The sequence below is a fragment of the Telopea speciosissima genome, chromosome 5, assembly GCF_018873765.1.
Source record: "Telopea speciosissima isolate NSW1024214 ecotype Mountain lineage chromosome 5, Tspe_v1, whole genome shotgun sequence".
In the NCBI taxonomy this organism is placed as follows: Eukaryota; Viridiplantae; Streptophyta; class Magnoliopsida; order Proteales; family Proteaceae; genus Telopea; species Telopea speciosissima.
In genome coordinates, this window is record NC_057920.1 from 15,450,832 (window position 1) to 15,656,499 (window position 205,668).

The 205,668-nt window shown below is 39.1% G+C and overlaps 10 protein-coding genes and 7 non-coding genes across 24 annotated transcripts; 5 read left to right on the forward strand and 12 right to left on the reverse strand.

Annotated features, from left to right (window-relative positions):
• Window positions 1-2,826: 2,826 nt before the first annotated feature.
• On the forward strand, window positions 2,827-4,904 carry LOC122661705 (protein disulfide-isomerase LQY1, chloroplastic). The gene is made up of 5 exons (XM_043857202.1): window positions 2,827-3,021; window positions 3,115-3,198; window positions 3,303-3,354; window positions 4,376-4,532; window positions 4,733-4,904. The coding sequence occupies exons 1-5, from the start codon at window positions 2,869-2,871 to the stop codon at window positions 4,752-4,754; spliced, it is 468 nt and encodes a 155-aa protein (XP_043713137.1). The 5' UTR covers window positions 2,827-2,868; the 3' UTR covers window positions 4,755-4,904.
• Window positions 4,905-9,257: 4,353 nt separating this feature from the next.
• On the reverse strand, window positions 9,258-14,993 carry LOC122661827 (probable diphthine methyl ester synthase). The gene is made up of 6 exons (XM_043857338.1): window positions 14,766-14,993; window positions 14,519-14,643; window positions 13,598-13,827; window positions 11,676-11,715; window positions 11,456-11,547; window positions 9,258-9,477 (listed from the first exon to the last, which is right to left on the reverse strand). Exons 1-6 carry the CDS (start codon window positions 14,913-14,915, stop codon window positions 9,260-9,262), a joined length of 855 nt encoding a protein of 284 aa, XP_043713273.1. The 5' UTR covers window positions 14,916-14,993; the 3' UTR covers window positions 9,258-9,259.
• A 3,191-nt stretch (window positions 14,994-18,184) lies between these two features.
• On the reverse strand, window positions 18,185-48,299 carry LOC122661826 (uncharacterized RNA-binding protein C17H9.04c-like). Its single transcript, XM_043857337.1, has 7 exons — window positions 48,042-48,299; window positions 45,557-45,957; window positions 45,362-45,443; window positions 44,081-44,172; window positions 43,807-43,985; window positions 30,385-30,465; window positions 18,185-18,285 (listed from the first exon to the last, which is right to left on the reverse strand). Exons 1-7 carry the CDS (start codon window positions 48,205-48,207, stop codon window positions 18,237-18,239), a joined length of 1,050 nt encoding a protein of 349 aa, XP_043713272.1. The 5' UTR covers window positions 48,208-48,299; the 3' UTR covers window positions 18,185-18,236.
• A 17,931-nt stretch (window positions 48,300-66,230) lies between these two features.
• On the reverse strand, window positions 66,231-87,206 carry LOC122662000. 3 transcript variants are annotated; one of them, XM_043857538.1, is made up of 3 exons: window positions 87,081-87,206; window positions 84,080-84,974; window positions 66,231-66,648 (listed from the first exon to the last, which is right to left on the reverse strand). In XM_043857538.1, the coding sequence occupies exons 2-3, from the start codon at window positions 84,940-84,942 to the stop codon at window positions 66,468-66,470; spliced, it is 1,044 nt and encodes a 347-aa protein (XP_043713473.1). In that variant the 5' UTR covers window positions 84,943-84,974; window positions 87,081-87,206; the 3' UTR covers window positions 66,231-66,467. The 3 variants fall into 3 exon arrangements, with proteins under 3 accessions (XP_043713473.1, XP_043713471.1, XP_043713472.1); XM_043857536.1 differs by lacking the exon at window positions 66,231-66,648 and adding an exon at window positions 67,932-68,313; XM_043857537.1 differs by lacking the exon at window positions 66,231-66,648 and adding an exon at window positions 67,932-68,313 and having other exon boundaries at window positions 87,100-87,169.
• A 14,804-nt stretch (window positions 87,207-102,010) lies between these two features.
• LOC122661753 (endoglucanase 24) lies at window positions 102,011-116,506 on the reverse strand. 3 transcript variants are annotated; one of them, XM_043857258.1, is made up of 6 exons: window positions 116,099-116,506; window positions 115,465-115,748; window positions 114,739-115,176; window positions 111,255-111,402; window positions 110,218-110,384; window positions 102,011-102,400 (listed from the first exon to the last, which is right to left on the reverse strand). In XM_043857258.1, exons 1-6 carry the CDS (start codon window positions 116,316-116,318, stop codon window positions 102,068-102,070), a joined length of 1,590 nt encoding a protein of 529 aa, XP_043713193.1. In that variant the 5' UTR covers window positions 116,319-116,506; the 3' UTR covers window positions 102,011-102,067. The 3 variants fall into 3 exon arrangements, with proteins under 3 accessions (XP_043713193.1, XP_043713191.1, XP_043713192.1); XM_043857256.1 differs by lacking the exons at window positions 110,218-110,384; window positions 111,255-111,402; window positions 114,739-115,176; window positions 115,465-115,748; window positions 116,099-116,506 and adding exons at window positions 102,969-103,135; window positions 104,078-104,225; window positions 105,012-105,449; window positions 105,880-106,163; window positions 106,494-106,793; XM_043857257.1 differs by lacking the exon at window positions 102,011-102,400 and adding an exon at window positions 109,364-109,852.
• Window positions 116,507-123,155: 6,649 nt separating this feature from the next.
• Window positions 123,156-133,752, forward strand: LOC122662625 (L10-interacting MYB domain-containing protein-like). Of its 3 annotated transcripts, none has more exons than XM_043858312.1 (4): window positions 123,156-123,410; window positions 123,811-123,873; window positions 132,637-132,978; window positions 133,048-133,752. In XM_043858312.1, the coding sequence occupies exons 3-4, from the start codon at window positions 132,637-132,639 to the stop codon at window positions 133,660-133,662; spliced, it is 957 nt and encodes a 318-aa protein (XP_043714247.1). In that variant the 5' UTR covers window positions 123,156-123,410; window positions 123,811-123,873; the 3' UTR covers window positions 133,663-133,752. The 3 variants fall into 3 exon arrangements, with proteins under 3 accessions (XP_043714247.1, XP_043714246.1, XP_043714248.1); XM_043858311.1 differs by lacking the exon at window positions 123,811-123,873 and adding an exon at window positions 132,008-132,117 and having other exon boundaries at window positions 123,157-123,410; XM_043858313.1 differs by lacking the exon at window positions 123,811-123,873 and having other exon boundaries at window positions 123,157-123,410.
• Window positions 133,753-142,092: 8,340 nt separating this feature from the next.
• On the reverse strand, window positions 142,093-142,241 carry LOC122663463. Its single transcript, XR_006333135.1, has one exon. It is a non-coding gene; the product is annotated as a small nucleolar RNA F1/F2/snoR5a (small nucleolar RNA).
• A 42-nt stretch (window positions 142,242-142,283) lies between these two features.
• Window positions 142,284-142,369, reverse strand: LOC122663451. Its single transcript, XR_006333123.1, has one exon. It is a non-coding gene; the product is annotated as a small nucleolar RNA Z196/R39/R59 family (small nucleolar RNA).
• A 97-nt stretch (window positions 142,370-142,466) lies between these two features.
• Window positions 142,467-142,544, reverse strand: LOC122663450. Its single transcript, XR_006333122.1, has one exon. It is a non-coding gene; the product is annotated as a small nucleolar RNA Z195/SNORD33/SNORD32 family (small nucleolar RNA).
• A 129-nt stretch (window positions 142,545-142,673) lies between these two features.
• On the reverse strand, window positions 142,674-142,759 carry LOC122663476. Its single transcript, XR_006333146.1, has one exon. It is a non-coding gene; the product is annotated as a small nucleolar RNA U31b (small nucleolar RNA).
• Window positions 142,760-142,949: 190 nt separating this feature from the next.
• LOC122663489 lies at window positions 142,950-143,072 on the reverse strand. Its single transcript, XR_006333156.1, has one exon. It is a non-coding gene; the product is annotated as a small nucleolar RNA SNORD14 (small nucleolar RNA).
• Window positions 143,073-143,328: 256 nt separating this feature from the next.
• Window positions 143,329-143,451, reverse strand: LOC122663487. The gene has a single exon (XR_006333154.1). It is a non-coding gene; the product is annotated as a small nucleolar RNA SNORD14 (small nucleolar RNA).
• A 167-nt stretch (window positions 143,452-143,618) lies between these two features.
• On the reverse strand, window positions 143,619-143,741 carry LOC122663488. The gene has a single exon (XR_006333155.1). It is a non-coding gene; the product is annotated as a small nucleolar RNA SNORD14 (small nucleolar RNA).
• A 4,172-nt stretch (window positions 143,742-147,913) lies between these two features.
• On the forward strand, window positions 147,914-149,684 carry LOC122662816 (acetylajmalan esterase-like). The gene is made up of 5 exons (XM_043858529.1): window positions 147,914-148,181; window positions 148,292-148,504; window positions 148,630-148,778; window positions 149,097-149,373; window positions 149,467-149,684. Exons 1-5 carry the CDS (start codon window positions 147,914-147,916, stop codon window positions 149,682-149,684), a joined length of 1,125 nt encoding a protein of 374 aa, XP_043714464.1.
• Window positions 149,685-161,232: 11,548 nt separating this feature from the next.
• On the reverse strand, window positions 161,233-164,126 carry LOC122662254 (cytokinin riboside 5'-monophosphate phosphoribohydrolase LOG1-like). Its single transcript, XM_043857837.1, has 7 exons — window positions 163,956-164,126; window positions 163,639-163,736; window positions 163,508-163,538; window positions 162,490-162,589; window positions 161,977-162,047; window positions 161,708-161,851; window positions 161,233-161,384 (listed from the first exon to the last, which is right to left on the reverse strand). The coding sequence occupies exons 1-7, from the start codon at window positions 164,097-164,099 to the stop codon at window positions 161,289-161,291; spliced, it is 684 nt and encodes a 227-aa protein (XP_043713772.1). The 5' UTR covers window positions 164,100-164,126; the 3' UTR covers window positions 161,233-161,288.
• A 5,067-nt stretch (window positions 164,127-169,193) lies between these two features.
• Window positions 169,194-189,125, forward strand: LOC122662818. Its single transcript, XM_043858530.1, has 5 exons — window positions 169,194-169,432; window positions 186,611-186,775; window positions 187,107-187,172; window positions 187,273-187,503; window positions 188,927-189,125. The coding sequence occupies exons 1-5, from the start codon at window positions 169,299-169,301 to the stop codon at window positions 189,123-189,125; spliced, it is 795 nt and encodes a 264-aa protein (XP_043714465.1). The 5' UTR covers window positions 169,194-169,298.
• A 3,231-nt stretch (window positions 189,126-192,356) lies between these two features.
• Window positions 192,357-204,558, forward strand: LOC122661648 (SAC3 family protein B-like). 2 transcript variants are annotated; one of them, XM_043857116.1, is made up of 12 exons: window positions 192,357-192,604; window positions 193,392-193,611; window positions 193,960-194,216; window positions 194,337-194,437; window positions 194,554-194,769; window positions 195,513-195,740; window positions 195,810-195,901; window positions 196,007-196,100; window positions 197,706-197,798; window positions 197,897-198,741; window positions 198,828-198,942; window positions 202,657-204,558. In XM_043857116.1, the coding sequence occupies exons 1-12, from the start codon at window positions 192,547-192,549 to the stop codon at window positions 204,490-204,492; spliced, it is 4,155 nt and encodes a 1,384-aa protein (XP_043713051.1). In that variant the 5' UTR covers window positions 192,357-192,546; the 3' UTR covers window positions 204,493-204,558. The 2 variants fall into 2 exon arrangements, with proteins under 2 accessions (XP_043713051.1, XP_043713052.1); XM_043857117.1 differs by having other exon boundaries at window positions 193,405-193,611.
• Window positions 204,559-205,668: the final 1,110 nt, after the last annotated feature.

Sequence of the window (205,668 nt, forward strand, 5' to 3'; positions counted from 1 at the left end):
GCCCATAACTTCTATTGCTTGTCACTTTACGAGTGGGGTCCATGGGTTCAGATATACTAAAAAAGACCTGCATTGAGTAAAGAATCTCCATTAAGGGTGAGGTGTCTTAAGACATACAGCACCTTACGGTTTGGGAAAACAAACTGGGCCTCAGATTCTTTGGGCCAAGTAGTTGTCGGGTTCTAATGATCCCATGGCATAAACAAGAGGCAAGGCCCATTGTTCATTGGACTTTTCTGTTAGAGGCCCGAGATCCAAATTTTATACTCCGATCGGTCCAATGGTTCTTTCTTACATAAAAGTACTGATATCGATCAAATCGTTGTCCCCTCCAATTCGCTGCCCCCTCCAATTCCTCCAATTCCTCACATGGAGGCAGAAATGACCACCCTACCCCTGCCCAAAAACATTGTCCAAGGTGGGGTCCACTCCCCGGACCTTTATCCCCTGAGGTTCGCTAACCGGTACGGTTGTGCGGTTCCTCTCATAGGGGGTCTGAAATGACCATTACACCCCCTGACCGAACACACTGCCTGGCTGGGGTCCACCCCCCTTTTATTAGAGGCACTAGGGAACCGTACTGGGCAGGGGAACCGTAGGTGATAAAAATTCCCACTCCCCCCTATTAGAGGAATGGATCTTTATCACCTCCAGTTTGCTGACCGGCCCAGTTCCCCAGTTCCTCTAACAAAGGGGGGGCTAAAATGACCTGTCTACCCATGCCTAAACACCCTGCCCGGGTGGGGTCCACCATCCCCCTATTAGAGGAACTAGGGAACTGGGCCGGTCAGCAAACTGGAGGTGATAATTTTCCTAGAGGAATTGGAGGTGATAATTATTTGATATCGACCTTGTGAGCTATCTCCGTGTAGTAAAAACTAAAAAACTAGAGATGTCAGTTTTCCTTCAACCATGGTCAAGGAGAATCCCTTGATTGAGGGATTGATGGTGTATAATAATAGGTATTGGAGAACAATGCAAGGGTATTTTTGACTTTGCTCTACAGGAGGCAGAACATTAATGACCATTGATAGATGTACTTTTTCTTCACCAAAGGTGTAGGAAACTTTCTACAAAACTAAAAACTGTAATGGCATTGCATGGAACCCTCTAGAATCCCATCCCATCTCATTGTTCTTATACCATGGATTTAGATATGGAAAATTTTCTATCACTTTCCCTGTATTTACTCAAACTTTCCTACTAGAAACTTTCTGTTTGATTCCCTCAAAAAATAAACTTCTACCTCTCCTTCTTCTCTTGTACTTTAAAATACACAAATTACCCCTCCTTTTCCATGTTTACTGGTTGGTCTCATTTTTTAATTTTTCTTTCAACTCCTAAACTGCCAATATTATTTATTTCCGTTTTATTAGTAGAAGTAGGACCCACATTTTATTTATTTTTGAAACTGGAGGTGTCCGGCCTTTGGCCAACTAATTTTCCAGGGTTTGTGCACGACCCCGCAACACACATGAACCGGGAGATACTGGGAGCCCCATGTTCACCATTAGCTTCCTTAGGCTTCGTCCCTTGCCAACTGTGCTGTCCCTTGGGGCTGACCCACATTCTTCTTACTTCTTTTTCCGCAGAATGCTTTCTCCGCAGAACGCAGCAAACCATCCCCCACTACTACACCCCCATCACCTTGCCCTGAACCTACAACCCCCTCACCTCTCCCCTCTATCCTAGTCCCTACCGCCCCCATGCCACCCCCTGCTTCCCTCCTTCCCTCCTTCCCTGTCACTCCCCTATTCAATCCCTCCTCCTACCGCCCTCCGCAATGAAATTTTTTGGAAGCTTACAAAGTTAATGTAATCAGTGAGGAAAAAAATTTACTTGTTTTAAGAAGAAACACAAGTTCTCAAATGCAATATATGAGTACGTTGAAATACACCAGGTGGGTACAAGGGGAGAAGGAGAGAAGAGAATTTTTATCCGCTGTTGAACGCATCGTGTGGCGCAACAGAGACCATGTGTGCACAGCGGGCCCCATTGTGCAGACATGGCCGCTGTTGCACCGCACAATGTGTACAACAGCGGCTGCTATACTAGAGCAGATAAAGGTTCGGAGAGAATAGGTTTGGGGAAGATGAGGGTATAAGATTCATTTCAAGTCCAAGTAATATATCTCATGTCATCACTTAGCAGCCAGTTCCTAACGGACTATTAGTTTTGCATGTTTTGAAAAGTTTAGAAGGTTTTATAAAAAAAAATAATTTAGGGGGGTGTACACGATTTTTGAAACTTCGAATCGATTTACACTTAAGGCAAAGTACAAAGGGTGTAAGCTTAATTTTTCCTAAAATATATTAATAACATTAGTAATTAGTATTAGATTTTATAATACTACTTATAGTATAATATTAGAACATTATACTATATACATAGTATAAATCGAATACCGGAACTGGAGTCGAACCAAATAGGAACTAGAACTGAACAAGTATGGGACAAGTACTGCTTTTAAGAACCGGACTCGGTCCAGTTCCAGATCACACCAATTCTCCTTAGAACCGAACCAGAACCGAGTACCCGTTCCAGACCGGTTTACATCTTTACTTGCCCCACTTTAGCTTGGACCTTCTTCCTGATCGTTTAGCCGGACCATGTTGGGAATTGGGACCCCACCATATCCAGAAATATGTGGCTTTATTCATCCCTACCAAATTGGTTGTCTATCTTCTTCAACAAAACACTCCAAAGTACTCCAACACTCTCTCTCTCTCCTCCCCCCGTCCCCTCCTCTCCAACTGTATGTTTCAATATCGACCTCAGCAGTCAGGAAGGACATAATCATAATACAAAACTCAAAAAATAAGGGAGGGTAGAAGAAGAAAGGGAAGCCTGGGAATTGAAGGGGAAAAAATGTCTTTAGCACCTTCGGTTCCACGCCTTCACTCTCTATTTATCTCTTGCCCCCACAAGTTCTTTGCTTCTCCCTGCAACAAATCCAACTTACATCAACGGTCACCCACTTCGTATCCATGTATAAGAGCTGTGGATCTCGATCAGAACACGGTATTCTCCATTCTCTCTCTCTAATCTCTTTTTCTGCTTCTTTAACTAAAAAGGGTTTTTAAGTTCAGAAACTAATTCTGTGAATATCATCAGATTGTGGCGATCTCAGTTGGGGTTGCAAGCGTAGCGATTGGGATAGGGATACCTGTCTTTTACGAAACTCAAATCGATAACGCTGTAAGTCTCTTTGAAATGTAGCTTTGATTTTGAATCTTACAGGAACAAAACGACTACCTGTGTCTCTTCCTCTTTTCCTTCATTCTTGTATATTTTGGTTGCAGGCAAAGCGAGAGAACACGCAGGCTTGTTTCCCCTGTAATGGAACCGGTGCCCGTAAGTTCTGTTAAGGCTTAAAACTGATAATTTCAAAATTTCAAATTCTTTAGGAAGACAATGTTCTTGTGCTTCTTCTCCTTTTTCTTCGAAGGGAAAAATGGTGATTGCAGAAAATGTCTCCTGCCGATCACGGAATGGCCCACCTAACCATTACTTATCGGTAAGGGAGTGAGAAGCTGGACCATTCAATTAATAAAACAAAGTAATCGGGTCAGGTTGGGCCAATTTTGAACCTTCTGGGGCAGTGGCATGAAGGAACTGCCAATCCTAACCCATAAAAGATTTAAGCTTCTTTGAAGATACTCTGCTTACCACTTATAATACAACTCCACTCACTCCTCACCACTTCTTCTAATGTCATTTTAAAATTTGTTTGGCCCCTTACCCCAGCAGGCCTACTGGTGGTTCTTTTCTCCTCTACTTTAAATAATATTGTTGCTCCTCATTGGAGCATTAAAAGGCCTTTGTTGTTGTATATTACGTGCCTAATGGGGCTCAATCTAGTGTATGGGCACTAGATTGGATCAGCCTAATATAGGATAGGTTAAAGAGCTTGATTTAACACGTTCCATCAGCTCTAAAGCTTTTAGCTTATTGGTCAAGTATCTAGCATTATACTTGTCTAGCTTTTATTAGAGTTAATTATAAATTTGCCTAATTTGTTTAATCCTTATTTGTCTTTTAGGAAAAAGATTGCTATACTATCCTTGTACAGACTCCTTCATACCTTCCTCATATAAAAAACTACTAAAACCCACAACGACATTTCTCTGTCTTGTTCTGACCATGTGGTTTCTATATGATGATACCATTTTCCAACCCCTCATTGATTGTAGCGTTCAAATTCCTTCTTACGCTGCCCTTGTAGGAAACTCTCTTATCATTTTAGTTTTTCACTCATCCACCTCAACATGGGTATTATATGATGCCAAGTAAAAGCTTGTGTAATATCACACCACTATATGTGTAATTTTGAGGAGGAAGAAGGAAAATTAACCATTGGAATGGTTGACATCAGAGAGATGCAGATTTTGTATGGGGGCAGGTGCTGTGAGTGTACAGCTCGGAGGAGATGAGAAGGAAGTCTCACGCTGCATCAACTGTGATGGTGTGGGCTCCTTGACTTGCACTACCTGTCAAGGCTCAGGAATTCAACCTCGCTACCTTGATCGCAGGTATGTTTCAGTTTGAAGAACTACTGAACAACTACTAATGAACCATACCTTCCCATATATATTGGAGAATATAGACTTGCTCCTGAACCTCAAGAAAGGAGCAGAATACCTACCTACTTAAGTTGTCTTTCAGTAAATTTACACACAAAAACACATTCATAGAGAGGACCTAACAGGTATGTGACTTTTGTATTGAACAGAGAGTTCAAAGACGATGACTAAGAGAATTTGTAGCACTAGATAGTAGTTACTGGATTCAAGTCACAATTAACAGGAGAGATCCAAGGACGAGCACAACACATTTTGTAGTAACTATTCATATCATATAAATTAGTTCACTCTATTGTATTAATGCAAATCTTCTTCCATTACTATATTTATGTGTACAAGTCCTCACCATCTTACAAAATTTTCAATTGACATGAACAAATCGTACTCCTAAAACAAAATCTGATCCAAAAGAATAGAATCTTGTAGTTGGGTCTCTCGCAATTCTATTTCAGAAAAAGTTTTCATTTTTTCTTTTTCACAGCTCATTTTGATAAGCTTATCAGGAAAGTCCATGATTATTTAGTCATATGAACAATTGGTTTTAGATAACTGAATGTCGAAGTAATTGTAAATCATATGGATGAACCATATATCAAATTCTAGACTCAAATTCAATCAAATACCTTTCCATGTATGTTCATATATCCTTGTATTTTTCAATCATCGGTTTATATCTCCCATAATCTCTAGAATTTCAAAGCTTCATTTTGCTACTTAGTGAACTCTATCAAGGCTAAAACTTAATATATCAACAGTAACCTTGAGGTCTACTCATCAACAAAATTTGGAACCCATCTAATCCACCATGTAAGATATATTTGGGCAGTTTTGTCAAGCTTATAAGGATTGGACATCCTAGACTTTTTAAGACTTAAATATGACAGTCATTAAATTTAATATTTTCTTGGGAAATGGTTTGCAGCCAGGCTGCGTGGCCCAGCACCAGCACAGGGCCAATGAGAGTGTGACACAAACATCCAAGGGAAGGGTCAGGGTGGTCATTTCTCTAGGGCATAGGGGGCCCACTGCCGGACAATGAGGATGAGCTTATGCATCAGGTGGTTCTATTTGAGCCACTTGGATGGCTAGCTTTGGCCAAACTAATTACTGGGTAGAAGCAACATGGATGGCCTGCTCTGGCCACCAAAATTCAGACCCCACTTCTTGTATGACACTCATTTAATTAAGTCTCAGTCAATCTAATATTTTCTTGCAAAATGGCTAAGTTATTCAAGATGGCCCAAGTTTCCGCCAAGTGGTAGATCGGATGAGGAACAGATTTTGTGGATAGGTAGACCCCAAGGTCCTTGTCTTGTATACCAGGAAAAACAGAGCTCTAAAAATCCAAGGATTACGAGATAATGCAGAGACATCCTTGGACAGCAGAAAAATATGATGCATACTAATACAAGATGAGGTATTTGATTGAATTGGGTACTAAAATTTGATGTGTGTCTAATTCAACCCTAGACCTATCTATCCAACTATCCAAATTACCATATCATCCTACCACGTGATTAAAATTGCTGAGCCACTCTGGTTCGATTTGAGCCTCTTGATGGCTAGCTTTGGCAAACCAACCACTAGGTAAAAGCCACATGGATGGCCTGCTCTGGGTACCAAAGTTCAGGCTTCGTTTCTTGTATGATCCTCATACACTCCCTCGTGTTCAAGTTCAACGCACCCTACAGTCCTCATATTCAAATTTATAACCATCACCACATTCATGTCAAAATTGCTGAAAAATGGCTTTGAAGCCAAAGTTGTCACATAATGAAGCCCTTTAAAATAATAAAAAGAATTGATCATCTGCTCAATAACCTGTGAAAATTCTGATTTCGGTTTGCTGATTTCAGGTGGGTATTTTGTACTGAAATTGAACACATGTACGAATCCATGGTTTTCTACAAGAGGATGCATGGGACTACTGGGATGTAGTCCACACACACACACACACAAAAAAGGGTATAGCATAAAATTAAAAATATGATTGAATTTGAGGCTGAAATTGGACACAAGGCCAAGCTAGGCAATTCACATTGGATCACTCCGGCTACCAAAACCTTCTTTTAGGCCCTCAGTTTTCTGGCAGCGAATCGAGCATCAATTATGTCTAGTAGGAGGTAGGGAGGGTTCGGGTGCAGATGAGCGGGAAGAGGTGGGGATTGAATCATCAGGTTAACAGGTAGTTGAAAGAAACCTAACAATCAAATTTGCCACATCATTCTTCCATGTGAGAGATTCAGGCTGTGTTTAGAAATCTAATTGTAACCATCTCTCCCCCACCCCCCCCCCCCCCAAAAAAAAAAAAAAAACGAATATCATACGTATATCATACTTTAATACGTATGAGGTGGTTCTATTCTCAGGGAGAGGAGAGAATGAGAGATGCTCTTCTGAAATGCTCAGTTAGACAGTGATGGAACCATCAACGTATATCATACTTTAATACTTTGTTTGCTCAGTTATGGGCTTATCAATGTGGGCCAAGATGGGTCCTATTTTCCGGTGGAACATGGATTTGAAGTAGATGGGCTACCTAGAAACTATGTGGGTTTTCACACATGTACGAATCCATGGTTTTCTACAAGAGGATAAAACTATGTGCTTTATCCTATCGTATATCTAAGGTATATTTCTTAATTCAATGCCATATAGAAAGGGTGTCAATCGTGCTGTTCCGTTTTTTTGGTTTCAGTTTGGGTTGGACTCAGGTTCGGTTTGAAAACCGGGTATAGTTTGCTTTTGGGTAGGGATTAGGTAGAGTTTTTAAGGTTTGGGGGTTGTTTGTGTTCGGGTTTGGTCCTATCGGGCGGGCCAATTGGTGGCCTGTGTACGTGCTATAACCCGTAAACCGAAGCCAAACCGATAAGGCCTTGGTTCGGTTTGGATTGGGTTCGGTCGGGCCGGTTTTACCGGTTCGTTTAGGTTTTTGACACCTTACCACATATAGTGCAGTCAATTACTTGACTCTGTTCACATTATGATAATTCCTTCTCTCCTAATTCTCAACTTAGCAACAGCTTCAGTGGATAAAGCTCTCTTAATACCACATTAGAAAGAAGAGGTGGGAGGGTTAGCTGTTGAAAGATGTGGTGAATTAGGTGTTGCACACACCCTCTAATCTTAGCTTTTAAACAATTAGTACTCTAATTAATAAAAAAATCTAATCCCATTCCATGAAAAGCATTTCACAACTAAAATTTGATCGATCTTCTAGAATGGCCAACCAGTCTATCTATAAAGCTTCAGCCAAAATATATCCCATCATGATGATGATGGTGAAAGCAAGAGCTAAGGGTTATTCCTTGGAGAGAATTGCATTGATAGAGAGTCGACGACCTAGATGCTGAATCCAATACTGATGAGAATCTGACCATGGAAAGAATGGAAAATCCTTGCAAGCTTGGATTACACACAGTGAAAGAGACCTAAGTTCCATGTCTCTTAGAAACACCCCTAAGACATTAAGAAAGTGGAACCTCACATTTGTATTTGGTTGAGGTAAATACGAATAGTTATGTAAATAACCACATAATGAAATGCTGAAGACAAACCTTAATACTAATGCATACCTTTAGGTAACACGAAATAATGCTACAAATGGCTAAATGTAACAAATCTGAGGGAAGAAGAGGCAGCAAAACCCAAAACCTAAACAGGCATTGCACAAATCTGAGAGAAATGATAGTAAGAAATGAGAAGCAGGAGAAGTACCTAGCACAGGAATGAAGATGTCCTAGTGACCATGAAAAAAAATTGATAGAACTCCAAACTGTCTCCCTGCAAAATGCTGAAATAATTTGAATTTCTATTCATCCAGTTGTCCTTGGTCTGTCTTCCCATGCAGGCTCGTTTATATCCATTTGCTTTTAATCTTCAGTTTTGAGTTACTGCCTTCTGAAAGGGCATTTAGGTAAAGAGATGCAATTAGTAGTTGCATATAAATGTTCATGTGGCTGAAAGAGGTTCGTATGCTATTAGTCTGTTGATGTATCTGACAAGGCTAATACGTTTAGGCAGCATCTTTTGAACAAAAACATTCTTTCAACCCTCGTCCAACCCCAACCCACCACGGTTTTAAATATTGACATCGGTACTGGTATTGGTCGATACTGATACCGAATACAATACCGATACCAATACGGATCGGCCTGCCTGGGATGGTTTTGCCCCCATTTTTCTTTAAAACATTATTTTTTAGACGATTTTGCCATTACCACAGCCCGTTAGGCCAAAACGGTATCATCCAAGTATTGGTATCAGCCTCAGCCAATACTGAGATTTGAAACCATACCACCCAACCCAACCCAATCCAAAAAATTGTTTCAAAAACATGTTAAAATAAAAAAGAATAAAAGTAGGGATGTACTCTTTACCTTAATACAATCACAAACTTCATATCTAGTTGGGTCCATAAACATGCATCCTGACAATATCAAAAAACCAGCCTTCTCAGTCCTTGAAATCTATTATTCAACTGATACCTTTTCGAGACTAACCTCACAAACCATCCGAAAGTTCAAGATATGCATCCAAACATTCTCTCCAAAGGAGTAGAATTAAAAAAAAAAAAAAAAAAAAAAAAAAAAATTAGAAGAGAGAGAGAGTCAGTGCCAAGGAGTAACCTGTCACTGGAGGGATATTTTTTTGACTAGCCCCATTTAAGCTAAAGATCAAGCAGTGCCTTTGTCTTTTAGTTGGTCTTCCCTTTTGAGAGTGTAAAATTCCAGCATTTCCTCCTCCACGGGATGGGTTTTGCCTACTATGACAAGGCAATGCAAAGGTGCTCCAAAATCAACCATAAGTATTTCTCTCATCGGACCTGCAACTACCATCTGATCTTCACTGCCAAGGCGAGCAAAACCAACACAAGTTGTGTCTTCATTGTATGCTGAAGATCATGCAATGACACAGAAGAAAGACGCATAACCGTTAAAGCCATTGGTCTCCTTTCCTGGTCTCATACAATAGATATACGCTACAAGAAAGAACGGAATAATTGAAGATGCTATCTTCGTGAAGTGCATTGAAGCAGAAAATAGTAAGTACTGGAATAATTCCATTCGACTCCATCCACCCTATTGCTGTAGTCATGAGACACATCCAAGGCAGTTGGGGCATAAAGAAAATATCCCTTAGAAAATGGGAAGAGCATAAACAAAAAACCTAAGCTCGAATGGTGAAATCAATGGCTAATTATGAAGCTTCAAATGAACTTGAGGCCTAAAACTAAGCAAATCAGGCAACTACACAGTATCAGCACAGTCAACTGTTAAATTTGGGATTGTTGGATATACTTGCTTCAGCTCGATTTACATATATATTTGCAAAGAAGCCACTTCGAACAGATAGTTATAGCCATTTGTCAGCGCTGAGCTCCAAGGAAGCCGTCCTCATTCCAACAATGTGTGCACAACCATCTATCCTAATATCCTAGACCAGGTCAAGACAGATGGTTTTGCGGGTGGAGTGGAATTTAGAACCTAAACTCCAGTGTCATTGTGGCAGTTGTTGATATAAGGGTCCAATGCAACCTAATTTTCCAACTCTCTAATTAGGTCATATGGGCGCAAACAGTGCAGTGGCAATTTTGTAACTTTCAGAAACAGTTTACGACCCCTTTTGGAAAGAAAACAGAATCAGTTACTAAATAGGAAATAAAATTTGAAAGAACTTTTCTAGAATTTCAGAATGGTATGAGGATAAAACAGAAACAATTTATAAATAGGGGGACCGTTGGGTAATAACAAGAATCTACCATTATTTATAAATAAGGAAACAGATCTCCTTCAATCTCACGACTGAACAATAAGGGTGGTAAACCAGTTCCATAAGGTAAGCTATAACTTGCTGAAATTCAAACAGATCAGAATATGGCTTCACCAATAGGATTGCCCAAGCCCAGCAAGTTATTCCCAAACTAGAAAATAGAATTCCAAAGCAACTATGGATGGATTGATGGGTGAGTTGCAGAAATTTCAGAAACAGAGCATGTCTTTTTGTTTTTTCCCAGGAAAGAAACAGCTGAATAAACACAGACTAAAGCCAGGATATAAAAGAGAATGTCAACAGAAACCTATATACCAAAACATGGAAGCAAACTGACCACAAATCTATTATAAATGACAAGATTAAGGAAACAGAGGGGGGGGTGAATCAGTGATTCAATTTTCTTCCCTTTTCTGTTTCACACACACTGACACAAGCAACATCTGTTGGCACTTAACACAAACCACCACACATTCGTGTACACACCCCAGCCTGACTGTTAAACGCTCTACCAAGTGTGTACACCCATCCTGCACACAATCACTTCTAGCTCCACAAATGCAACTAGAAGGCACACACCCACAACACAGAAATTTTATGAGGTTCGGCAAGATGCCTACGTCTCCGGAGTAGTGCCTGTAAGGGCTTCATATCTACCCAATACACTACTTTGGCTGCACCTACATCTGGGAGCTACTACACCCATTTTTCCCAACAAAGAACTGAGAGGGAATTATAATGCCAGTACAAAAGATAGCACCCACTATCATAGGTTTATCCAATGGATTACAAGTATATTCAAAGTTATATTGGACAGCGTTATAGGTTTACTTGAGAATGGAAGGAAAAATAACAAGTATATATAAGGGTAAAAAAGCAAATACAAAAAAAAAAAGAGATTAACTTGATTTATGTTATCCTGGTTTAGGTATCCCAAACACAATATGTGAAACATTGGGTATCTTAGCTGCAATTTCTTGAAACGTTAGGTACCCTAGATGTCATTTACCCAACAAAACTCAAAACAAAAATAATGTGCCAGTTATAGTTTATGAGTGGGAATGGGATGCTAAACCCAATGAACAAGGCAATTGTCATACCAGATTCTCCACGCATTTTTTCAACCTCCAACAGTTGTTCAATGGCAATGTTAATTGTCATGTATCTTGGCTGTTCATATTGCTTTTTTCCTCTGGAAATAATCAATGGGCACAGACAAAGGAATAACTAACTTGACAGCAGTTGGGAAATAACAGAAGCAAGAACTAACCAAACTTTTACCAGGCAAAACAAAGGCATCAATTTATTTTGAGTTCTCACCTGCACAAAGATTCCAGCGATGGTTCTTTCACACGGATATCTGCAGTTCTAATATATATCAGCATACTTTTAGACATAAGGAACACATAGAAAAAAAATATTTACAGGGTTTCTCACAAAGAAAGGGCAAGCAATTTCAAAGGGGAAATGTTTGCTTTCCATGAAGAACCAAAAAGAGATAAGTTATCTTTCTTAATGATAAAGCATCTGACGTGAACCACTTATGAGAATTGTGGGTTGTCTAATCAGTATTCTAGTTAATAAACATAGCCCAATAGCAAACCAGATATTCCAAGGATTCTAGTTGAGAAATTGTATGGGTCTTTCATCTGGTGTTCTACCAAGTGTCCTTTTGATGCAGATAAAGCACAGCAGTGGGCGTATTTTAGTAGAAATAAGCCTTGGCTTGGGTTATATGCGTGTTGGGTATTTGGTCCAATGGATTTTCACTGTAATAGGTCACTTTAATGGGCCTAAAATATGGGTAGGAGTAAGAATATGGGATTTATAAGTGAGTGAAAATGTGGAGTTTGTTGTTTGTTTAGAGTTCTATTTTCATTATTATATTATAATAGTGGGGCTGGAATTGGTTACTAAAATCCAGTATAATTTCAGTCTCTTTTCTTTATTAAATCCAGTCTAGTTTCGGTCTCTTTCTTTATTATATTTAAGAATTCTAGGCAACTAAGCCCACCTCCAAAGCAAGCTATTGGTTGGAGCAGTTTTAGGCTTAGTTTGAGTCCTTTTTAGAGTTTTTTTATTTAAACATATGTAAGGGCTATACAATTAATTTTGGCCTGTGGATCAGTGTTGCATCAGTAGGATTCAGGTGTTTTGACTCTTGAGGCCATGGGTTCAAGAGGGTTTAACTACTGTGAATTCAGTAGTGAACTTTCTGAACATCTTTTCTAGCTTGCGCGTACCATGCTCTGCCATTCATTTAACTCAGTTTGCTTGCATAAATATTGTACTGTTGGTTAGGTTTCAGTCTTGTTCTTATTCAGTTTTCTGTTTCTGAATTCTAGTCCCAAGTTCGGTTTTCAAATCTTCTTCTAATCGAATTTCAGCTTTTCTACTTGAATTAAAATTTTTCAAAAACTCTGTTACCTGATCTGAATACTTAAATCTGAGTTCAGAATATTGTTCTACTTATTAGTTACTGTTATTTATACTCTACATCATTATGTTTCTGCCATAGATTTCAGCAATCCTACTTCAAGTCTGATTCCCAAAAATCTCAGTTTTATGAATCTGGTTTACTATTCTGTTTCCTGTTCTATGTTACTAGTTTATTCAATTTTCTAGCTCTTAACTGAAAATTTGATAAGAACTCTAATCTTTTTTTTTTTTTTTTAATGAGAATAAGAATTCTAATCTGTCCTGCCATTCTGCAGAACTTGAACTATCCTACTCCTCGTAGGATTACCCAACATCTGTGGTTCTGTCCATCAGATTCAGACAAAACTTGACAGAATAACCTACCCAATTAAGAACAGCCTTCGACCAGAATTTGAACATAACCAGACAAGCCCTTTTTGAGCTATTTAAATTTCTTCTAATCTGTTTTGTCTTTTTTGCTGGGATCCTGTTGCAAATTGATCTCCCACTGGATCTCACCGGTAACCTTTTAGGCAAATAAATTTTTTTCTCTTGGCACTAGCATGAATGGTTATAACACCCAACTAATATTGTTACAGACAATAAGAGCTTAGAATAGATGTACAGGCCGAAGACAAGTACAATTACAAACTTTACAAACAGAAACCTTCTACAAAATTGCAGTGGGTGATAATGCCTGGGAGCAATAGTCTTTTGCTTTCTTATACCCTCAAGAAACAAGAGCCCTACAGAGCCAGCACCTCAAATGAGCAAAACCCTAAGACAGTAATAAATAGAGGCTGAAAATTAATATAAGAATGTACCTAATAAGCAAAGTGTATGTAATCCAAGTACACGGTTTCTCTGAATCTTCTCATAGAAACTGTCAGGCCTCCATGTCTCAGTGAAAAATGGTATGGAGACAGTTTCTCCATATCGGTAGAGTTGCAAACCACAGACTCCAACAGCATTCATTACTGATGCATTGTGTATGACCTTGACTTCCACACCCAAGCTCTTGGCTCGGACAACCAGATCGGAATGTGTTGTAGCTCTGTTTTCCGCATGAAAAGTCAACAGCTATATGAGGATGGTAATTACATTAGAAAACATAGAATCGTCTTAACATAAGAGAAACAGTATACCATGATTCGGGGAAAAAAAAAAAAAAAACACGAAAAAACAAACAAAAAACAAAAAACAAAAAGTAAAAACTTCACTATGTTTTGCCTATACTATTGATGTGCGAAGGATAAACATACAACTGTTCCTGGAAGCTTCAAGTGCAGATGGAAACTGAGGGATTGATGGACCCTCTAGTAAGAAGTTAAGATATCACTACTAATCCAATTATGAGGAAGCAGCAACAAATGTTGACCACATTGGGCAACAGGAATTTACTAACGCATATTAACCACATTGGGCAATAGGAATTTACAAACACAAACTAATCCTCCCATTCATCTATCAAAATACCCTCGAGATAAGGCAAGCAGAATACTTCTGCGAGTCCATAATCTCTACTAATATTAACTTAGAAAAAGATCAAAATTTTGTGACAGTTAAGATGGTAATGATTGGATCAAAGCCATGAACAGTATCAACCAATGCACAGAATTCTGAAAGCCTAATCATCATAACTACGACAAGCAAACATAAATGCAAAATGATTTTCTGAGAGCGTAATCATAATAATTAAGACAAGCAAACATAAATGCAAAATCATAGAAAATAATGTAAGTTACCCAAAAGGATCCCCAACAACCAGGAAGGCCACATTAGAGCCCCCAGCCTCCGCCAATATATCATGAGCCTGTTCTTCAACCATTTCTCTATCTGCAAGTATGACGGGCTTCCCATATAACTCTTCCTGCCAAACCGAAATCTCACATTAACAAGGAAGAGGTAGAGAAAAAGAAAATGATAAACTCGTCAACTGATACAAGTAATAAGCATCTGACCAGAACAATATGGAAAAGAGAAGCAAGTTACCAAAGTCGAAAAGCCATCAGAAGAGAGACCGAAAGAGAGGAGAGAAGTGTAAGCTTCCACGTACACTTTATCGCATTTCCTCACAGCCTCCAGGCCTCTAAGGGTGATATCCCTCTCATCACCCAGACCCAAACCTATTATATACAACATCTCTCTTGCTTTCTTGATTCTGAAATGATTCTGGTTTCTCCGAGCTTCAAGCAGTGAAATAGATACTAAATGAGTCTAAGTTCAGTTACAGCAAAAGAAAGGATACTGATACATACAGGTATTAAACGAATCTAGGCGTCAATATTACTTTTAAAAATATGAAACTAAAAAACATGTACGGCAATAATGTGGTTCGAATTTAATAAGGTTCATCTGAGCAGTGTACAGTGTCGCAGAAGGCTTGGATTCAGCTTGTTTGCTTCTTTGCGCGCGAGAGAGAGACTTACAGAGAATCCCTCCGCTGCAATCAAAGGTACTGTCGGAGAACGAAATCTGCAATTACCGGACACTCGCCGCTGCAACTATAGGCGGCAGCAAGGAAGAACCAAACCTGAAAGATTTCGAAACTTGCCTCCAGAGAAGTAAGAAGGGGAAATCGAGATTTTGGGGTTTTGATACCTCTCTCTCTGTTTTTTGGTAATATATATGGGAGGGTAAGGAGGTTAATTTATGTTTTAGAGGGGAGAGATAGGTACATAAATATCAATACACATCTTCTGCGGGGTCTTGTCCGTAGCGACTGTGCGGCCCATACAGAATGCCGCGCGTAATGTTCGTCTTACCCCTATTCGGGCAAGGCGCTTGGGCAGGGGTAAGGCGGACATTACACCCGACATTCTGTCTGGGCCGCATAGGCCGCTACGGGCAGGGTACCGTAGAGGATCACAATCCCACATAAATATTAATAATGTATCCTACTCTAGTGGTGAGCGGTGGCAGTGCCTGAACTCTGCCAAGCAGCATCTCTTTCAATCTCGATCGTTGGTTTAAGGATCTTAAATCTCAACCGTAGAATATAAAGCCAGTCAACTCAACGTGACAGCAGGTTTCATTATTGTCTCCAGTTCCTTGCCCGGTACAGTGGTCCAGCTCCACTCATAGGGAGCCGTGATCTAACCCCCTGCCCGAGGGAGGTTAAAACGTCATTTCCACCTCCTGAATTGGAACACTGTACCGGGCAAGGTATAGCACAGGAAAAAAATTCGGTTTCATCATCCCCTTCTTCTTAGATCCTTCACAGCCCCACCCCTGGCCACCGTTACAAACACCGCCCCTGCTATTCGCGCTCTGTCACCACCTCCATCCCTGCCCTCTCCTCTCCACCGCTCCTTCGTCTTCCTCCTCCATAATTTCCTCCCTGTTTTTTTTTTTTTCATCTTTTCGTTCTTTTACAGAATGAGTGGGTGATTTTTAGGCTATTTCCGAAGAGTTTCGATGGGAAGAAAACACTTGTTTCAGGAAGATTTGAGCTCCTTTGGAGATGAACTGGTTACCTTCATTTTGCCTCCACTAATGGATTCTTCTAAGACAACTCACGTGACCTGCTTCTCCAACCCAATGGAAGGCCAGAAAAACCAAGAAGAGAGAGGGATGATTTCTTCAATTCTCCTCTTTTTACTGCTTATGCTAACCCTCTGATGTGTCCCCTACTTCGTTGATTTCTTCAATTCTCTTCTTTTAATTCACTACTTCAGACCATGCCTTCTTGAGAGCTTTGTTTAGGAACCATGAAGCAAGCATGAGACAGAGTAGCAAAGTTGAAAGGGAAATGGTTAGCATCTTGCAAGAAACAGTTCTGATCACTAAGATCAATACTGAAAGCTCTTCAGTTGTCTCGAGGATCCATCAACTTCAGGTGGCCCAGTAGACGTTAATCGTCTTTGGAATTATTGAAATGATAGAAGAAGAGGTAAGAGGAAGAAGCTAAATAGATGAAAGAAGAAGAAGAATTCAAGTATTATTTTTCTTGTCTAAAATTGATAGTGTGTGTGTGTTTATAAATTTCTGAATCTAAATAACATGAGGAAGGAAAATGAAGGTCATAGAAATGTTATATGAAATCAAACTCAATTTTCCCCTTTGTCAATATTTTCTTTCCGCCCTGATTTATCTACCATTTTTTTCATGATTTTTAAGCATCAATTACTTGAGAGTCATGGATCATGACATCAGCGATCTAGATTTGATTCAATCACACCCGTTGGTATATGGATTCTCACCTTTTATCCCCTTTTTATATCTAAAGTTTTAAACTAGAAAACTTAAGACGTACGACAATGTATTAAACTCCAAACCAAGCTCTATTGTAAATACTCTTCGTTTTTAATTAATTTATTATATTTTTTCCTTAAAATATGAATGCAAATCGAAATAGGGTTTGAAAAGATTCAATAGGTTATAAAGACTGAGGAAATGAAAATTATGAGACTAAAACACGGATTGAAAGTGAATTGCATCCGTTGTGGGAAGGAAAATTTGGATTACAAACTGAGAGATGTAAACAGATAGTCGAAAATCTAAATTCAATTTTCGCATTCGTATCCGGACAAAAGATATTCGGATTCGATCACATCCAATCCATTTACATCCCTACTTTACACCTATCCTTTTTGCTTCCAGAAATGTCATTTTAAGCAACTATAAATGGCAGTGGGGGTGGGACAAATGCCAAGCATTGCCTGCAGCGTAACCAGGCTCACACAATCACTGATAATAGGACAAGATGAACTTAACCCATAAAATTTTTTTTAAATTGAATCTTACGGTTTATATAGAAACAGGGAATGGGAATACCTGAACATAGGCAGATCTCACCCAAGATTAGGGAACGGGTCACCTCTACTGAATCGTTGTCCCCTCTAATTCGCAAGGGGGGTGACCGGGTGAATGTTCACGTACATTCACGCACGTGAACAACTCACAGCTGTTCAGATAGAACGTTCGCACAGAATAGATTCCATCTGCACGGCCGTGAATCATTCATGTGCGTGAACATTCCCTGCACTCCCAATTCGCTGCCCCCTCCAATTCCTCCAATTTCTCACATGGGGGCAGAAATGACCACCCTACCCCCTGCCCGAAAACACTGCCCAAGGTGAGGTCCACTCCCCCCTATTAGAGGAATTGAAGGTGATAATTATTCTCTTCTTCCTCATTCATAACTATGGGAAAGATAAGATCTTAAGTCAATCTCTCACCAAAGGGAGAGTATGTGTGCCACACAAGGGGCAAACCTCGAATCTGTTTGATGCATCAAACACCCAGGAACATAATTTCGAACCAAAGCAATTATCATGTAATCACGCCAATCTTAAATCAACAAATTAGAACTATGTTAAACCCTTCAAATTAAAACTATGGTAAGCCAAAATCAGCCCTCCAGCAAAAGCAGTGAATGCTAAAAGCCCACAACCATTCAACCCTTTAATAAAAAGCCAAGAGCAGAGGTAGACCAACTCAACCTCTCTAGGGAAGTAGAAACTACGCAACACTAACAGGCTGGCTGAGTGTGTATCTTTGAGTCTTACATCTGAAAGAAAAGTTTCGAACTATTAGAGCACAAGAATTTATAAAAAGCCAAACAAAGAGCCCAAAAATATAATTTTATAACAATAAAAAAAAAATAGCCATGGGCACAAAATACATGCAAGCAATGAATAATTCATCCTGAACAGGCTTGACTACCACATTCTTCAAATTATAAGACTCCCATTCCTACTTCGGTACAAGTCCTCAAAACTTTAGTGAAACAAAAACTCGTCTAGGAAGTCATTCTTTTAACATGCCCGCACATATACCTCCCAATAAGTCTTCAATAAATTAATATTGGAACAAAATCTCAACAACCAAAATCTATGAAGAAGAAGAAAGAACAAGAGAACCAAGAGAGAAGATGGGAGAAAAGGAAAACAATGGACCACGATAGGATTCCGTAGCCCCTATCATGGTCAATCTTCAATGTATATAACAAAAGGTAATTGACTCTTAGTAGGAAACCTACTAGGAGAATATGTCTAATAACAAGAGGAACGTAAATAAAGTAAATAGGTAGACTAAGGAAATAACTAACATAACTTTAAAACTACAGATAAAACAAGATAGGGACACTCCCCCTATCGCGAGTTGACTTTAACACATATCATAACACTCCCCCCTCCCCCAAAAAAAAAAAAAAAAAGAAGCTAGAGGATATAGGCTCCATCTTGGAGCAACAAAGATGGATATAACCAGAAGAACCCAACTTGAACATATAACAATATGTAAAAGCCATTTCTCAGCAACACCACCTACTAGTCGCAACACAATCATAAGCACATCAAACATCAGCACGGAAATTGAGAAAAAAAATCTTCATGTTGAAAATCTAAAACAACAAACAAAATAAGCGGCAAAGAATACCAACCACAATCCAAAATGTCATGGCAACAACAACAACATCATAAGCCCTTCTCAAGAAAGGCAACCAATAATTTTCACAAGGAAGACAAATAAAAGTGCAGCATAGGTCCTTGTGAACCGATGGATGAGTGGCAAAACTAGGAAGGATAAAGTAAGGAATGATCCTATTAGAGCTGGTTTGGGAGTAGCTACGAGAAAGTCGTTTGAGGTGGCATGGCCATGTTCAACGGAGGCCTTTGGATGCTCCAGTACGGAGGAGTGATTTGATTCAAATTGAAGGAACTAAAAGAGCCAGGGCAAGACTTAAAATGACCTTAGGAGAAGTGGTGAGGAAAGACATGCCTAGCTTAGGCCTTGCATCAAGTATGGCCTCGAACAGAGTTGATTGGAAGGCAAGGATCCATGTAGCCGACCCCATTTAGTTGGGATAAGGCTGAGTTGTTGTTCTTGTTGTTGAATAGGCCATTGCGAACCACTGGTAAAAGTGCACTATAGGTTACCGCGGACCACAGATAAAAGTGCTATATAGGTTATTGTGAACCACATAACATAGTATAAGGTTTCTGGAAACCACTGATAACAATATAAGGTTGCTGGGAACCACATAACACAGCATAAGGTTGTTGGGAACCACATAACAGTATAAGGTTGCTGCAAACAGGTAACCCATCTTTATAAGATAAAATTGTAGTTGAGGTCACGAGTAGGGACACGAACAGATAATAATAATCTTTAAATAAATAGACGACACTATGCTGATGGCAGAAGTAGATAATAGTAATAATTTTCAAATAGCTCAGATAAGAATCTCCAATCTCCTCCTTACGTGTGACCCACGTGGACAAATAATGCAGAAGATGCAATAAAGGATAACCCATCATCATATGGCAGCAGTAACCAGCATCACGAAGGATGAGCAAAACATAAATTTCATAATCAAGAGCAACTGCAATAGCATCAATAGAAGCAACGGATCAGATCAAAGTAGATAAAGAACTCCAACACAGGACACAAACAGGGCAGAATAATTTTAAATTAATAACCCAAAACCAGAGAATTTGATGTCTCCCAAATTCTGGTTAAATGCTCCTTGCAGACGATAATAATAGTCCCCAGAATATTAATTTGATCAAATGGATGGTTTGCACTACATATAGCATGCCCACCAAATTAGCAGGTTACCAAGAAACCCAAGAAAATTAATCCAATCGGGCAGATCTGTTGACCAAGTGTAATGATCAGTCAAAAAAAGATGACAAAAAAATTGATGGTAATCCGATGGCTAAATCTTACTATAAAAGCACATGCACATAATAGTTGGCAGCCAAGAGAACAAATGTAATGGCAGAATTGTAAATAAATCGAATATCCAAGGGGGGTGGTAGGGACATAATTAACCAAATAGGGAAGGGTCACTTAATAGACTAAAACAAGGACACAAGTATTTATTATGTGGGGGTATACTTGGGAAGGAGAAACAAAATAAGGGTAAAGGGTAATAGTTCTAAGAAGGAAGGGTATTTTATGAAGTTTAGACAAGAAATAAGATTCTAAAGCAAAGAAGAACAATGTCGTCTTCCTCATATGACCAAACAATCCAACTGCAGGAGGAAATCGATTCAAGAAATAGATCTCACCTATTTGGGCTCCAATCAAAGTGAGATTTCAGGAGGGAGTTCTCAACTCTTAGATCTCTCACAAATGAACAACAGAGGGTCAAATCATCAAACAACAGTTGAGTATTGAACCTCTGAAATAAGATCAGGCAGACTTCACTGTTGCAGGTTCCTTCAACAAGTCAGATCTCACTACCTGCATGGGATGATGGTCCCAAATCGAACAGGTTGGATTGCCCTTCGGTAAGGAACGTATTCACTCAATTTAAGAACGAAAGAAAGGGTTTGGTACGGATCGAGCAAAACTATGTGAACTGGTGATACCGCCAGAAACAGAACACAATAAGCAATTTCTGAATACAGAGATTAAGAGAAGAAACAATATCTGGTTTTTTCTTCTTCATCACTCTGATACCATGGAACAAAATCTCAACAACCAGAACTTGTGAAGAAGAAGAGAAGAGAAGCGAAGAAGAAAGAACAAGAAAACCGAGAGAGAGAGAGAGAGAGAGAGAGAGAGAGAGAAGAGACGATGGGAGAAAAGGAAAACAATGGGCCATGATTGGATTCCATATCTCCTATCGTGTTCAAGCTTCAATATATATAACAAAAGGTAATAAACTCTTAGTCAAAAACCTATTAAAAGTATATGTCTGATTACAAGAGGAAATTAAATAACTAGACTAAGGAAATAACTAACACTATCTACCACTAAACATAAAACACCATACGAACACTCTCCATATCATGAGTAAGCTTTAACACAGATCTTAACAAATATAAACTCTTGGATTTACAGTTCAAGATATTTGTCAAATTGAAAGTGAAGTCTGACTAGTTTCCTTCTTCCTAGGAATCTTTACTTTTTATCTGTACTTTTACTATGTACTTAAGCACCTAAGAAATATAACATCTTATTTCCAGTCATTCCCAATGAGGACAGTGTAACACAAAATCAAGAAGTCTGTTCCAATTAAAAATGGTCTCACATTCGGGATCTTAAGAGTGATATGACATAGCTGAAAATCTACACTCCAAATAATGTAAGAAACAAATGTAAGAAAAAATGCCACTAAAATATGCTTATAATTCAAAAATGTTACGGAATGTAGATCATTAGGCCAGGTTTGGCTGAAATATCAGCATCAGCATGGGTCAGAACCATTAGCTCTAGAAGCTCCATGGTCAAGCAGTTCCATGTGATGATAACCCAGGGACTGGAAACAAGATTAAATTTTCCACTTGCCATTTGTTTGGATGCAAGGGATGCAATACTCATTGCCACAAGAAATTTCTTAAACAAAACTGTAATCCAATTTGAAGACACCCAAACTCTTGAACTACACAAAATATGAGGTTCACTATGTAACGTAAAGTACATTACAACTGTGACAAATCAAACAGGAATAACGAGGATCAGATGAGAAGAAGAAGAGAAGACAAGGAGAGAAAACGAAAGAGAAGAAAAGAACTAACGTAGGAAGAAAACAAGCTCATGGTTGGACTTAATCCTCCAACCATGCGCAATAAGGTATATATATATATATTTAATGAATAAAAGAAACAATTACAATTTATAAGCATACCCCTGGTGTATAAGCCAATACATATAATTGTCTATAAACTAATACAAATAAGTCCATATACCCAAACTACCCCTCTACAATAGTAGTAAACACATGAATCTCAACACTCCCTCAAGCTGGAGTATATATATCCTAGGCTCCAGCTTGAGACAACAAGAACAGACATAACCAGCAGAAGCAGACTTGAACAGATAAATTAGTCGTAGAAGCTAGTAGCCAGCAACCATATGTAAACTCACACCAAATAATAGAATCACAGAAAAAACTGACTTCTAATCACAGTACCAACAAAAACATTTCAGCCACAAGCAGCAGCAATAAAGAAAATTCTTCGTGAAGAAAAAACCCATATAATAACGAACAATATAGGCAGCAGATAACATCAACTGCAGACCAGAAAAGAGCAGCAGTAGCAAATGAAGAAATCATCGTTGCAGGCCAGAAGTCTTCAACAACAACAGCAATAGCAAATGCCCAGAGAAAAGAAGCAGAAGGAGATGAATAAATCATCGAACGGGCAAATAACCTCCAACACGGCGACAGCCAAGAATCTTCACGAAGAAAACACAAATAATATTCATAAGAAGACAAGCAAAAAATCTCCAACAAGGAGACACAATCTTCATAATAGAAAATATTCAATAAAAAGAAATAATCCTAACCACCTCCAATCTCTCCCCTCACGTGTACTTGCTACACGTGGAGAGGTAATGAATGCAGGGGAGACAACAAAAAACATCCCTCATATTGCAGTATCAACAAGTATTGGCAGCACACAAACCACATAACCAAGAGCAGCTGTAGCAAATAAGATCCCAAATTAATAAGATTTAAAATAAATCTGAGAATTTTTAAAAAAAAAAATACCAATAATGCCAACAGCACAACACTTGCAGAACGTAGATGGCATCAGCCATAGCAACGACTTCAATAGCATCAATCGGCAGCAACAGATCAGAACAAAGTAAATATTAATGAACCATCCCGCAACCTTATAGATCACCATTATAGATATAGAAATCTCAGATTTGACCACAAACATCAATCTCTCTAACACTATGGCAAACAGTAAAGCTCTCTTTGGCATAGTTTATATTTATATTTATGACCTATTTATGAATAATCAATTATGATAATAAGTAATGGGCTATAAACAATAATCGTTTGGTTACTACAAGACATAATAGATTATATAATGAAATATAGATTTGGTCTGTTTAAGTGAAGAATATATTATGTATTAAGTTATTATAATATATATATATATATATCAAAAGGCTTATTTTATATTATATTATATATTATTATAATATGTATAGTAGTATATATAAATATATATTAGGGGTGTCAATTGGTCAGTTTGGACCGGTTCTGGTTCAATTTCACCGGTTTCAATAACATGATCCAATAAGGATGCACCGGTTTCGGTTCGGTTCGGTTTCTCTCATAGTTGTCACGGCAGCATGGCAGTCCAAGGCGGTGCAGGCATGTCTAAGCGCTTAGGCGGTAAAGCGGCCGCCTAAGCGGTAAAGGCGGTCTAGTGTTAGTTTTTCCCCTCCCCCCCCCCCCGAAACACTCAATACATGATGGCATGATGCACCTTATATCATTAAAAATTAAATTTAAGCCACCTCAAGTCATCAAAATGAAAAATAATACATGATACATTAAAATTCAGAATAATCAAACATCATAAATTAATTAAAAATCTAAAAGAAATAACACAAAGTCAAAAATGAATAATCAGCATTCTCTTATTTATTAATCAGTTAATCACTCATCAATAATCACTAAGTCCTAGATAAAAAACTAACTATTATCATCATTTCATAAAAGACATAGTTGCAGCAGGTGTTAGTACTACAGAGAAGAAGAAGCAGCAGTTCAACAAAGCAAAAAGAAAAAAACAGAGAAGCAGCTGCAGCAGGAGGCGTTATAGACTACAGAGAAGAAGAAGCTGCAGTTAAACAAAGAAAAAAAATAAAACAAAACAGAGAAGAAGAAGCAGCAGTTATGCAAAGGAAAAAAAACAGAGAAGCTGCAGCAGCATCAGCATGCGTTACAAACTACAGAGAAGAACAAGAGCAGTTAACCAAGCATTCAAGCAAAAAAAAAAAAACAGAGAAGCAGCAGCAGGTTAGTGCGTTAAAGTGAAGAAGAAGCAGAGCAGCTATCCAAGCAAAAAAGAAAAAGAGAAGCAGCAGCATGCGTTACAAACTACAGAGAAGAAGAAGAGAAGTTAACCAAGCATTCAAGCAAAAAAAAACCAAGAAGAAGAAACAGAAGAAGCAAAGCAGCTATCCAAGCATTCCAAGCCAAAAAAGAAAAAGAGAAGCAGCAGCAGACGATAAAAAAAAAAAAAAAAAAGAGTTGAAGAAGAAGAAGACGACTATGGAGTTGGAAGAAGCTTACCTTGCCGCAGATGGAAGAAGCTTTGCCGCCTTCGTCTAAGTCTAGTTGCCGGAATAGTGCCGGAATAGAGGAACTAGGAAGAAGCTTTGCCGCCTTCGTTTGCGCAGATTTCGCAGAGAGAAAAAACTGGTCGAGGACTTTCACTTTTTTTTAACTTTTTGAGAAGTTTTAGGTTTTTAACTTTTAGCTTTTTAGGGATTTCAGTTTTGTATGATCCCATGTAGCAGCATTACACGAAATACTTTTACATCAACAAATAAAAAGCAAAGAAACAGAATAAAGGACTAATGCATGAAAAAAAAAACCACTCTCAAGAGAGGCGGCCGACTTGACCACATGGCGCACCAAGGCGTCGCTTCAACCGCCTTGGCGACGCCTAGTTGGTCAAGGCGGACGCCTTTCGTGACTCTAATTAAGCGTACCATAGCTTAGCCCTTGGATTCCCGCTTGGACGCCAAGGCGGCGCCTAGGCGACGCCTTGACAACTATGGTTTCTCTTATTGGTTTACTATCGGTTTGGTTTCAGGTTGCATTATAAATATATTTAAAACCGATAAATTTCGGGATGGTATTGGCTTCTTACTGGGTTATATTGGTTTCAGTCCGGTTTTTTAAGTTTGGTTCGGTGTCTTATTGACTTTGGTGCAGTCCATTTTGATTAAAGTGTCAAAAAACCCCAATTCGAAACATGATCCAATAAGCTCATATCGGTTTCAGTCGGTTCAGGCTAGGTTTTGACACCCCTAATATATGTTAAGAGAGAGAGTGGGGGCACAGTGAGGGTTGGAGAGAGAGAGAAAGGTTTTGTTCTAATTTTTGTTAATTTTACAATTTAACCCCCACTTAAGTAGCAATTATGCACATGTTCATTAATGGTACCAGCATAAACACACAATAACAGTTTATGGTGATAAATCATAAACAACTCTCGAGCTGTTTATGAATCTATGCTCATATTGATTTATTTTAAAGAGAAATAGGGGTCATAAATCATACCAAACACATCTATTTATGTTTATGTGTTCCATAAACATAAATTTAAACTATACCAAAGAGAGCCTAAGCCAAAGGTTCCATCAAAGCTAAGCAAGCTAACAACGTAGCAGCAGTTTAGAAACAATATCATAGCAGCAGGGCATAATTGAATGATAATAACTCACAGACAGAGAGTCTGATCCCACTACAACTCTGGTCAAACATTCCTTGCACACAACAGCTGTAATCCCCATTCCCCAATATATGGAATAGATCCAATATAAGGCACAGAGGTCAATATATCAGAAATAGAAACTAGAAGTCCTAGAAAAACAGGAACTTCTAGAACCCATAACTTGGAGATCAGAACCAGATCAAGTTCTGGTCGATTAATGTGACAGATGCATAGAGTGAAACTCCATAAAATCAAGTACATCCGAAGGTTAGATTCAGAGATCCATGGATTCTTGATTGCAGCAGAAAATATCAAAAACAAAAAAAGGAGTGCCGCAGGTTCTTCATAGTCAGAAAACAGTCCAGACTGTACCCCAGTTGATTCTTTGATGTTGCAGACAGAAAAAGAGGTCTGATCAGCAAGGCAAATAGGAGTGCCACAGGGTTTTTAATAAGATATACTTATCAGGAATCACTTAATAGAGTTACAGAAGGCAGTAAATAAGACCACAGGGAAATGCAGTCACAAGATCACCAATAACAAGGTGCAACAATCAGCAGCAGCCAGACTAGATGTCAGCAACCAGCAATCGCAGGGATCTTCAAACACATGAAATTCATCTTCAACCACAGCAAGAAGTCTGATTTCAGCAGGCCAAGCAACGGATAGGAAAAACCCTATCGCAGATCATATTTACGAAGAGAACAATCAAGACAGTAACATAGCCACAGGTAAGTATGGGATCCAAAATAAAGCAGCAAGAGAAAAACACCACCGTGGGACATATGATCATCACAACTGTGACAAAATCAAACTGGAACAACGAGGATCAGATGAGAAGAAAAGAAGATAAGGAGAGAAAACGAAAGAGAAGAAAGAACTAACGTAGGAAGAAAACAAGCTCACTGTTGGACAGAATCCCCTAGTGATGAGGAATAAGATATATTTATAATGAATAAAGAGTCAATTACAAGTATACCCTTGGTCTATAACCCGATACATATAATGGTCTATAAACCAATACAAATAAGCCCATATACCCAAGCTACCCTCTAAGGTAGTAGTAAACACAAGAATCTCAACAACAACCATATATTACACAAGGCCGTTTAGTAGGCAGCTTAAAGTCTATCTTGTTAGCATTATTATGGAGTTTTTTTCTTATTAGTTCAAGCTGGATCCTCCTTCTTTACTTATATGTATAATCCAGCTTGAGGGGGAATATTGGAATATGTAATCCAGAATACCGTGGGGGTATTCTGGTCCTTTTGGGGTAGATTTATTCTTATGATATTAGGATTAAGTTGCTGCTCTTATAGAGTCAGCTAGTTAGGGGTAATTATGTCTATTTCAGTCCCTTTGTAACTTTCCCCTATATTATAAATAGAGGGGCTTACTGATGCAGATCCTAGCCTCCTCGAATTGAAGAAGCCACCCTAAACCTAGGGTTTTAGTAGGAGCCTTAGTTTAGTTTATTTCCATACTCAGTTTTTATTTTGTGTTTTTAATTGAACCGGTTTAAATTGGTTGCATCCAATTAGTTCAATTGGTCTAATTTAAGTGAAGTGATCCTATTGGCTAAGAGGTTCTTATATCCTATTGGCTAGTAGGAAATCTTCTTTATTTTAAGTAGTTTAAGTTGTTTTTAAGTCATTAGGGGTAGATGAGTCTTTTCTTTTAAGTTTTTAAGTTGTTTTTAAATTGGTCCACCTCTCCACGATTTAAGTGGGAGATTTGAATTGTAATAGATGTAGGAATAAGGCCTTCGGCCTCATATTTAATAAGAATCATGGGAAGAGGCTCCCCCACCTATTATGTTTAAAAAAATCGATCTCCTGCTGTTGGCCTTTGCTGCTGCTGCTTCTCTCTTCAGAGACATGTCTTGTGAGTCATATCAAGGGTTAGGGCTGGTGGACTCCGGCGACTCCTTGCATCTTGTGGATCGGGAGGTCCTTCTTCTTCTTCAATCAAGTTTCTCCAAGCTGCCATTGAAGAACCTGCAATTCAATAAGTTATTTTATTGTTTTAGTATTTCCCCTCCTCCTTCTATCCTTCCACCTAACCCTAATCGATTCCCCCTTAAACCTTAATTATCTTAAACCCTAGTTAACCTGTCCAGCCCCTTCCCTCCATCAGATCTGTCCCAATTTTACACCACAGTTCCTGCAGGCCATCTCCTTCATTCGATCCCCCATTCTGCCCCCATTCCTACAGCTAAACCCTAATCTCCTTCTTCCACATTAAAACCTAAAGCCTCTAAAACCTGCCCAGACCTAACCTACCATCCAAACCACACCAAACTTCAACCGAACCACTCTCTCCATACCAGTGACACTTGGCCAGAATCCCTTGACCTAATTCCCCCTAAAAACCCTAAATCCCATCATCCCATCATTCCCAAAACCCAAAACCCTAAACCTAAATTTCTGAAATTTTAAAAACTTATTCAAACCTAACCTAACCCAGTGCATTAAGACCCTTAAAACCTGCATATTAAAACCCTATAAACCCCATTACCATTAGTTAACCCTAACCCTAATTTCTGCCCTATTTAGCCTAAGCTGTCTCAATCGGCCAGCCTTGTTAGGTGAACCCATTACCCTGGCTCCTAGTGGGATTACTCCTACCTAGGACTACATCACTTACCTATCAATGAATCTAACACATTCTATTATCTAATTCTCTCCTTCTAACCCACGGTTCTACTAACATGGTATCAGAGCCAAGTCTGATCTAGGCTAGAAAGAAAGAAAAAACCCTCATTTTCTTCTTCAATCGACTTCTCCCTCCTTTCTCTCTTTCTCGGTTTCACCTTCTTCTGGTTTTCTTCTTCTCATCCTTGTAAGGGTGCAGCACTAATGAGGAACTAAACCAATGATTTAGTTGCTTCCCTCCTCCATCCTATCTACCTTTTCCATTGAAATTCTGCTGGAACCATACTTGCAACTTGAAGGTTTCCAGAATTTTCTTGAAGATCAGATTCCTCTCACTTAAGAAGGCTGATCCTCCATTGTTGGAGCCTCCTATGCAACCTTTTCCAATACCATTCTACCGTCTTCCATCTACTCCCCTTTCTTTTCTTCTCCAGCCTTGATTTACCCCAATCGATCTGGCCAAACCCTTAACCTTCTAATTTTGGATCAACCCTTGGTTCTCACAATCCAACCATCAGATCAGGCTAAGATTTCTTGCACAAGTTACTCCCTATACAAGCCCTACTCGACCTGAGTTTGGACCCTTTCTGATGGCTGGATTAGTTTCTACAACAAAGCTTCCTTAACCTTCTAATTTGGTTACCTACTAAAAATCCTGACAAAACCCTGAATCCAATCGAATTTAGGGTTACAGGTTTTAGCTCTTGCTGATTTTTGGAGGGCTGATTACTTCCACTTCAAAGAGCACTCGACCTCAATAATTGCTCCATTCCAAGTTTTTTAAGACCCCTACCCCAATCGATCTACTTTTCAAGGTTTTCCAAAACCCTGACACATCGATTTTTGGGTTAAGGATTTTTGCTGCTGCTGTAATCTTATGGAGGTGTTTCTACCATCAAGAGAGATACTCTACCTCATAAATTAATGGCTTGAAGAAGTTACTTTTTTCTGTGATAGCTGCTGCCTTATTTTTCTGCAATTTTTTGGTGTTTCTCCCTCTTGAAGATCAAGTCCCCTTATTACTGGAGATTGGAATGTAGAAGCCTCAATTCACTAGCCCATGCCATTTTTTTCCTTTACATATATTCTTCTTTTTCATTCTAAGTCCAAATTCAATGGCTACAGTTAACAACAGCCAACTTGTTGCAAATCCGGAGTCAACTACCTGATGGACAGGTCGGATTAAACATCATCACATCTCTTTGAGGGCATTAAGAGGGGTCACTCAGAGGAGATGAGGGCTATCACTCTAGAGAACCATTCTCTGATGACCTACCCTTGTCTTGCGCCACATCAAGGGGTGACTATTCATCTATTCAAATCACTGGATAGATAAGGATTCTCTAGACTGCTTACACGTCAAGTCCAGGATAGACCGTGTATTTGACTCCTCCCTTGATAATTTGTTGTTGGGGGGCCGGGGGTTTACAACTCCCCGCTTTTAATCCCTTTAATTTTTTTCGTTTGAACTCCCTTGGTTTTGGGTTTTTTTTTAATATTATTATTTATAGGTGAACTCCCTTGGCAGTTCAACCATTTGACTACTTAGGCCAAACAAGCCAGAAAAGAATGCTTCATTTCTCCATGTGAAGTGCTTTTTTAGTGACTACATGAGTTGGTGGAATTGGAAATGTCTAATGTGAAACCTATACCAGCTTGCCTATCAGGCATATACAGAACAGAAATAGAAGCTCGCTAGGCAGCCCATGTGGTACTTACCACCATTAACTGAATTAGATTTCATCATATGTAAAAACAAAGCACTAGTAAAATAATAATTACTTAAATAAGCAACGGATGCTGAGAGAAAACCTATTGCAATGCGATCGAGATGCATAATTATGATTATTGCAGTTTGTGCACATCCAATCTCCATCACGCCATTGTTTTGCACTGTTAAGCACATAAAAATAATATAAGTGTAAGTTCATTTCTAAGTTTCTCAGACCATAATTTGGGATTAAAATTCACATCTAAGTCTCCTACAAGAAAAAACCTTAAACACGTAAAACTGGACCAAATTAATGCAGAATGGTTAATATTCACATTCAGTCTCACAATACTAACCAGACTTTCAAGTCAAGTTCTAGCACAAAGCATGAGAAATTTCAACCAACTTTAGATTACTCAGGGTATCCAACACATGGAAACCATCTCAAAGTGTAATTATCCTGATAAGAACTCATTGTTTGTAAAAAAAAGGGGAAATCTAAATAAGATGACATTTGATTTTGTCAGGTGCGGGTGGATCCATGTAATGGATGACCTTACACCTGTCCCACTGGTCAAATTTCAGCCTGAAAGAAACACAGTCAGAGTAGCAGAAAATAGAACAACGCCATTAGAAAATAATTATCATACGAATATAATAATGCCATTACATAGTAATGGAATATAATGGCATTGTAATAATTTTGAGCTACTTTGTACTCATATTGGAGTTACTTCCCACACTTTGGATTGATATTTGAACCATGAGATGGATGAGGTGTCTTCAATCACATAAACCCACTAATGTTTTGCTGAAATTCTATCCAAAGGTCCCGAACTCTCATAACACTTATTTATTTCATCAACCTTTTCAAAAGTAGAACTTTTCACAGCAGTTTTCCTCTCTCTCCTTTTTTTTTGCAGTGTTCCTAAAAAGTAGGTTAGGAGAAATCCTAAGAGTCACCAAAAACTTAAATGTAGACATAAGTGAGTTGGCATTCTTAGTAGTTCTCCAGTCAAAGATAACTGAATTAGTTATCAACAACTTATGTGGAGGTAGAGATAAATGGGTTCAGATTATTTGGAGTTATTGAATAATGTACACCAGAATACTATGGGGTATTCTGGTCTTTTTGGGCCTTACTTTTATGTACTGCTGACTCTCTTAGTAGAGTCAACTAGAGTAGGAATAATTCTATCCTATATTTTGTAATCTATTTTCTTATAAATAAAAAAACTTGCTTGATCGAATTGATCATTCAAGCATTCCATTCATTGTGTTCTATTTACATGGTATCAAAGCCAATTCTCTGATCTCGTTTTTCAGAACTCTCCCCCCCCCCCCCCTATCGTCTCTTCTTTTTTTCTCCCTCCCTCATCTTCTCGATCTCCTCTTTCTCTCCTTTTTTCCCTCTAGTTGCTGCCCTTTATTCCACCTCTTCAGCTAATGTTCTAAACAAGGTTTGCAATCGATAGCTGCTGCCTCTCTTCTTTGTGATTTTTTTTGATTTCTCCTGTTCTTGAAGAGTGAGCCTCTTCCTGTGTTGAAGGTTGATCTTTCCTTGTTGGAGATCATTCTAGCAGTCTTGGACAGCACCTATCACAGGTTTACACCACCTATTGAAGACATCTACCCTCTATCGATCTCAATTTCAGGGTTTTTCAAAACCCTGACTCTCATCGATTTTGGGGTTTCAGGTTTCTGCCCTTGCTGATTTTTTGAGGGCAGTTTTACTCAACTTCAAGGAGTGCTCGACCCTGCTGGTGACTCATCCTATTGAAGAATTTTCAAGTTTTTTCAGAATTCTCCTTCAAGGATCGATTTCTGTCCCAATCAAATTTTTTTCTGGTTTTGGTTCTTGGCTGGCTGCAACAATTCATTGCTGATTTGCTTGTGTCAGTATGTCTGGTTCTGATATTACTACTGCTACCTCCGGCATTGAAGGACAGCCAAGGAATGAATATCTCCCTTTCTCTGCTGCTATTAAATTCGATGGGACAAATTATTTGATGTGGTCCAGATCTACCTATCTGACTGTTGCTAGTTGCGGCCTTACAGGACACCTCATTGGCACTGCTACAAAACCATCTGACCCTGGTCCTCTTCAAGACAGATGGATTTCGAATGATGCTATGGTGATGTCTTTCTTGCTGCATTCCATGCAATCAGACCTCTCCAGTGGTTATTTATTATTAGACACTGCACATCAGATTTGGGCTGCTGCAAAGGAGACTTATGGACAGGTTGGGAATGATGTTTAGGTGTATGAAATCAGGAAGAAGGTTCATGGCAACAGTTGGATCACTATTCTGATTTTCAGCTTACGAATTGATGCAGCTCCAAGTAGGAAGAAGAAGAAGAAGAAGAAGTTCTAAACTTAGGGCTTGATTAGGGAGCCATAGATTAGGATTATTATTTTTCATACTTAGTTTATTTTCCTGTTTTTAGATTGAACCGGTTTAGAATTGGTTGCTCCCAATTGGTTCAATTGGTCTAATTTAAGTGAAGTGTTCCTATTGGTTAATAGGTCCTTAAATCCTATTGGCTAGTATGGAATCTTCTTTTAAATTAGTTGTTTTAAGTTAGATGTCTTTTAACTTAAGTTAGTAGGGTCAAATAGGTCTTTTTACTGTTTTAAGTTATTAGTTTAGTTTTAATTCCTTCCCTTCCACGATTTTGTGAAGGAGAAGTCATTAACTTGTATTAGGAGTTGGCATAAAGCCATATTATAAATAAAGAAATCGTGGAGGCTCCCCCACATTGAATTTTGAATAAAAAAAGACTGTTTTGCTGCGGCCTGCTGCTGCTGCTGCTGCTCCTTTGTGAGTGTATATCCTTGTGGATTTCAAGGTGGATAGGGTGGGTGGACTCCTGCGACTCCTTGCATCGAGAAGATCGGGAGGTTCCTTCAATTTTCAAGCTGCTGCCGGTGGATTCCTGCTGTAAGTTTGAAGCTTAATTTTCCGTTCCATCCATTCTTCTTCCCCCCATTCGATCCCTCTTATTTTCTGTTTGAATTTTTAAAACCCTAATTCATCTAGAGCCTGTCCAGCTTCAGTCCTCCATTAGAATTCCTTCAAAATTGCACCTTAGCCTCTCCTTAATACTCCCTACATTCGATCCAGACTGCTGCCCCCATCCTTAGTTCAAAACCCTAAAATCCCCTCATCCCCCATAAACCCAAAAACCCTAAATTCCTGTTTAGGCATAACCAGCCATCAGAAACCCCCCTGCTGCAACCAAACCTTCCCCCTAGCTCCTCTAATACTCGAGCAAAAGCCCTACTCCAATCTCCAATTACAAACCCTAAATTCAACCTATTTTCTAAAACCTAAAACCCGAAACCCTAACCCCAAGATTTCAGAATTTTAATTTTTTTGTTTGAACCTATTCAAAACCTATCCCATTAGCTTCCTTTTGACCTGCACACCATTACTAAATAGAACCCTAGCTCAAATCCCTAACCCTAACCCTAATTCTGCCCTAGTTTACCTATTCTGCTCATTCGAATCAGCAGCCCCCATTGAGATCCTGTTGCTTGGCCTCTAATAGGATCCTTCTCCTATTTAGAGCTACATTACGAATCCCACTGACATTTTTGCCTATAGAAATCATGTTGACAAAATTCGGGTATATAATGTTTTGGCAGGTCTGAATATTGAGTATGATCCTATCTCCGTGCAAGTTTTTAGTCGATCTCCTTTCCTTTCACTGGAGCAGTCCTATGCTTTGGTACATACTGAGGAGACTCGTCGGGTTGCTATGCTACATACTTCCACTGTAGATCGGTCTTCTCTTCAAGCTGGTTCTAGCACTACTCCCAAAAATGATGGCTCTCTTAAGACTAATACTTCCTCTAAGGAACCTGTTAAGTGTGAACACTGCAACAACCCTATCACACTAAGGCTACTTGCTGGAAACTACATGGGAAGCCTGCTGATTTTGAGGCCAAACATGGTCGTGGTAAAACTAAAAACAAGGCTAATCACACTGAAAGTGTAACTACAACCCCCACTACTGAAAATGGTCTCTCCCAGGAAGAATTACAAGCTTTTAGGCGTATGTTACAGGCTTTTGTTGCATCTACTACATCTCTTTTTGCCACTTCTTCCACTCCATGAGGTTCCCACTTTGCCCGTTCTGGTATTTCATTAGCTGGTCATAATGCATCGGTTGCCTCCACTCCATGAATTATAGACTCTGGTGCCACTTATCACATGACAGGTTCCTCCAACCTCTTTCACAAGAAATCTCCCACTTCTGGCAAGGATAAAGTCAAGGTGGCTGATGGCTCTCACACCTCTGTTTTTAGAAAGGGATCCATTAGTTGCTCACCTTCCATTACATTGTCTTCCGTTTTACCTATTCCCAATTTTACTACTAATCTTCTTTCCATTAGTAGTCTTACTAAAGATCTGAATTGCAAAGTAACTTTTTTTTCCCACTCATTGTGTTTTTCAGGAACTGGAAACAGGGAAAACGATTGGATATGATAAAGTACATGGTGGATTGTACCTGCTTAATGATGGTCGTCTTCCTCCAACAGCATTACCTTTTCAATTGTGTGTCAGACTTCCTCATTCTCCTCTGAACTGCACCAATGGCATTTTAGATTAGGACACCCCCCCCTTAGGAACTTTATCCCATTTATTTTCAGCATTAGTTAAAGTAATAATGAAGAATTTTTTTGTGAGGCTTGTGTCTTGGCCAAACAAACACATTCAACTTATCCTATTTCTAATAAAAGATGTTCGTCCTCTTTTTATTTGGTTCATACTGATGTGTGGGGTCCTAGTTGAAAAGATTCTCTTTCCGGTCATTGTTGGTTTGTCTCCTTTATAGACTGTTACTTTAGAACCACTTGGGTCTACCTGATGCACATAAAAAATGAGGTTTTTCATGTTTTCAGCACTTTCATAAGATGGTTCAGAGTTCAGACCTAGTTTAATGCCACTCTCAAAATTTTGAGTGACAATGGGACAGAATATATGAAAGGTTAGCTTCAAAAAATTGTTGGTCGCAAAGATGTTAGGGCTTGTACTCAACACCCTATATCCCATGTTGTTTCCTATGACTCCCTTTCTCCATCTTTTCGTGCATTTGTTTCTTCTCTTTCCTCTATATGTATTCCTCAGAACTGGCAGGAAGCTCTATCAGATGGAAAGTGGAAGGTAGCAATGATGGAAGAAATGAAAGCCTTAACGAAAAATGACACATGGGAGCTTGTGGTTCTTCCACCAGGGAAAAGACCAGTTGGATGTAAATGAGGGTTTGTGGTTAAACAGAAGGTGGATGGCACTGTGGATAGATATAAGGCACGACTCGTGGTAAAAGGGTTCACTCAGACATATGGGATTGGTTATTAGGAGACCTTTGCACCTGTTGCAAAGCTGAACACTGTCCGAGTTTTGTTATATTGTGCAGTCAATCTTAGATGGGATTTACAACAGTTGGATGTGAAGAATGCTTTTCTCAATGGAGAACTTGATGAGGAGGTATATATGGATATTCCAACGTTCTCTTGTGACAAAACCCAAGGCAAAGTGTGTAGATTGAAGCGTGCACTTTATGGGCTGAAGCAGTCACCTCGAGCATGGTTTGGCAGGTTTCATAAGGCTATAATTTTTGTAGGCTATAAACAGAGTAATGCTGATCACACTCTTTTTATAAAAAGAGTTGGTGAAAAAATCATTGTTCTTATAGCCTACGTTGATGATATTGTGGTAATCGAAAATGATGGTAATGAGATCAGTTGTCTGAAGAATTTTCTTGGACAGGAGTTTGAGATTAAGGATCTGGGATAATTAAGGTACTTCCTTGGACTTGAAGTTGCTAGGTCTTCTAAGTCTTCCTTGGACTTGAAGTTGCTAGGTCTTCTAAGGGCATCTTTCTCTCCCAAAGGAAGTATATCCTAGATTTGTTGACAGAAACTCGTTTGTTAGGATGTCACCCTTCAGATACTCATATGGATGCTAATATCCATCTTAATGAAAAGGAGGGTGAACCTATTGATAAAGGTCAATACCAAAGGTTGGTAGGGAAGTTGATTTATCTCTCACACACACGTCTAGACATTGCTATAGCAGTGAGCACTGTGAGTCAGTTCATGCATGATCCCTACTCTTCCCATATGGAGGTTATTCTTCGTATTCTTCACTACTTGAATTCAGCTCCAAGGAACGGCATTCTCATGTCTCCTTATGATCATCTACGGATAGAGGCCTATACTGATGCTGATTGGGTTGGTTCTCCTGACCGCAAGTCTATCTCTAGGTATTGTACTTTTGTAGGTGGCAATCTTGTCACTTGGTGTAGCAAGAAGCAGAATGTGGTAGCTCGTTCTAGTGTTGAAGCAGAGTTTCGTGCTATGGCACAACGTATTTGTAAGTTACTATGGCTAAAGGGTTTATTACAAGATCTTGGTCTTCCTGTTCGTCTCCCTATGATGTTGTATTGACAACAAGGCTGCAATCAGCATTGCACATAATCCAATACAGCATGATCGTACCAAGCATGTTGAGGTGGATATGCATTTTATCAAGGAAAAGTTAGAAGAAGAACTGATTTGTATTCCCTTAGTGAAGTCTGCTGATCAGCTAGCTGATATTTTCACCAAGGGATTGGCTGGAAAGTTGTTTCATCCTGCTTTAGTCAAGTTAGGCATGTTTGACATTTATGCTCCAACTTGAGGGGGAGTGTGGAATAATGTACACCAGAATACCGTGGCGGTATCCTGGTCTTCTTGGGCCTTATTTTTATGTACCGTCGACTCTCTTGGTAGAGTCGGCTAGAGTAGGGACAATTTTGTCCTATATTTGTAATCTATTTTCTTAGAAATAAAAGGGCTTGCTTAATCGAATTGATCATTCAAGCATTCCATTCATTGCGTTCTGTTTACAGGAGTTCTTAGGTCAATGAACAAGGCACAACATGGAACAATCCACGGTACAAGATCTCGGCGAGATCTCACTATTATCTCGGTTTCGGTGGACCTCAAGACGAGATCACAGGCGATACCTAAATACTACAATATCTCGGTCGAGATCTCCGTATCTCGTCGATATCTCGCCACATATCTCGGTCTCGACCAACTTAAGTCTTATAAAATCCCCCCTCTCGACGAGATTTTGACCCCAAAGTCGAAATCTCGCCTCTGTCTCGCCTGTCTGGCCTCTATTGGCTTGCTGTGAAGGAAAAACTCATACAAAGTGGAAATTTTGTGATTGTTTTGAGCAAATCTCACCTCCAACTGAAGATTGAAGCTTCAACAACAACGTGGTCATTATGATGATCCAGCCCGACACTCGTTTCAGTACTAGCTTGTATTTGTTTAATCTATGTTTCTTTCCAAGATCCAAAACAATTAGTCAATTGTTAGTAAACCGTCGATTGGAGCACCATGTATGATTATGAAACATGAATATGATGACTAATGCTTAAATGGTTTATGGTTTGATGTTTTTTAATTCCTCATGTTAAATTAAGCTGTTTTACACCTCTACTTTAATTATATGAGTTCTAAATATTGTGTGGCTTAGCCTAGGGTAGACCTCACATACGCCGTAGACTATCAACATAGGGTCCGAAGTCAAAGTACCATTTTGGGTTTGAATTTGTAAAAAACTAATGATTCCACTGTGTTTAGAAGGCCTAAAATAGGGTGAATGTCAAGTTTCAAGACCTCCGAAACCAACCATCAAGTTGAGCCCAAAAAAAATGCAAGATCTCGCCGAGATCTCGGTATATCTCGGTTTCGTGGCCTGGCGAAACCAAGACCTAAAACCTTGGAACATTCCAGGTACGAGCTTTGTTCTGATCTGTGAGCACATTTACACTGGTTTGGATCCTCATATCAGATCTAATAAAGTACTTTGAATTTATTTTGGGTTAGACATGTTGGATTTAGAAGGGTTTGGATCTGTAATGGATACTGGAATAACAGAATAAATCTCTTATGGGAGAGGGTTCCCTACACTGCCCGAGTGCAGTTTCAGGCAAATGAGAGAACACCCTTTGGAATCTAACAATAGGAGAGGGGCATTTATGACATATCACCCCCTCATATGAACAGTGATATGTGAAGGGGTGTGCAATTTCATTTTGAGCTGGCGTTGTGCACAACTTTTACCCATCTCGTATATAGAAGTAAACAAAGGTTGAGGCTATTATCTGCTTACCCAAATCTGATCAGTAAACAGACCTAGGATCTTTTAGGGTTTTTTGATGAGAGATAGGTCTAGCATCTTGGAACATGGATATGGTTCATATCCAGACCCTCCAGCAATGAACCAGATTGATGCACTACAAAAGATAAATGGAAGTGGGTCGATCTTATCTCCCTCCCATCTGCCCCCCTTCACTCTCGGCATCCAACCCCAATGAATTGATGCAATCTAGGGTTCCAAAACCCTGATTTAGGTTGCTTTGGGCCCACCAAAGTGATAAAATTTCAAATATAAAAGATCAGTGGCAATTCTGTAATATTTGAAGTCCATGCCCCTTGAAATAAAGGTACATAGAATCCAGGACAGAATGGTAAATAAACTTAAGGAGACGGGACCAATCTGATATTTCAAAAATGGTATGGGATAAAGTAGACACCACTTAAAGAAATAAGGGCCCTTTAATAATTATGATAAAAGTCTGGCATTAGTTGCAATTTAAAGAAAGCAGTTTGTCTTCAAACTCCCGACTACAGTAACCCAACAGTGAGGATGCCTGGTTACAGGCAAGAGAACTCACCAACAAAAGATCCAAACAACCTGAAACTACAGAGTATGAATGACAACTTAGTACCCTCTAGAACCCAACCACTAAATTCAAGATTCAACAAGACAAAACTTAATAAAATTTTCCTAAAATCTGGTAAAGGCGGAACTGTACAACACTATGCAGACCTGGTTGCAGAGTAACAGATCAGAACAGCAGATGAATTAGAAAGCGAGACAATATGATTCGAGTCACCTATGAAAGGACAATCTGTAAATAGCTGGGCAAACCGGTCACTCACAAAGGAGATCGATTGACTCCACTGCAGTTTGGTAGAAAGACAGCAGCAGTAAAAAAGGAATAAACCAGATAATAATAGGCAAGAAAGAAAATGAAGATGAAAGAATAACAGGGTGTTTAATGAAAAGAAATAGAGCTGGAAAGTAGATGAATCAGAAGAAAAAATCCAAACCAGGAACGGAGGAGAGAAACACCATTTGAAGTTTTGAACTAGCTTCAAGCTTTTGCTTTAATTCATTTGAATCTCTAAATATTTTGATGAGCTCAATTACATATATAACAGAAAAAGAGAATTTCCTAACCAAATTCTAAAAGGACGGTAGAGGTTGAAACAAACTCCAATTTATACCTATCTACTAAGAGGAATAAAATAATAACTGCCAATTGACAAAAATAACGCTTAATTAATCCTAGTGGATCAAGCAACTGTGATGCAGATTCAAGGTCCAAACAACAGTATGTATGCAGGGGAAAACTCAGTCCAAGAACCAGATCTGAAGTCCTATGAGTTCAGCACCCTTTGGACCAGTTTTGATCTTAAACTGAACCAATGGTTCAGTCTTCAGTCCAGGTTTATTAGTCTATGTGTGGGAGCTTATTTCCAGAATTCCAGTTGTATCCCTTTTAGTTTTTAGTATTTCTAGAAGGCTGAACAGGTGTCATTAATCCCAGCCTCTATTAGTTACTATTCTCATTAGTTGTTTCTTCTTGTTAAGTTCTAGAACATTAAGTTTCCAATTTGGAGAGGTTTCTATATTTTAAGAATCTTAGGTTGTAAGGATTCCTCTTTTCAACACATGGGAGGTTTCCATTTTGGTTGTATTCTATTATGATAAATAAAGCGAAGGGCATAGCCCCAGCCACGATTTTGAAGATGATTAAAATTCTGATTTTGTGCCAACTGCCAACTATTCTGTGAGAAGCAGAGCTGCAGTCAGATGCTGTGATCTTCCTGGTGGAGTGGTAGGAGGCTAGTGAGATGCTAACCTAGGTTTGGGTGAGAGGCTTCAAATCATATATATTCTTCTACTTTCTTTTGTTATTTAATTATCTGCAATATTTCTTCTATTTTAATCCTTTGACTATTAAATTATCCATATAACTGTGCTCTTCTCAGTCCAGTTTCAGATCCTACTGAAGTACAGAATAATTCTCTGCTTCACCCCATCGCACCTCCTTTCCTGTGAAAGATATTTGCCTTCTTGTGAGCTTGCAGATGGAGTCCTGTACCTAATCTTATTTCTTGATTAGTCTCCTTTGTTGTACAGGTCAAGGTCCATCTCTAGGCAGCATATACCCAGCAACGGTTGCTTGTTCTTGTTGAGTCATGGATTATATCAATAATGTTTTTGGTGAAAACTAACAGTGTTCCTTGAAGGGAAAAAGCCTAATTGGACTTGTATATCTCTAATCACTCTTGTAAGTGGGCAGGTTGTTTGAGGCAATGGTCTCTGGGTTGGTCAAGTCTCTATGAGAGCTTGACCTTCCTATGTGTGGCAGCAAGTGGCAATAAATTTGAGTACTATAAGCCATTGTGTAAGCCCACCCTTATGGCTTGAAGTGTTTATACACTTCCCAATCTGTGACTTGTCAGTGTCATTATAATAGGGCTGCATCAAGAACACCTCTTTCAAGTCATTGTAGATTTCAATACCAAATTGGATCAAGTCCAATCATAACATTGGGTCAAGAGAGAGTCAAGTGCAATCAATGGAATCAATCTTCCAAGGACTTCATCAAGTATAGATGATTTCTCTAGAAATTTGTATTGTCAATTGTGTATTTGCAATTCCTTGCACACATGTAAGGTGATTCTCAACTCAGGACATTTTTAAACACCTTCGACCAAAAAGTCCAAAATATAATCAATTGGCAAACCAACACTTAAGACTTTTTGGTAGACTGGCCTTGGGAAGCCATATGACCAAATGGGGGTAATTTTTTACTTAGAACATATTTGAAATGTATTTGAAAAAATGTTGTCAAAAACCAAGTCTTAAAAAATGGCCTTATCAGCTTGCTGGTTGGCAACTGGATGATCTCTTCTCGAGAGCTCTGAGGTCCATCCGGCTGATGGAATCGGCTCAACAGTACCAACCAGCCGATGGGACCCAAGAGGTCATTTGACCAACCAGCCAATGCAACCGGCTGTTCTCCAGCCGATGTACTGGCTTGCCAGTGAGCAGCCCAGTTATTGTTCAATGACTATAAAATGGCTAGAATAGTAAATGGTCACTGACAACCGGTTTGCTGGCTGGTAAAAAATATGGCCGTTGGAGCTTGCCTTAAACCTGGTTATTGGGCCATAATTGAGCATTATAAATAGACCAAGTTAATGCTACTTCAACAACAACTGTGCCTACAATTGAATACCATTTATTGTGTCTAAGTGACCCCTTAGTTGGGAATCATCAAGTGCTTTCATCTTTCATATTTCCTTCTTGGAGGTATTTTCATTTGTGCTTCATTTTGTATAGTTTGGCTATTTAAGCCTTATTCTTTTTCTCAACTCATTGAGAAGTTGTAATGGGTTGTTAGTGGTGAGCCTAAGGAAACCACTAGGTTTGAGTGTGAACCTAAACACTTGGGTTATTGTTGAACCCATAAAAGCAATTGTGGTAATTGATCTTTGTTTGTCACAACCAGTGGAAAGTCCATAAGAGTGCCTCTTGGTAGTGGATGTAGGCAGTTGCAAACAACTCTAAATTGCTTGTGTCATTCATTGTCTCTTCCCCCTTCCCAATTCTGTTTGATCACTCTCTTTTGGGTAATCAAGTTTTTGGGTAGAGTGAATTTTTTTTAATTGTCCATATTTAGTCCAATACCCAATTCCCCCCCCCTCTCTTAGGTTTCCTTGATCCAACAGTTATGTGGTTTGGAAATTGCTGCAATCGACCTGTCAATTAATTATATTTTGGGGTTTCTATATAGTTATTTGCTGTTTGTGGTGGAGGGCTGGTTAGGGAAGAGGGGGAAACTCTGAGGAAAAAGTCAGAGTTGCAGAGGAGAAGAGGAAACACACACTGACACCTCACTCATGTTGAGCAAACCTAATCAACTTTCTATTCAATTATGTCTTACCAATGTTGGGTACATACAATTACATAAAGTAAGACAAACGAGACTTCTAACTAAACTCTAAGACTCAAACTAACATGCAATCCAACTCTATCTCCTATTCCTATGTATCCAAGTCAAAACATGAATAACAGACATAAAGACTAACTAAAATACTTCCAACCCTTATAGGACCAAAAACTCAGATTTGGCCGGTTCTGTCTGGGTTTGGGTTTCTAAACCCAGTCATGGTGGTCCACCAGTCAAGTGCTACTGCATCAGTTTGTCTTTTTCTTCTTTTTTTTTGGATGGATAACATCAGTTTGTCTTTAATAACTACTATATGCTTAGTTTCTAAAACCAAACAGTGGCAACAGTATGTGACTTTCTAAATCTGGGTTTAGTGGCTACATAGGAGTTTCTAATCTTTTCCTTCTTTCTATTTCCGAACTGGCTTTGTTTTCTGCTAGATAATAGTCGCCTTGTGAATCCCTACCATCTAAGTGTCCTTCAACCAGGAGTATATACACCCATCAGAATTTTAGTTTGTGAGCTATTTCAGATCTTTAATTCTGGTACAGTTATGCCATGCGATTCTGGTTTAGCTGGAATTCCTATTTCACCCTTGTGTGACCAAGGATTCAACATTACACTGCATCATGAATCCTCTATTAGGAGAAGGGGTTAACAATTTAATACTGACTGTAATATGCGCTCAATATGGAGGGTCTGGGGTGCAAGAGTTCCCCCTCCCTTTTTTACCTACTCTGGCATTGACTCCATTAGGATAAGGGTAGTGATTAAGTAATGATGCTAGGATGCAGTACCACCTATAGATATATAGGGGTCCGGGTGTGTGAGAGAAAGGTAGTAGTGCTACCCTTCTGAAAGATGTTTCAAGGAGGAATCATATGAGATTTCACCATCTCAGGCATAGTTGTAAAGGTGTCGCCTAGGCGTCCAAGCGCTTCAGTCGACTTGGGCACCTAGGCAGGCACCTTGTTGTGGTCGCCTTGATTTTGGACCCTCTCCAATGCCTCGGGTCACCTAGACGCCGTGACAACTATGACCTCAGGTGGCCATGACATGTCCCTTAATGCACCGAGTCCTAGAGGCAGTTATGTAAACAGAAACGGATCTAATTGTTAGGGTTGATAGAACTATAGTCATTTCCAGGAATCATTTGCCTCTGAAAGAATTCCAAGCATCTATTAAACAGACTTCTCATGATTTACCATTTTTCACAGAGCTCAAACATGATGCAATCATAAATCAAAACAATGACACAAATAAGAAACAAAGTCTCTTCCTGCATACATATTAATAGATGGTAAAAAGATATTCTTACACCACTACTACATGGATGATAGAACATTTGGAGCATTCATCAGAAAAACTTTGGACAGATAATCTAAAATTAGAAAAAATATTTAAGAAAGCTGGGCACAATTCATTACCCTTTCCCTAGAAGGGTAGGAATTGTTGACAACTGTGGTAGCTGCATTTGAACTTGTACAGTTGTGGCAGTTGATGAACTTCCAGTAGGGTAAGGGGCATACGTTCCAGGTGCTTGGTCATTACTGGATCCTGGCATCTGCAAAAATCCCTGATATGACTGCTGCTGCTGTCCATTTGTCTTGTATTTTCCACCCCATAAAAAAATGTACGAAGGAAAAATGTCAAACTCCAGAGAGTTAGAATGGCACTAATGGATTTCTTAAACAGTTATACCAGAAAGTTATTGTTTATAGCTCCAGCATTTAGCCTCTTGTTATCCCATTCATTAACAAATTCCTCTGACGCCAACCGTTTTGTCCCATGAGCTTCATCCAAAGAAAAAGAAAACCATTAATTTCATGACAAATTTCTAGACATAACAACATTAACAAGGAAAACACTGCCCATGTACACACCAGTTTATTTTACATCAATAGCACTAAAATACAAAGTTCCATTATCATCATAAGTTATCCTAGGGCCATACATAATGGCAATGAAACCAAAATAATGTTACACCAAGTACAGTATGTAAATGGCTTTGCCAACCTTGATGACATAATGAAACTAGACAATTCTTGCTAACGTACCTGTATTGGCCCAGCTGCTGTATTAGAAACCCAAGAAAAAAAATTGAAAAATTAAAACCACAGAATGGCAAAGTACATCCATGGTGAGACTAATTCAACACCACAAGGATTCATAGTAAACTGGCTATCGTACATCCAAAATGAATTTCACTCATTACATTGAGTTGGAAGAATTAATGCAAGCTCTAAACATCGGAAACATCACAAAGGCAGAAGAAACAAATGCAACAGACATCACCACTGGACCCACTTGACCAAGTAAAGAAGGGTTTTTTTTTCTTTTTTACAACAACTAGAAGAAAAAAATTCATTTTTTTTTTCTTTTTTAGTAAAGGAAAATGGATTCTGGATGAAACTTTATCTGCTTCATTTCCTGGGCAGGTCCATTTCCCCAAGTTCCTCTAATAGAGGGGGCGGAAATGACCACCCTATCCCTGCCTGAACACACTGCCCAGGTGGGGTCCACCCCCCTCTATTAGAGGAACTTAGGGAAATGGAGCAGATGGAGCAGATAAAAATACGATTCTGGATACAATAGAAAATGATGTAAAGAATATCCCCAAGAAAAAAAGACAGCAAAAAATGGAATTACAGCAAGAATATCCACGAATACCCAGCAACCACTGATTAAAACTCACCTAAAGGCACCAAACAGAAGATGTACACAATTTTGAATTTTAAAAAAGAAGGCATTTCTACCTCAAACTAGAGTTTTTTTTTTAGGCGAAGGGAATGGGTAACACAATACAGCGACAAAACTTGACACAGGAGAACTATTCATGTCCATAGAGAAGGATCTGGAATACAAACAAAATCCCCAATGAGAATATTTCTTATCTCATGACAACATCCTTCGACCCTTCCCCACTTTTACCCCCCCCCCCACCCTGCTAGAAAAGAAAATGTAGCCACAAGGTCTACTTACTTGGGAACAAATCGGTAACTTCTGTTTTCACCACAGAAGAGGGTGCGCTAGATAGTGTAGTAGGAGCATTGCATTTTTTACACTGCACCACAGGAAACTTGGGTCAAATATATACAGTCCAGAAAGAAAAATCTTTGAGAAATTCACAAAATACGGAGCTATAAGCTGCATATAGAATATCTAATTCAAGATTACCTGTGCACGAGAAGAATAGTTGTGAAAGCCACAGTTGCATATCCAATCACCAATGCGCCATCCTTTGGGAACCACAAATAGCGGATTTGTATTGTTCGTATATAGAAATCCAGCACCACTGTTTCCACCTAAAGGCCAACCAGAAGCTGACTGAGCATTATACTTGTCAGCCACTCCAAGTGACCAATTAGGGTTCAATGGAAGAGATTGTTGGAGAGCAGAATTGCCTGTTATCCCCACATTCAGATTCAGTCCCAGTCCTCCTTGTGCCCTGGCAAAATAATTTGCATAAGTTGGGAGAGAAGCTCCAGGCATTGCAATTGCTGGCATTGCTGCTACCTCCTTTGGTTGCCCGCACTTTTTGCACTTTTCTCTTGACGCATAATTGTTGTTACTGCAACCTAGAGATCCATTGCCACACAAACCCAACCAACGGTGCATCCAGCGAGAGGACAAGGAAGCCAAGTATACGCACACCAACCAGGCCACATACCAAACCAAAAGCCACAGACACAAAAAAACACACACACCACTCAACCCAATTGATTGCAAGTTCCTAATCTCAGAAAAATTATAAGACTAGATATTGCCATGCTTGTTTCAGTAACAAACCAAAGATATAAAAAAAAATTAGCCATTCTTAAAATGAAGTAGGTAAATAGCCTCTAGTTTTCCACTTAATTCTCATGTTTGTCATATATAGTAAATCCAATTCATGAGTTTTATACAAAAGCAATTACCTTCAACTACTTAGTGTTAAGTGGCAAACCACCAAGCATGCTGAGACATCTCCATAACTGGTTTTAATTGGTGACAGATGTTAGGTACAACATTGATGCATACCTAAGTTTTTACTAAGCAGTCTTCAGTAAATCAGATGTTAAATCTAGATAAAACCCAAGTACTATCACATAGTTATAAAAAATAAAAAATAAAAAATTCTTTTGTAAATAAAAGAGGAAGAACAATAAGAACATTTCTGGAGTTGATAATGACATGTCTATCATTTACAACAATAGACAGTAAAGTTCCACGAATTTTAAGACACAAGGGGAATAAAAGAGGAATATCCACAATTATTAGAAATACTCTAGATAAATAAAAATTATTTAAATCAGTAATGATCCATCAATATATAATTACATTATGCAGGACTTTGGGTTTTGCAGAAGGCAATGGTTTTTCCATGTCTAACATAAACTGAACAAGATGATCAGTGAAACCGGACTCAAATTAAATGCAGTGTTTTGTAATACATCCATAACTAAAAAAGTGTTCGTCTACTTCCTTGATGTGCGAAGCGTTTCCCCTGTACTCATTTCTAGAGATCTTTATGAGACATCAAACATTGCTCCATAATTCAATCATGCTGTTAGGGGGTGGAATATCATTTTTTTCATATCATCGATGATAGATAAAACAGTGTCATTGGTAAGGATCAGTCTTGCCATAATCATGAATTAAATATTAAAGAAGCATGAGTTGCATCGTGAAAAACAATGAGTTGGGTTGTGAAAAACAATCTAGATGATCTCTCCTAAATATCCGATTTTTTTATACATACTAAGAATTTATATCCTCAGCATGTAGATAAACTCATAACATTTTCAGAGTTCCCAATATTTTTCAGTATGTCCCTTCTACCAAGTAACAAGTACAAACAAAGACTGCTACCAGCCACTCTATAAGTCTCCACCATTTCATCATGACGAACCCCAACAATCCATCTCACATTCATTGAATCTCCCTCTATGTCTCTTTAAAAGGAAACATAGAATGCACTACACGACTTTTAGCAGCACTAGAGATCAATTTTCCACATACTTCCCTGATACTTTCTCTCTAATGCAAGCTAATGAATGAACAAATCAAAAACAGACCTCTTGTGTACGTAGCCTAGCATGAACCTGCACATTCTTCAAGTGCTTCTTCTTCTTCTTGTGAAAAACAGAGAAACAATAGGCAGGGACCCTTATTTGATGCAAGACTGTTAAATCTCCATATGTAGCACCAAAAACAGGCATTCAAAGCTTGATGCCCTCAATTTCAGAATCCATCCCCAGAGGTGACAGAGCTCCACGATTTCTGGTGTCTGCTAAAATCTGGTGAAGCTCTCGTATTAGAGATTTTAATATTTGAAGAACTAAAAAACCCTACGGGTAAAAACACAACCCATATCAACAATGTTACAGCCCGCAATTGCAAAGAGACTAGTCTAACAACCTTTCGACAGCTCTAGAGCTAGGTAAATTGATAACCCAAAAAAAAAATTCCTTAGTTGGAAGTTGGAACACCTCCAAGATATCTTCCAAGAACTGGAAACAAATATTAGGAAAAACGAAGTTCTAAATTTTTGTTCCATTCGCAGTGTGAAGATTAATACTAACACAATCAAAAACTTTATAGATCCCTCATTTAAAAACAACAATCATGTTAAAGAAAAAAAAAATTACGAAAAAAAGGAGGAAGGGGAGGAAGATCTCACCAGTGCAGATCCAATCTCCGATACGAGGGAGCCATTTGGAATCGGCGGGGGTTTGAGTGTCCACTAGAAGCCGAGGTTGCTTACATCTATTGCAGAACGATCTGAATGCGTAGTTTCTATTCCGGCAGCCGTTGCACTCCCAGTCACCTTCTCTCCCTTCCTCCATACTTTTTAATCCTTTTGCTCTTCTCTTTCAACCTCTACCGAACCCGATTGATTTACGAGAAGAACTAAAATAGTAGCAACAGAGAAACTGAGTTGCTGCTGTTGATGGTCTAGCCGAGAGCTTCTCAGCCCATTGATTGGCCAGGAGGTGGTATGCACTCCTCCGAGAATTGGCCCTTCTTCGATCCTCCCCAAACCAGTGTATCTTCAGTTGGGAAAAGGCTTAAGACAATGTTGAGGATTGCCTGCCTGTCAGAAGGGTGAAAGAAACTGTCAAGAGCGGATTTTTTTCCTCTAAGGTTCCCTCACCCATACGGTTGTGAGGTTCTTGTTAGGGATTCTCAACACGTGTGAGAGAAATCCAACGGTTGTGAGATAAAATACTCATGGTGGTTCCCAAACAACGAGTGAATCTCTCTCTCTTCTCTCCACTCTTTCCTCAAATCCACTCTCTTCTCTCCCCTCTCTCCTCTCTCCACTCTCTATCCTCTCACGTCTCTCTCCTCTCTCACGTCTTCTCTCTCTCGTCTCTCTCCTCTATCACGTCTTCTCTCTCTCGTCTCTCTCCTGTCACTATTTGGTAAAACCAATTCAAGATCCATTTTGAAGATGTCTACTACATCATTCAATGGTTTTGTATTGCACGAGGACAAAGATTACATAATCAGATGGATCAAGATGTACATTCTCAATACGTGTCGGAGAGAAATCCAACGGTTGTGAGGTAAAATACTCATGGTGGTTCCCAAACAACGAGTGACTCTCTCTCTCTCTTCTCTCCACTCTTTCCTCAAAGCCACTCTCTCCTCTCTCCTCTCTCCACTCTATCCTCTCACGTCTCACGTCTCTCTCCTCTCTCACGTCTTCTCTCTCTCGTCTCTCTCCTCTATCACGTCTTCTCTCTCTCGTCTCTCTCCTGTCACTATTTGGTAAAACCAATTCAAGATCCATTTTGAAGATTTCTACTACATCATTCAATGGTTTTGTATTGCACGAGGACAAAGATTACATAATCAGATGGATCAAGATGTACAAGGGCTTATACAATCCTTTGCTTTCCAATATCACATTATACAGCTCTGACCAGTCTGATGATAATGATTTAGAACAAATTAATTCCCCTACTACCCAAACAACTACATTCATAATGTTATCGCACAAATCGCAGACCTACACTACAAAAGCCTCCTCAATGGGTAACTATCATGGCGAAGCCGGAATTGGGTCAGTGCCTGAAACATGTGAAGCAGCATCCTCCTTCGATATCGCAACATAGTTTACAGGATCCACCTGCCGGTGAGTTTCTCTCTTCCCATCTTTGGTAGTAAACTTGACACCATTTTGATGCGCATTCAAAGATAATCTTCTGCTGGTAGTGGGAGTACCATTTGCACCTCCATTGGCTCGTGGAGAGAGGAGAGAGGAGAGAGGAGAGAGTGGTTTTGAGGAAAGAGTGGAGAGAGGAGAGAGAGAGAGTCCCTCGTTGTTTGGGAACCACCATTAGTATTTTACCTCACAACTGTTGGATTTCTCTTTGACACTTGTCGAGAATCCCTAACAAGAACCTCACAACCGTATGGATGAGGGAACCTTAGAGGAAAAAAATCCCCAACATTGAGTGTGATCATCAATGAGTTCAAAGGCCCATTGTGGAGGGCAATCCTCTAATGGAGGATGTTGTAACTGAAAGTTGGCTAAAGAGATAATCCAGTTTCTATTCTAGATATGAATCTTCTCCTCAATTCCAATATGCCATATAAGATCGGACCCGGCTCCTGTCCAGCCATGGCGGGAGCTGGACGGTCCAGTGCTCGAAAACCACCCCAAAAGAGGTGGTCATTTCACATGTGGGGCCCAGGTGGAACCCACTCGTGAAATGACCAATCCACCCCTATTTTTGTTGTCGTTTAGTGGGGCTGGACGCTCCACCTCCCGCCACGTCTGACAACAAAACCTTCCTTCCATGATGTTGAATCATGCCCACTATGGGTTGGAACCCATTCATAAACTATAATCACATAGAATTCGGTTCACTCCACAAACGCCAGGCAACCTTAGATAATAGGGCCTTATTATGCAAGCAAGATCACAAAACCCAACTCTCCCTTTTCCTTGGATTGGCAAAGTCGTTGACATGAAATCCAATGAATTTTTTGCTTGTTCAAAGCATCACCCCCAGAGAAACTAGTTGCTACCTTTTGTAGGTGATTGTGGTGTGAAATAGGGAGCTTGAAACATAAACAAGTACAATTAGTATGAGAGAATGCAACTGACTTCAACATGGTTTCATTATCTGTGTGAGATAGTAAGCAATGCTCCCAGTTGGTGAAATGTTGACCAGCTTTATCCGTAATCTCATAAAACAAATATGCTTTACACACGCCAAACTCCGTTGGAATTTCAAGTACCTTGTTGTGTCCCTTATCATAGGATACTTTGAGGATACATGAGAACCAACACCGGAACTAGGTCATAGTGTTTGGACTAAAGGAAATAGATGATTTCTTCAAGTTGATAGATTGCCCACTTGCCTTGCAGTAGAGATCAAGACAATCCTTCAAATGGTATACTTCTTCAAATTTCACCTCAGAGAATAAGCAGTCATGTGCAAATAAGAGATGAGTGATTGGAGTAGTGCGGTTGCAAATAAGATTCCCTTTAATCAAGCCAATTGATTGGGCTTGTAATATGACACTAGTGAGAGTCGTTAGTGAACAGAGAATGAAGAGAGTTGGTGATAGTGGATCACCATATCGTATGCCTCTAGTGAGAGTTACATTTCCACGAATAGCTCCATTATTCATAAGTTGATAATTGATTGTGTTGAGACCGGGCATCACCATTTTCACCCAATGTTAACAAAAGCCGAACTGTGTAGGGGAGACCAAGATGTTCATCACATCCTTTAGCCTATTAGCCATTATCTCAGTGGCCACCGTCACTGCAACTGCACAGCAAGTAATTGGCCTGTAATGGTCTACACTTTTAGAGTTAGAATTCTTGGGAAATAAGACATAGAATTGTCTCATTACAATTAGGTGGTATGTTCCTGTAGCAAAGAAATTTGAGACAAATTTGAATAGATCTACATTAGTAAATTCCAATAATTTTTAAAAGAAAACAGGTGGAGAGCCCATCAATGCCCGATGCCTTTAATGGTTCCGTTGCAAACAAAGTTGTCCTCTTCTCGTCCAATGTTGGAGGTGCACATATAAATTGATTCATAGACGCCTTGAGGATCTTTTTGCCCAAGAAGAAAAAATTTGGGCACAAAGATCGTGCATCAAGTGGCTTCAAGCAGGCGATCGTAACACATCATTCTTTCACACTGCTACAACTAAAAGGCGTCATTATAATCACATTCATAAACTCTGTATGCATGATGGCTCCTGGATTTTGGATGGACCAAGTTTTGTTCCTCACAAAATGGGAATAACACTTAACATTCTAAGAAATGACCAGAAAACATCATATTCGTGAAGCAAAAACATAGAAGCACTCCAAAGAACGTGGAAAATATACCGGATTAGTCAAATATATAGCGGATTTGGGCACTCTGGTCAAAACAAATCTTATTTCAGCTATTACCATCTCCATTGAGTTTCATTTTGGTCAACTTTTCTCCACAACCCACCCTCATGGTATAACTGACTTTCTCGATTGTATTGACCCTAGAGTATCACCTGAAAGTAATATGACCCTTTGGCTCCCTTTCACTACGGATGAGATCCGCATGGCTAATTTCCAAATTGAAGCATACAAAGCTACCGATTTAGATGGTATACTAGGAAAGTTCTACCAATCAAATTGGCATATTGTTGGTGCAAACATAGTTAGAGTTGTCCAATAGTTAATCCGGGCCATATGCTTAAAAAAATAAATATGACGTTCATTGTGTTAATTCCCAAGGTCAAACACCTTGAACTTAGCCAATGTAGACCCGTAATGACACAGCTTTATGGGTTCAAGTCCTTAAAGGGAAGTACTTCCCACGAACCTCATTCTTAGAGGCTCCGTGTAGATCTAATTGATCTTAGGCTTGGAGAAGCCTCACTAAGGGTAGAGATTTGCTCTCCCTCGGCCTTCAGCGAATGATTGGCAATGGTCTTTCAACTAATTTCTCACAAGATGCTTGGGTTCATTCACTTCTTGGGGATGTATCTGTTGGGAGTGACTCAAAATGCCCTGCCCAGATCCCGGCTCGGACGAGGGAGCGATGCGCGCTGGCTGATGTGCAATAAGGAATTAAAGTTGCACCTTCCCTCACAAGGCGTCTTTTGGGGGATTGGCAAGCGCTTAACTACAATTGGTATCAAAGCAGGTGGTCGCGAGTTTGAGTCTCCCCGGTGCCATGGGTGCTCTGTTATTGGGTGTGCATTTGGGGGGAGATTATTGGGAGTAACCCAAAATACCCTGCCCAGATCCCGGCTCGGGCGAAGGGAGCGATGCACGCTGGCTGGTGTACAATAAAGAATTAAAGTTGCACCTTCCCTCACAAGGCGTCTTTTGGGGGATTGGCAAGCGCTTAATCCTACACAAGCAAACGTTGAGTTTTCATCATTATTTATTGTGATCATCCTCTAGAACACTTTTCATATTTATATTTATATATTAAAAACTCTTTTTGGTTATTTAAAAGTTTTTTCTTATTCATGTTTTTAAAACATGAATTAAAAAGAAAAATTTTAGAACATCAAAAGAGAGTTTTTGTAATGAATATACAAATATGAATTGTGTAATTTCACTCACCTTTTGTTTGAAAAATTAGATTTCTTAATGAAACTTTGAAGGTCTTCTAGTTGATGATGATAGTAAAATGCAATTATAGGTCCAACAATGAAGGTAAAAATTCTAATCTATTTTTTTTTGTTTCTTCCTTTTTTTTGTTTTCTTGTTCTTCCTCATTTTCCCGATTTCACTCTCCCTCTCACGTTTTGTGCCAAGTTGTGGAGTTGTTGCTCCTCCTTTTTCTCATAGTTAAAATCCTTGGAAGAGTTGTCTAATCTCCTTTGACTTCCTTTCTAAAATTCTATTTTTAATTTTGATATGTTTTTCTCCAATAAAATTATTTGAAAAAGATTCTTTGACTTGAGGTTTTTAAATTAAAAATCAAATTTGGTAGTTCAATGTTACTTAATTTCCTTCTTTTGTTAGTATTTTTTTCCATTAGAATTTTATCTCATTAGCCAATAATAATAATATTTTAAGCGAAAGTACTTTCTCCTGATTGGCTCTCTCAGGTCCAAAATTGCTCTTCAGGGATTTCCAAGAATTAGATCATTCTTTCGTCACTTCTACAATCTACTTAACTAGTCAAACTTTAAATTAAATCCCTCATTATTTCATGATATTACAATCCACCCCCTTAAAGAAATTTTGTACTTGAATTTTAAAAAAAAAAAAATTCTTGGATTGTTCAATAAATTCGGGACTTGGTTCGCATATCGTTCTCTTTCTCCCATAAAGCCTCTTGAGTATCGTGGTTTTTTTAGAGAACCTTCACGAATAGCATAGTTCGATTCCGTAAGACCTATTTCTTACAATCCAGAATTTGTATCGGTGATTCTTCATAAGATAAGTTTGCATTCAACTGCAATGGTTCTTAACTCAATACATGTGAATGATCTGTAATGTATCGTCTGAGCAAAGAGATGTGAAATATGTCATGAACTTCAACCAATGTTGGTGGTAGTGCAAGTTAGTACGCTACTAGTCTAATCGTTTGTCAAGACTCATGTGGGTTGTTAATTGCTATCACTTATGGTGAAGATCAATGAAGTGGAATTTCTATCCCAACTATCACAAGGGTTAGACGGGATGGTTAAAAATTCCTTTTCATTGGTCCACCTCTGGACCTTTATCTGCTCCATTTCTTGGACAGGTCCATTTCCCCACGTTCCTCTAATAGAGCGAGGTGGAAATGACCACCCTACCTCTGCCCAAACACACTTGCCCAGGTGGGGAGAGAGAGAGAGAGAGACTCATGAGCATTGATGATTTTGATGACATTTGCTCATGATGTGTTGACAACAATTCCAAAGGGGGAGATTGTTGAATACACGGTACAGATGACAATGGGTGTGTTGATTGTCATTGTTGTCAACACAATGTATCTTGGTGCAGTACAGTGATAGAGGCAGTGTGTGCACAGTGGTGCAGTACAGTGATAGAAGCAGTGTGTGCACAGTGGCAGATTAGGACAATACAAATAGCATTTTGGATGAGTTGACAGTTCAGGCAATGACAGGATAATGTCCCAGCATCCCCACTAGTTATTACAATGTTCACAGTGGCAGTGACATCATTACAGGGGTGAGGCAATGTACGAAGAGGTCCCACAATGTTTGGGAATCATCCAGGGGCATTTCTGTCATTTTTTGGCATGGATAGAATTACAAGGTATTTCTATATTTTTACAGAGTATTGATGGCCTAGATAGGTGAATATGAGCATCTAGTAGTATGTTGATGATTATGTCAGTCACAGAGGTCAGTGGAGTGGTGATACAACTCATAGGGGTATTTTGGTCATTTGATAGTACTGTGACATGTGGCAGTGATGCTGGAGCATCCGGGCTTATGTGGCAGCATGAGATTGTTAACCTCAGGTTTATATAGTGCATGGCAGCCTTGGGTGAATGTTGTATGCCTTGGAAATTGTGATTTGATAGGATCATGCTCTAGTAGCGTGTTCGTTGGCATTTTTGGAAGGTGTAATGGCGAAACTGGGTGGAGTAATCTACATGAGTATTTTAGTTCGTCGATTCCTCTTCGAAATGCAACTGGAATCGCATAATTCCGAGTTCGGATGGCAAAGTTAGAGCGATTCCCGTTTGGTCACCTAAAATGATGGGCATTTTAAGCAATCCGATTTGTTTTTGGGTTCCTTGAGAAAATCAGTAAGGATTTTGCTAATGTAGCCAATTTGGATTGGTAGTGCTCATCGTCACGAACACATGGCCGTAGACGGCGCTCAAATCGGAGGTAGAACAAAGAAGTTATGGCCTAGATTCCATTTCAGGCTCTCTGGTAGGCTAGGAGTGCAGAAGATTCCAATCGATAAGACAAGGTTCAATTGAAATTTTGAAATTTGAATAAATGGTTTGATTGATATAGCTCCCGTACACACTGTGGTCCCTGACTGGGTGTAGCGCCCGCGTATGAAGCACCTCACCGAGATTCTTTTGGAGGTATTTATCGAGCCACATTTCATCCTGACAATGATGATGAGATCGACGGCCAAGACGATTTCCCACCTTCACCGATAACATTGACGGCCTAGATGAGACCGTACGAATCAAGCCAATGGGCGTGCGAAATGTCGCCTGCCAATATCAGCTGTTGACGATTAACCAGCTGACATGTCTGACGCTGATCTGACGGACTCAAATAAAGGTTCAGATCTACGATTCTGATCCAGCAGCCCCTGCTTTGCGCGATACTGCATGTGCGCTACACAGAATCAAACGACACTAAAGTGTTGCGCGTGCACAATGAATCTCCCTCGAGATTCCATTTCAAGCCCTGTGAATGGCCAAAACTGTTTTGGCCATAACTCCCTCATCCGGTGGCTAAATGAGGTGAACCAAATTGGGTTTTTCTCTTCTTGAAGAGATCTATCTCCATGTAACAGAAAAACAGAAGGGTTATTCACTGAAACATTCGGATATATGGTTGAAGCCATTCCCCCTCTTATGTGAATGCATTGAAGACCTCCATCTACACATTCTTAGGCTTGCTTGAAGGCACCCTACTGCTCCATTGTTGGTGGATGAGCTGCATTGAAGAACTTATGAGGCATTAAGTGAGGTTTTGTGAAGAATTAGAAAAGGAAGGAGAAAAGAAAAAGCCCTTTTCCCCTTTGTTGTATGCACTTGAACCCACCCCTATTTGCTTTCTTGCACATGTATAGCTTCATTGAAGCTGTTGTAATGGAGGGGAAACATTGATGCCCGAATTTGCTTAGTGTAATTTACAAAAATGGAGTGAAAGAAAGGGGAAGAAAGACAAAAAGGAAGAGAAAGAAGAAGAAGAAGGAAGAAATTAAGAGAAAATAACAAGAGAAGAAGAAGAAAAATATTTGTGTGTGTGCATTTAAGGTGTTTGTAAAAACACCAAAGAAGAAGAAAAGAGAGAAGGGAAGAAGAGGGATTGTCTATTGCCAGGACATCTCTGTGAAGGTCCACCATTGCCAGAGAATCTTCTCCGAAGCCGAATTACCACCACCGAGCTTCTTAGGATACCAGACATTTTTTACTCAACATATTGTGAGCTTTTTTCTTTACCATTGGCTTTGTCATTATTTCTGTGTATTCACTCTGTATGCTAGATAGGTTTAATTACTATCATAGACCTAAGCGAGATGTGCTTTCGTTGTAGGGCATTGTTATAAGCCCAATTTTATATTTGGGTTACTAGTGGGTGCTGGGAAGCCATTGGGGGTAACACCCTTGGCTCTACACATTAGGGGCTGAAGCAGGCCCATCCTGAGTCACAACTGTGACTGAAACACCATTTGGGTAGCTTGCCCTTGCCTTTAATTATCAAGGTTGAAGCAGGTGTAGGACATGAATTGTTGATTGCAGTTGAATACCAGTAGTGAGTAAATGTTGAGCCCAAGTTTAGGCATTACTCCGTGCACGTAGGAAACTTGCCGAAGTATGTACATCTTTGTGTGGTAGATGCGTATTATTTGTGTATGCATGTTGGATATTGGAGTGCTTTGCTGCAGGATGAGTGTACACACTTGGTAGAGCCTTTGACAGTCAGACTGAGGTGTGTACACGACTGTGTATGATTTTATGTGCTATCAGTGAGGACCTTTAGCAGTGATTGAGATTGTATCATAGTGAGGGACTTTCAAAAGTTGACATAGTAGCTCTTGGCAACATTGTGATCATCAGCTCTTGGCAGCATGGGTTATAACTATGGCTTTGTGCCTGTGCATTTGAGGGGACAGTTTAGTGGTTGTGTTGAGTATTGGGGGCATCGACATGTGAACTGGGAGGTGAACCTGTTGAGGGAAAAAGTTTTTGAGTACACTGATTCACCCCACTCTCAGTGTCCACCTGGGAATAACAATATTTGTCTTTTTTTAGTTGAAAAGAACGCCACCTGGTCGCATGGTAGGCTTGGCTCCTGTGCCAGGACACAGAAGCGCGTGAAAGTACTGCACTGCCCTTAATACAAAGGCGGAAATCCAACCTAAAATGATGATTGTGTGTGCGTTCCCATTGGCCAAAGTGTGCATGTAGCCTCTAGAGGCCTAGGCAGTGATTACTTTCCCTTTTATCGAAAAAAAATTCTAAAACGTCTATTCCGATTCAAAGTTGGGAGAGTGCACACTAATGTCTAGAGTATTAGTACTCATGTATGGACAAATGTGGGATGTGTGCCATTACAAAAAAGGGTTATTTGATAAATTGAAATTTTACACATTGCAAATCTAGAACTGTTTACCATAATAAATGCTAATCCAGAACTAGTCCTTTTTATCCAATGGACATACGTCCCCGTGATAGAATAAATAGTTTTTTGACATTTGGAAAAGGTTGGAACTCAAGTGAGCGGTGCAATCTATGAGCAGGTGTAAGATGAGATCAAAAATCTCTTCTTCGAAACTCAATTCGCTCTCTAAATTGCACCACTCACTAAGTCTCATCTTAAACTTGTTCAGAGACCAGACAGAACTGTTCTCAAGGCTCTTTTTGTAGCTAATCGAATGGATTCTTAATTAGCACTTCTCGAACACTAATGCTACCTCCCCTAAGGGTTGGTTATAAGGCATAACAGAAAGAATTAGGCCACCTTGAACTATTAGGTTTTTTCTCCCAAACTCAAGTCGTCCATGTAGGGCCCAGAACAGCTCCATGGTCAAACTAAAATGTTGTAGTATTGATTGAGCGAAGCTACTCTGCAATAGTAAAGGAGCGGCTTGTCTGTCTCATAGCAGGCAATTTCCTTTTTCCTTTCTACTTAATAAGCTTCTTTTTTGCATACGTTCTATTATATCTGTCGCAGGTCTTATCAGCTTATGTACTAAGCAAAGCCACCTTCGGCCTTGAGCTCACGTCAAAGCCGCCTTCATTTTGGGGGCCTTGAATAACACTTACTGGAGCAACAACTTCACTTCGATAACTCGTTGATCCATGCCAAGCAACAACTACTGTTACTTTCACTATGTTAGCCTTCACTTGAAACAACTACTGGAGCGAATGAAACAAGTGAGCTACAGTTCCCTAACCTAGCTCTATGCGAAAACCTGAGTCATCATTGCCCCTTACTCGAGTATGGGTCGCCAAAATCTGTCAAAATAAGAGCAATAGTCAAAAAGGCTTTCTTTTCAAGAAGGGCTACACTTGTGTCAAGTATAAGAAGTCTTTGAATCATTCAAAAGGTCTTAGTGACCCATGCCCTTCAACACCTATTGGGGATCCTATTTTTCTTTGCCCGTGCAGCAGAGTAATTGCTTAACTGTTTCTTTTGTAACGGGGGTCATCAAAATATGCAAGAAAACTACTTCTACGAAAAATACCATTTATGAGTATTTCATCGATATATCCGAATTAGACATTAGTTCGTTCTCCCATTCTTGATTAGATTTGAATGGAATGATGAGTCATGGTCTAATTCCCCTCCCTTTGCTCCACAACATGAAGGAGAGATGAATACTATCTGGTAGCGGCAGGTAAGGGCTTACGCCTTGACATAGGAGTGCGCAAAATTATCGTTGTGCCCGGTTGAAATCAAAACTCCATACATGTTATTTTTTTGGTGTGAAAACCCCATATATGTTAATGCCTCTGTGCAGGTCCTAATTGGCCCCCACTTTGGTTCAAGCTCTACACGACGACGACATTTTCTTTTAATGATTATATTTGTAATTTCATGGATATTCAAAAATGTGCAAGGAAAATGCTATTTTTTTATGATGACATAAATAGATAATAATGTCATTTTTTTTAATAAAATATGTTATTCATAATTTACACAACTTTTGAGTATAAGAAGACAATGGACAATAAAGAGTCACAAGTTTTAAAGATGTGATCATTTAGACAATTCCTATTAAAAAAAGGGCAAGGGTTGGGCATACCACCCTCTCCTGGTAAACTAACAGTCGGTAGACACATGGGAGGGGGTAGAATCATGGGCAAGGGGTCATTTCACTTGTAGGGGGGAGAGAGGTAGACACATGGTTGGGAAGCCTGGCAGAGTGGGCAGTCTTTTCTCTAGGGAAAAAAAATACTATTGGAGGTAGTTAAAACAGAATGGGTTGTTTGGCCTGTGGGGTGTACCCAATGGGCAAATATGTTACAAAGTCAAAAAATCAAATAAAGTTGAATGGGGTGAGTCCTTATCTTGGCAATATTGTGACTGAATTGCGATGCGAATACGCCTATGAAGAGGATCCGGAAGGTAACTATTTCCCCAAGTCTAGGAAGTCTATGCAGGGCATCGGATTGGAGAAATTTTGTGTCTACGTAGGAGGCAGAATAAAGCCTGAGCCACCATCAGGTCTGGTGGAAGTCTTAGCAAAATATCTTGGCTTTTTGATGCTGTGTGAGTAATGCTAAAGTTCACAGAAGTTACAGGCAGCTTAGCAGGGACAGAGAGTACAAGCTTCTCTTTCTACTTCAGCAATACCTTATAGGATAATTAGGAGGTTTAACAATATACCAAGGAGTGGCATTTTCTATAGATTTCAACCATAATATCCTCCAATGTAATGGCTTATCCTTTATGTATGTTCATGCATCCTCTTGAACCCTATTAATATTGCTGAATTTTCAATCTTTTGTTTTTCCAATTCGTAATAATGCAATCAGATCCAAGTAACCCCTTTCAAACGTCAAAGCTTAAACTGATCCCCAGATGTCAGCTTGCCCTGTGGAGATGGACTACTTAGGTAATGTAGTCAATAGAGTTAAAGCCAAATTAAGCCTTTGGAAAGCTAGCCACTTGTCTTTTGTAGGCAGAAAGATTTAATTCAATCGATCCTGGTTGTTGTACCATCATACCTCATGTCATGTTTCCTTTTCCCCATTAAAACCTGTAGATCCTTGGACTCAATTTCCTTGAACTTCTGGTCTAATTCCACCCAGAACAAAAAGGCTTGTCATCTGATAATTTTGTTGGTTGGTGGAACTTTTTTTGGAAGCTTCCTATTCATCCTAAGTTTAAAGTTTTCTTTTGGCGTGTGTTCAATGCAGGACTTCCTACCAAGGATATATTATCGAAATGGAGCCAGATTGACTCGACCTGTGTTCTCTGTGAAACTGGTGTTGAATTTCTATGGCACCTTTTCCTTTCTTGTGATTGGGTCAAACGCATCTGGGCGGCAGGACCATTGGGGCTAAGGCCTGACCTTCTGGGTTTTGATACTATTCCTCTTTTCTGTCGGCTTTTCTATCTCCATTTTCGGTCCAACAAACTTGTGTTAGTCTGGTTTTTTAGCATCTTTATTATATCTTGTTATTTTATTTGGACATGTAGAAACAAATTATTGGTTGCTTCCTCACTTCCCAATCCTTCATGGATTATTTAAGTTGTTTCTAAATGGATTGCTGATCTCAAACTCTATGACTTTGCCTGCTATTCTCAGAGTGATTTGGTGCCTAACATTGCTTTCCCTTTAACGTCTTCTTTCTTTACATTACCAAGTTATGACTTTCCTGTCTTAATCTGTGCAGGATTCAGTTCACCTGGATTGACTGAAGCCGGATGGGCCTATCTCTTTTTGGTTGATGGCAAGTTTAAGTTTTTTGATGCAGGGAAGACAGTTTGTAGGGATGACTTGGTCACCTATATTTTTGCGATCCGCAAGGGTCTCGACCATGTTGCCGGTATTGGGTTGCAGATTAAGGAAATTTGGTGTGATAGTCGATGGATCACTGAATATCTTCCATCTCCAACCAAATGCCAATGGTCATGGCACTTGTTTCCTAATCTATTGTATATTTCGGATCTAACTCAAAATGTAAATTTTAGGTTTAGTAGTGATACTTTTAGTGTGGTCATTGCCAAGAACTTGGCAAGGAATGCGTGTATTGACAACTGTGTTCGTTCTTAACTGTATTATATATTTGCTTTTCATAAAAAAAAAAGGCTTATCATCTTATCAGTTGGGATAGAATCTGTCGCCCCACTACTGAAGGGGGTCTTGGGCTATGCAAAGCTGAACATCATAATCAGGCCCTCATCATCAAGTTGGGATGGAGACTCATCAACGAGACATCATCTCCATGGTCTAGGATCCTCCGAGCCAAGTACTTTCCAAAATTATCTATTTTTCATCCAAATACTTTGGCTCGAAGGGGATCCTGGACCTGGAATAGCAATGCAAACACACTTCCAATTCTCAAAAGGATGGTGTCTAGACAGATCAGAAATGGGAAGACCACTTCCTATAGGTATGATTCGTGGATCCCCTCCACGAATGGTAAGTTCATACCCCACAATGTTATGTTCTCTAATGAGTTCCAATTGGTTCATGATATGCATAATAATGGTATTTGGGATAGAAGTAAGCTAATTTCTTGCTTTGATATTGACTCTATCTCACTCATTGAACAGATTCCTATTTCTCACCATGAGGATGTGTGGAGGTGTACCTTCAACGAAAAAGGGACTTTCTCCACACAGCTAGTGGCCAAGCATCTTCTAGATCAACTAACCCATCTAGGCCTTTGCAAATTCGGTGGTGGACATTCTTTTGGAAGCTTACTATTCATCCTAGATTTAAAATCTTTTTTTGGCGAGTTTTACATGCAGGTATTCCTACACCGGCCTTTCTCTCGAAATGGATTTCAATCGACCCTACATGTGTATTCTGTGGTTCATACGATGAATTGATCTGGCACCTCTTCCTTTCATGTGATTTGGTTAAGTATATTTCAGCTGTTGGCCCTTTTGGATTAAGGACTGAGCACCTCTCTGCACCCTCTTTATTGGACCTTTGTGTCTCTCTCCGTGGCACTTTTGCCTCAGATAAACAATCTGGCATTTGATTTTTTTTAGTAGTTATAATTACTATTTATTTTATCTGGGATGTAAGAAACAAGATTCTGTTCTGTGCTGCCAAGGGCGATCCCATATCGGTCATCAACAATGTTAATACATGGCTAAATGACTTAAGCATTCATCCCCCTAGTTGCCACCCAACTCCTGCCCATACCACTGAGAGCACACACATTTCCATCTACAATTTGTCATCTACTAACTGTAACTCCCACTTACTTGGTTTAATGATCGCAGGATTTTTTGAACCCACACTTAAACTACTCAATGGGCTTTTTACCTTTTGATAGATGGACATCATATGCTAACAGATGCAGGTTGCTTACGAACTTCTGATAGTATGGAAGTGGATCTCCTTGGACTCTTTTATGGGTGGCAGACGGCAAGGAAAGAATCAATCGAGTTGAGAAGCATATGGACTACCAACAAGCGACTATATGATCTACTTACTTTTCCTTTTTCTCTCCCCATCCCGTGGACTTCGATAAGTGCTTATTGTGACTTAATAGACCAATTCCTGAACTCTTCTAAGGTAGGTGTATATAATTTAACTCTAACACCCCACAAACAATGCTCGGGTAGGATCACTTAGGTTTGTACTTTGTCTTGCTTTTTAATATATTTTTCTTTTTATCGAAAAAAAACAACTCAACCTGATCAGTAAAGATGGGGGATTGCGCATATCACACATCATGTGTTTAGGAAATTCTACAACTGTATCACAAAATGCAAATGGGCTTCTCAATTGATGAATCCGTGCTCCAATGCATGGAGAAAAGACTGTAAAATTATACCACAAGGGATGTTCCAAATATATATTTTGACAAGGAGCCTGCATAAGCATGGAATCCAGGGTGGTAGACTTGGGAGACTGGGTGGGGTGAGAACCATCACAAGCCATCCAGATCACAAGCATCACTCTACGAACGGGATGCTGACGCATTCAGAGCCATTACCTTGCATTGCTCATTCATGGCCAGCAGCTGAGCCTCTTTCTTGTCAAGTAGTGCACTCAGCCTGACATTTTCCTCCATAAGTTTCTGCACCTCAGCCTCTTTCCGCATCTTCTCACTCTCCAAGTGAGTGGTCTTAGCAACTAGCCTGTATGCAGACAAACATCTCTCAAAAGGGAAAATGGGACGCAAAGCTCAATATAGAATAAGTATCTGCCAATGTTACTTTTGGACATCATCAACTACTACTTTTTTTCATTTGAACAGTAGCATGCTTCATAGTGTGCCAAAACTAAACATGAACCAACCATTAGCCACAACACAATCTAATCAAACTTCACATCAAAATCTTGGGTTGGCATGAGATGGAATGGGACAAAGTTGGATCCCAATTAATAATTTCTATCAATGTAATTTAGGAGCTCGATCATCTACTCAAACATTCCAATTAATAATCCATACAGAGGTCCGCTAAACTAAATCCTGCATGGAACCAACATTTAACGAGTCTGAGAGAAAGATTAATGGAATATGTCCCCTATATTCTGACTTTTTGTCCAGATAGGACTGTTGGCCCCAAATCATAGTTGTCAAGGCGTCGCCGCCTAGGCGTCCAGGCGCCTTTCTCTCGCCTTGATTTCTGGTGTTGGCTTGGTCTAGGCGATGCCTTGTCACCTTGTTGGTGTCGCCTTGGTTTTTAGCCCCCTCGCTTGGTTCGCCTAGACGCCTTAACACCTATGACCCAAAATAATTTTTCCCTCCCCCCCCCTCTTCAATAAAAGCAGTTCTATTGTTTAAAATAGCTAGAATAGAAAGACTAGTATAGCATCGACAGGCCAAAGCCAGAGGGCCCTGAAGCTGAAGGACACAAACTTAGGACATTTCCATCTACAATTTGTCATCTACTAACTGTAACTCCCACTTACTTGGTTTAATGATCGCAGGAATTTTTGAACCCACACTAAAACTACTCAATGGGCTTTTTACCTTTTGATAGATGGACATCATATGCTAACAGATGCAGGTTGCTTACGAACTTCTGATAGTATGGAAGTGGATCTCCTTGGACTCTTTTATGGGTGGCAGACGGCAAGGAAAGAATCAATCGAGTTGAGAAGCATATGGACTACCAACAAGCGACTATATGATCTACTTACTTTTCCTTTTTCTCTCCCCATCCCGTGGACTTCGATAAGTGCTTATTGTGACTTAATAGACCAATTCCTGAACTCTTCTAAGGTAGGTGTATATAATTTAACTCTAACACCCCACAAACAATGCTCGGGTAGGATCACTTAGGTTTGTACTTTGTCTTGCTTTTTAATATATTTTTCTTTTTATCGAAAAAAAACAACTCAACCTGATCAGTAAAGATGGGGGATTGCGCATATCACACATCATGTGTTTAGGAAATTCTACAACTGTATCACAAAATGCAAATGGGCTTCTCAATTGATGAATCCGTGCTCCAATGCATGGAGAAAAGACTGTAAAATTATACCACAAGGGATGTTCCAAACATATATTTTGACAAGGAGCCTGCATAAGCATGGAATCCAGGGTGGTAGACTTGGGAGACTAGGTGGGGTGAGAACCATCACAAGCCATCCAGATCACAAGCATCACTCTACGAACGGGATGTTGACGCATTCAGAGCCATTACCTTGCATTGCTCATTCATGGCCAGCAGCTGAGCCTCTTTCTTGTCAAGTAGTGGACTCAGCCTGACATTTTCCTCCATAAGTTTCTGCACCTCAGCCTCTTTCCGCATCTTCTCACTCTCCAAGTGAGTGGTCTTAGCAACTAGCCTGTATGCAGACAAACATCTCTCAAAAGGGAAAATGGGACGCAAAGCTCAATATAGAATAAGTATCTGCCAATGTTACTTTTGGACATCATCAACTACTACTTTTTTTCATTTGAACAGTAGCATGCTTCATAGTGTGCCAAAACTAAACATGAACCAACCATTAGCCACAACACAATCTAATCAAACTTTACATCAAAATCTTGGGTTGGCATTAGATGGAATGGGACAAAGTTGGATCCCAATTAATAATTTCTATCAATGTAATTTAGGAGCTCGATCATCTACTCAAACATTCCAATTAATAATCCATACAGAGGTCCGCTAAACTAAATCCTGCATGGAACCAACATTTAACGAGTCTGAGAGAAAGATTAATGGAATATGTCCCCTATATTCTGACTTTTTGTCAAGATAGGACTGTTGGCCCCAAATCATAGTTGTCAAGGCGTCGCCGCCTAGGCATCGAGGCGCCTTTCTCTCGCCTTGATTTCTGGTGTTGGCTTGGTCTAGGCGATGCCTTGTCACCTTGTTGGTGTCGCCTTGGTTTTTAGCCCCCTCGCTTGGTTCGCCCAGACGCCTTAACACCTATGACCCAAAATAATTTTTCCCTCCCCCCCCCCCCTCTTCAATAAAAGTAGTTCTATTGTTTAAAATAGCTAGAATAGAAAGACTAGTATAGCATCGACAGGCCAAAGCCAGAGGGCCCTGAAGCTGAAGGACACAAACTTAGGACATTTCCATCTACAATTTGTCATCTACTAACTGTAACTCCCACTTACTTGGTTTAATGATCGCAGGAATTTTTGAACCCACACTTAAACTACTCAATGGGCTTTTTACCTTTTGATAGATGGACATCATAAGCTAACAGATGCAAGTTGCTTACGAACTTCTGATAGTATGGAAGTGGATCTCCTTGGACTCTTTTATGGGTGGCAGACGGCAAGGAAAGAATCAATCGAGTTGAGAAGCATATGGACTACCAACAAGCGACTATATGATCTACTTACTTTTCCTTTTTCTCTCCCCATCCCGTGGACTTCGATAAGTGCTTATTGTGACTTAATAGACCAATTCCTGAACTCTTCTAAGGTAGGTGCATATAATTTAACTCTAACACCCCACAAACAATGCTCGGGTAGGATCACTTAGGTTTGTACTTTGTCTTGCTTTTTAATATAATTTTCTTTTTATCGAAAAAAAACAACTCAACCTGATCAGTAAAGATGGGGGATTGCGCATATCACACATCATGTGTTTAGGAAATTCTACAACTGTATCACAAAATGCAAATGGGCTTCTCAATTGATGAATCCGTGCTCCAATGCATGGAGAAAAGACGGTAAAATTATACCACAAGGGATGTTCCAAATATATATTTTGACAAGGAGCCTGCATAAGCATGGAATCCAGGGTGGTAGACTTGGGAGACTGGGTGGGGTGAGAACCATCACAAGCCATCCAGATCACAAGCATCACTCTAGGAACGGGATGCTGACGCATTCAGAGCCATTACCTTGCATTGCTCATTCATGGCCAGCAGCTGAGCCTCTTTCTTGTCAAGTAGTGCACTCAGCCTGACATTTTCCTCCATAAGTTTCTGCACCTCAGCCTCTTTCCGCATCTTCTCACTCTCCAAGTGAGTGGTCTTAGCAACTAGCCTGTATGCAGACAAACATCTCTCAAAAGGGAAAATGGGACGCAAAGCTCAATATAGAATAAGTATCTGCCAATGTTACTTTTGGACATCATCAACTACTACTTTTTTTCATTTGAACAGTAGCATGCTTCATAGTGTGCCAAAACTAAACATGAACCAACCATTAGCCACAACACAATCTAATCAAACTTCACATCAAAATCTTGGGTTGGCATGAGATGGAATGGGACAAAGTTGGATCGCAATTAATAATTTCTATCAATGTAATTTAGGAGCTCGATCATCTACTCAAACATTCCAATTAATAATCCATACAGAGGCCCGCTAAACTAAATCCCGCATGGAACCAACATTTAACGAGTCTGAGAGAAAGATTAATGGAATATGTCCCCTATATTCTGACTTTTTGTCAAGATAGGACTGTTGGCCCCAAATCATAGTTGTCAAGGCGTCGCCGCCTAGGCGTCCAGGCGCCTTTCTCTCGCCTTGATTTCTGGTGTTGGCTTGGTCTAGGCGATGCCTTGTCACCTTGTTGGTGTCGCCTTGGTTTTTAGCCCCCTCGCTTGGTTCGCCTAGACGCCTTAACACCTATGACCCAAAATAACTTTTCCCTCCCCCCCCCCCCCTCTTCAATAAAAGCAGTTCTATTGTTTAAAATAGCTAGAATAGAAAGACTAGTATAGCATCGACAGGCCAAAGCCAGAGGGCCCTGAAGCTGAAGGACACAAACTTAGGACATTTCCATCTACAATTTGTCATCTACTAACTGTAACTCCCACTTACTTGGTTTAATGATCGCAGGAATTTTTGAACCCACACTTAAACTACTCAATGGGCTTTTTACCTTTTGATAGATGGACATCATATGCTAACAGATGCAGGTTTCTTACGAACTTCTGATAGTATGGAAGTGGATCTCCTTGGACTCTTTCATGGGTGACAGACGGCAAGGAAAGAATCAATCGAGTTGAGAAGCATATGGACTACCAACAAGTGACTATATGATCTACTTACTTTTCCTTTTTCTCTCCCCATCCCGTGGACTTCGATAAGTGCTTATTGTGACTTAATAGACCAATTCCTGAACTCTTCTAAGGTAGGTGTATATAATTTAACTCTAACACCCCACAAACAATGCTCGGGTAGGATCACTTAGGTTTGTACTTTGTCTTGCTTTTTAATATATTTTTCTTTTTATCGAAAAAAAAACAACTCAACCTGATCAGTAAAGATGGGGGATTGCGCATATCACACATCATGTGTTTAGGAAATTCTACAACTGTATCACAAAATGCAAATGGGCTTCTCAATTGATGAATCCGTGCTCCAATGCATGGAGAAAAGACTGTAAAATTATACCACAAGGGATGTTCCAAATATATATTTTGACAAGGAGCCTGCATAGGCATGGAATCCAGGGTGGTAGACTTGGGAGACTGGGTGGGGTGAGAACCATCACAAGCCATCCAGATCACAAGCATCACTCTACGAACGGGATGCCGACGCATTCAGAGCTATTACCTTGCATTGCTCATTCATGACCAGCAACTGAGCCTCTTTCTTGTCAAGTAGTGCACTCAGCCTGACATTTTCCTCCATAAGTTTCTGCACCTCAGCCTCTTTCCGCATCTTCTCACTCTCCAAGTGAGTGGTCTTAGCAACTAGCCTGTATGCAGACAAACATCTCTCAAAAGGGAAAATGGGACGCAAAGCTCAATATAGAATAAGTATCTGCCAATGTTACTTTTGGACATCATCAACTACTACTTTTTTTCATTTGAACAGTAGCATGCTTCATAGTGTGCCAAAACTAAACATGAACCAACCATTAGCCACAACACAATCTAATCAAACTTCACATCAAAATCTTGGGTTGGCATGAGATGGAATGGGACAAAGTTGGATCCCAATTAATAATTTCTATCAATGTAATTTAGGAGCTCGATCATCTACTCAAACATTCCAATTAATAATCCATACAGAGGTCCGCTAAACTAAATCCTGCATGGAACCAACATTTAACGAGTTTGAGAGAAAGATTAATGGAATATGTCCCCTATATTCTGACTTTTTGTCAAGATAGGACTGTTGGCCCCAAATCATAGTTGTCAAGGCATCGCCGCCTAGGCGTCCAGGCGCCTTTCTCTCGCCTTGATTTCTGGTGTTGGCTTGGTCGCCTAGGCGATGCCTTGTCACCTTGTTGGTGTCGCTTTGGTTTTTAGCCCCCTCGCTTGGTTCGCCTAGACGCCTTAACACCTATAACCCAAAATAATTTTTCCCTCCCCCCTCTCTTCAATAAAAGCAGTTTTATTGTTTAAAATAGCTAGAATAGAAAGACTAGTATAGCAACGACAGGCCAAAGCCAGAGGGCCCTGAAGCTGAAGGACACAAAGTTAGAACATAGAGACATAGTCACACAACACACAACAGGTTGTAGACTTTACTAAGGTCATGCACCTGTACCCCTATTTATACCCCAAGTAGATCGGGTAAAGGCTTAGAGAGTTGAGTTTGGGTGTATATCATAAAACCATATTTAATCCAGATATTGGCAGACCAGTGCAGAATCCATACATCAAAGGAACGACCTGAGCTCCTGGTTGGGTGAGCCTCTAGAGATGATTTACTTGCTGGAAAATTTTGATAATAATCAGAGAACAAAACAGGGTTTGACAGAGAAGTCCTAGTACCACTGAGATTCTTAACCAGCAAGCTGGAAGTTAAGGTTTCTGAATAGAACTCAGAGAATGCTATCAGATTACTACAGAGCAATAATAATAATGATCAGATATGTAGTTTCAGATTAAACAGAGCAGTAAGCTATGAGATATGTCAACTAGAGGTTGGCTGAGGACAGTAGAGAGTGGAGCCAAGGTACTAAAACTCGGGTCTCGGTACCAACTCGGCCCTTGGAAAAACTGAGTTGAGTCTGGCGAGATCTCGCCGAGTTGGTGTATTTTTTTTATCAACTCAAAGCCTCAACTTGGTGGGTTTTAAACCTAGTTTGGGTCTGAAACTTGGTATTCAGTCTATTTTAGGCCATTTAAACACAATGACACTATCAGATTTTGCAAAAACAAAGTCCAAATATGAGTTTCAATTCGGACTATAGGTTGGCAGGCGATGACGTACTAAAATACCATACTCTACACATAATTTAGTAATAGAAAGCAAGCAAAACATTCAATTAATAGCTAAACAACTCAAATAAGAACTAGAAATGTTAAAGTGATACATCAAACTGTTTAACACTGTTACAACTATCATCACATAAAATGACTTTGAATCAAGTATTCAGTCCCCGCTAGTGTCACATAATCTTCCCATGACATAGTGTTGCTGTAATGTTGCATATAGTGCTCCACAACAAGCATATAAGAGTTCTATCAAGTTAGGTAAGTAAATACATAGTAGATGGGTCATTTCCATGGGTGACCAGAGATCTCGACCCGAGACCCGAGATCTCGCCGAGATATGTCGAGTTCTGTTGAGTTAGGTAAGTAAATACATAGTAGATGGGTCATTTCCATGGGTCAACCTGAGATCTTGACCCAAGATCCGAGATCTTGTATTATTTTGTATCGTATCCCATCTCGCCCCGATTTCTCAAAAAATCGAAAAACTCGTCGAGATCTCGCGAGTTCTCGAACTATGAGTGCAGCGGTAAAAAATAGCGGTTGGCTGGAAGATTGGTACAAAATAGGGGATCACAGAAAAAAGGGCATTGCAGTGCATAAGGCTCCTGCCACTGCTGCGTCTGGGGAGGACATAATGTACGCAGCCTTACCCCTGCTTTCACAGAGATGTTGTTGCAGACTCGAACCCATGACCACTTCGTCACAATAAAGCAACCTTACCGTTGCACCAAGGCCTGCCCTCTAAAAGAGGGATTGATCTGTTGAATTTGGTAGAATAAAGTAGAAGAAATAATGAAAGAAAGTGGAAAAGAATCCCGGAGTCCCTTGGAATCCACCTGAGCTGGGCTCCTGGTCGCGTGAACCTCTGGAGATGATTTACTTGCTGGAAACTTTTGATAAATAATCAGAGAACAGAACAGGATTTGACAGAGAAGTCCTAGTACCGCTGGGATTCTTAACCTGCCAGCTGGAAGTTCAGGTTTCTGAATATAACTCCGAGTATCAGATTACTGAGAGCAACTAAAATAATGATCAGGTATGTAGTTTCAGATTAAACTGAGTAGTAACCTATAAGATATATCAACTAGAGGTTGGTTGGAAGGTTCGTAGAAAATAGGGGATCACAAGCTAGGAATAAAAGATGACTGAACTGTTGAATCTGGTAGAATAAAGACAATAATTAAAGTTAAGTGCACAGGAATCATCCAAGCAACCCACTCCATCCAGCAACACTATGAATCTCTCATGACAATACTGTTTAAAAAACCTATAACGATTATTTGTAAAATTCGTGGGTTAGGCTACAGGCCACTACATCTATAAATAGATTCGTCAAACTAACCGTCTAATAATCCTATAATGACTTGGAAAAGCCAAAACAGACTAGTGTTTGCAATCTTACTCCAAATAGGACTCTAAAAGCATAGCATAAACTGAAAGATAACCACAGACTTCCTAATAACTCTCGGACTTGACTGCAAACTTCTAAGTTCTAACAAAGAAAAGAATAAGGTGAGCGTGTGAGACTTGGTAGTAAGCAAAGGAATGTATTTAGTAGTTACTTTATTGTACTGTGTACTAATTACTAAATAGTAAATACAAATTCAAGACATGTTTGAACTTTGAAATGAAAACAGATTCAATACTTCAGAGATGCTGCCTTGAGTTTCAGTAGAAAAGTTGCAGTGGAAGGTAGACAAAAGTCAGACCCTGGTAGGTCCACTACTGCCTACTAGCATTACATTTATAAATTATAACTTTCTTCATATACCTATAAATATTCCTAATATTCTATATTTGTATTGCAGCCAACTGGTGGGTGCTATATGGCTCAAGTGCACCTAACCTGGGAAGGATAACAATCAGGGTGCTCTCACAAACTTGTTCATCGTGCGATCACAACTAGAGTACATTTTCATTGATACACACTAAGAGGCGGAACCGATTGGGTCACAAACGACTGGAGCAACCAGTGTATGTGCACTTACAATATGAGACTAAGGATGAAGCACATACATGAAGAAATGGAAGAGAATTCTAAAGAACCAATTGAGCTTGCAGACATTTTCCAAGAGGACTCAGATGATGAAGAGGTCCCCTATACCAGTGGGTGAGGGATCGAGTTGAACCAATATTGGATCAAGCTGGGGGTAGGCCCGACCCCACCATAGCAAGTTCGAAGGGTACCGATGTGGATGACTATATGTCGGAAGAGGGGCATGTGCATGCAGAGTCGCCTCAACCTTTTCAGAATTTGGCTGGCCAGGTTGATGAGGAGGAACACAAGTCAGATGGGTCGCCATCTAATGATGGTGGTGGTGGAGGTGGTAATGCAAATTAATCATCAAATAGGGCTTGTTTGCTTAGGAATAAGTCTAGGGTTGGGTTACATACATGTTGAGCCTTTGATCCCATGGGTATTCTATGTAATAAGCCACTTTTATGGGCCTAAAACATGGGTAACTAGGTTGCATACGGGATTCCTTAGTTTTATTTTTATTTAATTAGTGGTCATGTGATCACTTAAATGATCATGTGTCTTAGTTAAGTGGTCATGTAACTATTTAAGTTGGGTTGGATTAGGACTCTATAAGTCCAGCCATGTTTTGAGTATATTTCCCTTGTTATTTCACTTTCTTAGTCAGTTTAGGTTACCTAATAGGTTGAGGATTGGGTTAGGCCTTTCCTTTTTAGTGCATGAGTCTATTTTTTAGTGTTTTATATAAAGTTGTTAGGGGGAAAGTATTTTACACGAATTTTGATATTATTGAAAAGCTTTTGCTGCTCTTCTTCTCCACTGAAGTTTTTTGTCTTGTGTTTGATAAAGGCTGGTGGGATCGGTGTTTGATCCGATTGACACCTGGCGGTGGGAAATCCAGGAGGTTCCTTGGTGAGATTGATGTTTGATCCAATCGACACCTTGCGGTTTGAAATCCGGGTGGTCCTTTTGAAGCTCTCCTTCAAGTTCTAAAAGATTCGATTTTTATTCAAGTTTCTCAATCAAACAAACTGCTGCCAAGGGAATTCTAAAACAACAGTGACTTTGATTCATCCCAACGCTAACCTTCCTTCTTCTAATCCTCTAAACCACCAAACCCTAGCATCCCTTCCATTTCTGAACATCATCCCCATAACCCAAATTCTAGACCAAACCAGCCATTAAAATACCGCCATTTGGATCGAATTTCCCTCTCACCCTAAAGAGAACTTGATCCAAACCCCTGCCCCAATTTCTGATCCTAAACCCTAGATTCCATCATTATTCTCTTTTTAAAAACCCCAAACCCTAACCCTAAATTGCTGCAATTCCATTCCAGCTCACTTCCAACCATTAAAACCATAGTTATCAAGCATAGTTGTCAAGGCGGTGGAGAGGTGCCTAAGCACTTAGGCAACAAGGCGCCCACCTTGACGCCCTCAAGTGTTATTTTTTATTTCCCCCCTTTTCTAACATTAGCTAGTGTGCTACAATATATACCTTATATCATAAAAAATCAACATTAAGCCTCCTCAAGTCATCAAAAATCAACATTAAGTCACCTCAAGTCATCAAATATCAACATTAAGTCACATCAAGTCATCAAAAATAACATTAAGTCACATCAAGTCATCAAAAATTAATATTAAGCCACTTCAAATCATCAAAAATCAGCATAAAACTAGAAGATAGCAGAACTAAAGAAGCAAGCTATTGGAAGTTTGAAACAATCAAAACATACATTTGGTTTATACTAGTCTCACATTTGGTTTATAGTGTTCTTAGAAAGTATAATCTTATCTATAAGTAATTAAATTGCTCTTGATTTAGAGAGATGTTTTTGTTCTCCAGGAAGTTTGACTAGTCAAATGAATTTATTTTTACATGAAACTTTTTGTATTAATTAGAGCACAAAACCAGCTTTCCAACAAATCCAAAATTGCTTATATATCTGAGTTATATTGAAGAAAGTTATGTTCTGGTCAAACCTTATTTGGTCTGTGCGAAAACTGTCAAAATCGCTCTAAATGAAAATATTTTTTTATATGTCAAAACAAATGAATATTTTACCGCACTTTTGGTTTTTAGCAATGTTTTACCATATTAAGATTTATAGATTTTTTAAATTTGAGAAAAACCCCAGCATTTGAAAGTTGAAAATTTCACCTACTGTCAAAAACCAGTCTTTATCCTTTTGGAATTTGATTTTTAACAATTTTTTATTAGATTCAAATAGGGGTGTATTTGCTTTTTTATGAATAATATCTTAAGTAAATGTTTTTGGGATAAATAAGGACCAATACTGGGTTCGATACCAATAAAAACCAATGCACGACGCCTTGCAATAAGGCGACGCCTTGACAACTATGGTTATCAAGGTGGCAAGGCGACCATGGCATTGGAGAGGGTCTAAAATCAAGGCGGCAAGGTGCCCGCCTAGGCGCCCAAGGCAACTAAGGAGCTTGGACGCCTAGGCAACGCCTTGATAACTATGATTAAAACTTAACAAGACCTTCACTAATAGACTCTCCTACATCAACTTGACATAACCCTAATTTCAACAAAACACCTATTTTAGCCTACCCGAATTACCCTGTTCATAGAAGATCCTGGTTGATTGGCTCCTAGTTGGTCCTCCACCAATCTAGGACTACATTAGGTGGTAATGATGATGGTGCAGAAGTGGTGTCAAGCCGAGTCAACCAGTGATGAAGATGCTGGTTAAATTCCTCCTAGGAAAGAGGTTGATTAGAAGTGTTGTCATCAGATGAAGTCTGATTAGCCCGTGATGTGGTAGAGCGTCCTTAGCCACGTCCTCGGGTATCATTGGGACGCCTATGAAGCTTCCAACATTTTTCTCGAGTATGTCGTTCCTTGCCACAATAATCACACTTTATTGGTAGGCGACCTACAGTAGACCGATCACCTGTAGGGCGAGAAGGAACCCCACAAGATGGTTGTTGATTGTGCCATAGCATAGGCCCATTCAAGAGTATGGACGGGATCACGATTCAAGACAGTAGCGCGAATTTGATCGTACTCCATATTGAGGCCAACAAGAAAATCAAATACTCGGAGACCTTCTTCCCACTTCTTGAAGGCAGTAGCATCACCATCACAAACAGCAATAAAAGGCCCATAAAAACCATAAAAATTGAGTTGTTGCCACATGCCTCGCAGTTTAGAATAATATTGAGAGAGGGATAATTCTTGCTGTTTTGTGGCATGTATCTGCTGACGGAGCTCATAACACTGGGTCATAATACCAACCTGAGAATAAGTGTCCTTGGCTGTCTTCCAAATCTTGGCAGTAGTGTCGAGAAGGAGATAGCCACTAGCAATATCAGGATCCGTAGAGTTGATGAGATAGGACATCACAAGAAAGTTTGATGTCATCCATTTATCTTGGGCAAGACCAACAGCAGCAGGCATAGTAGCGGTTCCGGTGATGTAACCAGAAAGACCATGGGAACCAATAACCAAAAAACAGGATCTCGACCACATAAAATAATTGCTCCCATTTAATTTGATGGTGTTAGCAGGAAATGGAAGGAAGTCATGCTGAGTTGCTCCTTCAGGTCCAGTACTAGAGGCGGTGGAGATATCTAAATCTGCCATAACTGCTGGTGAAGGAAGACCAACTCACAAGATCAACCATCAAAAAAGGGATCCCAAAAAGATCATCAAAAAATCCAAAGGAATTAGGGTTTTAAAACATGTCACACAAGATGGAGGCCCTTGGTGGGAGTCAACTCACCACCAATGGGAAAAGAAAGGAGCTGGCAGCAGCTGGAGGCGATAACGGCAAGAGGCAAAGGAGGCAGGAGGTGTTGGCAGAAAAAAAATGAGAGGGGCAGGAGGCACTGGCTAGCGGCACTAAGAGAGAAGTTGTGTGTGTGTGTGTGTGTGTGTGTGAGAGAGAGAGAGAGAGAGGGTGAGAGAGGGCTGTGCTAGGGCTTCGAGAAGGGCATTAGGGTTGGAATCCCGAAGTGGATCCCAACTCTGATACCATGTAGAGAATGTGAATAATGACTTGTGTGTAATTGATCACAGCCCCTCTTTATTTATAATAGATGGAAGAACATTCTAGAATAGGTACAAGGACAATAATACCCCTAGGAAAGAAATACCCTTGAACCCATATTACAAGAGTCATGTTCCATACCAATGCTAAAGGAGATTGGGAAGACTTAAAGGAAAGCTTTTCTCAAGAAAATAATATGACTCACATCTGTGACCTGTATAAGAAAATTTTCAACCTCAAGCAGGGTGAAAAATCTGTTAACGAGTATAACAGTGCGTTTAAAAGAATGTGGGAGGAACCCAATGTATATCAACCTCTCACCACTGATCTGGAATTGTTGAAGATACACTGAGCTGAGTTTCAGGTTGCAAAGTTCTTGGCTGGTTTGAATCCTGATTACAATTTGTTAAGAGCCAGTAGAAAAGATGAGTTCCTTCAATGAGACCTTTTCTCGTATTCAGCGTATTGTCTCCCTCTCTCACAGTCTCACACCAGAGCCAATTCACACCTCCTCTTCTAAGGAAGAGTTCTGTTTTTGTTGCACACCAGAGTTGTTGTGGTTGTAATGGTGGACATGGTTGAGGCTTTCCAGAGAGAGGCCATGGTTCAAAGGAGGATGTGGACGTGGACCTGGTATAGATGGACATAGTGGACAACAGATAACTAAACATTTTAAGGTTGACTGTCACTTTGTGAGCGATGCAGTGATGAGGAAACTTACTTCTACTCCATTTGTCACTTCTGGGAATCAGCTAGGTTGATGCAGATCCGGGGTTTGAAAACCCGGCTCGGATCGCTTGTGGACCCACCCAATTATTACACGGCTTAAAAATTGAAAAGAATGGCAGTTCTATAAATTTCTTACAATACCAAGAAGAATGGCAATGCTGTAATTTAATTAAATAGAAGCGAATCACTGGGAGAACAAAGACCAAAGGACATAAAGGGGTTTATAATTATTACCTAGGGACAAACTAGGAATGAACTCAAATAAAGGGATAAAACATACTAAAGGAAAAAGGATGGGGGGCATAAATGGAAACCCAAGTCAAAATAAATAAAGGGGGAGAGGAATCGTGGGAAGAAGTCTACCATCTTCAACCTTGCTACTACTTCTCCAGCAATAAACCAGGTCCATAGTAGTAACAAGATCTTCCTCTATAGAACTGGGATTGCCTTCGGGTTTCAAATCAAATATCGCAACACAAGGTTCTTTCGATTCCCACAAACAACGACTCGAAACAGCAACTCAAAGACTCACAGTATTGAACTGAAACAGTAACCGGTGGAAAGATGAGAACCAGACTCAAGTTATGGTTATATACCATGAGAGGGTTCAGATTCCAGCACTTTGGTCGCCTAGGGAAAGGGATTTCTCACTCCAGGTTTCAGAAGAGAAAGAGTACGAGAGAGATAGAGCTCTTATCACTGGTTTCACAAATCGCTGAACAGGGGCTCACACGAGCAGTCAAACCACAAGGGATTTCAATCAAATGAATTAATTCATTCTTCAAAATCTGAAATTAAATGACGATTACAAGAGTATTTAAAGATAACAATTAAAGATTCCTAATTAAACTCTAAAACTGAAATTAACCTTAACTGTAATAGGATACATAACTGAAATAAAATCCCGAATAAACTCTACCACTAACAAGCCTATTAAAACTAAAACAGAAAATTACATAATAAACTCAACTAATAAAACCCTAATAAATAAATAATTTAAATATCCTACTGAACCCAAAGACCCAATTGAACCCGGTTCGTCTTCATATGGGTCCCCAACGGGTTTAGCCCAGTCCAAGGAATTGCTCCTGCATCATGGTGATATGCCACTAAGGTCTAGTTTCATCCAACTTTTCTCGAGGGTTGTTCCAAGCTCGGCATGGGGTCATGTATATGCTCCAGCTTGAGGGGGAGTGTAAAATGGTTTGGTACTATATTAGTTCTACCGCAAGGGTGTTTTGGCCTTTTGGGTATATCGTTATTGTTTAAATGGTTCTTTATGTAACATCTAGTCACTAGGCACACTCATTCTCTTTCTCTAGGGGTATTATGTTATATACTATCTAGTCACTACATTATTGTAAATCTTTAGAGATTATGTTATATTATTGTAATATGGTATATGGTATGGTAATATGGGTGTAATATGGGTACAGAGGCAGTTCAGTCTTTTTAGTCATTCTATTTGTGACCCTACTTCATATAATTATAAATCAAGGGGGCTAGTGTCATTAAAGACCATAATTTCCCAAATCCCAACATGGTATCAGAGCTGAGATCCACCTTGGGATTACCAAAGACTCTCTCTCTAAGTTTTGGAGTTTCTGGAAGAACGTCTGGGTGGTTCCACGTAATTTGGACTTCATTTGCTCCCATGTTCCAATAGGTTCCTTACCTTTCAACCACCTATCTGCTTGAATCTTGTCCCACCAGATTGCGGCATGTCCCTTTAGACGAGTAGCAGCAAACTTTACCCTTTTCTGATCTGCTCTCTCTCTCTCTCTCTCCCGCCATACCCTAACACCACCGCCACTTCCTCTCTCCTCTCTTCTCTTTCCGCCTCCACACAACACCGCCACCTCTCACTGCCTCTCCTATCACCGCCGGAAACACCGCCACCACCACCGCCTCTCGCCTTCTCCTAGCGCCGCCGCCTCTGTCTCTCTCTCTCTCTCTCACGGTTCCTCTCTTGCAACCGTGAGTCTTTTCTCACCCTTGGTGGTGATTTTTTCTATCCCACCAATAGCCTTTTCTTGATCCCTATGGTTTGAACTTGATCTGCTAGTTTATTCTCAGATCTTTTTTTTGGTTGTTCATGCCACCTTTTTCCCTTTCTTGTGGCATGCTTCGGTGATTTCTTTCAACTTCTTTGTTTGAGCAGTTGTTTTTTGCCATTATTTGTCTCCGATGGAGGGACTTGATACATCAACAACTTCAACCATATCTCCTATTTTGGATGAAGGAAACAATCGCCATGACTTTCCTACCATTCCTGTGTGCTCTGTCTGACTTGATGAGAGCAATTATTTGACATGGTCAGACTCTTGATTCCTTTCTATCAGCTCGCGTGTTTTTCTAAGTATCTCACAGGCGATTTGGAGAAGCCTACAACTGTCGATGCTACTCAAGATAGGTGGTGCTCTGAAAACTCTCTTGTTATGCCTTCCTGCTGAATTCGATGCAACCCCATATTGCTCGGGGGTATCTTTTACTTGATACTGCTACTCAGATCTGGCAAGCTGCAAAAGAAACCTATTCTCAGGTTGGAAATGCTGCCCTGGTATGAGTTGAAACAGAAAATCAGTGGCACCAAGCAGAGGGAGTTGACCCTCTCTCAGTACTATTCAGAGTTACGAGGTATGTGGCAAGAACTTGATTTTTATGAGGATTATCATCCCATTTGCCCTGGTGATGCTTCTGCTTTTAAGAAATGGGAAGACAAGTTTCGTGTCTATGAGTTCTTGCTGGCCTGAACATCGAATTTGATCTGATTAGGTCTCATGTCCTGAATTGTGAACCTTTTCCCACTTTTGCCCAGGCCTATTCTTTGATTCAGTCTGAGGATAGTCAGCGTGTTGCCATGTTGCAGCCAAATTTCCAAGAAAGGTCTACCCTATTTTCTGGTTCTCCATCTCGTGGGGGAGGTTCTTCCAATCGATCTGGTGATCGCAGCCAACCTATGAAGGAGGTTCTGAAGTGTAACTATTGTGGGAAGGAATGCCATACCAAAGGTCATTGTTGGAAGCTTCATGGACATCCCGAGTTTGGTACCGGCCATGGGCATGGTGGTTTTACTGGAGACCGTGGTTGTGGTACTCCATCTCTTGCCCATCAGACCGAGGCTAATACTGAGGGTTCTACAGGTCCTACCAACTCACCTTTTTCTCAGGAACAACTCTCTATGTTGCGCCATATGATGACCCAGCTTTCCACTCCGTCTGCTGCACCGGCTGCCTCTTTGCCAACCCACTGCCCATTCAGGTATTTATTATGATAATCCTAGTGCCTCGATGGTATCCATTCCTTGGATAATCGATTCATGTGCCACGGACCCTATGACTCGTTCTCCCAGTCACTTTTCCCAACATTCTCCTTTGTTAGGTAAGGACAAAGTTCGCATTGCCGATGGTTCTCTCTCTTCTCTTTCTGGGAAGGGATTTGTTCAAGTTTCTAATTTCTCCTTATCTTCTATTTTACATGTTCCATTTTTTCCTACTAATCTCCTTTCCATTAGTAGTATTACTCAAGCTTTGAACTATAAAGTAACTTTTTTTCCCTCTTTCTGTGTTTTTCAGGACATGGTGACGGGGGCAATGATTGGCAGTGGTAAGATGCGTGGTGGTCTCTACATTCTGGACAGTGGTTCTTCTCCTCAGGCTCATCACATGGACTCCTTTGCTTTGACCGAGTTACACTTATGGCACCTACGGTTGGGACATCCTCCGTTGGGCACTTTATCTACTGTTTTTTTCCTATTTTATTTTCTAAATGTAACCCAAACCAGTTTTTTTGTCATGCTTGCACTTTTGCAAAGCAAACTAGAACTAGTTATCCTAGTTTGGGAAATAAAAGTTTAGTTCCTTTCTCTTTGATTCACTCTGATGGGGCCTTGCCCGTTGTGTCTCTGTTTCTGGTTACCGTTGGTTTGTCTCTTTTATTGACTGTCATTCTCGCCTTACCATTGCATATTTGATGCGTCAGAAGAGTGAGGTCTTTGATTGTTTTAAGCGGTTCCATGCATTAGTAAAAACCCAGTATGATGCTCGGATTCAGATTCAACGCTCTGATAATGGGAAGGAAAACATGGAAGGTTCATTTCAAACCTACCTTGTGGACTTGGGCATTATCCATCATACTAGCTGTGTTGATACACGAGCCTAGAATGGGGTCGTTGAGCACAAGAATTGTCATCTCCTGGAGGTGGCCCATTCTATTATGTTCGAGATGCATTTGTCGGCCCAATACTGGAGTGAGGCCGTTCTTTCTGTTGCTTATTTGATCAATCGGATGCCGTCTCCCATTTTGGCTTCCCACTACCCTCTTAAGGCTCTTACTGGATCCTCTTCCTTTATTGTGCCTCCGAAGACCTTTGGTTGTGTTTGCTTTGCTCGGAACCATCACATGCATGGGAAACCTGATCCTCAAGGTCTTCAGTGCATCTTTCTTGATTATTCAGCTACCCAGAAGGGGTACAAGTGTTACCACCCTCTTTCTTGTCGAATGTTGGTGAATGGATGTTGTGTTTCATAAGACAGAAGCTTATTATCCTGTGATGGCACCTATTTAGGGGGAGTCTGCTGCTTTACGTGAAGATGTGCCACTGGTTGCTCCTCTTGACGCAAGACGGCCGTTGGTTGAGATGGGGATGACAAATAGTGTACCTAAGCCTCCCATTCAAGGGGAGCCAAGATTGATCAGAATTTTCTCACGGAAGAACTTAAAAAAAAACACTCCACCTCAAATCGATACCACCACCACTGCACCACTCCAATTAGTGCCCTCTGATCCAAAGTCCACATCTTTACTTGGTAATATCTCTCCTCCTAGTAATCCTGCTGAACCTATTTCTTCTCCAACTTATGATGCTTTTCTTGATCTACCTATTGTTGTTCGCAAAGGAACTAGGACTTGCACGCAACATCCCATTTCTTATGTGGTGTCATATGAATCCCTGTCTCCTTCATATCAGACTTTTATCTCTTCTTTGTCTTCTGTGTCTATTCCTTCGAATTGGTAAAAGGCTATTGCAGACTCTAGATGGAAGGAGGCTATGCTTGAAGAAATGCGAGCACTTGGGAAAAATGACACATGGGATCTGGTTTCTCTTCCTCCCACTAAAAGACTTGTAGGCTGCAAGTGGGTATTTATCGTTAAACAACATGTTGATGAGACTGTAGATCGGTACAAGGCTAGATTGGTTGCCAGAGGTTTTACTCAGATGTATGGCATAGACTACTAGGAGACCTTTGCTCCTATTGCCAAAAAGAACACCATCCGTGTTATCATGTCATGTGCAGTGAATTTTGGATGGGAGATGTAGCAACTTGATGTCAAGAATGCCTTCCTCCACGGGGAGCTTCAAGAAGAGGTATATACGGATGTTCGTCCTAGGTTCTCTTCTCCACAGACTACTGAGAAGGTGTGTAAGTTAAAGAAGGCACTATATGGGTTAAAGCAATCACCACGGGCTTTGTATGGTCGATTTTATAGAGCTATGGTGTCAGTGGGATACAAGCAGAGCAATGCTGATCACACCCTATTTGATAAACGGGTTGGTGATCACCTTACCATTCTAATTGTATATGTTGATGACATAGTTGTTACTGGGAATGATCCTACTGAGATAGCTACTTTGAAGACCTTCCTAGGCAAGGAACTTGAGATCAAAGACCTAGGGAGATTAAAATATTTTCTTGGCATTGAGGTGGCTCAATCTACTAAAGGTATTTCTTTCTCAACGAAAATACACTCTAGATCTACTCTCGAAGACTGGTATGCTAGGCTACAAACCTACAGATACTCCTCTTGAGGCTAATTCTCATTTGAAAGCCAAGGATGGTGAACTGGTTGATAAAGGGAGATACAAACGTTTGGTCGGACGTCTCAATTATTTGTCCCATACTAGGCCGGACATAGCCTTTGTTGTGAGCTTGGTGAGCCAGTACAAGCACGACCCTTATGTTTCTCATATGGAGGTTGTCTTTCGGATTCTTAGGTACCTGAAGTCGGCCCCAAGGAAGGGCATTCTTTTTTCACCTCATGATCACATGCGTGTAGAGGCCTTTACTGATGCAGACTGGGCCGGTTCACCAGATGACAGGAGATTAATATCTGGATATTGCACTCTTGTTGGCGGCAACCTTGTTACCTGGCGGAGTAAAAACGCAAACTATAGGGGCTCGATCTAGTACAGAAGTAGAACTTCGTGCTATAGCACATGGTGTTTGTGAGTTGCTATGGCTTCAAGGTCTCCATAGCGACTTGAGTCTCCCTGTTCGTGTTCCTATGATGTTATACTGTGAGAACAAGTCTGCGATCAGCATAGCTCATAATCCAGTTCAGCATGATCACACCAAACATGTTGAGATTGATCGTCACTTCATTAAGGAAAAGCTGGAGATGTGTCTTATCTGTACTCCTTTTGTGAAGTCTAGTGAGCAGTTAACAGATTTTCTCACAAAGGGGCTTAGCAATAAAATGTTTCATCCTATTTTGTGCAAGTTGGGCATGTGTGATATCTATGCTCCAACTTGAGGGGGAGTAATGTAATATGGTATATGGTATGGTAATATGGGTGTTATAAGGTACAAGGACAGTTCAGTCTTTTTAGTCATTCTATTTGTAACCCTACTTCAAATCATTATAAATAAAGGGGGCTAGTGTCATTAAAGACACAAGTCATAATTTCCCAAATCCCAACATATATAATCTACCCTAGTGCTCACGGTTCTCGAGTCTTTTTCTTTTCTAAGACTTGCGGCACACTATTCTCCTTTTTCACTTCTTCTTCTCTTCTCCCTCTCTTTCGTAGGACTGGTTACCTGCTATGGTGTTGTCACAGTCTATGATTTGCATCAGAATCCCCAAAATCTCAACCAAAGAAGCTCAACAAAGCATGCACTTTACAACTTATTTGAATAATTCACGTGTCAGTATTCCACAAGAACATGACAGTGTGTCATGTGGACATTTAAATCTATAGATTAAATGTTAAAATGTGTCATCTTATTGGCTCCCAAGTTTTTTCCATTTTTGGATTATTTTTCACATTGTAAACAACCTCTTCTGCGAAGCAGGGGGTAAGACTGCATACATTTGCCCCTCCCAGACTCTGGAGTAGCGGGAGCCTTGTGCACAGGGATGCTTTTATTATTCACATTGTTTTCAGTGTTTCCCTAGCGCTTCTAAATTTCATCGCATGAAGAAGTCATATTGCTAATACTTAACAAAATAGTTCAAAAAAGAAAAGAAAAAAATGTCATCTTGCCAACAAACATCAGTATCACAGAAAGATAATACTGCCAGTAAACAGAGAGCTTCACCCATGCAAGTCACTTCCAGAATCAAATGAGTGTGAGTGTGCCACATGCATGCATAAGAGCAGACAAAAAACCAAGTACATATATAAGAAAAGACAAGCAAGCAATCACAAATTTAGCCCAAATAGACAACAAGGGGAGGGGGGGGGGAGAGGAACAAAAAGCCTCCTGTTCATTTTCTGCAGCTCGAAATGAAGTGAGGTGACATATAAAACAGGCATTAACAGGAAATGAAAGTGACACACCTCTCAAAAAGCCTCTCAATTGTTTGAAATTGCTTCTCTGATGAAAGAAGTGTCTCCCGCACGCTGATAAGACTACTGACATAGGATTTCAGTGACTCAAAATCCTGCTTCACACGAAAAAGCTCCTGCTCATTTTCTGCAGCTCGTTGCCTTTGTCTAGATGTTTCTTGAACCATATCTTCCACCTTTTGCCGCATATCATTTAAAATACAATTTGTACCTAGCGCAAACCTTTCCATCTCCTCTACCTTCACTGACATGCTTTCAATTTGAAGAGCCTTCTTTTTAATCTCTTCCTGACCTAAAGTAACCTTTTCTTTCTGAATTGCTGTTTCAGTTTCAGCCATGATAACCCGCTTCACAAGAGCTTCCATTATGTCTGTAACCATTCTTACAGACTTAAGCATTTCACCAATATAAGCTCCATCATGTTCATCAACCGATCCATGCCTGCTACTGATTACCGTCCAAGTTTCCTCATCTGCGCAATCAAAGGAAGAAAGATCCACATCCTTCGACCAGTCAGACAATGGTGTACCATTTTTGTCAACAAGACCTACCCCTTCTTGATGTCTGATCCCACATGAAGTATGAGCTAAACGTGGAACAGACATGATTCTTGCTTTTGATTTCAAGTACGTAAGCAGCGTCGATGTAGTTTTAACCCTTCGCCAAAGAACTTCTAGTTCCTTTTTTGCATCTTCCTCAGAGTCCACAAAAGCTTTTACCTCTGTAAGCTTTGCCTGTAAGGCATCCACCTGAGACTGTCTTTGCTCCATCTCCTCCTTCCACATGATGTTTTTTTTATTTAGCTGAGACTTCAGTGACTGAAGGTCTAAGTCTTCCTCCATTTTCGCTGCCATCACCTACTCTCGGTTATGAGGAGGAATTGTACCTGAGATGAAACTCTGAACCTTTGAACAAATTATACTGGATGATGTTATACACTTATACACACTTATAGACAGAAAAAAATGAAGAAGAAACATTCTAATTGAAAAATAAAATGAAAAAGGAAACATGTTTGAGCAGTCATCTATACTAATGCTAGCTGAGAAGAATCCGTGGGAAAGAAAAGTCCACTAAACAGGCTAAACCATTGAACAATTTGATTGAGTTGGGCTTAGCAAAAGTTTCAAGCTTAATTTAGATCATGAGTCTAGAGAGATCCAGTGAGGGCCTTCATCAGTTATGCTTGGGTGATGCCTTGCTAACAATATTTAATGTTGCTTATATTTTCCCCAAATAATAAAGGGATCTCAAACTATAGCATTAGCTTCAAAGAGTATACCGTAAATGACCTGGTATCAAGTTCTTTGCTGAGAAATACAGAAGGGAGACTCCAGTTTGCTTTAGCCTCCAAAAACAGGGAAAGGAGTGAAGAAGCCGTTCTATCGACTCTTTTCAAAGTAGACCTTAGATATATACTATAGAGCTCAAAACAAAGTAGGCTCACAGACAGGAAATTTTCATGGTATAGTCCTCAACTATACCAAATATAGTAGGAAGTGCAATGCTCGAGTGAGAAAGCAGTTCAACGTGCAGCTCAGTTGATTGCTCTCACTTCAGACATGAAGTAAATGATCAGTCAAACTCGCTCACCAAAGGGAGAGGGTTTATTCCAGCATGTAAGAAGCAGCTCTTCATAAATAAAACACCAAATGAATTTAGTGCTTTGCGTAGTTTACAGATCTCAGGAAACACACTCAAGTATTTAGAGAAGGGATTCAAAGCCCACAGAACTATTATAAATCTGAAACTTTATATAACAGGGAACTAATTTGGTGTCATGACACCAAGATGTGATATTTAACATGGCAACTTTAGAGAAGATGAAATTGATGCCAGACTATTGTCAGCATATGTCCTCACACGAAAGCACCTGTCTCTGACATGGAAATCTTTCTAGAAATGAAATACACTTCCAAGTTATTTCCAATACAGAACAAAATAATCAGTATTTAGGAGCCTTAGCACAAATTAGTACAAATGATGGTGTAGGATTTTCTTTGGTCACAAGATTCTTAATAACCCTCATGACAGAGGAAAGATCTTCAGATACACTTCAGAGCTTGGACAGATAAGATTTTCAGGACTTGAACAAGTGAATAACCTCCTTATGTGTGCAATCAGCAGACCGTGGCAACAAGCAAAATAACTACTCCGTTTTAATAATAAAGATGACTTCAGATTGCTCAAAGACAACGCTAGAATCTGGTTTAGATTTTTTTTCATGGGGATGGAGTACAGAGGCTCTTTAAAAAAAATGATAAGGGTAGATAAAAAGAAATACATTATCATAATCTAGTGTGTAGGAGGAAAATGAGCCCTCCTATCTCAGATATTCCATCTTCTGAAGTCCCTAAGCCCTCTCTATTAAACCCACTTCCACGCTTATTAACATCCTAACAGAATTTTTCCCTTGATTGATATTCTCAAGTTACCCTTATAAACCCAGTTATGAAAACCGCAATTATGCGCCAACCAATAAAACAACTAACTCCAATTTAAAAGAGTTCCCGCAATCTGGAGAATTTAGCAACAATTACAGAACCATGAACAGACCGTAACTGATCAGTTCAACTACGAGAAGTAAAACGCAATAAATGGGATAAGGAAACCTAATTCCATCTAATTAAGTACAAACGGGATGTATAGCGTTTGGTATTAGTAAGTTAAGCATTTAAAAATCCTAGTAACCTAAACTCCAAGTCTCTACCCAACCTGATACGCTAAAACAAACAACAGATAAACCCTAAACTGATTTATTAAAAAAAAAACGACGAAATACAGATAATAGATAACCAAGATGCGAAAAATCGTTCTTCTCTCAATCAAAACCTACCAAACAAGCAGCCCAGGTACACAAAATTATCTAGAAACACACGTTATAAAGTAAAACCAAAGACGAACATTGGCAAAATAAGATTAAATCGGAAAAGGAAAAAAATTTTGCTTCATTAAGAAGATTAAAAAGGTTGGATTTTGATCGCGGGATTACAGCTTTGAATCGAAGAAACCTTTGAAGGGTTTTGACTGCAGAGGCTATGATATTCATCCAACACGCGTTCTGATTCAGGAGGAACAAGCGAAACGAAAAACAATAGGTTGGTTCCTCGCCTTTTGTCGTATTATGTCATTGGCTTTTTTTTTTTTTTTTTTAAATTATGTCATTGGCGTTGTTAAAAAAAGTTTCTCAGTGACTCAGTGTTGTATTTCCACTGCACAAGGTGTTCTGACGTTTACGTACTAAATCTGAATAACGTTTTTTTTTTTTTTTTTTGATTAATGAATAATGGGATTTTAACCATCAGATCTAATTGGGCATCGTATATAATACCAGTATTTACCGTGTATCCAATTGGTTGGGTCGGATCCAGGGTCCAGGCCAATGTGGATTGGCCCAAGAGGCTCACTTTTTTTTTTTTGTTGTCAAATGCGAAAATTTTATTAAAAGAAATCGGCAACAGAGAAACTCTGACCGATAGGAAGATTTACAAGGACAGGAGGTGGGTTAGACCACCAAAAGCGAGACAAACCAAACCTAGAAGCCCCCATAGCAAGGTAATGAGCTCCTTTAACACAGTCTCGGGAAACATGCAAAAAAGACACAAAAGAAAAGGTAGTACAAAGAGCTAAAATATCATCAACTACTAACTGTGATGCCCAATCCAAAGTGGCTGGCGATCTCTGAAGCGCAAGGACAACTGGGAGGCAATCAGAACAAATCTGCAACTGAGGTAGCTGAAGGCTGCTGGCCAGAAACAGCACCACGGATGGCTAAAGCCTCTACCATAGAAGCAGAACATCCAAAAGATGGGCAACAGCAAGCTACCATAAAGCCTCCTAAAGAATCAACCAGATTAACTGCACGTCTGCCTTTAGAAGAGCTGGCAGACCACGCACCGTCAGTAATAGCACAAGGACAATGCAAAGGCATGCTCAGAGGAGGGCAAGGATCAACCAAAGGTACATTTGGCGGTAAGTGAGGAGACTGCAATCCAACCAAGCTTTCCTCCAAGAACAGATAAAAAGCATATATTAGAGTGAGAGGATTAGATTGAATAAAAGAAAAAATAAATCTATTTCTGTCTTTCCAAATTTCCCAACAAAGGGATGTTCAATGTAAAGCAAAGTCATTCGGGTTTGGATAATGCTGCCCTATTGTGTTTAAAAATGCAATCCAGTCTTTGAATGTTGAACCATTAAACAAATTAGTATCAATTCGAAGAGGAGAGAGCCGCCAACAAGTGGAAGCAAATGGGCAAAGAACTAAGGCGTGGACTATAGACTCCTCAACATCTTTACAAAAAGGGCACAAAACGTTTTGAGCCAGAGATCTCCTAAAGAGGAGCTCATTAACAACCAAAGCATTAGAACAAGGTCGCCAAAGAAAAAGCTTTATCTTGGGTAAAAGCTTCAGGCCCAATAACCAATTCCAAAAAAGGTCAGAGGACAGGGAGGGGGTACTAACGCGATTGCGGAATATCACATGATAAGCAGATTTGACAGAAAAGAACTCATTCTTAGAACAGGCCCAAATCCAACTATCTTCTATATCCGAGATAGGCAAAGGGATACACCTAATAGCCCTTCCTTCATCAACCGAGAAGAGATTAGAAAGAATAGAGCAATTCCATTCCTTAAGGGGCTGATGAAGAAGGCTAAAAACCAAATTATATCTAGGATTCGGAAGACAGCTAGTAATACACCCTCCAGGGAGAGAAGGGATCCATGAGTCCTCAAAAGTTCTAGTTGTACACCCATTACCAATACGCCTTCTTAAACCAGGAAGTAAAGATTCCCTTCCTTTAAGAATGCTACGCCAACCCCAAGAGCAATTTTGTCGACCCTTTGCTTCAAGAAAAGAAGAAGAAGGAAAATACTTTCCTTTTAGAACTCGGACCCAAAGCGCATCACTATGAGGCAAGATACGCCACCCTTGGCGAGCTAGCAAGGCTAGGTTAAACGACCCCAAATCTCTAAAGCCCAAACCACCCACCGACTTATGGGAACAAAAGACATCCCATTTTTTCCAAAAGACCCCCTTCCCATTCCTATCCTTCCACCACAACCGTCTGATAAGGCTATTAATATTATCATGGATAGAGGTAGGAAGAGAAAACATGGACATAGCATAAGTTGGCATACTAGTGGCAACAGATTTAATAAGAACCTCTTTACCATAGGAGGGATTCCTTGGCAGGTAAAGAGGCTCACTTTAATCAATAGGTGAGCTGCCCTATGATTCTTGTGTCCAAGGATTTAGGGATTGACCACTATAGATCCCCAAATTCCGAATATGATCTGAAGCATGGTTTGAGGAATCAGAATCGGATCCACTGGATTGGTCGATTCTTGATTGATCCGTACTGGACAGATTTACCCCCGTTTCCTTTGAAATTTTGAATTTTTTTTTTTTTTTTTTTTACATTTTTACTCTCCTTACATAGTAGGAGAAATACTCACCAAAGTTCAGGGCCTCAATACCATTCACCACACAATCACTAAAAACCGAAACACAAGTTACCTATTTTACAAGCAGGTATGCAAGTTTTAGCACATATGTTGATCCCCTTTGCTTAATGATTGATTTGATTTTCAAGTTTTAGCTCTTTTCTTTTCAACCTCTTTGCTCAATAGTTCATCAGAGTTGCAAATTGAAGCACATAGGCGATGGAATTTTTCACATTGTTAGCTTGATAGAGTTTTCACGTATTTGCCTAAAAGTCTCTTGGTGAAACCTAGACTATTCTCAACCCAAAAAAAAAGAAACTTAGACTATTCCACTATTTATAGACCATATTCCAACAATCAAAGAATTATTCATTATGATTTCAAACGGATTTATTTTTTGAACTATGATCGATGGTTACCACTGCCATGTAAACTGCGAATAACACATTTTGGACATCCTCCGACCGATTTGTCGGTCAACCGTCCTAATGTCCATTTGCATAAGGGTGCTCATGATTAGCAGCAGATCATGTACCGGTCATTCACTCTAAAGCATATCGGCCTCCAATACAATAAACAATCTTTTTCACATTTTAAATCATGTCACGTGGATATATTTTTCAATAAATTCTCATACCTTGCCAAGTAAACCAAAATAAGGTCTATTCATTTTATCAGAAGATATTGTGAAGAGATGTAATGAGTATATTTGTGACCTACTAAATACAGATAGGTTGTAGAAGTGACCCGGATGATTACAGTACTCAACAAGAGACCACATGTCATAGATATGTACGAAAGGTTAGTGTGGTGGAAGTTAAAGAAGCCTTAAGAAAAATGAAAGTAGACAAGATACCATGCCCAGATGAGATTCTAATATAAGTGTGGAAAACCCTAGGAAGTTGTGAAGTTTTTTGGCTAACCAATCTATTCAACAGGATTATGAACACAAAGAAGATGCCAGATGAATGGAGGATAAGCATTGTAGTCTTGATCTACAAAAATAAAGGTGATATCCAAAACTGCAATAACTATACAAGCATAAAGCAAATGAGCCACACTATGAAACTTTGGGAGAAGGTATGAAGCCCGTTTGAGAAGAGAGACTCATATATCGGTGAACCAATTTGGCTTTATGCTAGGTAGATCCATGATAGAAGTTATCTATCTATTGAGGAGGCTCTTGGAAAGACATAGAGATAGCAAGAATGATTTTCATATATATAGGCTTTATTGACCTGGAAAAAACCTATAACCAAGTCCCTAGAGATTTAATCTAGCATGTTCTAGGGAAAAGAGGGGTGTCGAGTAAATATGTGGATGTAATTAAAGATATGTATGGGGACATGGTGACTAGTGTGAGATATGTGGGAGGTCAGGGCAAGGAATTCTCAATTACGATTGGATTACATCAAGGATCAACCTTAAGCCCTTATATTTTTGTACTCATCATGGATGACCTAACCAAGAGCATCCAAGACGAGACCTAGTGGTGTATGCTCTTCACCGATGAAATCATTTTGATGGATGAGATAAAAGCAGGAATAATGCCAAGCTAGAGCTATGGAGATCAACCTTGGAAACTAGAGGCTTTAAGATTAGTAGAACGAAAACAGAGTATATAATGTGTAATTTTAGTCACACTATGATGGGTACTGACTTGGTGCAAATTAAAGAAAGAGAGTTACCGCAAAGTAACTATTTTAAATACCTAGGGTCAATCATAAATAAAGGTGACATAGAGGATGATGTTTCACATAAAATTAACGTAGGATGGATGAAGTGGAGAGGTGCGTTCGGAGTGCTTGTGTGACCGACGTATTCTTTTGAAGCTTAAAGGAAAGTTCTATAAGACTGTTCTATGACCAGTTGAGAAGATAAGTACTGTCCAAGGCCTTCCAGGGCCAGTCACATGGAATCAACTCCTCCTATGGGTCTCACAGTGGATTCCATGTGACTGGCCCTAGAGGGCCTAGGATGGTACTTGTACAAGAACATGATCCACGTTCGTTCTTGTAAGGGAGTTGGCCCACTAATAATAAACTAATGATTCACTAATAGTATGTTGGTTGATGTGATGGTAACAAGAGTCTTAATAATAAAAGGGGGAGGGGCGGGGGGGATCTAGTTGTATAGCACCTGCACCATTGTGGGGCTAAGGAGACTAGGAGAGTGTACGCACATAGGGCATCAACATCGATGCGGTTTTTGACTTTATGAGGGGTAAGGCAATAATTTTGCGCTCCTATGTTTGCATTTGTTTGGATACAAGAGCCATGCGACCAAGTAGTTTTTTTTTTTTTTTTACCGAAAAAAAGTCTTAGTTTATCTTTTGGGAGATCAAGGTTCCCCAAGACACAAGTGTGGGAGGACTCTTCTACACTACACCAATAATGGCACACGAAGAACTGTTATATTTACATGGAACCCACGTGGTCAAAGTAAGAGAGAGAATAAAAGACAAACCCATAGGTCAACAGTGGTGCGCCTGTGGTGGATCAGTTTGACCATTGGTAGAGAGTGGTTGTAAATCAGTAATAAGAAAAGGTTGGTCGTAGATCATGTTGACCTTGTAGCTGTAGTTAAACTCCCATTAGAAGACAACCTAACCCTCCCCCCCCCCCCAAAAAAAAAAAAAACAAAAAACTGAAGTTGATCCACTAATGAATAAACTATTCAAGAATAATATTTTTATTTGCATGACAAGTACTTGGTCATATGTAGTTTCTCTTTACATATCTATTCCTATGATAGGCACCTATTCTTACATAGTTTCTCTTACATCTGAATGTCTGAGGATAGGGTCGCAGAGAGGTCATTTTATGTGATGAGGAGAGAGATAGAGATGTAAGATTGTTTATTTGGTAACTGGAGAAAGAGGAAAGAAGTTTGGTTTGTTGCCTCTTATTTCACACAAAGTGGAAAAATAAGAATCAGAAGTGTGGGTTGTGTTGGGTCTAAGGCCTATTATGGAAACTCAGACCCAGTTTCGCTCCAAGTCTAAGAGTATTGCCTGTTTGGACAACATCTCCACCTTGGCTTGGGATAAGGTTGAGTTGAGTTAAGTTGTATATAATGTTATCTATGGTTATCATCTATCATAGGTGAACCCCAAACGACCATGGATGTAGCGGTCACTGTACACTTTGGAAGACATCCATGGACAAACCATAGAATATGAGTTCCTCAAAATCTTGCATTATTATATTTTTAGAAGAATAGACAGGCTTATTGTACAACATTCCTCGGAAGAGCTACGATAGGGAGAGGGTTCTTCATTTCATTGGCCAACTTCAACCCCTCACTCAAGTCAATCGGCTTCATCTAGATAGGGTGATGATATTGAAGAAAGAAGGTGAACCTATAGCGATGCAGAAAATAATGGAAATTGTGAACAAACAATCACACAATACAGACAAAGATTTACGTGATTCAACAAGATTGCCTACATCCACGGTGAGATGAGTGCTTTACTATCAATGGAGAATGAGGTTTACAACCACTTGTCCTCACACCTCTAAGATTGATTACAAAGAAAAGACCCTTGTTAAAAATATATAATGAAACCTACAGCCTCTTAACGACCCTTTTAGAACCAGCCCACTTATGTAAGCGAGGGGATACAAGACATTGTACCCCGAACATGATATATCCATAAATAAGATACAAATTAATAATAATTTTTTTGTAAAACAAAGACTTTGTTGGATTTCAGAGCATAGATTCGGTGGGATCAGTTGTTGGATATAACGAAGCTCCAAACTGCAATAGCACCGATAGTAACTATGTTGGAAACTTCCCCATATTGGAATGCAGTTTGGATCGAATCAAATGACCATCAGCAATCTGGGAGCATCAAATGATACATATTTAGTATTGCCACCACTACAACAAGAACAAAATGGCTTTGGAGTTGGGAGGAGATGAAGTCTACCTCCAAGTTGATATGTTTAGAGATGTCTCTTCTCTTGCAAGTCCGGGTTCAGCACCAACTCAAGCCATAACGTACCCACTCGGTTAGTGGTGTCCTCGTGTCTGTATCATGCAAATTCATTTCCTGTAATTAATTGAACAATAGTAAAACATCAACAAAGAGAAAAAGAAATGGGCATGGGCTTAATTGCTTCCTACCCATTATTTAAAAGGAGTGGGGGGAAGGGAGAGAGACAATGGGTGCTAGTTTGCGATATATCGGCTATATGCCCAACTTTTTCCCTTAAGTTAGTACTATAAAACCAGTAAATTTTTTTTTTGGGACCCTCCATTGTGCATACCCTCAGGAGGTCAAGGGATCGACTCTCTTGAATAGCATATTGTGCCAAAAAGGTACCCCTCTCTACCTTCCCCTACCCCCTGGGAGGCTAAGGGAGAGAAGACTTAATGGGATAAGGAAATCAGCCTACGATGCTGACCCCATGACCAGCCCGACAGTGGTTCCTCTGCAGCACAATGGAGAGTGCCACAAAGGATGCGCTCCCGCTGCCATGCCATCCAGGGTGGGTTGTACTAATGTTCGCTAGGGTGATCCATGGAGGGAACAAAGCACATTAGAATCTCTCACTGGAATTGTACTAACATACACATCCAATAACTTTCTTTGTAAACTACGCATCTAGTAAATAATAGCTAAAATAAAAGGGGACCAACCTGATAAGTAAAGTTGAGAAACGTCAGATCGGAACCAACCCGACCGACCTTAGTCCATTCAGCGACGTCAGAATCGTCTCAGCGTTCTCCGCAGAGATGGGCATCGACGGGATGCTCAAAATTCTTCTTCGCCATGTCTTTCTCCTCCAGATGTCTGAGCATCCCTAATCCATCCATCACAGTCCCTCTTTCCATCCAATGATGCGGACTGAGTTTGGATGAGCTGCCAATGTAGAAAAATTTTGTGAAAAGTGAAAAAGTATGTACAAGTACTATTATTTATAAGAATCATAAGAAGGGATAAATTTAGTTTTCATAACCACCAGGATTGAAGTTGAAAACAGTAGTTTAAGATCCAACTATTCAAAATGGAAGTCGATTGGATGGAATAAATATTACATGCTCCTTATCAGCAGAAGAAATGCTACCATATTACTTTTTTCTCTCAAAATCCATAATTTATACATATATGCATAAATAAAATAAAAGAAAAAATTATTATCCGAAGGTAAGTCTAATGATATACTCACTCTGGAAATTGGTAAATCGTTGATCCAATGTAACTTGACTCTATCACCTTTACATGCTTTTGAAACTCTATCTGTTGATGCGGTAGCATTGGTTATCTCAACGTCAATTTTCACTTCTCTAACTGAACCAGGAAAAAAAAGGGAAAAGCAACCCAACAAATTCAATAATATTCTTAAAACTCATAGTTTAAAAGGAATATACTTTCTTAAACAAGTATATCCACATGTAAACGTAAACACATAAAAGGGGAGAGAGAGAGAGAGAGAGAGGTTCCAATATCCTGCATACGTTGCTTTTACTAGCTACCTAAACATTTCAAACTTAGATTCCACAAAGTATATGAGTGAATTTGAGTAGAAAAACTATCAGTTTGTTGATGGTGGCAATAGCTCTTTAAGGAGGCATAGGGACTGAAAATGGTTTAGGCTACTGAATCTGATAAGTAAACTAGCATGAACACCTTTATATAGAAGCAGTAGAAAGTGATAACCAGCTAAACAATATGCAGGTTTCTTCAGCCCATACCATGTAAGAATCTTTTGAAATCTTAACTGACCGTTTTTTTGGGAAAATAGGATTTATTTATGTCAATATTTAAGATCTGAGGAAAGATTTTATTTTTTAATCATATCTGACGAATTTTGGAAAGATACCATTAATATTCATTGACTTCAAAATCTGAGGAGCATTATAATTCAACGCCCATGGTATTTCATAAAACAACCAAGCTCCCCCCCCTATCTTACCTTTTTGGAAAAAGTTATTTATATTCGTTGATGTTAAATCCGAGGAAAGTGGTAAATAGCTAACCAATGTGCTAGCTTCTTCAATACATATGCTCTCAAAATCTTTTGAAATCTCACTTAGCTATTTTTGGCAAAATATGATTAATTTTGTTGTTATGATCTGAGGGGAACAATCTTTTGGAATCTTACCAAGCAGTTTTTGGAAAAATATAATTATAATTCATTCAATTTAAATCTAAGGAGAGAGCCCACAATATTTCATAAAGCAACCGAACCCACCTAACCTTTTTGGAAAAATTATTAATATCATATATTAGATCTGTAGACACAACATTTTTGACACCTTGGGAGAACATCTCGACGATGTTGATCAAAGCCTAACTGGCTTGCACATCAGCGAAATGGCAAACATTATCGTGTTACCCTGACTTGACTTATTTCTACCCCCAAACTTTCTTAGGTAGAACAAAGAGTCATAGGATAGCCTTATTAACCATTTTACCTGTGTGTGAAGTTTCATCCAAATCCAACATCATTTATGAAAATGATTGTTTTGCCCCTAGTACTTTTCTCGACATCTGAATCCCAGATTAGGGCCAAAACTCTTCGGATGGTCTTATTTGGTTATTTTAAGTTCACACATAAATTTTCATGAAAATCTGATACTATTTGGATCTTGATCAGTACGAAATGCCATTTCTACGTATTCTTGGGTTTTTTTATGGAAAGTGCTCAATAAGAGTTTCACGACGATATGTAGCACGTCAAAATCGATCACACAGATTGAAAGTTATTAACACTTTAATTTAGGGCCTTAAAATGGAATTTTATATGAAATAATAAAATTATATATATAGGCATGGCATACTATGCCTGCTGATATGCACACGCTGCGCGCGCAACCACCACCTACTCCCATCCATCACTGTACAGCCCCGAACCACCTGCTCCCATCCCATCACGCATGATTGCATGTGTTGTCCTATCATTACGCGTCGTCGATTGTGCTGGCTGCAACCCTAGGGGATTTTGAGGCATTTTTTCAAACATATATTGGGATATAAATAGACCTCTAGTTGGAGGCCTTAGGGGGTTAAAAAATATCTGGGAAAAATCTCCTAAGAAGAAGCCCTTTGTACCCTCTTTCAAACCCTACCTGTGAAATTCTCATACAATGCTCCCGTAACTTTTAAAAATTCCCCAAATACAACTTGATCTGTAAGTTTGGCCATTTGGAGTGCATTCTTTGAGTTTCAATTCGGTAGGCCCTGACCATGGAATCAAAACTCGATGGAAACCTATCGAAACCGAGTTGTCTAGACAACTCGATTTCGACAGGTTCCGAGACGAGTTGGGCCTATACTTTAAAAATCCCCAGTTTTGACGGTTTTGACAGTTTCGACATGGTTTTGGTCGAAACCATTGGGAAACCGTCGAAACCATGGCTGTCATTTCATTTTTCAATGGTTTTTCAATAGTTTTTGAAGAATAATAGTACACAGACATCTGTGTCAGCTCCACCTTCTTACACTCTCGGTGAACTCTTCCCTAGATTGGGATATCTTGGACAAGTTGATGATGGGGCTTATCATTGGGAAGTAATGGATTATCAAACCAATTGGTCCCATAACATGTCATGGGATACGTATCTTGTGCATTCGGAGGAACGGCTTCGCAATCTTCAGTAGTACGTTGCTCGTGGATTAGACCCACTAAGAAACTCTGCATGGAATTGAAGAGGGGCATTTTAATGTTTTATTTGGATTCAATGTATTATTCAGGGTTCAAGTACTTTATAATACCATTGTAGTGTCTGTATCGTATCAGTGCGAACGTTAGTAAACTTGGGTCAATAACCACAAGTACTATTTTCAGTGATTTTTTGTCAATGTAATTCATGGATTGTGTTTAAAATGTGAAAATAGGCAACCTGCAAAAAATCAGACCTAAAAAACCTTGTTTTAGGGTCAAAACCTTGGTTTCCCCATCAATGGGAAAAAATCCCAGGTTTCGACCGAGATATGGTCGAAATCGAGACGAACTCAATTTCTGGCTGGTCGAAACCTGAGTTTTAGAACCTTGGCCCTGGCTATAGATTTCAAAAACTCGGATGTGCTCACGCTGAGCTGTGACCCTTCCATGCATTGAGAGTATATTTCACACTTTTCTCATTTTGTATTTATTTTGTAATTTTCTTTGAGTGGGTGTTAAAACAATTTTTTAAATTTAATGTCTTTTTATAATATAGTTAGAGGTTTTGAAAATATTGAAAAAATATGTGATGGATCGTGCTTCCTTTGATGCTTTCTTAAAACTTTGGACTCCAAATCCTCTTTGAAATATATTTGCTCTCAAGGACATTTTAGTAATTGCACAAAAATAGGCCCAAGAACCCTATTTTGGTTTGGTTTTTTTGGGTGGATTTGAAAGAGCATGTTTCAAAATGTAAATATTGGTTTTGGTTTGGTAAAAAATGCCTCACAAACTCAGCCAAAGTGATTTTACCATATTTCCCCTAAAAGGGTATTTTAGTCTTTTGCATTTTAAAATATTAAAACCAAAAATTCATATATATATATATATATATATATATATATATATATATATATATATATATATATATATATATATATATTGTGAAAGATATATGTCTTTCACTATTCTTTTAGGCTTAATCTCTCTTTTATTAAATGTTTAGAACATGTTTTGAACGTTTCCCATCCCCTTTAGCCCATATATGTCATTTATGAGTTTTAATTAAAAAAATCCAAAAAATTGCAAAAAAATGTATAATCTTTGTATTTTCTACATGTGAACATGAAATGTAGTGTTTCTCACTGTTTGCCATGTCAATGTACATTCCTACCATATTGCATGATTTTTAATGTAGTTATTTAATATATTTCATAATTTTCTATATTTAGGGTATATGTGTCATTATATACATGTCATGAGGTGTTTAGAACAGGGAGCCACTTTAATTTTTACACATGATGTAATTAGCATGAAATGCCATTATGTACAAATTATAAAAGTTTCACATGTATGCATGTTTGTTGAAGATCCTATTCATGTGTAAAGTGCATTTTTACATCACATGGGTATTTTGGTAATTTGCTAAGGGTAGGTAAAATCGATTTCCCGACATCAAAACTTGCATGTTTCACTATATAAAGGTGTTTATCATCATTTCTAATTTTAACAATGATTTCAAAATGCATGTTTTGATCCATTGACCATTTTACCTTCTAGGGGTATGTGTAGCAGAGATGAGGATGTTAAGATGAATGTGCAAAAAAATTAAAAAAGATTAGGTAAGGAATGATTGTATTAGAGTTTACTTGGGAGTTATCCCAATCAATGACAAGCTCCAAGAGAGTTGTTTGAGGTGGAATGGTGATGTTCAACAAAGGGTTATGGATATCCCAATAAGGAGGAATGATATGATTCCGATTGAAGGAGCTAAAAGAGCTCGGGGAAGGCCTTAAATAACCATAAGAGAAGTTGTGAGGAAGGACATGCATAGTCTAGGTTTTGTACTAAGTATGACCTCGGATACAGCCCATCGGAGGGCAAGGATCCATGTAGCGGACCCCATTTAGTTAAGATTCTACTGACTTACTGGGCTATGCCTCTTTCCTATTACATTCATTTTTCTCTTTCTTTTTTTTTTTTTTTTTTGCCTGTCTTTCATTTGTCATTTTCCATTTCTCATTTAAAATCTCATTTCTCAACCCCTTTTCCATCTTTTCATTCCCTTTTTTAAGACCTCAGTTTCCCTTACTTTGTTTTGTTTGGATCCATGTAGTCGACCCCATTAAGTTGGGATAAGGTTGAGTTTGTTGTTGCATATTACCAGAGGGCTAAGTCAATGTTTATGATAAATGTCACCATTTAAATTCAGTTTCATTTAGTCAGTCTACCCTATGAACCACCTATCTTAGGTTTTCTAGATTAAATCTATAGATAATTAGCTGAGCTTGAACACTTGCGATCATTACATCCTAGGATCATCTAGATATTACAAGATGAAAATCAACATCTAGGATACATTTAAGCAAACTAAAACAAATCTCCAATTTATGGTTCAAGTTGTTTGAATCCTCATGAATAGGTTGACTTGATCTTCCAACTTGAGCTCTATAAATTCATGATAAAGTCTCTTGAGTAGTTTAAAAATCTTCTAGTTTGATGCTTAGGCTCAAGACACACTTCTCAATGCTTGAAACCTATATACTCATTAAAGCACTAGAAAGAATATAATAGTTTTTTTCACAGATAAATAGAATATAATCACCACAATATAAAAACCATTAACATTTACAAGGGAAGCAGTTTTCTGTTCGGGAGTGTGGCCTACGCCAACACCCCCATGTTCTATCTCTCTCCTTCTTAAAACAAGGGGGGCAAATGTGTCTTTTCAAATGAGGAGGAGAGAGATAGATTCATGGGAGTGCTAGCATAGGTTATGCCACACTCCCGAACAGAGATCTTTTTCCCTATTTACGAATTCTACTTATGATATCCTTTGCCTCAACACCTTGCATGATCTAATAAATATCAATTTACAATATAATTATGAGATTCTAATAAAAGAAAATAAAATGTTTAAATTACCCCCCACATAATTGATTCTTCAATGTCCCACTACTTATTGCATATTGTTCTTTTCATCATTTTGTTATTTTTCTAAAATAACTCACCCTTGTTACATGAATAATTAACAACCCAATAAATAAATGAAATGGAGGAGGAGAGAGAAAATTATCTCTTTTGCTGAAATGTGGTGCATGTTAGCATGTGCCAATGCAGTCTATAGCCCACAAGTGGCATCTAAGGCTAGGGTGGAGAAATTAGATGTTGTAATATCAGATAATGTTGCTATCTTTCTTTTTAGTTGTCATTTTCTTTTAACAAAAAATATATATTAGCGCCGATATGTTGGCCTTTCTTGACATCTAGAAATGTGCTCGTTGAATTTTGACGTTCCATATATCGTTGGAAAAGTCTTTCCAAATACTATCTAATGTTGCAAAAATCAACCGCAAGTTATGCCAAAAACACAACCAAAACCGTGCTCAAAGAAGGGGAACCTTGAAACCCTAATATGCATAAAGTGTGATCAACTATCGTCATTTTCGCACCAAAGCCCCGACACAGTCTTTAAATGTCAAACTGGACATATCCTAGAAGTTTCATATGATTCCGAAGTGGTTAAGTTATCTGAATTATCCCAGGGGCAAAACAATCATTTTCCATCATACAATCTTCGAGAATCGTGATGTTCTATCATATTGAAATTCCTCATCGTCTGGATGGTCCTCTAGGGTGACAAAATTTAGTGTCTGCAGACCCATACGTTCAGACACAGTCCCCCTAAAATTACTGCCCCATCCCCTACAAAATGAAAAATCCCCCAAATCGATACTTTGTGCAGCGGATCCTATCATTCACCCCACGCTGGTGTAGGGCCACGCGACCCAGCAGCGATCTTCTTCCCAAATATTAATTCAAATCCTTTTATTTTAGAAATGAGGGAGACGTCTAATTCCTAATCATTCCCGTGCAATGAGCAAGAATGTAAGAAAACTACCCCAACTTGTAGAACGTTTGATGCCTCTGGCCCTCTGTCTCATAAGACCCATAATCTTCCACATGAGGATTGAATTGAACTGGCTATTCAGAGATCTTCTGCTTGTTTTTTGTTATCTCCATCTGACCAGTGACCATAAAGCCACGACTCAAGTAAACATTCCAAGTGAATCACAGGTATACATGTTTGACCACTAAATACACAAGATGTACATTACATGAGATTTATTGCACACCAAAAGCCACTGAATGAGGCTGCCAAAAGAAAACAAAAAAATGTAAAATATACTACAGCCACATGGGGCCAAGGTATATATCTCCTTTGTTTCCTTAAAAGTTCCCGCCAAAACCCAGTTCTTCAAACCTTCCTCCCTCTCTTTGCAAATCCTTCTATGAACTTCCCGTGAGCCACCCCCTTCCCTGCAAATTCAAATCCTCCTCTTTGCGAACTCCCAGCTATGCAAACCTCTCAATCGCCTGTTAGATTTCTGTTGAGGGTGGAAACCGCCATGGGAATCCATCTGGCCTTCCCCCTCTTTAGAGAGGACACGGCTCTGCAGAGAACAGTTGCAAACCCAGGGGAACTGTAGCTGTTACATGTATGGTTATCCTTGTCAATTCATACTGAACTGCCCAGCTGCTTCTAGTTCACATCATATGCTTGAGCCAGGAACAGCCCAAGATGCAGAAGCAAGAGCTATCCGACAGGAACTGTGGAGCTGTGCCATTTGGAGTGAAGCATGTACAGATATGGTCCGATGCTCAATCGATACTACAAGTGCATAGCAGGGACATACCAGATCCATGGCCATGGGAACTCTTTGCAGTGTTACATGACAATTGGTTTGTTTTGTAATGCGTAACAAGAATGATGTGGTATTAGCACATGACTAGCTAGTAGAGCTCACACACACAAGCTACCTGCATCTCTTTCATGTGATGATGTTATTGCTCTTTAATCTTAATCTAGTTTTATTTATCATCAAAATTTGGGGCCATGGCTAAGTGGTCGGATTTACGTGAAAGATGAGACGACAGAAGAGGTGGTAACCAAACCAGAGAGGAGGCCAACGACAGAAGCACTGTTGTAAGTACTTGGTTCCCCTTGCATAGAGTTGTTCCGAGAATCAATATAGGTATCATTACGGAAGGGTCCACCCACAAGTGCTCCAACAGCAACGTTTGGATTGGGATTAGTTGTAGAAAGCCACTGAAATCCATCATTGCAACCAGGATTTGCATACGCTGGAATTGAAGCTCCCCTGTGATGTACATATCGAGGATACTTACTTCCATACCCAACAAGATAGCTCATGTTCATTGGATTGTTGCCCAATACATAATCAGCCTGGGAGAGAGAAAGAGAATATTGCATGCCATCAGTAGAGATTCCCTATTATAACCGAGAAGCACCAGAAGAGGCTGGACAAAACCAATCTTCCTGCTGCACTCAGAAATGAGGCTGAACCTATTGACTAAAGGGTCCATGGATCACGTTCTTACAAGCCAAATTTCACATTGATAGGGTGACCCAAAGGATCCATCCTATAGTTTTTCATTGGGACGGTTAAATATAATATGGTGTATAAAGCACACAAAAAAAGGGGTGTACCCAGTGCACGAGGCTCCCGCCACTGTGGGGTCTGGGGAGGGTCATAATGTACGCACTACACAGCCTTACCCTGCTTTTTCACAGAGAAGCTGTTTCCAAACTCGAACCTGTGACCACTTGGTCACAATGGAGCAACTTTTATTGTTGCACCAAGGCCCGCCCTCAATATGGTGTATAAAGCACAAGGAAGCAAATGGGAGTTATAATTGAGAAGCCATTATCCTGGTGGGACATATCACCAGGCAGGTCCATAGCCCCTGGATATTTTACCACATTTATTAAATTAATTGATGAAACTGTTTACCTGGGACATGGCAAATTTGCGGAGGTCTTCTGGGGAGAAGTAATGACCATTACAATTGAGAGTTGCAGTCTGGGACGTGAGCATGTAATCACTGTAAAGAACAGCTAGGAATGCAGAAGCAACAGGATGCTGCAGAGAATCCCATTCGCTGACCCATATGAGACCACCTGCAATCATATAGATGCATTAAAATTATTACTTCACTTTAGTTCACCAAACTAGTTTACACTTTTTCTGGTGGTTATGAAAATTGAATGAAGTGGATGGTGGACCAAATGAAGTTAAACAGAAAGAAAAATAAGCAAGACTTGATCATGGTTCCAAACCCTAAAAAGGAATGCCCCCTGTTATGCATTCAACAATGGTACTCGCAAAACTCATTTTCTTTGGATACAACAGGGTAAATCTGATTTCATTCTACAAGAAAATTGAGGATGATGTTGCTCTATATCCCATATTCGACACATTCTCCACTTACAAACTATTGAATTGGCAAGACTGCTCTAGCCATAAATTCCGCTAGTTGGGGAATATTTCCATCCTTCCTTGAAAAGAAGGCCCTATGGCTAAAGATGTTTTTCATGAATAGGAGACAAATGGAATACAAGTTGGCTTCTAACAGTTTCAATTCTTGATCCATCCTTCTCATGTTCTGATATGCAGCCCTCCTATAGGCATGGAAGAGTTAAACACTTGATTGATTGATCATTCTCTCTTCAAGCATCATGTGAAGGTATAAATTCTATTAGTATGGACAACCAAGATTTCTGAACATGATTATTTGCATTTTTATGACGTATTCTCATCATATCTAGACTTCAGACCGACCAGGATGAGAGAATGTTCCACCATTCCATCTCCCAACTGCCACAGACATAATCCACATACATTGAGATTTAAGACAAAGTTTGGTGGGTCCCTCTAAGCAATGGTAAAGTTGTTCCATTTGAGTCAGGAAACAGCCTTTCCGCGAAGCAGGGTAAAGGCTGTATACAATATGACCCTCCCCAGACCCCGCAGTGGTGGGAGCCTCATGTACTGGGTACATCCTTTTTTGGGTGGGTCCCTCTAAAAGGGAAGCCAGTGGTGAGCATTGGACTGAAAATTACCATCTGTTCTGCTGTATGTGGTTGTTGGGGAATTAGGCAGGAGACCACACATAACAGCCTCGGCTGCATCCCGGTACTTCAGGAGGTCATTGTTCTCTGCATCTGAGACCTCTTTTGCACCAAATAAGTTTATCCTGGATAAAAGAACCTGCACCAAGATTTGATTATTTGCAAATGTTAGAAGTGGAGCCCAATGTCATTTGACATGCTTTTGCAGAATAAAGATAACATGAACAGCAATAAACATGGTCCACATAACATCTCTAACAGCAGTGCTGTGGATTAGGCATTTTCGTAAAATCTGACAAGCGTGTTTCTGATATATGTATAACCAGTACCAACAATTGGACTGATTACAGAGTAAGAAATTCCAGAATCAAGAGAAATAAAATGAGATCAAATCAACAGGTCTGCTGCTGCTTCCCTAATCCTCTTTCTTTCTCGTTTCTTCTTCTTCTTCAATTTTCTCAATTTTTTTCTCCTGATTTTATCCTTCTTTACCCAGGGTTTCTCCTTTTATTGCCCTTCTTCCCTTGTTTTTCCATTTAGGTTGCCTTCACAAAAAGCAGCCAGTCACCTTGGCCCTTGCAGACCGCCTGGACAGCTAGGCAGCATCGTGTAGGTGACACCTCGGCAATGCCTTGACAACTATGGTAATCAACTCAAAACTTTCGAAGTCTAGTAGCTAATTTTACTTCCAATTTTCAACCAAATTACTTGAATTGGAATAAGTAAATAAAGAATCCACTAGAAAAGTTTAATTCCATTTTTTGGTAAGGTTTTAAGTTAGTTACATAATGATGATTACAAAAGTATCCATTTTCTTTTAAACTTATTTTCGCTTCTCTTCATTTTCCTCTACTTGCAACCAGATTGAGCCTAAAGTGCTTGATACAGAAGAAAGAAGTTCTCTCTATATAATGGGCATGCATACCTGAGTTCCTGCAAGCTTATTATCCCAGCTAAACCATGTTGGCTTTCCCCAACCCACAAATGCTTCTCCATTTTGTACAGTGACATATTCTAGGTATGACCTGTTCCCAGTGGCATGATAGAGCCAGCTAGCAGCCCACAGGAGCTCATCTTCATATCCTGTAGAGTTGTAGTATGTCTGAACTTGAGGGATACTGACACTATAAGAAACTTTGTAATTATCCGCAAAAGTGAATAGTTGTTTGGCATGAGTAAGAAGTAATCCTGAGTATGTGGAGTTAGTAGTCTTGAACACCAGAGAAGCTGCTGCCATAGCAGCTGCAGTTTCTGCAGCAATCTCTGTCCCTGGAGAAGATGTATTCACCTGTGTTAGAGGCCTCATCTCAGACATGGTTTCAGGTCTCTCCCAACACTTGTGGTCTCTATCAGGATCACCAACCTGCCAAAATAACAAACACAACTTAGCATAGCTATTTCTTTTTGTTGATCCTCTTTTAACTTTTTATTGAATTAGCCCTTCCAAACAACAGCTTGGTCAAAATTTTCAGTGGGGACTTCGAAATCTGCATAGGTATCCTAGCCAAGGTATTTGTCAAGCTAGAATGCAGATACATTTTTACAGAAAGAAGACAATAAAATTAAACAAGATGTGATGTTGCTTCAATGGTTCAATGCCTCTTCAAGTTCACTGCTATAAGAGGCAACTGCTCAGTCCTATTATTAGTACTCGCCTACTCGGTAGTTCAGATGGTATCAAATCACGGTTCATTTCTTAAAGGCATAATGCAAGCCACAGAACCGTTTACATAACTGATGCTATAACACAAAAAGTACCAAATTGGAACTAGTGTAAAGAGTATCTGATTAACCTGAATATAAAGCACATTCTCAGAAGCATGGGCATTGATCAGGTAATCAGTTATCCATTTAAGTGATTCTTGAGCAGGCTCCAGCTGCTTGACTATGCTCATATGATCTCCATATTCAAGGATGGCCCATGACAACACAGTTGCAGTGAAAGCCAAAGGAAAACCAAATTTCATGTGATCACCAGCATCGTACAATCCTTTTGATAGATCAAGACCTTCTTCTCTCCCATCATCTAGAGCCGAATCCCCTCTCCAAGATATATTGTTATTAACCAACTTACCAGCTGCAAGAATGAAGTGACCATCTTTAAAAATTTGAGGCAAAGCACATGCATTAAGAAAGGAGTACAATGATAATTGAAGCAAGAATAATACTATTATTTCCACATAACATACAGAAAAAATTATCACAATAAGAAATTGCAAGAATTAATTTTATTTTTAAAGTAAAATCTACTGCAACAAGTCAACAACTTTCCAAATAAACCTTTATTTACAAGTGTAACAAATCCTTCTCATCAACAAGAAAACATTTCCAGCAATGAAACAATATAAGATATCTGGAAGCATATGACGAAAAAAAACACTGGGATAAGCAGAGGATACAAACGAACATTTTTGTACATCGAAAAATTGCACAGAGACATTAAGGGCGTCGGCATATTTCTGCGCAATGGCGCCGGAAAACCCAGGAGCGGGGGCAATGGCGCCGGGAGAACCAGGAACAGGGTTAATGCCGCCGGGAGTCCAAATAACGGGGGCAGCGCTTCCCTTCGAGTGATGAGATTTCTCTATTATAGTGTAAACCAAAGCTGCAGCAACTACAGCCACAACCAATAATACAATGAACCAGCCGCAGCATCCATTCGACTTCGAATCAGCTCCCATTCAATCTCTGCAACAAAACAATACTCTCTCTCTCTCTCTGAAGAAATTCCGTCCACGATAGAGGAGGCTTTGTAAAATGCTTCGAACAGAAGGCGGCAGCGACACTATACAAAATGCAGTCCCGCGGGATAAATCGTTTCTTTCAGTTTCTCTCACTCCTTTTTTTTTTATTGAATGACAAAAATGTCCTTGTCTTTTCCAGAAATCCCATAACTTGTTCGCACGTTTAAAATTAGACCTCAGACGGCTATGCCATTTAATTGATTTTCCCACCGAGAATCACGCTAACCACCTGAGAATCTGAGATGATGGAATCGATTAATACAGAAGTAACAAATCTGCCGTTGTTTTACATGGGCCCACATGATTGAGTCCAGATCAGCTCCCCACGTGGGGAAGAGATTACCGTCCCCCTCATCTATTAATCTGACATTTGTCCATAGATTAACTGAAGAATGAAAAAATAAGTACCGTTAAGGTTTTTTTTAATTTTATTTTTTCTGAGAAACGTTCTCTGCGTGGCACATTTATATTAGGTCAAACTGTCATTCGCCAACTAGTTTGGATCTCCAATTTTTACACACCATCATTTGAAAAAATAATTATTTAATAAATTTTGAAACCATTTGAAATTCCAATACCCAAAAATAAAAGTTTGAAATTATGACACAACTAAAGCTATGCTTGGTATGCAGTCTAAGTCGATTTCGCATTATCAGATCTAGAATGCGTTTCAAGAATATATAAATCGACGCATCCTAAATTCTATTTCAAGCTTTAACATAATATAACCTTAATCTCTTGGTTTAGAAACATTTTGAATCCATACGACCTAGGCAAGACCAAAATTAATTGAAAAGCACGTAGTAAACATTTTTTCAAAAGTTTACATTGTCTTTTTTTTTATTTTTTATAGAAAAAAGTTTACATTGTCAAAACTGTATAGTTCCTTATGAAGCGTATACGTTTGCATATCCCCAAACTAATCCATACAGTTTACATTGTCAAAACTGTATAGTTCCTTTGGCACTTTTCATCAAATCATATCCCTTAAATCCTTGTGACTTTGGTACGTGTTGATAATGTGATTTACCTAGTGAACAGTCTTGTTTTTTCTTTATTTTTTTTTCGTGACAACATGGTTGATGGCCGACTGTTGCTATGTTTCAATATGGTTGAACAATGACTTACTGAAGATTGATGAGATTTGCATCTTCAGTGGCCGTTGAACTTTCAAATCATTCTGTAAATTCATCAAATCTAGCAAACTTGCAGAGTTGCTAAGCCATCAACAATTTACCCATTGGACAAATTGATTGATTGTCATTAGAATACCAAATTCAAGGAGGGTGCATTTTGTTGTAACCAAAATGATGCACTGGAAAGCTGTAAGCTTGTAACTTTCTTTTGATTACCTTTTGTCTTATTCCTAAAAGTTATTTAAATTAAAGATAAAAAAAGATTTGTAAATAAACAAATGTTTTCATGCACAACCTACTTTAAATGCAGTCAGAATGGAATTTATGCCAATATGAAGTGACAAAAAAAGCCCCTACACCCCTTGTTTGATGGAGTTGATGGGAGAATCTCCCGTGTACAAATACCTTCCCCTAATTTGAAAATAACTTGCCATTGTGTATTCTCAAGGGCTTAATTGTTTTGAACACTTTTAAAGAAATGACATGAATTTGCACTCATTGGAATAAATATTATATTATAAGGATAAAAAAAGTAAGATTACAAATTCTTTTTCACTTTGATTACAAAAAGATTTTTCCATTAAAAGACATCATCTTAATGTAAGTGATGCATCAACAACGACATGATACTTGTACAAGGGAATTACATACAAGCAAGGATCAAGGAGCCATCTTCCTTATGGTATCGCATGCATGCCCCTTTTAAACATTAGTACATGTGTTTTGGTGTTGCAAGTGACAATTTATGCAATAAATACAGAACTAAATGAAGCATAACCTATGGCCTAATCAATCACCATCGGTTTTTACCAAGTAGCAGGGGGTAAAAAAGAAGAAAACATCATTTTTCCATTTGGAAACCGAACAAAATTGGTAAAAATGATGTTGTTGACACCTTTCAATGGGAGATTTATAATCACTCTGTTAGTGCAATATGTCTAGGCATTGCTATTCCTAGTAAAATTAAGAGAGACTCTAAAATAAATTTCACTTTGGGCTTCAAGGTTTACGGTTTTCACTTCAATTCAGGTAGCCTTTTTCGTGATTTGAACCCGAGATGTGGTGTCCAATTTTAATACCAAATGTTAAGTATTTGACCGATAAGCCAAAAACTCCAGAGCTAATGGAATGCAATAAATCAAGTAAATTAACCTATCTCATACTAAGCTGGCCCAATCTAACGCACATACACTAAAGCAGGTCGTAAACCCCACTCAGCACATAACAGCACAAAATAAGAAAACTAACCGAATTTGTAAAACATTCGATGCCTCCATAAGACTCGTAATCTTCACAGGAGGAATGAATTAAACGGGCTACTCTGGGATTTTCTACTTGCTTTTTGTTCTCCATCTGACCAAGAAACAACAACTCAGACAAGTATTTCCACTTTCCAGTGAAAGTAAAGGCGTAAACGTATAATCAATAATTGACACAAGCTCTATCATTACATGAGATCTATTGCACATGAAAAGCCACTGAATGAGGCAGCCAACAAAAATATAAGAGAACATATTATACAACAAATAGGGACCACAGCTAGATGATCTAATTTAAGTGAAAGATGAGACCACAGAGGAGGTGGTGACCAAACCAGATAGGAGGCCAATGACAACAGCACTGTTGTAAGTAGTTGGTTCCGTTTGCATGGAGTTGTTCCGGGAATCGATAAAGGTCTCATTAAGGAAGGGTCCACCCACAAGTCCTCCAATAGCAACATTTGGATTGGGATCAGTTGAGTTTAGCCACTTGAAGCCATCATCGCAGCCAGTATTTGCATCTACCGGAATTGAAGCTCCCCTGTGATGCACATATTGTGGATACTTACTTCCATACCCAACAAGATAGCTCATTTTCATTGGATTGTTTCCCAATACATAATCAGCCTGGGAGAGTAAGAAAAGAATACATACTGTCAGTAGAAATTTCCTTTTATCACAGAGAAGCACCAGAAGAGGCTGGACAAAGCCAATCTTCCTGCTGCACTCAGAAACGACGCTGAACTCACAACTAAAGGGTCCATGGATCATGGTCTTACAAGTCGAATTTCATCTTGATAGGATGAACCAAAGGATCCATCCTATAGTTTTTCATTGGCACGGATAAAAATAATTTGGTGCATAAAGAACAAGCAAGCAAATGAGAATTATAATCAAGAAAGCATTATCCTAGGTGGGACATGCCACCAGGTAGGTCCATAGCCCCTGAATGTTTTAGCACATGTATTAAATTGATTGATGAAACAGTGTACCTGGGAAGTGGCAAATTTGCGGAGATCTTCTGGAGAGAAGGAATCCCCATTACAACTGAAAGTTGCAGTCTGGGATGTGAGCATGTAATCACTGTAAAGAACAGCTAGGAATGCAGAAGCAACAGGATGCTGCAGAGAATTCCATTGACTGACCCATATGAGACCACCTGCATAAAAAAACTATATTAATTCTCGACTCGTGGAGAGGCAGTGACATCAGATATTTGGATTAATGATGTACCGGATGTCTGAATTTCATAAATGAGGAGAGGTCACTTAAGAAGTTTTGGAAATTGTATAGACGCATTAAATTTAAAAATTAACTTTAGCTTTACCAAACTACTTCACATTTTTCTGGTGGTTATGAAAATTGAATCAAGTGGATGGTGTGGGACCAAATGAAGTTAAACAGGAAGAAAAACGAGCAGGACTTGATCATGGTTCCAAACCCAATTGAGGAACACCTCCTGTGATTTATTCAACGATGGCACTGGCAGAATTCATTTACTTCAGCTACAACAGAGTGAATTTAAGGACATATTCTACAAGGAAATCGAGAATGATGTTTTCCAACACCCCATGTCATAAACATTCTCCACTTACAAACTATTAGTTGGCAAGACTGCTCTAGCCTGAAATTCCACTAATTGGGGGATATCTCCATCCATCCTTAAGAAGAAGGCTCCAAGACTAAAGATGTGTTTCATGAATAGGAACAAAATAGAACATAAGTTGGCTTCTAACAGTTTAAGTTCTTGCTCCATTCGTCTCATTCCCTGATATGCAGCCATCCGATGGACAAGGAAAAGTTAGTCAATTGGTCTCTCTTTCTCTTCATGTGAAGGTATTCTATTAGTCTGGACAGCCAAGAATTCTGAATGAGGCTATTTGCATTTCTGTGACGAATTCTCGTCACATATAGACTTGAGACCATTACAATGAGAAACAAGTTGGATCAGCATACATTGGAATTTAAGACAAAGTTTGGTGGGTCACTCTAAAAAAGAAGCAAATGGTAAATTAGAACTGAAAATTACCATCTGTTCTGCTTTTTGTGGCTGTTGGGGAACTTGGCAGGAGGCCACACATAACAGCCTCAGCTGTCTTTCGGTACATCTGGAGGCCACTGTTCTGTGCATTTGAGGCCGCTTTTGCACCAAATAAGTTTATCCTAGACAAAAGAACCTGCACCAAGATTTGATTATATGCAAATGTTAGAAGTGGAGCCCCATACCATCTGACATGCTTTGCAGAAGAAAGGTAACATGAACGACAATAAAGCACGGGAACATAGTAGTAGTATCTCTAACAGCAGTGCTGTGGATTAAGTACTTCGTAAAATTTGATGAAGTTTTCAGAATTTCAAGATTATAATATTTGACTAGTTTTGAAAATTTTGCAGTCTGAAATCTAGCTCAACTTTGATCAGGTATAATTCACAAGTTCTACTATCTAAATTTTTTAAAGTTTTAGAATTTTTTACATGGAGATTCAAATTTATAGTAAAACCAGATATAAGACCTACTTAAAAATGACTGGAATCTGAAATGTCAAAGGTTTGCTGAAACTTTCAAAGAGAGTCTATAGCACTTGCATGAGTGGGATCCATCAATTGCCTCCCACAATGAAAGAGGAGAATTTGTGGGCTTTGGTTTTATGACTGCACAGAAGATTCCAAGATTCTCCGAAGTCTTCAAACAGAATAAAATCAATAAATGGCTTGCAAATGTTTCTTTTTTTCTTGTTTATGACTTGCAAATTTTTAAATTGCCATTTTCCTTCTTTATGATTTTTTTTTTTGGGGGGGGGGGGGTTGAGGTGGGTAGAGGGTTAAGTAATATTGTTACTAGGCCAGTATATGATTACAAGAATAAATAAATATTGAATGAAAGATGCTCTTTCTAATATTTGATTTCAAGAGCATATGAGATATGCTTGTATTTGCTGCGCTTACAGAACAATAATGGTGAAAGTGCAAAATATAACAAAAGATTGACTGGATAAAAGAATTTCCACTCCCTTATTATACATACCTTTGCAAAGAACCCATTAAACAAATAAAGACGTACAATATATGGTTTATTCTTGGAGCCACTCTAATAAAACTCAACATACATCTAAACAGTGAGGCTCCGTCTGATTGGGTGTAAATGGAAAGGAAGTGAAACTAAAACAGAAATAAATGGAAACTTTTCTAATCATTACCAACGATGATTGTGCAACTAACATAGTTATCAAGGTGAAAAGGTGAGCCCAGGCGGGGGCTAGGCACTTTGGCACTAGGTGGATGCCTTGGCAATTAAGGTGTGCAACCTAAAGAGGTGAGGGTGTTCCTGTAAAATATTAAGTTTTTAAGGTGGTTATGGGTGGATTATCCTTGTACTCAAAAAATAAAAATTTTCAATGGATCGGATATTGATCCATATCCACAATACGATTAGTTCTAAAATTTCAGTTGTTATATAAGGCTTTAGTACCCGTATCCTACTCATTGGCTTGCACTGATAAAATATGAAATGTACTGTTTTAAACTTATAAAATAACTCAATCTCAAACATGGAACTAAATCTTGGTTGAAACTGACCGAAATCTCTGAGTTGTTTCAGTTTCGGGCCTGGCCGAAACGAAACCCAGGGAGACCCGGACAGCACAGCCAGCTGCAAGGACAGGTAGGTACCCTTCTCCTTTTTCTCTTTCTTCTTCTTTTTCTTCCAGTGGCTGCCTGGCTGACGGCAATAATAGCAGCAGAGACTACAGCTGATGCAGATTTCTAGCAGAAGAAAGAAGAAACAGAAAAGAAGTTCCAACGGTTGGGTTGATCTGGTTCAACCTTGAACAAGTTTTCGGGTTTGAATCAACCTGTGGTTCAGTTCCTAGTTCAGGATAAGGCTTTTGGTTCCAGAATTTCAGGTTTACTGATCACTTCAGGAATTTGGAGATCAGCCAAATCATGGAGCAGTATTTTTGGCTGGATTAGGGACTTTATAAGTCCAGCCTTAGTTGGTTATTTGTTTCAGTTTTTGGGTCTGTTTACGACGCCCACTCACAGCCTGTGGCTGGAAGGGGTCGTTCTGTTATTATTTCTTTCATTATTTAATTGTTTGGGTCAAGTAGGGAGTCTCCAACAGCAGCCAACGATTGGGAAATTTAGGACAGTTTAGACTTCTGTTTTATTTCACTTTTGGTCCGATATTATAAATATGTAAAGGGTTATAGCCTCCATATGATCTGTTTAATTGAAGAACTTTTGGTCTGACTTGGGCCTAAGGATTTCAGACTACTCTTGTGAGATCCAAGAGTGTACTTCCGAGGATTCAGAAGTGGATCTGATTGATTTCAGATTGTTAACCAGGTGGATTCCTGACTGTATTCCTTCTCTATCTTTCTTCGTTTCCCCAAAATCACATAAAAGGTCAGATTTTTTTACTTTCTCTATCCTGCAATTTGATTTTCTGATGATAAATTCAGTTTGAGTTTATCATATATTGCTTGAAATTGCCATCAATTAGTGTAGCTTTTCTTAAACTTCATTTCTGTTATTGCATCTAAACCTAATCGATTTCCTAGTACTATCCAAACTCTTCAAATCTGGTTTTTCCCTTAACTGTTCAATCTATTACTAATCTGGCTACTGTTTAATGCTCGATCCTTCATATCAGTTCATGATTAATAATAACTTTGAACCCCTGAGTTTCCTGCATATTAATTTCTCTGTTTACCTGGATTTCAAGAATCCTACCCCAATAGGATTGTTTCATTGCTGAGAATCTGACCTTCAGATTTTCTCTCAGACTTTCTCTCAGACTTTAAAGGGCTATTCTACCTTCAGATCGGACCCCTCAACCAGACTTTGGTCCAGATAAGAATTGCCATAATTCTGTTATCCAATTTCTCTTATTTCTGGTCATTCCTTAATCCCTGCGATTCTGGTTTCAGTTGGTTTTCTACCCTATTCCCTAGGTGGTTAGAACTCCACTAGCAGCTCCTTCTTCTTTGTTCTCCTCCTCTCTTTTTTTTTTTTTCTCTCCTGCTGGTGCTGGCTCTGGCCGTGGCAATAGCAGAGCTGCTGCCTCCCTAACCCTCATACTATCTCGTTTTTTTCTCTTCTTCTTTTGCTTCTTTTGCTTTCTCCCAATTTTAACCTTTTTCCCCAGGGGTTTCCCCTTCACAGAAAAGGCGAGTCACCTTGTCTCTCACTAACTGCATGGACGCTAGGCAGCATTGTGTAAGTCACACTTAATCAATACCTTGACAACTTTGGCAACCAACTCAAAACTTTCTAAATCTAGTAACTAATTTTCCTTCGCTTTTCAACCAAATTACTTGGATTCAAATGGGTAAACAAAGAATCCACTAGAAAAGTTGAATTCCATGTTTGGTAAGGTTTGAAGTTAGTAACAAAATGATGATTACAGAAGTTTCCAATTTCTTTTTTAAATTAATTTCCATTTTCCTTTAATTGCAACCAGATTGAGCCTAAAGCGATTGATACAAAAGCATGTTTATAATGGGCATGCATACCTGAGTTCCTGCGAGCTTGTTATCCCAGCTAAACCATGTTGGATTTCCCCAATCTGCAAAAGCTTTTCCATTTTGTACAGTGACATATTCGAGGTACGACTTGTCCCCAGTGGCATGATAGAGCCAGCTAGCAGCCCACAGGAGCTCATCTTCATATCCTGTAGAATTGTAGTATGTCTGAACTTCAGGGATGCTGGCACTATAAGAAACTCTGTAAGTATCTGCAAAAGTGAATAGTTGTTTGGCATGCTTAAGAAGCGATCCTGAATACGTGGAGTCAGTAGTCTTGAACACCAGAGAAGCTGCTGCCATAGCAGCTGCAGTTTCTGCCGCAACATCTGCCCCTGGAGAAGATGTATTCACCTGAGTAAGAGGCCTCTTCTCGGACATGTTTTCAGGTCTCTCCCAACACTTATGGTCTAGTTGAGGATCACCGACCTGCCAAAATATAAACAACTCAGCATAGCTGTTTCTTTTTCTTTTTGCTGGATTAGCCTTCCAAACTACAGCTAAGTCAGAATTTTCATCAGTGCCTCTTCAAATTCACTGCTATATGAGACAATTGCTCACTCCTGTTCTAAAATACGCAGTAGTTTAAATGGTATCAAATCACGGTTCATTTCTTAAAACGCAAATCACATAACAATTTAGGTAACCAATGCTAGAACACCAAAGGTACCCAGGTGATTGGAAACAGGAATTATAGTGTTAGAGTGTCTGGTTAACCTGAATATAAAGCACATTGTCAGAAGGATGGGCATTGATCAGGTAATCAGTTATCCGTTTAAGCGACTCTTGAGCAGGTTCCAGCTGCTTGACTACGCTCATCTGATCTCCATATTCAAGGATGGCCCATGACAACACAGATGCAGTGAAAGCCATAGGAAAACCAAATTTCATGTGATCACCAGCATCGTACATTCCTTTTGACAGATCAAGACTCACTGCTTTCCCATCTGCTAGAGCCGAATCCCCTCTCCAAGATATCGGGTTATTAACCAACTTACCAGCTGCAAAATGAAGTAGTTTTAATTTTATTAAAGTGAAAACTAGTGCAACAACATTCTAAAATAAACGTTTCTTCTGGACCCGTACAGTACTGAGGTGCATCATAATGCAAAAAAAGGGTAACAACTAAGTACTTATAGTAAACCATTCTCGCGTAGTCAATAATCAAATGCAATACTCTGCACAATCAGATCTCCTTTTCATAGGATTACAGTAAACAAAACTAAAGAATCTGTCACTTACATATAAAGCTTTTATAGAATAAGAGATCTGGAAGTGTATGCGACGCTAGGGTTAAACATCGAAGCATATGATGAAAATAAACTGGGATAAGAAAGAAGATACAACTTACATTTTTGTACATCCAAGAATTGGACGGCGAGTTTAAGTGCGTCCGCGTATTTCTGGGTAATGGCGCCGGGAGGCCCAGGAACGGGAGCAGCGGCGCCTCCCTTTGAATGATGAGTTTTCTTTACTACAGTAAGTGCCACGGCGCCGGCGATGACAAGCACAACCACTAACACAATGAACCACCCGCACCATCCTCCCTTCGACTTCGAATCAGCTCCCATTCTACTCTGCAACAAAACAAAACAATGCTTCCTCTCTCTAAAGAGATTTCGCGTTTCAACAACTAAAAGTTAAATGAATCTGTAGGATTTTTATCACTCTGAAACGAAACGAATTGTTCGAGATCTTCACAACAAATGGAGTTCTTCGCAGCAAACGATGACAGTTTCTACTTACTATGTTTTCCAAACACCAACCGAAGGAGATATCTGAAACTACCAGAGATAAATGTAGTTAGGAGATCTCGTGGTGTTCAGAATCAATGGAAGAAGCTTAAATACGATACGGCGAGAGCTAGATCTCGGCCGAAGTGACCGATGATTGTCCACGATCCAAAAGTAGGTGGCGTCACCGACAGTCCAACACACACAAAACGCAGTTATGAGTTGCGACTTGCCGCGGGATAAAAATCTTTACTTTTCAGTCTCTCTCTCCTCTTTTCTTTATACTAGAACCGAAGAGAGGGTTGGGTACGCCGCCAGCTTTCGATATAATGATATATACCAATCGAAGGTAAGTCACGTGCTGAGAACCAGACAATCTGACATTATGCTCAGCCTTTTTCCTAAAATGAAAACTACACTAGTTAGACCTTATTCTACCAAACAGAAGTTGAAGTTACACCTTATACGACTATGACATTTAGGTTTCTACCAAACAAAAACAAAAAAAGACTATGACATTTAGGTGACTTTTGCCTATGAATCATGGGGGTGTCAAAGGAAAATTATCTCCTCAATTTACATGTCCGTCAATTTCTTCCATTCCATCTAATAGGGGGAGGTGAACCCCACCCGAGTAGTATATTCAGGTAGAGGGTAGGGTGATCATTTTCATTTCCTATCAGATGGAATTGAGGAAATTGATGAACAGATAAATTGAGACGACAAAGATCCGATGTCAATCGATGGATTTTAATTGGACAAAATCGATTTTAGTGTAGACATAGATGAATCTGAAACCAAATCAATCACTAAAGAATCAATTCCATACGGTTTTGGTCGTGTTAGGTACCCAAGTACTTGTTTTAAGGGCAAATTGATTCCTTATAATCGTAGGTCACTGTTGCCTTGACTCTGTTAGTGGCCTTTAGTTATGATGGACCCTTGATTCTTAGTTTAGAATTGATCCCTTAAGTTGAATGATGCAATAGTTAACCATATTGTTCTCGAAGGTCAATCTCAAAAAACAGTGAGGGATCGAGACTGGGCCGAGCCAACAACCAACTTCAGCTTCTAGGGATAGTAGGTTTTTATTTTTTTCCAACCCTTGTAGTGGACTGGTCGAAGCCAGTAGCATCGACAGAGCTATCACAAAAAAAGGACGTCAGGTTCCTCGATTGTCAATTTGTATTGTATAAACAGCAAAAAAAAGAGAGATTTTGGTGGCATGTCATTCTCTGATTAAAAAGAACGAAAGATTGTCACACTGATTCATTTTCGATAAAAAAACAAAAAAAAATGGATCAAACATTGAGAATGTTTTCATTGGTCACCATCTAATCACTTTTTTTTTGTTTGGTAGAACACCATCTTAACACTTTAACCCAATGAAGCTTAGAGCCCATATGCTTTTCACTTTAAAGTTACATTTAATTTTGATGTTCTTTCACTTTTGTCTGCTCCTCTTCTCATTTTGGCGAGTTCAGATCTGCTACCCACATGGGGACGTGTGGGGACAGATCTGAACCCTCTAGGAGGTGTGGAACCCACACCCCATGGAAGGGTCAGATCTATCCCCACCCGTCCCCATGTGGGTAGCTGATCTAGATTCCACTTTGACCCCGTTTGTTTAGAAGGGAAGGTGAGGTGGGATTGTTGGGAAGATGAGACCCACATGTTGGTGGGGTTTTGTTGGGTGAAAATGTGAAGATAAAATTAAGGTAAAATTACTTTTCCCATGATAAGCAACCGAAGTCTCACCAATTGAATAGCAAAGGGGTGGAATTTTGAAGTGACACATCAGCAGACAAAACAATTAATAATGTCTCCTTAGTTTTTGTAAATTTACCACTCCAAATTAACCAAATAAGATTGTGTTTTGAGTGCTTTAGATATGGCTTTGATCCAATCTGACTTAAGAAAGAGAGAGATCTTTATTTTAATTGGATTAGATTCATTAGTGCTCATTTATGACACCTTTTTTTGCGCTTACCAGTTTACAATTCCCCCACACCCCACAAGTAAGTATGATGTGGTAATTTTAGTGTAACTAATTAGGAAAAAAATAACTTTGTTTGAGAGTGTACGTCCAATATCCAGACACATGGGGGTGAAATGATCACCCCACCCCCAAGAAAACGGAATTGCCGCTTAGACGGTTGTTTCCATGTGTGCTCTGATTTGTCCCTACACTGATGCAAGGACCACACTCCCGGACAGAGGACACCTTCCCTTGTACCAATGCACCCCATTGATAGTCTAACACACCCTCTTGGTAGTCCTTTGTAGGAGAAATTTGTGAGTATAGTTAAAACATTGAGTTCTCTAAAATTTCTCTAGGTGTGACCGGTGACCACACAACTACAAGAATTTCAATGTGAGAACTTTGGGGCATTTTTTTATTAGGGCAACCCTCCCTTTTGCCAACCTATTTAGATCTCCTATTTTAACAAGCCATTTAAAATTCTATTACCTAAAAATAAAAGTTTGAAATTATGACATCTAAATTTTACTTGAGATCATAGAATTATATAATCTCAATCTCTTAGTTTAAAACATATTGTAGCCAAACGAACTTGGCAAGACCAAAAGTAACTGAATGGAACCTAGTAAACTACGTTGAAGCCCATGTCATTTCTAATCTGGTTCCCAGGTCACTTCTAATTTGGACCTTGAATTTTTTCTTTACGATGTTAATTGCCTACTCATCATTGCCATTTTTATTTTTTATTTTTTATTTTTTTATATTTTTATGGTCAAGAGCAGGGCCTTTTAGCCCCTTTATTTAAAGAGAGCAAGGTTCTTGTTTTTAGAATAGCAGGATTTATAATAAAACAAGGTGACTTAAGCCACCAAACACAAGATAATTGAAGACGGATGCCCTTTTTGCCATGGCACGGGCATCCTTGTTTTTTTCCTACCCCCCCCCCCCCGACCCCCACCCTTCGTGTAACGCTTCATTCATGGGGACCCAAACCTAGGAGCCCATGATTGAAGCACATCGTCCTAAACCATCTGAGCAAACTCACGGGGGTATGGACATCCCTATATTTCCAAATCTGCCGAAGTAATGAAACCCATTGTATTACAGCATCAGCATAGATGATTGATACAAAAAAGTAGAGAACACTTCCTTCAAAGAGTTACCTTGTAAACTTTGGATAGAAAGTTTGAAGGGGAAAAAATCAACAAGAAAAAGCAAAAGAACAACGGAAAAGAGCATGTCAAACTGATTCCTCTGAAGCACCACAAAGAGGACACAATGCGTTAGTAGCAACACAATGTTTAACAATAGACGATTTAACAGCTAAATTGTTCGAGCAACAATGCCGAAAAAAATGCTGAAGCTTAGGAAGCATTGTTAAATTCCAAATTTTCTTCCGAATTGGGTCTAATACCTACGCAAGAACTCCTTGGCCGATTGTTTACATTAATGGATAATGCAAAGTGATAAGCAATTTTAACAAGAAAAAAATCATTATTAGCAGGAAACCAGAACCAAGAATCATCTTGTGGGTACAGAGACGGGACCCAAGCATCCTCAAAGATATTTATAGAAGAACCCGTACTTACTTTCCTCCTCAGACCTTGAATCAAAAGGTCCCTACTCAATGGAATGAACGAGAACCATTGAGTAATGGCAAAAGAACTGTCGATGACGTTGGCTCGATGACGTTGGCAATTATATTGTCGTCGAAGAAGGTGATGTTGTGACATTGAGAAGTGTTATCAGAATCCAACGTGCTTCTTTTGTTGTTGCAGACATTGAGCTTTCTTTGGAAACTTAGGCTCTGTATGGCAATGTTTTTTGTTTTAAAAAAAAAACTTCTAACCAAAAAAAAAAAAATATCTGATTCTAGATCCAAGTGTCCAACACAGTTTTTCGTGCGATCTATGTTTTTTGAGCGTAAATGTTGTATGGTAACATTGAAAAAAGAAAAGAAGCTAGAAAACGTTTCAATTAAGAAGAAAAAGAAACCTGTATGGGTTGCACCAAATATAATCGCTTATGTCGTTTATAAAAAATTACGTAAAATGCCACCTACACTATAATTTTTATACTTATGCTTTTCGAAGGTAAAAATAAATAAAAAATCCCCAAGTGGTCCAATCTTACACAACTAATCAAACAAAGAGGCCAGGATGTTGTCTTAAAGTACAATACATAACTAGTTTCACTTTCTTAGTCATTATTAAAATAGTATTCATAACAGGAAGAATCTGAGATATAGGGAAACCTAGAGATCACAGAAGTTTATAGCAATCAATTAAATCATCCCATGGCAATTGAAGTTCATAGCAATATAAGACTAAAAATTCCTGAGCTATGTGAAATATTTTAGATTCCTCCAAATGGTTCAAGACTACCTCGATTGTCACTTTTTATGCTAGTAGCCTTATTAGAGTTCAGATACTCTGGAACTTTCTTGAATAGATTTTTTTTTTTTTCAGATTTTCCTTTTTATGTCGCATTAAAAAGCATGGGTTGACTAATGCCCTAAAAACCCAAGGAAACTTGAGCCAAAACAAAGGAACACCACCTTACATTGTGCAAAGAATGATATTGTATACACTATTCTCAGCATATCAAATTTCTTAAATCCTATAGAGCTTGAAGTACATCACAAAGAAATTTAGATTTTCACACGGACAAAGAACATGGACAGAGATAATATTTAAGTTCATAACAGTCGAATTTGAGATATAGGGAAACCAAATTAGGAAATTGAAGTTCATAGCAATCAAAGTCCCATAACAATTGAAGTTATCAGCAATCGTAGTTCATAACCCTAACTCAAAGTGATTGAACCCTACATTTACAAAAAATAGGGTTCATAAAACCCTAACTCCAAGTAATGATCGAATATGAGATTTAGAGTTCATAAAACCCTTACTCCAAGTAAGGATTTTTGTCAAATTGAACCCTACATTTAAAAGAAGTTCATACCTTACGTTAAAAGAGAGTTGAGGACGACGAGTTTCAAGTTCGGTTGAATCACTAGAGTCATTGAAAGTTGCAGTTTTCCGAATCTGTTGAATCTTTCAAGCTTCCAAAGAAATGTTACAAAGGTCGATTATGATATATTGCAAGTTCGGTTGAAGCACTAGAATCGTTGAAAGATGGAGGTCGAAGTTGAGATCGCAAGAAATATGGAGGTCGAAGGATCACAGACGTTGTGCGATTCCAAAGCCAAGATCGCAAGAAGATGGAGGTCCCAAGTAAGACGGTTGTGAGGTCGACAAACCTCTCCAGTTCGATAGTTCGATAGTTCGAATGCCTTGGTTTTAGGTCGAAATTATACATTTGTGAGGCATTGTTATGTTTTGATGATAAATATCATAAATATCCCTCTCTCAAATCGGTGTTTCTTCTCAAATGGGGCTCAAAACTGTTCCAAAGTGCCCGTTTCGTTTAAAAAAACGAACACAGAAAGCAAGCCGGTCGGACATATTATATAGTTTTCACCCTATTTCAGTTAAAAAAAAAACACCAAAAAACAACTAGAATCGATTTTTTGAAAAGAGTAGGGCTGCAACAGGGTCGAGTTGGCCCATGCTTTATAGAATCCTAATCCAATCCTAAGTCCCCTTAGTTGGGCCCAGGCCTGACACGACGTTGACTCAGGACCAAAAAAATCCACACCTGATCCGCCCTCAGGGTAGGGCCGGGCTGACCCTGATTGGCCCTGATCATGGGGAGAGGGAAAAAAATGCATGGGCAGAAATGAGCTAGAAAGAATATTATCAATTTTACATAAAATAACAAACACTTATTGTTTTCATATTTATAATATATTATATAAACAAATGTGGGTGAAATTTAAAGTTTATAATGTATAAATTATATAAATATATATTTTATGGGAAAAAATTATCTGTCTGGGAGTGTGGTCTACGTCAGCACTCCCATGAGTCTATCTCTCTCCTCCCCATATGAAAAGACACCTCTGCCCCCTTGTTTTAAGGAGGAGAGAGAGACACATGGGAGTGCTGGCATAGGTCACACTCCTGTACAGAAAACTGCTTCCCATATTTTATAGTATAACTTAAGTCAGGGTCGGGTTGGGTTGGGCCAAGCTTAGCTTGAGGCCCAACCCTAACTAGGGGCCAGAAATTTCCAGCCTTGACCCTCCCTCAGGACCAAATATCTCAGCCCAGGCCCTGTTATGGCTCAGGGCGGGCCAGGGCCGACAGGGTCAAACTTGCACTCCTATCTGAGAGGCTATATCTACTAGAATTTTTATTATATGCGGTTCCCTACTGCACATGCCCCGGGTGGGGTCCACCCTCCTCTTGTGAGAGGCACTAGGAAACCGCACCGGGAACCGTAGACGATAACGATTCATATCTACTAAGGAAGCATTGAGTGATCAATGGAGCTGATTTCCCAGTACTTATGAAATTGCACACGGCACCAATCCAATGAGTACAAAACACTCGTAGTCTTCTTCACTGTGACTAAGCCGTCAATTTTATTGATAAGGATACACGTCAGCATATAGTGGGACCGAGAGTTGTGGATTCGAATTTGACGGCCTCCGCAGAGGACATTTTATTTCTCAATTAAAAATTACAAAAGTGGCACTGTTATAGTCGTTACTCGTTACGTCCGCTGCTTTGTTCAATTTAAAACATTAGAAATTGGAATTTTAAGTTTTTATTTCGTACTCCCGCGCCCTTCTCTTTCTGGTTCCGTTTTCAACTTTCTTTGTTAGGGTTTTGCTCTCATAGTCCCTTATGCCCTTTATTGGTTTGTGGTTTTCGAGTTTAATGGAGAAAGAAACGGTCCTTCCTTTTTCATCCAATCTAGCTTTCCGAACTGAGTGGTAGGGTTAGGGTTTCCCTCTGGTTCGATTCCATTGACGTTGGCGTCACATTTGAAGAATGTCACTCATGGCGAAAGTAGGGAATCTCAGCAAGCCGTAATTCGAGGTGCAATTTTAACCCAACGAGTGCATTTAGATATTTGTGAAAAAATTTTAGTCATGTTTCTTGCGTCATCTACGGTATGAATTGCTAGGTAGTTTACAATTTTATTTGTAGTTTCCGAATTCCTCTACTTTCCTGAGTTCCGGTTGCTTTATGGATGCTGCTGCTATTTTTTTATGCTGAAAATCCTAAATATGCATTGTGATGTTGGTAGTATATGTAATGTTTCAAAAACTGTAGATTACTCTTATTGTCAAGCGAAATCAATTGGTGTTCCTTGGTTTATCCCATAAAGCTTCAATTTTTTGGGGATGTCAACCGCTAAAGATCATTGCATTACTTCTTTTACCCCCTCTGGTCTTGCATTTTTTGATTGGGTAGCCTTGATTTTAATGATTTTGAGGCTTAGACACAAGGTGAGTTGAGGTGATTGGTGAGATTTGGTGGAGATGTGGCATGCAGCAAGGTATTTGCTGTATTCCTTCCTCAAGTTTTATAGAAGGTAGAGGTTAGCCCCTCAGAAAGAAGTGCTTGCTGGAGACCACTTTTGAAAGGGCTAATGATAAGATACATCAGTTTATGTTCTCTGGCTGAACTTTGAACTGCGAGACATAATAGGTGATAAAATAACCCCAGCTTTTAAGTTGATGATGATCATAGTAAAGGGAACGAAGAAGTTATTATGTAAAGCAGATTGAGTTTATAACAGAAATCCCTGAATGAAGCCAGAATCAAGACACTGAGAAGCATTAAAGCCACATTAACCTACATGGTAAATCTGCCCATCTAATAATATAGCTTTCAACAGTTCCTTCCAAAGGTCACCAAAATAAAAGAAGGTTCTTTCAACAATTACTCAACTGCCTTAAACTCCTAAACTTAAAATGGCAAAGCTTCAAGTAAAAGAATCAGAGTCAGGTCATGCCATATGCCCTGGTGTCAACTTTATTGCCATTAGTCATTTCTGTGTGTAAGTCCAATTGGATGAAAAGAAAAAAAAAACAAAAACTGTTCTACATGAGTCAAATTAGTCCACATCTTCTAAGATGCTGTTCTTGACGTTAACTTGCAATGGAGTTATATAGTAATGTCCAAAATGCCCATAATCTATTTATTTAAGCTTTCTTCTCTTATTAATATTGAAGGAGTTCAATTAAGAATCACTCTACAGTAGGATCAATGATAGGCCAACAGCAGATTCCAGCAACAATGATCTCTATTTGAATCATGAATGAATCAGCAGTATTCTTCCAATGAATTAAGTCAACAGCAGGTTCAGCAGCAGTATTCTTCAGTTTATAGATATTCTAACCAGTAGCAAAATAAACACTCAAGCAAGGATCGATTGAAGAAGGAAGAAGGGGGATAGGGACGGGTCTCTGTTGCGTCAGGAAATCTCCGGTAGGTCCTTCGAGTGTCGCAGCCTGCAAAAAGACGTCAGGGACAAGGGAGAACCGGTGTGGTTCTGGCCTAGGACTCTCCGATGCCTAAGTTAAGATCTTTCTCAGCAACAGATGAATAATGGGTTGGAATACCTGAGTATTTATAGTTGTGTATGGCGGTGTCTAGAGTCCCAGTTGGTGATAAGTATTCCTTGTGGAAGAGTATATCACGTAGTAGAGTTGTACTTGGAATAGCTCCTTGTGAGATGTAGAGTCCTAGTAGGGAAGAGGTTCCCTAAGCGTCCTCCTCTCGTGTTGAGTTTGATTAGGTTTGTACCTCTTTGGGATAGTCCTCCCTTTGGTATACCTCCAGTTACAATCTTTTTGTGATAGGATAATGTAGATCTTGCCGATGACGTCATGGTTGGACTCCGTGGCTTGCATGGTAGACTTGGCCTTTGGGGTGGCCTCTTGGGTCCTATTCCTCTTGGGCTGCCGAACTAGTTCTGTCGCGGCTGGGCTTGAGCTGGCCTCCTCTTCAGGTCAAGACACGTTGCATCTTGGGATTGGCCAGTATATTTTTGGTTTATCAGTCTCCCACCCACGGCCTCTCACAGTACTTGTCTCTCACAGCCATCGCACAAAGTAACAATCAGTTTTCATGCATCTAAAATCGCTGGAGACCAAATAAGCCCCTTTCTTTATTTATAATAGTGCAAGTACAAATTGAAAAAGGAATTATCACATGTGGCCTAAAGAGGCTTGCCCGTATCGTGACTAGATTCTTTCCCTTATCACTTAGAAACCCTAAAAAAATAGAACTCCTAAGTTTAGTTACAGTTGAATAGGAAGCTAAAGCTTAATAAATAAGCTAAAACTAAAATCTTTTCTTCTTCTATTGCTCCATGCAAGGCTAATGGGTCCCACAAGGTCTATTAAAAGATATTCATATCTTGGATTTAATCTCCCAAAGCAAGCTGTACATGGGCCCCACATAATTTCTCTCAAAGTTTTCTACAAAAGAAACAAACACTCCCACAAAAGCCTCCAGGCAAGAAACCGAGATTTCTCAGGTTTCAACCATATCTCAGTCGAAACCTGGTACTTTCTCCATGCCGACTCGAAACCTTGGTTTCGAGGCCCAGAAGTTGTTTTTTACCATGATTCTTGTTGTGCTGCCTTTTCTTGATCCAATCCATGCATTAGAACACTCAAAGTAATACTTGTGGTTTTGATCCAAGTTTGATAGTGTATATCACTATATTGTTCTTGGACATGGTATCAAATAAGGTTTGACCGGAACATAACTCATTCAATATAAATCAGATTTAACCATTCTGATTTACCTGAGTCTCCTCCCAAATAAAACTTGAGTTGCCGTATCATGCTTCAAACTGATATCAATGAAGTTATTAACCCACCCCCCCAAAAAAAAAGACAGTAGATTGATGAAGTTTCCGATGGATCACTTTTTTTTGTCCTCCCTTGCCTAGGCTGATGACTGACTTATTATAGAGCGGGTCTGCAAGATCCATTGTATTTATTCTTCTCCATGAAGATATCTATCCAGTGGGAATTACTGTTTTGTTAGTCTTTTTTTGCTTCTTTGTAGTAGGCCTTGAATTGTATAATCCTGTAATGTGCTTTTCAAGCTCTAATGAATTTGCTGCTGATTAGAACAATTTGCTTTTGACAATAACGCATCAAACCATTAACTGCTGTAGCAATGCACCAACATGAAATAGTAACCCATTGTCACTTGACCTAATGTTACGTATATGTCAATTTGTAATTTTTATGACCTCACTAGGTGCTAATTTTCCATTTACAAGCTCTGGGCATTTCCAACATGATATCACAAGAAATTACCCCGAGTTTCTTCTTTTTATCAAGAGTAGAAAAGAGAATTGCACAATCTGACTTCAGCTTCAGCTAAACTTCGGCATTGAAGCTTCAAGAAGATCCAACCTGCAAGTTGCATATTATATCTTGGGCATGTTTCAAGATTGGTCGAAACTGAAATATAGCCGAATAGGCCAAAATGGGACCGAAATATGGTCTATTTTGGTGGGGGGGAAAAACCGAAAACATCGAAGACCCCTCAATTTGCATGCCATTTCATGTTGAAACCAAAATAACCTGTGGAAATTTTGACATGTTGGTCGAAATTTCAAACTATGATCTTGGGTCATAATTGCATATGCAAGTGAAATGATGAAAACTGAATGTTGAATGTGATAGTTCATGCCTTTCTTCTTGTTTGAGGTCAAATTTATTTTTATTTATTTATTTACTTGTCATAATACTAACAAGCTTGCTATGACCTCGTCATTCATATTGGCTTAAAGTTGATGTAGTCCTCTTGAGGATCAATTACCATGAAAGGAGATATATAATTTGTTGGAAACAGCTTATGTATATTAACTAGCAAAAAGCACTTGATATGACATATAATTGAAGCCCATGTGGAGAATAAATTCTTTTATGCTGTCTCATAGTGTGAGAAACTGTGCATTTAGACAGACTGATAGAAAGAGGAGAAGTTCAGTAAGTTCTGAAAATGGTCTGCCAGTTGGGGGGGGGGGGGAGAAGAATTGATCTCTTCTCCTTACCTACAAATTTTGCGTTTTGTAAGTAAACACCCTGACTGCTGACAAAGAAAAGCTAACAAGAATGGAACCTGCTATCTTGGGTTGATAGTCATCTCTGATCTAGTTCAAGTGAGAATTAAGGGGTTCTTCCAAATGAATCTACCATCATATTATTAATATAAACAATCATGATGCAAGGGCTGGGTTAGGTGCAGGCACTTAGTGATGCAGATTGTAGGGAGGAAGAGAAGGTTTTATGTGGTCTGGTCTAGTCTGGTTCAATACTGAATCAATTTTTTACCCAAATTCAGTGTTCATGTACTGAGATTTTGAAATCCCTAAGTTCCGGCATATGTTGGCCCAAGCTGGACTTGTGGTTCCTATTTATTCTCTCCAATAGAGCTGGCATTTCAGGTTTCCTTTATTATAGGAAACTAACTATTCAGTCCATAAATAGTCTTGGCATGAAGGTCTTCTAGTGGGGCCTAGTTAAATAATGATTTGATGGAAGCAACAATCTTATCAACAAGGCCATATTTAAGGGTTTTATCCTCAATCAATGACAACTGGCGTGTGGAAATTTTTATTTCTTTAAAGGTTTGATGGGGCCTATTGGAAGAAGATATAGGATATGCAATTTCTATTCCTAAAAACTAGGAATTTGGCCAGCAAGGCAAGACGTGGAAGAAGCTTCTTTTAGATTTATTATTAGGGAAAATTTCATCGACACCTCTTGCATTTTGGTCGAATGGCACATACACTCCAAAAACTTTCAATATATCAACCTTCCCCCCTGACGTTAAGCACCGTTAGCTTAGAAGTGGAAATGTCTATTTTAACCCCCTTATAAAATAAAAGCCTCTCAAAACATCTTCTTCCTTCCTCAAACCGTTGGAGATCTGCAACTACTCAGAGGAAGGCAACCATCCCTGTGGCAACTCCATCTTCGGCGACCATCACCTGCGGCAGATTCTGAATTGTATTAGACTTGCAGACACAAGTGACTCACATTCTAAAAAATTCCTGACTACAGAGTTCATGAAACACTTGTTATGCTGAATTTATATTGAAATTTATGTTCATCAAGATATTTGGATGGGTATAGAACACCTACCTTAGAAGGTGTTGCAAAAACAACAAACTTCCCCCACTCATAGTTCGAGAACTCGTGAGATCTCCTCGGTTTTTGAAAAATCCGAGACGAGACTGCCTACGAGTCTCAAAAGTGCAATATCTTGGCGAGATCTCGGTTGGATCTCAGTTTCAACCCATTATTTTAACCCATCTACCACTTAAATACCTTACCTAATTGGACAAAACTCAACATATCTCAGCAAGATCTCGGATCTCGGGTCCAGATCTTGGGTTGACCCAAAGTTCAGGCTCCGAGTTGAAAAAAAAAAAATACACTAACTCGGCGAGATCTCGACTCGTCTCGTTTTTTCCAAGAGTCAAGTTGGTACCGAGACCCGAGTTTTAGTACCTTGCCCCCACTCTCATTTGCCACGATGCATGGACCAACCCCTTCCATTGCAAAATGCAGTGATTGAATGGAGAGGCTTGTTTTCTTGTGTTACAAATCTACACTTCCATCCTTTACAACTATCACATAAGAGGACATCTCCCCAACAGAATCTGGGACACATCGAAAGACCAAGCTCCCACCAACTGGCTGCCCAAAAGCATTAACAATGATACTGACATTGTCAACAAACAAAAGCACATTATGGTCTTTAACCAAAGGTTTCAGGCAAGGAGGACTGGATGTATCTGAAAGTGAAAATAATGGCACACTTTGCCCCGAAAAGCAAGAGAAAGTGTGTATCCATTAACAGTGCCGATAATTATTGAGTCGTCAAGCCACACCATCGTCTTGACCCCCGCAACACTCTGAATTTCTTTTAGAACTATGAAAACCTCCCCAGTATCAGCATCGTGATCAGTTCTATCCCTTCTACTGGGTAAGAGGAGCTCTATCAAAATCAGCCTTTTACTCACTGCAACTGCAACTGCAACAACACAATTACCATCTCTGAGCAATTCGTAATCCCTAGATTTCGTACCATGTCTGGGCTTCACCGATTCTCAAGCTTGAATGCCTGGGATTTTGTACCTATTCAAAACCCTAGAGCTTAGAATTTGTGATGTAGATGAGAAGAATAGGACTGATATAAGGGGGGAAAATATACTGGTCTTACGTGGGATGCTTTGACGATGCACCTTACAAAGAAATCGAAGCTTTTTTTGCGTGGATGCAGGTTTTCATGTGCTGTTTGGTTCTTGCTTCTTCCATCTTTAGAGCATCAAAAGCATGATGAATGGTGGTTTATTTGGGGGTTTTAACCTTAAGGGTATAATGGAAAGTTCACCATTTTGATAAGGGTACTTTTGCCATTAAGAAAGAGTTAACCATCACTTAACTGCACAGACCTAACAGAGTGGACTAAGTAGTAATAAAGTCATAACATAAGGGCGTGTCTGTGATATATTGAAAGTATTTAGGGTGTCTGCCATTCTCGACCAAAATGCAAGGGGTCTCCATGAAAATTTACCTTGTTATTATTACTTTATTCCTTATTTAGTGATGTAATCAGGATTGGATTAAACTTATAAAATCTTTTCTTGCATAGAACTTATTTCTTGCATTCCTAGATTATGAAACTTCCTCTTATCGTATGGTGGGTGATCAGAATTCCATCAAGAAGAGAAGATGGGCTTATTGTTTTGGACTTGTTTTAGTTTTTTGGGTCCAGCTGAACCTATGGTTAAAGTGTAAGTTAGTTTAATTTGAGGCCCAATAGGTTATATGGGCCACGGGTTTAGTATTTTTGAGTTTTCTATTATAATGGGCTATAATTTTATAAGCCCAATTATTAGGGATTTAGGTCCTATTCTATTTTTATTTTAGCTTCTTAGTGGATAGTCAATAACTTCTAGGAGATACTATTTTTGGTTCTCTCTTTTTATGTAGTAGTTATTCGATTTCTTTTCTAGAAGAGTCACTAATTTGTGAGTTGCTTATTAGTCAAGTCTCTCCTACACATGGAGAGGCACCTAAATATGTATTCAATTCTTCAAAATATATAAATACAAGTAGGGGAACCATGTCCCACGATTGGGCTATTGATTATTTGGTGTCTTCTTCAATGGAGCAGCAGCTCTTGTGATGAAATAAGTGCAACTCAAGGTGATGAAGCCTTGGTTGGTGGGCTGTAAAGCCTTACCTAAGCTTTGGTGGTGAAGCCAAGCCATATCCTTTTTCTTTCCCTATCTTCTCTTATCTTTTCTTTTTCTCTTTCTTGTACCTTACTGTTATGTCAAAACCCAGCAACCTTCTTCTCTTATGTTGTGTGGCCATAAGTAGGCAAGGTTCAAGAACTCATCTCGAGTACAGGTTTCGACCTGACCAAAAAGCAAGTTGGGGTAATTTTTTTTTGAACTCGATGGCTGGTTTTGATGGTTTTAGACTTAGTTTGGTCATGAAAGTTGGTATACAGTCTATTTTGGGCCGTTTAAACACAATGACACTATCAAATTTTGAGAAATCAAAGTCCAAATAGGAGTTTCACTTAGTGGGAAACCAGGACAAACACTTATGCTAGAAACCAGGATAGACACTTATTTATGCCTAATATCATTTAAGTAAATGTTTTTGTATTGCATTTACCTAAGATATTATTCATAAATAAGCAAATACCCCCCTAATTGAATCCAATAAAAATGGTTAAAAAATAAAATTCCAAAAGGATAAAAAGTCAACCCCCCAGTTCAAGAACAAAAAACTCGATTTTCGGCGGTAGGTGCAATTTTCAATTTTCTAATGCTGGGGTTTTTCTCAAATCTAAAAATTCCATAAATCTTAATATGGTAAAACACTGCTAAAAACCAAAACTGCAGTAAAATATTCATTTGTTTTGATGTCCGAAAAAATATTTTCATTCAGAGCGATTTTGACAGCATTCGCGCACAACAAATTAAGTTTGACCGGTACATAACTCTTTCAATATAAATCAGATTTAAGCAATCTTGGAGGATTTGAAGACTGCATTGCTAATTACTGGGCTGTATTTGTTGATGCTCTCTTCTTCCTCTTCTCCTGCTTTTATGGATCACAGTTCTTCTGTTCTTCAATGCTGTTTCATGTTATCAGAAGATGGATCCAAAAATATTATTGTGTTGATAAGCTGCCCCTATGGTGTAGCTTTCTTGGCTGCTTAGTTTTTTATGACTTGAGTTTTGGGGGTATTGGGATCATTCCCCTTGTTAGTGGTTTTACAATTACCTTCTTTTTTTCGTAATAAATTTTAATTTGTCAGACAAAAAAATAAATATGATCCTCTACAAACATTTTATAGGATAAAGCATTGATCCTACTGGGCGCTTATTTTTGCTGCAATCAGCATTAGTGGTTGATGAATAGGTGGCTGCCACAAACAATTGGTTGAATTTTTCAAAAATGAGGCCCAACTGGTTTTTCCCTTGTGGCTAATGTTTAACTGTCTTGTCTGAAAGGTTTGAATACTAACTGAATCTGGCCTGATGGTAATGTTGTTGGTATTCATAAGAGGGCCTTGGATTCAAATCTTTTCAAAATGCCTATCTAACTAAATTTTTTTCACTTATGCAGGAACACTATTCCTGAACTGATAGTCTGACCATCTAGTTTGAGTAGTCCAAAAGATTCAACTGCCTTACCAGATGGTTTGTTGATTAGTCAACCATTTCAAGATCTTAATGGTCAGTCCCTTTGTTTGGGTTCATATTGTAATCTTATGATCCTGTGATTATGGGATTTAGCTAGGGATGTGACTTCGAATTATAAAATGTAGGGGTTTTTATGGCCAACTCTGGCATTTTAGTCCAAGTACATAGTTTGTAAAATACATGCCAAGGAAAGTGTAACATGCAAACCATTTGTTCTTGGACATTAAGATTTGCACATCGCCAACTTATAGGAGGCAGGCTGACCAAGTTATGACTACAGGCAATACCATAACTTATGCTCCCCATCAGACCATTTATACATATCGCGACCTTGGTGATGGGCACCTTTGTTTTCTCTCTCTTGGGGTTTGTGGTGGTGTTATTAATGTCTCAACCTAGAATCTGATGAGCGTGATGCTGTATCAATCTTATATTGTTTGTCTATACTTTTTGTGCAATATTCGCTGGTTGGTTAGGGTGTTTTTGGTCTCAACTTTGAGTGTAATTAATCTTGTTTTGTCATGCACTGTTTTTCCAACTCTCAAATTTTAGATGGACGATCAACCAAATCAAAATCAATTCAAGCAAGACCGGTTGAGGACAAGGTGGACTGCATCTCTTGATAAGATATTTGCAGACTTGGTGGTTGAGCAGGTTCAACAGGGGAAAAGGTCAAACAATGTTTTTGACAAGAAAACGTGGAAGTATATACGCGATGAGTTCAACAAGCAAACAGGTCTGAACTTTGATAAGAAACAATTGAGGAAACATCTCACTGTTCTGAGGACTCGATACTATAATATGAAGTCAGTTTTTGATCAAAGTGGCATTGGTTTCAATGAATCTCAGCGCTTGTTAACAGCTGGTTGTGAACCATGGGAAGATTACTTTGAGGTACATTTTCCCCTGTAGCTGTTATTGTGTTTTTAATCTCATTGTAGCTTTCTAATTACTTCTCATTAGGCACATCCCAAGCCTGAGGCAATCAAAATCAAGGAGTGCCCCATTTATGAACAGCTATGCACAATATTCTCTGAATCTGGGGCTGATGGAATGTATGCACAATCAAGTCACTATGCTGAGTTGGACAGAGAGACAGCTATAATAGATCCTGCTGGCTCAACTTCATGTCCGAAAGCTATATGTATGGCTGTTGATCCGTCGACGCCATCAGTATTGGTGCATGATGATCCTTCATCACCCTCAGGTGTGGAATTGCACACACCTGATGGACGAAAGAAGCGTCGGTCCAAGGCACCATCCAGTCCATGCCATCGCAGGCAAAGTCATGAGGCAATGAATGATGCATTAGCTGAAGCCATGTTGGAGATGGCAGCTTCTTCAAAGTTAAGGGCTGAAGCAGCTGCCATGTCACAGAATAATGACCAATTTTCTATAACCAACTGCATTAGAGTTTTGGACGAAATGCCAGGCGTTAATCACTACCTCTACTTTGCTGCTCTAGATCTTTTTGAGAAACCCATCCCGAGAGAGATTTTCTTATCTCTCAAAAGTGAGAAACGGTTGACATGGTTGCAGGGCAAGTTAAGTGCTTCTCTGTCTGTTTCCATGGTTTAAGGTATTGGACTAATTCTATGGCATTATGTGTATCACAGCCTGTACAGTTACATTTGGATTTAGTGAACTATCTTTTCAAGTTTTATTTGACTTCCATGTCGATGCATGTGAGACATTGTAAATTCAATTCAGGTTGCTTGGTGGTGCAGCCAATGTTGCATTGCTACAGTTAAACATTATTTAGGTTGCCTTATTTTGTTAACCAACCAGTTTGCAATTGGTGCAGCAACTCCTGTTCATGATAGTTTTCCTTTTCATGTTCGATTATCATTCCAGTCTTCTAATTTTGGAGCTGTGTTTGGCAGGAAATAGTTCATTAGATTTATAGCATAAGCTAGTAGAGAGATTTATAGGAAGGGACATTTAGGGACAGTGTTGCAACTCATGTTCAATGTGACAGGACTGATCCTTGGAGGAAAGAAAATCAGTTACAAATCTTGGTGCATGGTAGTTTTCTTTTCCTTGTTGAGGTATCATTCAAGTCTTTAATTTTGGAATTTTCTCTGGCCTCATAGCTTATAGGCATTTCCCGACAACTAACGTCTCAGGATTCACTGGTGAAAATTTTTTCGAGGCAATTCTTCTACCCAACAATATGGATGGTAAGCCCTCCACATGAAAAGGGAAACTATTGTACAAAAGATCCAAAAGGAGGCCAAGGAAGAGCTGGAGTGATAGGAAAAGGGAAAACTGATAACGAGTTGTCCTGCCAGATTGCGAGCAGCAAGATTTTCAAGGGCTTGATTTGGTATGATTTCTATTTCAATTTCAGGGGGTGATTTCTATTTCTGAAATTGTTTGGTTTGATTTTTGCACCTTATTTCAGTGAAATAGAAATTCTAAAATAGCTAAGGAGCTGTTTTAGAATTTCTATTTCATTTGATTTAGCACTCTTGCTCTTGAATGAACACCTAGTTAATTGCATGGGCAAAGTAGTAATTTCATGTAAAAATAAAACACCACACTTTTTCTCCTAATGGTCTCACCATCACCACCCCTCCTACTATTGCCACCACCACCACCACCCCACTCCCACCATTGCCACCCCCACCACCACTACTACTACCCCACTACGACCACCACCACCACCACTACCCTGCCATCACCACCACCGTCACCACTGCCGCTGCCACCGCTACCATCGCCACCACCACCCCCACTACTTCCACGTCACCACTACCCTGCCACCACCGTCAGCACCACCACTACCCCGCCGCTGCCACCACCATCCTTACCAAAGAAATATAGAGAATCTATTCTTAGAATTTGAACTATCAAATGGATTTTTCTATTCTTGAAATATTTCATATTGATACAACCAAAACAATTTCAATTTTTTGACCAAAAATCTATTTGTTGACTATTTCAAGAAAGCAATCCAAAATTGAAATAGAAATCATACCAAATCAGGCCTAAGTAGACTTGCAGTTTCGGCCTTCCATGGGCGACGCTCAAAATGGAACCGAAACCGAATATCGGAACCGGAATCGATCGTTTACGATCGAACCGAATCGCACCACAGAAAAATGGTCCGGTTATGATTTTGCAGGTTCTCTTCCCGGTTCGATTTTGTTTTGCACCGCAAAATCGCGGTTCTAAACCGAATAAGAAACCAAAAAAAACCTAATAGTAACCGCTACCTCTTACTTGAATACTAATCCATGCATCAATTGGATTAATTAATAACATAATTATTGCATCATACTTGAAACATAAAATAAGTAAAATGTCATGGGTTAACTATGTATTATATTTGTTCAAATATGAATTGAAAATTTTGGATAATGTTAAAATGGATTAACAAAATCCTACTTTTTAATAGAAGAAATAGTTTGTTTATCATGCGGGTGAAGATGGAAAGCTTTTTTTTTTTTTTTTTCTCTTGTATCACATAGGCATGAAAAATATGATACGTGACGGGGGGTGGGAGAGAATGGGGAAACACGGGAATATAAAGGCCTTGAAAACGAGGTTGTCTTCATTATTGTTTCCCAAAATGACACTACACCAACCGCATGTAAACCGGTTGTGAATCGGATAACAAAAACCAAATAGAAACCGATAAAATCGGACTGTATGCAAAACGATTCAGATTTTAGTTGATTCCTATTTGGTTCGGTTTTGATTTCACCTTATCAAAATGTAAACCGCACTGCAACCAAACCGAATAACCAAAACTGCACCGTTTGACATCCATGAGCAAGGAGTTTCATTATTATGCAGCAAATACCGTTATAGCTCTCTGCTCCTCTCCTTGTGACCTTGATCTTTGATTGTAAGATTCAGCATTGTTGAAATTTGTATTGAGCTTGATTTTGAGGAGTCAGCATTGAGGATTAACCGAAGGTTTTGTCAGAATTTTGAAATTTTATTAACAAAATTCCACACTAGAAAAGCTCCGGCTGATAGGGAAAGGTGGAGAGAGGGTGGTGAAGAAGCCAAACCCGAGAAAAACAAGCTCTAGCAGCACAAGAGGCTAGGGAATGAGCCTCTATAACAAAATCACGAGGAGCATGAGAACAATGGAAAAAACAAAAAGATCTAAATAATCTAACTATATCACTAATTATAGTATTAGTGGCCCACTCAAGCAAAGCTGTAACACCAGTCAAGGCCTGAACGACTAGGAGAATAGGATCTGGCTCCTCTCCAAGGAGCTCAACACCCAAGGAGTGCCCAGGGGACATCCAAGGGTTGGGCTGTGTCGCACACATCTCGGCGCACGCCTAGGGATTTGTGTGGCACAGCCCAACGGCTAGATGCTCCCTGGGCGTGCTAGGCTCCCTGGAGAGGAGCTCAACTCCCAAGGCCAAAATAATAGTCCCGGATTGCTTTCGCTTCCATGGCAAAATTTGACAAACTAATCCCAAAAACTTGCACCTGGCGGCGAAGAAGGATCCATCCTCAAACCTCAAGATTGCTGCATGGGCACCTTTCAAAAGCAGAACACCAAGCTCCATTAGTGATCCGTATATTGTCCCCAAAGAAAAAGGAGGAGTAGGAAACCCGCTCAAAGAGTCATCTGGGAAGAGGAAGGCTCACATGGCATTCAACAACAAAAAGCTGGCAAACAAACATAATTGAATGTAAGTCACGAGGAATGAAATTGAAAACAACTTTATTTCTAGTTTTCTATATTTGCCACATTAAGGATGCTCATTGAATGGTAAAGTTTAGATGATTGGGTAACTTTCTATAAAGGGTCACTAGACAAAGGAGTCAATCTCTAAAGGATCAATGAACTGTTGGCAATCAATCCGTAAAGGGGAGGCCTGCCAACAAAAGGCTACAAGGGTCTAAAATCTAGGATGTGCATAATGGACTCCTATTGTCTTGGACAGAAACAACAATGGGGGAAAAAGCAAGGTTCCTTTTAAACAAAAGTTGATTAACTACCAAAGAATCGGTACTACATCTAAATTTTGGAGGTAGGCTGAGAGTCCAAAGCCATTTCCAAAATGGGTCCATGGAAGGGGAGGGAGTAAACCGATAGCGAGACAAAGTGAAATACTAGGTAGATTTTACCAAAAAAAATTTCATCCAAGGCTGGCACCCAAATCCAACTATCCAAGGTGTATGAAATTGGGATAAGGATTTGACTAATCACTTTAGTCTCAAGAGGGGAGACTAGTCCGTTTATTAAGTCCCAATTCCATGTCCTTGATGGATAGGAGATGAAGCTCGCTACAAGACCATTTAGAGATTGGTCAATAGGGGTAAAGATACTGTGAATTCACCTAGAGGGGGGGTGAATAGGTGTAGGTAGTGGAATATACAAAAAAACATACGAAAATAAAAATGTTATCAAAAAGAGATAATTAAATTGCAAAGATAACACAAGAGATTTATAGTGGTTCGGCCAATACTTGCCTACGTCCACTCTTCTCACCTTGGAGAGAATTCCACTAAAACAAATCTTGAGTATGAGCAAGAGAACTCGTACAAATCTTGATTGAGAGCAAGATGACTCACCACCACTCTTGATTCCGAACAAGAGGACTCAATCTACTCTTGATTCCGAGCAAGAGGACTCAAACAACCATATAAAATAAAATGGTACTAAGACTAGGATTACAACAACATGTATGAAACTACTTTTCACCTTTGAAGCTTGAAGCTAATTGAGGTGGAGTAGCTTAGAGAGGGAATGCACTTGAATGAATGCTTTGATGAAAAATGCTTTGAATGATCAAGTACCGAAGACTTTTTGATGTCTTTGATTAGCTTTAATTAATTGTAATTAGTTTAATTGAGCTCACCTATTTATAGGCAAAGGTGTTCAAGGCATCTAAGACTTAATGCTAAATTCGGATACTAATCTATCCTGATCCGGTATGCCGTTTCCCAATTCGATATGCTGGATCATGGAATATATCCGTTGACCAACGGCTAATTCATAATGGTCAAAAGCCAAATCGGTATGCTGGATCACGATTCGGCATGCTGGATTGTGATCCGGTATGCTGGATCATGATTCGGAGCATTCTGTTTGCTCTCTGTGAGCAAAGCCTTGAGATTGTATTTTGCAGGAAAAATGGAATTCAGCATGTCGGATCTGAATTCGGTATGCCGAATCAACTGTTTTGTTGAACAAGTGTAAGTCTTTGGTTGGACTGAGTTGGGTCGATTCCATTCGACAAGTCCGGGCCAATTTCTTTGGTTTTAGTCCATGTGGGAAGAGTCTAAAACAACCTCCTAGGGTCACACTACATGTATGTATGCGTGAGTGTGTTTAATACATTGATTGTGACTTTAACACATGATTTAACAACAAAGCACAATTCTAAGTCTTCAATCTTCTTCAAGTCTTGAACTTCAGTTCTTTGCATGAATGTCTTTAAAGTGAGTTCCTCTAACTTATCTTGATCTTTGTCTTCAAAACTTTTTCTCCATTCTTTTTGATTCTTTGATGTCTTGAAAGATTGGACAAGTTCAATTTGCTTTGAGCATCAATCTCTTGAATTGAGTGCTCCCCCTCACTTGGTGCTATGCTCTTATTTAAACATCTTAAACAAGAGTTAGTACAATTCGATTTATTTATTATCATCAATACATCTATATCATCATGATAGATGATTGGAGTTTATGTATGACGACTTTTCCTCAACAATCTCCCCCTTTTTGATGATAACAAATATTGATCGAAAATAATGCAATATTCAAGAAATGTATAACATTAATTGCATAATAAGTTCAAAGAGAAACTACAATTTTTTTCTCTCCATTTCTCTTCCCCTTTGGCATTATCAAAAAGCGGGGAGTATGATTGGGGGTTCCAAGGTCTTTGATCCCCATTGTGTGTTGGGTCCATCAATGTTAGTATCATACCTTTCTCTTGGTTTCCATACCATTTTGTTATCAAATCAATTTGAGTATGATTGGGGATTCCAAGGTCTTTGGTTTTGGGGTACCTTATGTGGTCTTTGAATTTTGGGAGGGTCTCTCCGATATTCACCATAATAAGGTCTTCTAGATTTGTAATACGCTTGATTCGTATTCTTTGATCCCATGTACTGATTTTTCCATCGAGTATCATGACAATCCCAAATTGAATGTCCCTTTTTGTTGCAATTATTGCATATAACAATTTGAGGGGTATTTGAACTTTGTATCTCCCCTTTGGGATTGAGTTTCTTACTTTGAAAACTTTTCTTCTTAGAATAACATTCCTTAAGTAAATTTCCTTTCTTTTTATAATAGTTACAATATTTATTTTTCTTAGCTCCCTTACTTCCTATCTTACTTGAACTTGGCTTTTGGGATTGATTTAAACTCTTGTTTACATCATAACCTAACCCTTCCTTGTTGAAAGTTGTTTTGGATGAAAATCCAAATAAAATATTAAGATTCTTTTTATCATTAGTAAAAGATTCTAAATCTTTGCACAACTTCTCTTTTTCTTCTTCTAAGTTGTTAACTTGAGAAGTTAAAATTGTATTTTGGTCTTTAAAGATATTTATCTCTTTTAAGATATTCTTTTTAGTAGTAACTAATTCCATGCTATTTTTGTACTGATAAATCATGGACTGAATTTGAACCTATTAAATCTGATGATTATGATGGTTATACTAAATATGAACTTTTGAATAGTAAATCTCACCAAAAAAAAAATCAAAGAGAAAGGTTTGGGGTTCGTTCTTTGCAAGGCTGATACCTCCGGATGTGCTTACTCATATCCTCCGGTAAGTTTTTTTTTTTTTTTTGTCCTTTTCTATTTCTTCTCGGTTTATTTGTTTAATTTTTTATATTTTTATTCTTCGTCAGCTTCTCATCCCTTTTGTTCTTGTTTCAAAAGAAGAAAAAAAATAAAAAAGAAGAATAATCTCCTCTTCGGACGACACCTAGGTTAATTGGCTTGTTTGTTTCTCATCCACGAATTTACCAAAAAAAAAACATAAAAACTTAAAAAGAAGCACCACCAGTTGGCGTTTGAACTGGGGTTTTCTACTTCTACAGTGATGGAAAGAAGAATTTAAAAACTAAAGGTAGGGTAAAATTAATTATCTTCATAATCCCAAAAATTTACATCTCTTAACGATGGACGGTTGGTGAATTACCCTTTTAATATATTATGATATGACTGCAATGCTCTACACATTTAATTGCAGGCACTGTCCTTTAATAGGTCTCATTAATCTCTATATAAGCAGTGCTGAAAAAAGATGAATTTAGCATCTATCTAATGAAACTGTACATTAATTCTAGAAAGTAATAAGTTTATTTACCTGATAGATTTAGATGTTAATGGCTAACTTCATTGCATTGCATTTATTAAAAAACAGAAAATAAAGATTTAGAAGTCTTCAAAACAAAAAGAATCCACGAATTCATCTTTATTACGAATCTGACAACAGAACGAGGTAATCTGAAACGGTGATTTCTTGTATTTGTGATTAGATCCTTCCATAGCAGAATCGTTTTTTAACCTTTCTTTCTTCCCCGATTCGGTTGCTTGCTCTGTCTTCCTGCTTATTGTGTGCTTGCATCTCTTTACTGTTTATAGTTTAGTTCTAGTCTTAATTCTGTCTATGGAACGACCTCTAACCTTTAAGCTGTACTAGGTGGCAGACCGAAATTCATATTTAATATCATCATCACTATTATCAGATTTAATAAATTCAAAATCAATCCATGATTTATCATTACCAATTCTGATCTTAGGTTCAAACCCTAACCAATTTGGGGAAAATTTTTTCAGTTTCAATCCTAATCAATTTGGGGCTAATGATAACATTTTGATCATTTATTCATTAACTTTGATGGATTACTATCAAAAGAGAAATTTAATCATTAGATTCCATAAAACTAACATCTAATATCATCCAAAATTAACAACAGAGACCAAGGTTCTACAGAGTTTTGAAATTAAGGGCAATTCTGAATTAAAAAAATTATAGAAGGCATTTGGACAAATAAGTACTTTCATAGAGAAATTTGTAAAAAACACAAGATTTTATTTTCTCTAATTCTATCCGTTCAGTACAAATTATGATTAACCCTAATGGAAATCCATTAGGATGGAAATTGAAGATTTTTCTACTTAGGAAACAGTACTTCAGAAGAGAATGGGCATTTAGGCCATTATCTGACCCTTTTCATCTGGTCATCTCAATTATTCAACCCCACCCCTGGCAAGACAGTTCACTTCCAAAATAAATAACACAAGCACAACAATTCACTTCCACAATAATTAACCCCATGTATAGAATTCCAAATAATTCAAAAAAATTTAACTAGTTAAAGACATTTATAGAATTCCTCGTATTATGTTTCTAACTAATCCAAAAAAATAACCTATGATATGAAATCACATTAAGATTTAAATGTTTTAAAACCATAAATTTTTTTCAATTTTATTGAACTATTAAATATCAACCGTTGGATGGTTGACATGCCATGTGGCACGGTGAGCAAGCTCAAGGTTCCACATAACATTATTCAAATTTTATGTTACGATAAACTCTCTTTCCCATCTTCATCAAATATTTAAATTTCGTACATATTATTCATAATCTACTAAAAAATATTACCCTTTATTTGAGATGTATGATGCTCATATACATAAGCTAATCATCTTTTTCCTTTTTATTTTACAAATAAATTGTTTTGTTTATAAAAACAAAAAAATATAGAGAACCATGATTTGGCCATGTACAAAGAAAATCAACACTAGATAGTGAGAAAAGATGAGATATGTATGTAAGACGTATAAAACAATCAAATGTGATTTAATCCAATACGAAATTATAAACAAAAACGATTCAAATGTTTCTCACAACGACTCCTCTATTTAGAAGAAACCAACATAAATTCCAACTGATTCTATTTTATAATTTACTTAAATTGACAATACTCATATAAGAGTTAATTCAGAATCAATCCCATTTTCAATATCAATTCCAATACATTATATTTAAGGGGGAAAGAGAACAATGTGAACAGGGTTAAAGTAACAGAAAGCTCATAAGGGTGAGGCAATCTGTGTCGCAAGACCTGTTTTACAATTTAGTTTATGCCCTCTAAACGAGATGCCCAGACACAGAAATAATCAGTCGGGGCATCAGATACCTCAGGCATTGCTATCTAATTAAAAGATCTCACCAAAAAAACACAAACAAACATGCAATCTCAGCCGAAAGATGGTGATATTTGATATAATCACAGCTACCTCATTAGAGATTAGATAGAATCTTCATCATAGATTGCACGTATAAGATTGTACCATTGAAAGAAAGTTAAAAGTACGAAAATTTGGTGAAAACTAACAAAAAGGTGGGAGACACGGGAAAGAAAATGATGTGCAACAGAGATCAGATGGTAGTGCATGTTTGATATTCATCATTCAATTGCAGAATATATGGATTGTGTTCATCACTTCTTGCACATTCAGTCCCGAGAAAACATAAAATTGTAATAGCAATAGCAAATCAACAAAAAATAAATAAATGAAAAGCTACCATGATAGCTACATCATGGATGAAAAGGGAAGAGAAATTTCCGTTTTCAATGAAGAATCAGATCTAATTGTCAATCACCATCAAGCATTTACATGTAAATGCTTGTTAGACTGGGGCGACAAAGTACAATCATCATATTCAGATTTGTCTTTGAAAAAACAAAATCAAACAATTGAATCAACAAAAAGAAATATCAATAAAATCAAAACTAAATAGGGATAAAACAAGGTTAGATCTTTATTAGCAAAAAGATGACAGATTAGATACGGCAAAGACGAGATCGATTTAGAGAATGGGGATATATAGGGGGGGAAAGGATAGTAAAATTCGAGTCTCAGACATCCAAGGAAGGATAAGAGCAGCACAAGCTCTCAAGCCTGGCGAAGGCGAAAGCTCTCAGGCGGCCACTGCGAATGTTTGAGAAACAAGCCTCAAGAGTTGTTATCATCGATACATTCTCATTTAATAGAATAAAAACCAGTGTGCTTGGACGATTCAATCATGTTGCGGATCAGTGAACACAGAGTAATGACAAAATTTCAAATGAAAACCCTAAAACTGACAAAAGCAAATTCAATGAATTAAAACAAAAACAAAGAACATTAAAAATTAACTCGACGGAAATATTTTTGATTCTTCACCTGCATTAGCACAAAGATGGATTTGAAGATGAGCATATATAGGAGGGCAAAACAGATTCTATAATTCGAGTCTCAGACATCCAAGGAAGGATAGAAGCAGCACAAGCTCTCAAGCCCGGCGAAGGCGAAAGCTCTCAGGCGGCCACTGCGAATGTTTGAGAAACAAGCCTTAGGAGTTATCATCATCGACAAATTATAATTAACTAGATCAGAAAACAGAATGTGCTTGGACGATCCAATCATGGTTGGATGTGAAAACAACATAATGACAACTAAACCAAATTCAAGCATAAACAAAGATGGATTTAGAGAATGAGGAGATATACGGGGGGGAAAAACAAACAGATTCTATAAATCGAGTCTCAGACATCCAAGGAAGGATAGGAGCAGCATAAGCTCTCAAGCCCGGCGAAGGCGAAAGCTCTCAGGCGGCCACTGCGAATGTTTGAGAAACAAGCCTTAGGAGTTATCATCATCGACAAATACTAATTAACTAGATCACAAAAAAGTGTCCTTGGACGATCCCATCATGGTTTGGATCAGTGCAAACACGCAAATGAGCAAAAGATTAAAATCAAATCTCTGAATAAAAATAGAAGAATAGGAGAAATACAATCCGAGAAGGGTTGAACGCCCTGAACCTCTGAGGAGCAGCTGTTTGCAACTGCTTAACTTCGGAGGCACCCATCTTGGATGACGATTTATGAGTAATGGAGAAACCACTGCGATAGAAAACCACAGGAGTAAGGCAGATATTTATACGCAAAGAGGTGGAGTTAGGGTTTAGGGTTTCGTTGCAGCAAAGGATTCAACGCTCTCTAGAGCCGCTGTTTGCATATGCTTTGGGTTTGGGTTGGCATTATTGGGCCCGTAAACTGACCTGGGCCTAAATATCACATTAGCCCTTTCCATTTTTATTTTATTTTTTGGTAAACACATTAGCCCTTTCCATAAGGCCCAATTATATTTGATTCATGCATATATTGTTTTCACTTTGTCTCTGTTGGTCGCAACTCGCAAGCATTGTTCGTAATATCGGGATTGGTCTTGGGGTCAGTCAGGGTCGATATTGGTCCGGATCGGTCAAAATTGATTTGTATCGGTAAAAAATGTCAAAAAACAGATTTTATTAGATCGGTTCCCATATCGGGCAGTATCATTCATAGAATATTAAAAAAATTATGAAAATTAAAAGTAAATCAGAAAATCCATTTTAGAATCATAATGACTGATACCGACTGATTTGATCCCAAGATTAAGAACCATTTTAAAATCATAATGATTGGCTGATCCAATCCAGAGTTTCAGGCGACCTTACCGAGTTGACCAATCCAAGGAACAATCCACTAATAACTAGCAAGTTCGATCATTATTCGGGAACAGTCAGTCTTAGGCCAATACCGATCCTATCCGAGATTAATTGAGACTCAAAAGTAGAGAAGGGTTCGTCGAATGGAAGTGAAAAATTTTAAGCTGCAATGGAACATTAAAAAATGGACAAGAACCAAATAGTCATAACTTTGGCACCATTTGATAACACTCTAAAAAACATGTTTTTCTGTTCTAAAAAACGAAAAAACACCCTAAAAAGTGTTTGATAAACTTGTTTCGTTTCTATCGTTTCTTGAAACATAAATTAAAATTTATGAGCCAGGGAACAGATTTGACGATACAAATATGACTTGTTTTCCTATTTTTTGAAGTACATTGAGAGAAACTGTGCTCGATAAACCATCGACTCTCCAACTCCAAAAAACGTTGTGCACTCTCCATCGTCCTCAAGCTATTGAAGGGAACCTCGTCTGTGGAGCTTACTATTGTTGTGTCTACCTCCACCGTCTAGGTACCCCTCTCTTCTCTGCAACACTCGTCTCTCTCTCTCTCATCAGTAAAATCTACAAAATAACTCTCATCAAAAAAAAAAACTACAAAATAACTGAAAATTTTCGCCACAGATTGTTGATTCCTATCGCTGGGATTGTTAGGCACTGTTATGGGTAATATTGGGGTTAGGTTAATCGTAATCTGGTCTTTCATTATTATCGGTCTGGGTTCAACTCTTTGCGATTCATCTCATTAGCAAGTGTCTCTAGATTTTGTGGTTTGGATTCCTCTGTTTCTAACTAATAAGTAGTAATAACAAGTCCTCCGTATTATGCAAGTGCCAAGTTGTGATTCTATTGTTTGTCTGGAAGCCCTAATAATCTAGGGTTGTTAGTCAGGGTTTTGCACTGAAATAAGCACGCTTCTGTTTTCTGCCAAGTTTCCAGATCACTTTCTACTTTATATCAACCAGCCCTGCATAAATTCACATAAATTTGGCACACTAGTTTCTGTTTATAGTTTCTTAAATTCTATATCGGTTCGATTACTGCTGGCTGCTCTGTTTCCCAGTGTCACAAGTCAGCAAACATGAAATTTAATATCAGATTCCTGAGATCTTCCATAGGTCAGTAGAGTTTCCCTGATAGAACACTTAACCAGATTATTGGCTTATTCTAACTTTTCAATTGAAGATGACTTATTTAATGTGTATGGTTATGAACGACCAATAGATGATCCACTAAATCCCAATCATCAATCTTATGATATTTCTATTGCAACTACAACTCAAAGGGAAGGGGTAAGACAAATGAATGAAATACGAATAAATATCGCAAATCAATTGATTATATCTAAGGGGATGTCTCAGATTTCAGTAGATGGACTGTGATGTTATGTTAAATACTCAATTGTTGGACTCGGTTATGTCCTTGTAATGTATATATTTTTTTTTAAATTGTGTTTAAACTTAAATATTGGCATTCCTTATATATTCCTTAATCACGTGGATATTTTTATTAGTTAAATTACATATTTTCATTATTAAATTTAAGAAATATTGATTGTAATAGATTAAAATATGATTTTGATTTCTAATCTGATGAAAGACAATGCCAGTTACATAAATAGTGGGGTTATAGTGTAAATGATAATTCTGTAGTTATTGGTAACATTATAATCCATTTTCAGAAACATATTTTATCAAATGCCATTGGTGTGCCAAATGAGTTCTTGAAACATTTCCGGAACAGGTTTACTAAACACCCCAAAAATGGTTTCTCAGCGTAGAAACAGAATAAACTGTTTCTGCTGTGTCTGTCTATTGTTTCTCAACACAAAAACAGCAGAACCGTTATCAAACGGCACCTTCGTGTCCATATCCCTTCTTAGGCTATCTTTGCCTCTTTGGTATGATCTCATGAAATAAATTAAATCAATTTATTGAAATAAGTCAAACAATATATTTTTTTTCAAGAAATTAATTTTTTTTTGTTTTATCAATTAAAAATTTTAATAAATAATAAATTCATTTGGCAATTTTAATTTTCAAGAATATAATTATTTGTGTTCTTCCTCAACCGAATCAAGCATCCAAATCTCTTTGACACATTCCTCCATTTCTTTTCTGCCATGCTCTTATTTTAGGTTCAACTCCGCCCTCCTATTGGCGATTATTTCACTAAGACGTGAATCTTCTCTTTTTCTTCTTTCCTTTTTTCCTTCTTAATTTAAGGCTTCTCTTTTGGTAATCACATCCAAAGGTAGTTGGGACTTTCTGTGATGGATTCTATGATAAAGGTGAAATGAGGGAGAAAGATCAACACCCACCCGACAATTAAAAGTATGGGAAAGAGAACACTACCTGATCGCATGCCATGCGCCTAGACACAGGGTCATGGAAGCAAAATGACCATCGTGCCTTCAAAGATTTTCACCTTTTCATGGGAGTATGGCAGTTATTTCGCATAGCCTTGTGTCTAGCCACACACTATGTGAACTAGGTAGTGTTCTTTCTCCCTAAAAGTATTTACATGACAATTGGGTTAAAGGTAAGAATTCTGACAACATAGGAAAAACCCAAATAGATTTGTTGAAGTGACCAAGGAAATCAATCTATGGACAATAAAGAGAGCCATGTGTATCCAGCACAACAGTCCGGAGCCTCGGTTTTGGGCAAATTTGGGCTTCTACTTCTTCTCCAATAATCATACGGTTAGTTTGGGCTGGGCCTATCACAAGCCCAGCTCATTTGGCTGTAACAGCCAATTGACCATTTTTTTTTGTGTAAAGCAAGTGACCATAAAAATGGATCCGGATCCTCTACTGCCGATCTGCCCCAACTTCCTTACTGCCACAAATAAAGTAGGGCGTGAAATGATCGCCTTACCCCCCATTCGGGCAAGGCACTCGGGCAGGGGTAAGGCTGTCATTACGCTCCTTATTGTGTCTGCGGCAATAGGGAAGTTGGGGCAGCTCGACAGTAGAGGAATCCGACCACATAAAAATGGCATATCTAGTGCATAAACCTCCAACCATTGCGGGGTTAGGGTTGGGTCATAATAAACGCAGCCTTACCCCGTTTCACATTCCAAGCGTATTATGGTAAAGGGTCTCAAGACCGGAAAAGTGGTCTTCTACCGTTTTTAAGCTACTCCTTCTCCACAATTAACTAGAACTAAAACTTGTAGAGTTGTAGTCGGAGTTGGATTAGCAACCCATGTACACCTCTTTCTCTCATGCAGATTATCTATAAATAGGCACCTTGGCTACACTGAGCCTCACAAGTCACAACTCTCGATCGAGTACCCAATTCACAGTCTCTCCTCATCAATGGCGACCTTCAAGATCTCCCTATTGATTTTAACTTCTTTTCTCTTCCTCCTTCCTCTTCTGCATCCCTGTGCTGCTACTCGATTCAAGAGCTGTTCATTCGATGCTATTTATCAATTTGGAGACTCCATATCCGATACTGGCAATCTAATCCGCGAAGCTCCGGTCGGAACTGCTACTCCGTTTGGTCATCTTCCCTATGGTATGACATTATCTAATACCCCTACCGGCCGGTGCTCCAATGGGCTTCTCATGATTGACTATGTCGGTAAGTCACTTTTTCCATTCGTAGTTTCTTTATACAAGTCATCTATCGCTCTTATAGTTTTCTGGTAACCATTAATCTATCTAATTCTCCATCTTTTCAATGTTTTACAGCAATGGCTCTTCAGGTTCCCCTTCTAAACCCTTATTTGAATCGAAATGCCGATTTTAGTCATGGAGTTAACTTTGCAGTAGCTGGATCTACTGCCTTGGAGACTACATTACTTGCCAAACAAAAAATTTATGCCCCTGTAACCAACAGTTCACTCTTTGTCCAACTTGACTGGTTCAAGACACATCTCAAATCCATTTGTTCCACTGAGACAGGTAATTAATTAATTAAAAATTTTTTTTTGGTACGAAGGTGATTAATTATTCTATATAATATATATACACATATGACTTCAATTTATATTCCATGACTGAAATATTTGTGTTTTGTAATTAATTAGAATGTAGACTGAAGCTTGGAAAATCTCACTTCATGGTTGGAGAGATTGGAGGAAATGACTACAACTACGCATTCTTTCAAGGGAAAACCATGGAAGAGGTTGAAAGCCTAATATCTTATGTTGTTCAAAGGATCAAAGATGCTGTCACGGTAATTAGTTGAATTCCTTCTTTTATTCTTTAATTAAGAAAATATTTTTTTTTCTCCTTTAATCATCCTGCTTCTTGGGACTCTAGCTTGTTGTCGTTATGTGCCTAATGGGGTTCGGTCTACTGTATGAGCATTAGATTGGGACAGCCTAGTATGAGATAGGTTAAAATGTTTGATTTAATGCGTTCTGTTAGCTTCGGAGCTAGCTTTTGAAAACCCTGGGGCAGAGAGGAGTCGCTTGGAAAGGGTTACCTATCGATCAAGTACTTAACACTCATATTGATCAGCTTCTTAATTATTCTCTTATGTTGGATACAGGAAGTGATTAAACTTGGTGCAAAAAGAGTGGTGGTTCCTGGAAATTTTCCTATTGGATGTATACCGATCTATCTCACCGCATTCAAGAGCAATGATCCAGCATCTTACGATGAACTCAAGTGCCTGAAAGGATTAAACGATTTTGCAGTGAACCATAACATACAACTCCAACGTGCTATTAGTTTGTTGAGGGAAGAGCATGGTAGTACTATTGATATTGCTTATGCTGACTATTACACAGCTTATCAGTGGGTGCTCTCCCATGCCCCTTTCCTTGGTAAGTCAAACTTTTGTTCTTTAAGAGCTTATTATTAGAAATATATATACAGAATAGCATTCAAATTAATCCTTTATTCATTCTTTTTTTCAGGTTTTGATGTGAACTCTATTCAAAAAGCATGTTGTGGAACTGGGGGAGAATACAACTTCAATGTGACAAAGATGTGTGGAGCTGAAGGAGTTCAAGTTTGCTCAAATCCAGAAACACATATGAGTTGGGATGGTGTTCATTCTACACAGAATGGATACAGGTTGATGGCAGATTGGCTTCTTCGTGACATCATGCCTAAAATCCGATGTTTCTTTTAAATTAGTTTTAGTTTGAATAGGGTATCTAGAAAGTGATTTATTTCTTACAGAAAGTGGGCTATTAGATGATTATCAATTGTTCCTTAATTTTGTTTTGAGTCTATAGTTTGATCAAATGATTTGATTTTAATAGAGTAACTTTGCGTCGGATTTCCAAATCAAATTATTGAGGTTGTATAATGTTACAGTTTCATGTAGAAGTTGGTTGTGCCACAGGTTTTAATGATATAAAAAAATTTCAAAGAAACCATGATGTTTTTTCCTATCTAACAATAAGGATGTCAACTGATATTCGAAAATCCGTATTTGATCCGCATTCATATCCGTTTAGGAGAATTTGAATCCGTCCGAAAACTATTCGGATATGAATATGATAATCCCCCTATCTGACCGATTATTATCCGATTCGTTTAGCAATCCGACAGTAATAAAATGACTGAAACATATCTTTGTGTCCATCTATCAGATTAAGTTTTTTTTTTTTTTTTTTTTTTTAATAATTTATAAGTTAAGATAATGTGATTCTTTTTCTAAATTTTCTATTGGTTTATATACATGCATTGTGATTAGGGGTGTCAATACCCAACCCGAACCGATGAAACCGGCCCGAACCAGCCCGGACCACACCGAACCGAACTCTTAATGGTTCGGTTTGGTTTGTGGATCCAGAGAGGCAAACGGTTTGGCTTGGTTTGGGCTAGCCCGACGGTGCACCGGTAGCCCGAACCGTTAGGCCCGAACCCAAACTGAACCGACCTAACCCGATAAATGAGTAAATTAGTAAATGCCTAATGCCCCATTGCCCCCTAAATGTGTTGTGATAGTTTCTCACTTTATCTCATATCCTTTGTTAGTGATTACCCAACCAATTGTATCCATAAGCCGTGATAGTTTCTCACTTTATCTCATATCCTTTGTTAGTGATTACCCAACCAATTGTATCCATAGGCCATAGGACATAGGATACAAAAATGCATTGTATTTGAAATATTTTATGTACTTATAAGAGAAAGAGAAGAAAAATTAGCACTAACCGGACCTTACTAGTTATATAAAACCGGTACCAAACCGAATCCAAACCGATATCAACCCGTTATCATAAATCGAAACCGACACGAAATCAAACCGCACCGAAATCGAAACCGCACCGAAACCGAACATTTCTTAATGGTTTGGTTTCGGTTTCTATAAAAGTCACACCGAAACCGAAAAGCCCGAACCGGCCCGTTGACACCCCTAATTGTGATACATAAAATCACATATCTATCTAAATAAATACAAGATAAAATCAAAAGCAAAAAATGTAAGAAAATCAAAGACTTAAGAAGAGTAGAAAGGGTAGTCGCTAAACTCTCTCAAATCTCAACCCTAACCCTCATCCACAAAATGGTAAAGATGTCAACATATAGGATTAGGTGTGCAAGTTTGGCCCTGTCGGCCCGAATCCGCCCTGGCCCGCCCTGAGCCCGAACAGGGCATGGGCTAAAGATTTCTAGCCCTGAGGGCGGGTTAGGGTCAGAAATTCCTGGCCCTGAGTCAGGGTCGGGTCGGGTCAGGGTTGAGACCTCGGGTAAGCCCGACCCTGATTTTGGACCTGATTTTGACCCTGATCTTGGCCCTAATCTAGACCCTGATTTTGACCCTGAAAGAAACTATTTAAAAAGTTTGCAGGACACCCATGTACACTTGTCCAATTACAGGCAGCATGCGCCACAGCTTGACTCCCGTTTCAAGATGATTTTTTTTCTCCATCTATATGTGCACTTGAAATTTTAAGCATATGATTTGTTTGTATGCTAAGAAGTAAGAACCATTTGAGATGATAACTAATAAAACAGATACACAAACCGATAAATACAGAAACCATAACTCACTAAACATGCATTATAGTAAAATATAAGCTGTTGAATGGAATCACTTTCCTACAAACAACTAATTAAATAAATTATGTTATGGTAGCTATAGTAAGCAGGTTAGTTTATAAAAGATATTGCTCTCCTGACAAAGGTATTAGAGAGATTAAACACAATAACACATAAACCAGCAGCATTCATGCAACATTGTTCAAAACCATGCATGAAACTCTCAAGAAATCCAACCAACATTCATCTATACCACTTAGTTCTCTTCTTCACAAATATTAGTTTCTCTGCTCATCTCTCTTGGATGGACTATAAAAATAAATAAAGAAACAGAGACTCTTACATGGTTTTTTACCCATTAGTCCATTACCCTCCAAATCAGCTTGCATTGGATGAGATTGGAGAAATCAGCATTTCCAACCAAGAGCTTTAACATCCTATCCTGTTCCTGATGACATTGAGTTTCTGAAATCAACTGACAAACAGCATCAGATGCAGCACCAGCACCACCACATTAGCCGCAGAGCTAGCAACAGTAGAAGCAGAATCATGACCTCCCAACTCCCAAGCCGCATCTTTTGGGAACGAAATGGAAACCAAAAGAAAATGACAAATTGAAAGTTCTATTGATTAATCAGAAAAACTAGAAAATAGAAATTAACCCAAAAAATCTAAAACCAAACACGAATGGAACTACTGAAATCCTGCAAAAACACACAAGCAATTATTAAATTCTAGTAATGAGAGGGACGAGAGGTGGAGGGCCAAGACAGAACATGATCAAGAGATATCTGGCAATTCAAAGGGTTTGGACTTTGAACATTGTAAACATTCATAGACATGCCGGGGTTCTTCGTCGTGCAAGCATCAATTGCAGAACCAGAGCCAACCAGCAGTAACAACAACGAGACCAGTAGGCTTCTCATTCTCTGTCTCATCGTCCTCTTCAGTCTTCAACCAATTAGGGCCAACCCGGTCCGACCCTACCCAATCAGGGCGGGGTTGGGCTTGGCCCTGTCAGGGTCAGGGTTAGGGTCAGGGTTTTAAGACCCTGAGTCAGGGTCAGGGCGGGTTTGGGCCTAGATAAGGGGACTCAGGGTTGGGCTGGGGTTTCAAAAATCCCGACCCTGTTGCAGCCCTATATAGGATAGTATCCGGATCGTCCGAATATAATTGGATACGAAATGATAATGCCACTATCTGATCTAATTCGATCCATTTACATCCTTATCTATCAGTATGCATGCGGGGGTGTAAATGAATAGCCGAAATCCATTTCCATATCCGTGTCCATATCCGTTTAGCACTATCTGAATCCGTCCGAAAGCTAAACGAATGCGGATACGGATAGGCTATCACTATCCGAAAAGCTATATTTACATGTAAACGGATAAAATATCCGATCTGTATCCATGTCCGTATCCGTTTAGCACTATCCAAATCCGCCCGATAGCTAATCGGATGCGGATACAAATATAGCACTATCCGAGCCGAATCCGATCCGTTTACAGCCCTATGCATGCCCCAAATGAAATAATCCGCCACCTCTCATGGATACACTTTATAATGCAATACCACACAAACATCTTCTATGGGAAATATTATCACTAGGTGAATAATCCTCAGAATAACATAATAATACCATCCTTGTCTACTCAAACTCCGCCTACTCCATTAATCACACGGCAGAACCAGGTTCTCATATGATTCAACCAAAATAGATCCATTGCAATTCTTAATAATAATCTCTCTTACTTTTTCTCTAATTGCCCCCACAAATCCCCTTCCCTCAAACCCCAATGGAAAGGGGGAAAGAAGATGAGGAGTACTCTCCATGAATTGCATACTCCCGTTATTGGCATAGCATTAAGACTTAAGAGATACTGCCATCTTAGCTCATATCATTTGTTCAGTTTTCGATTATACACAGAACTTGGTATGCGGATCAAACTGAAAACTTCCCATCCTTTGTAGGGCCACAAAACTAGTTTTGGTTTTAAATAAGTTTTTGAAACAATTTAAGATTCAAAATAACCTTTAAGTATTTGTTTAGATACAAAAGTTAGTTTCAAAACTCTTTCTCTTTGATTGCTTGTAAATTCAGTTTTTTTGAGACATTTTTATGACTCTCTATGAAGCTTCTTAAGACTTTTAATCTTCAGTTTTGGGGATTCTTAATGTCTTCTCTTAATATCTCCCCGATATGAATAAAGAGGGGGCGAATTAAGTCCCTCTTGAGAGCAATCAAGTCCCTCTTAAGATGAATCAAGTGTAGAGAATTGATAAACTGTGATATTATTACTGTGAAGAGAGTTACACTTATATAGGCCAGATGGCATAACTGAATCAAGAAAGGAATCTATACACGTGGCTAACTGAACAGCTGTATAACCTAACAGTTGTAACTAACACTATGGAGAGCACATGGGGTCCTTCTCCTTTACACGCCCCCGCAAGCGAAGCGGGTCATAGACAGCAAGCTTCTCATGAAGTAATGCAAACCGTTTGCCGAGAAAGACCCTTGGTGAGTGTATCCGCAATCTGATCAACCATAGAAATATACCGAACAAGCATACGCTTTGAGGCCACCAACTCACGGACATACTGATAATCAATCTCAAGATGTTTTGTCCGGGAATGAAACATAGGGTTGGCTATCATATACGTAGCCCCAATATTATCGCACCACAAAGTCGGAGCAGCAGGAAGAAAAACACCCAGCTCACCAAGAAGGGAGCGAATCCAGACAAGCTCCGCTATTGCAGCAGCAATGGCCCTGTACTCAGATTCGGTGGAGGAGCAAGCTACAGTTCGCTGTTTACGAGAGCACCAAGATATCAAATGTGTGCCAAGATAGATACAAAAGCCCGTTGTAGAACGACGGTCATCAGGGCAGCCAACCCAATCAGCATCGGAGTATGCAAAAAGGGTAATAGGAGATGAAACCCCAAAGTACAAGCCATAGGTTCTAGTGGCACAAAGATAATGCAAGATGCGTTTCACAGCAGCCCAATGTTGGTCTGTTGGAGAGTGCATAAACTTGGCCACACGGTTAACCGCAAAACCAATGTCCGGTTTGGTGATGGAAAGGTATTGTAAGGAACCAACCGTGCAGCGATAAAGGGTGTCATCCGGCAATGGAACTCTTGTTGTGATGGATAAGGACGAACCAGTTGCAACAGGGGTGGAGATCGGCTTGGTATTGGCCATATTCGTTTGAGTAAGAAGGTCCGATATATACTTGCGTTGAGTGAGATGGAGGCCTGCAGCAGTGCGTTGCACTTCCAGCCCAAGAAAATATTGCAAGGGCCCAAGGTCTTTTAAGGAAAAGGCTCCTGACAGGGCTTTAATAAAGCCCGAAACTGTAGCTGGGTCATTGCCAGTGATCAAAAGGTCATCCACAAAAATGAGGAAGTAGAGAACTACTTGGGAAGACCGAAATATAAACAAAGAGGTGTTCGTACGGGATGCCATAAAGCCCTGGGATAGAACAAAAGTACTGAGCTTCGTGTACCAAGCTCGCGGTGCCTGCCAAAGACTGTACAATGATTTGCGCAAATGGCAAACATGATGAGGAAAGGAACTGTCCACAAACCCTGGAGGCTGGACCATATATACAGATTCAATGAGATTACCGTGAAGGAATGCATTGGAAACATCCAACTGTCTAACAGGCCAGCCATGAGTTACCGTAAGTGACAAAACAATGCGAATGGTGGCGGGTTTGACAACCAGGCTAAAGGTTTCATTAAAATCAAAACCCGGACGTTGATGAAATCCCTTTGCCACCAAGCGGGCCTTATACCGCTCAACAGATCCATTGGAGCACCGTTTAACCTGAAACACCCATTTGCAACCAATAACATTGTGAGAGGAGGATGGTGGGATAAGAACCCAAGTCCCATTTTGAAGGAGAGCATTAAACTCTTCTAGCATTGCCTTGCGCCAGTGTGGGCTTTTTGTAGCCTGAGAATAACAAGTAGGGACCTCCTGGTCGGTAATGGGTACCGCCGTGGTGGCAAGGTCCAAGCGAGTCGATGGTTTAAGTGAACCAGTACGTGATCGAGTAACCATTAGATGGGCACTAGATGTAGGTACCATATATGTATTTGAAAGTGGAGCAGCTGCAGAAGGCACATTGGATGGGCCAGCCAAAGTATCAACAATTGCACTAGTGGAAGGCCCAAAATCACTGCAAGACCCAGTGTCATCATGTGGGTTTGTTAGCGGATCAGTAAGGGCATTAGTGGTAGCCCGGGGCCCATGAGCAGTTTCATTAGGTGAAGGCACAGATGATGGCAGCAAAATGGGTCGTGGAGACAACCATGACGTTGTGGGTTGGGCTTTGGGCCTAGCCTGTGTCAAATAGGCATACAGAAATATTGTTTCCTCAAATTTTACATGACATGAAATGTACACCTTTGTCGTTGATGGATCATAGCAGCGATAACCTCTATGAGAGGGAGAGTAGCCAATAAAAATGCACGGATGCGAACAAGCCTGAAATTTGGAGGCTGCATATGGTCTAAGCCATGGATAGCTAAGGCAACCAAAAATCCGAAGTGATTTATAATCAGGTTTGGTGCCAAATAATCTCTCAAACGGTGAGATATTGCATAGAAGAGGCAGTGGATGCCTGTTGATAAGAAAAATAGCCGTCTGAAATGCAGCAGTCCAAAATAGATCAGGCATGCCAGCCTGAAACAATAGAGCCAACCCAGTCTCAACCACGTGGCGGTGTTTGCGTTCAGCAACACCATTCTGCTCTTGTGTATGAGGACAAGAAAGTCTGTGCGAGGTGCCATTGTGGGCAAGGTAGGGAGTAAGTTTTTGAAACTCCCCTCCACCATCGGATTGAAAAGCCTTTATGGGCCTATCAAAATACTTCTCAACAAGTGACTTGAACCTTTCAAAGACAGTAAACACATCTGATTTGTTCTTAATAGGAAAAACCCAATAGTACTTACTATAGCCATCGATGAAAAGCACATAATATCGAAAACTATCAAAGGAAAGGAAATAACAGGAGACGGGCCCCAGACGTCACTATGTATCAAGTCCAATGGGCCAGAACTAAGAGAGTCTGAATTAACAAATGGAAGTTTATGGGACTTAGAGCAATTACAAGCATTACAGTATGAAAGAGAGCCTGCAAATGGAATCAAGGAACTAGCAAGAATGTGACGAACACGCCTGGCAGTAGCATGACCAAGACGTGCCAATCATCAAGTGTAGAAGCAGAAACAGCAGGGAATGAATAGATGCTGGTGGAAGCCGAAGGTGCAGCAGCAACAGTAGGTGAGAAGTGTAAAAAATAAAGCCCATTGCCACTCAGGGAGCTGCAGAAACTCTTGTGTGTCTGGCAGTCCTTAACAACAAATGAAGAGTTATGGAACTCAAGATAAACATGATTATCAGCACAGAAACGAGATATAGAGAGTAGATTGCAATGAATATTTGGCACACACAGAACATTATTCAATTGAAAAACATGATTATTAGAAAGAACTGAAGTTGAACCAAAATGGGAGATCAACAGACCTTGACCATTACCCACGATGACATTGTCTGAACGCATATAAGACTCACAAATTGCTAAGTTGGAAAGGTCTGCAGTAATGTGATTATTAGAACCACTATCAAGCAACCACAGAGAAGATGAAGATGAAGATGAACTGAAAGAAGACATAGCAGATGAGCAGATTTTACCAAGATACACGTGATTAAAACGTTGTGGGCACTGCGAGGCTGAGTGACCATCCAAACGACAAATCTGGCAATTGTGTCGAGGTAGAGTCGTGTAAGATGAGGAAGAATCAGCCAACTGATAAGCAGAGGAATCAGGGGAAGACGACTGGGCGGATCGGCGATTGCGATCAGCAGTGTTGTAATTGCCACGATAGCCTGTGGAGCCTTGATTACGAGGCTGATCAGAACCAGAAGCACGGCCATCAGAGTACTGGCACCGGTGTTGAGTGGAATACTGAGAGCGACAACTGCGATAACGAGATCTATAGGAACCACGATCAGAGCGAGATTTTCGATCAGATCCACGCATAGCAGAGTTAGCGGTCAATATCGTCGTCGTAGCAGCGGTTGCCGTGGAAGACAAATAAAATTCCTGGCTCAAGAGAAGGCCGGTGAGATCAAGAAATGAGACAGAATCTGTGCGAATACGAACAAAGGTGGCAAAGTCTCTGTAATCATCGCCAAGGCCCCGTAGGACGGCAAGAACCAAATCTTCATCTGAGATAGGGTTATCAATAGCCGCAAGAGCATCAGCTATCGATCGAACCTCAAGCAAATACTCAGATATGGTAGATGAACCTTTGGTGAGACAAAGCAGCCGATCTTTTAAATCCATGATTCGAGATCTGGATGAAGGTGCAAAAACTCGAGCTAATGTGATCCAAGCATCAGACAAAGTAGGAGTATTGATAATGTGTGGGAGAGTTTCCTCGGTGAGAGAGGAGATGATCTGGCTGAGAATCAGCTGATCTTGGCGATCCCAGAGGTCCACAGCAGGATCCAAGATAACAGAGCCAGCGAAATCCAGCGTGGTAGACGACGATCGTGGGAAAGAGCCATCAATGTATCCCAAAAGACCATGGCCTCGCAGTAGCGGAAGAAATTGCGCCTTCCACTATAGATAATTGGTAGCTGTGAGCTTCAGAGGTAAAGAAGGCGAAACATGAAGAGAAACTAGATTTGAAGTCATCGCAACACAAGAAAAGAGAGAATGAAAGTGTCAAAATCAGAGAACAGTTGCAGAGAACAAAAAGCAAGCAGTGATGGGACAACACAAAGAGAGAAACTTAGAAGAGAAATCTGCAGAGGAGAAAAAGTAAATCAACTCGTGAGAGCATGTTGACTCTGATACCGTGTAGAGAATTGATAAACTGTGATATTATTACTGTGAAGAGAGTTACACTTATATAGGCCAAATGGCATAACTGAATCAAGAAAGAAATCTATACACGTGGCTAACTGAACAGCTGTACAACCTAACAGTTGTAACTAACACTGTGGAGAGCACATGGGGTCCTTCTCCTTTACATCTAGTCCTGTTGAGATTAATTAATCCATCTTAAGATTAATAAAGCTTTCTTAAGATAATCAAATCCCTATGGAGATTAATAAAGTCTCTTTTAAAATGAATCAAATCTCTCTTGAATTAATCAAGTCTCCCTTAAGATTAATCAATTCTCTTTATCTTGAGATGAATCCTGGCCCTTTTGTATCATCTGTATGCATGTGTTGATATTATTTATTCTCATTGTTTGTGTTGAGTTTTGAAGTGATACTATTATAAGTATTTTCTTTTCAGTTTGAGCACAACCTTGTAGTACTCGAAGGAGTCTAGTAGTCAAGTGCACGATTATTAGGGGAGCCAATTGGTTATTTTATCTTAGAGACTAATTCGCAATATTCCCAGTTGCACCATAGGGGCGCCTACGATCTTAAAGACAGTATCAAGTGACACGACTCAGTCCGCAAATTTTCTAACATAAATTTTGTTACAGGTTCCTCGAAGAGGTAGTACAAGTAATATGTTGAAAGCTCTTACCGTAAAATAACTTTCTACTCATTTATATTTGATCTCTCAATATTCTGACATATATTTCCTACAACCGGGAATCTTGTTTGTCTACAATGTTAAGAGGAATTTGAAGATTGGCCCAAGCTTCTGTGGTGGTAAAATTGGAGAGAATGGTGGACATCTTCCATTGAGATGATCCTTGATGTATTAATTCCCTGGTAGTATTGGCACCCAAGCATCTGTGTATATATTAACTGAAGAGCCATTCGTAATTTTTCACCTTAAACCCCTTGAGAAGACTTCTCTTCCTTGCAGTAGAGCACTACACCATGTCAAGGAACAATAATGTTTAAGAAGGACTTCTAAAAAATTGGAACAAGGAAAATACTTTCTTTTGAGCACCCGGACCCATGCGATATCTTTGTTTTCCGTACACCTCCAATATCGCCCTAATAGGAGAGTTAAATTGAAGTTCTTAAAAATCTCCAAACCTAAACCCTCATAATTCTTACTTTAGCATATCTGATTCCAAATGCATCCAACAAACTCCTTTATCCGAATTGTCCTTCCACCAAAAATGTCGAATAATTTTATCCATATCTTTACACGTGGATGCCTACAGGAAGCTCTGGAAATTTAAGAACTATACGAAGGTGCATGGGCATACATAAACAGCTGGAAAAAAAAAAAATACAAGGATGCATATAAATACATAAAATAATATATTTGATAAAACTAAGACCTGAATATAACATGTGGCTAATCCAATCCTAAACCGTTCTATTTAATGATTTGAATTATCACATTATCCCACCACATGACTAAAAATTTTGCCTTGTTATGAGTCTGTTTTGTCCACTTTCTGCATCCCCCTCCATCAATATGATAAAAAAGGAGATGAAATCCTTCTTATTCCCATGTTCGATCTCTTCGATCTCTGCCCCACTTTCATGTGGGAAGAGATCCCTGTAGAGAATGATCTTGCTACCCCGATCCAACAATATGGGTCGGCTCAGGATACTTGGGCCTGGGCGCACTCTAATTGCGGGGTTTTTTATACTAAATCAGCGTATGAAAGCGTGGCTCGAGGGAGTCTTTCTGATCTTAACACCGTACTCAAAACAGCTGGTCCCAGCTCTGCTTATTCCGTGCAATTCTGTCTTTCTTTCAGCTAAAGATTGTCATCATCTGGTATGAGAGCCCAGGTTGTGCAAATATGGTAGTGAGACAATCATATGCATAAATGGTTGCTGATATAATTACTGCATTAACGCATACGATTGTCAAGCATCGCAAGATTGAACCCAAGAATCTTCATTATTTTGTTTTAAATCTTTTTTTTTTTTTTTTTTATGAGAAAGAAAAAAGTTAGTTTTGAATCTTACCCACCCATATAAGTGAGCCCAAGAATCTAAATTGACATATCTTCTTTTTCTGATTCAATTACCCATAATTAGAAATAAGTTAAGTACTACATACATCCATAATCCATACCGATAAACAACTCAAAGAAGAATCTGGGAAACTTCCCTCCATTTAAAACAAACATTCACTTTGGCCTCAAGGAGTCTAGGTCCCCCCCCCCCTCCCCCATGTTCTTATCTTAGGAGATGACATGGGCACATGAGCACTATTACGGTGGCTTAGGATCTTATCCACAACGTACGAGGCGACCACATCGCATATCAGCTGGTAGATTACCACTCAGCCTCTACTTTATTCTCTTTCTCTTTCATGACTCACACACGCGTCCTTCTCCCATGGGCTTCCTTCGTACAACAAGTGTCCTTACAACAACAATAATTCAAAACTCATCATCAAACATCAATTTCTGTACTTCTAATGCTTGCTTCCTCCTAATAGAGCATCTTTGTTTGCTTAATTTTGGAAATATCTATTTCTAAATGATCAATTTGCAACAAAGTGAACAAACCTTTCCATTAAATATGAGAAAAAAAAATCATCTACAGTGTCTTAATCTTGTGGTGCATTGCAGTGCGGGCTTGAGCGCTCCACACTTGAAAGATGTGACATTCAACAGTGCCAAACTCGAGAAAAAAGATAAAAAAAAACTACCAATGAGATTTTGTGGTGTGGAACCACATCTTAGCTAGACACAGAATCACGTATATATGGAGGTTTACACGTGTGATCTACGATCGTTAATGCAAGCAAGGAGAGCGTATGTAACTAGGTTCAGTTTCAACGGGCGATGTACGACTTTGTCGAGTATTCTAACTGTTGCTCAATCTCCCAACTTAGCTTAGATGCGATTCCATTGTGCTTGGGCATGTATTCCTGCACGTCATATTATTGGAGAATTACAATTAATTTCTCGCTACATTGAATATGATCGTAACTAAAGGGTAAGAAGGATAAATGGTTTGAAGAATCGGATCAGAATCGGAGGAATCATTCAATCAAAATTCGAAGTGGCTGATCTATTTTGGAGTTAGTCAAGTTTAATATTCTTCTCTTACCACCACAAAAAAAAAGTTTAATATTCTTTTCTCATTTCCGGAGTTCAAGGGTGTGGTGGACATTTTGTACATCCCTATGTCAAGGTGCAAGGGCGGTGTGCGCTGAACAAACAGGCATCCGTGAGAAGATAACGTACGTACCTCAAGCTTGGACACAAGTTCGTGGGCAGTTGGGCCGGAAAGAACAATGTGACGGGCTGCCGGTGTAACAAAGCCTTCGTCTACTGCTTTGTCTATGAAAAATAAGAGCGAGTTGTAGTAAGCGTCAACGTTCAACAACCCCACCTGCTTGAAATTTTAGAAGGATTGATTAGCTTCAACTTAAAATGGAAAGTTTTATTTATTTATTTATTTTTTTGTCATTACCCAAAGGAGGGGGGTGGGGAACTCAGGACCCAATAAAGGATTACCGGTTTATCATGTATTCCCAACTGAGCCCAAGTGATCACTTCCAGAAGTTCTTCTAATGTCCCATATCCACCTAATTTTCCATATAAACAATTTCTTAATTAATTAGAAGAAAAAAAAAGCTAGTAATAAAAGTTAGTTCATCTTTAGTTAAAATAATTTCTTCAGTAAATAGCTGGAACCAAACATTTTTCCAAAGTACATTCTATGCAGTATGTAGGTTACATTATTTCATATATAGTTTTTTTTTTTGGTAAAATATTTCATATATAGTTTATATCATACAAAAGATATAAATTCAAATATGTATCTATAATGATATAAATAAAGGTACATAAAATATCAATTTGTTCTATAATAGTCTAGCAATTATTAAAATGATGAATTCGAAGCACTTTTGCTTTTGTAAAAATAATAGTTTAGTTATTAATAGGTATCAAGGCTTCTATAGAAAATAAACTAGTTCCATGAAAATTATTTATTATTTAGAGAGGCCATGTAGTAGGAGAGAATACCAGGCAAGGCGATGAAAGCGTCGGCTTGGCAAGCCATTTCGGCTTTTCTTTGGTGCATACCGGACACAACTCTCACTTCCCCAATAGTTTCTCCAATTATCTGCACTCTTAAATACAGGTTTAACTTGTTAACTATCCAATGAGACTTAACTACAACTACAAGATGAGAGGGTGCCTTATGGCATGAAGTGAAGACAAGAGAAACAAATCCTTGATTTTCTGAGAGTCTACACTTTACCCAAGACACCAACCAACTGAATAATCATATGTTTTTCACATGAAAGAGTGATGTGAGAAATCTTTTAAATAATTTAAGTTAGTCAGATGTTATATTTCAGTCTTAAATTCAATCATTTTTCCTTTCATGTAATGGTTTTCCCTCTGTTACCAAAAAAAAATGGTATTTCCACCCATATATGTCCATGCAATTTTTTTGTATTTCTGAATTTTGAAGGGTTTATTGGTCTGCAACATGACAACTCCGATAAGATTAGAACTTGACATAGGAATAGAGACCTTGAAGTCTTCTGAACCACAACAAAATTTTTCCTATAAATAATTTGTTTTACTTATGGGGAAACTTATGGTTGAAGGGTTTATTGGTCTGCAACATGACAAGTCCGATAAGATTAGAATTTGACATAGGAATAGAGACCTTGAAGTCTTCTCAACCACAACAAAATTTTCCCTATAAATAATTTGTTTTACTTATGAGGAAACTTATGGGGAAAGGGTAGGGTAGGGTAGGGTAGGGTGGGGTGGGGTGGGGTGGGCCACCTCCTTACACAGTGGGGTGAAAAAATCACCCCCGCCCCCGCAACCATTAAAAGTGGAAATCACGTCCTCGAGATACCCACGCATTTTCATTGGCTGTCGTGCATACGAGTGACCCCTGCGCTCCCTCGCAGAGAACTGCTCCCTTTTATTTATTTAAGTTGCATAGAGATCGATTATTTACATTATAAAAAGAGAATTAATGAGAGTAGAATTAAACAATAATAATGAATTCATTAGATACCTCTTTAGGCATGAGGGTCCTGGGGATTACCATGCAACACAAAATGACACAGAAACAGACATGTTATGGATAAAGGTAAATAGAGAGATAGAGAGATAGAGAGAGAGAGAGAGAGAGAGAGAGAGAGTTACCCTAAGACGTAGCGACCACCATCGTAAACTGTTTGGGAGACGAGACCCATTAGACCAACGCTGCCTCCCCCATAAACCAAGTCGATATTCCTTTCAACCTGCAGATTCTCTCAGTAATTAATTAAAGAGAAGAAACAAAATAACAAAGGAAGATCAAAACAATAAAACCAAAGTTTTCTTCCTTAAAACCAGCAAAATTCTGAACAGAATCGATCTATTACAAGAATCTAATTAACAAAACTTCAATTCCTTGAAACCACCACCAAAATAAAGAAAACCAAGCAAGCTAGTAAGAACCGAGAAGCAGGTATTAGTACCAATTCATTCCCAAGCTGTATTGCTGCGACCTGATAACTGGGTTTCTTTCCGGTGCTACTTCCGCAGAAAACACAGACACGTTTGAACCTGGATCTTAATCTCATCAAAGCCTGCAGGCGTTGTTGTTGATTTTCGTTCTCCATAAAGTGAAAGCTCTTCACCACTCACCAGCCAACCCTCCAGGAGCTCCTCTCCTCTCTTGTCTTCCCAGATTTGGGTTTAATACGAGCAGTCTTAGAATCCTATTTCCCAGGACCCAAAAGCAACGTGTGCGAGTGTGCGTGCGTGAGTGGTTTGGCAGTGTCCACCAGTCATCAACACCATAACAACATCAAACGAATGAGAGTTTCGCTGCATGGAGGGCTGGCTTTTTAAATCACATCATGCCCTTCACCATCTCATGAACTTTTCTGGATAAATTGAATTTCAACTTTTCCAAACTTGAAGAGCTTTGAGGATTGATTTGGTATACTTTTTATTTCAATTTCAGATTGATTTTTATTAAATACTCAATAAAAAAATTTTGGTCAACAAATTAAAATTATTTTATCACATCAATATGAAATATTTTAAGACTAAGAAATTCATTTTGGTAGTTCAATTTATAAGAATAGAATCTTTATATTTCTTTGGGAGAGAACAGTGGTGGTGGCGATGGTGGCGATGATGGAGGTGATGGTGGGGGTTGGTGATTGTAAAGTGGTAGTGAGACTATCAAGAGGAGAAGAAGGTCAGTGTTTTATTTTTAACATAAAATGACTGCTTTGTCCAACAAATTAACCATGTGTTCATTAAAAAGCCATCAAATTAACCATGTGTTCATTAAAAAGCAAGAGAAAATGACAATTTCAATTTAAAATGTGAAATAGTTTCTTCTGAATCCCATGTTGACATTGAGAGGGTGTGCATTAGTGTATGCACAAATTCTTCAAATTCAAATCCAAATTTCCAACACTGGTTGCACTCATGGACATGCCTACGAGCAAACCCAAGTCTACCAATCAATTATTCACAAAAAATAATAAAAAAAAAAGGTTATCAATCAATCACAACACACATGCACGTCCACTTCGCAACCACTGTGTGACCAGATTTACCAGACAGTGCACTCCATTCTGCAAATCAAACATACTCCAATATATGCAATGAAAAGTAAAGCAGACACAAGACGCCAAGTTTACACGGTTCAGCCAAACTGCTTACATCCAGAGAGCAATACCCTACCTAGGGTTTTGTACATTATTCAGTATGATTCTCAACTTTTTTTACTGCAACAATAGCCTAGGAACTCCAATCCCTACTTCAATCTAGGTTGCAACTCATACAAGAACAACAACCCAAACCTTAGACAAGCCCCAACTTACTAAGTTACAATAAAATTGAAAATTAAATCCCTCACATTACATCAACAATCTAGGGTTTCACAACATTCAACAAACCCTAAAAAACAAAAATAAAGATTTTTAGATGCAGAATACCTCTACCTATGTATTCCCGTTGTTGATCGCTTGATTGACGAGTACGTGCAACCTCGAACATGCTCAAAACATCATACCAGCGATCACAATCATCAAACCAAAAGTTTTGCCCAAAACCGTGCCTCTCAACTCAGTGGAAGTGTTCTCTGATGCATTTAGTGTGTTCCTCTCATTATTTTGAGACTGTGGGCGCAAACCGCATCTACGAGAATGCATTCTAAGGGCAATAAGGTAATTTCCAATTGATTTTGTTATGTTTCGAAGCTTATGAACCAGCAGTGTGGCGTTTCGTGCGTCATGGACATGGGCGGCTCACATATGAGGTATCTGATTGAGAATCAATTCGACGGGCCGAATTTCGGCCATTAGAAGATGTAAATCCCATCTTACGAAAGCGGGCTTATTGTGATCACTTAGTTTAGAATCTAAGTACTAAATTCGTTACATTCCAATGGTCATGAACCAGTGGTGTGGTGTTCCGTGCGTCATGGACATAGGCGGCTCACATATATATGAGGCATCTGATTGAGAATCAATTCGACGGGCTGAATTTCGACCATCAGAAAATGTAAATCCCATCTTACAAAAGTGGGCTTGCTGTGATCTCTCAGTTTAGAAACTGAGGACTGATTTCGTAACATTTCTAAGGTCATGAAACAACGGCGTGGCGTTCCGTGCATCATGGACATGAGCGGCTCACATATATACGAGGCATCTGATTGAGAATCAATTCAACGGGCTGAATTTTGGCTGTCAGATGATGTAAATCTTGTCTTATGAAAGCGGGCTTGTTGTGATCTCTCAGTTTAGAATTTGAGTGCTGACTTTAGTATATGCACCTTACATCCAAGATGGACTAAATGGTTTATGGTCGGCAGACCTTATGGCCGTCAAATCGTCCATCGAAAAAGTGCGTCGAATCAAGGCTTTTCCGTCGACGAAGTAGCGGGATGATTGTACGCCAAGTATTTGGCATCTCCCATAGGTGTGCCGTGTGATATCATAACATCGAAACTCGACCTCATATAGCACTTGATAGAGTACGTCGCAGTGTATTGTATACGATGCGCCAAGCCAACCAAATTTCTAGTGACAACATATTTATCATTGTGCACGCACCTTAACGCACACATTAATTTCGACCACCCAAATACTATCCACCTACGTCCTTGATTCGGTACATAGTGTAGTGCCAGAACTTGGTACACGGAACCAACCAAAATGTAATAAACATAATCTTTCACGTTTCACGAGGTTTTATCTCAAATTTCAAGCCGCTCCCAAAAATATAAAATCTTAAGAATGAGGTAAAAATACTGGAATGCACAACCATTTTCAGGAAAAACTTCCAATTGCTACCTTAAATTTGTCCAAACTCTCCCAATTTGCTTTCTTTCTGCGCAGTCACACGAGAATCACTATAACTTCTCCGTCTGAGATCCAAATGACACGAAACTAGTTGCATTGGAACCATGGCTCAACAAACTACAAGTTTCATGTAAAATACTTTTCCCAATTCTATCATTAATCTCTCCGAAATTATTTCCAAACATGCTGCCAATTATGTGAACCTATTAAATAAGCACTATTATCGAGCGAGGCCTTCATCTGCTACTTCCACCTTTTTCCAAACATTGTATAACAATATAGTACACTGAAAAATGTCATCATACATACCCAAAAGCCTCTATAAACATGCCCAAACACTGTCTATGCCAAACTAGACCTGTCCATACTGCGAACTCACTTTTGTCACTACTAGAAGTGCCACAACACATGTGCATCATTCAAATACCTCTAGAATGCTACCAAACACTGTAACACAAGTTTCCAACAAATGACAACCCATGATCCAGTTGCCCAATAGTCTCCCCTGTGTAAATGTTGGTAACTACCTTCAAAAAGTCATTTTGATAGTCCTCACTTCTCTCACCCTTTGACAACAAGTACAAAGGGTATAAATTGAATCCCCTTGAGTTCATACGAGAATAAGATGTCAATCTAAACTCCCCAACACACGTGTCACCTGAGGATTATGCTATGAAAGTGCCCACCACATCTTTCCAATCCCATAGAGTTCAAGAACTCCTCTTATAGATGTCATTACTGGATATTCAGTCAACATCAATATCATTCCTCTACACACAACTACATACCTCATAATTGACACATCATCAACTCTATTCTCTCCTCTACATAACTATATATCTCCTCATCTAATGACGACACATCCAATAAGCAAATAAAAAGGGGGGGGGGAACTATATATGTGATGGCCATGATGATTCCAAGCACTACATACCTGAGACTCCATCTGCTATCATGAAGTCCATCTGGGGGAACTAATATAACATATATTGAAGTCACCCTCTTCATGTGCACTGGAGTACACCTCAGTGCTTGGGAGATGTGTTCACTCCCACACCCAACTTGGGTGATAATTGGGATGGTGCTTCTTGAACTTTTTTCCTTATTTTTTTTTATTTCTTTTGTATGCAAAGGTAGAATGATGGATCCACTATCGGGCATCCGTAGCTGTGGAAGAGACGAGAATGATCAATTGCAGTCATCATCGGGGGAGTTGCAGCCAAGCGTTGGTAGAGTTGTAGGTCTTTGTTCTCTCCTTCTCCTTTAAAACACCTCTGCTGATGGAAGGTATGGGCCAAACATACCCAAGTTTTAAGTATGTAATGGAAATGGTAAATTTGGTAACTTATGTATTTTTGTTAACACCGTCACTCTTGGGGTTGTGAGTAACAGATTTTGTAAAGTAGGGATGATCAGTGTAGTCTGTGAAATCCTCGGGGGTGGTGAGTGTATTTAAACCTAAGTACATATGAAGTTTGAGTAATTCATTAAAAAATACATAATCAAATAGTTAAAAAGAAAAAGAATGGGGATTTTCTGGTCGTTTTTTAGTTTTAGGGTTTTGTTAGCTTTTGGTGATGTTTCTTTGCGGGAAAGAAGATTTTCCTATGTAGCTTTCATTATTCATTTAGGCTATATTTGGTTGATAAGAAATGCATAGATAAGATAAAAAAACAAAGCTGATTTTTGTTTTTTTTTTGAATTTGAGGAGTGAGATAGACATATAAATCAATCTTAGTATCAACAATTTCCCCCCTACTAAAACACTAAAACAAAAAATACAAAACACTGTGTTGCGTCAAGAAATCGCCGCTGGGTCCTTCGGGTATCGCAATCTGCAAAAGGACCTTAGTGATAAGGGAGATTCTTTTCCTTCTGGGCCAACAAGTGAGGCTTAAAGTGGGCGGGCTTGGGTGGTCTTCCCTCTTGTGCCAGGACATATGGCGGCTCACGATTGACTCGTATAATTTTGGTTTATCACACTGATTTTAGGTTTTACCGAAAAAAAAAAAAAAAGACTGGTTTAGGGAGGGATCACAAATGATTTGAATGAAAAAACAAAAAAAAAACAGAGAGCGAGAACCGAGAGAGAGAGAGAGAGAGAGAGAGATTTCGAATTTTACTTCTCGGAGCTTTGCCAGATCGATGGTTCCTACCTTGGAATTGGATTCCATTATCTTAGCAGCGAATTCGGGTTTCTTCGGAATTCTACTTTGCACTCTCAGAACGGTCGACCCATAGATTTCAATCTTTCCTACCGGCCATCTTGAAGAGCATGACGATTTGATCTGAGAGGTATTTTCGATTGCTGGTCCAAATACTTGTTGTGAAACGCTCCTGGTATTCCTAGATATATCATATTTTTTTTTTGTGTTTTTTTAATAGCTCCTTAGATATGGGGTGGATCTTCCAAGCCACAACTCCAAACCCAGTTTGAGTCGAGATCGAAGTTCCAACCGAGAGAGAGTTGCAGAGAAATCGAAGCATTATGCGTTGATGGCGTTGGGAGGATTTGGTAGGAACTCGGGACCTTCTACTCCTAAAACTTCGAACCCATTTGAGAGCTTCCGTCGTTCTCCTCCTGTAACATTTCCTTCAAACAACTCCAGCGTCCAACAGCAATATCGAAGGTGGATTTTTCCATTTTTTTTTTCTTGTTCGTTGTTTTTATCTATTCATCTCTAGTCATTCCATTCGTTTGGAAATCCAGAGTCCAGACTCTTTCTTGGGTTTCTTTTTTTTGGCATACATGTTCTGGTTTTGAGCAACACGAAAAAAATATAGGGTTTACTGGTTTAGTAGCCATATGAACCCCAGTAAGATCCTTTATTTTATCTTGGAAAACCCAATCATCCAAACAAAGGTACTTGAATTTTGTGGTAACTAGGGCAAGACGTTGCACTGAATAATGGGACTCAAGCAAATTGTAAACTTCGTACCAAAAAAAAAGAAGCAAATTGTAAACTTCTATTTTCATTGTTTAGTACCATTTGGCATCAATTATGGTTTGTATGATCTCCTTGTTGAAGTTTCAAGAACCTAATCAATGCGCCTTGAGCGTAAAAATAGGAACCACTTTTCAACCGACACCACAGGGACTACTCCACCCTCGTTGGCCATTAACCCAGCTTCTCTGTACTGACACTCGTTCTGGCCTTTGTTGTGCTTCAATATGCCAAAAACACTCGGACTGATGAAAATCATCAAATTAGAACCTTAATCCCAGGGGACCCAATATGATAAATGTTGCTTCCCATTCTGTGCGGGCACTCATTCTAGCCGGTCCAGGTACCTTTTTCCACCTCTGAAGCAAATCATTGTGTCCTTAACCATTTTGGTTCCTAATATAAACCTATTTTTTTGTCACTGTTTTTGAGTTTTGTTGCTGTGAGACATCTTTACAACTTATTGTGCGTATGCAATACTTATTTTGGGGGGGGGGGGGGGTGTGAGGGGGTGTATGGAAGTGCATGTTTTGAGATCCCTAAACTCAACATACCGTATCAAGAGAGGGTTTTAGTGTTTGAAAGTCATGGTTGGTGGAAATTAATATGTGTAAGCACAGCTGCAGAATATGTAAATGATTGTTACTAGTGTATGTCATTGTAGGTGTTCTATAAAGTACTGTTCTCTGCATCTAAATTAGGAGCCTGACTATGAATAAATGAGTAATTGCCAACCAGTTTTTAAGACTAAATTCTTTGAAACGAGCTATAATATCTCTAGACTTCAGTTGAAGGATGGTTGTTTTTTTTTTTTTTTGTGGGTAATTTACACATACCACCCCTGAGGTTTGACGAATGGATATTTTTACCCCCCAGTTTTGGAAAATTCTGCGTACCCCCTTGAGGTTTACAAATGTTAACAAATACACCCATTCCGTCAGTTTATGACTAACAGTGTTAGAAATGAGGTGAAATGACAAAATTACCCTTGCCAAAAAAAAAAGAAGCCTGCAACTATTCATCTTCCCCAAAAAAAACCTGCAACTCACATATCTCGATCCTCAAGCAAACCTACCCTGAAGCCAACCAAATTGGATGGTAACTGTAATAGATTAATCAACTGATACACTATCAACCTCTTCTTTTTTTGGTTTTAATTTGTTCTTCTTTTCTGGGTTTTTGTTTGATTTTCCCCAAATCATTTAGGGTTTGAAAAAGAAGAAGATCAGTTGTTGGTATGAGAGGTGGGGCTTGAAGCATGTTTAGTTTGGGGCTTGTAGATTTCTATCGATTCCATGCCGGTCGTGCCTCGGGATTACTGGTGGCAATGTCTCACCAACTAGATTTAGATTCCGGCAAACTCCAGCTCTGGATCTGAAACTCGAAGGAGGAGACTCTGTTGCTGTTCTTCCAACCTTGTTGATTGAAACCGGTGGCTGAGCTCGAAAACCCTAATGAGATGCCAAGGTTATTACCTTCCTCTCCAAGGGGTGGCTGCTGAGTTGCATTCATATCTGGGTCTATTAAACTCCTCTGTTTACTAAGCAGAGAATGCAATTCCTCCAGTAATAAGCTTCTATTCTTTCTTCTAGTTTATGGTTACTCTTCGTTTGCTGCTTTTGATGAGAGAGGAACAAGGCAAGATTGGAGATCGAAGAGGGAAGAGGCTTTTGAGAGAAAAGATAAAGAGTAGAGAAATGGGAAGGCACGAAGAAGACGGGAAGAAGAGAACTGGTCTTGCAGTTTGTCCTGATTAAGTTGTTCAGCCTGTTACCCTTTTCTTCCCTGATTCAGACTTCTTTACTCTCTCTTTTTTGTCTCATCACCAAATGAATTAATGAAACGAAAAGTGTGTCTAGAGTAGCTGTAAATTGTAAAGCAAGAAGTAAATATCAAATTAATCAAGAAAAGCCCAGTTGGTTGTTGTCCTCCATCATCACGGTCTCCTTGATTTCCTGAATCATCTTCAACACTTGCCACATTGTGGGTCTTTGCTCCGGCGACATTTGACTACATATTGCAGCGACCTCAATCAGCATTGCCAGGCAGTTCTCTTCCCCACCGTCCTCGTCCCTCGACCTCACCCATATATGAAGCTTCCTCTTCAGAAATCAATAATATCCAACGAAGAGAGAAGATTTTCAGGATACCTGCAACTCATCTTCCCCAATCGATTTGGGGAGGATGAGTTGCAGGTTTTTTTTTTTTTTCTTTTCTTGCAAGGGTAATTTTGTCAGTTCACCTCTTATTTTTAACACTGTTAGTCATGAACTGACGGAATGGGCTTATTTGTTACTGTTTGCAAACCTCAGGGGGGTACGCAGAATTTTTCAAAACTGGGGGGTAAAAATATCCTTTCGTCAAACCTCAGGGGTGGTATGTGTAAATTACCCTTTTTTTTTTTGGTTTATTCATTAGAAACCCTAACTGAAGAGTGAGATGACCATGAATGAGTTTGGATGAAGCATCATACTTAATGTGTACCTAACTAATTAGTCTCACGTAAATATTTACACACACTAGGATTTAAAGAGACAAACTGATGCAGGGATTTCGATTGTCCCTACCAGCCCCCTGGTTGACCCTACGGTTCAGCCCCAGCCAAGCCCAGAACCTGCCCAGGCTTCTCTAAGTCTGCGGTCAAATGGTTCAAGTGGTTCTTTTTTCTTTTTTGGTTAATTATTAGCCTTGCTTGGAAGGCACTAGAAAAGTATTAATTATTTTTAGTTTTTAGCTCTAGGTCTCTTTGTATTCGAAAGCATATTTATAAGCCTTTTCCTATTCCTAGACTGTTAGTTAACTCTTTTCATTTTCCTAAGTATTAGTCTAGAGTCTAGTGTTGGTCTTTAACGTTTTGATTAGTTTTTATCATTTTTATTTGTTGGGAATTTCTTTGTCTTGGAATCCCAAAGGTGTCTTTATTACTTTTTTGTAAGTTCCAAGAGGCATTAGCCTCCATGCCTAGTAAAATCATGGGAGCTTCTTGGCAACCATGAATTGAAAAAAAAAAAACTCTCTTTAAGAATTTTATTTGTGGATCTCAAGTTGCTGTGGATCGCAACAAATACACTCAAAAGTGGATCTCTTTTGGTGGCCTTGGTGGATCTCCAAGAGCTGGGCACTAGTGGATCTCTAGTTGCCACAAATCTATCATCATTTACCTTCATTAAGTTCATGCAGCATCCAAAAACTTAACATTTGTTTTCACCCTATGGCTGATGCTCTTATACCAATTGATGTAGAATCTGGGAGGGATTCTTGCAGGATTGATTCTGGAGGACAACCAGCTTAAGATCAGGTTGTGTAGGACCAAAGGAGGATAGAAGGGTTGCAAGCTAGGAAGATGAAGAGTCATCTAGCCACGGTTTGAGTTTAAGATGGTTTGATGGAAAGTTGAAGATGATGGAGATGATGGTGATAGATGAAGTTGAAATTACGAGAAAGAAGATAAAAACAAAAAATAAAAGATAGCTTTGGCTGCTAGAGATCCACTAGAGCCCACCTTAGGAGTCTACCTAGGTCCACGAAAAGAGATCCACTTTTGGATGCATTTGCTGCAATCCACAGCTACTTGTGGATACACTTGAGATCCACAAGTAAAAGTCTCAAAGAGAGTTTATTTATTTATTTATTTTCTTTTTTTCTAATTCATGGTTGCCAAGAAGCTCCCACGATTTTACTTATATAGCCAAGGCATGGAGGCTAATGCCTCTTGGAACTTACAAAAAATAATAAAGACACCTTTGGGATTCCATGACAAGGAAATTCCCAACAAGTTAAAATGAAAAAAACTAATCAAAACATTAATGACTAAAACTAGACTTTAGACTAATACTTAGGAAAATGAAAAGACTTAACTAATGGCCTAGGAATAGGAAAAGGTTTCTAAATATGCCTCGGGATACAAAAAGACCTAGTGCTAAAAACTAAAAATAATTAACACTATTCTAGTGCCTTCCAAGCAAGACTAATAATTAACAAAAAAAAGAACCACTTGATCATAGGCATAGGGAAGCCTGGCCAGACCATCCACAGGGTCTGGGCTTGGCTGGGGCTGAACCGCAGGGTCAACTAGGGGGCTGGTAGGGACAACCAAAATCCCTACATCAATTCTCCTCCTCTTAAAATCATTCGTCTTCGACGAATGTAGATGAGACAAGTAGCTGGTACAGAGATCCGGGTCGAGGCGCTTGAAGGCATCCCCGCATGGATCCAAGTGAGATTCGTCTTGGGATGACCTTTCTACTTCACCAGAAATGTTTAGTATTTTCTGCCGCTTCGAGTCATGACATTGTTATCAACTTATCATTCATAACATTCTCAAACTCGTACGAACGGTTACGAGATGGTGCAACTTCATTAGCAGTATTATGTCGAAGGTGAACACTGTTCGTCGAAGGCTTACAGTGATGCAGATTCATCACCGAAATGTGGTTATTTCTCTAGAAATAAGTCTAGGGTTGGGTTATATGTATGTTGGGTTTTTGATCCCATGGGTTTTCTATGTAATAGGCCACTTTTATGAGTCTAAAATATGGGTAATTAGGTTGCATACGGGATTAGTTGTTTTAATTCCTTAGTTTTGATTTTTATGTAATTAGTGGTCATGTGATCACTTAAGTGATCATGTGACTTGTTTAAGTGGTCATGTGATGTAAGTTGGGCTGGATTAGGATTCTATAAGTCCAACCAGGTTTTGAGTCTATTTCTTTTAGTATTTTAGTTTCCTAGTTAGTTTAAGTTACCCAATAGGTTAAGATTGGGTTAGGCCTTTCCTTTTTAGAGTAGAAGTCTATTTTTGAGTCTTTTATATAAGGTTGTATGGGGGTAAAACCTTGAATACGAATTTGATTAATAAAACTCAGCTTTATGCTTGTTACCTTTGTTGCTGTTGTTGCTCCTTGAGAGTGTTGCTTCCTTGTGGGTTTATCAAGGTGGAAGGGATTGGTGGATCTCCAATCGACTCCTTGCATCGTGAAGATCGGGAGACCCCATTGTTCATCTTCAAAGCTGCTGCCATTGAAGATCTCTTCAAATCTAGTAAGTTTGAATCTGAACTTTGTTTAAACCTTCTTCTTCTCACTCCTACCCTAACTAGGATTCCTCCATAACTTCAAATCTATCCATCAGTTTCAAACCAAACTTTCAGCTTACATCCGTTACATCATTTTTGACACTCAATCCAAGTTTCATCAGATCCCCACCACCCTGAACCCTAGAATCTCCTTCTCCTACCTCTATTAGGAATTGTCTCAAATAACCTTATCTTGCTGTCCAACTCATCTAACCTACTTCCATTCACTCAAACATCATAAAACCTATACCATTAGACTTCCCTACACCTGCCTATCATTACCATATAAGACAACCCTAACCTAAACCTAACTTTAACCCTAATTTTGACCTAAAATTCAATTCTGCCCAAAATTGCAGAATTTCAAAACTCATCCAAACCCTAACTTTTTTATACCATAATAGCCTTCTAGACCTGCCCATTAATACCCTATAAACCCCTTTCCCAATATCCAACCCTAACCCTAGGAATTGACCTAATCCTAGTGCTGTCCAATCAAACCAGCAACCCCTTTTGTTATTTGATCCTGCTGTTTGGCTCCTAGTAGGTCTCCTACCTATCTAGGACTACATTATACAGTCTGCACACAACCATTCTTCTTGCTGAACATCAGCCAACAAAGTTTGTAGACAATAACTATGCTCAGCTCCATCGCTGCACTTACAACATAAAAAAAGTAGTTCTTTCCCACCTTCATTCCCGCAGTTGCCACAAACTTGCACTTGGAATATGTTGTTACCTTTTCAGCTTCTGGAAGGTGTTGCACAACAGATGTGGGAGTTGTCTCAATAGGATCAGTTTGAGTTTGGTTGACAAGATCAAGGCTGTTGTAGGAAAGCAAAACATCAGTGACCTCAACCTCGTGGTCAGACTTATTCTCAACTACTAGAAGTCGATGTATAACATGCACTTCTTGAGTATATTCAACGTCATCACCACAATAGACCTCATTTTCATAAGGGTCATTAGCGTCGAGAAGTATTCCATCATTGATTTTTACTTCATCATTAGACTCATGACTAGCTACCACAGCATTGGTACGTTTAGTCTTTTGGGGGCAGTACTTAGCAATTTGCCTAGATTCGTTACAATAGTAACACTCCTTAGATCCAGAACCAGACTGCATAAGGGCCTTTCCGTTGTAATCAGTTCTTGAGGAAAAACCTTGCTGATTTGAGGAGGGAGGTGTTCTATAATGTGCAGCTCGGGGATGGGCAGGTCCTCTATTAAAAGGGATCTCATATGACCTAGAGGGTAGCTTCATTAATTCTTCTGTTTCTAAGGCCTTTTGATAGCAGTCCTTAATATCATAAAGACTTGTAGTACCCAAAGCTTTTCTCACTTCAGACCATAGTTGTCACGGTGTCTAGGCGACCTAAGGTGTTGGAGAGGGTCCAAAAACATGGCGACACCAACAAGGCATCCAAGGCTCCTAGACGGCGCCTAGGCGACACCTTGACAACTATGCTTCAAACGTGAGACCAAGTTTGAATTTGGACATTAGTTGGACATCACTTACTTCAATTCCCAAACTTGAAAGTAGGACAGCAAATGATTCCGTATCTTCGGCCACTGACAGGGTACCTTGCTTCAAGGTATTGAACTGGTCATGCAATCAGTCAACAAATGAAGGAGGAAGATAATTGTCTTTCAAATCTTCCTTCATGTCAGCCCATGTTGTAATGGGTGTACCCTTTGATTGCATCCCATGCTCATGGATTTTCCATCATTCTCAAGCAGGACCGATGAGTTTGGTCTTGACGAGTTTGATCTTCCTATAATCGGGCATTTCAAACCATTCAAAGTAGTCATCTACAACATTCAGCCAATCAATAAATACCTGGGGATCGAGCTTTCCGTTGTATTCTTTCAACTCCATTTTTACCTTATGTGTATCATCTTGTCTTCGGGCAAGTTGGCCAGCATTTTGATCTATGTATGATCACATGTGTTCTTCAAAGGTTGCTGGATTTGGTGGAGTAGCATACAAATTGGGTGGGACTTGAGTCCTTCTTGCTGTTCTTCTTCCTCCAATGTTATAAAAGGCATGAGGCTGGTTCTCATCTCTCATTTCATGATGTTGATGAGATGAACCAGTTAGCTGGATTGCTCCACAGCCTGGAGTCTTTCAGATATGGATTTCAAAGAGTCGGCAATTTGTTGAAGGATGTGAGGATCATTTTCTCGGTTGGGGTTGCCCTCTTCTCCAGCCATGCTCTGATACCAGTTGGTGTAGAATCCAGGAGGGATTCTTGTAGGGTCGATTCTGGAGGACAACCAGATTAAGATCAGGTTGTGTAGGACCAAAAGAGGATAGAAGGGTTGCAAGCTAGGGAAGATGAAGAGTCACCTAGCCACGGTTTGGGTTTAAGGTGGTCTGATGGAAGGTTGAAGATGATAGAGATGATGGTGAGAGATGAAGTTGAAATTAAGAGAAAGAAGATAAATAGAAAATAAGAGATAGCTTTGGCTGCTAGAGATCCACTAGAGTCCACCTTAGGAGTTCACCTAGGTCCACGAAAAGAGATCCACTTTTGGATGTATTTGTTGAGATCCATAATCACTTGAGATCTACAAGTAAAATTCTCGAAGAGAGGTTTTTTTTTCTTTCAATTTATGGCTGCCAAGAAGCTTCCATGAGTTTACTTATATAGCCAAGGCATGGAGGCTAACTTACAAAAAGTAATATAGAGACTTTTGGGATTCCAACAAGACAAGGAAATACCCAACAAGTCAAAATGGAAAAACTGAGCAAAACATTAAAGATTAACACTAGACTCTAGCATAGTTGTCAAGGCATCGCCACGCCTTGGTCAACTAGGCGGGCGCCTTGGATGCCTTGCCCGCCTAGTTGGTGTCGCCTTGATTTTGCCCCCTCTCCATCGCCTTGGGTCGCCTAAACGCCGTGACAACTATAGACTCTAGACTAATACTTAATGAAAAGACTTAACTAACAGCTTAGGAATAGGAAAAGGCTTATAAATATGCCTTGGAATACAAAAAGACCTAGTGCTAAAAACTAAAATGAATTAATACTATTCTAGTGCCTTCCAAGCATGGTTAATAATTAACCGAAAAAAAAACCACTTGAACCACTTGACCGTAGGCTTAGGGAAGCTTGGCCAGACCATCGGCAAGGTCTGCTCTTGGCTGGGGTTGAACCACAAGGTCAGCTAGGGGGCTGGTAGGGACAGCCGAAATCCCTGCATCACAAACTTCTCATCAAGATTAAATATGGAAAAAACTAATGACTAGCAGATATTTGGACTTATTAAATGACACCACCTGCCCAAGTGGCAAACAAGGACAAACATGGATGGGACTATGTGATAAAGGAAGCTGCACCCATGTCAGAGGTCTATTTTCAGCCCCAAATGACTAGAAGTTGCTCAAAAGTAAATGTCAAAATTTTTCTAAAGGGGACATGTTCTCTAGATCATGCTGACTAGTGTTGGGTTTTGGCTCGCATTTATTGCGTTGGGACTCACATGAGTTGTTAGTTTTCTGACTTGCATTGGGACTCTCTTTGTCACATGGGTAGCTTGAAGGTCAAGCTAGGAGGAGTGGAGTGCAAGAAAAGAAATCTTGTACTTCAAGTACTCTTTGTTCTCTATATATATCTTGAGAGGGAGAAAATGCCATAGAAGTGGGTCAAAAACAGTACATGCAAGTGGGTGGAGTTGTGAGAGAGTGGATTGTTTTTGGGTTTTCTGAGAGAGAGTGTACAAGGGAATTGGGTTTGGGTTTTGGGGATTAAACTTAAACCATTCTTGTATTGTTTTCTTTCTCTTAGTGAAGAACAAGGTATTTATCCGTTGATGTAGGCAGGTATTTGGCGAACCACGTAAATATTGCGTGTTGTTATTCTTTATGTCATTTTTCTATCATTTTCTTTTCATTAGATTGTGGAGGTGTGCGCTATTGTAATCAAATCAATATATCCATATGCTTTTGTTCGTGTGTTAACCCCAACAAGTGGTATCAGAGCACGGGGTTCGTGGTGGATATTGTTTTTGATTTGATTTGTTTTTCGCATCATGGCAAGTTCGTCCATCGCTCAATTCAAGGTGGAGCAATTTAATGGAAAGGGAGGTTTCACTCTTTGCAGAGAAGGGTGAAGGACATCTTTATTCAACAAGGTTTGGCTAAAGCATTGAAGAGAAAGGATGGGAAGCCAGAGAAGATTAGGGGTGTCAATAGGTCGGGTTGGGCCAGGTCTGCCCTAAACCCTAACCCAACCCTAGGGGCCTTAACCTAAACCCTAACCCAACCCAACCCAACCTTGGCAGGGCCAAAGAAACCCTCAACCCGGTCCGACCTTGCCAGGGTTTCCCCTAACCCAACCCGGCCCTGATTGACCCTGATAGGGTCGGGCAGGCCCTGTCTTGACACTGTAATATGCTCGTTATTACAATGAAAAGAAAAAATGTATGTAGAGAAAACACGAAAAAAAGAAGAAGTGGTCCATGCTCATAGATAGAATAGAGTAAGGAGAAGGCCAAATTACAACACTGCAACATTTGATTCAACTATTGATATTCATAAACAAACAGAAAGCAAAGCAACATGGAAGAATCAACCCAAAAACTTAATAGAAACAAATGCAGAATATATAAACATCAAAACAGAGAAGAGTAAAATTCGGATATCAATCACTACAGGCAATACCCACCCAGAGAAAAAAGAAATCACTACAGAGAAGCAATCCAACACAACTCCGGTTAATCATGAGAGCGTAAAAGGTAAAAAATTGAGAGTGGGAGAGAGACCAGATAACGAGAGAGATAGAGGGACAGAGAAGAAGCCATAACTTGTTCAACGATTTGCAGGTTGCCAAGGAGCGACGACGGCTGAAGGCTTGAGTGTTTTTCGCGTTTTCGAATTATGGCAGCCCTGAAATCCAAAAATTGAAATCTGAAAAAAAAAACCCTAAATCATAGAGAGTGGGAGAGAGACCAGATAATGAGAGAGATAGAGGAACAAAGAAGAAGCCATACCTTGTTCAATGATTTGCAGGTTGCCAAGGAGCGACGGCGGCTGAAGGCTCGACGAGATAACGAGAGAGATAGGGAAGGAGGAAGAGGAAGGCAGGAGCGGCGGCTTTTCTCCCTTAAGGAGTTAAGGGATCTGGAGGAAAAGTGAAAAAATGAAATGCGATGTAGGGTTTAGCCATGGGTTTTTTTTGTCTTTTCCTTAATAATATACATTAATATATATACCTATAATTAATACAGGGCCGGGCCGGGCTAAGCTCGAGGTCTTATCCCGAACCTGACCTGACCTTGCCAAGGTCAGACTAAAACTCAACCCTAACCCGCCCTTTGGGCTGACAGATCAGGGTCGGGTCCAGGCCGGGCTCAGGGCGGGTTCGGGCCAGCCGGGGCATTGTTGACACCCCTAGAGAAGATGGAAGATGACCAGTGGGAAGAGTTGGAATCGAGGTGTGTGAGCACGATTCGACTCTGTATCTCTGATAACATTATTAACAATGTTATGGAGGAAGATTTAGCGACTGGAATTCGGCAAAAATTGGAAAAACTTTATTTGGCCAAAAGCTTGACCAATAAATTGCATCTGAAGCGGCAACTCTATCAACTCAAGATGAAGGAAGGCGGGAATCTGATGGAACACATGAATGTGTTCAATGGGATCTTGGATCAACTACGCAAAGTTGATGTCAAAATTGAGGAAGAAGACAAAGCCCTGTTGCTTCTTACCTTGCTTTTTGATTTGTATGATAGTCTGGTAACTACTCTACTATGTATATGGAGTAAGTGAAGGCAACCCTTTTGTCCCATGATACTCAAAAAAAGAAAACTCAAAATAATGGACATGATTATGCTTTGGTTACTCAGGTTGAGAATCGAAAAGGAAGGTCGTCTGATCGTGAATCAGAGAGAAGCAGATCAAAATCCAAGACAAGGAATCAGGGTGTCAAGTGCTATGGTTGCAAGGAAATTGGCCATATCAAGCGAAATTGTCCTAATCGAAAAAAGAAGAATGGCGTTGGTGGTTCTGAAAATTCCATTGTTTTATTGGGTGATGGAGATGTTCTCACAGTCTCCAAAGGTATGAATGTTTTTCACAATGATTGGATTTTAGATTCCTGTTCTGTTGTTCATGTTTGTTTTAAGAAACATTTTTTTGATACGTTCTATGAAAAGAAGGCTGGTGTATTGTCTTTGGGTGACAAAACTACTTGTGAAGTCATGGGATTTGGAACGGTGAAAATCAAAATGTTTAATGGAGTGGTGCGTACTTTGGGTGGTGTGACATATGCCCCAAATATGTGCAGGAATCTAATATCCCTTAGCCATATCCCTTAGCCAGTTAGATTTTGAGGGCTACAGGTATTCTGCTGTAGGGGGAGTTTTGAAAATCACACGTGGTTGTATGATCCTAATGAAAGGTGAAAAGCATCAAGGGTTGTATCGTTTGCTAGGAAGCACTATTGTTAAGACCTCGATGAATGATTGGAAATTTCGTGCGCGAAAGAATAGCTGTGTCTCATTTGTGATTAATGGGAAGATACTAGCCACAAATTTCCAGGTTGCAGACGAATGTGAGAGAAATGGTCCTGGTGAGGAGAAGAATGGATCGAGGTCCTTCTCCAGAGTCAAGTAACAAGATGACTCAGTCAGCTACACATGTTCATTGGCCATTGTTATCGAATCAGGTGATATCAGGAAAGTGCTGATTCGGGTTGGTTGGGTAGCTGGTAATTTTTGTAAGGCCAATGGTTTTTTTCTGTTTGTGATAATTACAAGCAGGTAGAGTTGCAATATTTTTCTGAAGTGGCAGAATGCTCACTAGGTGGAGAATTGTTGGGTTTTGGCTCGCATTTATTGCGTTGGGACTCACATGAGTTGTTAGTTTTTTGACTTGCATTGGGACTCTCTTTGTCACATGGGTAGCTTGAAGGTCAAGCTAGGAGTGGAGTGCAAGAAAAGAAATCTTGTACTTCAAGTGCTCTTTGTTCTCTAAATATATCTTGAGAGGGAGAAAATGCCATAGAAGCAGGTCAAGAACAGTACATGCAAGTGGGTGGAGTTGTGAGAGAGTGGATTGTTCTTGGGTTTTCTGAGAGAGGGTGTACAAGGGAATTGGGTTTGAGTTTTGGGGATTAAACTTAAATCATTCTTGTATTGTTTTCTTTCTCTTAGTGAAGAACAAGGTATTTCTCCATGGATGTAGGTAGGTTTTTGCCGAACTAAGTAAATCTTGCGTGTTGTTATTCTTTATGTCATTTTTCTATCATTTTTCTTTTCATTAGATTGTGGAGGTGTGCGCTGTTGTAATCGAATCAATATAGTCATATGCTTCTGTTCGTATGTTAACCCCAACAACTAGATGCATGAGAGATCATTTCTGCACCAAATTGTGCCACATGGTAGGCGTGATGTGGCTGAAATTTGTTGATGGATAGAGTGGTAGGCTCAAAGGTCCTCTGCTCACATGACTAGTTCAGCTTGAATAGAGTCAGCCAAGTGTCAAAACAAAGCATTGAAAAATTCCGGATAATGGAAAGGGTGCAGGTCAATACATGACTAGTATATGGTTGATTTTGAGTCTGAAATTCAATATGTGGTGAATCAATATCCAGCGGTGGAAATTGCCACATCCCTTCCACATGGCTCAATTAAGTGTGCAGTCTAGAGATGCCTTCTAGTCAGCACGACCTAGAGAACTTTTTGTCTTATGTATAATGACAAATATCCCATACTGTTGTAATGAAATCTAGTGGCATTTCTGTTACTTTTATCACTTTGGACACACTTTTGACCACTTCCCCTGCTTTTTTGGGGCTGAACTTGGCCTGTGAGATGGGTGTGGTATCCTCTATCACCAGGACTGACCTACCTCTGTCCATGTGGCAGGTGTTGATGCTTAATAATGTATCCAATTGAGTGATATACAGTATTGATATTTTATCACCTACACGTGCTATGATATTTGCAAGATTTTAAATTAAACATTACATTTGTTTTCACCCTATGACTGATGCTCTAATCCTTTACTGGAATTGTATTGTATCAAAAGAAAAAGAAAAAGAAAAAGGACTGAAAAAAGAGCCTGGAATTCCTTACCAATCTTCATGAATTTTCCATTAATTGCATGTCAAGTAGAAGAGAAAGTGTGAGAGGGTACAGGAAACCGGCAGTGTGGCCATCATTTTCCCTTAAAGCAATTAGTCCAGTATTGTATTCAGAGGCTAATGTAGGACTAGAACCAGAATAGGCTTAGTTCCAGGCAGGATCAAATAGAAAGCCTCCAATAAATAAGAAAGAGAACCATGGGGTCTCAAATTGGTTGGAAGAGAATGATGAGATCTCAAATAGATAACCAAAGAGAACAATGGGAACTCAAATGAGGGAACAATATCCTGCTGAAGTAACAAATGGGTTGAATACTTTTCTTGCCAATGGGTTGAATACCCTTCTTGAAAATAGAATGAATTCCCAATTTGAAGACACGATCAGAAATTCAGAAAGAGTGAAAACAGATCAAACAACTTTTAGGGTTTTGGGAAACACTAATTTTCTCTCAAATCGATGATGGGGTTTGCCCCTGTTCTGAATTCCAGCAACTGGTGTAAATCTTCAATAGCAGCAATAGTAGATGATTAATGGAGAAGAATAACCAGCAGTAATGCAGCAACTTGTTGTCGATTCAATTCACATAATGAAGGATGGAAGGGGGATCGATTAGAATGATGGAAGGGGAAATAAGGAAGTGGGTCTGTCTCACCCTTGGCCTCTCGCCCTAGTTCTCACAGCCAATCCTCTCACAGGACAATCACTTGCCAAAGCAAAGCAACTCTAATTTTATTAACTCAAATCTCCTGCTCCTAAGAGCTGATTACATATATATATAGCCCAATGGCTGAGACAAAAATAGAAACTAGAATCTATCTAGAATTCCCAATTAGGATTTCAACTCAAACATAAATAGGAAACTAAATAAAAATTTAATAATAAAAATAACACCTTACATCAACTCCTTTAAGTCAGCTGCCCAGGTGGGGCCCCATATCACTGTTTATGTGAAGAGTACCACATGAACAGTAATTTCGTGAACAGTGTTTTTTTGCCCTTTTCTTCATACTTTGATCTTCATCAAAGGCAGGGGAGAATGTACACAATTATCCTTATGAAGTATGAAATGAACCACCATGAAGTATGATCTAAGGTAGGAATTCAATTAAAATAATTGTAAAAGCAACATTCTAAAAATCAGGCAAAAACAATGATAGACCAAAGCAAAGATCAATCAACTCATTTCCATTAATTAGTCTAAAGAACCAGCTGCTAAGTGTTGACCTTCACATGCATTGAAATTGAAAAACCAGCATATATCATAAATAATTGGAATTGATAAACTGCAACAGCTGTGTTTTATATAATATATATTAAAAGATGACAGCCAACCCAAGAGTAATCACAAAGGCAGAAAATATTCTAAGAACGTACCTCCCAGACATACCTTGACTAGAATTTCTTAATAAATCTTCATTAGTTGATGGTACATGGGGCGATCTGATCCTTTTTGGGTGTGGAGAGCTGCCAGGATTAGCAGAACTGAGGGCCCCAGCACTTTGTGTCTCAAGATATGCTGCAAATGTGTCTGACACTTGCTGTGCCTGGGAATTAGAACCATTGACAAGGAATTATAGCTCATTCCCCATCTAGGAGGAGATAGATATGGTCTGAACAAGAGAACCACAATGATATTTTTATATAAATACATTTGTGTATATTTTACATTTCAAAATTACATTCATGTAGCATCTCCATATATACCAGATGTTTATGACTAAATTTTCACACCCATTAAGGACGTAAAAGTTTTTTCACCCATGCTGTAATATGTATGCAAACCTGACTATTCAATATTTAGCCAACTTTGGATACAACGCCACCCAACAAGTCAATAACCATATTAATTAGCAACCTGAACCATCAGTTCTCCTAGCAGAAACTTGAATTCTAAAAAATTGTTGCAGCTTGGTGTTTCAAATTTGGGAAAATAATCAAGATATTCAATGTTATCCTTTTTTATGGCTGTTATCCATCCAACAAGTGGGAAACCAGTTTAACTAACCAGATCAAGGTAAAAGTCAGGTATCAAAAGCCAAAAGTTGTGAAGTACATACTATATTATGTAAGCATCCAGCTGTAACAACTAAAAGTGTTTGGACTTTGGAGAATTTGAATATCATTATAGTTTCAAGGAACATACACATAAAAGGAATTTCACATTTTACAAAGTGATCATTGTGTGACCTAAATCTTTATTGCACTATTGTCAATTTGATTTTACATGATATAAAGACAATAAAAAATCCCTTGTATTAATTGGAAACCCCCTTTAAGTAAAGGATGATGATACCACTGAGCTAAACTTATGCCAGTCTCGTTTCTTATCTTCCTCTCCCCCCCCCCCCCCCCCACACACACACAAAAAAAAAAAAAAAAAATCCTCTCATGATTGAGTACTTTAAACCATGCTTATGGATATAGATTTATCATATGACAATTACATCAACAAAGAAATATTAAAGTTGTCATGCAAGAATACTAAACCTGGACAAATAGTCCAAACAAGATTTGGTGTACCAATGCGGCGGCCCCCCTTGTATATGAACTGTGTGACTCTCCTCCCATGCTTCCATTCACTTGGCATGGGAGATTCCATTCCATGCAGGACGTGTCGCAATCCTTTGCCCATGTTTTAATTTATTTCACTCATAGTGTCTTTCACCAATTATGTTGGGATAAGGCTGAGTTTGTTGTTGTTGTTGTAGTGTCTTTCACCAATTGCTGTTTGAAAGTTTAATGTTACTTCCAGATTTTGGTAAGTTTGAGTGGTTTTCCTTTGTTTACAAGGGGGGGGGGGTTGTTTCCTTATTGCAAAGAAGATATTGAACACAATTTGTTATATTTTGGTCATTGTGCAATCATGGGATTGGTGTTGCCTGGTCCTTTTACCTTGGTATGGATAGTTCGACTAGTTGTCCACCTCTTGGATGGTGGTGAAGGGCCGGTAGGGAGTAGGAATGGTGTAGGAAGAAATCTGAGATGGAGCTCAGAGTTGCAGGGGAGGAAGTGGAATCACACGCACAAACACACTCTCACAAAGTAAAACTCAATAAATTTCTATTCAATTCACTTCATTGTCCATTTTTGGGTTACATGCAAGTATTTAAAGGGAAAATATCAAGACTCCTATTCTAACTACAAAACTGAAATAACTTGCAACTCAAACTCAAACTCTATCTAACTCCTACGTAGTCAACAAATAAAAGACTGAAATAAATAAACTAATATGCTATTTCCAACCCTTGTTGGACCAAAATCCTAGGTTAGACCGGTTCTGCATGGGTTTGGGTCTCCAAAGCCTATCATGCTGGTCCAACCAGTTAAGTGATACTGCATCAGATGGACCACGATCAGAAATGTATAACCGAAGAATAACATTGAGTATGTTGGTTATTTTTCCTATTTTAGAGCAACAAGCTGAAACAGCTATTATAGTTCAAGATTCTGTGGGGATTTGATAATTGTTGATTGACATGGTTGTTGGGTTATGGTGTGTACATAGTTGCCAAATATCAAATAGTCATGATTTGCATACATAACTATAGAATGGAGACAAACTTTTTGTGAATGGACATGAAATTTAAGCCACACAAGCATAAGTCTTTATGGAGATGATTGTACTTTTGAAATGTAACATATACACATCTTTGTATTTATATGAAACTCTCATATGGGGCTTCTCTTGCTCAGACCCACAGTATCTCCTCCTAGATGGGGTAATCAGCTAGAATACCATGTCAGTGGTTCCCAGGCTCGTCAAGTGCCATCCACAGTTGCATCATATGTTGCAATGCAAAGTACTGGAACCAGCATTTCTGCTAGGCCTGACAGCTCTCAACACCCTAAAAGGATCAGGTCACCTTCTTTATCCCCTACAAATGAAGATTTATCGAGAAATTCTAGTCAAGGTGTCATTGGAAGGTAAGTTTGTGGGATATTTTACTTATTTGTGCTTTCTCTTGTACTCTCTGTCCATATTTGTATTTATATGAAACTCTCGTATGGTGGTTCTCTTGCTCAGACCCACAATATCTCCTCCTAGATGGGGTAATCAATTAGAAACCTCCGTTAGTGGTTCCCAGACTCATCAAGTGCCGTCAACAGTTGTATCATATGTTGCAATGCAACATGCTGGAACCACCATTTCTGCTATGCCTGACAGCTCTCAACACCCTAAAAGGACCAGGTCGCCTTCTTTATCCCCCACAAATGAAGACTTATTGAGAAATTCTGGTCAAGGTGTCACTGGAAGGTAAGTTTGTGGGATATTTTACTTATTTGTGCTTTCTCTTGTACTCCCTGTCCACATTTGCATTTATATGAAACTCTCGTATGGTGATTCTCTTGCTCAGACCCACAATATCTCCTCCTAGATGGGGTAATCAGTTAGAATCCTTCGTCAATGGTTCCCAAACTCATCAAGTGCCATCCACAGTTGCATCATATGTTGCAATGCAAAAGGCTGGTACCAGCATTTTTGCTAGGCTTGACAGCTCTCAACAGCCAAAAAGAACCAGATCGCCCACTTTGTCACCCCCAAATGAAGATTTATCAAGAAATTCTAGTCAAGGTGTCATTGGAAGGTAAGTTTGTGGCATATTTTACTTATTTGTGCTTTCTCTTGTATTACCTGTCCTCTTTTTACTGTATGTTATATCCAACATGTCAAAATAACAGAACCTGAATCAGTACCTGGTGATGCGGAACGTGGGTCACAAAACCCTACTTGGGTTCATTATGGACCCATCTAGATATCAAATACCAAGTTATAAGGTAACAATGGTAATTCTGTAATAATCTGAAGATATCAAGGGGGAGTGGCAGGGCTGTAATCAAAGAGAATCTTAAAGGAGCTATTAGTTAACTCAATAGGAAAGAACACAATAGAGATTAGTATTTATTGTAAGGGGACAAACTTGGAAGGAAAAATAAAATAAGGGAAAAAGAGAACAAAGACAGAAGGGGAGGTAATATTGGAAACCACAATGTAAGGTTTTAAAACAACCACGATTTGGGTTTTCTTCAACCTCCAGCCCATGACTTGCGTGTTAAACCAGTGGGGAACTTCAAACTTGCAATTGAGATTTCTCACTCAATAGAGATCCAATCAAGGCTAGATTTCAGGGATAGGTTACTACTTTAGTTCTCCACCAGTCCACCGAATACAAGCCCTAATAGGCTAATAGCTCCATCGATCCACAACTAATTAATGTAAGTCTAGAACCTGAATAGGTCTAATCCCAGGCAAGATCAAATAGAAACCCCTCCAATAAACAAGAAATCATATGAGGAATCCAAGAGAATAATGGGAACTCAAAAGATAACCAAGAGACACATTGGTTGGAGGAGAATGATGAGATCTCAAAAGATAACCAAAAGGTATAATCCCACCAAGTAATAATCTGTTGAAGTAGCAATGACCTTGATGTGGTAATCTTCAAGAAATCGATGTGACAATCAATTGAAAGTAATACCAGCAACTTGTAGCATTCTTGAACTCGATCTGAATATTAGGGTTTAGATTCAATAACCGATGGAATGGGTTGGGGGAAGGGAATGGCTATCTCAGCCTGGGTATCTCACCCAACCTATCTCAGGATTTTCATAAAGGCTAAAGCCAATATTTTATTAATCAAATTCGTGTTCAATGCTGGCCTCCCTTACAAACTTATATAGAAGACTCAAAAATAGGCTTAGACACTAAAAAAGAAGGGCGTAACCCTATCATTAACTAATAAGATAACCTAAATTAACCAAGAAGTGAAATAATAAAGAAAACAAACTCAAAATAGGACTCTAACTAAACTAAGAAAGTAAATCTAGTTTTCCTACTTTCTACCCATATTTTAGGCCCATTAAATTGGCCATTACAAAATAAACCCTTGGGATCAAAGTCCCAATACATATATGACCCAAACCAAGGCGTATTTCCACTAAAGTAAGCCCTAAGTGACTTATCTACATCACTAACAGGGATTTAAATCTCTGAATATGTCACTGGTGCAGTGGTGCTACCTGTAGTTTCAGATCTGAAACTTGGTTGCAATCTCAAGATAGAAGATGGCTTAGGAGCTGGAATTTGGGGACTTGTATTGCCTATACCAGAGATACTTCCATTCCCACTTTCAGGAGTAAAAGAAAGGGGATTAAGGAGATAGACCTCAGATTAGAGGCTGCCACTATCGGTGGAAAACATGTATGGTGAAGAGAGTTAAGAAACTCAGGTAGAAGAGAAGAAGGGGTCTCGCTGGGATGGGGAAGGCAGTGGGAAGAAGAGAGAGAAGAGAGAGAGGAAAGGGAAGAAACTTGCACAACACCCATGCAGTCTTCAACCAAAAACCAACTCAATTCATCTTTTTTAATCAACTATCCCAATTGTTGGTTACACATCTACTTATAAAGGGATTTTCATATTGACACCCATTAAGGTGTCAAATAATTTTTAACCAAGGTTCTAAAACTCAGGTTTCGACCAAGTTTCAACCAGCCAGAAACCTAGATATGGTCGAAACCTGTAATTTTTTCCCAGCCAACTTGAGCTGGTGGTTTCAAGGCCTTTTTTTATCTGATTTTTTGTAGACAGCCTATTTTTGACATTCTAAACACAATGCATGAATTATTTTCACAAAAAGAAAAAAAACCACTCAAAATGGTACTTTTGGTTTTTGACCCAAGTTTACTAGTGTACGCACAGTGTATTGAGAATCATAGTTGTCAAGACAGACAGTTATTTATGCCAAATATCATTTAAGTAAATGCTTTGGTATTTTACTTATGATATTTTTTATAAATAAGCAAATACCCCCTATTTGAATCCAATAAAAATAGTTAAAAGATCAAATTCCAAAAGGATAAAAAGTCAACCCCCCCCCCCCCCCCGGGTTTAAACACAAAAACTGGATTTTTGGCGATGGGTGAAATTTTCAACTTTCTAATGCTAGAGTTCTTCTCAAATCTATAAATTCCATAATTCTTAATATGGTAAAACATTGTTAAAAACCAAAAGTGCGGTAAAATATTCATTTGTTATTATGTCTAAAAAATTATTTTCATTCAGAGCCATTTTGACAGCATTCATGCACACCAAATTAACTTTGATCGGAACATAACTCCTTCAATATAAATCAAATTTAAGCAATGTTGGATTTGTTGGCTTTCACCGAAGGCAGGGCTAGTGACTGGAGTGAAGTTGTAACAAGGTACCTGTATTGGAAGGTGTGGCTGGATCACCTCCTTTTCAAGGAGAGCTAATGCTTGTGCGGTATTTTGGTTTGACACTGCTTCACACCCAAAAAAGAAGCTTTCACCGAGATTTTAAACCTTGCTCCTAATTACTTCCTAAAGTTAGACTAACAAATATAGAAACTCTATAAAACTCAAATTGGACATTTCCCTACATGTCAAGCTACCCTAAAATAAAAGATTACATATCTGTCCCAAATAAAATAAATCCTAAATATCTTTCATAGAAAATAAACTCGATGCAAATAGTCACCAAAGACACCACAATAACAACAATCAGCATTAGAAACAATAATCAGAGGCACGAGGCTCAAAGAAAGCACTCAAACAATCCCAACAACAGAAAATCGCTGAGAGGGTTGAAAACCTTAAATCATAGATGCTGAACCCTTGAAATCGCAGATGGTTATGATTATGTTTGGTCTGATATTTTTGACCACTGACTATATAGTAGAGGGAGAAAAAGTCCTTAAAAAATCACATCGATCAACCCATGAGAGACAGTGTCTTGGGAAATCTCTCAAAAAAGTAGGGTTTTGGCATGAACTAGGAAAATCTGATCTTTCACATCAAACAAACATGATCAGTCCATAGAAATTATTCATAATGATGTTTGTGACTCACTAAAGGAGAGGAATAACCAGCATCATCAATCAAAACCCCATACAGGGTCAAAACCCTATGCGCATAGGTCAAAAACAGCAAACTCTAGCATGCAATGATGGCACTCAGATGAAGAGCTTCCTCCTCCAATAACTTCAGTAACAATAATCAAGGTACTAAAACTCGGAACTCGGTACCAACTTGGTCCCTTGAAAAACCGAGTCGAGTCGAGATCTCGTCGAGTTGGTGCATTTTTTTTTCCGACTCAAAGTCTCAACTCGTGGGTTTTAGACTTAGTTTGGGTCTGAAACTTGGTATTCAGCCTATTTTAGGCCATTTAAACACAAAGGCACTATTAGATTTTACAAAAACAAAGTCCAAATAGGAGTTATGTACCGGTCAAACTTAATTTGGTGTGCACGAATGCTGTCAAAATCGCTCTGAATGAAAATATTTTCTTGGACATCAAAACAAATGAATATTTTACCGCACTTTTGGTTTTTAGCAATGTTTTACCACATTAAGGTTTATGGAATTTTTAGATTTGAGAAAAACCCCAGCATTAGAAAGTTGAAAATTGCACCTACCGCCGAAAATCCAGTTTTTGTTCTTGAACTGGGGGTTTGACTTTTTTCCTTTTGGAATTTGATTTTTTAACTATTTTATTGGATTCAAATAGGGGGGTATTTTCTTATTTATGAATAATATCTTAAGTAAATGTTCATTTACTTAAATGATATTAGGCATAAATAAGTGTCATAAATAAATGTCTGTCTTAGTTCCTGGCCTAAATAAGTGTTTGTATACCAAGGTTTGCATAGATAGGTGTCTGTATACCAAGATTTTCCACCAAGATCTCGAGATTTGACACTCATATAAAGGAGTTTGGGTCGAGATTCTTGAGATCTCGAGAACTCGGCGAGATCTCGGTCGAGTTGTTGCACTTTTGCAACTCGTATGCCAACTCGTCTCGGTTTCTCAAAAAACCGAGAAACTCGCTGAGATCTCGCGAGTTCTCGAACTATGACAATAATGATGGAACCATAGTTGTGCATGTTCAAGAAACTAGGGTTCTAACAGACAGAAAACAGCATAGGTGGGAAAAACTCCCACACTCTGAACAGGAATCAAGAAAGAATTTCAGGTACTGAAATCAATGCTCTGATTCCACGTAACAATAACAGAACCTGAATCAGTACCTGGTCATAAGAAAGAAAGAGAGATGTCAAAGAGAAGATGAGAGAAAGGAAGAGAACATAGCCCACGGTTTGAGTAATGGGCTGAATGCTCAAACAGTGGGGTGGGGGGTTATATTTATATTAACTAAAGAGCAATTAAAATGTAAAGACTGGGTCCATAGCCAGAATCGACTTAAGAGTATAACAAATAAAGACTGACACTTATACTCATAACTTAAAGAACCAACACATACAACCTAAACCCATAAAATCAACACCACACAATTACATAACCTAACACAACACATTAATTGTGGTTTGTCAATCCCCATAATAAACTTACTTCTGTTTTTCTCATCTTTCCTCAGTTCCTTTTATCTCATTGAACTCTGTTTGGTAATTCCTTGTGCATATCTGCTTTATTCCCCTCGGGCTGGGGTAGTTGGGCAAGGTCGCCTATCGAAGAGACTAATTCATATACTCAAGAAGGCCCCTCTTCACTTGGACCTCATGTAGGTTCTCACACTGGTGGAACTAGGTTGCAGGCCAATCTTACCAACCAAGTACTGGGACAGAACAGGGCTCCTGCTTTTCCATCTAAAAATGAAGCTTTCCATGGAATGTCCCATCCCATTCAAGATGCAAATCCCACTATTGAGAGGTAAATTGTAGCAGATGCTAATGACTTCTCAAAACTTGTCATCGTAGTTATTATTATTATTATTATGTGAATGTTTCCTACACAGGCTATTAATGAAGCCTTTCTTTAATGGCCCAAATATCTGCCATGTGGCATCAGAGAAGTCTCTATTTCATGGACCTCGAGGTCCTCTGCTTGCATATCAAGAAACAGCCAGCCGGAGTTTGCGAAGTGGTAAAACAGGATTTTGAAAATCAAGGACTATGGGACTGTGCATAATAGTCCTTGGAGTACCATTGTGCATGGACATGCATGGGAATGCATGCCAATGCACAGGAGGGTATTTGATTGAATTGAACTCTGAAGTTTGACACGTGGCTAATCCAGACCATGTCCTCTCTATCAACGGTAAGAATTACCACATCATGTGTCCATGTGGCACAATGAGGGTGGACCATTAAGAGAGGCTTCCTTAACGGGCCCTGTAAATGCATGACTGCTGTATCTCATCCAAGTAAAGTTAATTCCCAAACTTACTGGAGGCCCACCCCACCTGCTCTGAATGTCAGTGTTGAAGCTGATTGAGTGAAGTCTACCACCTTTCATGTAGCCAAGAGGACCAGGTCACCCCTGTACCTTCTCAGTTGGTCCTCTCTAAACGGTTGTAATTGCCACATCATGTGTCCATGTGGCACAATGAGGGTGGACCATTAAGGAAAGGCTTCCTCAACGGGCCCTTTAAATGAATTTTCCCCCTGTTATTATCATTACCTTTGTCTTTAGATATCTCAGTGAAACCTTCTGGTAGTTCTCTTGTCCAGGGCTGCCGTATCTCATCCTAGATCAAGTAAAGTTAATTCCCAAACTTACTGGAGGCCCTCCCCACCTGCTCAGAATATCAATGTTGAAGCTGATGGTGTGAAGTCTACCACCTTTCATGTACCCAAGAGGACCAGGTCACCCCCTGTACCTTCTTCTGATGAAAATATTCTAGGAGATTCATCCTCTACGCAATTCAATACTGATAGGTAAATTATCATGGCCTTCTAATTCATTTATTTTTCAATTTCTGTAGTCTTTTTTTTCCCTAGTGGATGCAAATAATTGTATTTGTTTTTTTTTTATGAACAATGTATTTTGTTAAAAAAAAGGGGGGGGGGGAGGTCTTCCCATTACTCTCCTTTATTCTTCTTTATTCTAACTACTCCCTCTATGTTCACTCTCCTTTATTCTTCCTTTTTATTTTCTTGAAATAAAATGTTAAGTATATTCATGTTCACTCTCCTTACTTCCATACAACTATCAAATTTATTGAATATGCTTTAGATTATCTTTCCAGTCCCTCATGTATGTGATTTGCTTGATATGGATTGTAGAGAGCTACAAGCGAAGGCAAAGCGATTGGCACGCTTCAGTGTTGAGCTAAGACAACCGGTGCCAAATGCTGATGATCTTAAAAAGCCCAAATCTTCAGGGAATAGACATGATCAAGCTCTGGTGGATAGACGGAAGTTTGTTCTGGAGCATCCCTTTGAAGCAGAAGGGGACTTCTCTAATGCCAGCATTTTACCTGATTCTGAAGGCTTGTCATCTTCCCATGCTATAATTGGGTTATGTCCTGATATGTGTCCAGGTATTGTTTTAGCTTCTTAATTGGTTCACTTGTTATGTCTTTGTTTAGTTGCAGCTATGGGTTGTGGTTCTCATTCCATCTCATCTCTCAAGATGGGTTGTGTTTTCCTTCATATTTCAGATTCAGAAAGGGAGGAGCGTGAGAGGAAAGGAGATCTTGACAAATATGAACGCTTGGATGGAGATCGAAATCAAACTACCCAATTCCTTGCTGTCAAGAAGGTTGTCCTTGAGCTTTCTTGGAACATATTTTCTGAGTTCAGTTTGCTTGTTATGAAATTATCTGTCATCACCTATAATATGGAGCATGGCTGAAGTGCTTATCTGTTCTTGTACAGTATAATAGGACAGCTGAGAGGGAAGCAGACTTGATTAGACCCATGCCTGTCTTGCAGAAGACGGTTGATTATCTTCTGGCTTTGCTAGGTCAGCCTCATGATGTTAGGTTTCTTGGCATGTATAACTTCTTGTGGGACAGGATGAGGGCGATCCGGATGGACCTCAGGATGCAACACATTTTCAATAGAAGGGCAATAACCATGCTGGAGCAAATGGTATCTCTACTGCCAGATACTTTTATTTCTTTGAGACAATATGTGTAAGACCTTAGACATTTTATGTGAAAGCATGGACTATAAAACTTGTTTGGTTAAAACTGAATAATTTAATTTCTGATATGCATGAATTTTTGGGACAAGTATATGAAGAGCGATTTTGTATGACATGCTTTCTATGTACGGTAACTGTATGCTGTATAAGGACTGTGAGTATCATGACTGGATTGGACGAGGCTATTGTTACTGCCTGTAGTATAAAAATGACATCTGTGCAGGAGGGGTTGGGACCTACCAATTGATAAATACACTGTCAGAGATGTACTTCACCAAATCCGCCAGACTGGATGATGTAGCAAGTTGATTTTTCATGATCTTTGGGCAGTGAAAAAACATATGGGCAGGGAGTTTATGATGATGTACAACTGCAATTACACCAGTGGGCTCAAATAATTAAATTGGATTGCCAGGTGGCATCTGAATGGATGTTTTAATTCCAATGCTTTTGAATGCCAGGGACATGGAGGAATCTTCCAATCCTTAAGCAAGGACTTCCCCCTCTTGTAAATATTTTTGGGTTTCAAATAACCATCTCCCTCTCCTGTTTCATCTTTTGAGCGCATAATAGTCATAACTCCATTTGAAATTTATTTTGCTATTCTAATTGTTTGGTTGAGATGTGCTCCGTTACTACTTACTTTTTCTTAAAACTTAGTTGTCTCGTTACATCCCCTTGATGCCAGATAAGACTTCACATCATAGCCATGCATGAACTGTGTGAATACACGAAAGGAGAGGGCTTCTCTGAGGGATTTGATGCACACCTCAACATTGAACAGATGAATAAAACATCAGTAGAGTTGTTCCAAATGTATGACGATCACCGGAAGAAGGGAATTGATGTGCCCACACAGAAAGAATTTCGGGGTTATTATGCACTTCTCAAACTGGATAAGCATCCTGGCTACAAAGTAAGTCAGCTATAGCAGTAATTCAGTCTTGTTTAATGTGGGGTTTGTGACTATAAACCATTGTGCTAGGTTGAACCTGCAGAACTCTCACTTGATCTTGCAAAGATGACTCCAGAGATAAGGCAAGCCCCGGAAGTTCTATTTGCCCGTGAGGTAGCAAGGTTTGTTGGCTTCCTTTAATTCTTTATCGCCATCTTCTCTCCCCCCCCCCCCTCCCCCTTCTTTCTGTGCTCAACCTGACAGTGAAGGTGATTTTAACCTTACAGGGCTTGCAGAACGGGTAATTTTATTGCCTTCTTCCGACTTGCAAGGAAAGCGACTTACCTTCAAGCATGCTTAATGCATGCACATTTTTCGAAGGTACTGTTTGCTGTATTAGGTCCTCAATCTCACGCATCAAAGCCAGTTCTTCTGGGCAACCTAGATAAGAATGAATCCTATATCACCAACGATCCAACTATTACCAGTTTAACTCTTACATATCATGAAACAAGGGTGCTATTTTGGATACTTGTGATTTTGGACAGAAGGCAACAATGAGAAGAGTTTTCTCACTTTCACCTTCTCCAATTCATTATTCATTTTTGTATCAGCTGCCACTTCATGTGCCGTGTTATGTACATGCTATTGTTGATGTTGACCAAGGAATAAAACAATTTGAATTGTCTCAGATAGACACAGCATGATGTAATTCGAACAGGGAAAAGGGATTCGGAGGAATGTAAAACACAAGAGAGGCACACTGGTTGACTGTTACGACTTACAAACAGTTTAACAAGAGAAGTAAGCTTCAAATTGGTAAGAGTTGAGAGAGAGAAGAGAGAATAATTTGTCTTGTCAGATATGACAGAGGCCACTCAAATTTATAATGAAGACAGCATTTACAAATAAGGAATGGTAACTAAGGCCGACTCATAAGTCTTGTCTAGCATGCTGATAAAATGAATCTAGACATTACAGGAAGAACCAATAAGAGAACTGATTAGGGAACCAGACCGGACCTTCAACACTCCCCCTCAAGTTGGTCCATAGATGTTGCACATGCCCAACTTGGAGGAAGGACTTAATTGGTAAGCCTTTAGTAAAAGCATATGCCAATTGGTTCACTGTAGTAACAAATTGAGTACATATTAGGCCATCTTCAATCTTCTCCTTGATGAAGTGTCGATCAATTTCAACATGTTTGGTCCTGTTGTGTTGAACCGGATTGTGAGCTATACTGATTGCAGCTTTATTGTTGCAATAGAGTCTCATAAGACCCTCAGGTGCAATCTTTAGATCACTGAGAAGCATCTTCAGCCAAATGAGTTACATACTCCCTGCGCCATTGCCCTGTATTCGGCCTTGACACTCGATCTGGAAACTACATATTGTTTCTGTATCTAATTCTTTACTTGTTTTTAATTCTTACTTACATATGGACATTCAGACATTGTATTTTTATTAAGCACTAATATGCATTTCCTTATTGTTTTAATATCTTAATTTTCCAACATATCTGCCATGAGTGTTTTACAAATGGACTTACTGAAATCCACTTTGGTATCGATTCTTTGATCCTACTGGTGTACACTTGTGTAATTGCAAGCTGTAACTCATGTTTCCAGCTTTGAGAAAAATACTAATAACAGTTCAACTAAAATTGATGAGAGTAAAATTTATAAGTATCCTGGTGTGGAGCTATGAGAGAGAGAGAGAGAGAGAGAGAGAGACGTGCAATACCAACATGTATCTAATGGTTCTGCGTTCTGCTCTAACTTCTACTTTTGGTTCTTGCTGCTGTTCAACTGATTATATTGGCATTGCATGTGTCACTGTCAAAACTGTCAATCATAAGATTTGTATACTTTGCTCAATTTAGGAAATGTAGATACATGAATACATACCTTTTCAGTAATGATGGTGCCCTACATATTTAAATTTTGACTACATGAGGCCTAAGTGTTGTCATGCTCTTTTGACCAGTTACGAACCCAGGCATTTGCTTCTCTACACAGTGGTCTTCAGAATAACCAAGGAATACCTATCACACATGTCAGAAAATGGCTTGGGATGGAGGTAATTTTGTTGGTCTAACACGGATAGGATCTCTGTTATCTTAATCAGGACAAAACTCAATTCTTCTTGCTTGGTTATTATTTTTTATTTTTAACCAGGAAGAGGACATAGAAAACCTCCTAGAATACCATGGATTTTCAGTGAAGGAATTTGAAGAATCATACATGTTTAAGGAAGGTCCATTTCTCAACAGCGACAGTGATTACCCTACCAAATGCTCAAAACTTGTTCACCTGAAAAGATCGAGAAGGATTCTTGATGATGTTGTTTCTCCCAATTATGTGGTGAAATTGCCTGTGAAAGAATCAAAACAGGTTTTCCCTGAAAAGACGGACGAGATTCAACGCAAAGCTGTACAATTTGTTGAAATGAAAGATTCTTCTGTTGTTGTTGATGAAGAAATGCCTGATTTTGAATCCAATCCTACTCCAAGAGATGGTTCTGCAGTACAGTCAACACTTAAAACATCAACTGACCACCACTTGGGCAATGTTTCTTTCGAGCCTTTGGATGTTCCTGAAGTTCTTTATCCTGAGAATCCACCATCTATGGTTGGTAGAGTTAGCAGTCCAGTCTCAGGTGCCTATTTGACTGATGTTATGAGAAGAAATATGCCTTCAAGTGTGAAGGAAATGCCCCTGGTTAGTAGGGATAACACTCCAGTTTCTAATGCTTTTTGGACTGATTCTCTGGAAAAACACATGCCTTCCAGTGTGAAAGAACCACCCCTGCAAATTTTGCCAGGGGATCTTTCACAAGTTGAGAGATATCAGGGGTCACTTTTTGACACTGTGTTGGAGGATTCGGCAACTCAGGAAGAAGTAATCAAACACCTAGAGAATAAAGAAAGCAGGGTTTATCCTGAAGAATTAGAAGGCGAAAAAGCTATAGCAATTCAACAGGAAGCTGAAGCTTTGCTGGCAAAACTTAAGTTGATCCTAAGGTTAGCTTGTTTAACTTGTTAGCTGTAAGTTGAGATTTAGGACTGAAACATGCAGCTTAATTTCTTTTTCATTTGTATTTGGTCAGGATATGGAAGCGTCGTTCCTCAAAGCAAAGGGAGTTACGTGAGCAACGAAAATTGGCAGCAGACGCTGCATTAAATTTATTATCATTTGGCCCACCACTTCGACCAAGGAAAACTGTAAGAATTTATCTAGTTTCAGCTTCCCATTAAATCTTCAGTGTTTTGCATTATGTTTTCTTGAATGGATTTTATTGATATTAGCAAACAGCCATGAATTCGTCTGAATCTTATGTTGAATTTCTTGTATTAGCATGACTTGCACTAGTCAACAGCTGACTAAAAGTGTCTGTCTTCCATTGAGAGGAAGATTATATCCATAGAAATTGTGTGATGCCCTAGTAACTTGCAGGTTTAGCTCCATGAATAAATAGTTAATGATCTGCCGTCAGATAGGTCTAATTTAAGAGATTCAAGGGACAAGACATCTAGAATAGAATCAATAGATGATCCAAAGAGTAATGCATAGATTTTATGGTTTGCAGCATTTTAAGTATCATTGTGTATCATACTGTATCATCCGTACGTATCAGTATCGGTGGATATTGATATGATACGGTACCAGTACGATACTAAAAAAATATATATATCTTCCATGTATCAACTGATATGGTTTGATACGGTCTGATATGCGGACTGATACTGATCAATATAGTTGAGATACTCTTGACACGCCTCCTTTAAACCTGCGAGTCGGAAACTGTGAGCGAGATAAAAAAAACCGAGAGCAACCGAAAGCCTTGGAAACTTGTTTTTCTCTTCGATCTGAGTTGGGTGAAATCATCTAGCATAAAAAGCGATCATAATCTTTACAATTTCAACAAGTTTTGGGGATTTATAGTGCTCAAATCACGGATCAAAACAGATTTAGGCGAAAAAAGAGGTAAAGTTGCAGGTCTCGTTTTTTTTTCCCCTTCTTAAGTTATAAATTACTAGATTAAGTAAAAACGGCTCAAGTCCTTGCATCAATCTGACATATTTATATATTGCAAATAAGGTGTTTTATGCTTCAAAACTATATTTTGTATGTATCCTAAGCACAACCATACATTTCTTGACCATTTCTATGCATATCTTTAGCGTATTGCATTTCTCTGATACGATACGATACGCAACATCTCTTAAAATCACCCTTCCGATACGATCCCCGGTACTGGTACTTTCAATCTTGGTTAATAGTATTTTTGATTAATTTATTATGCTTATTTTTGAAATCTTTTATGTGGAACCATTCGGATATAGTACCTGATACTCTGGACATAAGAGGTATGGGAAGTTATGTGGTTCCTAATAATTTGGACATGAGAGAAATGGCAAGTTATACCCCAGATCAATTAAACCCTTTTTTGTGTTTATAAGTTTTCTTTGAATTGATCAAGTGGACACATTTTATGGAGGAGTATTATTAAGGCTCTCTTTGACATACTTTATATTTATATTTATGACCTATTTATGAATATAATTGATTATGGGCTATAAAAAGTGTAATTGTTTGGTTACTACTAGAAATAATAGATTATATAATGAAAAATAGGTTTGGTATGCTTAAGTTAATAATACATTTTTTTATATATATATATATATATATATATATATATTATAGTATGATATATGTTAGTAGAGAGGGTGGGGTGGGCTGGCAAAATAGAGGCTTTGTTCTAATTTTCGTTAATTTTACCATTTTACCCCCACTTAAGTAACAATTTTGCACATGTTTATTAATGGTACCCGCATAAACAAACATTAATAGTTTATGATGATAAATCATAAACAACTCTTGAAATGTTTATGAATTTTTGCTTATATTGATTTATTTTAATGAGAAATAGGTGTAATAAATTATACCAACACATCTATGTTTAGGTGTCAGATAAACATATATTTAAACTATACCAAAGATAGCCTAAGTACAAATTTGTACCTTATTTGTTTGTGCTTATCATGGATGATATAACCAAAGAGACATTTAGATCAGGTTCGTTGGTTATATGCTTTTTGCTGATGATATTGTTTTGGTGGATGCGACAAAAGCATGGATTAACGCCAAGTTAGAGTTATGGAGATCAACCTTGCAATCAAAAGGTTTTGAGATAAGTAGAATGAAGACGGAGTATATGGTGTGTAATTTTAGTTCCACCGGGATGGATTATGAGGTGGTGAAAATTGATGAGAGGATTTTGCAAAGTGATGATTTTAGGTATCTGGGCTAAATCATAAATAAATAAGATGATATAGAGGATGATGTTTCACAGAGAATTAAATTAGAATGTATGAAGTGGAGAGGTGCATCCGGAGTGTTGTGTTATTGATGTAATCCTTTAAAACTAAAGGAAAATTTTATAGGGAAGTTATATGACCAGCTATGATGTATGAAGTGGAATGTTGGGCAGTTAAGAAGCATCATATGGATAAACTCAATGTAGTGGAGATGAGGATGTTGAGATGGAAGAGTGGCAAAACTAGTAAGGATAAATAATGTAGAGCTGGATCACAAAGGACCTAGCCCAGTAGCCTCGGGTAGGATCTTCTTGAATAAAGTTTAATGTTGATTTGATCTTTAAAATACTAGGCAACCATTGAAGAACTTGTAGCAGATCACACAATGAGATTGATTGAAATAGAAACAAAGAAGAAAATAGAAAATAGTAAAGAAGGATAGGATTGGATCAAGTATCCCACTCTCTTCCGGGTCTCTCACCCACGGCCTCTCACCGTATTTTGGTGCCTCACCGATGACATCTCACCGTACTCTTTCATAGAGCAAAGCACAAGGCTATGTTTTTTGCCTCAATCTCATTAATCAAATTCGTGTACAAGGCTGTAGCCCCTTATAAACTTACATGGAAGACTAAAAAACAGACTCAAAATACTAAAAAGGAAAGGCCTAACACAATCCTTAACTGATAAGATAACATAAACTGATTAGGAAACTAAAATAATGAAAGAAACAGACTCAAAACAAGGCTTTTAACTAAACTAATGAAATAAATCACGTTTTCCTACTTTCTACTCATATTTTAGGCTCATTAAAGTTGCCTATTACAAAGAAGACCCGTGGCATTAAAGGCCTAACACCTAAATAACCCAACCCAAGGCTTATTTTCAATAAAATAAGCCCTTTAGGTGACTTATCTGCATCAATAAAGGAAGGGATGATCATATTAGAACTGATTTGGGAGTAGCTCCGATACATGATAAACTATGAGAAAGTCGTTTGAGGCGGCATGGTCATGTTCAATGGAGGCCTTTGGATGCTTCAGTATGAATGAGTGATTTGATTCAGATTGAAGGAACTAAAAGAGCCGAGTATGAACTAAAATGACCATAGAAGAAGTGAGGAAAGACATGCATAGCTTAGGCCTTGTATCAAGTATGACCTCGAATAGAGCTGATTGGAGGGCAATGATCCATGTAGCTGACCCCATTTAGCTGTGACATGGCTGAGTTGTTGTTGTTGTTGAGTTTTGTGATAGTAGAAGTATGTTTTGTATTTATTGAAGTAGGTTTAACTTTTATCTTTTCACTGCAGTCTGTTGTGTCTTAAAAAGGGGTTTGCCTGAGTAATCCCCCTCCCTGCCTTTTCTTTTTTGGTGATAACAAATTTGAAACTTTGTTTCTTATAAGATGAATATCCATGTCATATAAATTTCTAAAAAGACCATAATTTTCAGAAGTAGTAGCTTCTGGACAAAGAAATGTTTCAGCATTGATTTTCTTTCCCAATAAATTGTAGTTAATGGGCAAGTAAATTTCTCATGAATTTTTCAGCATTGGTACTCTGTTTTTGAGATTCTTATTTCACCTTCTAAATTTTGTTTCTCCTTCTCCTTGAAGGAATCAAACATTGTTGGTGAGCTTAACATTGATCATATTGTGAAGGAGAGACATGAGATACAGAGGAGATTGTGGTCCAGGCTGAATGTTGCTGAAGTGGTTGAGGGGATACTGAGGGAAAGAAATCCAGATGCCAAGTGCTGTTGCTGGAAACTACTTGTCTGTTTCCAGATGAATGGCACAGGGAGGAATGGATCACTTCAGAAAAGCCAAATCAACCATTTTGCTGGGCGATGGTTGCTCAACAAGCTTATGGGTGTCAGGAAGGAAGTTGATGATGAACTGCTAGTTTCCTTGCCAGGCGTATCGATATGGAAGAAGTGGTCTACTAGGCTATCCAGAAGCCTTCCAACCTGTTGTTTATCTGTCATCAGAGACATTGAAGTTGATAAATCAGATGATACAGCAGCTGGTGCAAGTTCTGTTCTTTTTCTTGTATCAGAAAGCATTCCATTGGAGCTTCAAAAAGTTAAACTCCATAACCTTATTATGTCCTTACCTTGTGGTTCCCGCTTGCCACTGCTTATCTTAAGTGGAATGCTTGGAGAAGAGGTTCATGATCCTTCTCTCAGGGTAGTGAATGGACTAGGACTAAATGACATGGATGAAACAAGGATAAAGAGCTTCTCGATCAAATTCTTAACAAAAGACCAGTCAATGGAACATGTTGACGAGTTTTTCAGCGATGACAAGTTACGAGAGGGCTTACAATGGCTAGCGGGACAGTCACCACCACAACCTGATCTCCTTCGTCTTAAGACACGTGAACTGGTTTTGACTCACTTGAATGCCTCATTAGAGGTTCTTGACAAGATGAATGTGTCTGATGCGAGTGCGAACCATTGTATATCTGTCTTCAATGAAGCATTGGATCGATCAGCAGAGGAGGTTACTTGTGCAGCTGATATCAATCCTGTCTGTTGGCCCTGTCCTGAGATGGATATGCTTGAGGAATCCAGCAATGAGCATAAGGCTGTTAACTGGTTTTTACCAAGCATTGGGTGGAGTTCAACTGCGAGAGTTGAGCCAATTAAATTTGCAATTAATGGTTGCAAGCTACCACTTTTCCCTGATGACTTGTCTTGGTTAGATCGGGATTTACACACAGGAAAGGAGGTCGAAGATCAGAAATTAGAACTAGAGAAATCCCTTACCAGATATCTGAGTCAATCAAGTAAGATGATGGGGTGGACACTGGCAGCAAGAGAGTCAAATGTAATGGTTCAAAATGGTGCTCAATTAGTGCTCCATGATTCCTGCTACCATATAGTTCCTAGATGGGTAGTGATCTTTCAACGAGTTTTCAATTGGCAACTAATGAATTTAAGCAGTGGGATCTTCTCAGTAGCTTATGTGTTGGAGCACCAACATGAACCCTCTTTGAAAGAACACGGCATGGTTACTTCTCAGGTTGAAACTCCATCATTGGAAATTGTGGATTATTCAAGGTATCAGGAGGATACATTACCACCATGTTTTCACAGCCAGCTATCACTTGATGAAATGCTTGAAGTTGGCTATAACTCACTTCCTTCTTGGAGGGACCAATCAGAGTCCGAGCGTGTTCATCATCTCTCTGTGATGGAAGACAACGGTAGTATAGCTGTGGATGTTACCACTTCCTCTGATTTAATGGAGGATGTTCAGATCCCTCGACGAGATGGTGAATTTGCTGAGACTGACGATACTTGTACGTCAGTTGAGTTAAATTACAGTAATAGCGAAGTAGTAGTTTTTAATAAGGATAAAAAACAGGCTGATAGATTGAGCAAGTTGTTGGAGCAGTGTAACCTTGTGCAGGACATGATTGATGAAAAGCTCTCTATATATTTCTAAAAATCTAATGTACTGAGAATTTTTGTAAGCCGATTGTAATTTGAATGTCACATTCACTTGTGGTTCTGGTTCATAATTCCACTTATAGGATGTATTCAAGGTGTGCTAGTTTGCCCAGAGATGTTTCTACATATAGTTGGGAGTTTAATTAGTTTTGTTGTTGGTATTTGACCCCATAATTACTGTAGAGTCTTTAGTTTGGTTGTTCATTTTAGAGAACAATCTCACTGACATGTTTTACGAATCAGAAAAAAAGGACCGAGTTTCCCTTCACCCACGGTGAATGGGTATTTTGGAACATACTTACACCCTAGGAGGGGTTTATGAATCCTGGGATGGTGGGTGGACCGTCGTCCTCTATCGGTGGAGGAAAACTTTGTCGAAAAAAAAAATGTATGTTCAATCTCTGATTACTGTGCTCTATTTTTGTGGAATTTTTTTCAGAAACAAAAGAGAGGAATGTAAAAAATTTCAATTTTGCAGCTGTCTGAGTGTTACAGTGTTGCAACTTGCAACCATTAAGAAAAAAGGGTAATGTTTAACTCCAGTTTCATTACAATTTAGTGGGCTGGATTTGGGCATTCTTTCGCTTGAGTGGGCCTGACCTGATCTCCTTTAGTCTGGGCCCAGGTATTCATGAAAGTGATATAAAACTTACCTCTTTGGTTTGCCTTAGAAAATCGTTGACCAATCATAGATAGGATACTTTTTGATGAGTAGTTTTTTCTACCATTAGATTGACATCAGAGAAATTACTATTTTGATAGGATCTTGATTTGATTCCAATCCAAAGGTCGATAAACAGGTCTTTACATGAGGGAAGCGTACTATCTCATTCTCTTCCCCCAGAATGAATTATACTATTTACATGTTACGTCAGAGACTACTCACTTCCCACCAAGATGACTTCTGCTAGACGTGCACAGCCAGGGTTAGTTAAGTAATTTTATTGAGAAAGAGAAAAGTAGAGATCTTTTTCGTTTTTTTCTTTCCAACGCTTTCAAAAAGGACTGCAAAATAGAAGAACGTGTTGACTCAGCATTCTGAGAAAAACCCGACTGTCTTGGATGAATCCTTCTCCGAAGCTTCGCGTTGATGTGAAGGAAATGGTCAACCACTACCAGTCTTCTCTTACCACCTTAGGAAGGAAAGAATATAAATCTTGTTTTCCGTCAT

What these genes read in the sequence shown, in the direction of transcription:
- LOC122661705 (XM_043857202.1), top strand. Translation starts at nt 2,869, where the DNA reads ATGTCTTTAGCACCTTCGGTTCCACGCCTTCACTCTCTATTTATCTCT. An exon ending in TGGATCTCGATCAGAACACG is followed by an intron (nt 3,022 to 3,114) that starts GTATTCTCCATT and finishes GAATATCATCAG; the next exon opens with ATTGTGGCGATCTCAGTTGG. An exon ending in AAACTCAAATCGATAACGCT is followed by an intron (nt 3,199 to 3,302) that starts GTAAGTCTCTTT and finishes TTTTGGTTGCAG; the next exon opens with GCAAAGCGAGAGAACACGCA.
- LOC122661827 (XM_043857338.1), bottom strand. Translation starts at nt 14,915, where the DNA reads ATGTTGTATATAATAGGTTTGGGTCTGGGTGATGAGAGGGATATCACC. An exon ending in CTGATGGCTTTTCGACTTTG is followed by an intron (nt 14,644 to 14,765) that starts GTAACTTGCTTC and finishes TCGGTTTGGCAG; the next exon opens with GAAGAGTTATATGGGAAGCC. An exon ending in TCGCTGGAATCTTTGTGCAG is followed by an intron (nt 11,548 to 11,675) that starts GTGAGAACTCAA and finishes GATTATTTCCAG; the next exon opens with AGGAAAAAAGCAATATGAAC.
- LOC122661826 (XM_043857337.1), bottom strand. Translation starts at nt 48,207, where the DNA reads ATGGAGGAAGGGAGAGAAGGTGACTGGGAGTGCAACGGCTGCCGGAAT. An exon ending in CGGAGATTGGATCTGCACTG is followed by an intron (nt 45,958 to 48,041) that starts GTGAGATCTTCC and finishes ATGGATCTCTAG; the next exon opens with GTTGCAGTAACAACAATTAT. An exon ending in TCTCGATCGCATTGCAATAG is followed by an intron (nt 18,286 to 30,384) that starts GTTTTCTCTCAG and finishes CTTTTCTTTCAG; the next exon opens with ATGTAAGACTCAAAGATACA.
- LOC122662000 (XM_043857538.1), bottom strand. Translation starts at nt 84,942, where the DNA reads ATGGCAGCGAAAATGGAGGAAGACTTAGACCTTCAGTCACTGAAGTCT. An exon ending in ATTGAGAGGCTTTTTGAGAG is followed by an intron (nt 66,649 to 84,079) that starts GTGTGTCACTTT and finishes GTCTGCATACAG; the next exon opens with GCTAGTTGCTAAGACCACTC.
- LOC122661753 (XM_043857256.1), bottom strand. Translation starts at nt 106,767, where the DNA reads ATGGGAGCTGATTCGAAGTCGAATGGATGCTGCGGCTGGTTCATTGTA. An exon ending in ATTTTTCGATGTACAAAAAT is followed by an intron (nt 106,164 to 106,493) that starts GTTCGTTTGTAT and finishes TCATTCTTGCAG; the next exon opens with CTGGTAAGTTGGTTAATAAC. An exon ending in ATAAGCTTGCAGGAACTCAG is followed by an intron (nt 104,226 to 105,011) that starts GTATGCATGCCC and finishes ATCTTGGTGCAG; the next exon opens with GTTCTTTTATCCAGGATAAA.
- LOC122662625 (XM_043858311.1), top strand. An exon ending in CATGGGAAGATTACTTTGAG is followed by an intron (nt 132,979 to 133,047) that starts GTACATTTTCCC and finishes ACTTCTCATTAG; the next exon opens with GCACATCCCAAGCCTGAGGC.
- LOC122662816 (XM_043858529.1), top strand. Translation starts at nt 147,914, where the DNA reads ATGGCGACCTTCAAGATCTCCCTATTGATTTTAACTTCTTTTCTCTTC. An exon ending in TCTCATGATTGACTATGTCG is followed by an intron (nt 148,182 to 148,291) that starts GTAAGTCACTTT and finishes AATGTTTTACAG; the next exon opens with CAATGGCTCTTCAGGTTCCC. An exon ending in GGATCAAAGATGCTGTCACG is followed by an intron (nt 148,779 to 149,096) that starts GTAATTAGTTGA and finishes TGTTGGATACAG; the next exon opens with GAAGTGATTAAACTTGGTGC.
- LOC122662254 (XM_043857837.1), bottom strand. Translation starts at nt 164,099, where the DNA reads ATGGAGAACGAAAATCAACAACAACGCCTGCAGGCTTTGATGAGATTA. An exon ending in GGTGGTCGCTACGTCTTAGG is followed by an intron (nt 163,539 to 163,638) that starts GTAACTCTCTCT and finishes TTTGTGTTGCAT; the next exon opens with GGTAATCCCCAGGACCCTCA. An exon ending in CGCTTTCATCGCCTTGCCTG is followed by an intron (nt 162,048 to 162,489) that starts GTATTCTCTCCT and finishes ATGGAAAATTAG; the next exon opens with GTGGATATGGGACATTAGAA.
- LOC122662818 (XM_043858530.1), top strand. Translation starts at nt 169,299, where the DNA reads ATGGCGTTGGGAGGATTTGGTAGGAACTCGGGACCTTCTACTCCTAAA. An exon ending in GTCCAACAGCAATATCGAAG is followed by an intron (nt 169,433 to 186,610) that starts GTGGATTTTTCC and finishes TCTCTTGCTCAG; the next exon opens with ACCCACAGTATCTCCTCCTA. An exon ending in CAACACCCTAAAAGGATCAG is followed by an intron (nt 186,776 to 187,106) that starts GTCACCTTCTTT and finishes TAAAAGGACCAG; the next exon opens with GTCGCCTTCTTTATCCCCCA.
- LOC122661648 (XM_043857116.1), top strand. Translation starts at nt 192,547, where the DNA reads ATGAAGCTTTCCATGGAATGTCCCATCCCATTCAAGATGCAAATCCCA. An exon ending in TGCATGCACATTTTTCGAAG is followed by an intron (nt 196,101 to 197,705) that starts GTACTGTTTGCT and finishes TCTTTTGACCAG; the next exon opens with TTACGAACCCAGGCATTTGC. An exon ending in AAACTTAAGTTGATCCTAAG is followed by an intron (nt 198,742 to 198,827) that starts GTTAGCTTGTTT and finishes GTATTTGGTCAG; the next exon opens with GATATGGAAGCGTCGTTCCT.